This window comes from Myripristis murdjan, chromosome 1 (assembly GCF_902150065.1).
Source record: "Myripristis murdjan chromosome 1, fMyrMur1.1, whole genome shotgun sequence".
In the NCBI taxonomy this organism is placed as follows: domain Eukaryota; kingdom Metazoa; phylum Chordata; class Actinopteri; order Holocentriformes; family Holocentridae; genus Myripristis; species Myripristis murdjan.
Window position 1 is genome coordinate 5536454 of NC_043980.1, and position 286059 is coordinate 5822512.

General features: G+C 41.9%; 13 protein-coding genes and 1 long non-coding RNA gene across 24 annotated transcripts in view; 7 read left to right on the top strand and 7 right to left on the bottom strand.

Annotated features, from left to right (window-relative positions):
* The first annotated feature begins 2124 nt into the window (after positions 1-2124).
* Positions 2125-8156, top strand: dla (deltaA). The gene is made up of 11 exons (XM_030064628.1): positions 2125-2196; positions 2375-2677; positions 2977-3037; positions 3148-3405; positions 4555-4615; positions 4724-4854; positions 5597-5766; positions 6061-6277; positions 6410-7187; positions 7291-7399; positions 7516-8156. The coding sequence occupies exons 1-11, from the start codon at positions 2143-2145 to the stop codon at positions 7519-7521; spliced, it is 2148 nt and encodes a 715-aa protein (XP_029920488.1). The 5' UTR covers positions 2125-2142; the 3' UTR covers positions 7522-8156.
* Positions 8157-15429: 7273 nt separating this feature from the next.
* Positions 15430-37071, bottom strand: zbtb45 (zinc finger and BTB domain containing 45). 3 transcript variants are annotated; one of them, XM_030064602.1, is made up of 7 exons: positions 36975-37071; positions 34810-36144; positions 34301-34435; positions 21114-21254; positions 17780-18053; positions 16529-16882; positions 15430-15648 (listed from the first exon to the last, which is right to left on the bottom strand). In XM_030064602.1, the coding sequence occupies exons 2-7, from the start codon at positions 35860-35862 to the stop codon at positions 15596-15598; spliced, it is 2010 nt and encodes a 669-aa protein (XP_029920462.1). In that variant the 5' UTR covers positions 35863-36144; positions 36975-37071; the 3' UTR covers positions 15430-15595. The 3 variants fall into 3 exon arrangements, with proteins under 3 accessions (XP_029920462.1, XP_029920446.1, XP_029920454.1); XM_030064586.1 differs by lacking the exon at positions 15430-15648 and having other exon boundaries at positions 15917-16882; XM_030064594.1 differs by lacking the exons at positions 15430-15648; positions 36975-37071 and adding an exon at positions 36733-36874 and having other exon boundaries at positions 15917-16882.
* On the top strand, positions 36344-52067 carry LOC115368588 (uncharacterized). Its single transcript, XR_003929050.1, has 8 exons — positions 36344-36466; positions 37015-37055; positions 40072-40131; positions 41317-41412; positions 46130-46481; positions 47534-47602; positions 47752-47862; positions 51331-52067. It is a non-coding gene; the product is annotated as an uncharacterized LOC115368588 (long non-coding RNA).
* On the bottom strand, positions 43741-84948 carry LOC115368431 (hexokinase-1-like). 2 transcript variants are annotated; one of them, XM_030064564.1, is made up of 19 exons: positions 84629-84948; positions 81009-81171; positions 70065-70213; positions 68297-68416; positions 67676-67771; positions 66635-66734; positions 66295-66478; positions 65091-65246; positions 64673-64906; positions 63602-63906; positions 60277-60425; positions 59790-59909; positions 54905-55000; positions 54168-54179; positions 53238-53337; positions 51352-51535; positions 47735-47890; positions 46154-46387; positions 43741-44546 (listed from the first exon to the last, which is right to left on the bottom strand). In XM_030064564.1, the coding sequence occupies exons 1-19, from the start codon at positions 84689-84691 to the stop codon at positions 44396-44398; spliced, it is 2772 nt and encodes a 923-aa protein (XP_029920424.1). In that variant the 5' UTR covers positions 84692-84948; the 3' UTR covers positions 43741-44395. The 2 variants fall into 2 exon arrangements, with proteins under 2 accessions (XP_029920424.1, XP_029920431.1); XM_030064571.1 differs by lacking the exon at positions 54168-54179 and having other exon boundaries at positions 84629-84691.
* A 12476-nt stretch (positions 84949-97424) lies between these two features.
* On the top strand, positions 97425-147454 carry myom2a (myomesin 2a). The gene is made up of 38 exons (XM_030064524.1): positions 97425-97476; positions 98956-99084; positions 102077-102169; positions 103073-103208; positions 105597-105751; positions 106709-106801; positions 111270-111358; positions 111468-111506; positions 112518-112682; positions 116043-116204; positions 118051-118192; positions 119192-119391; positions 119477-119530; positions 121198-121325; positions 122638-122821; positions 123391-123408; positions 125235-125409; positions 127173-127294; positions 128682-128869; positions 129078-129204; positions 130839-131017; positions 131856-131970; positions 134713-134872; positions 135689-135795; positions 136528-136572; positions 136782-136918; positions 138327-138471; positions 139218-139277; positions 139922-139989; positions 140223-140336; positions 140524-140611; positions 140719-140757; positions 142019-142124; positions 143701-143864; positions 143993-144029; positions 144119-144141; positions 144558-144613; positions 146033-147454. The coding sequence occupies exons 2-38, from the start codon at positions 98978-98980 to the stop codon at positions 146564-146566; spliced, it is 4554 nt and encodes a 1517-aa protein (XP_029920384.1). The 5' UTR covers positions 97425-97476; positions 98956-98977; the 3' UTR covers positions 146567-147454.
* A 568-nt stretch (positions 147455-148022) lies between these two features.
* LOC115368425 (protein FAM83B-like) lies at positions 148023-158635 on the top strand. Its single transcript, XM_030064550.1, has 5 exons — positions 148023-148106; positions 148279-148838; positions 150478-150642; positions 152352-152476; positions 152950-158635. The coding sequence occupies exons 2-5, from the start codon at positions 148395-148397 to the stop codon at positions 155114-155116; spliced, it is 2901 nt and encodes a 966-aa protein (XP_029920410.1). The 5' UTR covers positions 148023-148106; positions 148279-148394; the 3' UTR covers positions 155117-158635.
* A 75-nt stretch (positions 158636-158710) lies between these two features.
* On the bottom strand, positions 158711-162930 carry lgsn (lengsin, lens protein with glutamine synthetase domain). Its single transcript, XM_030064576.1, has 4 exons — positions 162901-162930; positions 161958-162672; positions 160714-160880; positions 158711-159904 (listed from the first exon to the last, which is right to left on the bottom strand). Exons 1-4 carry the CDS (start codon positions 162928-162930, stop codon positions 158711-158713), a joined length of 2106 nt encoding a protein of 701 aa, XP_029920436.1.
* Positions 162931-167840: 4910 nt separating this feature from the next.
* On the top strand, positions 167841-179715 carry ptp4a1 (protein tyrosine phosphatase 4A1). Of its 4 annotated transcripts, none has more exons than XM_030064720.1 (7): positions 167841-167999; positions 172900-173644; positions 174780-174872; positions 175167-175297; positions 176065-176139; positions 178826-178981; positions 179027-179715. In XM_030064720.1, exons 2-6 carry the CDS (start codon positions 173540-173542, stop codon positions 178941-178943), a joined length of 522 nt encoding a protein of 173 aa, XP_029920580.1. In that variant the 5' UTR covers positions 167841-167999; positions 172900-173539; the 3' UTR covers positions 178944-178981; positions 179027-179715. The 4 variants fall into 4 exon arrangements, with proteins under 4 accessions (XP_029920580.1, XP_029920596.1, XP_029920569.1 ...); XM_030064736.1 differs by having other exon boundaries at positions 172900-173098; positions 173557-173644; positions 178826-179483; XM_030064709.1 differs by having other exon boundaries at positions 178826-179483.
* A 1805-nt stretch (positions 179716-181520) lies between these two features.
* On the bottom strand, positions 181521-208236 carry col9a1a (collagen, type IX, alpha 1a). Its single transcript, XM_030049635.1, has 32 exons — positions 208123-208236; positions 206747-206821; positions 206075-206113; positions 205893-205955; positions 203073-203126; positions 202629-202664; positions 201277-201300; positions 200402-200455; positions 199655-199708; positions 198914-198946; positions 196611-196667; positions 196373-196426; positions 195903-195956; positions 195729-195782; positions 195408-195461; positions 195255-195308; positions 194266-194319; positions 194110-194163; positions 193836-193889; positions 193683-193727; positions 193447-193500; positions 193161-193214; positions 191891-191944; positions 190175-190246; positions 189220-189255; positions 189036-189080; positions 188295-188327; positions 187181-187327; positions 186748-186802; positions 185922-186110; positions 184105-184182; positions 181521-182598 (listed from the first exon to the last, which is right to left on the bottom strand). Exons 1-32 carry the CDS (start codon positions 208195-208197, stop codon positions 182393-182395), a joined length of 2064 nt encoding a protein of 687 aa, XP_029905495.1. The 5' UTR covers positions 208198-208236; the 3' UTR covers positions 181521-182392.
* Positions 208237-209560: 1324 nt separating this feature from the next.
* On the top strand, positions 209561-219985 carry hyls1 (HYLS1 centriolar and ciliogenesis associated). Of its 2 annotated transcripts, XM_030050558.1 has the most exons (12): positions 209561-209693; positions 210449-210597; positions 211194-211301; positions 211531-211601; positions 212184-212413; positions 212785-212840; positions 216218-216396; positions 218055-218094; positions 218184-218235; positions 218405-218486; positions 219259-219285; positions 219818-219985. In XM_030050558.1, exons 2-12 carry the CDS (start codon positions 210498-210500, stop codon positions 219950-219952), a joined length of 1080 nt encoding a protein of 359 aa, XP_029906418.1. In that variant the 5' UTR covers positions 209561-209693; positions 210449-210497; the 3' UTR covers positions 219953-219985. The 2 variants fall into 2 exon arrangements, with proteins under 2 accessions (XP_029906418.1, XP_029906410.1); XM_030050550.1 differs by lacking the exons at positions 209561-209693; positions 210449-210597; positions 211194-211301; ... (1 more) ...; positions 212184-212413; positions 212785-212840 and adding an exon at positions 213902-215007.
* Positions 219986-220002: 17 nt separating this feature from the next.
* mrpl4 (mitochondrial ribosomal protein L4) lies at positions 220003-228992 on the bottom strand. The gene is made up of 9 exons (XM_030050569.1): positions 228743-228992; positions 226134-226215; positions 224885-225056; positions 223906-223957; positions 223036-223153; positions 222323-222429; positions 221043-221152; positions 220761-220834; positions 220003-220272 (listed from the first exon to the last, which is right to left on the bottom strand). The coding sequence occupies exons 1-9, from the start codon at positions 228788-228790 to the stop codon at positions 220127-220129; spliced, it is 909 nt and encodes a 302-aa protein (XP_029906429.1). The 5' UTR covers positions 228791-228992; the 3' UTR covers positions 220003-220126.
* A 906-nt stretch (positions 228993-229898) lies between these two features.
* On the bottom strand, positions 229899-239914 carry LOC115358501 (neuroblast differentiation-associated protein AHNAK). Of its 3 annotated transcripts, none has more exons than XM_030050538.1 (6): positions 239817-239914; positions 237460-237513; positions 237207-237327; positions 236691-236860; positions 234707-236314; positions 229899-234031 (listed from the first exon to the last, which is right to left on the bottom strand). In XM_030050538.1, exons 2-6 carry the CDS (start codon positions 237460-237462, stop codon positions 230168-230170), a joined length of 5766 nt encoding a protein of 1921 aa, XP_029906398.1. In that variant the 5' UTR covers positions 237463-237513; positions 239817-239914; the 3' UTR covers positions 229899-230167. The 3 variants fall into 3 exon arrangements, with proteins under 3 accessions (XP_029906398.1, XP_029906389.1, XP_029906380.1); XM_030050529.1 differs by having other exon boundaries at positions 229901-231721; positions 231758-236314; positions 239817-239913; XM_030050520.1 differs by having other exon boundaries at positions 229901-236314; positions 239817-239913.
* Positions 239915-243530: 3616 nt separating this feature from the next.
* On the bottom strand, positions 243531-275477 carry abcc10 (ATP-binding cassette, sub-family C (CFTR/MRP), member 10). Of its 2 annotated transcripts, XM_030053627.1 has the most exons (22): positions 275148-275477; positions 274003-274194; positions 271462-272833; positions 270505-270732; positions 269185-269341; positions 268220-268377; positions 266857-266936; positions 265360-265531; positions 264302-264400; positions 262836-263025; positions 262173-262250; positions 261239-261436; positions 260250-260391; positions 258870-259062; positions 253041-253384; positions 250678-250847; positions 249473-249633; positions 249099-249352; positions 247580-247725; positions 245223-245320; positions 244608-244720; positions 243531-244004 (listed from the first exon to the last, which is right to left on the bottom strand). In XM_030053627.1, exons 2-22 carry the CDS (start codon positions 274176-274178, stop codon positions 243869-243871), a joined length of 4665 nt encoding a protein of 1554 aa, XP_029909487.1. In that variant the 5' UTR covers positions 274179-274194; positions 275148-275477; the 3' UTR covers positions 243531-243868. The 2 variants fall into 2 exon arrangements, with proteins under 2 accessions (XP_029909487.1, XP_029909498.1); XM_030053638.1 differs by lacking the exons at positions 268220-268377; positions 269185-269341.
* A 7415-nt stretch (positions 275478-282892) lies between these two features.
* Positions 282893-286059, top strand: part of LOC115357885 (prokineticin receptor 1-like) — a 13916-nt gene continuing 10749 nt past the window's right edge. The window contains exon 1 of the mRNA XM_030049646.1: positions 282893-283326. Within this exon, the coding sequence (XP_029905506.1) occupies positions 282893-283326 (434 nt within the window). The remainder of the gene's footprint in view (positions 283327-286059) is intronic.

The following is a 286059-nucleotide window of genomic DNA, read 5'->3' on the forward strand; positions in this document are numbered from 1 at the left end:
TGTTATGTTTTTTCTCTTATGGCGAGAGGAGGGGGTCTGCAAAGTGTGTCCGTGTGTATGTGTGTGTGTGTGTGTGTGTGTTTGAGGGGGGGAGTGCATTGTGCTGCACGGGTGCGCGCACTCCGCTCAGGGAAGCGCGCACACTGTTATTGAGGGGAGAGCAGGTGCTGGCCGAATTACCATACAGCTGAGAGAGAGAGAGAGAGAGAGAGAGAGAGAGAGAGAGAGAGCAAACTTATTCCTTCACCACACAATAACAAAAAAGTGCCCCCTCATGTTGGCCACGCGAGCAGCTCGGGTGCGCGCGCGCCTCCCCGACGTGCACGCACGCACACACCCACACGCGTTTTCTTTGCCCGGAGAATGAGAAGAGAGGGGAGCAAAATGGGAAAAAAGCAGGAGTCCATACAAATGCAGTTTCCCCCCTATCGTTTACCTCACCGCACAACTCTGCCAAGGAATGTTTTCTTTAGTCAAGTCTTTTCACTTGATTCAAAGCATTAAATTCTTCCCACAAGCAGAAATACCAAAAAATGAGAGGGTGTGTATTGAGAGGAGGGGGGCGGGGGCGAGGGGGGGTCGAGCCATTGCAAGAAGCCACACAATTAACTGAGTCAGGGTTTGACCAAGAAACAGCGGCATATCGTTTTTTTTTTTTCTCGCTTCTGGCAACTTTTGAATCAGCTTTGCACTGTCTTGGCTCTTCTCCCAACATCTTAAGACACAGAAACAAAAAGTTTGTCCAGCGGGGCCAACAACTGGAGGGCTCAAATGCTTCACATGTCATCAGCATCCAGTCTAGTCACAGGGAAATATGGGATCCATAGGCAATGCAAGACATAATACTAGGAGACTGTGCGTGTTTGGAATCGATACACCTTCAAAAAAAAAAAAAAAAAAAAAAAAAAACTTAAAACAAGGAGCCAGTCACTGTCCAACAGCTCGTTTGGCTGGAATAGTTTCACACAACTCCCATCATTTTCTGGTGAAATACTCAACAAAAATCTATTATACTGTCAGAGAATCATCAAATTTGCTTTTTCCACCTCTTAAATGATCATTCCTTGCTATCATTTGCATCAGTTTGACACTAACTACTGCAACCTATACCATTTACACGATTTTTTATATGCCTAAAAACCATGGTGCCAACCTCCAACAGCAACAAAAATCAACCCTATTTTCAGAAGAGCGTTTATTTTCCCTTCTTCCACATGTTCCTCCAACTTAAATCAGCTTTATACGACTGCCCTGGATGTGGACTTTAGTTTATTGTCCACCTGTAGGAGTTGGACATTGTCCGATGGCTCGTGTTAAAAAAAAAAAAAAAGAAAAAGAAAAAGAAAAAAAAATCTTCTTTTCTGATTTGGCTGGAATAGTTTCACACAGTTCCATATTCGGACACATACAGTCCTGTGCGCTGGGGATATGCGGGGTTTTGGGGTGTGCTGTGGTGGGATCCCATTGTGGAGACCCGAGCCAGATTGGGGGGTGGAGGGGTGTGTGTGTGTGTGTGTGTGTGTGGTGGGGGGGTCATTTGCATGTTATTACCATAGCATGTGCCAGGCCGTATAAAACAGGCTGCAGGCGGCCTTGGCTGGAGACAGACGCACAGTTCACAGTGAGGAAAGACATTGGAAGGAAGAAGGAAGCATGTTGGACCAGTGACAAATCTGTCCTTGGGTTAGACCAAGACGTACACAAAAAGCGACTTCCTAAATTTGTCACCTTCTTCAAAAACAAAACAAAACACAAGGAACCGAGACCAGTAATTTTTCCACACGCTCAGCACTGGATTACCGCATTATAACGGAACTGGAGGACTTTTTTTTTACACTTCTAACCGCAAGTTCAAGTATTTCGTCTTGTTTCTTCCTTTCTTTTTTTTTTTTTTTTTTTTAAATCTTTTTTTTGGGGTGAAGGTTTTGGGATTTATCCTTTTGTTTGCCGGGACATGAATGAAAACGGCGTGGCTGACAGCAGCAGTTGATGAGAAAACCCCGTGAGGCGAGAAAAACGTGCTCAATGCATCTTCCTCAGCGCTGTGGACGGGATTGAAAGGAGGCATCCTGAGGACAAGCTGAGCCCCCAGACCCCTTTTTTCTTTATTATTTATTTATTATTTATTATTATTTATTTAATATGGGGCGCGTCATCCTGCTGACTCTTGCCGTCATGTCCATGTTGTTGTGCCAGGTAAAGATGCACGCTGAATCTCCATCTCTTCCAAACAATGAACTATCACCACACACACACACACACACACACACACACACACACACACACACGGATACATACGCACGCACGCACGCACGCACACGCGCACACTGCACTGCGCTTATAGTGTATGCTAATAAACTGTTTTCCTCAACAGGGCTTTTGTTCGGGAGTTTTTGAGCTGAAGTTGCAAGAGTTCCTAAACAAGAAAGGAGTACAGGGGAACAAAAACTGCTGCAAGGGAGGCCTGACTTCGTCTTTCCAGCAGCAGTGCGAATGTAAAACCTTTTTCAGGATCTGTTTGAAGCACTACCAGCCTAACGCTTCCCCGGAGCCGCCGTGCACCTACGGCGGCGCTGTGACGCCCGTACTCGGGTCCAACTCCTTCCAGGTTCCCGATGTCATCCCGGAAAGTTCATTCACCAACCCCATCAGGATTAACTTCGGCTTCACGTGGCCGGTAAGTAAAATGTGGCTTTGGTTCATTCAGTCAGACAAGCAACAGCAAAACCGCGCCGTTTTGACAAATCCGTGCGTAATCCGTGCGTAAAAACGCGCAGTGGCCACGTTTTCTGACCACAATGCAGGGCTCAGAGCAGCTACAAACAGCTTGTCGGTGTTTTGTTTCGCGGATCAGGTTAGGCAGTTTGAAACAGCATTCAGCAGTGAGTGTATGGGACAATCGCCTCGGGCCTTTGCTTAATGTTATCGCCACATCTCCGCTGGCCACCTGTCTCATGAAGCCATTTGTGTTCCCAGGGGACCTTCTCGCTGATCATTGAGGCATTACACACCGACTCCAAAGACGACCTCTCCACAGGTAGGAAAGAAACACACTTCCATTTGAACGCCAGACTATTTTACTACAAATTCACCATTTCCAACAGTTCAAACCTTAACCTGTCCTCCCCCTAACACACACTTCTTTAGAGAACCCAGAGCGCGTAATCAGTACCATGACCACGCAGAGGCATCTGACGGTGGGAGAGGAATGGTCCCAGGACCTGCACACCGGCGGCAGGACGGAGCTGAAGTACTCGTACCGTTTTGTCTGCGACGAGCACTACTACGGGGACGGATGCTCGGTGTTCTGCCGGCCGAGGGACGACGCCTTCGGCCACTTCACGTGCGGGGAGCGGGGCGAGATCGTGTGCGACGCCGGCTGGAAGGGCCAGTACTGCACTGAACGTGAGTGAAGGACTCTCATTTTGTTTACTACGTGTAAAACAAGTGTGTGTGTGTGTGTGTGTGTGTGTGTGTGTGTGTGTGACTGGGGGGCATTTTAGAATTTATGTCTGATCAATTCTAGCATCCATAAAGTCCATAAAGGAATATAGGGCATAAAGTACAATAAAACTAGTGGCACTTTAAAATCACTACAGGAATATTATAAGAATATCAGTGATTTGTTTTCCTCGAAGGAGTTAATTGAAGTTGTAAAACATTTTGTAGCCTAGTGTTCAAAAAAAGTTCATTTCTGTGTTGGAGCTGAGCAGATCCAGTGAGTGCCGTTGGAAAGAAACTTGCGCGTAAACACCACACGCACACCCCCTCCCTCCTCCTCCTCCTCCCACACACACACACACACACACACACAAACACACACGACCACTTGATTTATTCTAAGGAAAGTTTTTAGGAATAATCTCACGCGTGCCATAAATTTACATGCTACCTTCCGATTCGTTACTCTCGGAGAGGGCTGCGCGCTGATTGGCTGAGGCGGGGGAGGTATTGTTTGAAGTGGGCAGCTGCCGGCAGAGAGGAGACAATGGAGCAGCTGTCGCGCACTGGCAACACACTCGCCAGCTGTCCACTCTTATCTGCCCCAATCCGAGACATTAAGGGGAGTTGTGTGTGTGTGTGTGTGTGTGTGTGTGTGTGCGCGCACAGAATGAATAAAAAGAGTTTTGACCCACAGCGAAGAAGAAAAAAAGAGAGAGAGGGGGTGGGGAGGTGGTGGTGGTGGTGGGGTGGTGTGTGTGCATGTGTGTGTGTGTATGCTCTCTCTGTCACACACACTCTCACACACACCCTCCTTTGTCTCTGCACTATGTTAAGCAGAAAATTCTTCCACGGTGATAAGGAGATTGAGTTTTAGGTAACAGCTAATGGGTTTAGGAGCCCCTCCCCAACCTTTTCTCTTTTTCTTTTTTTTTTTTTTTAATGATTTTTGGGGGGGATTTAAGTGCTAAGTTTTTTTTTTCCTTTTTTCTTTTCCCATTCCCAAAGCCAGAGCTGAACAAAGACCACAAGTCTGTTGTTTTATGCTTCCCATGTTTTTTTTTTTTTTTTTCTTTTTTAATCTAAAATGTTGTTTTCTGTCTCCCCGTGCAGCGATCTGCCTGCCAGGCTGCGACGAAGAGCACGGCTTCTGCGAGAAACCCGGAGAGTGCAAGTAAGTCCCGCTCCCTTCCCTCCCAACAAGAGAGGCATTAATTAATTAGTGGGACATATGAGGTAATGTGAGTGGACTGACCGGTGTTCCCTAATTGGACAACAACAGGTGCAGAGTGGGATTCAAAGGCCGCTACTGTGATGAGTGCATTCGTTACCCGGGCTGCCTCCACGGGACCTGCCAGCAGCCCTGGCAGTGCAACTGTCAGGAGGGCTGGGGGGGGCTCTTCTGCAACCAAGGTGAGGAGGGCTGGGGGGACGAGGGGTCTTGGGACACAGAAAGAGAAGGAAAGGAGAGAGAGAAGACAGACAGAGAGGGGATGGGGTGTCTTGGTAGAGCTGGCGAGGTGTTTTACCTTCAGCGAGGTGGGGTTTGAATCCAGCGGGGGGGTCTTTGCCACCTTATCCTTGTTTGTCGTTCCAAATCGTCCTATATCTCTCAACTGTAAGTTATTTGATAAAGTAAAAATAAAAGATAATGGGGTGATAAGATAAAAATGGGTATTTTTGTCAAGGTTCGAACCCGCAGAATTTTGGGGCTTCAATCGTTGTCGTATCATCTTTGTTTGTCTCCCATCTTTTATGTGTTTCTCAGCTGTAAACTGTTTGATAAAGTTAAAAAAATAGTCTTTAAAAATATGGCAGGGTAAGTAAAAAAAGTAAAGATGGAAGATGGGGTGAAAATTGAGATGGACAGAAGAGAGACAGCGGGAGAAGGACAGATGCGAGCGCGCCAAAGTATCGACATCATGGTACAAAAAAGCCCACAGATGAGGGATTTGCCACATGTGTCAGGATGAACAGCGAGGACAGGAGGCTAAAAAAAAAAAAAACAGAAAGAAAAACAGTGGACGAAGAGAAAGAGTCGAGTGTGCAGACAGACAAAAAGACATTCTCTCGCCGCTGCTGTTGTTCTGCCATGTGTTGTGCCGCGCTGAGGCGAATCGCTAATCCATCCACATGTGCCGCCGCGTCTTTCCAGATCTCAACTACTGCACTCACCACAAGCCCTGCATGAATGGAGCCACTTGTAGCAACACGGGTCAGGGGAGCTACACCTGTTCCTGCAGGCCGGGCTTCACGGGGGCCAGCTGCGAGATCGAGGTCAACGAATGCGCTGGAAACCCCTGCCGCAACGGTGGAAGCTGCACTGTGAGTATTTTGTTTCCCCTTCCTAAAACTGACGACAAGAACGTCCCGGTGCCTCCGTCTTGAGTTTGGACATTTGTTGCATGTCGCCTCATGTCCCGTTTCTGTGCGCCATGAAATATTTTGTATCCAATCAAATCTAAAAAACAGAAAAGCCTAAGAGAAATAATTGGACTGTTGTTCAGCAGTCCTCTCAGTAAATATAGCAGCTACACTGGAATCTCATTGCCAGTGTTCAAACGCCATAACTCAAAGCATCCTGATGTTAAGTCTGTACTGTTTTTTTTTCCCCCACAGGACATGGAGAACACATACACCTGCACCTGTCCTCGTGGTTTCTATGGCAACAACTGCGAGCTGAGTGCCATGACGTGCGCCGACGGGCCCTGCTACAACGGCGGCCGCTGTGCTGATAACCCTGACGGAGGCTACTTCTGCCAGTGCCCCACGGGGTACGCCGGCTTCAACTGCGAGAAGAAGATTGACCACTGCACCTCGAGCCCGTGCTCCAACGGTAAGAAAACCTGGCACAATAATCGCAGCGCTGTAGATCTGTCTCTTGTCTTGTACATGATGAAACATTTCAGTGAATGCCACTGCACTTGACCTGCCTGATGCTTACCCCGGGTGTCTTCTCTGGTTGCAGGCGCACGATGTGTCGACCTCGTCAACTCGTACTTGTGCCAGTGCCCGGACGGTTTCACGGGCATGAACTGCGACCACACCGGGGACGAGTGCTTGGCGTACCCCTGCCAGAACGGAGGCACGTGCCAGGAGGGACCAGATGGCTACACCTGCACCTGCCCTCCGGGATACACCGGCCGCAACTGTAGCTCGCCCATCAGCCGCTGTGAACACAACCCCTGCCACAACGGCGCCACCTGCCACGAGAGGAACAACCGTTACGTCTGCGCGTGCGTTCCCGGCTACGGCGGGCGTAACTGCCAGTTCTTACTCCCGGAGCACGCTGCGATCCGCGGGACGGAAGTGCCCTGGATGGCGGTCGGCTCTGGGGTCGCGCTGGTGCTGCTGCTGCTGGCGGGGTGCGCCGTGCTGGTCGGATGTTTCCGCTCCAAGGTGCAGCGTGGCGGTCAAGCGGACGCTGTTGGTGAGGGAGAGCCCATAAACAACCTCACCAACAACTGCCACCGCAGCGACAGGGACCTGGCGGTCAGCGTGGTGCCGACGCCGGGTGTCAAGAACATCAACAAGAAGATGGACTTCTGCAGCGACCCCGATGAAGGGTCTTCGCCGGGGAGGAGCAGCTACAAGAGCCGCCACCCGCCCGCAGACTACAACCTCGTACACGAGGTGAACTACGAGCAGGCGGCGAAGGAGGCCATGCTGGAGGCAGCCTGCGAGGACAAGTGCCAATCCCTGGACTCGTTTGAGTTTGAGGAGAAACGCAGCAAACGTTTAAAAAGGTAAATGTTTCTAGATCTCAAACAAAAACAGTCAAAATTTAGCATTTTGACCTTTATGCACCATGTGGCTAACATCTTTTTTTCCCCTCTTTCTTCCCCAAAGCGATGCATCAGAAAAGAAAGCCCCAGAAATGTCTGCATGTGCGGACACCAAGTACAAATCTGTGTTTGTGATGTCAGAGGAAAAGGACGAATGTATAATTGCAACTGAGGTGAGTTTTCAGACACTTTGCTCCGCTTTGTTCCTTTTGCTGTAAACACGGCTTCCGTCTTTGGCTTCTGGCAAACAAACTCTGACGTGCTTTCTGTCTCTTTTCTGTGTCTTCAGGTGTAACGAGCCACCAATGGGCTGCCCGTTGCTCATTTGCTCTATGGGAGAATTTTTATACTCCTTCAAAATGCTGCTCTAACCCTAGGGGGAGGTGTCCCGCCTTGAGACTGCTGCTGATACTGAGACGTTTAACTGATATTCAGAGTGAGCTGGTTCTCTACTGGAAACTAAGCGCAGGCAGCGGCGGCCTGTGGGATAAGAACTGGCGGGGCAAAACAAAAACAAAAAAAAGAAAAGAAAAGAAAAGAAAATGTTTTACTTTCAGTGTAACCGTCACTTGGCTTTTTGTTGAGTTTGTGAAGTGAAGAAAGTCTTTTTTTTGTTACAAGATCGAAAAACCGGACTCTGTCTCGTGGCGATGATCTGCGACGCTAACGTTCGATTTCGGCCAGTGTAAACGGAAACATTAAGGTTTTATGTAATTTTTTTTTTTTTTGCTACATTTGCACCCGGGCCTTTTCTCTAACCCACACGCCGTTGCTGAGCGCAGGAACTGCATCAAACGGTGGATGTTTGGCCATACTGGCCTGTTCTTCACGAGGCTGTTCACGTGGGCTGTGAAGACTGTATGTATACTTGATCACTGTGTTAACTGAAGTGCGTTTTCCCCCCGAAGCCCTCCAAACCATTTATGACATAGTATTGTTTTTTTTTTTTTTTTTTTTTTTTTTGGACATGAAACATTTTGTCTTAATTAAAAAAAAAAAAAATGTTGATTTTGATACACATTGTCCTTTTGTAAAAAAAAAAAAAAAAAAACAAAGTGGAAAAAAAGAAAGAAAGAGAAAAAGAAACAAGAAAAAATGTATGATTTAAAATTATGATTTAATTTAAGTTAATTTAATGATTTTGTGTTATTTTTATTTTGTATTGTATATTTGTGATGTTTGTTATGATTATTATTATTTAAGTTGCTTTTTTTCAATGATGATATTTGCAAAGGCACTTCAGGTCAATGGGACTCTCGTTTTTTTTTGTTGTTTTTTTTTTGTTTTTAAGAAATGTTATTTAAGAGGGATTGTACAAATTGTTATTATGCTCCTGTCTCCTTTACTGTTTTTGAATGAAGGAATTAGCCAAGACTATTTTTCCAAATAAATATTATTAAACGTGAAATTTAATTGCGTGCAACTTTGTTTCTGTCCATCTGCAGGCACTCTGAAACACTTCTTTAGGCTCTGTGAGCAAAGTTAATCAGTAACATCTGTTGTCTTCCCCTGGCGACCCCATAGTGGGCTTTTCTATGCCGACACTGTTGGCTACTGCCAGAAGTTGAAAGTGTCTCCCTGGAGACGGGAGAGGGGGCCTATTCATAAAAAACAATGTCCCTACGCTAGATTTACCACTCCTATTTCTTCCCCTTAAAGAACAAGTCAGGTAATTCATGGCTCTAAAATTCAGATAAATGTAAAGTGACGCCTCCTGGACGTCCGGCGCTCCCAAAACCTGCAGCATCTCCGGGGTTTTCCGCCCTCGCTGCTCACGCAAAACTGGTTTCTGGAGCCACGTTAAAGGGGCTTTATTTTTCTGATTGCACTAAACTTTTGCTCTTTATTTAATTTTCTTTATTTCGTTTTTTTTGTTTGTTTGTTTGCTTGTTTGTTTTGCACAAGCCCGTTATGGATGGCTGTGTTCAACTTTTACATTCGCCGGTGTTTACTGTTCCCCCCGGCCAACTGCCTCTTTAAATTTCCTTCAATTTTCTTTTTTTAATTGCCAAACAAAGACGGCGATTGTATTTAGACACAAATAACTGTAAATCATCAGGCCGGCGGAGTCGGCCTCTGAAGGGGTTTATAACCTCACGGCATCATGGGAACAGACTTCGGCAGACAATGATGGAATTGACAATGGGGCACACAAAAGGCCACCCTTGGGAGAGCCTGCGTGTCCCTCGGCATGCTGGGAGAAAGAGAGTAACAGGAACAGATGTTGTTGAGTAACAGATGCCTTCTGGCCAGAGTTCAGCCACGACCAGCCAGACCTTCAAAGGCTCGGCCGCCCAGAAAAGATTATCTATGGGCCTTTAAGAAAGACAGCTCGTGTATTGTCTTCTGTAATAAATTTGTTAGGATCTGGCAGAATGCTTAAATATGACTGTTAATTAAAATATTCAAAACTGGCTCGACTGATTAGTGTAGACGGAAAACAAAACAGTATTGTCAGACAAAATGTGTAAAAAGTAGGTTTTGTGGATTGAAAAAAAAAAATCTCATTGACTTTTTTTTTCCTTTTTTTTTTTTTTTTTTGAAGGACAATTCAACAGCCTTGAGTGCCAAAAAACACGGGCTACCACGGAAAAATTATGAGAAAATGGAAAAATAAAGTGCTAAAAAGTCCTGGATTTTAAAGAGCATGTTAGTTAAATAAAAATATTCTCAGAAAAATGTAGGTCAGTGTGGAAAGCAGAAGTGTAGAGTGGCTCCTTTCAGAATAAAATGAGAACGGTGTGATTTTTGCTGGGCTCTGCACCAAACCATCATGTTTTAAATTATTATTATTATTATTATTATTAGTATTAGTATTGTTGTTGTTATCATTATTTACATCTGGAGATTATGATTGTACAGTCACATTTAACCTTCGCCAAAAACCTGCAGCTGATTTGGATATTAATCTTATCCATATTATGATTTCGATTAATTGTGCAGCCGCTTTAGTTACTGACCGCCTGTGTTTCCCAGAATGCCTTTTGTCACGGCCCAGGACGCCAAATCCACACTAACTGAGGCTGCTGCTGGACAAACTGCTTTCTCTGCTTCTCCTGCAAATGATTTCTCTCTGTTTGTGGAGGAAAAAAGTGTTGATTCAGAGCTCCGAGGCACATCAGGAGGAGTTTACTCGTCTAAAACTAAATCTAATATTTAATAAATAAACAGGTTTTCGTTCGTTCTGCTCCACGAACACGACCTGCTCTCTCTCTCTTCACAGATTTTTTTCTGAATGTGGAAACTCGGTCGGTGACTGTCGAAGCTGCACTGTCTGGCCAATCACGTTTCCAAACTTAGACGTAAATAATGAGTTCATTTGCAAAGCAGAGCCACAGGTGAACTTTTGGTTGAACAGCGATGGAGGAGGAGGAAGAGGTGAAGAAGTAAGACGAAAAGGTGAGACTTTGCCTAATAATTATTTTTTTTTCTAGCATGTTTTTGTTTTCTTCTTATGTTGTATGTTGTTTGAGGAGAGTTACAGTGGATCATTTTGAGAAAAAAACACATTTTTTCCCTCTTGTTAGCCCTGACAGTGTGTTTTGTTCAGAATACACATCCGTACGTTACACATTTGGATATTTGTGTGCATCATGTAGGACAAAACTTTAATGCAACCTGCCGCCCTGCAGAGTTTTTCATTTCTACAATCAGTGTGGAGCTGCTGCCCCTTGTGCGTGTGTGTGTGTGTGTGTCGTGCATTGACACAAAAAACAAGGTTTTAAGAGTTTGACCAGTTTTGCAATATATATATATATTTTTTTGCTTTTGCAAGAGACGTGAACTGTCCTGCTGGTTAGGTGTGAGGTTTTGTGTTCAGTGTGTTGCAAAAATGGCCTCTAGTTTCAAACATATCGCTCAAGTACTCAGAAAAAACTAACTTTTCTCTTTTCATAGCATTTCTTATACTTGTAACGCTCATGATCAAGTATCCACTGATTCCACTGCAGCGGTGGAAAAGCCCTCTAATCCCTTTACTTCAGTAATGAACCTGTTTGAAGTGTTTAACAGTTGTATCTCTGACTGCTCCACATCCTGTTGGCTGGTTTACTCTCTGACCTGCAGCTCATCTGAAGTTCTGCTTGGAAAAGCTTCTTCTGCAAAATGACGAGTAACTCCAGCCGACAGAGAAATGTAGAGCAGGAAAAGGTAGAAAGTCTCACTGAAAGGAAATACTCGAGTAAAGAGACAGAACCCAGAACCTTAATTTAAGGGGTATATGTATGTTTAAAAACACCAAAATTAGAACTACCATCAAAAGCAACTGTGTATCAGTTAAAGGGATATCTTTATGGAACAACTTGGACAATGAATTACAACACTGCAGCTCAATCAGCCAATTAAAAAAAATGTATAAATCCATGGTAATAGATAAATATAGATCATTATTATAATGATAATTGAAATAATATGTACTTATGGATCTTCTGATTTCGCTTTTTTGTGTGTGTCTGAATTACCTATTGTTTTCTGATATGTTATGACATCTTATGTTATTGCAATTGTTTGGTTTGTAACTTAACACACATGTAAGAAGGGTCGGCACTATAAGCCTTGGCTTCAGCCTAAACCTCTTCGGACTCTAATTTATTAATCTCTGAAAATGCAAATTAATTGTAACTGAGACCAAGATAAACCATCATCATCATCATCAACCTCAGAGTCACTATACTCAGTAAACTTCCACCTCTGTATATCCTTTGATTTCAATAAAAATACATAAATTAAAAGACCAATACTGCTGTTGTGTTTTTCTCAGCATCACTTCCCCTGCAGTAAAAAAAAAAAAGAAAAAAGAAAAAAGAAAGAGACAGATGTGGGACAAGCGGCTGGCTCGGAGCCATAGAAGACTTTATTTGGAGAAAGAAAATCTTTGAAATCACTTGTTTTTTTTTTTTTAAAACTCAATTAATTCATCGAGTACAACATCTAGGTTTTCATAAAAAGTTAAATCATGCCTTTAGTCTTTTTATACATAAAAGATGTGGTTTACGATGACAAGTGCTTTTATAAAATGACTTATTTTTTTTTCTTCTGACATATTTAACCTCTGTTAAAGAAATATTAATGTAAAATAATAATAAAAATAAAAAAAGGAACAATTATCACCTTCCCTCCCAACAAGATAAACGGAAACAAAAAGAAAAAAAAAAAAAAAAGGCATTACACAGTACGATACAATGCGCTGACATGGCTTCAAAGCACACATATTACAGTACTGTACAAGGTCCGCCTCAGACAAAACGCACCAAAACCACTTCCACCGCTGAGGAGCCATCGGCCGCCGAAAAACGGCCCGACCCGGCTTCTTCACCCAAGGTAGACCAGAGCATGGTGTTGGCAATCGGCAGATGAGGTAAATATTTCCCAAAAAAGCTTCAAAAGTTTGGTGTTTCCACAAAATTTCAGACTTAACCCAAAAGCCTAACAGTGAGTTGGTAACGTGTTAGTCCAGCTACACTTAGAAAAAAAAATCCTCTTTTGTTTAGTTTTTTATGTTGTTGTATTTTTTTTTTTTTTTTAATTTTAATTTTTTTTCATCTGCAGTGCTGATGAAACTGGCAGCGGCGGCGAGCTTTCGCCGCCGCGTGGACACTCGCAGGCTTTCCACATTGAAACGGGACATTTTATGTCTCCGTTTAAAAGTGAGGTCCAGACTAAGTGGATTTTCTCAAAATCTTTTTTCATCTTTGCTGGACTGGTGCAAAGAGATGTTTGTTTTTACATTTTAAATGATCTCACTATTCGCCTCACTTTTGCCTTTCACGTACAGTCAAACTGTCAAAGACGTCTCACTTGTTAGGGAAGTCCACTGATCTATTAGCGCCAATTTGAAGGCTCTTAAAAATGCTTAAGCACACGACTGAATATCATATAATGCTCGACCGATGAACACTTAGAAAAATCAGCAAAATACAGGGACAAGTAAAGTCTTTTGAAGAATCACCTTTCAGGTGTAAAAATCAGAAAAACAAAAACATCTTAGGCCAAATACTTTGAGGGAGAACAACATCTAGGTCTAAGTAACATGATGTGCAAACGTAATTGTGCATAGAGATCAAATTGTAATAAATATTAATGTGATAATTAACATTATCACCGGTTTGACTTTGTCAAAACTCGTCGGGGTGATTGTACATTTTCATGATTCATTTTGTTTGACTGAAACAATAAAAAAATTTTTTATCAGAGCACTGCGAGAAAAGCTTTTATCTTTTATACAACAAACATTTCCCATTTATTGACCAGAGCCCCAAAAGACAAATACAACCAAACATACACCCAATAAAAATCCTGATAAAAATCACTGATTTGTCATGATTATTCAACCAAGTCTGAACTCAGTTTGAATGGCTCTTTCACTTTAAAAAGTTCTTTCACACTTTCTGCCTTATTTCTGCGTCAAAGAATCACATGAGCGACAAATAACAAACCTAGCGTTATAGCGATGTACAGGAATTTTACATAGATTTTCTTTAGCAAGGTTTCAAAAAAGTAAACGGATCTATCTTCACTTTGAGTTTTCACTGTTTCTTCTTTTGATGTAGCTTAAAATATGTGAAGCATAATGCCTGTCTTTGGACCACCGAGGTAATTGCAGGTGTGTGTGGATGTGTTTGTGTGTGTGTGTGTGTGTGTGTGTGAGCTTGTAAAACATGCTGAAATGTTTCCCAAACATTTCATATGAGAGAGGAGGAGTAGTGTCCTGTGAGCCGCGGGGGCTCGTCCTGTTCGAGGTATATGATCCTGGGCCGTCCGGTGGCGCCGGTGGGAAATGTAACGAAGCTGTCTGATGGATGATGGTGAATCTGATTCACTGTGCATCACACCCCCCCACCCCAACCCCCCCTCTACCCCTCCCGCCCCACCCCCCACCCCCTCCTACAATACTCTACATTAGCTTAGACTACTGTCCTTCGTCTTCAGCCTCCCCCCTCCCTCCCCCCCCCCCGTCACGCCTCACACTCCGCCTGAGGTCCATTCACGCTCAATTCAATCAATTCAATAAGTGCCTTTGAATTTTCAGAAAAAAATCATTTGGGACAAACATCACTGATTTGTTACGATTATTAGACCGAGTTTTACTCGTCTGAATGGCTCTTCTTTCACTTTTTTTTTTTTTAAAAAAAAAAAAGTTCTTTCCATCCCTCCGCCTCCTGAAGCTGAGGGATAAACAAGCGATAAATAAAGCTTTCGCTCCGGTGACGCCGAGGAGTTTCATCTGGATTTTTCTCTCAGGCTCCAGGTCTCTGTCATTACAGGAGGATGAGGAGTTCAAACTGTGTGAAATGCTGAGTTTCCATCATGTATAGATGAAATATGAGATTTTTTTAAACGGTCAAAATTTTAAACCTTTTTTCAGGTTCTGAGGTCTGATTTAAGTTCATCACTGTTTTATTCCATGGAGGAAGTGAACATAACGTGTAAACAATGGCAAATTAATGTTATGTTTGGCGAATAACTACATGCTGAAAAAAATGTCATGATATTCCACGACTTCTCCCAAAAATTATTTGATTGCCTCACTTCGAAATTTCACTTTTTCCCAGAGCCGTTTGTTTTAAAGCTGCTGTTAACACGGCAGCCTTTTAGTGACTGGAGGTGCTTCAAATCACATTTTGACATTTTCACACGTTTCTTTTTAAAAGTTATCTTTCCCAGAATATCCTGGTCTTCATATTTACATTTGGTTTGGATTTAATCCGGCAAACATTTTTTAAGGTTTTATCAATGAAGGCGGGAAGCCGTGTACGGCCAGAAAGTGCCAAACAAACAAACAAACAAACAAACAAACAAACAAACAAACAAAAAAGGTGACTTTGAGTGATTTTAACATTTGATGAACAAAATTGAGGAGAAATTTTAAAAAAGGATCGTGATCACTTTTCATTTCAAGGCGTATTCAAGCTCTTGGTATTTTATACTCACATGTCAAAAAGTTCAAAGTGCAAATCCTGTTCCGGCTCGACTCTTGTGCTGTTTGTTTTTTCTGCTTTTGTGTTTGAGTTCATTTTGTTTTTCTGCACTCGGCTGCAAGGCGACTTTCACCTCGAGGGAAAAAACAAAACGAAACGGAGAAACCAACTAATTCTGAATTAAATGAATTGAGTGAATTGACCCCCGGCAACCCAAAGCCCGTTTCCCTCACCTGTATCTCCTCATCATCCCCCCCCGCCCTCCCTCCCCACCCCTCTCCCTCCCTCCCCCACCCTCCACCTAGAACACCTCCCATCTTCTCCTCCCCCGATCCCAAACCCGCTCCTGATTCCTAACCTCTTTGGTGACTCTCTGGTATCTTTGAGGCAGGGTTCCTACACATTTTCCATTTCACAAGTCAAACGGTGACTGGTGCGTTTACCGTCAGTCCCTCAGTACGATGAGCAGGTGCCAATCAGTCCAATCAAAGATAAATGTGAGGAATCTGCAGATGAAAAAAGTAAAAAAAAAAAAAAAAAGAGGCAGAAAGTCTTTTTTAATCAAACAGACTCTCCTTGCTATAAATCAACCACAAAGAGCAAAAGTGTCAACACCAGCAGGACTCAACAGTTTGATACTCGTCCTGCTTGTGTTTTACACTTTTCAAATATTTTGCTGAACAGAGCCTGGATCAATGAGGCCATGAAAAGATGATTTCTGCCTCTTTCTTTCTTTCTTTTTTTGGAGTTTTTAAATCCTAAGCAGTGTGCTGATATCTTGCCTTTTCCCGTTCAAAATTCTGCACATTTTCATCAACACTTTTTTTTTTTTTTGTTTGTTTTTTTGGCTGGGTTTTTGGTGGCCGTGCGACATAATAAATGATTGCTAACTTGGCCAACAGCACGACACCGCAGCAAATTTCACGACACAGCAAACGACACGTGGGTCTGCAACTAGGGAAAGCGGTGCAGTCTTATTTTAACTGTATGCATCTGGAAGGAGCGACATTTTTAACCCCCATACCCTTTTCCAAGCTTTTTTTTTTTTTTTTTTTCAAACATTTTTTTAATCCAATTAAAAAGTGTATAAAGGCCTGGAAATGTTTATTGATTTTTATACTTCAAAAATGTTAAGACGCTGTGTGTAGGAACCCTGATGAAAAATATCATCAAATCAAAAACGGTGGGAACCTAAAAGCCCCGTTCCCACCGCGCTGTCTGCACCCGTTAAACCTTTAGGACATCAACAAGGCTGTTAGGACCAAACGAGGGTCGGTTCAAGGGAAAGGGCACAACGATCTCTTTCTTTCTCTCTCTAGGTGGAGGAAGCTCCATGGCTGGGCATGTTGGCGATGCCGCCGACCATGCCAGCCGTGCCCGCCATACCTGAGGGCCCCCCGAGAGCCGGAGGGCTGTGCTTGGTAGGTGAGGTCATGTCGGCGCCGCGCCCCTGGCCCTGGCCTTGGCCCTGGGCCGGGTGCGCGTGGTGGGCGTGCTGCAGGGCGTGGCGCTCCAGCAGGGTGCGGTGGGTGAAGGCCCGGTGGCACACGGTGCACTGGAAGGTGCGCTCGGCGCGGTGGGTGCGCATGTGCACGTTGAGCGAGCTCTTCTGGGTGAAGCGCTTGCCGCAGACGGAGCACTGGAAGGCCCTGACGCCGGTGTGCACCACCATGTGTTTGAGGAGGTAGTCACGCAGGGAGAAGGAGCGCCAGCAGATGGAGCACTGGTGAGGTTTCTGACCTGCACACGCACACGCACGCACACACACACACACACGCACACACAAAGTCATGTACAGTCACACACAGAGCAGGATTTCTCAACATTTCTGGATCATTTTCTTTTTTTGTCCGGGTCGAGAGCAGAGATCAACCTGGAGCTTAAAAACATGATTATTGATTAACTTTCCAAGCCTCTCGCCTGGTAGTCACCACTTTTTTATCAAATAAAAATGCCATTAACCATTATCATTTTCCAGCTTCTTCCTTTTCTCCATTCATATCTTTATAAAATGAACTTTGTTTTTGTTTTTTTTTTTTTTTTGCTACTCAGTCTGAGGAAGACATTAATTTGGGCTCTGATCACTATACATTACGCTTTGCCTTTATTTTAGTCACTTTATACACTAAATGATTCATCGATTAATCAGAAAAAATAATCAACAGATTAATCGACAATGAAAACACCCATCAGTTGCAGCCCTACATCGACTGATGTAATCCAATAACAGTATTTTTACATTTTGTTGCCAATATTCGGTGTCTTCACGTTTTCATTTTACCACCAAAAAATTCCAGGTTTTCAGAGTTTCTCCTTTTTTTCTGCTCTGAAACAGCATTTAGACACTGAAACTGTTCAGAGGAAGTAAAGTTTCTGCCTGTTTTAAAAAGCTGTGGTCAGAGAGGAACCTCCATCATATCATCACCATATTGGCGGATATCTGACGAGTAAATAGAGATGTCAGTCTGTCATGTGAATGGGAATTAGAGAAGCGAGGAAATGAAAATATTAAAGCCAGACAGAAAACGTTGTGTTTTTTAGCAGCTCAGGAGTGTGTAGGAGGAGGGAGGAGGGAGGAGGGAGGTGGGGGTGACGGGTGTGACTTGAGGCGGAGTGCGGCGCGGCGGCGAGGCCTACCGGAGTGGATAAACATGTGCTTGCTGTAGTTCTTCCTGGAACGTAACGATTTGCCACAGTGCGTGCAGTCGAACGAGGTCTCAGATCCCTGGGAGGAGGGGGAGGGGCCGGCCGAGCAGGACGAGGTGGACGGAGCTGGGGCGGGGGTCATCGGCGCCGGGGGCGGGGCCTGCTGACTGGGCTCCGACCCCGCCATGCTGTCGATCCCGCCCATCGGCCCGCCCACGAAGAACGGCGCCGGCTGTGACTGGCTCACCGGGTACTGGAAAAGAAGCTGATGGAGGGGAGAGAGGCCAATCTTAGATCTCATGGAAATTTAATGTGTTTCAAATCTGCTGGAACATGACAGGAAATATGGAGTATCGAGGTGTGCAACACTGGAAATAAAATAAAATAAACACAATAAAACACAGACATACAATAACATTGGTAATGTTTGTTATTTAGGGGGGTTCGTGATACTTTGGGGATTTGGGATGCATGCATTTCTACCAAAGACGTTCTTATTTATCTCTAGGTTTTATGTTTTTTTTTCTTGCTGGATAATATATATTATATTGTATACAGGTTGTTCACTGTATATACGAATGTCATATATTCTTTCTATTTTATTTTATTTTATTATTATTATCGTTATTATTAGTATTTTTATTTTTACTTGCACAGTGCTGCAGTTGTTGCAATTACATTTCACTGCTGCAGTACCTGTACATTCATGCATGTGACGAATAAATCTTGAATACTGAATCTTAATACGGTGGCCTTGTTGGATAATAAAAAAAAAATCACTGTAACCCACGGCTTTTCGGGGCTTATTGCTTAAATATAACAAATATAAAAATCTGCCATGAAAAATAGAAAACACATGGCTACTGCAGTTAATGCAGTACAACTTCTGTTTAAACAGTAACCTTTAACTTTGTTTGTTTTTCTTCTTGTTGTTTTCCTTTTTTATTTGCAGCGTTTTTTTTTTATTTGCAGCGATGGCGGTTCTCGGCCACCGTAGAATAACACTCAACGGAAAATGCTAAAAAAACAAAAAAAAAAAAGAGCAGCACTTGGGGAACAAAAATTGCACTTGAAATTTGGGAGTTGTGTTTTAATTTTGGTATTTATGACACACAAAAAAGTATTTCCAGGACAAAACTGATCATCTGTGTAGCTTTTCATATTTTTCTCTTAGTGTTTTGTTTTTTCCTGCCTTGTTGGATAATAAACAAAGGAAAGTAACAAGAAAAAAGGGCTATACTGGGGAGAAGACATGCATCCAAAAACACAATGAAACTGTGACAGTATAAATACTTGGAACGTGTCTCAGCCAAGAACTTGTCAGCTTGGAGGCTGCATAGTGACTCTGGTGGATCATCAGATAACTTTCGGCTGACTATGCAATGCTATCATCATGATCACAGTTTCCTTTGGCGTTTTGTCTGCTTCTTCTGCTTTTTTCTTGTGCAAGACTTAATAGCTTTACAGCCCGAGGCCTCGTCTGATGATGGATCAAATGAGCTGAGGTGGGAAAGTTATTCGTTGGTTCGCCTGGTTGTGCGCAGGTCGCAGCAATGCAGACGGAGGTGGGAGGAGGAGCAGCGACGACATCAACCTACATAGATTATATAGTGTCAAACTAAAGACACTATGAAACACCCGCTGACGCCTACCTGCTTTTGATTTTTAACCTCGTTAGAAAAGATATTTGTCGATTTAGCACCTAAAACCGCGGCATGTCAACATGCACCACCCAAAACAGCACCTCCATATTGTTTACAATGTTCTTTATGTTTGTTATTTCCATTTTTCTGAGCAGCGTCTGCACACTATTCTGTGTAGTTTTGAGTGTCAGGCTTCGATTTCCTACCTTTTGCAGAGGCCATTCATTTCCACTTGGTATGAAAAACAGGTAATTTAATTATTTTGTCAAAAAAAAAATTCATGCGTTGTTGTTATTTATTGCACTCAAGTGTGAGGAGAGTCCCCTTTCCTTATATTGCCCTTATATTATTTCTTTATATTATTAGGAAACTTCATGGAAACTGCAGGCAAGTTTTTCAATGACATGTTTATATATTTAAAACACTGAAAGATGGGGGAATGTTTAACTATTTGATTGTACGGCATGCATGTGAAAATGATTTTAAGACACCAATCAACAGGTGATAACTGGAGGGGTAAAAAAAATTGACTGGAATTCTCCTGTAACACCTTAAAAGGAGGTATATGGATTTCTAACCACTTTAATAATGCCCTTTTAAATAATAATAATTTAACACCGACCAATTTATCCGAAGAGCTTTGTTTATGCCTGGAGCCTCAAGTCCAAATTTGAAACACTGTGTGAGTTCATGTTTTCAATGTGTTTGTGCCATTTGTAATTATATTAATGTATTCATGTGTTTTAATCAATTTAACCCTCTGAACCCCAAGCAGTTTTGGGGCGTTTTCTGCTCCCCTCACATTTTGGCTCACTGTGGGCTTGTTTTTCACTGCAATTACAAGTGCTGCACCTCTATGGAAACAGCACAGCTGTGGCTATCACCTGAAGCCATTCAAAAATGTCTTTCACACAGTATGAAAGAGTTATAGTGCCATATATAATAAAAAAATAAAAAGGGCAAACTGATTTTTTTGGATAATTTATTTTACAAAAATCGAGAAAAACTGGAATAAATGTACAGAACATTTTTTCAGGTGCCCACAAGTGTCACTGATCCAGGAAAAAAAAGTAGGGCTTCACATGATTTATTTCCTGAAATATTAACATTTTTCCAACCTGTATAAACTTAGGCGTTTTTACTGCCTTGTGCCCTTCCATGTTACTACTGTTGCCAACACACTGAAATTCAGTGAATTTTTGTCACGCGACTGTTGGGCTCACCTGAATCAATCAAGATGTCTCAGATCCGCTGAAGACCGCAGAATTTTCTGTTTTTTGAATGATCTGGATTGAGTAAACGACTATTTTTTGGCGAATTGTTGAATGAAGCATGTATAATAAAGTTATTCGAATGAAAATCGCTTTTTTAGCCTTAGTTTCGTCCTTTTTTCTACCGCTAAACCGAAGTCGGACATGTTGCATTCAGGGACCATCGGAAAATTCAAATTCCGATGAAAAAATTGGTTTTTAAAGCTTCCAGCTATGATAAATGGTTGAATTTTGGCGATTTTTTAAAAAATACATGTCTTTCTATCCCGCCCGCGGGTTTGGGGTTCAGGGGGTTAAACAATAATTCGTGAAAAATAAACTACCACTGAATCAAATCCACAAGGCAAGGAGGATTTATGCTGTAAAACTTTTAACTTCCATCTTGAGTCCCAACACGCGATAAGCACCAACCTGGTTGTTGATGGACTGCGTGGTAGGGGGCGGAGTCAGGGGCTTGTTAACTCGTCCTCTGGGGTTAAAGGTCATGGCTTGAGGAGGCTCACTCTGAGGCCAGAAACTCTCGGAGAAAACCCCCTGCTCGTCGTAAAAATCCTGCAAAACACAAACAGACACACACACACATGCAAACAAAGGTTACCCATGGAAGGCTTTAGGTTGGGGATGCGCCGATTTATCGGTGGAATATTGGTATCGGATGAAATTGGCCTTGTTGACTGCCAGAATAAAGATGACATTCTCAAATGGCACTGGCTGATATTTATCCGTCCATTTCTGTCTTAGGCTAAAGACGAATGGTGTCCCTGTTGACGAAAAAGATGTGTTTGGGATGGACAAGCATCTTCCGCATGACACTTCCAGCACAAAAGAAGATTTCTGAGGATTTTATTGTCATCATTATTATGCCTGTCACTTAGAAAATGCCAAATTGGATCGACTGCACATCTACAGCGACTACAACCAGTGTTCCACTACCGGCCGCTGACAGTAAGGCAAGCACCATTCAGACACAAGGCAATTCAAAGTGCTTTACAGAGGAATACATTTATTGAAGAGACAACAAAAACAGAAAAAAAGCAAAAACAAGCAAGCAAAAACATAGTTAATGAGTAAAAGGAAGTTGCCTACTTGATCTTCTGGAAAGCCGTGATAAACAGGAATGTTTTAAGCCCTGATTTACTGACAGATTTAGCAGACGTCAGGTATTTAGGAAGCTCGTTCCACAGGTAAGAAACCGGGAAATGAAAAGCTCCTTGACAATGCTTGGTTTTCATTCTGGGAAAACTGAGTAAACCGGTCGCAGACGACCTGAGGGGTTTGGATGCTTCATAAGTCAATCAGATGAGACAATCGTTGAAGTAAATGGCCCGAGACCATTCAGTGATTTACAGATGTTTAATAGGACTTTAAAACATATCTTTTGACACACAGGAAGCCAGTGCAGTGATTTAAGGATGGGCGTAATGTGCTCGACGTCCTTGGTGTTTAGTGAGGCAGCAGCATTCTGGATGAGCTGCAGCTGTCTGATTTTTTACTAAGACCTGTGCAGACATCATTACAACAGTCTAGCCGAGCGTTTCCCATACTTACCTTCTGACACATTTTTATTTGTTGCCAACTGCTAAATCAGATTCCTGACTAAAATATTCTTCTTTTCTCTCGTTGTCCTGACCTTTCCAAACACCAGTTGGCAGTAAACCTATGGACCCCCCCCAATCGGTTTAAACGAACCCCGTCCATTCTGAAACGGTTTTGTTGCTCCCGGAACAGGTTGAAGTTCTCAGTGGAGCTCAGTTTTTGGCCAGCACTTGCAGAGGAAAGCCAGGTATTTACTGTCAGCAAGATAAGCTAAAACGCTCAATTACCAGACAAAAACATACTCTAGAACAGGGGTGGGGAACCAAGAGGCTGCAGGTTTACTTTCCAACCAAAAACTACACCAGGTGATTTCTGATTAGTCATTCCTGTCTGCTTGAAGGTGAGGTAATGTCTGCTCTAGAGTGTCTATTACATGTATGAAGTCTGTTTTTCAACAGGTGCGAGCCATGTGTCAATGAGTGCGTCCGAGCCTGGACGGTCCAACAAAAGGGTGTTTGGCAGTGGCAGTGTTCGGACCATGTTGAACACTGTATCGTTGGGCAGACAGACAGTTTTCGAAACTTTACTTACTACCTGGTCGGCTACCAGCAGAGTCTTTCGTTTGATATCTTGTCTGGTTTGATTTAACTTCTTTTTCAAATGTCTGCTGCATGCTCTGTTGTGATGCCATCTTTTTTTGATGATGTGACATTAACTTAAGTGGCTACAGATCGGTTATTTCCCTCTGGATGCCACCGAAAGACAATCCTCATGGGCTTTTTGCTGCATCACGGGCCCTGGCTGGATGAGTCTTGGCATTTGCTCCTGAGCTAATGGTACTAAAGCTAGCTGTGGCCTTAACATTGAGCTCACTGACAGGTGGCTTGTCCAAAACAATATACTTGCTCTCCAGCTGAACCTCTGGTAAGATATTAGTGGAACTATGGTTGTTGTCCAGAGCTCGGGTTTGACATTGTGGGTGTAGAAGAGGTCTTTGTTTTTGCATCCCTGTTTAACCAGTAGCACATACAGAAAAACATTGTGGCGTCGGTCTCAAGCGGGTCCAGGACAGACCTGGGAATCGTGTCCCCATAGTCACCGGGTGCGTTTTCATCACCATCCAGTTCCGGTACAGCGGTGTGGGAAGCAGCAAACAGAGCGTCTATGCATTTTTCACCTTCTTGAATTTGGTAGAGCTGAGAGATTCTTGTTTCAAACTCTGTGATATTGTGGCTGAGCTTGGCACAGTCGGTGCATCCAGTGGAGGGAGAAGAGAGGGGAGACGTCTTTTTCCCCAAAACAAAGCCTCAAACTGTCAAACTATTCTAAGCATAAATCTGATTTTGATGTTGATTTTTTAAATTTATTTATTTATTTTTTGTTCCTTCCTGACAACTCCGGCCGTTGCCCGTCTCCCGGGCAATGGCCGGGGTTGTCATCTTATCAGAGGGCAGAGACAATGTTGAGACTGAGTAGTGAAGAAGGTCCCTGGACTTATGCACACACATACACAAGGTCACACATACACGCATCCCTTGAAATTCAACGCCTCGTTGGCCCCCCACCCCCTCTCCCTCCCGTTACAGTGCAGTTTGTGGGTGCGGAGCGCCGCAGTGGCTGCATACGCCTCTCGTCTGTGCTGGGACACCTCCCCCTTCCCAAATCCCTTCCTCCTTCCACATGTGCAATGTCTCGAGTCATGTTGTAATGTTTAATATGTGCTTATTGTGCTGGGGTGTTTTTTTTCCCAATGCCATGTTGTGCTCCCCTAGGAGCCCAGTTTGACATTTGACCTTTTTTCCCCTCCTCCTTCCCTAATGTCCTCCTTTCTCATCTAATGTAAGGGGCGCTGTGCACGCTGGCTGACCCGAAGTTCTCCTGATCCTGTAACCCTGTATCTGTCATGTCTTTTTTGTGTTTCTTGGACGGGATGTAACTTAAACTGAATTTCCCCCTGTGGGACAAATTAAGTATGACTGATTGATTAATTGATTGATTAATGCTCTCTTCAACCCGCTTCTGTCAAGTCATTTCCTGACATTATTCATCATGTCATTTGTCAATGAGTTGTCACCCTTAAGTGAATGTCAATACCTTCAAACATCTTTCTGCGAGACGTCTTTTGATGCAACAGTCTAGTTAATTTATTCCAGTGCCTCAAATGCCACATTAACTCCTCAATTCCACAACCAGAAGAGAAAACAATCCCCGTCAAGAAAAGCCGGTCTAACTGCCAAAGAGAGTGGGACTTGTCATGTCTCAGCCACAGATAAACAGTCTCATTCTGACTTCTCTCAGATGGTATCTGAGGACTCTCACTTGTTGAGAATGCTTTGAAAGATGCTGAAATGTTCCTGCAGTGCCAATCAGTCCCCCCGTCAAGCCAAACAAAAAAATGTTGCTTTCTAGAGGGTAAATGGAGGCACTGTTGCAGAAGAAAGTGACACAGAAACTGACCGCCAATACGGGGGAACTGCATCTTCGGATCCAAGTCGGCCTACAAGTCAGGCCTGAAACGGGGATGAGGATCGTTATCCGAGTCCGAGTTGGAACAGAGTCACAATGTCCTGGGACCCGGGTCTCGTTAAGCTGCATCCTTGTCCACACTCATTTCTCGTTTTCTTTAGAGGTCGCATCGAGTTACATTATGATGCATTCAAGCTCTATTCAGATAAAGTGACTATCGGACGATGACAAATTATTGTTATCTTCATATCAACATGCTTTCAAAATGCTGTCTTGCAAAATTTTGTTTTTGGATAAAGAAGGAATGTATTCTTCAGACAGCTAGGACCATGCTGCACCCACACAACACCACACGAGTGACTACTGTTTTTCCACCTATTATCATTAAGGCACTGTAGCAAGCTGCTTTGGACGCTGTAATTCTATTCAGTATTTCTGAAACGGGAGGATAGTGCAATCAGCGTTTTCCAGCTTTTACTTTTTGTCTCTCGCCTCCATCAGGATTCACCAGCCACGACCGCGATGTGTTTTCCATCCACAGCCAAAGTCTGGCTCATCCGTCCAGTGTGGGGCTCAGAGACTAACTTGGTGTGGATGGTATATGACATCCTTCAAGCTCAACTCAAACAACGGCGAAGTGTCCATGTTGTTGTCGAAGTCAACCCTTTACAGGATTTCTTGGTTCGTTAAGCCCATCATCTGGCCGAGACTGTTTTATAATTTATGCGATGGCCGATTGATTTTGTGAACAAGTTAAAGAAATTCTCAAACGTCTCGGACAAAATAGCCTTTTTCTGACTTGCCCAGACCGAGACACGATGTTCGATACTATTTTCACTTCTGTACGTCCACTGGTTCGGTTCTTATAGACGGCAGGATAAATGCACCCAGCGGCTCCAGTTCCACCATCTAACCTTTCCTGACTCTCGTTTAAAAAAAAAAAAAAAGACGCATCAGATCAAGAGTGATATTAAGTTTGCTTTTATAACTTCTGTCTTATGTCCATATCAAACGTACTAAACCACAAAACGATTCATCCAAGTCTCCTGTTACACTTACAGAGGTGTTAAATGTGACAGGAGACAAAGTATGTGGCAAATCTCCAAATCCAGGTGGGAGCAGTCAGCAGTTCATAGAAGATGTACTCACGTCCCTTTAATTTCCCTGTTTATTTTAAATTATTCACCTTGATAACAAAAAAAAAAAAAAAAAATCCCAGTGGCTCATATTTAACATATTCTTCAACTAAATATAATTTCTACACAGCTGTTAGACCGGGACTTTGCAGACTCGACGTCAGACGGCAGCACATACCACAGCAGACTGACAGACAACACAGGCTTGTTCAACGAGGCGTCACTTTAAAAAAATAAACTGTCAAACCTCTATCATTAACCAGCAGAGATTTAGATGGTAACAGTAGTCTAGCTGGTCCAGTTCCAGATGTTTCATCAAACTGGAAGGTAGAGTGGAGTTGATTCACCCTTTCACATCAGCCTGCGAGCTCTTTACACTATTTTTGTAAAAATATATAATCGATAGTGCACAAAAAAAGAAGTAGAAACTCTAAGTAAGGTGGAGGGATACTTGAGTGATTCACATAAGATGTTAATGTAAACGATGAACAAAACGAGGTATAATCAGTTGTTCAGTTGTTTGAGTCATCAAGTCATTTTTTATCAACTGGTGTCAAGTTGAACCCGGCAATTTAACGGCAGAAAATGATTCTAATTAAGATTGTTACGCACGTTTATGTGTCAGTTGTCTTTTGTGTCTTGCTGAGTTGCCTAAATAGCTCTTTAAATAGAATGTAACACGCCGCCATAAATCAAAGTTGGAATCACGTTTTTCCTCCCGAATGTCACATGAGCTGGACTGGCTCTCCCACTCCGACGGGTGCTGTGCTGCGTTGTGCAAAGTTTCTTTGCTGATTATAAATGGCATGTTTTAGTTCCTCAGTGTCCAAAACAACTAAAACAAATGTGTGTAAAAAGTTAATATTTCTAATATGTTTCATACAGCTAAAACAGCCTGGAGGTGTTACTTTCATGTTTACCCACTTGTCACTATTAAATTGGGGGGAAAAAAAATAAAATATGAAACAAAACAACGATGATAATCATGTATTTAGAGATGTTAAACATTGAGTGGGGTCAAATTGGCACGAAAGATAATACGAGGGTTGAGTCATTCGAGAGCGGTAGACGATGCCCATGTGGTCCACGTGGCGTTTGGACGGCACCGAACACGCTGCTCGATCCCACTTTGAGGCCATTCGGTTTTCTTTTCAGAGATAGCTCTCCTGTCAAAGCAAGGCACTTTGATGAAGACTTGAAACATGGCAATATATAATACACAAAGCAGCTTGTCAGATCAGGTGAACGGACTTACAAATTAAATGCCCAAACTCTCAAACGGACACATTTCCGTATTCTTGACTGTTTGTCCTCCTCTAAGTCCTCGCTGTACTACGTCTGAGCACTACATCGTCCAGGTGGACCGCGATAAAAATAGGCATTATGACAAGTATCTTTAGTGCAACTTATGTTCACTTTACTTTTTCTGATATGGCAGCTAGTTATTACTTCAGTCTATGTTTTGCTGAGAAATATTAAGCATTTATTAAGCATAAACTTAATCAGCATACATGTGTAGGACATATTGATACGTCAGAGGTCAAAATAAGAGGACACTTCAGTAACTTTAACCGCTCCCATCTCGCTCCCAGACACAGTGTCTGCAGTTTATAGTGAGAATCAAACGTAGGCTTTAATAAACTTCACACTGTGCTTATTGATGAGACGACACCATACCAACATCGACTTGTATTTTGCTTTCCCAGGGTGACATTTCCTGTCATTGCTGTGAGTTAATGTGACCAGGCTGAAACTGACGACCTAATGAAAACTAGATGTGAAAAAGTAAATTTAACTGAAACTGAATTGTGGGTTTACAAAAATAACTAAAGCAAACTAAAATCATAAGCAAAATGTTAGTTTTTTGTCTTTGTCAGATTATTTGGTTGTTAATTGGTCCTAAGTGAATACTTTTTTTTTTTTTTTTTTAAATGGTATGATGTTACAGACTAAAACTAACACTGAAACTAATGAGAACTAAACTCAAACTAAGCATTTAAAATAATAATAATAATAAAATAATAACAAATAAAGTAAACGAGCAAACCTGTTTTAAAAACAAAATGCAAATGCTAAATTTTGTTAACAAGCCTCCCCGGATGTATTAGCCATGAAATGCCCCTTTAATTCACCTCAGCATTAGTAGGTAGCTAACAATCCAGCAAACAACAAAAAAACAAGCTTACTGCGAAACAGGACTCCATGGAGGGCCGGCGGTTCAGCTGAACACAGAAACTTGATTTGAGATTTTGTTGCTGAGCAAAATATGCTGATCGCTTTTCTTCTTCTTCTTCTCGACCAATGGGGATGCACGCCTGACAAAACACGCCCACGAGAGATGTTTGTGTCAAAACTGTGAGGAAAAAAAAAATCGCTGCAGGGTAAGCATGAAGCAAAAGAACGAGGGAAGCAAAGAAAACTGGAAAAAAAATTAAAACAATCGAGTAAAGTGAGACATTTTAATTTTGAGATTCTTTTTTTTTTTTGGTTGGTTCAATGAGTTTTATTCTCTTTAACCCTTATAAGGTATTCGGGTCTGTGGGACCCGTTTTCACAAACAACAAACATATGCATTGTTTATATTACTTGCAATTGGGATGAAGTAAAAATCTGCTGAGTATTTTAACAAAAAAAGGTTTGATTATGTTGAATTAAAAGCCCCAATTTGCAATGGGTCCACCAGATCCAGCAGGACTCCCTGTGTAACAAAAAAACGAATACCATATAAGAGTTAAAATGATCATTCTAAGTTTAATGTTGAAGAAATTTAGTTAGATGTATTTGCACAAAACCAATTCCGTATAAAAGATTTGGTTTAAAATAAAAATCGGTATCGGCAATCGGCCAGATCGTTTTTTTTTTTTTTTTTTTAAACTTCGGTGTCGACGGAGAATTTCACAGTCGGAGGTCGGGACGTCCCAAACCGAGACGCTGCCTCTGAAGTGAAGTGTCCTTCAAAAAGATGCCTTACCATGTAGGTGTCGCTCCTGGCTGCCGCTGCTCTCAGACTCCTCTGAGGATGAACTGATGAACCGAGCGCCGCGACTCGCTCTCATATACGAGGACCAAAATTCCTGACTACAAAGTGCACGCTCTGCCGCCAGAATGTTTCTGTCTGGGCTGACGTGACAGGCTTGGATCCATTTCAAAATCAACCTTGTGTTGTGTGAGTGTGTGTGTGTGCGCGCGCGTGTTTTTTTTTTTTTGTGTGTGTGTGTTAAGTGGCTGTTACATGTTGGCCTTTGGTCAGGGGCGTACCCTTTGTTTCAGAGGACGGGGGGTGGAATGTTCCACCACACGCAGACTTTCCCAAAAAACATTTCTGCATAAAAATAAATCAACAGGTTTGTGTCACTTTTACTGCGCGTGTGTATATGAACCCTTTGAAACCTGAGCACACCACCCTGAAGCCTTTCAAACAAATGATCATATTTAAAATGACCAAGATCATGATAGCATAAACACAAAATACACCAAAATTTGAAAATGGCAAGAAAACTAGCAATGAAACTGCCACAGAATTGCTGAAAAAAAAAATTATAAGAAAATAACCAGAAAACAAAACCCCAGAAGATTAGACAGTGGCTATTATTTTAAATTAAATTACAAGAAAAAAAACATAAAATTACCCCAACAATGTGTCAATTCATATATCCTGTGCTTACATTTTAAATATATATTTAAAATGATTAAAGTTTTCTTGTAATTGTCTTTAGCAATACTTAGTGAATTTTTCAGGAGTGCTTTACTCATTTTCTTTTTTTTTTTTTTTTCTAATTTTTTTGGGGAGATTTGTGGTAATCTTCATGTAATTTTTTTTTTTTTTTTTACTTATTTTTTGCTCATTTTTGAGGTCATTTCTTGATAATTTGCTCATTGCCTTTTACCTCATCTTTTGAAAGAAGTCAAGTGAATTTGCTCAGGTTTACACGCCTCTCACAAGCATTTAAATACAAAAAATAAAATAAAATGAAATGAAATAAAATAATATAAAATAAAATAAAAGATGCAGCGGGGCGGGATGGGCGACTCCCAGCAGCGGGTTAACTATTTAGTGACTGGACTCTTGATGATGTGTTTGCAGCGATGCATTCACATGCACTGATTTTTCAAAAAAAAATTTTTTAGACCGACATCTTTTCACTTTTCAGCATCTTTCATCCCAATCCTGTGGTTCCCCTGTTGCATATGAACCAGCGCTGATTGACAGGGGTGTGGTTCAACCAGTCACACCACCTTACGACAGATGCATTACATGTTATGATCTGTGATGTATGACTGAGATTAAGTGTCTGCATAGGAGCAGCTTTGATCTAATGCAAAGAATTTTTTTTTTTTGAAAACACACCCAACGACTTAGGAACAACCTCAATTATCTGTCTGCTATTTAGAGGCTGAGGGCAACCAAGAAGGCCCTTGGCCCTTCAATTATTTTAACAGCCAAAAATTATTTTTACAACAGAGCCTCATCAGTGATGGCAGGTGTTTACGAGAGTCAAGAGTGGGCTTAAGTAACACTAATATGTAGGAGACGAGGCACGCGCCAGGACAGGCTGTGCGGCCACAAACCACGAAAAGCAGCGTGTAACAGAGTAAAAGCAGAAATGAAGGGAATGCGTTGGTATAGCAGTGCACAAAAAGCCTTAATAGCTTATTTAAAAAAAAAAAAAAAAAACTACAAGATACGTAAAGCTGCATCTAGGACTGCGAAACTGCTGGAATTTTCAAAGTTGGAAACCTTCCATGGGAATTTACGGGAATAAATTTAAATGTAGTTGAGAAAAAAAAAAATCTTGCAGCACAATGTTGGTTAGTTGCACCGTGCACTCCTCCAGCACATGCACAGATCATTTTTACAATCCTGCACACGAGACCTGAGAGGATCGAGGAAAAATGCAGAAAAATGCAGAATGCGTTCATGTTTTTTGTTGCTCAATGAAAGAATCTTGTAAAGTTCTACTCACAAATAAAGTCAAAGTCAAAAATATCATTTGTGAAATTTGCATTAGTTTGCACGTCTGACTTATAAAAAACCAAAATATTTATGCTTGTATATGCTATATTTTGTATAACTTAGCCCAAATTCCCAGTCAATTCCTGTAAATTCCCATGGAAGGTTTCCAACTTGGAATATTTCTAAAATTCTGCAGCCTAACTTCCAACGCAAAGTTTCTGCAAAGTTTCCGGAAATTTACTGTAAATTTTCCACCCCTTTGCCACCCTATCTGCAACTAATGATTACTCTCACTGTTGACTGATCTGGTTCTTCAGTGTACAGAAAGGAGTGGAATATGTTTTGCATTTTTATGAGACATAATACAAATGCAGGTGCAGGATAGGTTCAGCTTTTCAGACGGGCTCAGTTTTTTTTTTTTTTTTTAAAAAAAAAAAACAAAAAACAAAGTTATGGTTAATTTTACTCTGTCAGCAATTTTACATTTGCAATAAGTGATGCACTCAAGGAAAAAAAAAACTCACACAAGTGGAAATGTCAGAATCAGCCAAATATCGACAGAAAAAAGCCAATACTGAACCGATACGGTGACGCTGCTAAAGCCGATATCGTCCGATAACGATGGTCTGCAGATTTATCCGTCCATCACGACCAATCAATTAATCTTTTAGTGTTTTAGGTGTGAAAAATAAAAGCTGATGTCACACTAATCTGAGCGGAGAGAACAGGAAGACACGCTCAGCATCGCTTCAAACCAAATCAATACGTACAAACAAAACACATGCATGCACCTTCTCCTGCTCATAAACTGAAATATTTAACAACAGACTGCGAGCACCTCACGCATTTATTTAGACTGAAGGTATACATGTTCTTCTAGAGCGATCTGAGGCTGACGAGGAGGTGCAATATCAGGTGAGAGAAAGAATTTGTTTTTACTAAAATATTGTTTGTGTATGTTGATAGTTTGTTTGTTTTTTTTGGCGTTTACACTTGGATTTATAAAAATGTTCATCAAATGTGCATTTATTAATGAATTATGTTTGTGAGAGTAATTTGATCAATCAGTTAAATTACATTAAGGCAGATTCAACGTTTTATTTAGCTCTTAATATTCTTTTAATTTTATCCACGTGATGGATTAATCATATGGACGGTCCAAAGAGCCGCCTGGCCGTGTGCGAAGACGAGCTGCTGTGGCAGAAGGAGAGCGGCGACGTGCGGCACAATCGGTGAAACGGCACTTTGGATTTCCTGTCTGCTTCAGGTGTGAAGAGCGGCGCTGCAGGCGGCGAGCTGCTGTGAAAACGGCTGCTTAAGGGTGTGTTGAGTTAATTGTGGGAGTGTAAAAGAGGCGCGTGCACGTTCGTTCCTTCATGACTGAGATTTATAAATCAGAACGATGCGCACGCGCGGCTTTATAAACCTGATGAAAGGAATGTGTATGCATATTTCTGGCTTAGTGCACGCACGCAGTTTTAGTCATGAATCTACAGAGTTTTATACATCTGGCCCAAGGTCTCTCGCGCTGTCAAGTATGGAAGCTGGTAAAAGAAAAGAAGAATAAGCAGAAATACATGCAGCAATAGAGAACCCTGTTAGTATCAATAGTCTGCGGTATGTCGATATATTTATATATTTTCCTTGCAATACTTTTATTCCCCAAAGAAAAAAAAAAATCAGTTTTGCCTAGCCCTCCTCCACAGGGAGGTCAGAGGTCAGCTATGGAGCCACAGAGCTGGAAGCCATCCAGTGTCTTGCTCAAGGACACTTCAGCAGAGCAGATGCTCGGCGTGTCGAGGGCCTGAACTCAAACGCTTGCAGTGGGAGGATCGCTCTGATCCCCCGAGTCGCTGCTGCTGCCTTCACTCCCTACATGCTGCTGCACGAGGCATCAGCACTGCAGACTGAAAACTTAGAACCAGGGCAGAACAATACGCTGAAAAAAAATCATACTGCCATTACCTTTACACACACACTGAGGTTGCGATGTGATTGACGCTTTAAGCAGGAATGATCATTTCTGCGTTGTAATTTTCATTTTCACTGACAAAAAAGCGAATCTCGTGATGATGGTGTGATTCTTGCAGGAGCCTGAACCAAAACAAACACGCTTTTCTTACATCGGGAAAATGCTATTTGTAGGCCAGCGCATCTCTGTAGCACCACAATGTTTTGTCTGCAGAAGTGTTTTGTCATAGATCCTGTCACAGATCCACAAATCCTGCAATTTGGATAACGCACTTGGCCATATTACGATTTTGAGAATTTTTCGACTAACTGATCGATTTGTCGCAAATAACTGCATGTATATCGCAATTTTATGATTCCCGCAATGCATAATCGTGTTATTCTGCAACGCTGACGTGGTTGTAATTCCACTCCGTCTGACCAATCACTAATTTTAAACGTGCGATGAGCATCGTGTGACCAAAACTGAAGTTCAGAAGGAGAGGCAGCAGAGAAACATGACGCAGAGCGTCTGTGGAAACGTGGAAAAGAGCCGCTGAGTTCCTAAAGTGAATCAGTTTAAGATCATTTGGTATTAAACCCCGACGACGGCGCATTCTGTATGAAGTTTGTCTTTAAAAGTAATCAAGGAGATATTATTTGAATTTTTGTAACTAAGGACCACAGCACTGAGATTACACAGCTGGAGAGAAAATTAGACATTTTAGCTGCTGCCACTTAAAAAAAAAAAAAAAAAAAAAACTGCATCGGCTGCAAACAAGCAAGGAAACAATTACGACTCTAAATAATTATAACTAATAACTGTGATTAGAGCATTATCCAAGAGCACAATTGTCTGAGAACTTGATTTTCCAAAGCTTCTGCCAGGTGCATTATCTTGTGTGAAAAACAAAGTGGAGCAGGAAAAACTCCCCAAATCCAAGCAGCAGATTAATTCACGCACTGTAGCTTGATAACATATTTTACTTTTAAAAACGGGAAACTTAGTCCTAACCCTCCTAGATGGACTGGACTGCTCCTTTTCCTTATCGCGAGTTACTATGCAGCACTTGTGAGAAACCTGGCAGACTGAGCTGAATCCTTCTGACTGTGCGGCAGATGTTCCTTGTGTAGTCTGCAGGGTGCACCAGGCTGCGGCATGAATCCACTCCACTGTTTTTTTTTTTCTTTTTTTTTTTCCCTTCCTACCTACTTCACATCTTGTGAGAGAAAAACTGAGCATACGACACTCACAGAAAAAAAAAATGATCAAAATGTAAAAAAAAGAAATAAGACATCATGGAAAAAAAATCTCTTTCCTTGATAATCAGGGATTATCATTTCAAAACTAGAGGTTATATACTAAGAATGTTGCTTTTTTATAAGCAATGGCTGGTAAATTAACAGATCCCTTTCAATAGTGAGCTTTACACTCATTTATCATTTATTTTTCAACGAAGCGTCTCGTCTGGCACTGACGCGCTGCAGCGACTGGCTCGTTTTTATGTCTATCAGCCCCTCTCATTGGCTGCCGTTCACCTCTGCTTTATTCCCACCTGTCCGAAGCCCGCCATGGATTCCTGCGAGCCCTCCTGCTCTCCCTCTCGCCGCCCGTCCTCCAGAGCGTAGACGGCCCCATCCGCGTCCTGAACGCCTTCGTCTTTCACCACCACTCCCTCTCCTTCCAGCACCTGGGAAGAAAAAGGTCAACTGTGATGTTAGGGAGTGTTAGAGACGATGCTTGTAACCGTGCAGCAGAGCAGCGATCAGGTATTTGTAAGAGAAATGGAGCAATGAAAGGCGGTCGCGGCCCTTCAACCGAGACCCGGCTTAACGACCTACAGTAGGAATGCAGAAGTCCATAGATTATCAACTGGGCAATTACAGAGGGAGTTTAGACGACAGCCTCGCTTCAGCTGTGTCAAGTGCAGAAACATCTCAGCGATATGCGCCAATGCAGTGAGGGAGAAAGGAAAGCAGAAACAAGAAAGAAAAGCAAACCGTTGCAGCTCTGCATGCCTGAAAGCTGTAACCATGGCAACACTTCCCCTCATCCCAGCCCTACCTGGAGTCTTAGCGGCTGCCTCTGCTTGCGGCTGTGTCCCGCCCCCCTGTCTCGGTCTCCGTCTCTCCCCCGCTCTCTGCCGTCCATGTCCTCCTCCTCGCTGTACCTGTCCATGCCCACCAGGTCGTCGGAGAGGTCGGTGCCGTTGCCGCGGAGGCTTTCCCTGCCGATGCTGTCGACGCTGCCCACCCCGGAGCTGCAGCCCGCCGAGAGGTTCCCTGTGCTGCTGCCGTTGGCTCCGTTGGCGGTCTGCGCCAACAGGTCTCGGAGCTTGTACCTGACGTCCTGAGTGCAGCTGGAGGTCTGCTTCATGAGGACCGGGCCGGCGCCGGAGCCCAGCCCGTCCGGCCCGCACATGGAGCCGGGGCCCATGTCGCCGAGGGTCATCAGGCCCACGGGGTTGGCTTGCTCCATGGGGCCGGGGCCGCTCTCACTAACACTGACGTTGGCACCCCCCAGCCCGCCGCCCATGTTGGTTCCCCCGCAGTCCGCCATGAAGTTAGAGAAGTTTGGGTAAACGCCGCCCGCACCTGCGCCGCCGCCGGAGCAGCTTCCTCCGCTGCTGCCGCCGCTCTCCCTCCCTTTTCCCCCGCCGCGCTCCTCCTGCTTGGGGAGGACCCCGCCAAGCATCGCCCCTCCCGCCGCGGCCGCCGCCGCCGCCCCTGCGGCCGCCTTCCTCTGAGAGATGATCTGGGTGCACTCGTCGATGACCGTCTTGATCTGCAGGATGCTGGCGGCGGTGAGGATGCACAGGGCCTGCGACTGCAGCACCACCAGCGAGCCGCTGTACATGAAATCCACCAGCTGCTTCACGGTTTCTGCGGGCACCAGCGGCGGCACCGAGATTTCGGAGTGCCCCAGCAGCAGCTTGTCCTGGAAGAAGGGGCTGCCGGCTGCCAGGACGCAGGCGTGGGCGCGCAGCGAGGCGTCGTGTATCCGCACGGTCACGTCGCAGAAGAGGCCTTCGCGCCGCTGCGTGCGCAGGGCCTCCAGCACGGACTGGCTGGAGTTGTGGAGGTGGATGTAGTGCACGGTCTCGGTGCCAGGCGCCATGACGGGAGGGGGCGGGACGCTGGGGACGGGGTGGGAGTGGGGGTGGGGGAGGGGGGGGAGGTGCCTGGGATTTTGCGTCAGCTTGAGGGATGAGGAGGACAGGGAGGGAAACGGGTACAGTGCATGGGCCACGGTGGGGCCGCCTCCCTTCAAACAGTCATCAGGCTGATGTGGAGCTTCCAAGTTTCTTCGCTGCTGTTTTCAAGAGCGCAAGCAGCTGCCTTTGTGTTCCTGAGAGGGAAGCACCTCGAGAGGATGTTTCCCCACCGGCTCAGTTAAACCCTGTTAAAAATCAATCAGGAGAAGACGTGAGAAATGCAAAATATTCAGCTGCACAAAGTGTTTTTGACTTCCTGCATTTAATGTAAACCGTGTGCCTGACAGATAGGGGGTGACAGAGGTGACAGCTGACCCGCTTGCTAATTAGTCATCAAACCCGTAATAAAAATCAATCGCGCGCGTCATCTCGAACACCTGTTTTGGACAAATGACAGCACGTGCCGCGCGCGGGTCCGACAGCTCGTTAGGTCACGTTCAGAAACAGATTACCTGTCTGCTGTGCACGGCGGGTGGCCGCGGGTGCAACTGCTGTGACCCTCCGACTGTAAGTTAGAGCCAAACACACCCAAAAACACGCAGTTTGAGAGCAACTGCGCGACAAAAAAACGCCCCGTTGACTTCAAACGCCGCTGCCAGTTCGAGTAAACGGGCTGCTAACTAGCTAACGTTAGCCACGGCAACAAGCGGACGAGCTAACGCTAGCTAACGTTAGCTGTTGACATTAGCCGCTCCGGTCCCGCACACTAATCTAAACGAAATGCGGGAATTTGCCCCATGCACGCAAAACACCGCAGCCACACGAAAACATACTTTAGCTGCGAAATATCGGGTGACATCTGGCCGCCTGGCGAGCTGAACAACAAAGCGGCTGTCGAAGCTCCAATACAAAGCTAACCCAGATCACTAGCTAGCGTCCAGCCCGACACAGCAAAACTACTGAAGTTAACCTGCCAGCTAAACAGCTACGAGCCTTTTTAGAGCACAAAGCGCCTTCGGGGTCGCTGGTTTACAGGTACGGTGTCACCGCGGCTCGCTTTACCTGCGTTACGTACCTGCAATGTGCAGTGACACACGGCTGCTTGTTGATTTCAGAGATGGATGCAGCAGGAAGCCCTCTAACGCACCACAACCTGGTGAGAGCTGGAGACACACACACACACACACACACACACACACACACACACACACACACACACACACACACACACACACACACACACACACACAGAGTATGACTGTGATCACGACAGTCCTTTTAGTTTGTTCTGCTTTAAACCACAAATGCATGCGTGCACTTGCAGTACTTGCACTCTGTAGTTATTATGTATTCAGTAGGATTGTTAATGCACATATTCAGATATGATGCACATACTTTTTTTTTCTCCAGAACTAGCTCACGATTAATGCACAATGCACATATTTATACAGCATGCACATAGGTTATTAGGGTTAGGTTATTTTCCACTGCTGTTTAAATTGTTCATACTTCTTCTTTTTTTTTTTTTTATAATCCTTGTTTATAGTGTTTATATTGCTTACTGCTATTTATCATGTGTATACTGTATATTTCTTCTAAATTTGCACATTGACCTGCCTCTATGCACATTTTATACACCCATGCACACGGTTTTTTGTTTTTTTTTTTGTTGCACATTGCTTTTTGCACACTGGGTTGTACTTAGGTTATTCTGTTGTACTCAGATCTTATTCTGTTATACTTAGATCTTATTCTTTATTTCTATTTTTTTTTTTTATTTACTTAATCTGTAATCTGTGGATACTGCTGAAGAAAATGTGAATTTCCTGCGGGATGAATAAAGTATCTACCTACCTACCTACCTACCCTTATTATGTATTCAGTAGGATTATTAATGCACATATTCAGATATGATGCACATACTTTTTTTTCCAGAACTAGCTCACGATTAATGCACAATGCACATAATTTATACAGCATGCACATAGGTTATTAGGGTTAGGTTATTTTCCACTGCTGTTTAAATTGTTAATACTTCTGTTTAAATTGTTCATATTTCTATTTTTTTTTTTTATAATCCTTGTTTATAGTGTTTATATTGCTTACTGCTATTTATCATGTGTATACTGTATATTTCTTCTAAATTTGCACATTGACCTACCTCTATGCACATTTTATACACCCATGCACACGTTTTTTTCTGTTTTTTTTTTTGTTGCACATTGCTTTTTGCACACTGGGTTGTACTTAGGTTATTCTGTTGTTCTGTTGTTAGGTTATTCTTATTCTGTTATACTTAGATCTTATTCTTTATTTCTGTTTTTTTTATTTACTTAATCTGTAATCTGTGGATACTGCTGAAGAAAATGTGAATTTCCTGCGGGATGAATAAAGTATCTACCTACCTACCTACCTACCCTTATTATGTATTCAGTAGGATTATTAATGCACATATTCAGATATGATGCACATACTTTTTTTTTTTTCCAGACCTAGCTCACGATTAATGCACAATGCACATATTTATACAGCATGCACATAGGTTATTAGGGTTAGGTTATTTTCCACTGCTGTTTAAATTGTTAATACTTCTGTTTAAATTGTTCATATTTCTATTTTTTTTTTATAATCCTTGTTTATAGTGTTTATATTGCTTACTGCTATTTATCATGTGTATACTGTATATTTCTTCTAAATTTGCACATTGACCTGCCTCTATGCACATTTTATACACCCATGCACACGTTTTTTTCTGTTTTTTTTTGTTGCACATTGCTTTTTGCACACTGGGTTGTACTTAAGTCTTATTCTGGTGTACTCAGATCTTATTCTGTTGTACTTAGATCTTATTCTTTACTTTTTATTTATTTAATCTTGTAATCTGTGGATATTGCTGAAAAACTGCGAATTTCCTGCGGGATGAATAAAGTATCTATCTATCTATCTATCTATCTATCTATCTACTGTTTGACACATTTCTAAGGCACATATTTTATTTCTTCTTTTTTTTTCTTAAATTTTAATTCTTTTGAGCATTTGTGCAACTGCAACTAGCCCAAACTCAATGATTTTGACACTTGAGTGAATTTTCAATCATCAATAAAGTATGTCTGATTCTAAAATGCATATGCACTTGTAGCCTATAAAATGCACAGTGCTGGAAAATTTATGACTACAAGCACATAAATACACACACAAGGCAGCGTGACCATGTTAAACATAATTTGCATAAACATACGCACAAAGAATTAAAGAAGCAAACACATGCACACTAACTTGCAGACACAGACATGTTATTGGTTAAACTCTAATCTATCCAGTCCATTAGATCAAATTTTAGTGATTCTCAGGGAAATTGGCAGCCAAACAAATAATATTAGGGCCAGGATGATATGCTTATCTCCTGATTTGATGCTATCACGATACTTGGGTGCCAATTTGATATGTATTATGATTCGATAGTATAATTTATTGCAGTTTTTGTTTTTTGAATTCTCCTCTACTTTCTAGCTGTAAAGTTTGATGAGGCTGTGATTCTCCTAGAGGTCACTATAGGTCATTTTATGCAGCGATGTCCAGTTTGACAAAAGTCTCTGCCTGCAGTGAAATGGCTGCTATGGGGGCCAACATCATCACACAGGAATCAAATGTGGCTCATTGAATCCACAAGAGTCTCAGCTTTCCAGTCAAAGCCAACTGATGCAGCTCCAAGACTGTTTAGGCCCCAGTCTGCACACACAGAGAGCCCATTTTCATTCACACATCTGGAGGTCAGAGGTCAAGGGACCCTGCTGGAGATGACCATGTCACCAAAATGTAGCTTTGGAACAATATTTTGCCTCCTTGCCGACAACTGAGCATGACATACTGGGTACCAACAGATTCCTTTGGTCGTCTTGTTTCAGATGATTTACTTTAAATGAATTCAGAATCAAACAAAAAAAAAATATTAGTGAGGTGATTTATTCCCCCACCCTTGGATAATATAGATAAAAAAATATAACGAACGATAATGTACTGCGGATAATAAAACAATGAGTTACATAAGCAAGAATGCACTGAAGCGATGCATTCATCATCTCCGTCTTTATCAGAGTGAAGCAGCTCCTGTTGGTTTGAACTGTCTCCCTCTGTGTGTGTGTGTGTGTGTGTGTGTGTGTGTGTGGGCTCAGGCTGTCGTGTGAATGCAGACTGGAGGTGTGCGATGGAGACGAGGCTGCAGCACTACACAGGTAAGACGAAGAGGGACCGTCGAGGCATAAACAAGGCAGCAGCCAGCGTGTTGTGGCTAATGAACGATGGTTCAGTCTGGGCCAATCAGTATCAAATATGTCACAGTATGTTTTTTTTTTCTTTTTTATTACTGGAACACAATGATCAGCGGCGTCTGGGATACAGAGCGCGTCAAATCAGACACCCCCTGGGTATTGTTATTTAGCAAATGGGACAATATGGTGCTCAAATGCATCATTCCTCCAAACTTTTATCAATCTAACAAGTAAAGGAATGTTGTAGTGCCCTGCTTTGACTAATTGTGGTCGCTTTGAGAATGCAGGGATGAAACAGTGACACGTGTGATGCCCCAAAGTCCTGTCATAATCTGATGAGCAGCATCTCTTATAGTTCTGCCTTGGTGCCTTTTGAGAACCAGGCTTTATTTCAACAGGTTACAGAGCCGAACGTTACGTAGCGGACGTTGCATTTCCATGGAGGCCCAGAGCTGGCTCGTCTTTTTTTATCACAGAGAAAGCTGCTGCTGTTTTTGCTCATGTTTTATCAATATGACGGCAAAGCGGACACTATATCTCGGAAATCTCTTGCCGCAGCCCCTCCTATAGCCACTGACGTCAGCGGTTCCAAGTTTTGGACCAGCAGTGATGTGGAGCCATGTTGGTGGCCAGCTTCTGGACCCCAGCACCAGTGCTTTTTTCCAGTGGAAATACGTGGAACTGGTTCTAGATTAGGCACTGGCACCGTGATGGTGGAAAAGAGAGATTAGATATTGTGTGTGGCAGAGGGAGGGGGGACGATCAGCAGCTTGTGTTGTAGGAGACAGGGCTGGGTTAAAGCTTCAGCAGGAAAAAAAAAAAAAAAGCAACTGTAAGGAAGGTAGAGGCCGGTCACACACGAGACCTTTTTGGAAAATGGTTTATCAAGCAGTCGTGATGTTTTACCTGAATCCACCCACATTAGCAGTTCACCCCAGAACGCTGCCCTGGTCCAGTTTTACACGCCCGTATCTGAACCACACTCACAAAGCTCAATGCTGCCCCTGACCCATCACCCACAATTATCTCTAAATCAATTCTGCACCCGACCGGACCCAGCCTGACCCCCTGAATTTCTTCATACATCCAACTTGGCTTTTGAGGATGGACTGACAACAATCTGATGTTCGCCACTTGCTGTTTTTGCAGGTCGTCTGCTGGATGTGGATCGATGTGTGGCCTGGATCGCTGTTAGTCTGCGTCTCTCAGGCCAGTGACCTCCCCTCTTTCTTCACCCAGCAGGATGTAAGTTATTGGACAGTGACAGTGGAGATAAACAGGAAAGACAAGGGAGAGAGGGGGGATGACGGGCAGCAAAGGGTCCAAGTTGAAACTGAACCCGTGGTTGGGGGGGCGCCCTGGTGGATAATCATGTTTAAAATCCTAGGTGATCGTAACTTTGAATATTGTACATTGAAATTTATAAAATGCATCTGATGCTGGTGAAGATGGAAATACACAGCAACACTGAGCATTATTTTTGTTTCTTTTACGCTGATTGCTTTTTCGTTTCTCTTTTTTTTTTTTCACTGATGACCCGCCTGCATGCAAGTCATTTTTACCTGTACCTGCACCTGTAAATTATTATTTTTTTCCCTGCACACACACACTTTTTGCAGGTTACTTATGGCACCAGAGGGGTATCCCAGTGCAGGACTCTAATTGCCCTCTAACTCACCGGACTGCAGCCACTTGACATGCTAATTTTACTGAAACTCACACCCACATCCGCATGTAACCGCTTGTCTAATGTTGCATAACGCCGGGTATGGATTAGGGAAAAATTTAGCTATTTTATATAAGAATATGCTTTGGTATTGGACGTCACTGTCATCTTAATCTTTTCAGCCTGCGACTTGCTGCTAATTATTCATAACTTTGTTCTGCAGACCCATAATTGCTCGAATCTGCAGTTTACCCATGGGAGAGGCAGGCGGCAGTTCAATCCGCACTTCACCATTTAGCAGAGTATATTAGTATATTAGTATATTAGTTTGGGGCACACTGAACATACAGATGCAGAGTCACTGCTCGAACGGCTTCAAATCGCTTCCCTGGTGTTTGTTGAACTCACCAATCAGCTCATTTCCAACAGAAATGGCTGCAGTTTTTTGCAACCTTCATCGTGAGTGAGTGATTTTCAGTGAATATCTCAGGAGAGAATTATACAGAATATATAGTTTAGCGGTGAAGTATTTCTTTATCTTGATGCACCAAGTAATTATATTTAAATAGATGCTGTTGAGACGATTCAGCCATCAGGCATTATTTGTTGAGGGAGAACATTTTTTGAAAAAACTAGAATATTTGATGGAAATGCTGAAAAAACACTTTAAACCTGGTGCGATTTCTTGAAGGGAGTTGGTGTGTAATTATACCGAAATGGTTGTAGAAATGGTTGTTTTTTTTTTTGTTTGTTTTTTTTCTTTGCGGGACAGTCATCGCTTAATCTTAATCTGCTCCTCAGCCTTCAGGTACAATCAGACGCTCGCGGTCAGACGTGCAGCCTGTTATCAGTGTCAACACCACACCGTGCACTTCCACCTCCTCGGTTCTTTGATTTGCATGACCTGCACACACACACACACACACACACACACACACACACACACACGCCACAGTTGCTGCTGTTTTCTGACAGGGACAGGCCTGGCTCCCTCAAAGTGAAAAAACAAACAAACCTTACAGCAACTCTGAAGCTGTTTTATTTCCACAGTGGATCATGTGGATTTGAAATACATGCCTTGGAATATAATGAGAATTGAATTTGTGGTGAATCTTCCTCTACTTGTGCAAATAAGATGGCTTCAGAGTTGCTGTAAGGATTATTTTTTTCACTAGCGACTCCCATAGAGTTCAAGTCTTTATGCTAAGCTAACACAAAATCCTACCAATAAGAACCGAACCACTGCATGTACAGAGGTGAAAATGGTGTCGGACGTCTTGTCTCATTCCTGGTAAGCCAAAAAAAACCCCCAAAAAAACGTTGGATTATTCCTTTAACGTGGCTGCCCATTTTTAAGATCCCAGTCTAGTTTCCAAGGAGCGAGAGAGACCACACAGGCTTTTCCTGCACAACAAAATATAATTTAATGAATTCACTTTTCACCGTCTTGATCACAAATCTATAGTGATGTAAAAAAAAAAGAAAAAAAGAAAAGGAAAGAAAGAAAGAAAAGAAAAAGGATCCAGTGCTGTCCTTTGTCTCGGTGTAAGGCATGCAGTCTTCATACAGCTTTGGACATTGAAAGCTACAGGTCATTACATTAGGACATACTGACACGCAGCTACAGATACACACACAAAAGCGCTCTCGGTATCCACTCTCTTCTCGGGGGCCCGATAAACATTTATTCTTTTTTACATACAATGTGTAGAGGTGGGATTCAACACAACACCTAAAGTATAGTAGTTCACAAATAGCAACAAGATAGGCTAACACTTTCCGCCGGGGCCGGTCTACGCTCTCAGCTCCTCAGGAATAAATGGTACGGTGCTGCTGGAGTACTTCAATACGTGAGTTACACTGACATGTACACAAAAACGGGTTAGTAGCGTAGCACATGGTGTGAGTGTGTGTGTTTATGTGTGTGTGTGTGTGTGTGGTACATAAAATGAGGATGATTTGAACAGCCGTGACTCTTGCATTCAACCCTATGCAGCGAGCCCTTTTGGAGAAAAAAAAAAAAAAAAAAAACGGTTTAGCGAACCAGTGGCGCCTGTAAAAATGCATTCAGCGAAGGAGCTCCTCCATTCGGAGGTGACATTGAAATGCTGCTCTTGTAACCCTAATATATAAAAAGTACAGAGGAATTTTTTTCGTGTCTGTGGTGCAAAATCCTAATGACCTCTGGGATTCAAAGTGGCCTTCGCTATATAAATACAATTATATATTTGCCTCCATATAAAAATAAAGTTAGCAATACACAAATACTCCACACCTAAGGAGTTTAGGTTTAGCAGATTATTGACAACAAGCTACTGAGGAAAATGTACAAACATTGAAATAATAAACCCTCTGGTGTGGTATAAATAAATATTTAGGCTATTCAGTTATAATTCCTTATGCGTTCAGCACGTCTCTCTGGCAGTGGGCGGGGCCAGTTGGGGCGGAGGTGGAGTCACGGCTGCCAAGGGGCGATGATGGCGAGATGGGGCTGTGCGGCGGGTGAAGGTCAACGTGGAGCAGCAAAATCGCTTTCGAGGCCGAAAGGCAGGGCGGAGCTCCTCACTGCTGCTGTGCGTCCATCTCTCTCTGGCGGCAGCCCACGGCTGTGATGAGGGCGGCGCCCTTGCCGCTGCCGTCCTCCGATAGCAGGAAGGTGACCTCACATTTGGGGGCCAGCTCCTTCACTGTGTGCTGGAAGATTCTGGAGAAGCTGTGGGTGGAGAGCAACAGGAAACGGGGGTCAGAGGAGGATTTGCTACTGAAGTCGGAGGAAATGTGCTCCCACGCTCTCTGGAGCTGAGCAGCTACGTAGGAACCAGCAAAGTGTTGCAGCAAAGGGTGGCGGTCATGCACCTGTGGGTTTTTGTTCTAGGTGACTTCACCAATTAGCTCACCTTCAGCCCAAGAGGAGGAACTGGATGGTGGAATCACCTGTTGGAAGTGTTTGGTTTGGATGAAAACCTGCAGATGCTGTGAACTTTACAGCAAGCCGTTGCCTGTTCCTGTGTTTGATTGCGTGTGCATCTGAGGTTTGGTTGAAATGAGCCACGTGACACCTTGAGAAGGCTTGGCAGTAACCCTTCCTCTATAATTGCACTGCAAGTTTTTATAGTATAATAGTTTAATTATTACATAGCAGTGCTCCTCATGCAATGTAAAGAATTGGCACCCGGAGTAATTTCAGGTGCCAATTCTGTTCTCAGTCAAGATTTAATGCCGCCAAATGCAGAAATGAAGTTGGCAAACGACAAGCAACATCATCCATTGTACCTGTGACAGACTACAGGTGTGCTCTTCGGTGTCTGTGCTGATACAGCGAACAGAGAGGCGGCTTGAAACAAAGCCCCAATGATCAGAAGTATAACAGTCAGCCGTTTAGTTAGCAGCTTTAAGAGCTACTGGATTTGTTTAGTTAAAAGTAAATGAGTGAGTGACCAGTGAGACAGTTATCATCTGTTTAAGGCCGCGTGGATCTCTGGGCCGTATGAAGTTGTCCTCACACTGTTTGAAAAACGTAAAACCTTTTTTTTTTTCCTAATGATCTGCACCGGCGTTTAATAAAGGTCCTTTTCAAAGTCCAAATTTAAATGGTCTTTTGAGAGTACCTAGATTACATAATTGGATAACATTTTCTGTTAAAACATCATTGGGATATAAAGTGTGGGGAGCATCCTCCGAAAAGCATAAACCAACCAGCCGGTACAGTGTGAGGTCACACCACCCGAGGTTTGATTTGAAAATACACCAAAAAAGGTTCATTTTAATTTTTTTGGGCTGTTAAACCATAAAGCTATAACTAACAAGGTTGAAAAAGTCATTTTTAATTTCATTGTGAACAAAAAGTGTCAGGTGCAAAAATGATGCCTTAACAGTCTGAATCCTCTTTTAGAGGTTTTGAAATATGAAATTTTTGTTGCCACTTGTTCATATTTCTATTTTTTTTTATATATTCCTTGTTTATAGTGTTTATATTGCTTACTGTTATTTATCATCTGTGTATACTGTATATTTCTTCTAAATTTGCACATTGACCTACATCTATGCACATTTTATACACCTATACACATGGTTCTTTGCACATTGTTTTTTGCACACTGTTGTACCTAGATCTCTAGTGTGTTGTACTTAGATCTTATTCTTTATTTTTTATTTATTTAATATTGTAATCTGTGGATACTGCTGAAAAACTGTGAATTTCCTTCGGGATGAATAAAGTATCTATCTATCTATCTGATTTCTTTTTTCCCCACCAAAATGTATATTTATCATAATGTTTTGGTTGTGACCCTGCAGCCCTCCCGTCCGCCCGTGTCTTACTGTGGGTGCAGCTTGTACAGCGTGCCGTCCACCCCGACGGTGATCTCCAGGTGGTCCAGCCCTCGGTTCTCACGGATCTTGTCCACCACGGCCGCCATTCCGGCTCCGCAGATCTGAGCGGCGCGGCGGGACACGGTGCCGCACACCTCCTTGACGATGATACTGTCGTCGCAGGTGCTGTCCAGCCCCAGCTGCTGCAGGATCGCCCTGACCTGCAGCAGCGCCAGACGATCGCTGTGGGGAGGAGGAGAGGGGGGCGAGGGAGGTCAAAGGTCAGCCAACAGCAGGAGAGTCACTGGATACCTCACAGCTGCTCTGAGAGGCTAAGGTAGGCTTAATGTTGTATAAACTGACTCGACTGTGTGTGTCCCTTCTCCTCCTCCTCTTCTAAGGTGTATTTTCCCCATCAGATGCTACTTTGATATGAATAATGTCGCTATGTAGGAATTTTTATTAGTAAATGCTTTTGTGCAATCATGCTTTTTTTGTTTAGGGACAAAATCCACCCTTTTCTTACTGTTACACTGTCGGGTATCATTTTGTAATGATCCAGGGTATCCGCGGGGTCTTGAAAAGTATTAAAAGGTGATAAATCAATTTTGGAAAAATTAAGACCCTTAAAAAGTATTAAAAAGTCTCATCACGACTTCATAAAGTCTTAAATTTTGTAAGTATTTTTTTCTGAATTAGCTGTCCAAGAGTTTGAGTCCCTAAAACATCGTAAAAGTGTGTGAATTTATTCATTTTTATTAAAAAACAAAGATGAACAGGTACATAAAAAATGAGGCTATTGTGGGTGCGTTCGTAAATTGTCTCTGAGAGCGGCAGAGCGAGCGGGCGGGTGGAAATTCAGAAGCACAAAGTACGCTCTGGCGCTCCCAGTGCATATTACGAACGCACCGAAATGTTACATGAAGCCCCGCGAAAACGGAAGAGAAGGCTGGTGAACGCATGAATGGCTGAACGGTAACATAATGGGAAAGTGCAAATTTGCAGCGTCCTGGCTGGAAATGCTGGACTTCAAAGACTGGCTGCAGCAAGTCGATGGGGAATGTCAGGGAGGCATATTGTACATTATGCAAGAAGAAGATAAGCATTGTGTCAATGGGAATTGACTAACTGAATTTTGTTGTATCATAGTAGTCTATAGTCTTTATCACAAACGAAAACTGTTAAGTTAAAAATATCACTGATGTCAATGGTTACAGCTTGAAGTGGCTGTGGGGTATTAAAAAATATTGAGAAGGTCTTGAAAAAAGTCTTAAAAAATAAACTTAAAAATTAACTTCAAGATTCCTGCATATACCCTGAGATCAGTGTGTTGTAATTTTACTTTTTGGTGTCCTCATTTTCTCTCTGCCTTGTCTGTTTCTGTTTCAGACACTGATTCAGAGGAGTTTTCCCATAATGACGGGGGCCCCTTATGACAAAATGGGAAAGAAACACAAGGTACAACACTTAGTTTTTTTTTTTTTTTTTTTTTTTTAGTGTTAAAATACTTGAGGATGGATTTCCTCCACAGAGCTTTGAGGTTTTGATGTGGCAGTAAGTCAGTGATTTAGTTGCGACGGGAGCGCTCACCTCTCTATCTGGGACAGGAACTTGGTCTCGAAGATGCCCCTGGTCTTCAGCGTCTCGGAGATTTGTCCCCGGAACAGGAAGCCGCGCTTGGTCAGGTCGATCAAAATGTTCCTGACGATCTCTCCCAGGTACATGCCGCTGCACATCTTCTCATATCTGACACGTTCGAGGAGGAGAAACATCTGTGTTAGTGCTAATGCCATCACACACTCACTCAAAAAAGAAAACAATAAAAAAAAAAAAACAGTACGCCTTTCATCGTGAGAAATAGAAAGATCACGATAAAATACTTTGATTAAATCAGACATGGGAGAAAGATTATTTTTAAACATCTGTAGCGGCTTGTTTTGGCCTGTGTAGTCGCCAATGCACAAAAAATAAGTGTCAAAAAGTTTAGAAAAATCCAAAGAAAGAATTTAAAAATCAATTAAGCGTCGTTCTCTTTAATTTACAAATCACTTGACACTAGGCTGTTGATTTCCAGCTCTGGTCTTTTGGATCCATGTGAATTTAGAATAAGCAAATTGCAGGAAAATGTTGCATCCTGTCTTGCTGAATATGGGCGATCCAGGACGTTTAAAATAAAGCTCCCAGGTTTGTATTCCACTCGGGCGGTTTTTGGGAAAATGTTTCCTGAAGATCAGCAGGGGGGGTTTTGGCGTCTGTGTTGTTTTTGTTGAGGCGATGGAGAAAGGTTGCTGATTTATAAGCGTGGCTCGGTAGACACTGATAAACCAAAGCTTTCCTCCAGGATGAGTTAACAATTACACACAAATGGGAGTCGCCTGCACCTGCTTGTGATTTTTCTGGTCACAACTCAGAATCGCCTCACCAGGAAGTGAATCCTTTCATTTTATTATTTTATTTATTTATGTATTTATTTTTTGGCCATGTGGAATGGAAGTGAGTTGGAGGAAAATGTGGTTTCACTCATTTTCAAATTTAGACCTGATGCCAGGCGAATTGCATGGTAGGATAGTTTTTTTTTTTTTTTTTTTGTTTTTTTTTTTCGGATTTCAGAGGGACATTATAGTGTCAGATCACTGATTCTTGAGAATTTGGATAAATCATGTCCCACTAAGAAAAATGCTATTTCTGCTGGAAATTTACATATTAATGAATAAAAAGAATCAAGGGCATAATCATGGGGTCCTTTGCACATTTGTAAGGTTCTTTTATAGGTTTATTTTTAATTTGTATTAATTTAATGATTATATGTTGGCCCATGGCCTACAAAACCAGTTGTCCTCGGATAGGAGATAATCATTTCAACTTGATTAAAACAACAAAAAGTAATAATTTCATTGAATAATATCTTTACCACATGAAAGAGTACATCATAATATGTATTAAAAACTACAAACGATGGGTTTTGAACAATATTTACTATTATTTTGTGGTTCCTCAAAATGTGTCCCAGATATTCGTCACCACCGTCAGATATTTATTTAAAAAATAATAATAAAAAAAACTACAAGGTCAGTTACATTCCTGAGGAGCCCTTTTCAAACCTTCAGCTCTACTGCATGCTTCAAGACCACTTAGGCTCCTGTAAGTTTTCTATTTTCTCTTAAATCTCTTCATATTTTTGGACACTGCTACTGCCACAACCATAATTTGTCAACACCGTCACTTCTGTATAAAAAATATTAAATTAGATTATGGAATAAATGTATACTTTTTAAGAAGAGGTCTGATGTAGGTAGCAACAGGGGGGAAACAAGCTGGCTAATGTGAACAACTCATGCTGATCATGTGAAAGAGCAGGTTTTTGTCACCACCGTCAGACGTCACCACCGTCAGGTTTTCTGTGTGACGTGATGACTGAAGTCTGAAAAATGTTTATAACAGTGCTCAGGATTGTTAAAACCTGTCTTATCCAAATTCCCAAGAATCAGTGACATGATGGTAGAAATGGTGTGTCGGGGGCTTTTCCACCACAGGAAAAACACACAATAATATTTTGATATGAACACTGACAAACATGATCAGTCGCCGGCATCCGTCTAACCAAAAATATCAGTGTTGGCATTGTTCTCCAAAAACACACAGTGTACCCGCTGCACAGCTGAGCTCTTATTTAAATAGTATAAATCTTGAAAAACAACAAATGTGTTGGACTTGTATCAATGGAAGTCAGTTTACTCAATTTAATTTCTCAGTGCTGCAGCTTTTCTTGAGGTTCTGCTTCTTCTGGCTCCTAAGTTCTGTGTGAATAATAATATGAATTGAGTTTAATGTTTTAATAACGTGAATTAAAACTGAGACTGTGGATGGCAGTGGCAGAGTGACGTGCTCTATGTGTCTGTCAGAGCTGTTTAAATTCCCCCATAAGGCTGGACAGTATATCAGCATTATATTGATATTGTGATATGAGAGTAGATATCGTCTAGTCTATTTTGGATATTGTAATATCAGGATATGGCGCGAGTCTTTTCCTGTTTTTAAAGCAGGGGTCTCAGACTCATATAGGAGGCGGGCCACATACATTCAGATGAGAACTTCACGGTGGCCGAATAGGTTTTTGCTCAACACATGGATATTTTAGGCTACTTTCTGATTTTCTATTTTAAATTAATCAATTTGGAGCCAACCAGTCAAATGAGAAACTGCATGGTGGCTCATCAAAGTGACACATGATGTAGACTTACACGAAGCAGAAGAGAGAGATGCAACAGATACATCGCAGGCAGGTTTGCCGTTTACCTCCCAGGAGAAAATAAACAATCTTTCTGTCTTTCTTGAGAAATTGTGCGCTCCATGTTGACCTTTAGCTTTTTTGACAGCAGGTTCACTAAAATAACAAAACACACCAACTCGCCTGCTGTTTTTTCCCATACTACTGATCAATGGATGGTTTTGTAGTGCTCAGTCTAATTAATTTATCACTTTATCATAGCAATCTATTCATTAGGTTATTACACATTTGGATTCAAATATTTCAGTTTTATTTAAAATGTTTTGATTTAAAAATGTTTGACTTTTCTCCCTTTTCTGCTTCCAAATGTGGTGCGATTTAGCCTGAGGGCCGTCTCTGTTTTAAAAGCTGCATTTCAGTAAAAGGAGACAGTTTTCCTGAACTTATTAGATTTTTGTATCTGCTTTATTTATTTATTTATTTATTTTTTTGCCTCAACCTGCTTGGTGGTGTTTTGTAAAATTATACAATAATATTATATACTTCAATTCCATCTGTATATTTCATATTCATTACCATCTGTATATTTCACATCTCATATCTCTTTTTCTTAGGTTAGCCCTTATTGTATATTTTTAGTTTTAGCCTTTATCGTCTTTATTGTATATATTTAGCTTTTATTCTATTTTATTTAACTTTATTATATGTTTCTACTGTTGCTGCTGGAACACCAGAATTTCCCTGGTTGGGATCAATAAAGTATATCTATCTATCTATCTATCTATCTATCTATCTATCTAAAAGAATTTCACAAAAAGCACCAACAGTCGTCTCTTCGAAGTCATCACATTATCCATATCAAGCTGTTTGGTCAGAGACATCATGATGTTTGGTTTTGTCCCGATCTGCTGTGTGTGTCCTGATCTCGATGTGTGTGTGATCACGTCCATCACGCCAGGCACCGGGAGGGCCTCCTCACCTCTGTTTGCCTTCGTTGAGCGAGTTCTCGTCCACGGCGCGGTCGTACTGCGTCCTGATGTCGTCCAGGCAGCCGTTGTCTCCGAACGCCCCCCACTCCATGTTGACGCACATGCGGCCCTGGTCTCCCTGCACGATCTCGATGTTCCTCATCTCCTCCATGTAGCAGGCGTTACTGCCCGTCCCTGAGGAAGGAGGCACACGACGAGCCGTACGTTTCAAACTACCCAGCAGACACCACGGTACAGGATAACAGAGCTGTTAATTTCTTATTATAGCTCTCTGTTTTCCTACTTTTTTGTGTTTCTAATCATGGAACAAGATGCTAAAACAACGTCAGCTTTGAAAGAATGTGAATATTTTTTGGAAAGGAATTAGTTTCAGGGATTCTGGACCTCAAACCTGATTTCTGCTTCACTTTCTTGCACCTTGGAAATATTCCTAAAGGCCTCAGTAAAAGTAAGATATATTGTTGAAGATTTTTATGGCTGCAAGTAAATTAAATTTTTAAAAAAAAATTACAAAATGCTGGCTCCAGAGGAACCCTCTCTATTTGCTCAGTGGAGAAACTGACCTTCTTTCTGCGACTTTAAAAGGAGAAGCAGCTTAGACACCGGAAAAAATGGGAATGCTAAAACCATCTGGACTTTTAACAAACTTTTTTTTTTTTTATCTGAACCTTCTTAAATGCATGATAAACAATACTAGAGCACCTTATTTTTCTTACTTTGTATTTATTTTTTCCTCACTGATTGTGTAGTAGTAGCCTAGGCCTCATTTGTTCATGCAAAAACTAAAAAAAAAATCAATAAAAGTATCAAAAAAAAAAAGAGACAGGTGGCATCAGGTGGTTGAAAGGTTCATCAGGAGCCACGAGTCCTGCTGCAGTGTCCTTTGAGCCTGAATGCCAACCAAGTGCCCAAAATGCAGAAGTACGTTAATCACTTACATGTTACTGATGCCTTTCCTCACATTTCTAAACAAATTAAAATTAACTAATTAAAATCTTGAACTCCACCTGACATATTGTCCTTCAGGGGCTGTAGCGAGCTCAGTTTTGAAGCCAGAGTGAAGATACAGGTATGAAGAAACAGGCACGGCACCAGGATTTAAATTTTGCTTTGGCCAAAGTAAATTTGGCCGGGCCTTTTAATTACACAAGAAGTTAATACTGTTTGCCTTCCTCTGATGGTTTCCAGCTGCTAGTCTCGCTACAACAGAAATGACTGATATCCTGCTGTGGAAAACTTCCATCCGGCCTGCAGAATATTAATGAATTCTGAAAATGTGAGGAGGAGAAAAATGCCTTCTGGTGTTTAGAATATCTAGTATTTTGTTGTTTAATCCTACATCGAAGCAACGCCAAAAACAACTGAGATGGAAATAATGTTATTATTTACCGACCTCCAATATATGCATTTGACTCAGATATATAAAAGACATGTAAAGACATAATTGCATATTTGCAGCTGTTAGAGGACCTTCTCAATGAAAGTCTAAAAAGAGAAGAGGTGTTTAGAGGGGTCGCCGCTCCTCCACCTGTAGCTCACACACACTCACACACTCTTTGAATAGCTGCAGCCGAGGCAAAGCTGAAACAAATTCTCGTCTTTTTGTGAATGGAAGCCATAGTGTCTCAAGGATATTTGAATTTGAATTTAGAAAAGCAGATTAGAACCATCACTCCTCAGGTTTAATAGTTAATATTCTAATTAACTTTAATTGAAAATAAAGGGGCCCCGGCTCCTTTGGCCATCCCACAGCACCGCGGCTGATGATGAAAGTAGCCGACCTAAGGAAGCCACGATGGCACAGAGGTCGTGATGTTTAAAAAAATGGGGGCGGAGAGGAAGAGGTTAAAGTTGAAAGAGGCCGATTTGAACTTACCTGCGATCAGCCCCACCTCACAGGTGGGCTCCTCATACGCACAGGTCATCATCGTCCCCACTGTGTCGTTCACTATGGCGACCACATCCAGCTCAAACTCCTACACACCCAGACAGCACAAGGCTAATCATTCACAGGCTAAAGTTTAAATAAAATAACAATTTAAAAAAAAAAAAGTTGAATGCTTACCACTGCTGTTTAAAATACATCTCAGCTTTCATTCACGAAGAATCATGCATCATGTTGCAAACCAGGAAGTCAATGCACAATTTGTTTTTAATTTTTACACAATACAGGCTTTATATTTAGTCATTATCATAAGTTTATCTAGTAATATTTTACTTACTGGAGCTGGTAAAGGTAGTTGTATAATCTCTCTTTGCAATGTACAAAATTTAAGATGTTTACTTTTGCCAAAAATACATAAAAGCACCTAAACGTGAACACTGGCAATAGTGTTAATATGTCACATTGCTGATGTTTTCCAGCTCTCCACTCAACAGTTTAGTAGTGTTAAGTCCAAATGTTTGATTTGAGATGATATTGTTACTGAATGGTTGTTTCGACTGATGGATCACATGAGACAGCTTTTCAAATGGCACACCAAACACAATGCAGGTCACTCACACCCCCTGACCGTTCAGTGAACAGACTGTTTTCAGATAGCCACAAAACTCCAAAACACTGCCCAGCAACACACAAAATACTCAAGTATCGTAGTCATTTAACAAAAAAAAAAAAAAAAATCCTTGTAGTGTTTGTCTTGAAACGAGAGCCCACAGTGCAGACACAACAGCCACACTCCTCCAAAAGTTTCTGAAAGTAAGTTCTCCAATGATATGACATGCCATTAAAACAATAACCACACATCTCTGCAGTCCGGCGCTGCTTTACCTGTAGGTTATTAATTCACATTCACTTAATACTTACTGGATCCTCCATCTAAAAGAGTGAAATCAATAAAAGAAACTCAAAAGTGGTGACTTGAGAATAATGGGAACTCTTCACATACAAAAAAAAAAAAAAAATAGGTGACATGGACTGATAAATGGAGATAACATGCATATTTGTGATGAGACATCGATAACACCCGCCAGATATAAACCATGGCCGGTCATGACGTGTGCTGTCCAGCCATAGGTTTAGTCAGAATGGGGTTAAAACTTCATGTTAACATTGCAGTTCAATCCCAAAATCAGTATGCTGGGATTAGCATGTGATTGGACTGGCTGGAATATTTTCTGGTGCAAAACTCCTCATTACTTCAGAACAATGCTAGCTGTTAAATTTGAAGTAGCTCCTGTCATTTAGGCTCATTTTTGGTTTTTGCACTACGTTCTTCACCATTTTGTCCTTGTGTTAGGCCTCAAAGACATTATTTTGGTTCGTTATTTAAATAAAAACAATAATTCTGCATATTAAGGCTACACCTCTGTGAACTTTGAGAGGAATTTGGCCAAGTTGCATCATTTCCTTTCCATTTTCTCCACCAGTGGCAGTAATTTTCTTGTTTTATCGGCACAACACTGCTGAGGGAACGTTCAGGTCACACTAGTGTTGATATCAGACATTGTCTTATTGAGTGCTATGTGTTGGCCGTGATGGATGAAGTGTAGTGCCCGGCAGCATTGTCGTAGTGTTAAGACGTATTTCCTGTCTCAGATTACCTCTTTCCTTTTGATTCCTTCCCGTAGAAGCTCCACCACATCCTCGCCCTCACAGTCGGTGGCTTTGAAGCCTTTGGTCCAGTTTATGAGAATACCCTGCCGAGCACACAACAAGAACTGTGTTAGAACAACACAGCGCTTGGTTACAGGCCGAAGATTGGAGAGGCAGCCCTCCGACTGCGAGGTCACCGTCTGAAACTCACTGCACGGGCTGGGAAATTGAGTGAGAAATTGCTCTTTTCCTCGTCATCGGCTGCTGTCAGGAAGAAGTAGAGCAAAGCGTTTAATCCCAGTTAGCCCCGTGGAGCCGCTTCCAGTTTCCAGCAGCTCACAGTTCATATCAGAAATGCAAATTCCTCACCCTTCAGCAAAATTCATCATTTTGAGATCAAAATAGGCCACTTATGAGATTCATGTGGAGCCGCGGAGAATTTTTTTGGTGGTGGTGGTGGTGGGGGGGGATTGGTTGGATTGATTGGCCTAGATGCAGAACTGGTTAATTTTAACTTCAGCAACACAAATCCTCGATGCAGAGCACAGCTTTCCAATTATGTGGCAGGCACTTGAATGCGCAGAAAGTCAAATTTACATTGGAACAGAGTACTTGAAGGCAACAGCACAGCCAAAGTCAAGGAGAATGGACAGTCCATCGTCGCATGACCCCATTCGTCCCCACTGACCCCATTGTTTGCTTTCCTATAACAGGAAATTTCTATGGAGAAGATCTATTGTCACTGCTGTGAGCTTGTGTTGTGCTGGACTCCCGCGTTACAGATTACGGGCTGCGTTTCAACACAACTCAGCTTTTCAACTTTTGAACGCGAGGTCTGAAGAGCATGGCGCAGGTTCATTCAGGGCGTGTCCAAGTCCACTTTTGCTATTTTAACAGTAGAAAAAAAGGGCCATTGCGCCAGGCTCATGATTTAAACGGATTTGTACTTAGTCTGTTAATTAATCATGGGTGCGTTTTGGGATGTAACGTGCAATAAACCAGCCAGAGTGCCATCTCCCGTTCCCGATGTCATTTTAAGACGTGCACCCCCACGGGCACGAGTGCATTTGCTGTTTACACCATGTCGGCGCTGGACAGGAAAGTGATAACCGCCAAGAATGGAAGCTAGATTATCGTGCTTGGCCTCGCTTTGCACCAGGTGTAAGACAGGGCCCTGGATGCATTTAGTGCCCGAGATAAAGCTGGACTAGTTGGGCAAGTTAACATCAGGACCACGTGGATGCCTAGTTTTTGTTGCCTAGTGCACGTCTCGTCGCTGCTCTGAGTGTTGTGATATCAACTGGTCACAGGTGTTAAACGGTCGTGACTCTGCAGCTGGGCAGCGTCGCCTCCAGCGGCACTTAAATGCTGCGGTCTAGTTGCCATGTTAGCTGACATTAACCGGGTTAGCTAGCTCGATCACAAGGCACCTACAGCGCACTTTAATGAGCGACTTGACACAGCCTCCGGGGACTAATTAGAAAAGTTGGCACCGGGAATTAAATTCCAAACTTGAAATTAACCCTTGATATCAGTTTTCTCGCAGCCTTTCATTTTTGTCTGTGCAGATGTTGTCGGTCTGGTTCAGGCGATTTTTTTTTTGGTTTGTTTTTTTTGCTTTCATAAGAGCTTGTAGTCTCTCGTTAAATGCTGGCAGGTGATGCAGCGACTCGTTTTTTGGTTTTAACCTCAGATCCCTGCAGTGGCGTCAGTATGTGCTGCAGTCTTTTTCAGACACGGGAATGTGGACAGGACACGGTATTGTCGAGGTCATCCATATGTAAAACCTCTCCGTTCCTCAGGGCATGGCTTATAAGTGCCCCTGCTCCCATTTGACCCCATAATGGCTTTAAGAATTAGTTTTCAGGCAGATGCAGATTTACTTAAACATAACTCGAAATGAGCAGCTAAAGCAAATATCCTTCAAATTTTTCTCCCGAGGGAGTGCTCCCCTGAATCCCCGGTAGTTGTGGCCGATTTTTGTTTTTTTTATCCTTCACCTGTTTGCATCTCAGACATTATAGTTCAAGTTCATACCAGGCAGCTGCCATTATGAATTTGCTGAGCTTCATGAATGTGAGGAACAGACACCCTTCTATAATAGCTAAAGATTAATCAAAGATGAACAAATTAAGATTTTAAGGTGCACATATCTTCGAGATTATGCAGAAAGCACAAGATACACCTCGACCTGGATGACTAAGAACCATCCTTGCCTTGGATTCCTGCCTGTGTTTCTACTCTTTTCCCTTTTTTTTTTTTTTTTTCCCACTCTGCGTGTCCCTCGTGTGTTTCCCTAGCCCCGCGTGTTCGCCCCTGCGTGCCTGCCCTGAGTTTAGTCTCATTAGTCCTGCCCTGTTCCCGGCGTTTCCTAACCAATCAGCTTCCCTGCTGTGCGCTAGTCTTGTCACCTGCGTCTGGTTATCTCATTAGTTCATTAGTGCTAAAGTCCCGTTTGCAGTTCTGTCTTTTGTCGGTTCATTGTGTTCAGTTTGCCCGCCTGTTCCTCTGTTCCTCTGTGTTATTAATAAACTCAGTTATCTTCAGCCCGGCTCCACACGGCCTTTAGTTTTACTGTTACAGATGGAGGTCTTAGCTGTTAGGCTGGCTTTATACAGTGCAGCTTCCACATGATTATTTACAGGTTGCAAATGAATCTTGGACCCTTGCTATGTCTATTAGATGTCTATTAACAAAATATTCCAAATGATGATGCAAACCCAGTTCAGGAAGTTCCTCGACTGGGTTTCCTGTGGAATTCCACGACAACAAAAGTTGCACGGCTCTGAGGTTGCGTTTGAGTTGCACCGTGTTACATCATCCTGGTTATCAGAGGCAAAATGAGTAAGATCTTCCTAAAAACAATGTATAGACTCATACATCACTGATGAGCCACTAGCAGTGTGTGTCGGTGTGTGTGTGTCTGCAGAGACCCTGCCCTCTGCCTGGGTTTTCTTGTTTTGTTGGACTCTTCTGGGCATCGGACTCTGGGCCCAGCCAATCACAGCGCAGTGCGGTGCCAGATCAATAACACAACGTCCAATAGGAAGCTACAAAAATCGTAGATGTGGACTGTGGGGAAAAACGTGAGTGAATCTGGGTTTGGCTTTCACCTGCTGGTGAGCGCTGAGGGAGAGGAGGAGGACGACGAAGAGTGACGTGCTATTGGCCTGTTCACTGTTGGACAGGGAGGTGCAAGCGGGACACGTTTTTTTCCTAGGATGGCGATGGAATTTCGCACATTTTCGGTGGTCATTTCATTCCGTTGCCGTCCCAGGAGGCAAAAAACTCGCTGCTGGCCGCTGTTAGCTTGGCCACAGAGGAGAGTCCAGCTTTGATTTACAAACCGCAGCCAACAAATCCTACTCTTTTTGCTTTTAATGCTCAGAGACTTTAGTCCTTTGAGTATGTTTCACCCTGCATGGAGAACCCTTCAGAACAGCTGAGAATGCTTACAACATGTGTCATCAAATCTTAAAATTATAGGTCACAATAATACATCCATGACCATGCAGTGGGTGAGGATATATTTCTTTGTTTCTCCTCCTCCACCTGCAGCCTGGGGTCCATCAGCTGCCAAATGCCTGATCAAATCCTGATCAATATTACTGTCCCTTTCTGCCCGTTTACGTCCACTTGCGGTGGGAAACGACACCGAGTACAGAAGCAGAGCAGACAGTTGTTTTTATTATTTCACTCCTGCAGCAGCTTTTGTTGTCTTTACTTTGTAGTAGTGTGTCGTGACTTTTCTTTTCTGGTATGGCAGTATTGCTGTGCTAATTTGCCCATTGGGTCAGCACCTACTGCACAGCTGTCTGGCCCGGAAGGCATGAATATAAGAATATGTCAGGGGGGTATCATCCTGTTTTGTTTGTTGTGAATCTGTTGGTCTGTGGTTTTGGACTCTAAATCAATTTAAACGTATCAAACAGCAAATGTTGTTCATAAGACTAGAAGAGCAGAAAAAGGTAATTTTGACGATCCTGTCACATCCTGACATTTAGAAAATATTAACACGGTTATCAATGAAAGAAGCGACCGCCTGGACTTCCTGAATATTCTCCCTTCACACTTTGGTTTTGCAAGAATCACCGTTTGGGAAAAAAAAATTAAACGTCCTGTTGCCTCTCTGAGATGTTCATAAACTGCAACCCTGCAATAGTTTACGACAGAGTTACGGTGCATGACACAGTTAGGCTATATTACATCACAGGCCTCGTATACAGGCATATACAGCCACGGCAATTATGTGGTAGCATATTACCTGGGCGGGACCGTTGTACTAAGTTGTACAGTATGTAAGTGAAATGTTTGTGGCTAATTGCTTGTGAAAAACATGCGAACGCTGTCCACAAGCTTTTGAAACCTCAGCGCTCTCACTTGATTTCAGGACGTGTTCTTTTTTGTTGTTGCGTAATTGTGTAATTTTTTTCTAATTTCTTGCAATTGTTTTTCTTTTCTTTTTTGTCTTTTTGGCTCATTTCTTGCTAAGCTGCCAAATAGCCTTTTTCCCATGTTTGCGAAAGAAATTAAGCAAATCTGCCGGGGTTTCAAAGGCTTAAATACCGGGTGGGATCATGAAATCCGAACACATGTGCAGCCAAAGAGGTTGCATTTAACCATCGCGTATGCACACGCGCTGCACGTCTGTTCTGATTTGTAAATTCTGATCCCTCAGGTAGCAATGAAATGACAGATCTAACCAGACTAGGCCTCAGACTGGGGGGATTTAGGCGAACAGAGAAAATTACATCACGTAAACAGGTTTGTATATTTTGCTGCGTGGAAATCCCCGCTGAGGTTAGCACATAGGGATCCAGGGTGTGGCTCTCAGTCAGTTTACTTGGCTTAAATAACGTAAAGGGTTTTGGAGGTAGCCGATAGACAACGTACTGCGTCCAAGCTGGTCTGATGGCACGGGAAGGAGAAGGTGAATCCCAGGGGCAGACGGGCGCTCTTCATCCCCATGTAGTCCAGGAAATCAGAAATGCAGTACACGATGTGGTCGAACAGCTGGAAATCAGACAGCAGGGATTCATTTAATTTTACTGGGAAATATGGCTGGGTATGACAAAAATATTAACACGTGAAAATGCAATGCATAACGTGATTTCAACGAGTGTGTGTGGCGCTAAACTTCCCAGATGAGGGGCGTCATTGCCACTGAGGCATCTAACGATAGCACTATAGCATCCTTAACCTGAGATAGGTGTCAAAACTGGAGGTAAGCGCTGTATGTTATGTAAGTAGACATGTCATGTGGAGTGCAAAGACAGAAAAAAAAGCAGAGAAACACTTTCCTGCCACAAATGAAACATGAAATCCTGAAGGGGCTAAAATGCACATTGATGACTCTGCAGTTTAGCGGTTCAGTGGTTACCTCTTCTCCGGTGCCCTGCATGACTTCTATGGGAATGGCGTAGATTTTATTATGCATCTCCACTGTCCGTCTCTTGCCGCTGCGGATCTTTACCAGAAGCACGCGGAAGTTTGTCCCTCCGAGGTCCAGAGCGAGGAAATCCCCGTTCTCTGCATAAACGAAAAAGACACCAAAGTTCAGCCTTGCCGTTTGGACTTTTTCGAAATGCCGTTTCCATTTTATTTAAAAAAAAAAAACACATCTATATCATCGTTAGGGATTCATGGAGACAGTCATAGATGTTAAATTTTAATTCCTGGCAAACTATTTATTTTATCTGCATCAGTGCCACGTTTTTCAGAGGGTGGATGTCTCATTTTTTTGAAATTGAACTTCAATTATAGTTACATTTCTGTTTGATCTACTTGAAACCGCTCCATGACATTGACACGTTTGCAGCCAAGATCAGGGTGGGACAGCTAGTGACAGTTAGACACCTTAAGAAAGATTTAATGCGTGTTCATGCCTGGCGATCATTTGGAAACAATGTGGCGGAACGTCATTCACTCGCACATGCCACCTTTGATCCTCTGAGCCCGGTGTGCTTCTGGAACGCTGCCAGTAGACAAACTCTGCCTCTAGTATGAAAATTGCAGTCCCAAGTTTGACAACTGATTATAATGAACCTCACCCAAGCAGTTAAACTCAAGTGTCACACTTACTTTAACTTACACTAGTTAGAGTACGCCTCGCTTCAGACGATGACCTGATACCCCGCCTTAATTGCGTTCGGGTGCTGCAGAGCGTGACTGTCACACTCCCTCAGTTCAAACGGTGAATTTTGTTTTATTATGTGCACGCTCGCATCGTGATGAGTGCGCCGATACGGTACATCAAGATCCTGCAATAACATACAAAAGCACCGTCCCTAATTAACTGGAGTACTATTATTTGTCAGGTTTTAAGTAGACGTCGATCCAAATGTTGCACATGACACATCAGTTTCACCCACTATAGAATTCATTTAGACAAAAGTAATGATTTTTCAGAAGTGATGGACAAACCCATTGAGCCCAGAAATGGTTGTGAATGTGAAACAGGCAAACATACGTCCCTACCTACAATTCATATTTTTAAAAGTCTGTTAAATACAGTCCTTACAGAACAATGTCACTGTCTGATATAGGCCACTTACAACATGTTGTTGATTTTTTTATTTTATTTTATTTTATTTTATTTTTCTCTCCTCTTTCTGCTTAGTGCTGGTGATCCTAGCCCTGGATTAGCCTGTATTGTCTTGTCAGCCTTTGTCTTTGTGTAATGGTACCCCTGTGTGTGTCTATGTGTAATTGGTGTCCTTCTGTGTTTGAAACTTTCTTTATGCTGCCATTTTGACCAGGACTCCCTGGAAGAAGAGACATTGTGTCTCAATGGGACCTTCCTGGTAAAATAAAGGATAAATAAAATAAAATAAATAAAGAAATCAACCACAGACGAATGAACATGTAATTTAAAATGCTTTTGCTGACACCTGGCCTGCATCCTCAAGCGAGGATTTACTGAACCAGTTTGAAAATGCGAATTAGTCTGAACCCCGTCGGCATTTTTGATTTACAAGGGGCGTTATCGACGGCCACTCTGGACGATAGACCTGCAACCAATCAGAGCAATGAGCGAGCAACCCGCTGAGCTTCAACGACGCTCCTCTGTCGGCCACAGCATCAAACCCGCTCCATTTTAGATAAATGGTTGTGATTGGCTCGACCTCTGGCCGGCTGGAAATCTGTCTGAATGGGACGGGGCCAGACCAAACGGCTCGAGCAAATAACATGAAGACATATGCCTTCATAAGTGAATTGTAAGGTATGTGGAAAGCCGTCTCCACTGTTTCGAATGTCATTAACATGAATCATCGTGTCGTCTGGCTGTAAAAGTTGGACTGCGGAGCGGCGTGTGCGGTGAGCGAGCACTTTTTTTGTTGGCAGCACGGCAGCAGCTCCCTTTCTAATGAAGTGCAGCCCCGGAGAACTCGATCATTTCAGTCAGCTGTGTTACTGCCGTGCTGACAGAGATGGTTTAGAAGAGAGATGGCTCACTGCGGAGTCATTTCCTGTATCTGTGAGGGCCCCGACCCTTCAGGAGGCCAGCGGCCGCGTCGCTTTCCAACTGGATGAACAGAAATTTAAAAAGGACATGTCTGTGAATCCAAGCTGTAAATTTATGGAATAATTTAGAAATAGAAATGAAATTATGTAATACGCTTAATAGATTTTAAAAGCTATTTAAAAATAATATTATTAGTAAATATAAAACAAAATTATGAACACTATATTTATGAACTGCCTTTGGACCCTTTGTATGCATAATATACACATTTTGTTTTTGTGTCTTTCATTTAGTTTATTTTATTAAATTATTAAATTTTAATTAATTTTATTCTATTTTATAGCACTGTGTTTATGTATTTTAGTATTTATTTTATTTATTGTAATTGTTGCATTGTACCTATTATCCGTGCTGCTTTTAATCTGTACAGCACTTTGGTCAGTGTATGTTTCTATATATCATATTTGTTTTGGTTTTTCAGTACTGAAAGGAAATTAAATATTATTTATTTATTATTTAAAAATATGTGTATAAGATATTGCTTATTTATATGTGTATTTGATTTCTGCAAGTTGAAAATGACCAAAATAAATTCACTAAACTAAAATAAATTAATAGTTAAAACTGAAATAGAAGATGTGTTTTTTGCTTAAGAACGGCATTGGTATTTTTATTTAACTCTATTTGGAGGGGAAAAAAAGACTTGTACTGGGTTAATATCAGATTTTAATTCAGCACATAGCAATTCTGGTCTCCACTTATGAGATCAGAAATGCAGGCCTTTACCGTTTCACTGAGGTTTCTTTTGTATCGAGTATCTTTGGTGCTGATTTTAAAGAAGGTAAACGTCGCCATGTGTTTCCGAGTTATGTGCGGCTGAACTGAGCCTAACTGTGCATAGTAAATTCCAGAGTAGCACATTCCACCTTTCACTTCCATGCCTAACATCTTGTTTTTAAAATTGCAGTACATTCCTCCTTTCACTTCCATGTCTAAAATCTTGTTTTTAAATTGCAGTACATTCCACCTTTCACTACCATGCCTAAAGATGTTTTTCTGGTATTTACGCTAAATGAACCTAATGTACTAGTTTAAAAAGGGATGAAACTGAGTACAGGAAAAAGATTAAAAGTAAAAAGTAGAAAGAGCAGTCAAACATATCATGTTGTCTTGTATCTATATCTTATTTTTCCTCCTTCCTTCCCTTCCCTCCCTCTGCCCTCCTCCTGTTTTTTGTCACCTGATCCGTCTGGTGTACTCCGGACGAAGGTGGGCAGCATTTTGACGGTGGCCTCCTTGTGGGTTTCCTTCCCCAGGCCTCTTTCTATCTCTGTCCTCATCCTTTTTTTCACCTCTAGCAGCTGGACCTTGGTCAGCTGGAACTCCGCTAAGGTCCGCTCGATCTGGCGCGCCTGGTCGGCCAGGCGGTACGCCACCGCCGTCACCATGGCGGCGCCTTTAGCACTCCCGCTCTCAGACAGCAGGAAGCGGACGTCGGAGTCCGGGACCAAGCGCCGCACCGTCTTATGGAGACGACGGGCATATCTGCACAGAGAGGAGACATTATGAGACATTACGAGATATGGTGAAAGCTTAAAACTCTAAAGCAACGTAACATTATCCAAAGTAATAAGTAATAATGATAGTGACATTAATAATAATCTTAAATGGGTTTAAAGAGGGGGAGAGGTCTGAGCTTAACTTTGAACTCTGCATATGATTTCAGTGAATGCATGCTAAGTCAGTCTGCCAGATAGCATGAGTTTCATAGTGGATGAGTAGGAGGATGAAAACCTGACATTGTACTTGTAAAAAAAAAAAAAAAAAAAAAAAAAAGACATCAAACAGAAAAACATGGCATAAAATACGATAAAACACAAAATATAAAAGCAGCAAATATAGTAAAATAAGTTTAAAAAACTAGGTAAAAAAAAACTAAAAACAGGCATTACAGCATCTGTGCAGCTTAGGAGTTTAGTAGGCTTATTGTTTATTAGGCTTATAATTTATTCTTATTTCATTATTATTATTTTTTTTAAAGCGCCTCCCAGAGGGCAGCAGCTAAAATTCAACAAAAGGCGGGTGTGTTGGGTCAAACGTAAAACTGTTTTTGGACTCTACCAGTGATTTTTGCTGGCTGTATTTACAGTTATGGGTAATTTATTCCTGTTTCTGGCAGCCAGGTTCCAATCAGACTGACTTATTAAAAAGAAAAAAAGCACTCAATGCACTCAAGGTGTCTTTTCCTTAATAGAAGCAAATGTTAGAAATGTGTTCAGCCTTGGCATCGACGCCAACTCGTGATACTCACTGAGGGTGCATCTTGTACAGAGACCCGTCAATGCCGACGGTCGTGCGAAGGCGTGCGACTCCCTTGTTCTCCTTGAGGCGGGAGAGAATGCCGCCCAGCGTCGAGGCGATCAGGTTTGCCGAGCGGAAGGACACGATGGTGCAGACGTGCTGCACGGCCAGGCAGTCCTCGTCCGAGGGCTCCACTCCGAGCCGCGTCAGGATTTCCATGCATTTCTTTAGGCCCTCCTTGCTCCTGAAATGAAACGTGTGTCTCAGTACGGTCATTTATTTGACATTTGAGCCCTTTAAAACTGCAGTGTGTCATTTCAAAAATTAATGGATTTCTTCATCTTCATTTCAGCATCATATTGTAGCTTGCGTATTGTGCGTATGTTTCTCTGCTGTATTATACGTTACAGGAGATTTCCCACACTCACTTTTCGATGGCTGAGACGTGCTTTGTTTCAATCTTCCCTTTCGTCAGGAGCTCAGGCGTTATCCGTCCTTCAAACAGCAGGCCCTCCTTGGCCATCTTGACCAGGATGAGTCGGACCAGCTCTCCCATGTACATCCCGCTGGCCATCTTCTCAAACCTGGCCTCACAGAAACACAGCAGCATCGTTAGGTGATGCTTTCAGGGTCATCAACGAGGTCAATGCATCGGTTATCCTCTCGTAAAGGACGCACAGTAGACATGAGACGCTGCTGTTGTTTTGCATGGAGTTTAAGAAAACCCTACCATGTTTACTGCTATGTTGAGCTTCAGTTTGAGAAACAAAATTACTGCAATGGAAAAGACGGAAAAAATAACCTGATGAAAGTCTCTGTACTGAAATGTTGTTAAAATTAAAATTAAATATCTCCAACTGCAGGTTAATTGGACAGTGTGTAAAGGAGTTGAACTCTAAAACGCTGTGTGTTCATTTTGGGGAGAAAAAGCATCACGTCATCATTCTCTAGTCTGTAAATCTGAAATAATCTTTTCAGCAAAGCGCTAAAGTTACCAGATGCCCTTTAAAAGTTTTGTAATTGTTAGATAGCAGTTATTGCCAGTTCCTCTGCAAAAGTAGATGATATTTCTCTGAAACGGTGACGGTTACTGTTTAGGTTAAACAAGCTGAAGCATCTTAGTTGCTTCGCTTGTTAATTCACATTTATTTCCCATAGTTTGAACAGCACTTCACATTAGGCTGTAGTATTTTGTAGGACAGATAGATAGATGTACTTTATTGATCCTAAATTAGGAAATTCTTGTTACGGCAGCATGTTATCCAGACTAGGAGAAATATATATATTTAGAAAAATTAAACACCATGATAAACAAAATAAAGTGGATCAATACAAAAATATAGGAAAAAAGAAAAACCTCTGCATAGTCTGTAGGTGCAATAAAAAATAAAATATACTAAACTATATCTATAGAATATCTATAGACCTTTCACCTTTGAACTTTTGCACAGACTAAATGATGAATGAAATATATTTGTATATGAAATAGATGAGAGAAACAGGCTTGTGAATCTCTGAAGTCGCCTGGGAAAATCTGGGGGTGTAAAGTGGGCAGTGAGCTGCTCCGAGCCGGGGAAAGACCAAGTCTGGATAAATTTAAAGTTAAAAAAAACAAACAAACAAACATCTTACAGCTGCTTCCCCGGGTTGATGGAGCCTCTGTCTATCTCACGGTCAAACTCTGTGCGGATGTCCTCCAGGGAGCCGTCGTCCCCGAAGGCCCCCCACTCGGTGTTGATGCACATCCGGCCCTCGTCGCCCTCCACCAGGTCGATGTGACGCAGCTCCTCCATGTAGCAGGCGTTCGTCCCCGTGCCTACAAGGGGTCAGAGCCGCGTTAGCCGACCTGCGCCTCACATTTACACCCTGCCCTGCACCTGACTTCCTCCCGGACGAGGCACAGGACCGTGATGCGGCTTAGTTTCCATTTACTGTTACTCGCCTGTCAGAGGTTCACTAAACAAGTGTGTACCTATGATGATGCCCACTTCACAGCGCTGATCGTCGAACCCACAGGTCATCATGGTGCCGACTGTGTCGTTCACCACCGCCATGATGTCTGCCTCATAGTCCTGATGAAAAGAGACGGATTTTTTTTAAACTCCAAAACAGTCAAAATGATCACAACGGCTGGTAAAATGTGACTTTGGCTGTTGCTTTGTCTTCTCTACCAGACGTTTGTCACCCAGCTGTTGCACAAAGGCCTTTATTTTAAAATTTTAAAATACACTACTCACAAAAAGTTAGGGATATTCGGCTTTTGGCTGAAATTTCAGGATGAACCTAAAATGCATTCTAACCTTTACAGGTGAACTTAATGTGACCTTCTGTAAACTTTTGAATGCACATGTCCAACTGTTCAGTGTTTCAGTACTTTTTGCACAAGTTGCTGTTCTCTAACAAGGAGTTTAACGGCAAAATTCACACCTCCACCTCCTGCTCCAGCTCATCGAGGTCGTATCATTAGGGAACGGCTGCTGGAGACTGGGGTACCTCAGATGGAGTGGCCTGCACTTTCTCAGACCTGAATCCCATAGAAAACCTATGGGATCAGCTGAGTCGCCGTGTAGAGGCTCGGAGCTCTGTACCCCAGAACCTCAATGTCCTGAGGGCCGCCCTTCAAGAAGAGTGGGATGCCATGCCTCAGCAGACAATAAGTCGACTTGTGAACAGCATGAGACGTCGTTGTCAAGCTGTAATTGATGCTCAAGGGCACATGACAAGTTATTGACACTGACATTTTTTGTTGTGGTATATCCACCACTGTTGTTGGCTTTTGTTTCAAGAAATTGTTTGAGATGAGGAAATCACCAGTGTATGCTTCTACTTAAATGCCATACTTTCATGATATAATATCACTGTAGCGTGAACTTTTTACATTTTCCATAAATTTCACCCAAAAGCCAAATATCCCTAACTTTTTGTGAGTAGTGTATGTTTGAGATAAAACAGTGAATACGGTGTATTTTGAAAGCCAAGTTTGTATTACGAGTAAGACACAGACGAATCTCACCCCTCGTTTCTTGATGGCCTTGTTGAGAAGCTTCACAACATCCATGCCTTCCACGCCGCTGGCTTTAAACTTCTTTGTCCACGTCACCAAGACAGCCTGTGAAACACGGGAAACGAGGGCGTTCATACGGCCAAACTCTTAATTACACTTACACAGACTTGGCAACTCGGAGGTTTCTGTCCATTGCTATTCCAGTCACAGCGACACGTCTCTGACACGTCTGAGGCAGAATCCCACTGTATTAACTTTTTTTTTTTTAGTTTTGCAGCAAAGATTTCTCCTAAAACGTCCCAAAAGTTTTTTTTTTCTTTTGATTTATGAGCTCTGACTTCCCTGGATGAAGCAAAATGCAGTCGCTGAAGTTGCTAAAAGATAATTTTTGATCCATAATGTTGCTGTGCTTATATTAACAACATTAAATTATGAATGTAAAAAAAGTAGAAATTTAGGCAGGGGCCTTCGGATTTTCTAAAACTTTTTCTTTTGATTGCATTATCTGTGATCTTGGGAACTCATTATTGAACACAAAAAACTCTCCTTTTGCAGAATAACACCCTGCACTCTGGAGCGTTTGTCTGTGTAAATAGTAACTACAAAGTGTATTTTTCCAAAAATGTTTACCTCATTCAGTTTGCTTTGGTTGCAGGGGAAGGAGAACGTGAATCCGACAGGTAACTTTTTGTCCTTGATGCTTTGCTTCTCCATGAAATCTCCCAGGCAGTCTGCGACGTGGTCGAAGAGCTGCGGGCGGAAAAATGGATTTTTACACCAAAAGTGCATTTGCCAACACTGTTTTCTACTTCAAATTTAGTGCAGAAAACAAGGACATTGTTAATGAGAAATCTTCAAAAATCATCACAGCATAGAAATGGGAAATATTTATACGCAGAAGCAAAATAATATCAGGTGCACAGTTTGTCCACAGAGCTTTAAAAACTTTAAAAAAAAAATGCATGTGGTGAAAAATTAAAATAGGAGCTTTATAGTGTTTTTTTATAGTGTTTATTTCTTTAAAAAACAAAAAAAAGTACTTTGTCGTTGGCAACCTGTTGATATATCACATTACAGTTTTTGGGGCCAGCTGTCCCTTTAACGTTTTCGTTAATCAGCGTCTGTCTGTCTGTGTGTGTGTGTGTGTGTGTGTGTGTGTGTGTGTGTACGTCACGCTCTAAACCAATCACACCGTCTCGAGCGCTCTCTGATGCTTTGGTTATCGTGTTACGGCTCGGCTGCCAGCTGCTCGGCTGGGGGGGGTCACTGCAGGTCACGCTCATTTTCCTCGGCATTATTTAACATGGATCGATCCTCGTGGCGTCGCAGCGCCGCACAAAAACACAAACACAAACAAGAGTCTCGTCTTACCATCTAGTGTTTGTCTGTTTGTGTTTGTGGGTTGGGATGACAGCATCAGGACCCTTCAGATCATAACTAGTATGTATGTAAGCATGATCTACCACTGCGGTTTTACTGTTGTTTATGAATTATTGGACTATTTGTGGATTATATATGGATTTTATGAATTATTTATGGATTATCAGATCAGTCTACATTGGGGAAATATGATCCCAGGATGTCACCACCTGAACCACAGGGGAAGCACAACCCTGGGGCCCTGATATTCCACTAAACATCAAAATAAAAGCCCTTTCTGAATAAAAATGCCTCATGTAACCACCTCAATCAGGAGAGACTGGAGTGAATTTTCTGGAGGAATTTTCCAGTCGGGTTGAGGTGGCTGCTGTAAACCTTTAATGATCCGTTAAATAGGACAATATTGGCGCCTAATAACCATGTAAACTGTTAATCTGCTGGTTTCTCTCTGGTTGGAATAAATCTGCTCTTTCTACTCATGTTTGCCCCACGTGGGGGAACATCAGGTGATGGGACGAGTTTCCAGGAGGGACAGAAACACAGCAGCACAAAAATACAGTTGTTCTGTGGCTGATAATAACTTTTCTGTTGTAAAGATTAAATCTGTAAAGGCTTGTTGAGCGGCTCCGTGGCTGAAAGGCTGGAAACCACGAGTCGCTCAGACGAGTTGTTAGAAAAGACGTACGAAGCCGGAATCCAGCGAACCATCGAGCAGCTGCTGGAGGAGTTTGAAGGCTTCCTGTTACAAGAATAAAAGCCCAAACCAGCAGCCAGGTTTCATTTTTACAGACGACCTGATGGGGGCGCCACCACTGGGCAACATGACTTCGCCTGGATTATATTTCTATTTCCTGCAGATTAGACACTTCCCAGCAGGTGGAGCCACTTTGTGTGTTTTATTCTGATTTAAAGCTTTGCTGCACGTAAACTCACATCTTATCGGATCAAAACTCAGCACAGCTATGTACAAATTAAAAAAAAAGGTCAACACTGACTGAGGTGACAGTTGAATGTTTACCCGCGTCCCGCTGCCGTGGATGATGTCATCAGGAGTCTCGTACACCTGGCTCTCCATCTGCACCGGCTGCTTCTTGTCCTGCGTCACTTTGACGCGCAGGATCCGGAAGTTCGACCCCCCGAGGTCCAGAGCGATGAAGTCTCCCTTCTCTGTTGGAATGACGACACAGACAAATGTTAGTCGTTTAAAGTGGTGATGTGTGTGTGTGTGTGTGTCATCGCTGTGCTGTTCCTGCACACGGTGTGGATTGGCGAATGGTGTCTTTCGTTTAATTTGGAGTTTGAGTCTCTGTGGGTGGCGCTCTTTTATTTGTCTTGTCTTTCTTGTCTTGGTCAAACTGTAAACCTAAAACACAGAACTTCTTGTGCACCGACGAAAAAGCTTCCATCTACCCCCATCGTGTGTGTGCACCACCATCCAACCACCATCATGCACCTTATTTTTAATGGAAATACAGATGCAGCCACCTTATGCTTGTTTTTTTTTTTTAAGAGGCAAATCGGTCGCTGATGCACCCAAACACCACAGCAGCTATCGCAACACCTGACTGATTTTTGGAAGCGCTCCCGCAACATCATCTGATAAGTGAGTCGTCAAGCTAGTGAGCAGGGAAGCCATCAAACAGAGTTCAATCAAGTGCTCCAGCATAAGGTGCATGTCACAAAATCAGGCAGCAAAACAGCCATCTTGGTCAAAAAGTCACATGCTTCTTTGAATGCAAAGTGTACTTTTTTTTTTTAAGCTAATACTGGAATTGATCATTAGTTCTTCCAAAGTCCATCAGCATTTTTAAGCCTGCCATCACTTGAAAACGATGTAAATTGTCCTGTTTGTTGTACACGTGTGCACATGTAAAAAAATTGAGCCTTAAGAATAAATCTGAACTTAAATTTACGCCACAGTTCAAGACCAGTTTGAAGTAAATGGACACAAATGATGCCTGAAGTTTGGAGTGAATGTGAGTTTGCAAAAGTGCACAAACTGTCACCTGCAGAAACCTCAAGGGGATGAAGCGGCAGGTGTCTTTCTGTGCCAGCGAAGGCCACAAAAACATGAGGAAAAAAACCAAAAAACAAACATGACCTAATTGCACGGTGCATCCAAGTGCTCGGTACCAGCTACTATTCCACAAAACACTCTTATGTGAATGGAGCCGCCTGCCTGCCAAATGCTGAGGTAGTGTGTCATCCTGCACCAGGCAGGGCGTTGAAAGGTAGACCGTTCCTCCTGCAGATAAGAACCCTTTCATAACATCAGACGGGGCTGAATTTCATTGGTTGCATTCCAAAACACTGCATTTCCAGTTTGGAAACATTACCTATTGTACATTTTTCACTGATTGAACGCTTCAGATAATTACATGCCGTCAGATGTGATTAATGTTGCCTCCACCAGTTGACCTTTTGTGGGACACATTTTATACTTATCATACTAAAGCAACCACACATCCATTGTTTTGGCGTCTAAGCGTGAAAAGGTTCCCTCTGTACCTTTTTCACATTCTTTACATTTCCCTGTGCAATTACCGTCATGAGGCTCAGTCAGGCCACCTGTGCCAAGTTAGGCGCAGGGTGGAGCCATCGATAAGTTGGTTTACTCCTAATTTAATCGATTAGATATGAAAGGAAATAGGTTTATGTGTTTGTCTGTGCGGTGTGCATTAACATTGCTGGTGTTTTCTTATTGCACTTTTCCCTCGAGTCATTGTGGTCACTGTTTTCTCTCTGTCGTCCTGCAGGGAAGGTTGTTGGTAATAAAATGTTCGCTGTGGTCTTGTTGGTAACAGGTTTCAGTGGGGATTTCCTTCTCGTTTACTTCCCCATTTCAGCGATTTAGACTAATTAGGGTGGGGCCAAGAGGGGTAAATATGAGGTCACTCAGTCGGTGATTGTTGGGGAGTTGTTGTTTGCACTCAGGCTGTGTTATTTCATTGTTTTTTTGTTTTTTTGTTTTTTTTTTTTTTTAAGTTTGCTCCTTGTTAATTTTCCTGGGACTTGTTGTTTGTCTCTTCTGTTTTATTGTAATTTTTAGTCAATAAAACAACAGGCTGCTTTTGCACGGGCTTCTAGCTCCCGAGTACGGCGGCATATTAGGGCCATTGTAGGCCGAAAAGAGAATTAAAGTCATGAATTTACAAGAAGAAAATCTGGATATTCTCTGAGATTAAATTGGTAAATTTACAGCAGGGGTGTCCAGTCATGTGCCATGGAGGGCCAAGAGGCTGCAGGTTTTTTAATTCCAACCAAGACCTCCACCAGGTGACTTCACTGATCACCTCACCTTGTATCAGAAAGGAGGAACTAATCAGTGAAGTCACCTGGTGGAGGTCTTGGTTGGAATGAAGACCTGCAGCCTCTTGGCCCTCTGTGGCACATGATTGGACACCCCTGGCTTACAGGAAAAAATTGAGATCATCAAGTCACAAATTTGTGAGAGAAAAAAACTCAAATTCCGACATTAAAGTTGTAAATTTATGGGAAAGAAACTTGAATTCTGAGATTATAACGTCACAAATTTATGAGAAAAAAATGAGGAAAAATAGTTTTTCGGATTCAGTCAGAAGGAAATCCTGGTGGTTTGAGCCCAGAATCACAATCTTCTCCTCAGCATCTGGACTCTGAAGAGACATTGCCGTGACTTGGGTCGATTCAGAGGAAAACAATCTTGTGATTCTGGGCTAAAATCAGCAGGATTTCCATGTTCCTAAATCCCATTGCAAAGAAAAACTTGATGAGGTCGTCAGCTGCAGGCCTGAGACACGGTGAGCAGCAGAGTTTTTTTTTTTTTGTGGAATATTACTCCCCCTACTCTGGCTCCTTAATTTTTGGCCCTAATCTGCCGCTGTACCTAAGTCATTCTTCAAGTCAACATCATCTTTTTTACTCACATCCAGTGTCAGGCAGCCACAGTAAAATCCCTCATCTGTGTAGAATTACCACCAGTAAAGCTACACTAATGGGTTAAAGAGTGAAATAAAGCTACTGTGTTCCTCATTTTGCTCTTTGGAAACCACTGAGATAGGCTCATGTGGCTGTGATCATATAGAAAACACTTTTGGATGCGTCTGCGCCATTTTTTTTTCCTGCTGATTTCAGTAGTTTTTTTTTTTTTTTTGTCACAGCAGCCATGCAACTTCCTTCTCCTGCTGGTGATGTGTCTCACATTTTTTGATGCTGGATGTTTTCAGCCAGTTTTCACCATGTCTCTGCCTCGTCACCTGCCATACATCAGCAGGGCCTGGAGCTGAACGTTTTCCCTCTGAGTATATGTCAGGTTCAGCTGGCTATTAATCCTCTTCTTGAAGCACAAATTACACACAGAGTGATTGCCAGCTTTTTGTCATTCTTTTTTAGTTTTGATAACGCTGTCCCCTTCATGCAGATGGATTGCAAGTACATACCAACTAGAATGATGTCATACTCCTCGCACTCTTGGCTTTTGCTCTGTTTACCAACCACGTTCACAAACCCGCCTTGTCTTTGAGGGGGGAAAAAGGTGCATCTTACACGATCACAGCCTAATTCTTTCCACTATTCTGTGATGAATGTCATTTTGCATGTAGCAGCCATCACTGTGGAGTCGCTTATCTCATCTGAGAGTGAAATTCTTCATTTAGGTTTGGGCGTTTGGCCAGCGCTCCAATGTCAAGAGCGACTTGGACATTGGAGCGAGTGTCTTGTTCAAGGGCACTGCAGCAGCAAACACAGCTGTTGACGGACACGCGGACCCTGTTGCCGGGATCAGACCGGTGACCTTTCGCTTTCCGGACGGGCTCTCGAAGTGGCAGGCCTTCCCGCCACCCTACAGAACAATGTGCTTCATTTAGTAGCAGCCCGCCTGTAGTGTTTGCTGCGTTACAGGATTTATCCGTTTGACCTGACTGGAATGAGATGCGGCCGCACTTTGACATATAGAGGTGTTGCTGATTCGCTGCAGAGCATGCGTCCGTTTTATAACCTCTCCTGCTTTAACAGTGGAGGACCGCAGTGCCACAGTGCGCCCCAGCATACACATGGTGGCCCTGCAGTTAATCTGTGGCCTATATTCACAAACACTAATTAACCCTTGCCTCAAAACTCACAGGGCCTTCTTAAAAAAAAAAAAAAAAAAAAAAAAAAAAACAGCATTAATTTACGCAGGGATGTTGACTCTGTTAGTAACCTGTTCCAGTGTATTAAGCCCTGCAGCCAGAGACATAAATGCATACGTGCAGAATTAAAATTTTGCAGTGGAAAACCAGAAAAGCAGTGGTGAATCTGAAGTTTAACCACCTGTCATAAACTGGTAACTGGTTTTCAAGAGATAATTGCCAAAAAAAACAGAGGTAAAACAGGCTACCCAGGGTTAAAGGGGCAGTATAACCAATGTCAGTGTCACTTTTAATATTGCAGAAAATCTCCATCTTAACACTTCTTAACTTCAGTGTTAAAATCTTTTTTTTTTCTTCAAACAAGATAAAAAAAATCTGCCAGCAGGATGAGGTGATCCCACTCACTTCCAGCGCTAATCATCTTATTTCCAGAATTTTCTTGAATCAAGTGTCATTTTCTTGATCCTTGTGGTCTATTTGCCTTATTCTGCCTTGTTTCAACAGATTTATACTTAAAAAAAATAAATAAATAAAAAAAAATCCTGAAACAAGAGAAACTGTGCTGGCAACATGTGGGATTATCTCATCTAATTTTTTTTTTTTATCATTTTAAGGGAAAAAAAAAAAAAAATTAACACCTTAAAAGGAGACTACATGACTTGATACAGATTTTTCTGTGTACCCCTTTAACACATTGGATTCTTACTCATGTAATTTTTAAAATATTTACTTATTTATTTATTCCTCCCTACAAGGAGTTGTTCATCTACACACTGCAGTGGACACCATCCATTATAGTGTTTTTTTATTACACCAGGAAGGCCGCAGTCCTCTGCCCCGTGAGCAATGTTGGAGCCTTTTAGCCGTGATTATTTTTATACACTCGTATCCCACTGAGGCACATTATAACGTCAGCCTCCAGCAGTCTGCCTGGAGGGATTAGTTCACCTGTTAGTGAAAACTATCTGTTACTGTGGTCACACTGTATCTGCACCATCCAGCGCTCGTACTCAACTTACTCTCATGACGCTGGCGGGTGTCACCGGAGTGTGTGTGTGTGTGTGTGTGTGTGTGTTAGCCAGTTTTAAAAGACAAGTGTGTGAAACGGACAGTAGTCAGTTTCCAGAGAGAGAAGTCAGTTCCTGCAAAGACTTCCTCACCTCTGCAGCGATGTATTTCAGGGAGTTAGTCGACGTTTCGGTTGCGAGACGTCTTCTGTCTTGAGAAAGAAGGTTGTTGTGACCAAAACGTCGACCGACTCCCTGAAATAAATCAACGCAGAGGTGAGGAAGCGTCCTCGGGAACTGGCTTCTTTCTTTGGAAATGGATTCTCAGGGATTTGGATTCCCTGCACTGCATAAGAGGCAAACCAAGTGCTGTGCCTTTTGCCTTTTACTCAACTAGAATATAAGGTCAGAAATGCACCTTCTTGAATCCCTTCTTGAACCATAATTATAGGAAAAAAATGCAATCAGCGTCCCACTGATACGTGCAAACCCTGCCAACGTATTTTAAAAACCTCTTTTCATTTCCCCTGATCTCTTTGCATCCCTCAACGCCTTTTTTCTGTTTTTGGTTTTGCACATTTCCTTTGTTGAGGTATTACTGTTCCTTATTGTACACGATTCTTATTTTGTATTGCAGTTTGCTTGTTTTTTTTTTTTTTTTTACGTTTTACCTGTCAAAATACAGACGATGACCTTGAGTGTGCTCTATTTTAAGGCGCCTCATCATCAAGCATATCAACTTTTGACAGCTCAAACAAAGTGCTGCCAAAGTTTTTCTTTGTTATTCTTCTTGCTGTCTTCACCAGCGCCTCCTTCCTCCACTGACGTCTGGGGCTTGAAATACCATCAGTAATGCCAGACTGAACGTCAAATAAAACGACTGTGTTCCTCGTTTTGCTGAGAATGCCTGAGAATCCCCTCCAGGACTCCTGGGGGTCTGCGGCCGGCTCTTTGGAAACCACTGAGATTTGGGTTATGTGGCTGTGATCATACAGAAACCACTTTTGAAAGCGTCTGTGCCCCTTTTTTTCCAGCTCATTTCAATATTTTTTTGTCACAGTGACCTTGCACTTCTTTCTCCTGCTGGTGGTTTTTGATGCGGGACGTTTTCAGCCACTTGTCACCTGCCACACATCAGCAGGGCCTGGAGCTGAGCGTTTTCCCTCTGAGTATATTTCAAGTTCAGCTACATGCTCAGCTGGCTATTAATCCTCTTCTTGAAGCACAAATTACACAGAGTGATTGCCAGCTTTCTCTCATTGGTTTCTAGTTTTGATAACGCTGTCCCCTTCATGCAGATGGATTGCAAGTACATACCAGCTAGAATGATGTCATACTCCTCGCGCTCTTGGCTTTTGCTCTGTTTACCAACCACGTTCACAAACCCGCCATGCAGCCACGCTTCACCCGCACTTAAACCCCCCCCCGTCACCGCCACAGGTCACTGCACACGTTTACACAAACAGATAATATGTGTGTGTTTGTGCCGTTTGTAGATTTTAGAAACGGCATCAGAGTCCCGATAAAAGACAAAAGGTGTTTCCATCAGAGGCAGAAAGACTTAACTGATACCCGAGGGGACGTTGGGCATTGGTTATAACAGTTTTGTATTCTTCTTTAGTTCTTAATTTTTGTTTTCTTTAGTTTCAGGTAGTTTCCACTCCCAGTCATGTCGACGCCCCAGTCTCACTAAACATCAGCACAAACCCAAACTGACCAACAGCAACAATAAACACGTTTTCTGCAGGTTGTTATTGTGTTTTAGTTAGTTTTGTGAGTACGCTTATATTTTCTGAAGTCTACTTTTTCTTTTTCTTTCAGTTAACTACAATGGGGTTTTTTTACACTTAGTTTTAGTTTTTAGTTGAAATTCTAAAAACCTTGGTTTCCACAAGGCCGAGCCCTGCCTGCTCCGGGCGTCCGGGACCGACTCACACAAACTCTGATCCCGAGTGGTAGCGCGCTGCGGTTCAGACCCGTACTTACAAACTTGTTAGCGTAATTATTGCTTAACAACTTGAGAGCTGTGGCTCCAACCACAGCAGGCTGCGGTTTGGCCCGTACATACAGTGCATACACACAGGAATCACACACGTGTGCACGCACAGATCTGTTTTATTGTGTCGATTGTTGCTGTTTTGTCTTATTTTATTTCCTCTTTTCGCTCTCTTGATGTGTAGGTATTTATGTAAATGTGTTTCCTCGCGCTGCTGTGTCTGCTGCATTTCTCAGATGGAGGATCAGTGAAGGTACATCTTATCTTATCTGTTATCTGCTCCTGTCACGCTTGTCACGGCTGATCAGGCTCTCGAGAGTTTATCATTTTTTTCTGTCAACTTTGCCTCAACTCTGCCCTTTGCTAACCCCCCCATCCCCTTCATGTCTAGGGGGCTGAAACCTGGGGCTATTTATACAGCGCGCTTTATGATGCTGCCTCGCTCTGCTGGCCTTGTTGGGGCCTCAGCAGGTCTGACAGGCACTTTATGCTATTTCTGTGCACCGGCTCTGTTGTGTTTACTAACAAGGAGGAAGACAAATTAGAGGCGAAAATCAAAATGTTGGAGCTTTGCCCTGAAGTATTTTCTTGCACAGTGAGGGAGGAGGTTTCAGGTGACACAGAAAGAGAAGCACGGACCAAACTGCAGCTTCTAAGTCGCTTTACTGGACGAACTTTTGTGCAACTTAGAAGATAATCTGGTTATTTTATGAGTTTGGTCAGATGTTGCAGTGTCTCTCAATCTGCGGGTTGCCCAAGAAAACATGTTAATATGCAAAATGATAATTTTAATTTAATTTTATTTTACCCTTAGTCTGTTTTCTTGTGAAATACAGGGTAGTAGGGTTTTTTTTTTGTTTTTTTTTTTGACTTTTTGACTTTTTGACTTTTATGGAATAATATTGTAAGTATTGTATGGTCCCTGCACCCCAGAATTTGCACTGAGCGCCTATTTGCCCTTTTGCACATGTAATGCTAGAATGTGATTTAGTGGGTTGTCTACCCAGTTGTTTATTGTTGTATGTATTTTATGTTGCTGTAGAAACCGAATTGCCTCTCGGGGACTAATAAAGCAATCTGAATCTAGTTTTAAAATGCAGGGTCTCCTCTAACAGTTATGCAAATGGCACAACCTGAGAAGGGTACTAGCGTGTAAGCATCGCTTTGTTTTAAGGCGTTTTAAGACTGAGAACCACTGTGTTGTGATGTAGAGCTGGTCACACTGGCTCTCGTGGCTTTTTATTATGACCTGCATCACAGCGAACAATCTGATATATTTTATTGTTTCTACTCATAATATTTTTTCCATCGTTTAAAGGCGTTGCTCTTGCTGGTAGACGTGTCGTCTTTAAAGCTGTGGCAGCGTTATCACGTTGTTTTAAAGACGAAGTGGAAAAGTTTCTTGTAAGCTGGGAGTTTGAGTGTCCAGGCGTCCTGCTGGAGTGAGTTTCATCCATTAAAAATGAGGTATAGTCGTCGTTATAATGCAGCTGACAGGTAAACGCCAACTTTACAGGCCTGTTCAGAATAACAGGCCTATTCTTAGATTTGACGACTGTGAAATTTTACAATCGGCTGTAAAGGGTTTCATCGGCTCAGGAATCCCAAGACCGTCTCCCGTGTGCTTCATCAGTCCAAGTGAAACCGGGGAAAATCCCCCTAAATCAATATCATGAGGTTGTTCACCTGACAGCGCGGATATGCTATGAGATGAACACAGCCCGCAATCAAGCTGCGCTGCCGCTGGACAATAGTGATCTACTGAGTCCAAATGCAGAGGCCACACACAAAGAAGCTTGGCCTGACCTTTGAAACGCATCAGCACATTTTTTTACAGGACATATAGAGGCAGCATGCAGCGGAGAGTTTGCTTTAACATGCTTACAGTATGCAAAACTGTGTGTTAAAGCGTGTGGCGCCGCGCTCTCTGCCAAACAGCAACAGGCAACGCTGGACTTTTGTACATCCTCTTAGTGTTCGATCCTTTTTCATGCCCTCATCCCTGTATTTTTTAGGTGATGTGTTATGGCACGAATTGGCAATTTATTATGTTAAATATGACCCCTCATTGCTGTTTTATTTATATTTATTCCTGCTGCATCTAACAGTTATTTTTATTGTCAGTATTTTTAGCCAAATGATAATTTTGTCTGTCAAATATCAGAAATAATGACAAATGCATCCATCCAGTGATTTGCTTCTTTAGTCTGACCAAAAAAGTATAATCTTTAAACATTATAAACACATTATAAACATTATAAAAACCCAAGCCAGTGTTTGTGCAGCTATAAACAGCTATTTTTTTTTTTTAACTTGATGAATTACTAAAGCAATTAAGTGATTATGCAAAACTGAAATTAATTAACTTTGTGTCAATTGATGAGTTGACTAACTATTTCAGCCCTGATATTTACGTTCTTTACAGGGTCCTGTTGCAGTTTGCTTCATCAAAGTTGGTCAGATTGTTTGCAGATAATCTTAAAAGTTCACTTTAAAATATTTAACCTTGCACATGACTTTTTAGAACAGAGCAGGACTTTAAAATAGGGATGATTCAGAATAGTTAAATATCGGACTGACTGGTCATCAGCTGACTATCTGACCAGGCTTATAGATCCCCCCCACTGGCATTCATATAACATCATGCTGCAGCTTATTCACCTTTTTTGATGATGCCAAAGGGTCCCATCAGCTTTACAAAGAGTGTGTGAATCTCTCTTCACTAGCTGGGTTTCCATCCAAATATATCGAAATTTTTGAGCGAATTTTGTCAAAATGCGCAAAAGAAAATGCGAATTTATGCCTGATTCCTTGTCGGCTTGTCGACTCTTGGCAGAAGTTTGCTTACTGTTTTGGCAGCGCTAACTTCGAACCGAACCATCCTAAATAAGTAATAAGAGACTAATAATAATAATAATAATAATAATAACTAATAAAATGTAGCGTAGAAGTGTGACGTGGTATCTAGTCATCGTTTATTCGCAAAACCTGTTTCTGGCATTTCCATCCAAGTTTGTTTTCGCAATTTCTGAAAATGCAAATAAAAATAGGTGGATGGAAACCCAGCTAAAGAGCTGACACTCAGCAGCTGATCAGGGACAGATTCCTGATGAACTTGTCGGCTCTTGGGAGAAGTCTGCTTACTATTTTGGCAGCGCTAACTTCGTACCGAACCGTCCTAAATAAGGAATAAGAGACTAATAATAATAATAATAACTAATAATAATAATAATAACTAATAATAAGACTGTAGCGTAGAAGAGTGACGTGGTATCCGGTCCAGTCATCGTTTATTCGCAAAACCTGTTCCCACAGCAAAAAGTCGCATTTTCTTTTATCGATACGCTGAGAAATCCACCCCCTCCAAGCGTAAAAACTTTTTTACGAATTTTCAGCCGTTTTTCGAATTTCTGGCGTTTCCATCCAAGTTTTTTTTTTTCGCAATTTCTGAAAATGCGAATAAAAATAGGTGGATGGAAACCCAGCTACTGTTAGCTCACTTAACTAAAATAAAAAAGATCCTCTTTGACCCTTTTCTTAATGTAATAAGCCATTAACTGAGCATTTATCATAAAGACAGCCCAGAAATGTCTTCATTCTGCAGCTTCTTTTAAGTGCAGGCCTTTCTTGAGACCGGTCAGTCAGCCAGTCATTTGGGCACCCCAGCAATAGCAGCTGCTGGAATGGCCGATCACTTGGGCTAATTTATCAGCCTCAGTTTAAATCCAGCAGCTCTGGCAGGAGCTGTTTCCCCCAGGCTGTTGTCAAGGCATCAGAACGTGTGCTGAAAGGCTCGCTCGGCTGGCACGCCGCCCCCCGTTTGCCCCTGAGATCCCTCACGCCCAGCCTACCTGATCCGTCAGGGATGGACCTGACGAAGGTGGGCAGCATCTTGACGGTGGCGGTGGGGTTGGTGTCACGGCCGAGCCCGTTCTCCATCTCCCTGCGGAACCGGTTCATGATGTCCTTCAGCGTCTCGTCCGAGAAACGCATCGAGTACAGGTACTTATCGATCTGAGGAGCAGCGCAGACACAGTGTTAGGCCACATACCTAATCAAACATGATAATTAGGGGTGTAAAACTGATCCAAACAAAATGCATAATACACCCTGTAAAGTGCAGTGTCACAAACACATGCACAGTGTGAGAGCCATGCAACCACACACTGAGCTGATGAATTAATGAATACACTGAAGGTATTTTTAGGTTTTTTATTTAAACAGCCTGTTGCTTTTGAAAGAATATTCATTGCTTTCATATTGTTATCCCAAATCTCTGAATGAAAAAGTTATTTTTGCAAAAAAAGACAAAATACAGAAAACATTAGAAGTGGTAGTGTGTGTGTTTTTTTCTCCCTCCCTGATGTACAAAACAAACCAAACCAAAATCATGACCCAAAAACCCACAATACAAACCAAACTGTGGATTTACTGAACCGTTACACCCCTAAGGATAACAGTAAAGTTAAATTATGTTGCATAATTTAACTTTACTGTTAAATTATAATGACCTTTTAATTCACAGTTATATAGTAACCTTTTAATTCATTGTTTAAATGTCTCTTCTGGCATTTATTCCTTATATTCCTTATTAGCGCATATCAAACCAGATAATGTGTGATATGCATGTGTAAACAGAATAATTCAAAGAACTTGTAATTGACTTTTTGTCTTGTCTTTGTGTGTGTAATCAACTTGTGAATTTTTATAGTGATATCTGGAAGTAAAATGTTGAACCCCTTTCCCCTGTGTGTTAAAAACAGTGTTTTTTGGTAATATGTGGTCATAAATAGGTGATTTTCAAAACTTTCCACCAATGGGATTTCTTGGGAGTTTTTTCCCCTCATCAGGACAAACTGAGGATACAAAATCATTTGAGTTTGCTTCTCTTGCAGTTTGTCCTAGGTTGACCCCAATTTTGGCCTAAAATTACTGGACTGTTATGTAAAGACAGACACAAAATGCATAGAAAAGAAGACTTGAGGACCGACACAAGCGATAATAAAGTCAAGGGAGGGGATATTTGAATCATTCTGAGGTGTGGAACATCAGGCAGTCGTTTAGACAATGTGATGATGGAAAGTGGAAATCTGTTTGTTATAGTTTAATTGAAGTTGTGCATCGGCGTGATATAACCAGCATATTGGTCAGGGAGGCCGCCTGGTAGTTGAAAAGTGGATTGGGTTGATTCTCTTACACAGAACAGCTAACACAGCCGAGGAGCCGCTGAGCAACAGCACCTCACCCTCTTTAACATCAGCCTCAGGTGCTTTGGAAGTGACTCTCAGTGGGTTCCTGTGGTTGGGTGTCATGCATGTGCAGAGGTGCTATATTTAGCGGCGTGCTGGTTGTGGCAGTGTAATTGCTGCGGTGCGGTGTAATGTCCGATAAATGGCAGGTTTGTTCAGGGGGGATTTGCAGTGGATGTCCACCGTTGTTGTTACATAATCGCAGAGTGTGTGCCACGGGCCTCTCTGAAGTTCAGCGGTCTCTCCTCTGCCATGGAGCTCAGTCCACAGATTGTTGTATTATCATCCCGCTGCTCTCAGTGGCATTACCGTTATTCACCGAAATGGCTCTCAGAGAAAGGAGCCGCCGATCTTCAGGGTGTTGGATTACTCTCGAGCTCCGGTGCAGGATCACTTGTTGACTGATGACTGTTGAATGTAGCATCGATACCAAGGAATAACAGGCGGCACTTACTCCTTTTTCTCTTCTTCACAGGCTTCATTTTTTAGATACGGTGTCAAGGCAATGACCCTCTTTAGGCTGTTTCACAAAGAAAGCATGCACTCCCAGTTTAGCAAACAGCTGTAAGACAGACAGAATGCAGGAAATAGCTCCCCACACTGCAAAAACGCAAGATCTTACCAAGATTATTTGTCTTATTTCAAGTCAAAAATGTCTTATTTCAAGTCAAAATATCTCATTACACATAAAATAAGACATGGTCACCTCAGAAGTAACTTGTTTTTAGACAATTTTCACTCGTTTCAAGTGAAAATTCACTTGAAACAAGTGAAAATTTGCTTGTTTCATTGGCAAAATTTGCCAGTGGAAAAAGTGAAAATTCACTTGAAATAAGTGAAAATTAGCTAGAAACAAGAAACAAATTTTGCCAATGAAACAAGCAAATTTTCACTTGAAACAAGAGACAATTGTCTAAAAACAAGTTATTTCTGAGGTGATCATGTCTTATTTTAAGTGTAATGAGATATTTTGACTAGAAATAAGACATTTTTGACTTGAAAGAAGACAAATAATCTTGGTAAGATTTTGAGTTTTTGCAGTGCACTAAAGAAGTTAAATTTGTAAAGATCAATATTTTGATCAGCATCTTCCTGACGGAGACCCTAAGTGGATCAAAATCTTGATTATATTTGTTAGGATGCTCGTCAGGATCAGGGCAAAGATCCTAAGTGGATCTAAATGTTAATACTTTGCAAATTTGCGAGCAGTTTTAACAGTGCAGACTCTCATCTTTGGTTCACTGTCAAGTCATTTTACTCTACATGACTTTATCACTTAATATGGTATTAAGTGTTAACCAAGTCTTAGCCAGGATTTATGATTTATGCGGCTGGTTAACTTCTTCCTTTCAAGGGCTTTAAATGAATTTCAGCCCTGCAGTGCGTCTCATTAGTTCCAGCAGCCTACAAGACCAGAGGCACGTGCAGGAGCTACGCCGCCACGTCACGTGTGACATCACCGGCGCAATCTACCACTCCATCAGCCGCCGAGGCCCCCCGGGAGCATCTCGCCGCTGTGCCGTCCCCTCCAGTCATCACTCAGGTCGTGTTTTCCCCAGAGGAGCAGGCAGGCTGGGTCAGAGGGTTTCAGCGAGAGGAAACATCTGCACTTCACTAATGAGTTTATGCCACCATCGCCGGCGGTAATGAAGGGATTGATTTGTGTGGGCTCGGCATGAGGCCGGAGAGGAGGTGGGGGCTCGAGCTGTGTGACACTTTCTGCAGTTTGTGATGAGAGGAGAGGCAGAGCTGAAAGAGGAGAGGTGGTGAGAGCGAGATAGTGAGGCTGAGGGAGTGTAGAGGGAAGCAGCAGCAGAGAAGGGAGGAGGAGGAGGAGGAGGAGAGGGAGGAGGAGGAGGAATACACGGAGCTCACGACTTTTCCCAGCAGCCGCTCACAGACACCTGTCTGCTTCAGACGCCCCGGAAACACTCATTAATGAGGGTCCGCCTGCTCCGCATCCCCACCGCCGCTGGACGCCTCCTCAAGGACATCCACGGCTGAAGGTTGAGTCGCGGCGCGGCCCCGGCCAGGTGCCGGCGGCATCAAATTCAAACCGGACTTCATCATGGCCTCCCCTTCCCCTGCTCAAACGCTGCATCCTTCCCTCCCAGCCTGATAACGCCCCACAGGCGGTGTGATATTGACAGGCAGCCACCATCAACCAGTGTCTGTGGCTGAGCTCTGATGTTACACAATCCGCCAAACCTGCGTTCACTCACCTTTTTGAGCTGATCATCCTTCAACTCGGTGAAGTAGTAGGCCAGAAGCTGAGCCGCTATCATCTTTCCTGCACGTCCGCCAGGAGCTGTCAGCGAGCAAAGGGGTGGATAGAGTGAAAACGGAGGGAGAGGAAGGCTGCCGTCCACTCTCTGCTGCCCCCCCGGCTGATCCCTTTTTCTCCCGAAGCGAAGCAAAAAGCCCGAGCTGCCTCTGTCAGAGAGCCGAGGAGAGACGAGGGCAGGAAAGTATGGTGAAACCAGAGTGCAGCAGTGGCCGTGCCTGCTGGTCTGCGACTCTGCGCACGCACACAGGCGCACAGACACACTCTCTCTCTCTCTCACACACACACACACACACACACTCTCACACTCACACACACAGGCTGGGAGGCTGGGTTTCACTCTGTCTCCTCCTCTGTGCTGCTAACTCCCCGTTAGCTCTGGGGAGATGCAGCAGCTCTGCACGGGAATGGTGGCTTGCTACGCCCTGCCCCCACCACGAGCTCTGATTGGCTGAGCCAGGGGCTGCCAAGAGAGGGAGGGGGGGGCAGAGGAAAAGAGCAGGGGGAAGACAGGAGGAGGGGGACTGAGGGGGGATTGAGAGGCAGATAAAGGAAGAACCAGGGTCTGCTCAATAACACGCCCCTTTCCTCATAGCAGCAGAGAGAGGGAGCGACTCCCTCCGGTCTGGCACGTCGCACACGTTGCCACGGCACCCATGGGTGGACATGAGAAGGGGGGGCAGTCACATGATGATGTCATCATCCCTCTCCATGCTGCATCCTTATCAGCATCAGCTCCGTTCAGAGGAGCGAGTGAAGGGCAGCAGGCGCACACACACAGATATGAGGAGCGGACAGCTGACCGCGAGTTTGACTCCCCGGCAGAGAACCGTCTCTCTGACCTGCTGTCGATCACGTAAAAGTTAAACAAGGCAGCCTTTTGCACCGGCGGCTCCACACGGCAGCGAGACTCTTTTGAAAAATCTGAGCTTCACTACCCAGGAATCATGTGATGTGATGTCGATAAACCACAAACATTAACACCTGAGCTCGAGTGTGAAGCTTTAGTGTGTACCAAAGAACACGAAAATGACGAGAGACGGAGCTTCTCGCTGTTGTCGAGGTGAAAGTTTGTGTTTCTTAGTTTAATCTGGACAAACCGGGTTAATCTGCAGCGTCTCGGTCAGCGGGATGAGCTGCTCTTCTCTGCTGCGGCCTCGCTTGGTGCTTTAGGCTCATAAAGATGGGTGTTTTACAAAATAGTAGGAGACTGTATTTTGTGCTGACCGGCCCCCCGGTGTGTGAGGAGCTGTGTGAGTGTGAAGCAGCGTGTTGCTTCAGAGGGGCAACCAGCTCCCCCTGAACAAAGGCAATCTGGAAAAGAAGAGCCTAGAGGAGTCCGTTTAATCTCCGAGGGCCATAAATGTACAGGAATTTGACTCGGTGATGTTGATGGCAGGACACACTGATCGCCTCAGAGTTGACACACTGACTCACACACGGTGCAAGAAGGAACGGGACGTCCTCGTGGTTCGTGAGCTCGTTTTTAGTTTGATCCTCTGTCCGGCCAAAACTGCCCTTGATCGAGATACGTGACCTGATTTCACTCCTTATGGGATTAAGTCGGTTCATCAAATCAAAAAGCCAAAGACGGTATTCTCCTCCGGTGTCCTCTGCACTCAGACTTTTAAACTCCTCATAGGAGTTTCCCTTTATTATTATTATTATTATTAGTTATTTATTCCTTAATAGCTGAAGCCCATGTTTTAGTAGCCCTTCTCTTGTAGGCACCTGTTCTTATCCCTCTTTTATTCCACACTAAGGGCCCTATCTTGCGCCAGACTCCCTAAACCCGCTATTTGCGGATTTAGGATTTAGGAAGAGGCGTTCCCCCGTAAAAGTTGCTATCTTGTGCACCTCCCGCTATCCGCAAAACACCTCCGCTACCCGCTATATTATGCATAGGCGTGTTTTGGGCGTTACGCCAGTTAAACCAATCAGTGTGCCAGGTGCCACTGCCTTTAAGGGCAGGATGCGCTATCCTAAATCCTAAATCCTAAACCCGCGATGGAGAGAGGGAGGTAGATTTTCTCAGGGGTTCAACTGAGGCTAAAGCAAGGTGGCTTTATATACATATTATATATTATATTATAGGCGAGTTCACATTCCGGCGGCGTCCCGGTATCAGTCCGACCGTGTGCGTGGCGAGGCTCCGTCGGGGCGCGCATTGAAGCCGCCTGGGCGCGCTCTCCTAACAGCCCAAACTTTAGGGAAAGCGGATAGCGGGTGGTCAGGACCACCCACTATCCGCTATCCCTAAAGTGTGTGCGCAAGATAGCAACTTTAGGGATAGCGCATGAAACACACCCACGGACACACCTCCAGGCGCAAATGACGGAGTCAGCATAACGGATAGCGGGTAGCGTGGGCGCAAGATACCGTTTAGGGATAGCGGAAGTTCCTAAATCCGCAATTTGCGGGTAGCGGGTAGTGGCTGCGGATAGCGGGTGGCACAAGATAGGGCCCTAAGTCCCTAATGTGTGCGGTGTATGATGTTGTGCGTATGATGTTGTATATTGTCTGTTGTTGCTTATGAATTATTTATTGTGTGCTGTTTATTGCACTTTTGCTACCACGATAACCTGCTGCTCATCATCAGTTGCCCCCAGTGGGATTAATAACGTTGTTTGAATTGAATTGAATTGAATTGAAGCGAGGCACTGCTGGGATTTGGATTTCATTTCCCAGAGAGGCCAGCTGTATGAAAAATGTGTTTAGCACCGTACGCTGCTTTGGACAAAAGATGCGATGTCATTTCCCTTTTGGTGTCTGAGGTGCAGAGCCTCTCAAAGGGCTTCGATCCTGTTGAAAGAATACAGTCATTTGTACGCTGAACGTCTCAGCCTTGAACTCTGAAGTCTGTCGTGTGTCACCGCCGTTACGACACAATCACAGGATGAGACGTCTGGATGGAAGCGGGCGACTCGATAGTCGGTCCTGCACCGGAAGCTCGAACGGGTAAATCTGCTGGTTTGTTTGTTTATTACGATCCCCATTAGCTGCTGAAAAGATCAGCAGCTACTCTTCCTGGGGTCCCCAACATCATCAAAATTATAACACATACACACATTGGAGACATAACACAAAACATCTTCCACTCAGAACAAACAACATCGACATCTGCTCTGTTCGAATACAAAAAACGTGCCTATTCTAGCTCTGTATATGACAAATCTTGTCAAAAATGAATTATTTAAACCTAACATTCATCATCCCCACTAAGATAAAGGACAAAAACAGCTTCATTTCATACCTTAAGCTTTTTCTTAAAGCATATCGTATTATTTTCTGATGCAAGAAAAGATGGTAACCCATTCCATGCCACCGTTGCTCTGTAATGCGTATTCTTCTGTCTCATATTTGTCCTACATGAAGGTAACAAAAAGCGCTCCTCTGACACCTGCCGAGTAAAGTGACTATGTGTGTCGCTGGTGTCAAGGAGCCTTTCATCCGTGTGGAAAAATGTCGCTGCTGTTATGGGAAAAATCAAACCCATTTTTTTACTACATGAATTGAAAGTTCTCAGGTTCATTTATCCATTGAGTGAGTGTCCTGCTGTTGAATCTTGTGAATCTAAAAAAGGTCACAGTAAGCGTTCCTCCTGGCTGTGAGAGTCAGTTTTGGCACGTTGTTAGTTAAACCCCATCGCAGAATCAGCGATCGAGTAAAGATATAATCACTGTGAAACCGTTTTCTTCAGCCTGACACACATTCAATCAATCAATCAATATCCTTTATTTAACCAGGTAAAAAGACTCATTGAGATTAAAATCTCTTTTTCAAGAGCAACCTGGCCACGAAGGCAGCATAAACAATGTTACAACAATAAATACAACAACAACAAAACAACAACAGCCACACACTACAGCCAGCAACACAAATTGCTTACAACATAAGCACAAGAACACATGACAGGTCAAAGTAATTCAGAACATTTCAGCACGAAATCAATTGAAATACACACTGAAATACACATTGAAATGCGCTCCTTTTCCATTAAAGAGAGCACGTGGCTTGAAGGCCCCCGTTTGAATTGCTGATGAGGCCTGATGCAACACATCTCGGCGCTGCTGTTCACAGTCATTAAGGAGTTAAAGACCCCCCCCCCCCTCAGCTCGGCTGCGTCACCACGCTCTGCGTAAATCAACCCGGGTCAGCTGACTCGGAGACGTGCAGCGCTTCCCCCTTTTCTCTCCTGTGATTCACGACTTCCTTCCCCCCTCCTCCTCCTCCTCCTCCTCCTCCTCTGTCCCATCCAGGCTCCAAATGGGAGTCAATGAGTGCATGAATGAAAAGACGGGCTCGCCTTACTGTCTTTTCTCTCTTTCTCTCTGCGCTCCAAAAGAGCAGCTCAAAGACGAGAGAGGGAGGAGAGGGTGGGCTCAGCATTCACCCGCCCTCCTCCTCCTGTCCTGTGAATCTGTGAATAGGCTTCCTGGTGTCATGGCTGCTCCAAGGTCACCTTCTCCCGAGGCTGACTGTCAGGGGGTCGGCCCATCACAGCCACTTCATTGGTTTTTATCAACATGATCGATGGATCAGTGCCTTTAAAGAGAAAGCGCTCTGTTGTGTTGTTTCGCAGTTGAATGTTTGACTCCGTAGTGATTAACCCGTGTGGAGATGAACTCTGGCGTCTTCGAGTCAAAGTCAAACGAGATCAGTTTGAGTGTGGAAAATTGAATTGGCTGGCGCACACACAGATATACACACACACGTGAAAACCTGAAGAAAACAGCACAGTGGTCTTCGATTTGAGGGTCCATACTGGGATGTGTGGAAATGTGTATGTGCTTTTAAATAAATACTTAAACACACAAAGAAAACAGGATTAACAGGGGGATTACACACAGGTTTGTCCGTTCATAGCAGTGCTACAAGCAGAAAATCACCAAGATCTGTTTAGAAAATGATGGCCAGTGTTCCTGTGTGTCCGGTCGCAGTTACTGAGTGTTAAGTGAAAGTTTTTTAAAGTTTTGCCTGAGTGACAAGAGGAGATTTTTCATTTCAGCTACCAAAGTATGTAGCTGTGTGATCGATATTTCGTTTTTCAGATGGTGTTTTATGATTAAAAGCATTAAAAACCCCAGAATAACAGCGTGCAGCAGGAGCAAAAGTAAAAGCAGAATACAGTGAAAAGCTCTCACTCTCACTCAGGTTGGTTAAAGTGGGATTGGCCTCGTTGGACGGAGACAACCTAAAAGTTCATTAGCGTCTGTGGTAAAAAAAAAAAAAAAAAAAAAGTGAATAAGGCATTCCAGAGAGGAGGCCCCGCAAACTTGTGAACAACCGTGCTCATCATATTATCATGCTCCAATAATCTGCTTTATTCCCACTGCAAACACGCTGCGTGCTGCGGCTGGGGGCCAGAGAGAGGAAGGAGACAGGAATCCAGCAGGAGACGCCAGAAATCTCTCTCTCCCTCACACACACTCACACACACACACAGATATAAACACACAGATACACATGCGTCTGCGTCAGTTTGCATATATGAAAGCACAAAGTGGGGCAAAGCGAGAAAGACACACTAGCAGGTGACACCTTGGTGCCACACTCATAGATTCAGTCCAAATTAATGATAATAACAGTGAGAAACTTTATTTGCACCGTACATTTCATACCATAAAAGCAGCTCAAAGTGCTTTACAATACAGGAATTACATGCACTGAGTGTAAAAAGACATAGAAAGAACTTGTAATATAACATAAGATGGAAAACCAGCTTTTCTTCAAAACTGTCCTCATTTTCTGCACTTTCCTGCAAACTATGACTAATACATGGCGTTTTCTGGTATTACAGATGCATTTAAATGCTAAATATGGAAATGAGGATATTTTGCCTCTGTTTTGTGTTTTAATCTCATTTACACACATTTCCATGCTGCCTCGTGTTGCTCGAGCAGCTCCTGCAGGATTGTCGCTCGCATTAAAGTAACACACTGCCGTTATACGTTTAGCTTAGCGCAGTTATGCAGCCAATCTGTTTTAGACAGAACACAAATATCAAGTTATATGACACTGTGAAACGCTAATAATACTGTGATGTCATTCTAAGGCCATATTGTGCAGCTCTAACCCCGTATATGTTTGTATTTTGTTAGCGTGTTGTGATGCTAGGATGCTAACATGCATAAAAAGTGGCTGGCAGCATCACCAGTGAGTCATGTCGCTGCTCAGAGAAAAATGTCTCTGAAAGGCTTTTGCAGTATAGACTACTACAGTATTCCTTTTTAATAAAAAAAAAAAAAAAAAAGAAAAAGTGCACAGTGTGTGGTTATAAGGATATAGAACATTTAATATTTTTAGGAATACTCAAAGAAAAAGCGATACATTGACATCCAGATATTAATGAAATTACTTATCTACTTATATTCCTCAACAATGAATAACATTATTTTTTTATTATTTTTAATTTTCTTTTTTCAGATTCCTTTGGGTCAAACTGAGTCTCCGTTTAACCAAAATTAGGATAGGATTGAATTTTTGAATCTCAATTGTTGTCGTCCCTATAAATACTTAAATTGTGGCTGAACATTTTGTCGGTGTATTATTTTTATTTAAGAACTATTTCATTGGAGATGATCCCATGTATATAGCACCTACAAACAGTGATGTTAACTTTGGGGGCGGAGATTCAGGTTGAAAATAAGAGCAAAACGTTTTTGAGACAGATTAAGTGAAGTTTTACCTGAAATACTGATCCGCTGCTGCAAATTCATTTTTAAAATTGCACACGGTGAATGTCATTTTAATAGATAGATAGACTGATAGATAAATAGAAAGATAGATAGACAGACTATATGGACAAAAGTATAGGGCCACACCTCTTCACTGAATTCAGGTGTTTGATTCAGTCCCGCTGCCACAGGTGTATAAACTCCAGCAGCCATGCAGTCTGCCTTTACAAACATCAGTGACAGAACATCTGGTTCTAAAGAGCTCACTGAGTTGTAATAGTAATGTAACAGGAAGCCACCCAGTTTTCCCCAATACTCTGCTGATTCAGTATCTGCAGAGATCCAAACCTCTTCTGGCATCAACACCAGGCCCTTTCCTGTCCCAGCATGACTGAGCCCCAGTGCACAGAGCAGCTCCATAAAGGCGTGGCCGGCTGAGTTTGGTGTGGAAGAACTTGAGCGGCCCGCACAGAGCCCCGACCTCAACCCCATCCAACACCTTTGGGATCAACTAGAACGGAGCCTGGGAGCCGGGCCCTCTGGTCCAACATCAGAGTCTGAGCTCACAAAGGCTCTTCTGGATGAACGGGCACAGACACTCCAACATCTGGCAGAAAGCCTCCCAGAAGAGTGGAAGCTGTTCTGCTGCAAAGGGACCAACTCCATATTAATGCCTCTGGATTTAGGATGGAGCTCAGAGAAGCTCCTGCAGGTGGAACATGGAGGTGGGTGGATGGACTTTATTGATCCTGAAATGGGAAATTCTTGTTCCAGCAGCACATTGCACAGGAACAATAGTAGACTACACAAAACATGCCAAAAATATACCAAAATATACAAAATATACCTCTCAACACTAGAAATATAATAAGAAAAGAGAAAAAACATTGCATGTCCTACAAGTAATACAAAATAAAATACACTACTCACAAAAAGTTAGGGATATTCGGCTTTCGGGTGAAATTTAGGATGAACCTAAAATGCATTCTAACCTTTACAGGTGAACTTAATGTGACCTTCTGTAAACTTTTGAATGCACATGTCCAACTGTTCAGTGTTTCAGTACTTTTTGCACAAGTTGCTGTTCTCTAACAAGGAGTTTAACGGCAAAATTCACATCAGGTGTTTGATGCTCCAGCTCATCGAGGTCGTATCATTAGGGAACGGCTGCTGGAGACTGGGGTACCTCAAATGGAGTGGCCTGCACTTTCTCAGACCTGAATCCCATAGAAAACCTATGGGATCAGCTGAGTCGCCGTGTAGAGGCTCGGAGCTCTGTACCCCAGAACCTCAATGTCCTGAGGGCCGCCCTTCAAGAAGAGTGGGATGCCATGCCTCAGCAGACAATAAGTCGACTTGTGAACAGCATGAGACGTCGTTGTCAAGCTGTAATTGATGCTCAAGGGCACATGACAAGTTATTGACACTGACATTTTTTGTTGTGGTATATCCACCACTGTTGTTGGCTTTTGTTTCAAGAAATTGTTTGAGATGAGGAAATCACCAGTGTATGCTTCTACTTAAATGCCCTACTTTCATGATATAATATCACTGTAGCGTGAACATTTTACATTTTCCATAAATTTCACCCAAAAGCCAAATATCCCTAACTTTTTGTGAGTAGTGTATATCTATAGACCTTTCACCTTGGAAACCTTTGCATAGTGTAGTCATCCCTGATGATTACACATCCCTGTATTCTGTTTTCCCAGATGCCCTGTAGCCAGCCTAATAATATACTGATAACTCAACGAAGTATACATAGAAAATAAATATAAAAAAAATCAATTAATTTTTAAAAAATCATAACAAATATTCCTTTTTTCCCTCTTATCTTCAGGAGGATTTTGTTTTTGTTTTTGTTTTCCAAGGTGAGGGCAGGACCCCGTGCAAGTTCACCTGCCGAGACACCAGGGGGCAGCACACACCAGAGAATCACTGCAAACTCACCTGCTGCCTCCATACAGGCTTGTTACTGCATGTCTGACTCTGTCCCCCTGTCTCACTCTGCCTCAGTGGTACAAATAACAGGGATTAATTACATGTTATACAAGTTAACAATACATGTATTCTAGGTTTTACAGGTTTTCAGAGATGTGTATGATGGGTTTTAGATGTTGTATAAGAGGTTTTATAGGGTTTCAGAGATGCATATTATGGGTTTTAGATGTTAACAATACATGTATTCTAGGTTTTACAGGTTTTCAGAGATGTGTATGATGGGTTTTAGATGTTTTAACATATGTATAAGAGGTTTTATAGGTTTTCAGAGATGCATATTATGGGTTTTAGATGTTTAGACATATGTATAAGAGGTTTTATAGGTTTTAGAGTTTAAAACAGTATTTCAGGTTGAAAAAGTATAACAGGTTTTGAAGATTTAGAGTGTTTTTTATAGGTTTAAAAAGCATGTTGTAGCTTTTGAGCTTTTATCACCTGAGAGGAGATAATGATTTATAGCTTTTGTAGCTATACGGCCAGAAAGCGTGTCTGTTTTAGTTTTATGGGTTTAAGCGGTGTGTGCGTGTGGGTGTTTTACAGGGTCTTATACACTATAAATGTGAGGTTTTATAGTTTCAAAGCGTGTGTGTACCTGTTGCTGTGCAGGCGTGTGGCTTTAAAGACTGCAGGTGCTCAGAGGGTACAGACATTGCAGGTTGATCAGAAGCAGAGCTGTGAGGCCCAGACTGACCGTCGTTGTGTGTTTGCAGGGAGCTGCCGGCGGCCTGAACCCCGGGGGAGCTGAGGCGTTTCTCCGTGCAGACTTTGGTCTCCCGGCTGAGTTTCTAGCATGATGTCTTATCTCAAACAGGCCCCGTACGGCATGAACGGACTGGGGCTGAGCGGCGCCGCCATGGACCTGCTGCACCCGTCTGTGGGATACCCCGGTACGGAGGACAGGGCTGCACAGCCTGCAGAGCCCCTCCTGACTGCACACACTCACTGTCACGCTCCTGCAACAGCCCTGCATTCAAAATCTATTAAATATCCTGACAGCACTCCTGTTACAAAACCCCCAGAATAGTTTGTGTGTGACGCTCAGAGGAGTCGTCCCCTTACATGTCTGGACCAAAATGCCTTTTATGATCCTCAAATGTATATTTATACCTAAAGACATTCATAAATAAGTAAATACGTTAATATTTTACACTGTTAATGCTCTTCTGGTTTTGATGCAGGGTTTGGTTTAAATCTACAAAACTACAAATGAATGAAACTAAAAAAAATTAACTATGTAGAAATTCAGTAGATTCAAAGGAAAACCAGCACAGAGAGTGCATCAGGATTTTAATAAAACTCCACAGGTGGTCAGCAAAACAAAGGAAAATTGTACTGCCATGATAAGGGAAGAGGTGCATAAGAGGCTTTTATTTTGTAACCCAGATTTCTTCCTGGACCTGGATTTTTTTGCTCCTTAATGCAATACGGCAACTGTTTTGAGTTTATGTGACAAACTGGGACAACCTGGTGGTCTGTGCCGGGCCTCCGTCTGTTCACTCTACAACTACCGGAGGAACAACAAAAAACAAAACAAAAAACATCTCATTTTATGTAAAAAAAAAAATGTATTTTTGTAATGTAATTTCATCCCTCTGAAACCGCTGGCACACAAAATTACCTTTATTTTATTGAAAAAAAAATATTTTAAATGCTACTTTGGCCAGTGAAGAAGCAAAAAATATATATATACTTTATTTTATTTTATTTTTTTGGAAAGTGTAGATTATCATGTATAACAATTTTTTTAATTAATTCAAATGTTTAAAAAAAAAACTGAAAATCTGAAATGAAAACGTTTTGAAGTGCAGAAGTATGGAAAAAGCCAAGTTTAAAGAATATATCAACATTTTTTTTTTAAATAAAACAAAATATTAGTATAAAAATATTTAAAAGTCAGTTCATTAGAGCTATGAAACATGAAGCTGGCCTTGAGGATAGAAAAAAGGGTAGGAAGGCAGAAAATCCTCGCAGTTTGTGTTGTGAACATGAGGAGGCGTGTTTGAGCTGTGGACGCTGACGTTTGTCATAAACTGTGGATCAGGGCTTCCCGACCTTCTTCATCTTCATCTTCATCATCATCATCATCATTAGAACATGTCAGAGCCAATGAGAAGAAAATTTCTCACCAACTATTTTGGCAGATCTATTCTTTTGTTTATTAAACCAGTGCATTATAATACAGTGCAGTATTTCATTTTGGCTTTTGTTTGTTGTAATCACAAGTCAACCTGCCTATATTTGTCTATATTTCGATATTTGACTTTTGAAATGCTTGGATCATATTTTGACCAAATTACTCACATGGTTTAACCTGAAAAAGTTTTATTTCTAATTTGATTTGCATGCCAGTGACGTGCATATGGGACTAAAAGCATGCATGACTGTAGTTTTCTCTTCAGGAAAATATAAGTTATGTGACTATTTTTGATTTATTTTTATTTTTTATTTTTCTTTTAAATACTCTCGTGATATTTGTATCAGGTCATTGCTGTTATTATTGTTAGCATTATTAACATTATCATCACTACCACTATAATTATTGTGAGCTTGCAGTATAAGTCAGTATATGTATGCATGAGTGGGTATGTTCTGTGTACGTATGATATAAATAAAAAAAAAAAATAGAAAAAAAATTGATTCTTTGTGATGGAAATATTCATCATTTGAAAGAATTCAGGGTTGGTCTGCAGATACAAGAAGTTTTGCCAAACTCTTCACATCATGTCCCACTCTAATCAGTTTGGTTTTAGATCTCATTTTGTTTTATAGAAAGACACTTTGGAGAGGAATTGTGCATGAAAAGTTCATGCTTGTGTATAAAATTTTTATCAAAAGAACAACCACTTTGGGGTCAAAAGCGTAAATCTCGACCCTGTTTGGTCTTCGAGCTGGTTGTGATTGTTTTTTTTTTTAATCTGGCCCCTTCGGTGACTTGAGTTTGACTCCCACTAGAGGGCGCAAGCGGTCCATTTGCTTGAGACACCCTGCTGTATAAAGTGGAGGGGCCCCAGGGGGTCACCATAACTCGTAGCTGCACCCGTGATTGTGAGATTAAATAATCCATTGAAATCTGTGTGTTAGATCAGCAACTCAGAACAGCCTCGTGTAAACAGAAGATTTACAGTGAGGAGGAAGGGCAGTAAAAACTCACATGGTGACAAGATCTAACAACTGCGGGCCATAAAGTACGAGTTTGTAATTTCCCTCTGAAGTTTTGTGCAGTTTCTGAGTTTCACCAGCAGCCTCGGGAGAGGTTTATCTCCTCCCCGTGTGCGCTTCCAATCTTTTTAATTTCTTTAAAATAGATCAGGCTGGGTAAAAATAGCTGCAGGGGGGCCTCTAGTACAGTAAGCGGTTGTGGTATCACTGTCTCTGAGAAGTTCATCCTCCTTCTGGTTAAAAATAGGCTGAGTGCTGCTGGCAAGTGGCGGGGCGGAGGAGGAGGAGGAGGGTGGGGTGTGGGGGTGTGTGTCTTGAGGAGCCTAAAATGGTCTCATCAGGTTTTCACAGTTGGGATCCCGAAACAAAACTGCTTCTAAAAGTTTAACTGGCTTTGACATTTTAGCGCAGATATAAGGATGTGATGTTACGTTACCATATGAAAACAAATAGGCTTAAGAAAAAAAAAAAATAATAATAATAATCCTAATGATGATAATAAATCCTTAAATTAAAGTCTTGCCTTCCAAGTCGCATTTACATTTTTTATTTAATTGGATTGTTCTGATTGATAAATTCCATCAAGTGGAGTCACAGTTAGCCTGCCTGATTATTTTACAAACACTCAAAACTTTCTTCAACCTCTTTGTCTCAGTTTTAAGAAATAATTAGAAATGTAAACAATTCAGCGGATGAATCTTTCCTCCACATATTTGTGCGCATATGTCGCCGCGGCTGCCCAGTCTCCATCCACAGGTGCGCAAAATGCGGAATGAGTGTGAAAATCGGGGTAAAAGCTATATATAGTCTGAAGTGCATCCATACATGGGGTGGAAGGGGGACAGCATTCCTCCGGTGAGAGGGTAATATTTTTGTTACCATCAGCAAGTGCTTCCCAAGCGGCATCAGGCTGGTCTGCCACCGCTTTGCGCTGTTTTAATCTCTTGGGGTAAGTCGCTTTTTTGGTTATTTTCCTCTGTTAGAAAGTCATTTAATTTCAGGAAGCCGACTTCTTTTTTTTTTTTTTTGCAAATGAGAAGCGTCCAGTAGGATGAGAAGTTATCTGCTGTCACAACTGAGGATGGTTGAAATAGACAGGGATTATGAGATGGTGTTGGTGTGTAGATGATTTGTCTCCGCTGCGGGGAAAAGCCCGTTCCTTTTCCCTGTGCGCTAATCACTCACATACCAGTCAATTAAGAGGGCGCTGACCTTCTTAATTTTCCCAAATCTGCGGCAGTCAGTTTTAAACTCTGGTGAAAGTGTGTTGAAATGATTGATTTTGCAGAATTGATCCGCGATTAGGGAGTGTGGATTTGACATCTTGGCTTGTTCACTTTATGAGCTCCACCTGTCCAGTCTAATGCAGCTCAGGTCAGCAGCTCAGCCGTAAATTCTACCTTTATGATGTTCAGTTTTTGTGTAAATTTAATTCTGTGTTTATTATTGAGGTTGTAGTTTGCAGATTTCTTGGACTGGACTACATTATACTGAGAGGTGTTTCTGATTTTTTGTCCTCCCTATTTATACACAAAGAGGGGGGACAGAATAGTGGAAACAGCTCTGAATAAAATGCAGTCCAGTCCAACAGCAGCACTAACTATGAGCTCAGTGCCAAACATAGAAGTGAATGAACACCTCTGTTACTGTGACAACAAGAAAAGCTGAGCGTAATAGGCAGCAGGAGAGGAAACTTTATGGCAGAACAGTTGGATTGGACTGGATTAGATTGTGCAGGTGGAGCTGATAAAGTGGCCACTGAGTGTGTATAATCTGCTCATGGTAGTCAAGGGGCTTCACGACGATTATATCAGCCAGATACGCCTTAATCAAATTTTATGAGCGCCCTGCGCCGCTATTACTCTTAATTTTGCCCTCATTTCTCCAATCATGGCCTGGGCAGAGCTCTCCATGCTATTCATAGCTGAGCTGTTTGAGGTTGTAAGGTGAAACATTTGAAGTGCTGAGCTCTGGTTAATGTGTTGGATCAGTCCTGCCTGGGACTCCTGTTCACTGCTTGCAATGGATTTTTTTTTTTATTAACCTGTGGGCTGAACATTTTCATAAAGTAACCCATGGGTATTTTGAATATTCTGTTAATTGTTTTAATCTCTTGTGCAAAATGAAAGTGTGTAATTGAAATATGGCCACAGGAAGCATTAGCTATGTGGAAGAAGAGGGATGATTGCAATGGAAAAACAGAAGCGGCAGTGTCTTTATTAAGGCTGTGACTGTGTGTGTTGTACATTAAGAGTGATAGCACGTCTAAAACAGGGAAAAAGTGCTATACAGCCCAGCGACTTAATTTGGAGGTAAAGAATACTGGCTGCAGTATATCGGTGCCAGTCTGCAGTATCTATTTATTCTGCTGTATACAGTAAACAAATGTGCTGTCTCTACTCCCCCACCCTCCCCCCTCCTTGGCCAGATCTCCTTGAAGTCATCCAGACATGGCTACCAAAGTCACACCTTCGTTTCAGAAGAAGCGTGTGACCCAAATCAAGACTGATTATCGTACCCTTCACACTAAGCATGTTGTCAAGCAGCAGACAACCAGGTACGGAGCAGGAGCTCACCTGCCGGGTGCTGCTGCTGCTGCTGCTGCTGCATTAGAGCGTCAGGTCGGTTTGCATAGAGCTTCTGCCGCTGCTGCTGCTGAGGCGTTTATGTGACGGCTGGCGAGCTGAAAACAAACGGCTTTTGTCTGTGTTCCCCAAGTTTCCGACTGCTTGCTAATAGGTTTCCAACTTAAAGCTGCACTCTGAGGGACTTTTATGTAAAAATCCACCCGTCTTATCGGTCAAAATAACAAAATACAGCTGCAACAGAGAGCAGCGTCTCATCTGCGTAAATTCAGATCCCACAGATTCATCCAAATCATATTCTGCTGTCAGATATGAGCACTTTGAGAAAATGGGAAAATCAGATTTTGGTGTTGAATGTGGACTGTCTCGTAAACAGCAGAGAGGACTGGACTCTTGATACTTTCTCATCTTTTTGGTTTCCTTCAGAAAAACTGTTGGTGGATGGTTATGATATTAGTGCAATATCTTAATACTGTCAGTCAAATTCATCTTTAACTTTGTTTACTCTCTCCTTTTTTGGCAAATTATGCTCAAAATGCAGGTGTAGAGAGTCTGTGATTGAGTGTAAATGATTGAACAGGCGCTGGATTATTACCGTATGCATATTATTAACATAATATCAGCATTTCATGTTTTAAATATCACAGTTTTCGTCAGTACCGGTTTATCATGACGCCTGTATTCTGAGGCATTCACATTGTAAAGTGATATGGGAACGCCCACATGCAAAGTCAGTTTTATTGACACTTTTACAGTAAACTAAAAAACAAACTGGACACTTTTTGTAAATAAAAGGCTGATCATTAGTGTGGAGATAAGTGCTCATGTTTTATTATTAGCAGCCACGTTTCCAACACATTTCTAAAATACATGAAGCCACGTTGGAAATATCAGAGTAATTTCGTTCCTCCTTAGTGCTCCTAATTTTGTTGACCAATGACAATAAAGGCTTTCAAAACATTTTTTACCAGTTGGCAGCTTGTATTTAGGGTACAAATGACAGATTAAGTGTCATTATGATGCATTATTTATTTCTGGGTGGTGCAAATTTACCAAACCTTAATCTTTCACTGCCTTTGGCAACATGTAGAGTTGCTCAGTGCAGCTTTAACACGGAGCGAGGCTCGAGGCGAGGCTGCTGATGCTCTGCAGCTTCTGTCAGTGGACTGTTTCTTGCTATAAGGTCAAAGGTCGCCGTGGTTGCTCGTTTTTAGAGAAAGCTGTGCATCGTGGTCTTCAGCCCGGCTCTGCGCTGTGGTGTAGCTGCACTTCTCGCTGTCCTTTAGTGTGTGTGTGTGTTAGCCTCCTCAGCGATCAGATGAGGTCAGAGCCTAAAGAGGCCTCGGGTCGCCGTCTCCTGGCACTGCAGGCGGAGTCCTGCTGGCTGTCATGCTGTCATGTAGCTTCTGTCTTATGTCATCGGGTGCATGCCGCTCCCCTGAGCCTGACCTACATCTGAGGCCAGAGCAGCCGTGGACACTCCCCCTCCGCTTCCCATGAAGTCTCCTACAAGAGGTCGACTTGGAAAAAAACACACCTGTCTCTGGGATATTTAAAGATTTTGACAAAAAAAAAACTTTTTTTTTTTTTTTGTAAATGTTATGATCCAAGTTCATGTAATGCATAAGTCCCTGAAAACTGTCCCTTACAGCAGCAGGTTCTCAAATGGGGGCACGTGCACCCCTAGGGGTACACTGGAGTACTGCAGGGGGTATGTGAGATTTTTTTTTTTTATGTAAATTTAGAAAATATAAGTCATACATAATTCCTAAATAATTAGCCTATGTTCTCATAAGTTCAGTAAAAATGAGAATCATTGCTCACTATGATCAGGAAGCCAGACAAAACTCCAAAAAACAGATTAGTGGTTGAAGCGTAGCAGCGACACAGCAGAAAACAAGGAGAGAGAAGAGAAAAAGAAGCCAAAACAGAAACAACAGAATCTCCTCAGTCTCAGGCTGTTGTTTCACACACTGATGAAACTGGACTGACACTCTTTATGTAGGCTTTTTTCTACTTTTTTTTTTTTTTTATCAAGGTCAAGAAGAACCTGGCTTAAAAATATTCTAAATTGAGTACATTATTGAAAAAAAAATTGAGAAGCCACTGGTTGAAAGGCTCAGTCTATGGCCTTGTCTTCTTTTTTTTTCCTTTTTTTTTTTAAACACATCTTTACTTGGGACTAACCAACATGAAACTTCTCTAAACGGCTTTGGCTCCACACACAAACAGGTGGACGGTGGACGGGGAGGCGGCCCTCAGTCTGTATGCTCGCGGTGTTGATGGACAATTTGTCCAAATCCAGCTTTTAGTCTGCTGTTACTTTGTTGCAGTTTATTGTGCACAGCATGTTTTTGTTTTTAAACAAAAATATAAAGAATGCAACATTTTTAACATAAGACTTTTTTTTTTCCATGTTGTGCATCAGTGTCTTACATAATCTATATCTGCTACTCTGAAGCTACATCACCTCTACATCTCATCATCTTTACTTTTTTTTCAAAATTGGCACAAATATACCACCAGTGGGTCTCTGATTGACAGCGTCCATGTTGGATGTCTCTGGTGCTGCAGTGCACAGATAATCCACCAGGGGGCAGAAGATATGCATCAGATAATATACATTGAGTTTTTCAGGAAAAAAAATTATCATACTGATGATGTAGAGGTCTCAGAAACTCATGCATCAAATATGATTCACTTGGCATCACAGGGCTAAAAAAATGCATCATTTTGGCCGATACAGAGAGAACGTAACACAACTCAGTTTCTATAATAATATAACACATATTGTGATTCAAAAGCATCACCGTTTAGCCTTTTCCTGATGACTCTCCGAAGAAACTTTGGGATATTTTAGCAAAGCGATGACTTTTGCAGAACTAGATGCTGAAAGTCCATTTTGGCGGACTTTCCCTTTAATGGTCTCTTTACACCCCACCCCCCCTTCCTCCCCCTCAACAGGAAATCAAGCTCTACATCGGTGAGCCAGGAGCAGGCCCAGGCCACACAGGCTATGGCAGAACCAGCCTATACCATACCGGCCTTCCGGCAGAGGTGAGCTCCTATTGGCCGCCGGCTCCCCGCTGCCATATGTCAGCCTATTTTAGGTGTAAGGTAATACTGACCCCGAGTCTGTACGAGCTGACCTGACGCAACACCAGCTCTCTCAACATTTTCCAGTGTCAATAAGTGTTGATTCTTACATATTGACTCTAAATGCTTTAAACTGAGTCAAATTACAAAGACAATCTTACAGAAATAGATTTAGCTTGTGAGATATTTTACAAACGGTTTTACATTCGAGCATATCGGTCAATAAATGCCAATACCAATATGATACCAATACATCAGTGATATCAGCCAATATCAGCCGATAATATTGGCCGACTGAGGTATTGGTCGGGCGCTAAAATACATTAAACTCATGTTTGAGTCCATCAGCTGCAGGTTTGCCAGCTGACTGACAATCTGGCTCTAACTTCACTCTAAATAAAGTAGAATAATGCTTCTAATTAACCCTATAACCTCCACAAGGTGTAGCCTTGTGGAGAGTCTACTGCTATACAGTAGACTCTTTAAAAATAATTTGGTACATGTTTTAGTTATTTTTCTGTAAGAACAAGCTGAAACTGGCAGAGAGGGTGACAGTCTCAGCATGGTCCGATGTGGCTCAGTTGGAGCAAATCAAATCTACTTATAGAACCGTAAGGTGTTAATGGGCTTTTTGTTAAAAAAAAAAAAAAAAAAAAAAAAAAAGGTGCAACAGATGGTCAGGATATTTATTTATTTTTTTGTTAATTTTTTTTTTTTTGAAGGCCATTTTATTCACAGCATTGCTAAAATGATGCTGTGAAATCAGCAAAGGAGAACAAGACAAAACTGAACCTCTAGATAAATTCTTTTTTTTTTTTTAACACCTGCTCACTGTGTGTGTGAATGTGGTTTCCACGCTGCCAGGAGTGCTGATGAGGTGGAGGAGTATCAGCGTGTGTCCATCCATGTTGGGAAGGGACTGGCTGCCATCCAGGAGGAGCTGCACAGGATGAGGGTGGCCACCAAGACCCAGGTGGACAACCTGGCGATGCAGAGAGAAGTAAGACAGCCGGGAGCCGGGAGGGTTGTAGTGAAACTTGTTTGCCACCAAATGAACACATACACACAACAAAACAGCAGACAGACTCCAACATATTTGTACGATTTGACATTTTCGATCTGCTGACCCTTAACTGTCACCGGGGAGACGTCTTCCTCCTCCTCCTCCTTCCTTCTAAAGTCAATAATTAATTAAAACTATCTATGCATGTGGTAATGCTAGAGCATGGTTTACTGGATGTGCAGCTCACAGAACTTTAACTGGACTAAAACGGACTTTTCCATTCAGATCCACGCAGCAGGACGGTCGGAGCGGCGGTCATTTATACGAGCGTCGTTGCCGTTGCACCGATCTACCTTCCACATGCCAGTCGGTGGTGATAATTACCATTTATTGATTAGTTTGAGCAGGCAGCCGCTGCACAACGTGTCCTCCCAGCTCTCAAAAGAGTGTGACACACTTTGCTGCCGTATACCTGCCTTGTCACCATAGCAACTAACCAAAAACGCCACTTTATTCTGAAAGAGCCAAATGGCCACGGCAAGCAGCTCAGTGTCCGCAGCTGATCTGCAACGAAACCAGACAGTTTTCTGTTTATGTTGCTTACTTTATATTTGCTTTTTTCATTTTTATGTTTACTTATTTATTTATCTTTCTGGGTCACATGACTTTTGTTATTGCTTATTATCCTTATTGAGGTGAGATTCCTTCTGTTGGCCTCTAGTTTTTTTTTTTCTTAATTGCCACATCTTCCTTCTTTTGCTATTGTTGTGTGTCTGATGAGTTGTTTCATGTGTGCAAATAAGTAAAATTTAATTAATTAATTAATTAATTAATGAAAATCAATAAAGATTAGCTTCCTGCCAAAATGGCATTTCCCTCTCAGGCTGGCAGGTGTATTTAAATAAAGAGTGTCGACGAACAGAGACGATGTTCTGCAGGATGGTTGGGTTGGACGCCTGCCCGTGTGGCTGGCAGAGTAAACGAGCCACAGCGTAGCGACGGTGTTAATTTCCTCCCCTGACGACAGTCCCTGGAGTCAGGGCCTTAAACTGCACCGCTGCTGTAAAGCGACTGATGATGCTGAAATTAAAGACAAACACAGGTCTGACTCTGTCACTCTGACCTCACCGCTCTAATCCCCCCGGTCCCTGTAGATTTCATGTCTGTTCATGAGGATGAGGATGATGATGATGATGATGATGATGATGTCAGCATCTGGGAAACGTGGATGATGACGGCATGTTTTGATAAAAGTGTCCATAACGGTGTCGTCTTTCATCGAAATGAGTCGCCTGCAGATGTACAATCCATTTTAATGCCACTGAATCAGGTTTTATCCTTGGTAATGCTTCTCATCTGTCATGTAGAAGGGATGTTGTAATCCTTCGGACTGAATGAGTGAACCCAGTCCATCGTCAGGACTCAGAATCTGTAAGGTACTTAGAAAAATTACATGTTGACTCACCAGAAGCAGCTTTACAGCTTATTTTGTTTCCCAACCAGCAGTTTAAAAGAGATGACTGACCATGAGCTGATGCACAGTAATCCTGAAATAACACACCAGGTTGTTGTGTAACAGTGAATAATAAATATTAAAATTAATACTTTATTCATATAGCACTCAAACAAAACATATAATACAACCGAGAAACAAAGAAACAAAAGTAATAAAACTATACCAACCTATTCAAAGAAATACCAGGACTGAGACAAGATGTTTGATAGCATTTTCACCTCTGTATGTCCAGTGGTTCAGTGTTAGCTTAGCATAAAGACTTGAAGTCTATGGGAGTCGTTAGCTTATTTCCATCAAAGTGAAAAACGAAACCCTACAGCCACTCTGAGTCTGTCTTATTTACACACTGGATCATGTGGATTTGAATTAAGCACTGTGTAAATAAGACAGCGTCAGAGTGGCTGTAAGGTTTATTTTTTCACCTCGATGAGCCAGGCTAACGACTCCCATAGACTTCAACTCTTTATGCTAAGCTAATACAAATTGCAACCCATAAGAACTGAACCACTGGACGTACAGAGGTGAAAATGCTATCAAACATCTTGTCTCAGTCTGGGGAGGTCAGAAAAGGATATTTTGCCCAAAATGTTGGAGTATTCCTTTAAGTAATTAACTAAATACTTGGAGATACATAAATAGGATAACAACAAATAGAGAATGCAATATGTACTTTGTGTATTTATGTACCAGTGGTGTTGTAGCAGCCAATACTCGGCGTAATCGAGATTGTAAAGGAGTGTCACAGAGCATTACAAGGACGACAGGACTTTGCACGAGGACATTGCAAGGCGCAGTATAGGCATTGCTGGCTATAAATATCCCTCTGCATGCTCACACTCACCTGTTTCCTGTGTCTGCGCTGCCTGCAGGTTCAGGACATGATGACCAAGAGGGTGGAGCTGCATGAGGAAGTGCGCAGGATGCCAGACTTCCTGGTGGCCCTGCGGCCCCACACGGTTTGGGAGAAGACGCCCGTCAAGCTGTTCTGCACCGTGCAGGGATACCCGAGGCCCGTCGTCAAATGGTCAGAGTATTCGCATCTCATGTACTCCTTTTTAATAAAGGAATAAAGAGTGCGGAGAAAAGCATAGCATTACGTTAAATATGCTTAAATCCTCCTGCTTGTCACTTCAAGGAACGGTAACACAAACTGAGAAGAGCTGCAGCTTTTTTATTGCCCACATTTTCATTTGGGGATGAAAAAAATCTCTTTATGCCAGATAAATCACACCAAGCACCATTTTTTATACACTGAATCATCTGTAACATTATCACTATACGATGCAAGAAAATTATCAACTAAATGAGACATGTAGTGTCATATTCAGTCTTAAAATCTTGTTTTTCTTAAAGCATGGAAAGAAAATCTGCCAATGGGATGAGATAATCCCACTTGTCTCTAATGCAGTTTCATTTGTTTCAGAGGGTTTTTTTTTTTGTAGAAATTTGTTTAAATAAAGCAAATCAGCCCACTACAATCAATAAAATGCCATTTTATTCAAAGAAATTGTGGAGATAAGTGGGGTTAGTGGGATGTTTTTGGTGGTTTAAAAGCATAATATTGAAAGCAACAACATCCCAGTTGAATTTCTTGATTTTCTCCTCGTTTTTGCCATCATACAGGTCTGTTGTGATATTTTGAGGTCTATTTTGGTCAGTCAGACTATTTCTTTAGCCATGAGCTGCCAACTTTGGAAAAAGTACCACATTTATTTTTTGGTTTCCCTAGAAATAGCTTGATATTATTATTAGCACACCTAAACAAAACCAAGGAACACAGCAAAACATTTCCCTGTAATACTTTACAATGTTAGCCGCAGTTGCCTGACAGTATTAATCAGCGTTTTGCGAATATCTGGTGTTCTTTGTTTTTGGAGGAACTGACAAAGTAGACGTTCCTGTGGAGGGGATCCCTGTGCACATTTTCAAATGTGTTTTCCCAGTTTGCTTCCCAGTTCACTGACTGTCAGCCTGTTTGCAGGTACAAGGACGGAGTCCCCATCGACCCACCGAGCACCCCAGGAAAGTACAAGATGGAGAACAAGTATGGAGTCCACAGTTTGATCATTAGCAGGTAACACACTCCTCACACAACTCTGGTTAACGTGACTCTATTATAATCTCAGACATTGCACATTTTTAATTTGAAAAGAAAGAAATTTGAAAACAAAGAAAATCTGATGTATGAAGGCGATATTGGTTTGGTCAGCCCTGGGCTTCAATCAAACTCCATTATTTCCAGTTGATTTGGTGTCAGATTTGACTCATCTCATTTAGAACCAACCATTTAATCTCTTTTACGTCATGGAAATCTGAAATTTGGAGCTCAAGTTAATATGGGACTTTGATGGGGCTTTGATTTCATGTGGTCGTCAGTCCTGCTGTTAGGTTGTAAGACTGATGTTCAGCTATGAAGTGCACTGTAGTTTTCTTATCGCCCGGCAGCTTATATATATATCAGCTTATATGTCACCAAAATCTGTACAAAAAAGTTTAAGACACAATGAATCACAAAGAATGTGTATTTCCTTTACCTGAGATGCTACACACTGGCCCGATTTGCCCAAATGACATTTTGGCGTCGAGAGGAAATCCCCTCAGTGCACGGGAAATAACAAAGTGAAACTGGTGAGAGAAATACAAACCATGTGCTAAACGGCAGATGGCGAACCTGAGAAAACTGCACTCACCAACGATAAACGGCTGAAAAATAACCCATGTGCATGTGGATCGAAATTTACAAAATGTGTAAGATCCTGAGATGTGAGACAGTGAGTGAACAAGAGAGAGGGAGAAGAAATGAAATGGCAAAAGACTGAGAGTGCAGGATTAGAAATACGATGAGTTTTTTCTAAAATTTCTTCTGCAACACTTTAAAATGAATCCACACCAGCAAGAGGGAGAATGACTGAGACCTTTTGTTTGGGCATGGCATTCAAAGTGAAATGAGCTGTTGTTTTATTTTTATGTCTTCATTTGATAGATAGAAAGAGACAGAGAGAGAGAGAGAGAGAGGGAGGGGAAAGAGTTTTGGGAGTGGGGGGTTACATATCTCTTCTTTAGCTCAGCCTGTTGGCCCCGCGTTCGTCTTGAAGACCTCTCAGCTGTTGGTGTCGAAGTGCTGACCTTCGCGTCATTCGAGCCTCAGATTCCTTCCCCTGCTCTCTCACTTTCTCTGTGACGCTGAAGCCTTCGGTATCTCCGCTCCTCATTTGTTGCTTTACAGGGTCACTGAGGAGACTCGTGTCCCCAACTCTGTCCTTCCCTGCTCTCCACACAAACAGAGTATTTTTCTTTTTCTGGTTCAAAAAGAATAATGTGGAAAAACTGATTAGGGAAAAAAAAAGTGACTTGAGGCCCACAGCAGTTCATATGGCCCTCGCCCTCCTACCAGCTGAGAAAATGTGTCGTCTTTAAAATAGTTCCTTGCAGGGTGAAGGTCACATTTCTTCCATCTATTCTCACCCTCGGGCTCCTCTTGCATCCCCGTCACGACCGACCGGGGCGCCGCCGCCGCTGCCACCGCCTTCATCTCAGTACGCCCTCCTTTTCACCGCGATCTCAGCGTGTGAGGTCATTTTTCAAAAGCGACAGCGCCCCGTGCCGTGTGTGCCGTAATGACTCATTGACTTGAGGACTTGAGGAGTTTACAGCCGGTCTTTGAAGGAGGTGGAGGGGGAGGCAGAGGCGGAGATGGAGGGGGAGGATGTTGTTGAGGAAAGAAAGAGCTTAACTGCTCCTCGTGCTCAGATCTCAGACTCAACATTGCACAGTGGCGGTGCCAAGTGTTTATAATGGGCTCAATCTGCTTATTAGGTTACTGGTGCAGATAGTTCAGGTCCACAAAAACAGCAACAAAGACTGTAGAACCCCATATCATCCAAGAGGGAAGATCTGAGGATGAAAACCATGTTGAAAAAACAAAACACCATCCCACCCACAACCAGAGGTGGAAGTAACTAATTACATTTCCTCATGTTACTGTAACCAAGTAGCTTTGCTCGTTTAATTGTGCTTTTTGGAATATTTTGTAAGGTCAGTAAGTTTACTTTTACCTCAGTACATTTTTGCTCTGTATTGTACACTACATTTTAAATCAGATCCATTACAGAGAACAAATGATCAATGATAGATTGTGGAACCTTTCACAATAAAAGCTCCATCAGCAAAGATGAGAGGAGGAACCTGCTTCTACTTTGTCGGTTCTACTTTTTGTCATTTTCCAAATTTCTCAATAAAAGCTGCACTGTATGGAAGCAAGGACCATTTAGACTTAACGGGCAAAAAAATGTGTAATAAGTACGGCAAGAAGTTAGTTCAAAAGGTTTGAACCATATATTTTTTTCTATTACTGCATGGAAAAGATCCCAGCTAACACAGTTACTGTTTGGAAAAAGGAGCTCAGTCACTTTTACTGCCAGGACATTTTAAATGAGATATTTTTTATTTTTACTGCAGTAGATTTTTATTGCACTACTTCTACTTCTACTGCAGTCAGATACCAGCAGAGGAACAGTACTTCTACTTGAGTAGGAATTTGTAGTAGTCTTACCACCAGTGCCCACAAACCAAACAGATCATATCCATGATCCCTAAAGAAAAAAATGGAAGAATTGGAAAAATCATGAATCAGTAAGTCAAAGATAAAGAAAAATAACTCATTAAGAAAAACTACTTAAATGACTAAAATAAAGGTGGAAGGGAAACCAGTTTTCGTCTTAAGGTTGAATGAAAACAGTATTGAGGTAATCTGTGAAGGACCTCAAACTTTATTCAAAAGATTAAGGGCATGTCATAAGGAAACTCTAGTGCTCAAACCCTTTCTGAAGTCTGACAAATTCAGTTTTAATTAAATTTAACGCGACTCCCAGCTACGACCATCGACTTCAGGCTGGCATTGGCTCAACTTGGCGGCAGGGCGATCCAATGCTCCGACAGACTGGAGGATCCTTGTTCAAGGCCTCGTGTTGGCAAACATTTGACCCACTTCAGCGTCCTTGAGCAGGACTCTTGAACTCTGGGGGACGCTCCTGTGAAGCTGACCTTGCCATCTGACATGCCAAATGGGGGGCAAGAAGAAGAAAAATTTCCCTGCAGGGACCAATAAAGTATCACATTGTCATTACTAGAGGTGAAGACAGTGGGCTTGCAACCAGAGGGCTGCAGGTTTTGAATGTCCACACCAGCTGGGATGTGAGTTGGAAAAAAAAAATAAATGAGCAACATTTTCCCCTGTGCTCCTCAAGAGGTTCTGCCAAAGTGAACTTGAGCAAGACGTTTCAGCCTCACCTCCTGGTTCATGGACGGCAGTAGAAATGGTTTCACTTGTGTGGGAACATTTGTTAGCATATGAATGTAAAGCAGAGCAATGCTGAGGAAGAATGTTGTTCCCAAAATAGAGAAATATATAAAATTCAGATCAGTTGGCATATCACTCTTTATGAAGATGAAGGTCCAGATGCTTTTGTAATAGATGACGTATATATAAACACCAACTATCCTGGTGTAGAATAATCAGATAATGCACGGTGAAGTGTCCCTGTGTGTCCCAGTCGGACAGCTCAGAGTGAATTATCGCGTTTATACTGTGGCCCCTTGCCAACAATTTAAAAATAGAGAGTTATTTAATTCAGGGAGCAATATGCACTGAAAATAAAAAAAGCTCTCCCGGCACTATTTTTGTTGGGGTCACACTAATGTCTGGAGCAGCCCGGCTACCAGCTGGTTTGGCTAATCAGCTTGAGCCACGGCACTGCAGACATCATGGATTTGTCAAAGCGCAGTAGTTTTTAAGCTGTTTTAGCTGTTAGATTATTGTTGTTATGATTAGCTGCAAGATTATATATGCTGGCACTGATGTAGAACAGTGGATTAAAGTTCTGACTGATGCTTGAGGTGTCTTGAAAATAACTTTTAAAAGACATTCATTAATGGATACCCTTCAGCCAATGAGATTCAAGTATTCACAGTGGCCATGATTAAAAAAAAAAAAAAAAAAAAAAAAGTTCATTACAGGTCAGCCTCTAGTACTAGTACTGGATACTGGATTCTTGGAGCTTAAACTCATGTCGATATTTAGGAGTTTAAAAAAAAAACTTGTACTGATGATATATTTGTCACTTTTATGTACATGCAACCACACATTTGTTGCAAGGAATCTCTGAATTTAGTATTCAAATAGTTGTAATAAAGGTGTGATGTTTTACAATTGAACTATGAACTTGTTAACTTATTAACACATTACACAGCATCATCTGCAAAGATGTGAATCGCTGCTCAATTTACTGCTATATAAAATGTTGTAAACAGCAGAGTCTGCAGGATAAACTGATGTCAGCATTGTTTTTTAAATGCTCTCATTTATGTTGAAATAATCTCCTCTCTTTTGCATAAGCAGATAAGATGTACGCTGATATTGATGCATCTGTGACGAGCTGATATCTGCAGATGATATCAGTCAGTTGATGTCTATCGGTCGGGCTCTAATGTTCATATTCTCCAGCCAGTGATGTGACGCTGTCCGATGCTGCCATGTCTTGCAGGTGTATTGTGAGTGATACTGCCGAGTACAGTGCCGTGGCAACCAACCAACATGGCACGGCTACCAGCAAGGCTAAAGTTACCGTCAGGAGTGAGTCACTGTGTCCTCTGTTGCCCTCCAGCTCTTTATCACCACCACAACATTAAAATCAGCAAATTTTTCAAATCGAACTTGTGTTAACACTGAGTTTTCCCCTTAGGACCAGCAGGGGGAGCCGAGTCCTGCCACCTCGGTCTAGGTGAGAGGGAAAAGGGGATGGGGATGAGGATCTGGTTGGATTGGTGGGTTAAGGGGAGGAGGTGGTGACTGAATTTTCTACTGGAATTGGTCCCAGGCGTCACCAGCTCCACTTGAGATCAGAGGCTGTAAATAACAGTATCAGAGGCCTGACAACCAGCGGAAAGTATTATGAGAGCTTGTTGTCCCTCTAAAAGGGTAAAAACAAGAGGGATCTCTGTCCTCAGCACTCTAATGGCAGGCCACACACAGCTTTTAGTTTGCACATACTGACGAGCCTCCAGCAAGATGTAAAACATTCACAGCTTTAAATAGAGATGCAACTATACCTCATGGGTTTTTTTTATTGTTGTTGTTTGTTTTCTTTTGGTTAAAGGAATAAGGAAAACCTTTTTTTCCAGCATACCCAGACTGAGACAAGATGTTCAATACCAAATCCACATGATCCACTGTGTAAATCAGACAGCTTCAGAGATGCTGTAAGGTTCATTTTTTCACTTTGACGGAGCCAGGCTAACGATTTCCAAAGACTTCAACTCATTATGCTAAGCTAACATGAAATGCTACCGACAGGAGCTGAACCAATCAACGTACAGAGGTGAAAATGGTATCAAACATCTATTTTAAGTCTGGGCAAGTTGGAAAAACGCTATTTTGCCTAAAACACTGGGAGTATTCCTTTAATGACAATTTAGAGAGACCCCAAATTGAGACCCACTTCCCAGCCTCCCTGTTCTGAAATTAGGATTATGAACGGCTGTGGATATTAGTGAAGAGATTTGTCCTGCCATCTGACAAATGTTGTATCTGTCCTATCAAAATCACTGCTGGCATGACAGTGAAACTCAATACAACTGCAGTTCAAACTAACAGCTGTAATAAGACATTTTTTAAAAAAAGTGATTGCGGAAAGGTTTGCCCGTGTTCCTGAAACACTGGCCTTTGAATTTCAATTTGTTGTTTCCTTAATTGAGTAAATTGTGTGTTTAACTTGCTGTTTCCTGCTGCTCAGTGCCCCATCTGACTGAGATCCATCCCAGTAAGCTGGAGGTCACCCTGCTGGATCGGTTCGGCGTGAGCTTTGGCGTGGAGGGCGGCTCCATCAGCCTGGTGTCCACCATGGTGGTGGTGCCCGACCTGCCCAACCTGCCACCGCACGCCCAGTGGTACAGAGACGGTGAGAGAGCCACACCTTCACTTTGCTCATACAGACCACAGATTTTCATTTACATATACATAGTTATCAACCCCCATTACTCACATATATCACCGTAAATATGACTGACATTTTCATTATACTCAACACCATGTGAGGGGGCTAAAGGGTGACATGGAAGTTGAACAGGGTGGCATATAGACCGAAAGAAAGAAAGAATTAGAAATCTTTACTTTTGTTCATGAGCAAACAAAACTGAATCCAGAGCCACAAACCTGACACGTTTCAGATTCTAATTTCTGTTTCTCAAAAAGTAAAAATGAGCTTATTCTTGTTGTATCAGTGTTTCTATCTCCACTGCCGCTGCGTCATCTTACGCCACATTCACTTACACTCAGACAGCCGATTTTCAGTCTTGTAAATTTCCAACCAAAGACAACATTTCTTTCTTTTTTCTTTTTCTTTTTATTAAATTTGCCCACACTGAGGTGGCAGCTGGGGTGGCAAGGCCTGTTCTTAGGGTGGCTGCTGCCGCCTCATGCCACCATGGTAGATCCGCCCCTGCACATGTGACTGTAAAATGATCTTTATTGTTCCCATGACATCCCTGTCTGACCAAATTATTTGCTGAACTTTTTTTTTTTTTATCCGAATAGCATCATTTTCTTTCTGTCTTTTTTTTCTGTTCTGTCTCGTTTTGTTTGGTCTGGTTCTGCCTTGCACTTCTGCACTTTTCACATCTGTATTCACTGTAAATCTGTGTGTTTTTTTTTTTTTTTTACAAGTTTTACACCACAAAAACTTGGTATGTGGAAAAGTACAAAGGCAGTATGAATGCACATAAAACACATAATTAAAACAAAACAAATACATGATTGAAGCTCAATAGTAACAACAGTAACTGTCAGTGTAGCTGTGCTGGTGTTTCTATCAGTGCACACGAGTCAGACTTTCCCCTGTTTAGATATTTTCAAAAAGCCACGCCAGCTCTACTGTTCAGTCAGCACTTATCAATCCAAATAATTTCCACTGCAAAAACAACATTTATTATTAACAGGAAACAGTTTTATCGCCACATCATGTTCACACAAACATCAGCTGATGAGAGCGGACAGGGTGTGGCATTTCTCATGGAGTCATCGCACACTTTTGTTTTTCTAACTTTTATTTATCCAGGGGAAGCTGACGGAGCGTGTTTGCCCAGACAGGTGCTCTTACCTGGGAGCTGCATAGGGTAACAGGGCTGGAAGCAACTAATGACATTTACCTCATGTTACTGTAACTGAGTAGCTTTTGGTTTGTCTTTTTTGTTAGTATTAAATCAGATTCATAACAGAGAACAAATAATCAATGACAGATTGTGAAACCTTTCAAATTTCCAAATTTCACAATAAAAGCTGCACCAGGGTCCTTCAGTTTAGCGTAATGCCCCTTTTAAAGAATGTAGTTTGTAGTACCTCTACTTCTACTGCAGTAGCAGTTTGTAGTACTCTTTCCACCACTGCAGTTTTCTGCCGTCGGTTGCTGAGCAGCTTCACCGCAGCAAGTGGAGATGTGCTTTGCTTAAACTCACTTCAGCAGTTGTTAATTAATTAGCAAGCAATCAATTAATTTTAATCTCATGTCTTGTCTTATGACCCGTTCCTCCTGGGATTATAACTCACCAACACATAAATAGACAACACTGTCATTTCTTCATGACCAAGGTAAAGGTAAAGATTTCACTTTGTTTATTTATTTTAAAGAACATAAACAAACAAAATAAGTAAACAGAGAGAGAAAGAAAAGATCAGTCAGACTCATGTTCTCTTTTCATGCTCATCCCAGGCTTTCAAATATGAGGAACCTTTTCTGAACACGATCAACACCTCCAAGCTCCCGCGGCACCGTGCCTGATATTATTTTAATGCACTGGGGGAAAAAAAGCCTTCCAACAAATAATCTACCCCTCACCGAGGCTCTTGTAAAGGATTCACTGACAAATCAGATGTTTATTGTGTTGAATGAAGTATCGCTGCATTGAGGAAATGAGTGTGCAGAGAGAGTTATTACAGTTTTGGATTTTTCATTAGATTTTATTTTTATTTGTTTTTAATTTTGGTTTTCAGTTCAGTTTAGTTTAATTAGTCTCCAGAATAGGTTTGCTCTTTTATTGTTTAAAAAGGTTTAGTTTTAGTTTAGTTTTTATTTAGTTTTTATTAGTTTTTATTAGTTTTAGTTTTTGTATGTACTCTAATATTGGCACTGTTTTTTTCACACCTCGTTTTAGTTTTTAGTTTAGTTTTAGTGAACTGTAGTAACCTTGGCACCATGTCGGCACATCTGAACCTGAGGAGGTCAGCGAGTCATGGAGCACATTTTAATTTTTATTTAACTTTATTTAATTAGGGAAACCACAGTGGGAAATACAGGCTCTCCCTGTTTGACTCTTCACCTGATTATCATCTGATTATTGAAAAAAAAAAAAAAAAAAAAACACAAGGGTGAGAACAGGGAGGTCAAAGGTCAGGCTCAGCAGCCCTGAAGTTGATGGGATTTCAACATTTTGCTCAAGGACACTTAAGCAAGGTGGATGTTTGTTAACATAGGGGCTTGAACCGACGTCCTATCAAGCATCAGTAGTGGAAAGAGTACTACACACTGCTACTGCAGTAGAAGTAGAAGTACTGTTCCTCTGCTGGTATGTGACTGCAGTAGAAGTAGAAGTACTGTTCCTCTGCTGGTATGTGACTGCAGTAGAAGTAGAAGTAGTGCAGTAAAAATCTCCTGCAGTAAAAGTCCAAAGTGTCTCATGTCAAATGTCCTGGCAGTAAAAGTGACTGAGCTCCTTTTTCCAAACAGTAACTGTGTTAGCTGGGATCTTTTCCATGCAGTTAGAAAAGGAGGAGCAAACACGCTGCACACTACATGCTTTTAAAGGGACATTACACTAAAACTGAAGTGAGGACCCTGTAGACTCAACCGACACATGTAGTATAAGCACAGCAGTTGAGTCTAAATGGTCATTCCTTCCATATGGTGCAGCTTTTATTGTGAAATTTGGAAATGACAACAAAACCAGCAAAATAGGCTTCTATTTTGTTGGTTTTGTTGTCATTTCCAAATCCAAAGGTTCCTCTTCTCCTCTATGTGAATGAGCTTTTATTGTGAAAGGTTCCACAGTCTGTCATTGATCATTAGTTTCTCTGTAATGGATCTGATTTAAAAGTAGTGAAGGACAAAACTTACTGACTACTAAAAAAAAAATTGGTCAAAAGCTACTCGGTTACAGTAACATAAAGGTAAATATTATTAGTTTCTCCCTCCTCTAACAACCTCTAACTGTTGGTAAATGATGTATCCTGGTCTTTTCCTGACTGTGTCTTGGTTCTCACCCGGCAGACAAGCTGCTGAAGCCCGGGAAGCTGGCAGAGATGACGGTGGGCGGCGGCGCTGCCAAGCTGACGCTGCCCCACCTGGCCAAGGACGACGAGGGCCTGTACACCCTCCGCATATTCACCAAGGACGGGACGGCCGAGCACAGCGCCTACCTGTTCGTCGAAGGTAAGACCGATCACACCACACTGCTTTTATTTATTTTATTTTTAAAACATCAGTGAGTTTCACCAGCTTAATTCAAGATATTAGTGTAATAATTACCATCAGGAAAGTGTCCATGATATGAGTAGCAAAGTAAATTAGTAAATAATTTGAAAGATGAATAGGATGGAAGTGTAGAAAGATGAATGACAAGTTGATGACATTTTATATAGATAGATATTAAACACATGTAACATAATAAATAATGTGGATCAATGCAAAAAAAATGCATACCCTATAAGAGTGATACAAAATAAAATATATCGGTAGAATATCTGAAGGCCTTTCACCTTTGCATGTAGACGATATGTTTAATGAGTTTATTTGCATGTATCACAGCTGTAGGACACTACGGTCTCATCCCGTCCAAAGTGTCCTCGCTGTGATCTGATTGGCTGCTGTCAGAGTCGACTTAGTTCCCACCAAACCTGATCTCAAGATGTGCCGCAGCACGAGAAAACGCCACAGGGAAAATTTTCTCTATAGATGTCCCACATATCTGTCAATATCTCCTGTCTGCTGAATCCCCACATCATCTCCGTGTGACAGGCAGATAATAACTGTAGGATTTTGACTTTTCTTCTGCGTAACATGCAGACGCACATGAGCCGACATGCAGCTCAGACTGAGAGCCACATGCACGGCTCTGAGTCCAAATCAGATGTTGTTTCCTGCTACTTAAAGGTGCCGTCAGTAAAATTTTACCATTCTGTAGCACTAAATGAACATGCCGTATGTCTGCAGAGGGTTAATCATAATGATAATGATAATATTGATGATGATAATACTTTATTTATATAGCACTTTTCATACAGGCGGTGTAGCTCAAAGTGCTTTCCAATAAGGTGAATAGTCAAGAGAATAAAATAAAAACAGGCAATTTTAAAACAAGTGCAAATACTGCGCGATAAAACCAGGCGATGAGTTGAATAACAAACAAAAGAGGCCTCACAAGCAAGAACAAATATCAATAAGATGTATAAAAAATGGAGATAAAACAAAGACATGGAAACAGTGAAATATGTAAAAACAAATGGAGATGTGAAAATCTAAAACAAGGGAAGACAGAAACAATAAAATGAACAAAGTAAAATAATAAGGCAAAAGAAGCGTGACAGTTAGTCAAAAGTAGTGTCAAATAAATAAGTTTTAAATTGTCGTTTACAATTGAGCTGAGCTTGCATCTCTTACAGCTCGGGGTAGGGAATTCCATAATTTTTGTACATAATTTAAAAAAGGCTTTGCTGATGATTTTCTCATTTACGTGACAGTTTATATTTAAAAAAGCCAGCAGCAGAGGATCTACAAGGCCATGAAGGATTATAAAACGACATAGTATTAGTAATATAGGCCAATCTTAACCCACTGAAAGCCTGCAACCACATAAAATAACTTCAGAATCAATCTTAAAAGACAGAGAGCTCTGAATTTATTGCCATAACAGTCGTCTAATCTGCTTGTAATAAATGCATGAACTAGTTTTTCGGCATCTTGTCGGGATAGGAACGTCCATACTTTTGCAGTATTTCTTAAATGAAAGAAAGCTGCATTTATCAGCTTATTAATGTGGGATTTAAGATTCAAACCTGATTCCATGATAACGGCTTGATCGGGTTGCAATTGAAGGTGCAATCATTAAAAACAACACAGAAGACACAGATCACAAAACAAGCAGTCCACTTTTGTTTTAATTATCACTTAATTATTGATGTTACTACTTACCCATCTCCCACCCCTTCTCAGGATCTGTCTCTAATCTCTTCTTCCTCACTTCCTTCCTTCCTTGTGGCCTCTTTTCCTCGCTCCCTAGACGCCCCTCCCTCTGCGGCCGGGGCCCCTGGTGCACCAATGAGCGTCAAGGCCTATGACATCAACCAGGACTATGTGCTGGTTGCCTGGAAACCCCCAAACACCACCAACGAGCCGACCATCACCGGATACTTTGTGGATAAGTGAGTTCTGTTCGGCGAGCCGCGCCTTGACAGCACGCCAGGAAAACTTTTAATAGACCGGATCTGGCACCCAGACGTGAATAAAGTCATATTACGGCGTATTTGTGCCAAAGGGAATAGCTGAAAACATATGGCGGCCCGGGGAATGTTTCACTACAAAAGAGGAAAATGTGTCAGTGTCAATCTTTCTGTCCATTTCTGCGTTTTGTAGATCAAATCCCATTTTCTTTGTCCGCCTCATTTGTTATATATCACATACATATTGGTATTTTTTTTTTTTATCATGTTTCCATTTATTTTACATGACATATATTTCTTATTGTTGGTATTTTTACATAGCGTACAAATTTTGCATTCTTGTCTCTGGAAGTTCTGCTCCAATCCAAAACATTTCATTTATATTTTTCTAGTTTTTCATTGACGTATGTTTGTATGACTCCTACTTGTTTTATTCTTATTTCAAGTGTATTTTTCTTTTTTCCCATTTGCTGCTATAACCACTGCCGTGTTCTTATGTTAATTAGCAGGAGGTGTAACGGTTCAATAAACCCACGGATTGGTTTGTTTTGCCAATTTTGGGGCACAATTTCAGTTTAGGTTCGGTTTGTTTTGTACATCAGGGAGAAAAAAAAAACTCTACCATTTCCAGTTGCCTGTATTTTGTCTTTTTCGGAAAAAAATACCTTTTGTTTACTTCAGTGATTTGGGATAACAACATGACAACAAATAACAAATATTCTTTCGAAGGCAAAAGTCTACTTAGATGATTTAAAACAAACATAAAAAGTAATAATTATTTCATCAGTGTGTGGTTAGATGGCTCGCATACAGCAGATATTAAACAGTTTTTACACCGTAGTAATTAGTGCACTGCAGTGTATTTTGGACAATGCAACGCTGAATTACACTCACACTGTTACACTAAATTATACACAGATGCTAATATGTTCACACACTGCAGCAAGTGTAAGTAAATTGTGCATAAATCCTCGTCAACAGGTGCGAGGCCGGCAGCGACACCTGGGTCCAGTGCAACGACTCCCCCGTCAAGGTTTGTAAATACCCGGTGCACGGCCTGAGCGTGGGCCGCACCTACCACTTCCGGGTCCGGGCCGTGAACAGCGCCGGCATCAGCAGGCCGTCCCGCAAGTCGGACAAGGTGACCGCCCTCGACCCGACCGAGAGCGAGAGGCTGCAAGGTAAAGAGGAAGGTAATTACTGAAATGCCCCCGGCGCGGAGATCCCCACGTTCTCTAACGGATCTGTCATGTTCTCCGCAAACAGTGATTAAAATGGGTGGAAGGCAGGACATAGTGATCAAGGACGATGACCTGGAAGGTAGGGCGGTGTGCGACGGTGTGCCGGCCTCCTTCGTCTTAACCTCACTCCCAGCAAACACTAATGTCTTCCTCTCCGTGTCCCATCAGCACCATCACGACAACACTTACATCTTACATAGAGGGGAAAATGTAAATAAATATGGATTTTGATGTAAAAATGTAAATGTTATCCATATTGTTCCCTCTTCAACATCTTCACAGCTGACCGATATTGACCGAGGCTTCCTGCAGCTCCTCAAATTAATAAATGTGGGATAAATTCAAGACAAATCAGGATTGAATTCTGTTTCAACACGATTGCAGTGAAATCTGATACCTCTTTTTTCATTTCAGATTTCATATTGTGCTTTGCAAATAGCAAAAAAGACTTGAATTTACAGCCACACCTCTAATGCTGACATAGAATAAATATAGAAAAGCTCTGTTGCCAGTTTATTGAAAAAGTGGCTGTAGATTTAAGACTTACTTTACTCCAATGATGAAGCAAAAACATCAATATTTTATTAAACAAAATTACACCTCACACTCCACAAATGAACAAATCAGAGTAGCGTAGTATATCTCTAAAAATATCAAAACTAATACCATCTGCTTTACCTTTTTTGTATAATCCTTTATGAACACCAAACCGTTTTCCGTCTCTTCTCCTGCTGCTGTGATTCAATTTTCACTCTAACTCTTAATTTTCCATCCTTTTTTAAAATTAACTCAAACTTTTTCCCTTTTTCCTCTTCATTAAAACACTTAATATTTCCTGTTTCCAAACTCTGTCGAGAATCCCTCTCATCTCTGATTTAACTCTTCACTGCAGTGCAAACTAATTTAAAAACTAAAAAAAAACTTAAAATTAAAACTCTTGTTTGGACGTTCATAACCAACCTGATCAGTCACAGACAAACTGATGTTGTTTTACAGATGCAGCCGCTGCAGAAGTCCCACATTATTGAATTAAAACATTCCTTATGTTTCTGCATTTTTATACAAATAACAAGGATTACAGTAGAGACGTTGTTAAAATTTTTGACTCTGTTTTAGTTAAATGTGCAGTTGTTGGCTTTTCAAAGATCATTTTTTGGATTTCAGAGGTTTCGGAGTCGTGGTGCGTTCAGGTCGTCCTCGTCAACTCGTACGAGTCGGCGAGGACGACCTGAATGCAGCAAAACTACAGGAAACGCATCACAACTGCATTTGATCCTGACTGGCTCCCTCGCTAAACCATTACTGAAATCCAACCAATCAAGACGGATTGTAGCGTTTAAACTGGAAAACCTCGACTCAGCAGGTTTACCTCATTTATATCAGAGGAGCTGCTGCTGTTCGCCAAATAAATCAGGATCCGGTCCAAAGTTAGTCCTCAAATTCATTCATATACCCTTTACATTCCCTTTCAATGAAACTATATTAACTTGCAAAACAAAAAATATTTTTCTTTTTCTGAGCCAAGGAATATTTGAAAAAAGAAACATCAGTGTGTGAAGTTTAGTCTCTTTTCAGACATTGAAATTTGCAAGAAAATGTCTGGTAACAAACTAATAATGAGACACAAACTGGCTCTTCTCTGTAAGATTTATTTTAAAAAGTGCGAAGCAGTGGAAACAGATGAAGGTGGACTTCTGCACGGGCTGCGTCTGTTTGTTTGCCTCAACTCGGTTCACTCCCATCCAGGCTACGTAACGATCCCGGGGGAGCCCACCGGCGTTCACGCGTCCGAGATTTTCAAATCGTACGTGGTGCTGAGCTGGAAGCCGCCCAGCCCTCGCGGCCGGGCTCCGCTGTGGTACGTCATCGAGAAGGTGTGTGTCGCCTCCCCGTCGCCCGGACAGTAAATTTGCTTTCTGTGCCTTTGTAATATTAGAGGAACTTTGGCACACCATGCAGGCATTGTTGGGGCTCAACGTTTAACCACAGAGGAAGGTTTAGGTTTGCTTTCTCGACTGACGAGCTGCAGTTACATGGACAGAATCTCTTCAGCCGGATTAAAATCGTTCTGATTAGAGATTCCAGCTTCACTGTTTAACACGGAGGCTGAATAAAGTGATAAAAGCTTTGCTGTAAAAAGAAAGCTTTTAATCAGAACAGAACTGTGTACAGAGGCTCCACCTGCTGGGAAGCGTCTAATCTGCTGGAAATATAAATATAATCCAGGCTAAGGTGGCGCCCCCATCAGGTCGTCCATCAGACTGTAAAAATGAAACCTGGCTGGCCAGTTTGGACTTTTATTCTTGTAACAGGAAGCCTTCAAACTCCTCCAGCAGCTTTTTGATTTGCTCGATGGTTCACTGGATTCCGGCTTCGTTCGTCTTTTCTAACAACTCGTCTGAACGACTCGTGGTTTCCAGCCTTTCAGCCACGGAGCTGCTCAACAAGCCTTTACAGATTTAATCTTTACAACAGAAACAGTTGTATCAGCCACAGACCAGCTGTGTGTTGGTGCTGCTGTGTTTCTGGCCCTCCTGGAAACTCGTCCCGTCACCTGATGTTCCCCCACGTGGGGCAAACTGAGCAGAAATAGCAGCTTTATTCCAACCAGAGAGAAACCAGCAGATTAAGAGTTTTTAATATTTTCTTGCTGAACGGATTATCAAAGATTTACACCATCCTGTTCAACCCGATTGATAATTCCTTCCTTCATTCTGTCATTTTTTTCTCTGACCGGGTTGTTATTCTGATTATTAGTGGAATATTAGGGTCCATGTAAATGCAGCTACTGAGAATAAAATCCTATATAAGAAATGAGTAGATGATGAGTGAAGAGCTAAAGCTGGTTGGTAGCTGCAGGTCTGGCACCTGAGAATCGCAGTTTCCCTTTAACTCACCCGTGGCCACACCCAGGCTGTGGTGTGCACACACTTTTTAATCTGAAATTCAAATTTAGCGCCTCAAATTAGCATTTTGATGTTATGCATATTTATATTATCAATAGTTGGCACAGGTTAGAGTTAAAGTTAGGGTTCAATTTGACAGATCGAAATAGCTTTGAGCCCCAACTCTGCATCAACACATGGACTGTAGATTGGAAGCCCCTCTGTGTGTTTTTGCGTTATGATGAGGATGTGGCTGTGCCTTTTCCCCTTGCCCCCCCTCCTCCCTCCGACTCTCCCACAGTGCTTAGCGGGCACTGGAGCGTGGCAGAAGATCAACACGGCAGTCAAACTGCACTCGCCCCGTTACCCGGTTTTTGATTTGGAAGAGGGGAAAAAGTACCAGTTCCGAGTGTTTTCGGTCAACATGTACGGCTCCAGCGAGGCCTCGGAGCCCACTGAGCCCATCCAGAAGGTGGATGAACAGGGTAAGGGCCGGGGTTTACCGCACACACACACACACACACACACACACATGAAAACACAAATACACATGCACATGACGATTTTCCCCAAATTAGTTTGTGAAGGCTGATTCCGACATTTTCGTATCACAAAAGCTGCAACTCACATGTAAATTCACATTTTGATCTTTTTTTATGACTGAAAAATTTCATCAGCTGTTCATCAGAATTGGTGTCATTAAGAATGCATTTGTAAGGAACATTAGTGCAAAAAAATGAGAAATTAAAAAAAAATACAGAAAATAAAATGCCTTAGTCTTGGTGGACGGCCATGACAGATCAATACTTGATATTTAAGAAAAGCTTGGTATTGTTCCAGTGTATTGACAAAGTATATTGGTCTAACCCAAATATACTCACAGAAACATGGATATACATTTGCACACACAGAAATATACACAAGTGTGAGGAAGTATGAGCAAACAGACTTAATGCAAACGTATTCAGATACGCTGTAAACACACGTCCAAACTGATATTTAATTCTCAATTTCGCCTTTTGTTGAGATGAGAACGTGTACCTGTGTGTTTCAGGCATCGAGCGTCCGGTCGGTACGTACCGTAAAAACACACCTGAGTGGTTTCTCACAGACTCTGACTGTCACACTCCTGTAATGACACACCTTCCTCTTCCTCTCTGTGTGTTTGTCGCACCTAAACCACGAGTGATGGTCAGAGCAGACGAGTGCAAAGGAGTATTTTTTAAAATAATAATTTGGTGTCTGTTTTATCCTGTGTGCAGCACCAGAGGGGTGAGGCGGAACAAAGTTTGGAGTCTTTAAAATTAAATTTGACATAGTTTTCTATGATTGACGGCACAGAAACTGATCAAAATTGTGCTTATGCAGGTAAACTCCACCCCCCTGGTGCTCTTAGCAGTTTAAAACAAATGCTAAGGCTGATTTACACGCACAATATTATCCACGTTTGATCACCTGCACCTCCAGTCTGCACAGATTCGATTTGTTTCGTCATGTTTCACTGAAAACACAACAAGGACGTGATCTTGAATGTTTTTCTTTCAGCAGTGCACAGAACAGACTTCACAGTATCTAGAAACTCTGAGCATTTGTTTTACCTCTCGTGGAGAAGCAGATGGGTGGGGTTTGCTGTGCGGGTGCCATAAGGTTGACTTGTTTCTTTAGTCGGGTTAGTGAACAGTCCTGTGACGCTGCGTGTAGTACACCCGCTGATCCACCAGAGGAAAGCATGGCAGTGTCACGTTTTACGTCACCATGGCGATACAACGACACGCAGGAGCCTGAGCTGCCAATCACATGTGAAAACTGAAGAGAACATGTGATTTATCAAACTGACATTCACAGTTTGTTTGTTTGTTTGTTTGTTTTATAGAACTTAAAGCATAGGCTTATCATTTTAGAAATTATGCATGACTGATATTTGTAAATCAACAGTTTTAAAAAATCTCACATGCCCCCTGCAGTACTCCAGCGTACCCCTAGGGGCGTGCATACCTCCATTTGAGAACCGCTGCTGTGATTGACAGCTCCTCTGACTCTGTCTCAGTCATCCTGGTGTGATAAATAAACTCCAGCACTCTGGTCCTCTGTGCACTTTAACGACACAAACACTGAAAATTATTTGAAGTTTAGTGTTTACTCAGCTCTGGAGCAAAGTGGCCTCTTTCCTTGTAATTTTTTTTTTTTTTTTTTTAAATTAGGCTATAATCTGCATACTTGCTGCTTTAAATTGTCACTGGATGTGCTGCAAATGAAGAGTTTTACCCCAAAATAAGATGTATGCTGCTTCTAAATAGATGTAAAAGTGTCATAAAGTTGATATAAAATGACAGACAGAACACATAAAGAAAACAAAAGATGTTTTCTGAGGGAATTGTCTGCACCTTAAAGGTTGGATCGTCCATATTTTACATGTTGACATTTTACATATTGATATTTTGATATTTTAGTTATAGTTGATATTTTACATGTTACACATTATTCACATACTTTAAAAAAAATCTAATGCACATTTTTAAAAATTTATTTCCTATTTCTTTTTCTGTTTCTTGTAATTTCACTTATCGCTACTGTCCAACCAAAACCTTGTATCTCCATAATATCAACTTTTCAGAAACTAAGGAAAACAGTCTTGGTTGACTTGGTTGACAACTGCACATTTTACAGTTTATATAATTTGTTTCTTAAAGGTTTCATAACCACAAGGGCTTCAGAACTTTCTGGACCCATAGCGGAGGATGGAAATACTCAAATTAAGCTAAAACTGAAAACTGGAGATACAAGGTTTTCCCCAACAGCTTATATTCTTCTCTTGAGAGTTTGAGGACCTGCAGCGGACCCAGTTTCCCCTCCGGGATCACTCAAGTGTTTGTGGTTCTGGTTCTGGTTGTGAAACAGGTGTGCCCTCCGCCCCCGGCCAGGTGATGGCCACCAGGAACACCAAGTCGTCTGTGTTTGTGCAGTGGGATCCTCCCAAACACACCCAGAACCTCATGGGCTACTACATCGACGGCCGCGCGGCGGGCTCCAAGCAGTGGTTCCCCTGCAACCACAAGCCCTTCAAACACACCCGGTACGCCTCTGAGTGTGTTTCAGAGACACACACTGCTTTCTCATGTCGTGTGCGAGTCAGTCACTTACAATGTAAAACCATTTTCCCCCAAAAACTATCAGTGTTCCAGAGGTTTTAGTTAGTTTTGTAAGTGCACAAGATTGTTTATTGTTTATTGTTTATTGTTGATCCCCATTAGTCACTGCCTCAGTAGTGACTATTCTTCCTGGGGTCAAATAAAAAATACAATACAATTAAAAGATTTACAAGCAAAACCTAATAAAAAAAAAACAAAAACAAATTAAAGAACATGTAACATATACAGTCACACATATATCAAAGGAAAAGAAAACAACAACTATCATCCTAAATAACAAAGAATGATAAACAAAATATAACAGACATAAAATACATACAGAAGTAAACAAAAATAGAACATATATCCATATAGTAATTACTAAATTGAAATCAAATAAGCATAATACAATAAACATCTATTACTCATAACAGAATACAATTAACTGACAAAAAAAAAAATAAATAGTGTCAATCTACAACAACTTCCTTCTGTATTATAGCTCTTCTAAGTATTTTCTTGAAACTAAGATTGTTTCAGGTGGTTTTATTTTTTTCCCTAAAGTCTAGTTTTTAATCGTTATTTCAGTTATCTGTAACTTTTTTTTCCACAGCTATAGTTTTAGTTAAGTTTTAGTTACCTGTAATAACCTTGGTGCAATCTCAATTTTCTCAGCAACTGTCCAAAATAATGAGATTTACCTTCCATTTCCATATGCACGACTGTGACAGGAGCAAAGAAGCTTTAATTTTTTTGTCCAGGGCTATGAGGGACCATCGTCTTAGCACCAAAGATTGGACATAATTAAAACACACACACACACACACACACAAAAACAAGGTCTTTCAGATGACTACGTAAATCTGGATAACAGCATCAGGAATGTGTAATTTAAAGGGAAATCAGATAGATAGGCAGGTACATACTTACTTACTTACTTCCTTTCCTTTTTCTTGTTCTCTTTCTCTCTTCAGTATAGTAATTACACACAATACAATAAATACACTCAGTCCAAATTAGAGATTAGAAATGCACACCATATTTGTAGCCTACAGAAAAATAGCCTGAGCCTGAAACAACAGCCTGTGCACTACACACTAGACAAAAGTCATTGTTTAGTCATCCTGACAAATTAGGCAAAACACAACATTAAAAATTAAAATAATATAAAATGATTTTTTAATCAGTTAAATAAAAATTAAATTAAATTAAATCGAGTTAAAATAAAATAAAATAAAATAGATTAATTATATCAAGTCAAATTAAAATAAATTAAAAAATAAAATAAAATAAAATGAAATAGATTAATTATATCAAGTCAAATTAAAAAATAAATTAAAAAATAAATAAAATAAAATAAAATAAAATAAAATAAAATAAAATAAAATAAAATAATAGCCTGGAGAGGGGGCTGTGTTATGTACATAAACAAGGTGCTGTTGATTCTTCTGTGATGCTTTCTACTCTCCCCTGCACCGAAAGTACTGAGCCCTAATTTCGTTGCATTATTATACCGTATATGATTGTGCAATGACAATAAAGATCTATCTATCTATCTATCTATTCAGTAGCTAGATAACTCATGCAGTAGTCAGATGGATTGATGCAGTAGTAGATGGATGACGGTTCCTTCATGCAGTGACGGTGCATGAAGCGATGGTGACCAGCGGTCAGCGGTTATGATGTGACTGTTTCTGCGCGTTTGCAGGTTTGTGGTGCACGGCCTGATCCCAGGAGAGACGTACGTGTTCAGAGTCCAGGCCGTGAACGTGTACGGCCTCAGCGACGAGTCTCAGGAGTCGTCTCCCATCGCCGTGGAGCCGGCCCTCGGTAAGCTGCTCCTCATGACGCTGACAATAAACCCTGTTTGTAAGCAACGTTACGAAACATGACCTGTAAAGCACTTACAAGTAGTATTGAATACAAGCCAACTAGCTAAACAATAGAAGATGTCAGGTGTGAATTTAAAACGTGTTAAAGAGGTGATTTCACACGATTACTGCAGTATCACAAACACAATGTGTCTTTGTTTTAATGATCTGTGTTCTGCCTAGGCGGGTGGGTGGATTACGGTATGTATCAAACTGCCACGTTAATGACAGTAAATCTCATTTTCAATTTCCCCTCGAATGAGAATCCCTCGGCACACTTCTGCCCCGCTCCCACTCCCCCCACCTCCACGCTGCATTGTGCTTTTCAGTCACAGTTTTATCAGGGTCACTGTGCACGAGGAGCACTGCTGTGGTAGATTGCACAACACCTGTGTTGCAAAACACTGCTGACAGGTGAAACCACAATTACTCAGCCATGCTTATTCTCTACAGTGTTTTCTCAAGTGATACTCGTAGGTTTTGGCACAATTTTTAACTAACATGCAAACTTTAATTCAAAAAACAAAACTGAATTTATGTGCTTTCTTATTATTACAGGGCACTATTGAACTTAAATGTCTTAAAATGTCGTAAAATGAACTTTCTAGCACAATTGCTTATGATTTGGTGTAAATAAGGGGTTAAATGCATAAAATGCTAATGTGCAGTAAGTTTACAAGTAAGGGTGTCAGTTAAGTGCCCTAAAATGCAAAGTTAATTGATAGTATTTAGTTGATAATTGATCTAATTTATTAATAATAGTCTGCAGCTCCTGAATCCCAGTACCGGGCGTCAGGTTCTGTGGCTTGGTCCATTTTATATTCATATACATTGTTTATATTATATGTATGTATATATATATATATATATATATATATATATATATATACCGTTTATATTTATATAGGCTGTTTATATTTTTCTTTATATTTTTATATTTTTATATTTATTATTTATTGTTTATATATATATTTTATATTTATTATACATATACTACTTATATACATAGGCTGTTTATTTATATTTATTATATATATATATACTATTTATATTTATATTTACATACGCTGTTTATATTTATTTATATATACTGTTTATAGTTATACATACTGTTTATATTCACACATATTGTTTATATATACTGTTTATACTTATATTCTATATTCTATATATACTTATATTCTATATTTACACTTCTTTTCTTACCCTGCTTTATTTATTTATTTAGGCTTATACCGGGACCTGAGTGCTAATTTCGTGCCACTAGCATGTAAATGTGAGCTGGTATGACAATAAAGTTCCTTGAATCCTTGAATCCCTAATAAACGTGAAACCCTGTGATTCAGCGACGCCCAGCGCACCGTTCGGCATCACCATGCTGAGCTGTGACGGCTCGTCCATGACTCTGGCCTGGAAGAGCCCCAAACACTGCGGCGGCTCCAAGATCAACAATTACTACATCGACAAGCGCGACGCCGACACGCTGGACTGGAAGGAGGTGAACCTGTCGGGCATCAAGGAGAGGATCTGCACTGTAAGTGTGACGGACGACCAAAAAAAAAAAAAAAAAAAAAAAAAAAAAAAAAACACACTGCTGGTTTCTTCCCGGTGGAGTCGACCAGCAGCTGAGCGGTTTAATAATTTTCTTATTGTGTTTTGTTAAGTCAGTTTTGATGCCATCATTTTGACTTGTTTTCTGCCCCTGTTTGAATAATCCGGATCTACTTTCTCTCTGATTTCAGGTTGATAATCTGACGGCGGGAATTTTCTATGAGTTCAAGGTCCAGGCCGCCAACATGGCCGGCGTCGGCGTGCCCTCCGCTCCCAGCCACCCGATGAAATGTGAAGCCTGGACGATGGCGGAGCCAGGTAGCAGACGTTTCGCTGCTTCTCACGTCCTTTAAAATGAACTGTGGCGTTCTGGTTTTCTGTTTTCTGCAGCAGCAAACAAGTGACTGATTGATTGATTGATTGATTGAGATCTTTATTTCGAACATAACAGCAGTAAAACAAACAAAATAATAATAACCAGTACTAAATAAAGGTAAAAAAGAAAACAAAGGTCCAAAAGTAAAGTAAAATAAAGAAAAAGAAAATAAAATGCATCTCTTATCATTAACATGCTCGAAAAGGAGTAGGAAGAAGTAAAACTTATTTAATCCTACCCCCTAATCTCTATTTCATCATAATGTCCATTTCATTCTAATCAGACAGAAAATAATTTGCTCATCTGTAATTTCTGTATATAAAAAAAAAAACACAAGATGTATTAAATAAAAAATAAAATAAGAATATATACTGTATACATACTGTATGTATACACATATACATATATACAGGGGCGCCGGCAGGAATTTTGGGCCCCATGAAAAAAAAAAATATATATATATATATATATATTTACTTGATGATGGTTTAATAATTTTATTTAATAATTTTATTAGATTTTATCTATTTTTTGGGGCCCCTGTCAGGCAAGGGCCCTTGGAATTGTCCTAACTTTTCCCCCATATACAGCGCCCCTGCATATATACATACATAAATATACCTGTACATACCATCAGTGAGATTGCAGTGTGGAGATTATGAATAAACAACGTCAGGATGAAAGGAACAAGATGAACAAGATGAATTTAGAACAGAGACTTTAGGGCTCGTCTCACACGCGGCACAAAGTGGTGCCAAACGTGACGCCAAGTGTCTTTTCTAGTTTCCAAGCGGCTCGGTTGTCATTTCCCCGTCCAGCGCCCCCTTGTGGAAACAGTAAAGTCACTTCCGAGTGTCGTTGCACCCCAACAAACAGCAGCTCTGAAGTCAGTGCTGCAGGTTTCTCTGTTATCTGAAGCTCATTATCAAGACAGTCATGGTGGCCGTAGATGATCTGCACGTGCACTTTCACTTTGTGCATGTTACACCCAAATCACACCCATGATTAATGAAGAGACTTTTGAACCCTGCACCTGGCCCAACCACTGTTTGTTCTGCCATTAAAATAGCAAAAATGGACTTGGAGACATGGTAAATGCCCCTGCACCACGCTCTGTAGGGCCTCTGCTTTGATTAACTCACTCAACTCGACGGTGTAAAATCTGAATTTACTTTCCATGTCAATCTCAGGTTATCATGAGCTGTGTCTTAAAGACTTAAAGGTCAATAAAAGTCCTAGATAACAGAAGAGAATAAACGGCTCTTCTGATTCAAAATGGGCTGCAGTTTAGTCCATCATCAGAGCAAAAATATTCTGTGAATCAAAGAAAACATCCAATTTCCAAGCTACTGATTTTCCAGGAACTGTGAGAAGAACTTTGATTTTAGCTGGACATCCATTTTTTTATCCAGGTTATGCAGGTTGATATTTTAAAGGCTCTTGTAAAAGCAGTTTAAGAGTTACAGAGCACACGTCATCATAAACCTTGATATGCAGCCAAACCTCAGACCTCCTGTAGACCTTCCTCCTCAGATGCTCTCCTTGTCGTCACCCTCGTGTGTGTTTTGTCGTCCAGGTCCGGCCTACGACCTGGGCTTCAGCGAGGTCAGGAGTCACACCCTGGTCCTGCTGTGGAAAGCTCCGGTCTACACCGGGGCGAGTCCCGTCTCCGGATACCTCGTGGACATGGCGAAGAAAGGCTCCACCGAGTTTGTCTCCCTGACGGAGGAAGCCGTTAACCACCGTTACCTGCAGGTGAGGCCCAGACCCTGACCCTGACCCTAATCCTAATCCTAACCCTAATCCTAACCCTAACCCAGTGTGTACATATGGGCTCTGAGGCAGATTCAGATTCAAATCAGCTGATTCTTAGGGCATTTAAAAAAAAATGAATCACCATCTTGAGCATTAAGAGGCTTTGAAAGCAGTGAAATTAGGAAAATATACACGTAATGTGTGTGAAAGCTGCGTCTGTAATAACTAAGGCTGTGTGATGATGTGTGTAGACGGCCTGTGTGTGTGTGTGCAGACGGCCTGTGTGTGTGTGTGCAGACGGTCTGTGTGTGTGTGTGCAGACGGCCTGTGTGTAAAGGTGTGTGCAGACGGCGCGTGTGTGTGTGCAGACGGCGCGTGTGTGTGTGCAGACGGCGCGTGTGTGTGTGCAGACGGCGCGTGTGTGTGTGTGCAGACGGCGCGTGTGTGTGTGCAGACGGCGCGTGTGTGTGTGCAGACGGCCTGTGTGTGACGCTGTGTGCAGACGGCCTGTGTGTGACGCTGTGTGCAGGCGGCGTGTGTGTGCAGGCGGCGTGTGTGTGCAGGCGGCGTGTGTGTGCAGACGGCGTGTGTGTGTGTGTGTGCATACAGCGTGTGTGTGTGCAGACGGTGTGTGCAGACGTCGTGTGTGTGACGCTGTGTGCAGATGGTGTGTGTGTGCAGACGGTGTGTGCAGACGTCGTGTGTGTGACGCTGTGTGCAGATGGTGTGTGTGTGCAGACGGTGTGTGCAGACGGCCTGTGTGTGTGTGTGCAGACGGCCTGTGTGCAGACGGTGTGTGCAGACGTCGTGTGTGTGACGCTGTGCTCTCGGTCTGCAGGTGAGCGGTCTGGAGGAAGGCGAGTCCTACGTGTTCAGAGTTCGCGCCGTCAACGGCGCCGGCGTGGGCCGAGCGTCGGAGCTGTCGGAGCCGGTGTGCGCCCGCGCTCTGCCAGGTAACATCAGCTGGTGTTTCAGTGCGTTGTCAAGGTGACACATCACCTGTCAGCAGAGCTGCACCGCCCCCTTCAGCCCACAGGACCACAGGGGAGACGTGCTGCGCTGCGTGAACCATGATGTTCATGTTCTCTGGTGGTTTTATCTTTCAGGACGGTCGGTGTTTGGGCTCATGTGTTATTACGGCTTACAGGATTTACACACACTTCCAGTCTGCTAATAAACACACACACACACATGTAGCATGTGGGTGCATGTGGGCTACATTAACCGTCCTATTGTCTTTGGAGTCAGTTTGACCCATTTCAATGTTGAATTTAATCTCATTTAACAGGGACAGGCGGATAAACATAAAATAAACATGATTCATTCAATGTTTTGGTTGTTTTGGACACTGAGGAGCTCTAACATGACATTTACAATCTTCAAAAACCTTCTCTCTGCTTTGGAGTCCTCACCTGACAAAACCACACCTTTAATAACAGCTGGAGTGACGTAATAATTATAATAATAATAAAACTTAATTTGTATAGCACCTTTCATACAAGAATTGCAGCTCAAAGTGCTTCACAATAAAAAGAACATTTGAACACACCACACATAACCACACCTGTAGTGTGCGGTTATGTCTGATAGTTTGAGACGTTTGGGAGGGAAAAACATGATTCCCATAAGAACTGTGAGGTGTAAGTATGGAGCCCCCAAAGGGTCATGGCGAGTTTTTTTTTTTTTTTTTTTTGTTTTTTTTATGTGTTACCTCACAATATTCCAGTACTTTTCTGCGTCCGTTCCTCTGAGCCGCATGTCTGTTTCCACTCAGCTGCTCCCAGTGCAGCGGTGCAGCGTCCCAGTATGGATCAGCTCATTAAATTTGACTTTAAACTGGCCGTTAATTCTGCTGATATAAGACCACTGGTCAACAGGCGCGGCTATGTGATCAGTGAAAGTACAGGGTGCCCACAAAGTCTCTTTACAATTTAAAAAATCGATTACAAAAGCAACTGATGAGATAATTTAACCAGATTTGTTCTATGTGCTCAGTGGTTATCAAAGTTTTTAATCACATTGGACCTGAAGGAAAAGATCACTGCTGCCGTTGCCGCCATTGACGAGGCTCTGCTGCAGCTTCATGCAACTGATGGTGCCCATATATTAAATGAGGCAAAAAACAAACAAACAAAAAAAAAAACTTCAATATCTACTCCTCATTTTGTAATAATTTCCACAGATTTGTCTATTCATTTGCTTTTGTAATAAATTTGTTAAATTGTAAAGAGGCTTTATGGACACCCTGTATTTAAACGCATTTTCAGATCAAGAGAGGAAATAGACAAACAGCTCAGAGGGAACGAAACGGAAAAAGTAAAGTATTGCAGGAGAACGCAAAATATAGCGAGGGAATGCAAAAATTATTTGCAAGGTAACTCAAAAAAAAAGAACTTGCCATGAGCCTTTGGGGTTTCAGTATATAAGGGTGGGGTGGGGGGGGGGGGGGGGGGGGGGGGGGGGGGTTATGGAAAAGGACAACCCCCTAAAATCCCAATGGTGCCAACCTGGTTTGATCAGAATGGATTTGTGCTTCAGATTAATGCACATATTTATACATAATGCACATAATGCACAGACTACAATACCACCAAAAATACAGGTAACACTTAACAATAAGAGTACAACAATTAATGTTAGTTAATGCTGTAATAAACATGAAGTAACAGGTAAGAAACATGAAGTAACAGGTAATAAACATTAAGTAACAGGTAAGAAACATTAAGTAACAGTTAACTAACCGTTAACTAATGTGTCTAAGAATCATTTACTAATGCTGTTCATGCTAAGGTATTAATTTATTTGTTATTTAAGGGTTATTGTAGATATTATTAACATTAGTAAATGCCATAATAATCATTAACTAACAGTTAATTAACCATTAGGCAAGGCAAGGCAAGGCAAGTTTATTTGTAGGCTATAGCACATTTCAGCGACAAGGCAATTCAAAGTGCTTTACATAGCGCATAAAGGCATTAAAACAATATAAAAGCAACACAAGAAAACATACATAAAAACAATTAATAAAAAAGAAGCTAAAAGGAGAATAAGATAGAACAGGAAGTTAAAAGTTACAGTGCAGTGTAAAATATTAACCCTTAATGTGGTTTAATGGAAAGCAGCGGCAAACAGAAAAGTCTTCAGCTGTGATTTAAAAGAACTGAGAGTCGCAGCAGATCTACAGTTTTCTGGGAGTTTGTTCCAGACATGTGGAGCATAAAAACTAAACGCTGCTTCTCCATGTTTAGTTTTGACTCTGGGGGCAGAAAGCAGACCTGTCCCAGACGACCTAAGAGGTCTGGATGGTTCATAATTTAGCAGCAGATCAGAGATGTGTTTTGGCCCTAAACCATTTAGTGCTTTATAAACCAACAGCAATATCTTGAAATCAGTTCTTTACAGTTAACAGCATTAACTAACGTTAACTAACGTTAATTGTTGTACTCTTATTGTAAAGTGTTACCAAAAACACAGATGACTGGTTTATTTCTCAAACGTATCACACACTGAGCTCCTTGGCCGCTCAGCCAGTCAGTTTTCACAGAGGAGAGTGAACGACGAGCGTCTTACGTCTTGCAAGACATTCACAATCACACCAAAATGACAGAAAAAATGAGTCGTCAGGTATTTGTCTTCCAGGATGTCAACCAGCCTGCGGTAACTGTAACCTTTCCGTGTTTTTCCCGTGCTCGCAGGCACTAAGGAGATCGTGTGCGGCGTGGACGAGGAGACCGGAGACGTCTTCCTGTCCCTGGAGGCCTGCGAGATCTCCGAGACCTCCAAGTTCGTTTGGTCGAAAAACTACAAACCCATCGGCGACTGTCCCAGAGTCTCCGCCAGCGCCAAGGGCAGAACGTAAGCGCCGGCTCGTCCTCAGCACACACACACACACACACACACACACACACACACACACACACACACACACACACACACACACACCACAGAGCCGAGGCCGTGACGCTCGGCTGCTCAGCTCCTATGAGGCGTGATCACCCTGACAAAGGAGAAACTGTTGTGCTGCACCGAGAGCCCTCAGGCCCGTTTCGTTACTTTCAGACGCTTTGCTTTTTAAAAAGAAAGAAAGAAAGAAAGAAAGAAGAAGAAAAATCCTGTAAGCACAGCGGAGCAGACGGCGTGTTTCACCTCCAGGCTTTGTCAGGCTTTCGCTGCTTGACCTGAAAACTATGCAAATGTTTAACCGAAGCCTCAGACGAGAAATCTGTTAACTGTTTCACTTTATCTGTCTTTATGTTTAGGTGCCACGGTTATGAAAATCCTAGCAGACTTATAGAATTCGATTTTTTTTCCAGACTGAAAACATTTTGACCTTTGAAAAAAAAAAAAAAATCATGAAAATTTCAATAGTGATAATAAATGTATCAGCTTTTGAAAAGCTAAAATAAAAATGACAGGAGCAATTTTGAAAAAATGACTTGGATAAAGTTCTGTTTAAATTAAAGCAAAGGAGAGTCTGAGCTGTGCATTTCACACAGCTGGGAGAGGATTTTTAATTTTATGCAGCATCAATAAAATCTGACCAAGTCGTGGAAACAAGTTTTGAAACAAGTTTTGAAATTTTGCCGCGGAGCAACTCCAACTGGAGTAAGTGACCAAACCAAAACTGTTTAATTTGAATTTTAATCCTGATGGGTTTTGTGTCTTTCCCAGCTCCCGGCTGACTTTCACCAACCCAGATAAAGACGACCTGGGCAAATACTCGGTGGTGGTGACCGACACCGACGGAGTCTCCTCCAGCTACACCCTGACAGAGGACGGTGGGTTATGGCCAAAATGTCGGAAATAACCCGAATCAGGAGAGGAGCTACTTTACATGTCAGGTGTCACTGGTGCAGTCATTTACTAAAGGTAGACTCTGCAGAGCAGCCTCAGGTGGCTCGTCCAAACCCACACAACTTTATTTTAAATTCTAGTGCAGAATCCAAGGATCCCAAAGATCCCAAACATTTCCTGCTGAACTCCCAGGAAATCTGTTCAAAATGATGCACAAAACACGTCGGTACTTTCTGTTTGCTGGGACAATAATAATAATAATAATAATAATAATAACATCTTTAGTTATATAGCACCTTTGAAAACAGAGTGTACAAAGTGCTTTGACCGACACAACAAAGCAGAATAATCAGAAAGCAAAGAAACGACAGAGAGCCAAACAAGAGCAACACAACATGAAGGAAAAATCGAGATAAAGAGGAAAACAAAAGGTGGAAAACACAGAGGAGAGAAATCAGAGGGATGTTCAAAGATAAGGACAGTAAAAGAGATGAAAGGCAGCACATATATACAGGTGTGGCTCAAATCAGAATTGAAAATATCAGATTCAGTGTTTCAGCTGTTCACACTGGCATAAAAAATCAGATCTGTGTCACGTTTGAGGGAAAAAAATCAGATTTAGGCGTCTGAGCGGAGCCGATGTCATGTTTAGTCTTTAGCTTTGTTTGCTGTTGTCGTGCTCTGTTCTAAAGTGTTTTCTCGGCTCTCCTCTGCAGTCCTGAACAGCATGCTGGAGCTCAGCCACGCCATCAGACATCCAAGTGAGTACCCGAACCCCAGCAGCCCTCCTCCGATATCCAGGAAGTCAAGATTATCGGTGAAACGTCAAGAAACGCGTGGAGATCCTGTTTTCCGAAACGGCTGAAATATCATCACCGTACATCTTTTATTTGAGAGCAGCAGTTTGTTGAGGCGTGACCTATGTTATTCCTGTGTGTGTGTGTGTGTGTGTGTGTGTGTGTGCGTCCAGTTGTGCCTCTGAAACACGGTCTGAACTACGAGATCCTGGAGAAGGGCCACGTGCGCTTCTGGGTGCAGGCCGTCAAACTTTCCTCCGCCGCCTCCTACAGATTCATTTTCAACGATAAGGAAGTCACCAGCGGCGAGGTAACACACCTCCGGCCCCGACACACACACACACACACACACACACACACACACACACACACACACACGGTCATGATTCAACAGTCTGAATGCACACGAGCTGCTCATAGCCTTTTGCATTTAGGCCAAAAAAAAAAAAAAAAACAATAGCCATCCAAATCATGTTTAAAGACGCCCTGCACAGTATTTATTAACTATTCACCACAACTTTACAACATCCACTGTTATAAAAGTGTAAAATACCTAAAAGTAAAATATCTGCTCCATCTGTTCATGTAATGTTGGTGGATGTTTGACAAATGATTTCTTAAAGGTTGACAAATCAATTGGTAATCACTTAGAAATACTTAAAATAGTGTCATAATAAGTGTATAATAACAATTAACTGGCCGTACATACTTGACTATACAATAGGTAAACATTAACTATCATTTAGGGTTGCAAAATGTCGGGAATTTTCAAAGTTGGGAACTTTCCATGGGAATTAATGGGGATATATGGGAATTAACAGGAATTTAGAGGAAAAATCTGGAAATTTGCAAAATTGCATGTTAGCCTATAAGTGGGAACTTAATGTAGTTGAAGAAAAAACGTCTTGCAGCATAATCCTGGTTAAAACAACCAGATTTAATGCAAATTCAGTTGAATTTCTGCCCCGCACTGTGCGTTCCTCAAACCCATGCACAGATCATTTCCAGAGTCCTGCACACTGCAGTAGGACGACTGAGGCCACACGACTCGGCCTCCATTTTAGCCCACAAACGACATCCAGTCAAGAAGGTTTTGATGATATGACTGGGGTAAATATATTTGACCTATGGTATTAAAGTTTAACTGGAAAAAATAAGTCAAAATGTGTTTATACAGTAGCTGTTTATCTATCATGGTGCTAGCGAGCTCCACTGTGATGCTGGTTCTTCTGCCTTCTGCTAACCAGTTTTCTTACAAATACAGTTTTCATACAAGAATGCAGGTTATAGTTTGATTTAGCTGCTGACTGAGGAGTGTTTTTTCTATTCATTGAGCCTATTTCTATTCATTTATCCACCATCAATCTTGAAGGACTGAGAAAAAAAATCTACTCAAAATAAGTCAAAGTCAAAAATGTCATTAGTTCGCACGCATGTCTGCTTATGACAAAACAAAATTTCCAAAATTCCCCGGCTGAACTTCCCATGGAAAGTTTCCGGAATGCTTCCCGGAAATTTATCAGAAATGTTCCGCCCCTTTGCAACCCTACTATCGTTTCATTGTTTGTTTGTTAATTGAAAATGACTATTAACTATTACGTTTAATTAAATAACAATTTACCATTTATTAGTGATGGTTATTATAAAGTGTTATGTAATTGAGTTGCCTGTTGGAAGTAGTTACCTGTGTGTTAATCTTTTGCCGGCGTTCGTCTCAGGGCCACAAGATCAGCCATGACGTGAACACGGGGATCATCCAGATGACGGTGGATCACTTCACCCGGGACAACGAGGGCACCTACACCGTCCAGATCCACGACGGCAAGGCCAAGAACCAGAGCTCCCTGGTCCTGGTCGGAGACGGTGAGGCCGCGCCCTCCGCTCACTTTTCCCATTTTAACTCGTCAAAAAAAGATCAATTTGTGCTGACATTGATATTGAAATTAAAATTGATCTGATGTTGTGATGGGCTGCCACAGTGTAAGGAAAACACTGATTAGCTGCTTGGTCGACAAAGTCATATGACAGGGGAGTTTGTTTTTTTTATTTTTGTATATTTATCATCAATTGTGTTGTGAAATTTGATAATTTATCACTGAAGACAGATTTTTACACATCCCAAATTAAATTTGATCCTCAAATCAAAGAGTTTTTAGTATCTTAGTGTGTTAGAAATGATTGTAGTTTAACTTCATGTAATATTATTACCGGTACTAGTGCTGTTGTAGGAGAAGCATTGCAAAGAAAAGTAAATAGACCCACATTCATGCAACATACAGATTATTAAAAACTATTGCAAATGTTTTTCTAATGAATGACATTTAGGCAGAGCCACTGAATTTTTACAACGTTTTGGCATGAAAATAGTCAAATTGAGACACTAAATTTCATAGTTTTATTGTGAAATGTCTGCTAAATGCACAAATACTGTGGCTTTTTTTTTTTTTTTTGTGGTGTTAAAATGATGTGGCAGGCAGACGCTGAGGCGCAGTGCCAGAGTACACGCTGAACACGACCGAGAGGAGGGGCGCTGGGTTTCTTAGTAACTCTGCCGCTGTGTGTGTGTGTGTGTGTGTGTGTGTGTGTGTGTTTTTTTTTTCCTCTTTCAGTGTTCAAGGCCGCTCTGAAGGAGGCCGAGTTCCAGAGGAAGGAGCACATCAGGAAGCAAGGTACCGAACACACCAACAGACCGACCGGATGCAGAGTCCGACCCTGCATGAAATAGCGTCTGTGAGATTAAATTTAAGCATCAGATGAAATTTAAATGAACCCATGTGGTGCATCCCCGTCTGCACTGTCCATGTTGAGATCACTGCACTGTGTTTCATTAACTAATTCACTTATTTTTTAAAGATGGCGTCTGCCCGTATTTCCGCCCACGTGCATTTATTCCATTCAACGTGGTCACAATGCGTTCCTGTCGGGGGTTTTTTTGGCGATCACATCTCAATTTTCCTGTTTTTACGTGGAAAAGCGCTTTTTAAAAGTGCATTTTAATGAAACTGTGGCTCCTTTGGTGGCATTTAAGTGGATAAGTAGATTTACCTTACAGAAATTAAAACAGTAAAATGAGCTGACTTCTTTTTGACCGTCTATATAACCGTAACTATCTGAATTTTCCTTATATGACAGATAAATAGATTATAAACAGTAGAAAACACAAAAAAAAAACCCCACCCATCTGGGGATTAATGCCAATAAAAAATAGAAATGCTAATAGTTATGATTGTGTCATCTGATTGTTGTCATTATTGCTTCTCTCCTGCAGATGAAAGGTCATACATAATAATATTCTGTGTCATTATGATTTTAGGTCCACATTTCTCTGAGTATCTGCACTTCACTGTGACAGAGGATTGTGTCGTTATGATCGTCTGCAAGGTAAAAAAAAAAAAAAAAAAAAAATCTATATACTCAGTAAACAATGCTAGTAATTAACTTTTTCCCTTTTTAAAAATGCCGCACATGTTTTTAAGTTTACCTGAGTTTGCCGTGTGTTTTCAGCGTCATCTCCATGTTTCCTCGCTGTGAAAACTTAAAGGGATCTCTCAGTGTTTTTTTTCTCTTTCTGTGTGTGTGTGTGTGTGTGTGTGTGTTTGCTGTTTGTGCGTCAGGTGGCCAACGTGAAGAAGGAGACGACTTTCCACTGGTTCAAGGACGACGAGGAGATTGTTCCAGAAATTCCTCCTAACGTCATGTCCGGCTCCTGCGCTCTGCCCATCGCGCAGGTAACGATGAGAGTCCCGCTAAAGGAGCAGCGAGCGCTCACACTAAATATTTAGTTTGTAGTGCGTTTGTTTTGGGTGAATTTTATGAAAAATCACAAAGATGCAGCAGGAAAACGAATGCATTTAGTGTTCGATAGTGTTCTCACCTGTCCGTACGTTGTTGTAAAGGTCATTTTTGGTTTTTCAGTTCTCCAGAAAAGACCACGGCATTTACAAAGCAGTTCTCGGTGACGACAGAGGAAAGGACACGTCTCTCTTTGACATTTCAGGCAAAGGTACACTGTCATTGTTTACTATGATGTTTATTACATTTGTGAGATTATTCATATCCCCAGTGAAGTTGGATTTAATAGGACTTTCTCTCTCATCTTGTCATTTCCAGTGTTTGATGACATCATCAACGCCATCGCCCAGATCGCCGGTAGGATGTGATTTTGCTCAGATTATTTATTTGCAAACGCCTCGTCCCAAAACTCCTTTCTCCCCCCTGTGTGACTCAGACAGGAAGTGATGATGATCTTCGGCCAGCTCGCTGATGGTCACACTGATTCATGCACGGTTATGAATAATGCATGTGTGATCACTGACAGCCGCAGGAGGGTTTCAGCACAGCCCGGCCTGCCGCCTGCAGCTCTAACAGGATTTAGGAGCAGCAGCCCAGAGATTAGACAGACTCAAAACCACAGGCTGACCAGGAAAAATGAGCGAGAAGCCCTGAAAATACAGCATGAATGTTCAGTCAACTTTTTTAACCATCAAATAAAGGTTAAAATAAGCCATTCTTCAGGAAGGAAAATCAGAGTCCTTCATTTCATGGCTAGAACTTTTTTATTCAATAACTCAAAAGCCTTTGAGTTCCCTGATGAAGGCCACATTATGGCTCCAATGCAGTGGAGTTTCATTTAATATTCTCCTCTGAGTTCGCCATAAAATACAGACTTCTTGTAAAATTTGCAGCAACTCCAGCCAAAGCACACCTTCAGCACACTCCCTCAAACTCCAGATCCCAGCAGCAACCTTCTCTATTTTAATTAAAGGTTTAATTTTGGTTTTATTGAGCTCCTCTCCTCGCTTAGCTGATGTTTTCCAGCTCTTTTAGCTCCTCTAACTGCACAGATCTGCTGTGAAAATGAAGCTGAGTGACAATGCATGTTCAGTCAATTCTTTAACCATTAAATAAAGGCTAAAATAAGGTTTTCTTTGGTGGAAATTAGGAATCATGTTGATAAAATAACCCCAGTGTCTTGTGGCCATGCACCCTGATGATGCAGTGGAGCTGTATTTAATTTGTATTGAATATTTTCCTGTTAGTGAGCCATTTTCTTTTAGGGTTTGCCTTCAGCAGCCCCAAACCAAAGCACGTCTTCAGCACACTCCCTCAGACTCCAAATCCCAGCAGAAACCTTCTCTGTGTTCTAGTTGAAGGTTTATGATTTGACCAGGTTTCCTATTCATGTGTTCAAAGTGCTCAGCTGATGTTTTCCAGCTCTTCCAGCTCCTAAAACAGGCCCAGCTGGGAGATGTGATTTCAGCAGCGTCTGTAATTGCTGCGGTTGTGGATGAGGAGGCCCTGGCGGTGCTGAGTGTGTGTTCCTGAGTGTGGGTTCCTGAGTGTGTGTTCCTCAGTGTGTGTTCCTGAGTGTGTTCCTGAGTGTGTTCCTGTCTGTCTCTGTTCCCGTCAGGCTCGTCTGCCTCAGACCTGGTGCTGCAGTGCACTCCTGAGGGCATCCGGCTGCAGTGCTACATGACCTACTACACAGAGGAGATGAAGACCGTGTGGAAGCACAGGTAGACGGACCGGGGGCTCTGAGGCCCCTGAGGCTGTGAGGCCCTGAGGCCCCTGAGGCTGTGAGGCCCTGAGGCCCCTGAGACTCTGAGGCTCTGAGGCCCCTGAGGTTCTGAGGGTCTTAGGCCCCTGAGGTTCTGAGGGTCTTAGGCCCCTGAGGCTCTGAGGCTCTGAGGATCTGAGGCCCCTGAGGCTCTGAGGATCTGAGGCCCCTGAGGCTCTGAGGATCTGAGGCCCCTGAGGCTCTGAGGTTCTGAGGCCCCTAAGGCTCTGAGGATCTGAGGCCCCTGAGGCTCTGAGGCTCTGAGGATCTGAGGCCCCTGAGGCTCTGAAGCCCCTGAGGCTCTGAGGCTCGAAGGCTCTGAGGCTCTGAGGCCCCTGAGGCCCCTGAGGCTCTGAGGATCTGAGGCTCTGAGGATCTGAGGCCCCTGAGGCTCTGAGGATCTGAGGCCCCTGAGACTCAGAGGCCCCTGAGGCTCTGTGGAGCTCGGTGTTAGGGCTTCAGGTTCCTCTGGGGCCACGCCTGTCCGACCCACAGGAGGCTGAACATGCGGCCTCTGCCGCTTCTCGTTTGCTGCTTCTTTCCCAGTTCTGTCTTTTCTTACCACAAAACCTTTGACCACGTGACCAACTCACCAGTCCTCTCCACTTTAAAGGCAGAATGAGTTCGATTTGTTGGTTGTGGTTTGTAAACAGACCCCTCCTCTCTGACTAAGCTGACCCCAGCAGCGAGTACATGACCGCCCAAAATGTAACGTTGCCGTCCTCGGAAAAACGATTCAGCCCACCAGCACCTACCTGTCCAACAGAAAACAGGCCAGCAGCACATCGCTCTTCATCTGCCTTTAAGTGATCAGTTCAGATGCCTTAGTTGTTTTCTTTACTTTTCCAGTATTTTTATCAGTTTTTTTGTTTGTTTGTTTATACCATTTTCACCTCTGTACGTCCAGTGGTTTGGTTCCTATGGGTAGCATTTTGTGTTAGCGTAGCATAAAGACTTGAAGTCTATGGGAGTCGTTAGCCTGGTTCCAACTCCAAAGCGAGTCTGAAGCAGTCTTATTTACACAGTGCATCATTTGGACTTGAAATAAACCATCTGGGAATTTGAAAAAATGAACATCATTTAATTCATTTGAAGTGGATCTTCCTCTACCTTCAGCGGTGAGCGGATCACTGCGATAGACAGAAGGATAAATGTGTTCAGCGATAACAGATCCACCATCTAACTTCTCCTAAAATCACTCTCGTTTTTTTTTTTTTTTTTTTTAATTTTAAATCCAAGACACATATTTTAAATCCACATGATCCACTGTGTGAATAAGACAGCTTCAGAGCTGCTGTAAGGTTTATTTTTTCACTTTGACAGAGCTAGGCTAACGACTCCCATAGACTTCAAGTCTTTATGCTAAGCTAAATAAAATGCTACCCATAGGCACTGATCCACTGGACGTACAGAGGAGAAAAAGATATTAAACATCTTGTCTCAGCCTGGGGAAGTCGGGTCAAGGGTATTTTGGCCAAAAAGTTGGAGTATTCCTTTTAACCCGAGTCCTCTGGTCTCCCACATGAACCGTGCAGAGACAGTAAGATCGCCTCCTCTGAGAAGATGAGGATCGGCGGCGCGGCGGAGATGGCCTGGATGCAGATCTGCGATCCCTCCGACAAAGAGAAGGGTCACTACTCCATCGAGATCTCCGATGGCGTGCAGACCCACACCCGAACCTTCGACCTCTCTGGACAAGGTGACACAAACACACTTTGCTCCACCAAAGAGTCTCACTGTGGTCATTTTATTGGTTATAACTGATGTTTTACATTCAAATTAAATAGGGTTGTCTTAAGATTTTTTTTCTTTTTTGTCATTTTGCAGCATACACTGAAGCCTACGAAGAGTATCTCAGACTCAAGTAAGTCATTTTACTTTTACTGAGTCACTGTAAATATTTGCCGATTAATATTAAAATGATAATCATACTAATGTGGTGTCATCCTTTAGGGCGGCTGCATTCGCTGAGAAAAGTGAGTATATTATCATGTTTAATACAAGTTATACAATATGGCCACTGCACTGGACCCTCCTAGACTCATATTTCATTAAAGAGACATTACACCGAATTATGACAGTAAAGTTATATAATGGGAAACGACCCATGGATAATACAGAATCCTCTCACTGTGAAGGAAATACCACTAATAAAGATCAAATAAGAAATAAGACTTGTTTAAAGAGGCAGTTATTTGAACATTTTGTGCCAAGTCTTGCAAGCAATTTTGATTTTATTTATTTCTGCAACAAAACAGCTACCAGGGAAATTTCTAAATGAAAGTGCGGTGGTTTTGTCATATATGTGGGTCTATAACACGCTCAGATACAGGTTATAGGGTCCTCTTGTAGTGAATATGAGGCAAAAATCAGTTTTCTTGTGTGTTGTCAGACCGTGGCAGAGTGGTGGGCGGCCTGCCTGATGTCGTCACCATCATGGAAGAGAAGGTGAGGCTTTCTCTTTGCTTCTCCAGCCAATGAGTGCACACAGATATAGAAAATATCTTATTAAGATTATCCAAGATCAGATTTTTACACTTTTACACTTTATCCATTAAGTCAGGGTTAAAGTCTGAGCCTTACTGCCCTGATGGAAGATTTATTTATTTTATTTTATTTTATTTTATTTTATTTTATTTCATTCATTGAAAAACAATACACTATAAACACAACATTCCCAAATCTTGAATGAAAGGGAGCAGAAAGAAGAATAATCTTATTTAATCTGCCCCTTTATCCCCAAAAATCAATTTGCAAAGCACTTAAAAAAAACAACAACAACAAAATAAACAAAATTAAAATTAAAATTAAAAAAAAAAAAATCATCCAAAAATTCTTAAGTTCTAAAAATTTAGAAAAAGAAAAAGAAGTTAGGGAGAATTATAGAAACCAGATCTTACAGTAGGAGAAATTGGAGATGGGAGTGATTTGGATAGGAAGAGACCGATGTTAAGGATTTATCAAAGTGTTCAGATTTTATTCTGCAACTTCTTTCAGTGTCTCAGTGTTTCTGTAAGACTGAGTTGGCAGTGTCTCGCTTTTCTTGTAGTTGCCACTGCAAAAACGCAAAATCTTACCAAGATTATTTGTCTTATTTCAAGTCAAAAATGTCTTATTTCTAGTCAAAATATCTCATTACACTTAAAATAAGACATGATCACCTCAGAAGTAAATTGTTTTTAGACAATTTTCACTTGTTTCAAGTGAAAATTCACTTGAAACGAGTGAAAATTTGCTTGTTTAATTGGCAAAATTTGCCAGTGGAAAAAGTGAAAATTCACTTGAAATAAGTGAAAATTAGCTAGAAACAAGAAACAAATTTTGCCAATGAAACAAGCAAATTTTCACTTGTTTCAAGCAAATTTTCACTTGAAACAAGAGACAATTGTCTAAAAACAAGTTACTTCTGAGGTGATCATGTCTTATTTTAAGTGTAATGAGATATTTTGACTAGGAATAAGATATTTTTGACTTGAAATAAGACAAATAATCTTGGTAAGATTTTGAGTTTTTTGCAGTGGACCCATGTTCCTCTCAACATTGCAAAGAAAAAAAAATCCATCTTTAGTCATTTAGTCTTGAATTTAGTGTTTAGATCTTGTTTTTCTATAAAAGAAAATGGGTGAAAAACTCTGCCAGTGGGATAATCCCATTTGTTTCAAAGCTCCATCAATTTGTTTCCAGAATTGGTGTCATTTTCTTGATCCTAGTGATTGATCTGCTTTATTCTGCCTCATTTCAACAGATTTTTACTTGGTTCACTTTGTTTTATGAGACCAAATGACTTGTTAAGATGGAGATAGTTTGCAGTCTAAACTCACTGTCGTATTAAACACACCGTCTGAATGAATCTGCCCTCGTCTGCAGTCCCTGAGCCTGACCTGCACCGTCTGGGGCGAGCCGACCCCGGAGGTCACCTGGTTCAAGAATGAGCAGGAGGTGGCCTCCACCGAGCACACCAGGGTCACCTTCGACGGCGGCAAGTTCGCCAGCCTCGTCATCAACAAAGTCACCCCCGAAGACTCCGGCAAGTACAGCATCAACGTGCGAAACAAATACGGCGGCGAGTTCGTGGAGATCACCGTGAGCGTCTACCGGCACGGAGAGAGCATCCCCGAGCCGAAACTGGCCAAAACGCCCGCCACCACGCCCATGCCGCCCAAGTCCCCCGCTCCCCCCTCCAAGACCCCCACCCCCACCCCGCCCAAGTCCCAAACCCCCGCATCGTCCATGAAGAGCCCCACTCCTGCTTCCACCGCAGCCTCCACCCCCGTCCCCAAGTCCCCGACCCCCACCCCGAAATCCCCAACCCCCGCCCCGAAATCCCCAACCCCGCCCCGCAGCGTCAAGTCACCCACCCCACCCAGGTTCATGAAGTCCCCAACCCCCCCGAGAAAGTAAAGAGAGAAGGGGGGGCGGTGATGCCTGAGGGGAAAATGTTGGTATTTAGCAGATGTGATTCATAGCATGAGTGTGAAACCAAAAAGCTTTAAGGTGTATTTTTAGACGCAGCCGTTGTTAAAGTCCCACTCTCTGAGCGGCTCGGCTCCGTGTCTGAGTCGGAAGTGTTTGGAGAAATCTTTATTCTCACCCACCACTAATTACGATTAAGACGGTGCCGCTCGCTGGTGTTTTTCAAGAAGAGGCCGACCAAGTTCAAGAAGGACTTGCAGAAGAGATGCGGGGCTTTTACAAAGGCTGCCGCCGCAGTGGGTGTCTGTCAGGTTATCGTATGTCGGTCAGCTGGTCGCCGTGGCCTCGACACAGGTCAGAAAAGTGTAAAAAAAAATGAATAAAAAAAAAGACCAGGGTAGATTTCATGTTCCTTATCAATGTTTCAAAAGCTGCACCTTCCTCTATGCAATATAGTGGAATGCCTGTATCCATTTTTGTGGGTATTTAAAGAACAGCCAGACAGTTTAGACCATCAATAATAATAAAAGATAATAATAATAATAGCAGGCAAGTTGTTATATACCTGAGTAGAAAATTAACATCAACCACCAAACGCCGGGTAACATTTTTGATGGTTTCCTCCACTACCACGTTTTTTTTTTCTTTCTTTTTTCAAGTAACCCTCCATCATTCGGAGGCGTTCTTTCATTCTCAAAGCGAATTCGGTGAGTAAAATACCGCAAAAGTCTGTTTATCTGTGATTGATGGATAAAAATGTTCAGTTTTCTGCTCGGCTCACGAAGCCTGAGAGGTCTGTCTGTCTGTCTGTCTGCAACGTGTCGTGTTTCCCCGCCCGATGCTTTGTGATGGCAATAAACTTTACTTATCACCCTCTCCCTGTTGTCTGATCATCTCTGTCGCACACACTTGATGTTTTAGAGCAGGGGTGTCAAACTGGTGCCATGGAGGGCCGAGAGGCTGCAGGTTTTCATTCCAACCCAAAACTCCACCAGGTGATTTCACTGATTAGTTCATTCTCTCTGCTTGGAGGTGGGGTAATCAGTGAAATCACCTGGTGGAGTTTTGGGTTGGAATGAAAACCTGTAGCCTCTCGGCCCTCCATGGCACCAGTTTGACACCCCTGTTTTAGAGGGATAGTAGCAGACTGTAACAAGAGGTAACATGCCCCCCCCCCTCCTCCTCCACACACACACACACACAGCATGGAGTAAATATCCTCTTTCACATACGTTCAGTTTGTTGTTCAACCAGATCGAGCAGCAGGGGAGAGGAGCTCGTGTGCTTATCCAAACAAAACGGCTCCTGACACTGAGGTGAGGTGTGGGAGTGGCTCCCGGCCGAGCGGAGAGGGCAGGTACGACGGGCTCGCCCATTTGCGTGAAAAGTTCAAATCCACACCTCCAGTGCTGTGTGCAGGCTTCTTCACAAACACAGGGCAGGTAGCAGGCGAGGCTGACGGCAGGGTAAGCTCCGGGTTTGGTCATTTGTGCAGGGATAACAGGCGAGAGCGCTCACCAGGCATGAAGTAAGTCACTTTAAGAAACATTTTTTTTTGTTTTTGTTGAGTTCATAATGTTGAGGGATCAGTAGGTAAATGGCTCAGCTCAGTCACATGCTGAGTGTGTGTTTGTCTTCTCTGTGACTCTGCCTAATCACACATTTGACCGGATATTCTTGATTTCCACTGTCTTCATCAGGCAGAGGTTTACAGCCTCAGCAAGTGTAGCTCAGTGAGATGGTTCATAGGCATACACACACTGAAGGTTAAGGACAAGTGTGTTGCACTCAGAGACTCTGTGAGGGGGCGGCATCAATGGAGTCCGGTCTTTCCTGTCTGTCTTCACTGGCTGAAGAAGAGAGGCCGCTTTATGTTCAGCCGCATTACAAGGAATCCTACCGCCTGGCCATTTACGCCCTCATCTGCGGGGGCAAGGACGCCTACGAGGAGTTCCTCAAGGCCGAGCAAATCAACCACTTTCTGTCGGAGGAGGAGATCCTGTTCATTTTGGAAAATGCAGAGCTGCCGGCCGGGGACGATGACTCCGAGGCAAAGCACCCCACCAAGCCGCAGGAGGTCAGCCCCTCCACGTATTTCCCCACCGAGTCAGACGAGGAGGTGCCCGACCTTGACCTCGGCTGGCCGGAGGTCACGGCGGCCGACACGGACACCAACATCAGCCTGCTCTTCCACCCGCCGCGGCAAAACACGCCGACCATCAAAGAGGTGCTGCGGAGACAAATTCAAAATGCAAAGCAGGTGAGGACAAGACCAAACACTGTGGAAAGGCCCTTTAATCCGGCAGGTGTGATGAGTGTATGTGAGGGTTTTTGTCCTACTGGCTGACAGCTCGGGGCGATAAAAGGTGTAAAGACAGCAGGGCAGTACAAACATGACATATGAAAACATGATAATCTACATATAAGACAACATGTATTCCTTCAAGGACAGTGGACTTTACATATCAGTCAACATACAGGCAGCAGATTATATATATTCTGGATTATATAGTCAGAAAACTGTGGCAGGCTGCTGTGTCATTTACTCATTCCACTGCATTAGTCACCATTAGTCACTAGTACTTATTATTTTAGTCATGAGTCACAATTCTGTTACTTGTTGCAACTACAAAAATGTTTTTTTAACTAGACTTTTCCCAATCAAGTTACAATGTCATCACATATATCATCAATATAATCATATCATGTCATCAGTATCATGTTAACAAGCTTATATAAGCCTCCTGCTATAATGCAAATGCACACTATTGCACTTGCCTATGCACACATAGGACAAGTGCATATGCAATAAACAAAACTTGGTTTATACATGGTGCAGGTTTATATGTAGGGCATATATAAATGCATGTGCAAAATAAATAAAATGTACAAATGAAGCCATATTGAGGCTGCCTGTGAAATGCCTTTCAAATTCAAAGTTTATGTTGCCAAACTGTTCACAATTGTGGAGGAATTTCCCTCTGGCATCATAAAAAAAACGTATTCAACAGTATTACTGCACAATTTTTGGTGACTGGGGCCGTTTAGGAAACGGTGAAAATGAAATTATTGAGTAATAACTCCACTGAAGTGCTTATTGTCGCTGGTAAAGAGAGAAAGTTAATGTTCCAATTAAATTAGATTTAGTTTCTATTACATACAAAGTAGTAAAATCACATTAGTGACTTCTAACTGGCAGAAAGGGGGAAAAAGCTCCTAGTGGCTGTTATTTTATTGACTGCTGCCATTCAGGAGAGCTGTACATATTAACCTACATTCTGTATAACATCTATAAGCCTCCGAGGGATGGAATAGTTCGACGGTGTGTGTTCTCTGTGGAAAAGGTTTGCGCTGGGCCGTGTTTCAGCGCCACATGACATCAACAGCCGACCTGCCTCAGCTTGACGGAGTTTGACGAGCAGCTCGGCGTTTCCGCGGCAGCAGCAAATAATTCAGAATTTAAAGGAAGGGCATGTGTGTGTGCTGGGAGTAAATGCAGAGATATCCCCCCTTTTTGTTAAAAAAAAAAAAAAAAAGAAGAAGAAGTGACACCTTCTGTGGTGAAATGATGAATGAGTGATGAAGATGAATAGATCGCTGCCTGTGTGTATTGACTCAGTGAGGTGGTGTGTGAACTCTGACCTCCAGACAGCAGCCATCATGAGGCAAAACACCTCACACATAAATCAATAATGCTTTAAGACATACATCGATTTGTGCTTTTTTTGTCTTTAAAGGGACAGTTTGCCCAAAATTAAAACAAAAACCATATTTTCCCACTCACTCCCCGATGCAACCTATCCATCTGTTCGTAGAGCCACGTCGACTGTCATTTATTTATCTTCATTATCGTGAATAAACTGTGCTCACTCTGCCTCTCTTCCCTAACATCCGTCCAGGTTATAGCCATAGCCATGGATGTCTTCACGGATGTGGACATTTTCAAAGAGCTGGTCAGCGCGGTGCTCAGGGGGGTGGTGGTCTATGTGCTGCTGGATGACTCCCAGTTCAGGAGCTTTCTGAACATGTCGCAGAGGGTCGGGGTCAAGATCCAGGACCTCAAGGTAAAAGACACAATATGGAAGGCGAATTAAAGGATCTGCCACCTTCTGTTGGTGGGAATTTGTGTGAGAGAGTTTTGAAAGCCCAAAATCTCACAAAGCCACCGAGTCATTGCTCGTGCTCATCTGTTGCTTTATTGTGTTTATTTTATTATGAATCTAACCGTGTCTTTGTGTCGTACCGCTCGCTGCTGTCTTGGCCAAGTCTCCCTCGCTAAAGAGATTCTGAATCTCAAGTGGATTTCCTGCTGAAATAAATGAAGCTTAAATAAATGAATTAATGAATAAGTCATCAACAACTCCATCACATATTTATATTCAGATATAATACGGTCAATACCTGCTGTTGGACAGTAAAAATCCTGCTTGCTTCTTTAAATCTGATCAGCAGGATGCAAAACACAGTAATATTTATTGCCCTGATTAATTCGCCTTACCAGAACATGATGATACACAACCCATATTCACAGTTCAACATGTTTTCGACATTACACTGGGAAAATGAGTGGTGCTCCTCATGTAGCTGCACGTCTGTGGATTGATATTCCACTAATACAGACCTGCAGAGGGAGGATTTGCCGGTGGCATGACCTTTTTTCTATTGGCAAAAGCATTAGTGAATTAAATCTGACATTTGCCCCACACCCTTGTGGATTCACTGTCATTTACCCGCGTTTCCTCTGCTCCGCCACGGCGGTGTGTTATCACCGAGGTTAACCCCAGCCACAGGAGAAGATCTGCTGGCTGGATTTTCCTGTTGAGCCGCATCCAGATAAACAAAAAAAGCCATCCAGCTGAACTCTGCGTGGTTTTGTTCTCTCTGTACAAATTGTTTAGCCAGTAGCCACTTCAAAATGCCTGCCTTAGAAAAATGATTCACAGGTTTGATCTTGTCTAGAATCACAAAAAGGGTGTGTGCTTCAGTGTGTGTGTGTGTGTGCGTGTGTGTGTGTGTGTGTGTGAGATAAGGCTAGCAGGAGAGAGAAAAGTACCAGCATAATCACACTTTTGTTACTTTGCCAACATTTTACTTTACTGTTACTGGTGTAACAAATCCAGCTCGTTTAATTGAACATGTAAGAGTTACTGAGTTGCATGAAAAACTTGCATTTGATTTTTCACATCATGCAATGTTGGGACAGTTTGAAATAGTTTCTTTTAATTTGAAAGGTTGACAAAGAAGAAATGAAACGTACAAGAAAAGCATAAATCAGCAAAACTAGTAGAAATCTCCCCAAAACTCTCAACAACCTATATTTTGTTTCTCTTTGCACTGTTTCTATCACAATTTGTTAGAGGCTACAGTGTGATGGCTACATCTGAAAATGAGATTCATGTCATTATTCACAAATGTTACCACACTGATTTTACTTTTTAGCGAGGAAAGCGAACAAAACAACTCAATAACATCCAAGCCAACACAAAACAATTGTACTGTAGCTGCATTAAAGGCTTTTTGGATCATGTTTAAGATACTATTATGGATAAATTTGATCATTTAATGTTCCAGTCAGTCAAATCAACATTCTTCCCTGTTTTGGAGCAGTTTTGATACAGATGTGATTTTCATTTATGCTGGTTTGTGGTGAAATTCGTAGGGAGAGACAGCAAAATGTGTGCACTGCTTGTGCTTGAATTTGTTCCAAAGGTCAGTAGGCTGTTTAAAAGGACATGCTCTGAGTAAAAAATAAATTTGTTTGTTTCTCCATCAGAACATTCGGGTTCGGACGGTGAAAGGGCCGCAGTACCAGTGTCGGTCCGGGGCGAAATTCCACGGAGCTCTGGAGCAGAAATTCATTCTGGTGGACTGCAAAACAGTTTTGTATGGAACTTACAGGTAAACCAGTCTTTACCACTTGTTTCCTTATGTTCAGCCCCCATCATTTAGGCTCAGTGCAACACATTTGAACAATACAGGAGTTAAAGACAGTTACATGTTCTGGTGATGTAATGGTAATGGTAAAATGTATGGTAACATATATATTTATAATTTTCAGAATTTTAACTCATCTAAATTAGTCTGATAACTGTTAAAGTAAATGTAGTGGACCTAAAACTGTAAATTACACCATACATTTATGTTACGAACATTGAAAACATTAGGTAAAGGGGCATCCTGTTAGCTGGTGCCTTTTCCTGCCTTTCCTTTCTCTCCCTACTGTCTCTATCAAATGATGCAGAAATCTTTAAAAATGCATATAAAAAAAATCTATTTCACAAATTCAAAAAGTTTAACGTTTCCACAGCATCGCTTCTTGTTTTCTTGTGACTGTGTGGACAGCTTATAACCGGCTCTATTTTCCTCCCCAGCTACATGTGGTCATACGAGAAGGTCAACCTGAGCATGGTCCTGGTGATCACGGGACAGCTGGTTTGCTCGTACGACGAGGAGTTTCGACGACTCTTTGCTCGCTCCACCGTTCCCGCTGCTCTGTCCGGGGATCAGCACCTTAGAGACGCCGTGGCCCTGCACAGCCCAAACGCCAGCCAGCTCTCCCTCAACAAACTTTACATGAGGTACAGAGTGCCTCATGGCCTGAGAGGTGCCCAGGATGATCGGTTTCAAAATGGCGCTATACTAGCCAGGGGCCTGAGCATGCAAGACAGGCTGCATCAGTCTCATCACTTTGATGTGGGGAATCTGGTGAAGGGACACAGTTATGGTGGGGAATTGCAGCGGATGAACTCTATGACTCGTTTGAGGACACTAACCAGGGACGGTGGGGTTCCCGTTACTCCTGAGAAGAAGAAATCCAAGTTGCCGGGGGGTGAGGACTCACTGCTAACAGACAGGGTGTCTCAATTGTACCAGAAGCACAAGTTTCGCTACGGTGCTGACCAGCACCTGATCCCATTCAACTCAGAGACCTCCCTTCACAGGTGGAAAATCGACTCATACTTGAGCAACAATGATGCACCTCTAGATATGTCGTGCGATACGCTCTCCCCGTATGGCAGTCATACCGGCTTAAACGAGAGTCAGTCACAGCTGATCCACAGTCGGTCAAGGGAAATTAAAATCAGGTTGGAAGAAATCAGGCAAAAAAGGCTCAGCCTGCAGGAAGCTGCTGATGTAAGGCAGAGTCAAGAGTCCCTGAGATCCATGTACGCAACTCTAGATAGAGCTAACATGAAGTCTTCATTAAGAGGTCTGGAGATGAGGCAAGGTATGGCAGATATTGAGGAAAACACACAATATGGCTCCAGACTGGATCCAGCCTGGCGTGGAGATAGAGACCTTCCTAAACTAAGAGAGCCAAAGGAGGAAAGTGCCAAAAGAGAGCAAATGTTTACACCCAGGGTTTTCATGGATGAACACCGCTCTGTCTCTCAATATGATGTGAAAACAGTTCAAGACCAAAAGACTGCACAGATGCATGACTGGCATGAACCTCTTTCCAGGACAACCTCCGCCGCTGATATAGATATGAAACTGAAGGATCCATCTCTTACGCTCTTAAATATGCGGAGCAGCGGTCTCAATATACAGCATCCAAGAGCAATGGAGTCTTTAGTTGAAATCCCTGAAGAGAAAGAGGGTCCAGCCAAGCTAGCCAACAGTCCAGGCTTAGCTACGCCAAAAGATGGAAACGATCGTTCGTTAAAAGATGGCAAGGTGGGCTCTATGGCATCAAACTTGTCTGTGGGAGCACAGAATCCGGATCTAGCAAGAGGAAGCCATGGTTCCGTAACTAAGGCGGCCAAGAGTTCCGGTTCCACTGCCACCAAAGATGGAAAGAAAGCAACATCCAATGTGAATCCAGTGATCCCAAACAAATCTTTTGGATCTCAGCATGTGGTGGAAGCTAAGGGTTCCGTCGAAAAGGGACAGACAAAGCAAGAGGAGCCGCCGCTCCAGAGGAAGAATTCCCTGAGATTAAAAGTACAATCGCTGCTTAATTCAGATGATCGGAAATCACAAAAAAAAGAAGACAAACCTCTCCAAAGAAAGAATTCGGTCAGGTCACAGACTCCCTCGGGATCAAACCAACCAGTCAAGGCAGCAGCATCTCCTGTTAAAAACCCATTAGCCACAGAGCACACAGCATCAGCAGGTCCATCAGCAAGTGCTTACACTGCAGCCGGTGCTCTGCTGGGTGCAGAGAGGCCCAAAGCTCCAGTCCTGATAGATAGATTAGCTCCTCAGCGATCAAGCAAAAGAAAGATCAACGTTGTAGCAGAGCTGCAACGAGGCTCAAACATTTCTTTGGATGATGTGGTGTCAGCTAACCAAGCCAGACAGGAGAAGGTTTACAGCCGGTTTGAATATTTTCTTAGCACTGAAAGTATTGCTCCAGACAAACCAGTAAGGACTACAAGCATGCATCTATCAAGCAAGGACAGGAACTCTTTCAGTCCGAGACATCTTTCTCCTGCCATGGCACATTATTCTGCATATCAGGCCCCGACCGCCCCTGACAACAAAATTGGACGATTCATGCAGCGAGTAGGAAACCTTATAGGCAAGAACAAATGAGTCAGAGTTGTCATGTTACTGGGGGAAAATAGGGAAGGCTTTTCCACGCGATGAAGGCAAGGTCATGTAATGCTTGTATTGCTCATTGGCTTATTTTAGCACTCACATAGAAATATTTACTGTAAAGCTAGTGTAGGTAACTTTGTAGAGTGCACGGATTTTCAGCAGCATCCGCCTGAGATTCGGTCCCTCCTCCAGGCCCCTCCCACCTCATATAGACTGTGGCTTTGATGCTGATTGAATTGATAAGGACACCTCATGCCACGTCCACCACACACCACGCCCACCTCATGCTGCGCCCCCTTTGGTGCAGCATTACCATTGTTATGCTAAGCTGGCCATTTTTGTGAGTAAGCGAGCCTCTGTCTCTTAGATTAGGGCCAGTTTGTAAAAATCTGATCTACTTACAAGATGGTTAAGTTTAGGCTTGGGCTAAAATCAGAATGGTCAAGGTAGAGGATTATGTATTTCTTGATGTTTTTTGCATGTAGGTCTCTATAAATTAGTGAGTGTCTTGAGACTGGTGAGGCTGGTGTTTGGTAAAGGTTAGAGCCAGGTTACTGGGTTATGGGGTTAGGGCCTGATTTGTAATACTTTGGTCTGATTTGAGATGCTTACATTTAGATTTTGGCTTTGGTCTGGGCTTAATGGCAGCTTAGACAGGAGGTCAAATTGCGGTTGTGGTCCAAAAGATGGTGAACTTTATAGTTTGGAGACTTTCCAAGTCGGATAATCCAAGTATTTGGTCAAGATAAAATGCCTGTAATTTTCTGTGAATTCTATTCTGTTTTTGTAGTTTATTTGTAAGGCCCAGGATCAGAGTTAATGTAAGTTTTTGATGCTCAGCGATGTCCCAAACTTGGTTCAACCACAATGGAAACACTCCCTCACCTTGATCTTGTTTTAGCAGATTTAAGTCCAGATGTTATTCATACCTATGAATTGGTTAATGTTTTCTCTCAGGTGGTTACGTTTAGGTCTTGGGTTAGGTTTAGTCCTACTTTAAAGGACTGGGGTTGGCACTGGACTGAAGGCTGTACAATGTTGGATTTTTTCTTGATATGATTGGTTGTTTGATTGGTACAGAGATGGATTTTAACCAATGAGATTATGGCATGAGGAGCATGCTTATAGACATGATATTTTTCTGAATGCCTTTAGTTTCGATTGAACCCTCAGGGTATCATCATGATTTGTCAAAAATTATGAAAAACAAAGTTACCTACACAAGCTTAAAAGCTAAAGCACAGGATCTGATGAATCAGTCACTTGTGCTCCTAAATTAGTGCCTTAACTGCATGTTAGAAGAAAGCGGTTTTACTGATTGAAGTCAAAATCTGTTAATAGCTCTTATAAATGGAAGCCAGTATATTTGGAAGTTGATAAACATACAAAACACTGCACACTGTACATGCTTGTCTCATGTTTGTTAGTATAAGCGCTCTGGCTTTTGTCAAATAACTTGACAAAGTTCAACAAGTTTTTCTAGTTAGGTTGGATATGCTGCATTTTTGCTTTGTTCACTGAATGAATTTGACATATGTGGGTCAACACTCCTCATGGAAGATATTGTTGTTGCAGATGTTTGCTAAAGTAGAACATGTTAACCTGAGCCTTGACCTGACAACAGAGATGGTGTTGAATGAAGACATTAGCTGGATTAGTGAAATACTGCTTACAAAAAAATCACATGGTCCAGTCATGACATGTGAATTCAAAGCACATATGTGAAAATGTGAAAAAAGAAAAATTCACATCGAAACAAACACTTCACTGATGAACTGAAAATTTTCACATTGGAAAAACATGACTGTGATGTGACTTTTCTCAGAGGAACTGAACAAATATCTTCATCAAAGATGTGTTTTGTTAAAGTGCACCTCTGTTTTGCAGGTGGGACAGGTTGAGCTAAAAATAATTTTAAAAAGACTACTCTTATCAGGATGGGATATTAACCCTAACCCTGAAGGGTTATGGCAAGAATTTTTTTTCCTCCTCACAGTAACTTTTGCATCACCTCACAATGGTTTGCATTACTTTGCAATATGTTTTGGGTGCTCACAATAGACTTTGCAGTATCCTGCAATACTTTAGTGTTACCTCACAATACTTTTCTTCTTCTGTTCCTTCTGAGCCGTCTGTGCAGTGCAGTGGTACGGTGACCCAGTATGGATCAGCTCATTGAATTTGACTTTGAACTGGGCATTAACTCTGCTGATATAGTGCTACTCCTCAACAGGCACGGTTATATGATTAGTAAAAGTGGGTTAGGGTTAACTAGGAAAATATTGTAAAGTAATGCAATAGTTGTTGTAAGGTAACACACAAAAATATCTTGCCATGACCCTTCGGGGGCATTATGATATAACCTGCTGGCCAAATGCTGGTAAAACTGCATATTTTTTTTCCCACTGCAAACATCAGCTTCATTCCATGCTGTGTCTAAAGACAATTATCATCATGTACAAAGAAAACCTTCCCAATAACCCTCCACCATCACCCCAGTCTGCACCGCTGACACCAGTCAGATCCACTGAGTTATGTTATTCCCACCAAACTCTGCTCTGGCCATCAGCAAGATCACAACAAAAACTGTTATTCATCCAGTTTTGGTGATCATGTGCCCACTATACCTTTATTTTACCATTATTCTCCTGTACCCACTAGCCTCTTGCCGCTGTTTTCCTCCATGTGAGCAGCAGCTGACTGGTTGTGTTTTGTTCATTACATTGTACCTGGTAAACTCTAGACACAGCAGCATAGAAAATCCCAGGAAGTCGGCTGTATGTGAGATGTTGGAAGAGGTGTGCCCAGGTCCAGTAATTATACCATGTTCAAACTTGCTGAAATCAGCGTCTTGCTCATTGTAATGTTCAGTTTGACAGAAACAGAGCCTTTAAAGGTTTATTTTACACATGACTCATGAGATTTTGGTTCCTTTTGAGTTTTAACGTAAATGTGTTACTCTGCAATGGAGGATATTCAAAGAAATGTTAATGTAAAAACTATTGCTATGTTGTGGAAAGTATATCAGAAAACTTTTCTTGCTCAGTCTGGCTTCCAATAATATATGCAATGTAAAAATGTAAGGGCGCAAAAACTTGGACTGTTTTCTGTTGTATAGATTCCAGAAAGTAACATATATGTCTGTACAGAAGGGAAAGGATGTATATATTTTGTAAAGGTTGTGTAATATTGAAAATAACTAATTTTATGGTGTGGAAAAAATGCATGGTTTTCCCCTGCAATCTCCAAGTTTTTAGTTGTTCATGTAGCAGTAATCTGCTCTGGTCTATTCACATCCAGAACAGTAACACTCCAACTACAACACTTTTATTTTTGGAATGAATCACAATCAACAACAACAACAAATGTCGCACATCACTGCTCGGCACATTGAGGGTGTGATTATTATTTTTTTTTATTATTTTTGAAATGACTCTGAATAAATATCTACAAATGGTTTCTCAGTAAGATGGTATCAAAATAATATATGAAATAAAAACTTTTTATAATTCATTCATTCAAATGAGTGTCATTCTTTGTTTGCAAGGCATGAGGAACAGTTCAACTATTATGAAACACAGAGTAATTTTAAATGAAATATTCCAGGCACTTGTTTCTTTCATCGTCCAGTTCTTGGGTCTCGATCTCAAACTTCTTCATGGCAATGAAGTACTGCACAAACGGCTCTCCGAGGGTGCTGCGGATCACGTGGTCCTCCGCCAAAGCCTCCAAGGCGTCATCGAGCTTCACGGGAATGGCAAACTGTTTCTGTTGACAGGGGGCTTTGTTTAAACCAGTCTCGACGTTGAGGTTGCGTTTGATGCCGTCCAGCCCTGCTGCCACGGTGGCCGCCAGCACAACGTAAGGGTTGGCCATGGCCGAGCCCAGCTTGTTTTCAATGTGTGTCTCCCTGCCGCCGTGGCATTTGATGTTGAAGGAACTGCTGTTATCGTTGCAGCCGCACGTGGCGTACAGCATCCGCTTGGGGTCTTTGACTTTCTTGGCGATGTGGCTCCGGCAGCCCAGGCCGGGCGACATCAGGCAGCTCAGGGCGGCGGAGTGAGTGAGGAGCCCGGCTAGCCACTTCCTGCCGATCTCAGACAGCTCGTCTCCCTTCTCGCCGCTGTGGAACAGACTGCGCCGGCCGTTGGCGTCCCACAGACTGTGAGAGAGCACGCCTGCGTTGTACAGGCCGTCGTCGGTGAAGAAGCTGGCAATGTAGCTGTGTTTACGAGCCATTTCTTTGATGCTGGTGCGCAAGGTGAAAGCGCTGTCGGCGGCCTCGATCCCAAACTCCGGTCGCAGGTTGATCTCCATCTGGCCGGGGCCGCTGGCTGAGGCGAAACTGTCCACATCTGCGCCCATGCAGTACATGCTGTCCACCAGCTGCTGGAAGAAGGGCAGGTCATGGTTGCTTAGCAAGGTGGTGGCAGGGAACAGGAGGGTCTTGGGTCCGATTCGGTCCGGCGCTCCCAGAACGCAGCATTCGTAGGTGAAGGAGGAGTGCAGGGAGAATCCCATGCTCTGGAGCTGGCCGAGAAGCTGCTTGGCGATAAGGCGGGGCGAAGTCCGGAGGGGGTTCCCGGTGACGGTGCAGGGGTCACAGATGACCCGGGCTGTCTGCTCCGCCCAGGGTAGGACCCTAAAGGTCGAAAGGTCAGGGATCAGAAGAATATCGCTGCTGAAGTTGGCGGTGTTGGCGTGGTCCACTTCGTTGCACTTGGGGCTCAGGGTCAGCTCCAAGTAGCTTCTTGGCATTGATACTCCATAAACCGCTTTCTCCTGTGGACAGAAGTGTTTACATCGATTAAACTCCTCACATCATATAGTCCACCCACCAATCTCTCTACTTAGGAAGGGGTTGTATTAGTATCTGAGATTAAAGTTGTAAATTTACAAAAAAAAAAAAAAAAAACTCACAAATTTGTGGGAAAATTCTGACATTACAAAATCACAAATTTATGAGAAAAAAACTTGGAAAAATAATCAGAAGGGATTTAAGCCAAGAAAAAGTCTGTATGCTGATGATAATATTGTATATATATTGAAATATAATATTTCCTTCTTACTGAATCCCAGAGCAGGAAAACATTTTTTTTCATAGGTTTTTTTTTCTCATAAATTTGTGACTTTATAATCTCAGAATTTTCAAGTTTTTTTCTCATAAATTTGTGTTTTTTTTCTCATAAATCTCCTAAATTAATGACTTTAATCTCAAGATTTCTGAGCTGTGATTTTTTTTTTCTCATAAATTTACCACTTAAATCTCAGAGAATATAATATTTTTTATTCCTGTAACTGTACTTTAATCTCGGAAATTCTGAGATTTTTCTACAGGAATATTGCTCCCCCCTCCCTCTGGCCGTCATCTGACACAGAGTCAACCACAATACAATTAGAAAGACTCTGGACGTATTTTATGATTACTTGTGAAATGACAGCCATGCAGTCTACATTACATCCACATCTGAAACAATTGTAAAGTAGCTGGTTGTGCATTTTCCACAGGTCAGTCATTGTAGATGGACAGATGGACAGATAGATGAACAGATAGACGAATAGATAGATGGATAGATGGTGGGGGTGATTACATGGAAGAAGCGGACTGGCACTGTCTTGGACCTGGACACCCCGTGCAGGTCCGTGGCTTCGAAGCGCACGAAGCTGATGTTCTCCCTGGCGATCTGCTGCTTGATCTGCTCCATCGCTGAAATGAAGCCCTGAGTTCCTGAGGTGTCAACGCTCTCCGTTTCGTCGTCTGTGGGGGGGGGGGGGATTTACGGGAGGAGATCCACATCGACTGTGAGCACAAAACCTTTAATATTGCCCTGGTTTTCCTCTAAATTTCCCTTCAACACACAATACACTCCTCAGTTAGTTTCAACTTCTGACCTCTTAAAACTCCTGAATTTCAAAACTTAAATTAAGGTGTGTTTTCAAGAACAAATTCATGTATTGATTTTGATAAGTGAGCAGAAAATACTGTTCAGCACCTCACATTTTCTTAATCCATACACAGAACTCAGAATCCGATTAAACAAAGGGCCCTGTTTACTGGTGAGAGGAGACAGAAATGTCTAGAAAATTGATTTGATTCCAAAATGCTCCTTTTCTGTTTCAAAAAAGTCTTAAGTCTCAGCTGACGTTCACTTCAAGTTCAAGTCAAGAACCAGAGGGGGTCGGGACTGAGTTAAGACAAAGACCAGAGCAAATCAAACTCCATTCAGAGCCAAAAAATAGCTAATCAGTGGTGTGCTTGTCTTTCTGAGTGTTAAAATAATGAGGAGTTTCTAGAGGGTCAACAGAGCTGTAGATCTATTTATACGAGCTCTAAACTCTTCAACATCTAACATCTATCATCACTGCCGAGGAACCAGCTAATCCATGCATAAAAGTTTTAAAAACACAGATTAAATCCCTTAAATCTCTTAAAGTACAGAGGAAAAATGAACAAAGCCTCAGTATCACTGTTTTTTTTTTTTTTTTTTTTTTTTTTTTCTGAGATAGAAAGGAAAAAGTTAAGTAAATATCCAGTTGTGGCCAAGATGAAGAAAAGTCAAAAAAGACACAAGACGGAGACGTCAGAATGGTCTTGAGGCCAAACTAAAGACCAAGACAGACTCAAGCACTACCAGCCATGCATACCAAGGCATAAAAGTGAGGTAATATAACAGTTTAAGCTATGTAATACTTAAAAGTAAAAAAAAAAAATTATACAAACTGTCATTTTTTAAACAATCTGTGTCACTTCGTAGATCACATTCTGGATTGAAAGCTCTCAGTTACAGCACAGATTAATGTTTTGTTTTTTTTTTTAATCCAAAGCTTCACCAACCTGATCGAGAAGTCCCAGTCTCTCCCCAGGCCACAGTGCTCTCGTTTGTGGGCGACCTAACTTGAGACTGCCTATTTGTGGCCACATTGGGCCTGAATGAGCTGGATGAATCCATGCTGGACACCAGATGAATAGACATGTTATCTCTGGTGGGCCCCCTTCTGGAAGCGTCAGAGAGGGGTTTGAAGGTGCTGAACGCCCCTGGTGGGTTTCCATTGCCGTGCCGTCCACCAGGCCTGCCGCTGCCGCCGCCGCCGCCACCGCCACCGCCGCTGCTCCCACCGTGCAGGTACGTGTAAGGACTCCCCGGCTTCCCCTCGTCTTTCCCCCGGGGGTTGACCAGAGGGCTCTCCTTCAGGATCGTCTTCAGCTCGTCCAAGGTCTGCCTGGGGATGGCCATCTCCACGCAGGACGTCCTGCTCTCGGACGCCGTTTCCTGTCCGGTGCAGTCCTCGCTCGTGGGGGGTTCCTCCTCCGCTTTGTGATAATCTCCTCCTTCTGGGGTCACGGTGGGTTTGTGAGGAAGAGGGCCGATAGAAATCACAGTCGGGGCGTCCGGGGTTGGCGGGGTGCTGGTGTAGGAGTGGACGATGGCCGGGCCGCCTCTTTCCCAGTCTGACGAGGCGACATATTTCCCCGTCACCCTCACTCCTTTCCTCTTGCCCAGGCTCATCCCTGTGCCGTCTATTTGGTCTCTGATTCTACCATGGGCCTCCTGGAAAACATACAATGTGTGTGTCACAAAAATGGGAAAAGATGGTCAAGTGTATATGAGAGAACAACCACAGAGTGTGAGTGGAATAAAAAAAAAAAAAAAAAAAAAAAAAAGGTCAAAATAAGAATTAAAGCTCCTCAAAAACAACATACAAGATATTATCCAAGTGCTGCGCTGCCAACAAAATACTCCAAAATTTGAGTAAAAAGGTAGATGTGGAGTTGTTACCTTGAGACTGAAATCTTCAGAGTCATGCATTTCTTTTTTACTCTTTCATGAACTTTAATTTGGAATTTAATTGCCCTCATGTGAAGCCAGAGCTATACTCGCACATTAAATTTTATAGACAATTGGTACAATGGTGATGGATTAGAAAATTCTTTGCCCCCCACAGCCATGGGCGTCCTGCTGGAAACTGGCATCCACGGGCTGCTGGTAGACACTGAGCCGTTTCTGCTTTGAGCTCATTGGCTATCAGCGGCGAGCGGCTCAATGCGCCTTTTGTCCGCGTGCAAACAGACAGCGCCGAGCTCAGCAGTTCTGTTTGTGCTTCCAGAAAGTTGCACCACCAAGTATTTATTCCAGAGTGATGGAAAACACACACATACAAGAACGAGACAATTGATCAGACTTCTATCATCATCATCATCATCATCATCATCATCATCATCACCACCATCATCACTCTCTACATTAAAAGAGACAGTGTTAAATTCCTTTCCAAGCAGCTGGTGGTTGAAATACAAACTGAGTAGGCTGACAGGCACAGAACACAGGAACAGATGTTTGATTTGGTCTGTGGTATGACTTTGTTTTTGGTTTTTTTTTTTTCATTTGGTTGCATAATTTCTATACACTTGTAAACAACAATCAATCTGCTATTTTCTACTATTACATTGCTGTAGTTGTTGTTTCTTGCAGGCTCTGGTAAAGGCTAAAGCACACATGTCAAACTCAAGGCCCACAGGCCAAATCAGGCCCGTAGCACAATTCTTCTTCCTCTTTTCTATCGATACCACCCTGGTTTGATGTTATCCACATTTCGGACACTACAAAGCCCAGCATGCACTGCAACATCCTGCGCTACTGGCACCACAAAACACATCTGCACCCCCTCACTTCCTCCTGATCACCAACATCAACGTTTTTATGTCTTCCTTTGTTTTATTTCCATCTTTAATATATAATTTTACTGATGTTTGTTCTTGCTCTTGCGGCCTCTGTTGTTTGTTAATCAACTGATCGCCTGGTTTTATCGCGCTGTATTTGCACTTTAACTTGCCTGTGTTTATTTTATTCTCTCATTTCTTCACCTTATTGTAAAGCACTTTGAGCTGCACCCCCTGTATGAAATGTGCTATATAAACAAAGTATTATCATCGTCATCCTTATAATTATTACAATTACCACCTGCAGGCCACAAAACCTGTAGCTCCGGTAGTTGCAGAATGAAAAGCCCCGTGGTGGGAGGAGCGTGGAGGAGGTGAAGAAGGTGACGTTCATACGACTCAAATGTGCTAAAGGTTCTGGATAAGGGTTCTAGATAAGGGTTCTGGATGCTCTCGGGCTCTCAGGAGTGACATATCTCTCCAAAGCTGCATGTATTTTGAAAACAGTGCCCTGGGACTGGAGGTTAAGAGTGGTGGTCCCTGTTTTCAAAGAGGGGACTGAAGGGTTTGTTCCAACTTTCATGCCACTGGAAATCGTCCCTCAGGCTTCATCAGGACGAGGATCTCTGATGTGCCCTGGAGCTAAAATAAATAAATAAATAAATAAATGAAAATAGAGGAGCGCAGCATGGGTCAGTCAGGCAAACGAGAATCAGCTGCTCTTTGGAGAGGCTTAGATCAAATTCATCTCCTTTTTAAAATAAATATCCTGTGTAGAATATGACAGGCAAGCTGGAAGAACATTCGAAAATGCTGAAAATATTCAAAAAGCCTTTATTGTTGCATGGCTGTGTGTGATTTAAAAACCTGGCTGAACAGTCCAGTGTCATGTATCACCTGTCAGTACGAGGCAACAGGGTTGCTTTGCTCCATCCAGGTGAGAGGAGAGCTGCTGCCCCAAGTGGAGGAGTTCAGGTACCTCAGGGACTTATTCATGAATGAGGGAGGGACGGATCATGAGATTAGCCGCCGGAGAGCGGCACCGGCTGCTGTAATGCAGGCATTGTGTAGTACTTTCTTCACCGCTGTGGAGAAAGAAAGAAAGAAAGAAAGAAAGAAAGAAAGAAAGAGCTCAGCCACAGAGAAGAGCTCTTGTCTTCGTTCCAGCCTTCACCTGTGATCACCTGCTTCAGGTCGTGACGGACAGGGTTCGACTGCAGGTTCATGCAGCCCAGACAACATTCCTCCTCAGGGTGGCTGCAGGACGGGGAGGGTGGGGGGGGTTCAGCGAGTCATCAGGACCTTCGTTTTCAGCCGCTGCTTCTCCGCTGTGAGAGGAGCTACCTGAGGTGGTTCAGGCTCTCGGTTCCCCACAGGTTCCTCCAGGTTTTACCGGCGAACACCATTAGCCTGACGTGGACAAGAAGCAGGAAAATGGGCAGATGCAAGGACTGTTTGTTGTGTATTTTATTTAAAAAGAGACAATGCACATTAATTAACAAGAGCACCAGATTTAGCCATACAGACTCATTTTCATCTGCACTTCCTGCACTGGTTGGTGGTTTATGAAAGAAAAAAAAAAAAAAAAAAAACATAAGAAGAAAACACAAAAGTGCACAGTAAAGACAGACAGTAAAACTACGCAAGAATGAACAGGCAGCAAGCAGCTGTAAAGATATAAGATTAGATAATAAAACAGCATGAAGGCCTCGGCACCCAGCGATCGAACGCTCACAGCATCGGTGAAGTCATGCAGCGTGGCAACACACAGCATAACACGCACATGTAGATGACAGTATCATAAAACATACCACAGGACAAGCTGAGTCATACAGCTCCAGATCCAACCACTTCAAGCTGCACATGAAGCAACCAGCAAAGCATTAGATATAACAGAAGTTATATCAAACACTCAGCATGACAGCACATCACAAGTAACACACCACAATGATCGCTTGACATCACAATGACGTAATCATTATTGTAAATTTTCCTGATTAGAGTTTATTTATTTGTCCAGTAAACACTGAATGGCTAATGCTTCCACCACTACTAACCAGGGGTAGGGGAAAAAAACACTAGTACTGAGGGTCTTTTTATGATTTTTTATTGATTTTTATGTTGCTGGATTGATTTAAAGTGCAGATTTTGGTATCATATGAAACTAAATGAGCTAAAGAATCTGTTGCTAACATGCATGCCGTGCTAGGTTGCCAGGCAAGGGGACTAAATATCGCTCTATAGTACCCCTTACCCCCAGATGTGTGAATGAAAATGGGTTCTCTGGGCAGCCACGGCTCTCCCCTTTGCAGACATGCCCACCTTCTGCTAATCCCATGCAGTTTGGGCCCCAAAGCCTGCAGTCCACATGTGTTCTTGTGGCCTGTTGTAAAATGGTGTGTGTGTGCAGACTGGGGCCTAAACAGTCTTGGAGCTGCATCAGTTGGCTTTGACTGGAAAGCTGAGACTCTTGTGGATTCAATGAGCCACATTTGATTCCTGTGTGATGATGTTGGCCCCCATAGCAGCCATTTCACTGCAGGCAGAGACTTTTGTCCAACTGGACGTCGCTGGAGAAAATGACCTCTAGTGACCTCTAGGAGAATCACAGCCTCATCAAACTTTACAGACACAAACTACAGGATATATTAAAAAACAAAAAATCATGATATCGAATTGGTACCCAGGTATGGTGATGATATTGAATCGGGAGATAAGCATATCGTCTTATATCTACCACTAACACAAACTCTCCTCCTGCTCCTCACACAGCTTCTACCGTTATTAATACCACAACTACTGATCCCCACCTCAAAGCTAATACTAGTATTTGTAGTACAATGAGCACAAATACACCCACTACTGCTAATGGTGATAAATACTCTGGCACTGGGTTTACTGGGCTCAGTTTAATCCCAGTGTTCCCAGCACATGTTAGCAGAGGAGTTAAAGGTGCAGTCCGGGCCTCACCACATGACTTGTGCAGCATGGAGGCTGCTGTCTGAGAACAGGACCACCTCACATTTTCAGGGTGGGGTTTCATGAGCCGCACCAAGCCACAGAGAATACAGCGGCACACAGGAACTGGCACGGCTTGCACTTCAAAATAAAAGCACAACATTTGCCATGGGGAGGGGAAGTTTACTGTGGGGGTATTCTCAAATGAAATGTGTAATCAGAATCAGAATCAGAATCAGAATACTTTATTGATCCCCAGGGGGAAATTACTTTTCGTTACAATAACAACTCCCACTCAAGTGTAAAGTAAAAAGAGCAAATAGTCAAGAAAAATAAAGAAAGGAATATAAATATAAATATAAATATAGATATATATAGAATAAAAATAAAGAAAAAATATATGTACAAGTGCAAACATGGACAGGAGTTATTGCACTATAGGTTATTGCACATAATAAGTAAAAGAGATACCCTTATTGCAATGTTATTGTGGATGAAACAACGTGCCGGGCAGCTCAAAGCATCCAACAGCACGGTTATTTGGTGAATTGTTCAGTAATAGTATTTCAAATCAGATTACCTAGCTATTATTCCCCTTGGAGAAATAGTTATGTTATAGTTTGAAGTTTTACCATCCAAATTACAAGGTCTCTGGCATCCTATCTTGTCTTTTAAAAACCAGGATTGCTCAGTAATCTCTGCTATGAATGATAATGGAAAACCAAGAAGAGTTGAGTTCCAAATATTTGTGTGTGAATCTTGATTTTTTTTTTTTTTTTTTTTTTTTTTTTTAATCTTATTTTATTTTATTTTTGATTGGGAGCTGACTTCTTCTTCCCTCTCATATTGTACTATGATCACTGGAGTTTTATATATTTTCTGAATGTAGGGCAGGTTGTAAAATATTTATTTATTTATTGGAGCTGCCATATCATTATTTTTATATATTTATTATTTATTTTTAATTTACTTTTTTTTCGTAGCAGTATTAGTCATTAGTGGTAAATGTGATACAGTTACAAGAAGGTGTTGGCTGCACTGGATGTAATAAGTGTGGGTTTTATTTTGTAAGCGCGTACCGGAAGCGGCGCGCGCGCACTTCCTCAGCTTGACACTGGCGTCCCAGCAGACCAGGAGACTTCGGCTCCGCTTGGAGGAACAGCCAGCCTGTATGGTGGAGAACCATTCAATATTTTTTATTTCTTTCTAGGGACCGGCTGTATGATTAAGCTACAATCTTCAATGAGTAAGCATATCCCAGTAAGTACATGTTTATGAGCTGACGCTGCCATTTTGTTTCCGTTTCTTCTTTTCCTCGTCGTGCGGTGGCATAACGCGAAACCAGCCGGCCTTCACGCTTTCTTCTCGGGACAAATCACGGCCTCCTCGCCTCGACACCCTCCATCCCTCCGGCGCCGACACTCGACGCTCATTTTGGGGGTTCATTTCCAGTGTTTTCGGCTGGGTTGGGTTTAAACCCGGCGTTGTAGTTCGTCTGTAAACGGAGGGTTTGTGTGAGTGTGAGCGGGTGTGGGGATGCGCAGCGCATTTCCTATTCGACATTTCTGCCGGATAAAATCGACGTATTTTTGTTTGTGAGGTGTCAAAGGCGCAGGTGACAGGTGATGTGTGCTTTCGGCTCGGAATCATCGTCCGTCTGCTTTAACGAGGCGATGAAATGGTCACTAATCGGCACAATGTAGTTTGTCTTTCTCCCGGCCCTGACACACACACACACACACTCACACACACATACACATACACACACACATACACACACACACAGTCTGTACAGGCCGCTGGATGATGGCGCCCAGTTCATCCTCACACAAAGGACAGTTTCCACTAAATACCCACATATAATCATCATGTCTGGTCTATTTGAAGCGTTCTTTCCCTCCTGTGTCTTTTTTTTTTAATGTCCCTCAACCGGATAAGACGTTTGATTGTTGCTTTTCTTACCGGCTCCGGTATCAATTTTGACACGAAACGTTTGTTTTTCAGCCGGAAAATATGGGATTAACAAAGCATACTTGGAGAGCTTAGCCAGTGTTTGGAGCCTAAGCTGAGAAAGAGAGAGAGGAGAAAGAGAGAGAGAGAGAAAAAAAAAAAAGCAAGCAGCATTTCCAGTGTGTGTGTGTGTGTGAGAGCCTTGAGGTATTACAGCGTCTTATGGGTGTAAAGGGCAGAAATGGGATGAAATGCGAGCAGAGCCTCACACACACACACCGTGCATGGAGCAGAGCTGGGATGGTGACAGCCGAGTGTGTGTGTGTGTGTATGTGTGTGTGGTGGAGCCCATGTTGAGATGTGACCCACATGTTATTGTTCTTACTGCTATAATATATAAAACCCTGTGAGATCCAGGCCTGAACCCTGTTTCTGTCTCACTGAGCCCGTTACAGCTGACATTTATTCATCATGAACCCCCCAAACCCCACCTGTTGAGTTGATATGAGCTGATGATGATGATGATGATGATGATGATGAACCACACGCCGCTTATTCTAGTGTGAAATTCAAGTCTTAGCCTCTGATGCCGGTGTGACTTCACATCTTCAGCTTTGCCCTTTTTGGCCAGAAAAACACCTACAAGACTGGAAACTGCAAAGATTAGACGTCAACCAGGAGTGGATTTTTAAAGGTCGATATGATAATTATAGTTTGGGGCAGGAAAAAAGCCAGTAGTCGATTAATCGGCTGATATAACCCACACACACACACACACACACACACACACACACACACACCAGCCTCCTTGAGAAAAAAAAAATTGACACGGTCAGAAATGATTGTCAACTTCATTAGAAACCGGATACCTGGTGAACTGAACATCTAAATCCAATAATAAATATATAAATAAATCTGTATTATTCACAATTTGGACAAAATCTCACACCTCGATATTTATGCCAAGGATCTCGATGGCGATACGATTTACGATATGACGATGGGTTCGCACTTATTTGAAGTTTTAAGAAATTTTATCGTCCGCATCGTTGGCTTTTGAGATATTAATATCTTGCATGTTCATATGTAGATAACGGTGTGATAGCGATATATTGTTCAGCCCTATTAAACATCAAACTCAAAGTAATTAATAAATGAATCTGGAGCTGAAAATCAAATCGTAAAAAAAATCTAGTTCGTAAAAAAAAAAAACCTTCATTGGGTGGCAGCTCGTTTCATTTTTTTGAGGTTTTATACGTGAAATTTCCCCACCGTGGGACTAATAAAGGAATATCTTATCTTATCTTATCTTTTCACCCCCCCCCCCCCAAAGTCAGTAAGTCGAAGCCGTATGTTGTGTTGGAAAAAACAAGAGTTCATCTGCAGTGTTGAGCTTCACAGGACAAATAATTACTCCATTTTATTTTGGACTTTTGCAGAATTAAGTCAGTTATTGCTTGAGATTGTTTCATTATCGTTTACGGCACTTAGACTGTCATTGTATTCATGTTATCCATATGACTGAACATTTGAATAAACTACTTATGTACTAAAATAACAATAAGTAAAGTAGATTTTGCGCAGGGTTAGGGTCGGTCGCCGCTTCAGCCACGTTCTGCTGACACTGATCGTTTGAAAATATCGATGTCGAATAATCAGCCGAACCGATTGATCGGTCGACCTCGAGGAAAGGCTGTTTGATTTCACACCGCCCGGTTTCCTCCATATTAATGTGAGCGATGTGCAGAAATCCTCCCTAAAGCAGACGACCACACCTCTGTCTGTTTAAAAAAAAAAAAAAGAAAGCGTCAGCAGGACAGATTTAAAACGTGTCGGCTGCCTCCTGACCCGCTGTGCCGGCCGTCAGGGAGCAGCCCGTCACCCCGAGCTCGTGTTCGGCCTGCTGCTTCCTGGCCGGAGCCAACAGCACGGACGAAACACATCACTTATTTCCAACGCGCTGTGAAATAAAGGCCTTTCACATTTTCCTGCCAGGAGGACTTTCATGTTTCTCGTGGAAGAAAGAAAGAAAGAAAAAGAAAAAAAATCCTCCCTCAGACAGATCTCATCAATCTGCCGTGTCCTCTGCTCTCCACGGCTCATTTTGTGATCAAGTGTCGTCATTTCTGTTTTTTTTTCTCCTCCTCTCGTGTGAACATGTAACATCTGCCTGCCACACACACACACACACACACCTCAGTCACTGATCTCCTACATTTCCCAGAGTGCCTCTCTGCAGCTCCCAGGACAAGTCTCAACATGTTGCTTTCAGTCAGACGTGGATTTCCTGCCAGCCAGCGAGTGTGTGTGAACATGGCAGCATCATTTTGCATCCGGACGTCATCACACCCCTGACTCAGAGTGAGACGTCTCTGGATGCTGCATTGCATTCTGGTCCGCCTGCTGCTCCTCGGGGGTGCTGGTGATGATCGGACGTCGGCGCAAACTCCAGAAAGAACGCCTCGCTCTCAGATTGGGAGGCGCCGACACCGAAAGCCGACGTTTTCAGATTTTCAGTCGTCAAACTCCAGTGTGGCTGCTGGAAATACGTCGATGTCGCCTCGTCTGAAAAATCTCCCCTCCGACGATAAAACGGGCCCAACATCACACACCGCCGTTTTAACGAGATGTTTAGACGTTTTTTTAGGGAAGATTTTTCCTTTTAAGCGACAACTTCTGAGCCACAGAGCGGCTGCAGTGTGTTCCTCCACACATCAAAACCCAGCAGGATCCCTGCACCGCCGAAACACACAGTCCATTAATCAATCACAATTCTGATAATAGAAGATAATTTAAGTTATTAATCGAGTCAAGATTACAGTAAATAACAACAGACACCAGATAAAAAGATATAAGAGTTAAACGGCTAAAAACTGACCATGCAGAGTGGGTTCAAAGACGAGTTAAGGTGCGCTTTGTGGAATAAATTAAATGCTTAAAGTAATTTTTTAAAATGCCAAACATCCGAGCTTCACTAAATCACAAAGACACCAAGACTGTCTTCCATTTCTCCGTTCATATTAGGGCAGATCGATAAACCGCTACCCTATCATTATCTTGATATGAGCATGCATGATGTTAATATCTCAAAAGGAAACGATAAGGACGATATCAGATTTAAGGTTGGGGTTATCCTGAGACACTGATTGGTCGGCTCTTATCAATAAAACACTTGAAGTAATTTCATTTTCCACATCCGGTTGGTATTATTATGTTGTTCTCTGAAGAAGGCTTCAATTTAAACACGTAAAATGTTGAAGCATCATGTCGAAGTGAGGTGGCAGCAAAATGTTTGATTTATTTATTCTTTTTTGTTTTTGTTTTTTTTTGTAATGCAGCTCAAGACAGTGATTTTTCTGTGTCCATTTTCACATATTATTATTCGTTTTTTTAATGATTGCTACACTTAGAATTTGAAATAAGTGTGAACCCACAGTCATATCACTATCGAGATATTTTTGGCCAGTTCATATCTTTATGAAATTAATACTTTGTTGTTGTTGGGGTTTTTTTTTTTTCACGTTTGGCTGCTGGTCAGACTAAGGCAGACATTTGAAGGCATCAGATACCGCTTTTCCACCAAACCGCTTCCAGGGCTGGTTCGGAACCCGTGCCTGACTTAGCACCGGTTCTTTGTTGTTCCACCGCCCAAGCACCGGCCCAACTGTTTCCAAATCGGTTCCATGCAAGCACCAACGGCGAGCAGGGGCTAAACAGGGGCCAGAGAAAGAACCGATGACGCGACCCACCACGTCATCGGTGGGCGGGGTTACAGACCCAAATGGGAACAGCGAATGCTATAAACGTAAAGCTAAACGTAGTCGTCGTTCGTTCCGACCACGAATACGACGGGTAGCCGGCAATAATTGCGTTTTTCGCCTCTGGACCTCTATTGTGATTCCGAGCGAGCGTCTCGCACACCCACGTGATCACGTTTTGCGATGACGTCATGACGTGGCTCTGAGTTGGCTCCGCTTGGCTGTTGGCCGGTGGAAAAGCAAACCGGTTCTTTGTTGGCACCAGTTAAGCACCAGCTCCGAACTAGCACCAGGTTCTTTTTGGTGGAAAAGGGGCAAGTTTGGGCTCTGATCACTTCCTGTCATGATTTAATTTGTGGTTGACTGGTCAGGTGAGAGCGGCGGTGAGGTGTGAGGTGTCGCTCTCGTGTTTGACGTCGTCCTCGTCTCTCTGCCTCCTCTCTCTCCTGCAGCAGTTCTGTGGTGTTCTGGGTCACACATTTATGGAGTTTCTGAAGGGCAGTGGGGACTACTGCCAGGCTCAGCACGCCGCCTATGCAGACGAGTGAACAGCCCGACTCGCCATCGCCCCGCCGCACTTGAGCCACAGGAGGGACCGTTTGGCAGGACCGGGACGCCTCCCAGAACCAGCGACAACTCGGCCTGGATGGGGTAACTCCACCTGCTGCACACTGCCCTCGTCGGCTTCCGCCTGGCCCGAATCAAGGTGGAACCAACCTTGTTTTTTTTTTCTCCATTTTGTTTTGTTTTATTCCAAAGGAGAGGGGTTTGAGTTGTTTTTCCCTCCCTTTTTCTTTTGTTTCCTTTTTTCCTTTTTCCGATTGTTCAGCCCTTGTTTTGGCCGACCCCACACTTTTCCCCACTTTTCCCCACTTTTCGCCTCGTCGCAGCCTTCTTTTTTCGGCCGTGCCAACCTCGTGAGAAGAAGACCGGAGGATTTCGTTTCTGGGTTTCTTGGAAGCTCGGTTTGACATTTTCGTTTGACATTCCCTCTCGCGTTCGCAACTAAGTGTTTACATTGGTGTTTTTACTCTGTGGAAGACATTTGGGTTTTTCTTCTTTTTTTTTTTTTTTTCTCTTTTCGTCGTCACAATGGCTCGTATGAACAGACCGGCCCCCGTGGAGATCACCTACAAAAACATGCGGTTCCTCATTACCCACAATCCCACCAACGCCACTCTGAACAAGTTCATCGAGGTGAGCCTCCCTGTGATCAGTAAAGTGATTGATCAGTCAGATGTCTTTCTAGAGGACTACGTCTAAATTTATTGATGTTTCTCCAAATTTTTAAGTCCAAACAGGGGAAAAAGTCAGGGAATGTAATAAATTCTTGGGACAAATCTGGAATTTCATGACCTTTTTTAGCTTAAATTTAAGAAATCAGATGTTTACTAGACATAGAGGTCATGTTACATTCACTACCCTGCAGAATAAAATGGAATAATAAACTTAAATACGACCTTAATCTGCTGGGTTTAAAAAAAAAATGGTTAAGGAAACTAAATGTCAAGTTTATGTAGGTCATGAAAATTCAACATTTTAGTCCTGGAAAAAATCTGGGAATTTTACATTTGATAATGTGAACCCTGTGAACCCTGAATATAGGGCAGAGACATAAGAACACTGCAAAAATGCAAAATCTTACCAAGATTATTTCTTATTTCAAGTCAAAAATTTCTTATTTCTTGTCAAAATATCTCATTACACTTAAAATAAGACATGATCACCTCAGAAGTAAATTGTTTTTAGACAATTTTCACTTGTTTCAAGTGAAAATTGGCAAAATTTGCCAGTGGAAAAAGTGAAAATTCACTTGAAATAAGTAAAAATTAGCTAGAAACAAGAAACAAATTTTGCCAATGAAACAAGCAAATTTTCACTTGTTTCAAGCAAATTTTCACTTGAAACAAGTGAAAATTGTCTGAAAACAATTTACTTCTGAGGTGATCATGTCTTATTTTAAGTGTAATGAGATACTTTGACTAGTAATAAGACATTTTTGACTTGAAATAAGACAAATAATCTTGGTAAGATTTGAGTTTTTGCAGTGAAAATGGATGGTAAAATTGATTTTGCTCATGTAAATAACCGAGGAAAATGAAAGAGAAGCCTGAAACGTCACAGTAACTGAGCTGGATGGCAGCAAACATCAGTAAGGAATAAAAAACAGTTCAGAGAGGTCAGAAGTTTGACTGTCAGTGTTTATTTTTGTAAAAAACGGTGTTTATCTCCTTGACGATGAGCCCTGAATCGGCTCTCCTCGTGCTCCTTCTGTCAGGATCAATAAAGTTTATCTTTCCTCTGTCAAATCCCGTCACGTGTTGTTGTGCAGGAGCTGAAGAAGTACGGAGTGACCACCGTCGTGAGAGTGTGTGAGGCGACCTACGATGCCACCCTGGTGGGGAAGGAGGGGATCCAGGTTCTGGTGAGTTCAGACGCCTCCCTCTCACAAATTAACACAGGAAGAACCACATTTTCTGTCTTTTTAAAGCTGCTTATTTTAACTGAAACCTACATGAAATGCATCAAGTGTGAGGTTGAATTCAGCAAAATGAGTAACAGCTGCAACTGAATCCTCAAAATGTCAAAAGAGCAGAAAAACATCCAAGACATAAAAGGATAAAAAAGCTCATTTTGAGGCCTTCAGGCTTCAGGGCCTCTTTTGTTGTGGTTTCCGAGGAAAAACAGGCCCGATGACATCATTTCCTTCTCTGTCCAGGATTGGCCGTTTGACGATGGGGCTCCTCCCTCCAACCAGATAGTGGATGATTGGCTGAACCTGCTGAAGGTGAAGTTCAGGGAGGAGCCGGGCTGCTGCATTGCTGTCCACTGTGTAGCAGGGCTGGGGAGGTGAGCGCCTCCTCTCCGGAGATAAAACTCTAGTTGTTGTTGTTGTTGTTGTTGTTGTTCTTTCCAGTACAAGCTGATATGTCCTGCGGCTCCTGACGTTTTCTTTGTTTCCTGCATTTGTACCTGATCTGATACAGAGACAGGAATGACGAGTGCAGCACAGAAAAAAAAAAATAAATAAAATGTTTTCATCGCTTCACTTTGATGCAGATATGAAGTGAAGTGATGCTATTGACAGATAATCTTTGACATTCAGTGATTATTAGTCAAGGCCCGGGTCGGAGAGCAAGGCAAACAAAATAAGGTATTGTATTGTGAAAATCAGCGGTTATTTTGGTTTTATTTTGTTATGTAACGCGTCTTGTGCCTCCAGTTGCTGGCGGTGAGCTGGAGCCACATGCTTCGGCTCTGGCTGCACAGCACAGATCTAATTCAATAAGGCAAATAGGAGCTGATTTTATTCTATCTGCTTTAATAGAATTGCTTTAAAACGAGCCGGACACGGTGCCTGTTAAGTCTTTAAATCCTTTTTTTAGCGCCGCAGAACATTCAGTCAGGTGTTCTGCTTCGTGCCGACCTTTTGATGTCCCCGTTTTTTGTTTCCAACTTGGTCTTAAACTCCGAACGTCCTGCAGAGTCGAGGAGAGCGGCAGGTCACGGCGGCGTGCGCCCCCTCGCCGCCGCACCGGAGCCTTTCTTTTGATGCAGAGTGTGTTGTGAATGAAAAACCTCCCTCTCAGTCGTCGTGTTTTGTCCTCTCGCTGCAGAGCTCCTGTCCTGGTCGCCCTCGCCATGATAGAATGTGGGATGAAGTACGAAGATGCTGTCCAATTCATTCGACAGTAAGTTCACGCGGGGGGGGGGGGGGCGCTTTTGTCACGGCTGAATGTGAGGAAGTCTGAGGCTCGCCTGGCGAAGGCCGCCGCGCTCACAGATGCTCACGTTTCCATGGCAATGAAGGATTTTGGTCCTGTTTTTTTCTTTGAAATTTGGAAATACCTTCATATGAATGTTGGGTTTTACATGGAGGTTGTCCAGGGCACTGCAATGGACTTAAACCAGTCACAGAGAGCGCCGTTCTCTAATCTCTAATTTAGTCCAGTCATTTTATTAAAAAACCTAGGACAAATTGCAAGAGAAGCAAACTCAACTGATTTTGTATCCTCAGTTTGTCCTGATGAGGGGAAAAAAGTCCCAAGGAATCCCATTGGTGTAAAGTTTTGAAAATCACCTATTTATGACCACATATTACCAAAAAACACTGTTTTTAACACACAGGGGAAAGGAGTTCAAAATGTTACTTTCAGATATCACTATAAAAATTCACAAGTTGATTACACACACAAAGACAAGAAAAAAAGTCAATTACAAGTTCTTTGAATTATTCTGTTTACACATGCATATCACACATTATCTGATATGATATGCACAAATTGGAATATAAGGAATAAATGCCAGAACAGATATTTAAACAGTGAATTAAAAGGTTACAATATATATAGTAACCTTTTAATCCACTGTTATATAGTAACCTTTTAATTCACTGTTTAAATGTCTCTTCTGGCATTTATTCCTTATATTCCTTATTAGCACATATCAAATCAGATAATGTGTGATATGCATGTGTAAACAGAATAAATCAAAGAACTTGTAATTGACTTTTTTTCTTGTCTTTGTGTGTGTAATCATCTTGTGAATTTTTATAGTGATATCTGAAAGTAAAATTTTGAACCCCATTCACCTGTGTGTTAAAAACAGTGTTTTTTGGTAATATGTAGTCATAAATAGGTGATTTTCAAAACTTTCCACCAATGGGATTTCTTGGGACTTTTTTTCCCCTCACTCAGGACAAACTGAGGATCCAAAACCATTTGAGTTTGCTTCTCTTGCAATTTGTCCTAGGTTGACCCCAATTTTGGCCTAAAATTACTGGACTGATTTGACAAATTCCCCGTTAGTGCCGGACAGAATCAAACACCGTGATGTTGCTGACAGAACACCTCAGTAACAGCACTGTGCTGACCCTGCTGGGATGACTGCTGCTGTTTTCATGAGATATTTACGCACCGTAACATCACTGACAGTCAGAAGTGATGTCATGATGACTCAGCAGGTCGAGGCGAACAGCAGAGCAGCCACCACAGTCTGATGAGGTCAGAAAATCGCATCTCCTCTTCGCTGTGATGCAGCCTGTAAAACCCAGAAAAGACTAAACGTAACGCCACGTGACAGTACTGCCACGTCCAAAATCCTAGATGGTGACTGGTTTCATTTGACAATATTAATATTGCAGTATATTTTCAGTTGAGGCAGGAATTGTTTAAAGATTTCCCACAACAAAAATATGAGTAAAACAAAAAACTCTGGCAAAACAATCTATAAAAACAAGCGGCTGCATGTGAGGATGAGGTGGAGAAAGCCCTTTTTCATGTGACTGTGACTTTAGAGGGACATTAAGGAGGGGATTCAGTGTTACTGTGTTCATGGACTCTTTGACAGAGCAGATTATAGTTTCAGGGATCAAAAAGGTGCTTGACTCCACAAGAGGTTAGATAAATTACAAATAAAGGTCTGACACTGACTTTGATTGAGAATGTACACTCACCTGTACAGATCCACCTGTCCAATCTAATGCAGTTCAATGCAACAGCTCTGCCATAAATTCTACCTTTTAACAAAGTTTATAATGTTCAGTTTTGTGTAAATTTAATTCTTTGTTCACTATTGAGGTTGTAGTTTGCAGATTTCTTGTACTGGACTACATTATGGTGAGAGGTGTTTCTGCTTTTCTGTCCTCCCCTATTTATATACAATGGGTGGGGACAGAATATTGGAAACAGCTGTCAGTAAAGTGCAGTCCAGTCCAACAGCAGCACTAACTATGAGCTCAATAATAATAATAATAATAATAATAAAACTTTATTTGTGTAGCACCTTTTAATACAAGAATTGCAGCTCAAAGTGCTTCACAATAAAAACAAGAACATTTGAAAACACATTAAATAAAACATTAAAAAAGAATAAAACACAGCACAGGGTGGAATTAAAAAGAAAAGGCTAAAAATTGAAATAAAATTTGAAATAAAACAAAAGATGCAAATAAAACAATAAAAGACAACAGTGTCAATGCCAAACACAGAAGTGAATGAACACCTCTGTTACTGTGACAACAAGACAAGCTGAGCATTATAGGCTTCAAAACAGTAAACTTTAAGGCACAACAGTTATATAGATAGATAGATAGATAGATAGATAGATAGATAGATAGATATACTTTACTGATCCCAACCAGGGAAATTTTAGATTAGATTAGATTAGATTGTGCAGGTGGAGCTGATAAAGTGACCACTGAGTGTGTTTGCACTTTGGACACTTTGGCAGAGCGTGTCTCGCCTGAGAATATTTTCCAGAAACATGGTGTCACGGTGTCAGACTTTTAATTCAGAACCTGCTTCAGGGATCGGACACGTGCTGTGAGCGTCCAGGTGAGCTGACTCCTCCCCCTCCTTCTCCTCCGTCTCGTTGCAGGAAGCGTCGAGGAGCTTTCAACAGCAAGCAGCTGTTCTACCTGGAGAAATATCGTCCAAAGATGCGCCTGCGCTTCAAAGATTCCAACGGCCATCGCAATAACTGCTGCATCCAGTAGAGCCAAACCGCGGACCACGCCAACCCCGCACAGGAGAAGAAGAAGAAGAAGAAGAAGAAGAAGAAAAAAAAAAAAAAAAAAGAAAGTTCAATTTAATCTTGCTAGCTTATTACCTGGCAGGCTTGTTTTCTTAGTCATTGTGTTGAAGTATTTCCTTTGGAAATCCATGCTCGGTAATTCAAGTGTTCCCTTTCCTCTCCACTTTCAAATTCAAGTGTCAAAAAAAAAAAAACAACAAAACAAACAAACAAAAAAAAAAAAAATCAAAGGAAAAAATAAGTAAAAGTTGTGTGAACCGGAATCACAGTGTTTTTCTCTTCATGTGCCCGTAGAATTGGAAAGAGCCGCGCCGCCAGTAAGTCGTGTATCATTGTAAGCGTCCAGATGTTGGGTTATATTCCTGTCGCAAACGCATCCCAAAGATTAGGATTGGCCAGTGCGTTTACGTTGCCTGAGAATGTGCTAAAACAACCGGTTTTTATTTTAACGTACGCTGTTCTGTACTCCCCCCCCCCGCCCCCCCCCCCCCCCCCCCCCCCCGTTTATGAAATTAATGCGGTTCCGCTCCAAGACTGACTAGAAAGAGGTTTGCCTTCCTTCAAATCCGATGGTTCATCCATTAATGCCTTACAATCGAAGTGGAACAAAGGCAATCGGGCTGGGAGGCGACTCCCGCTGGCATTTGGAAAAAGGTTTCATTTTTCTACTCGGAACAAAAAAAAAAAAAATTGTTGCCTTTGTCTTGTGCAGGAAGTCTTACACACACTTATGCCCTTTCAGTAACTATTTTTTAATATAAAATGCTTAATTGTTGCAATATTTGTCAATTGAAAGTCTGGGAACTCGTACCTTTTTTTTTTCCTTTATTTTTCTTTATTTTTTTTTTTTCTCTATCAAACCTTTTGTTTACTAATTAACTGCCATGTCCAAAATGTGATTTTGTGTTTTTATGGTTTTATTTTTTTATTTTATTTTTTAAAATTTTATTTCTGCTTCGAACTGGACTTCCAACGTCTGCGATATTTTGTATGCCTTTTTATTTGATGTCCGTAACTTAAAAAGACTTGGATACTTGATGATTTTATGTATTTGAAAATGTGTACTATTATTATTAGGTTGGCTATTTATACTATCAATGGATGTGTGTTTTAGTACCGTGAGCGACAAAATTGTACCTGTTCACCAACTTGTGAGAGTACATTAAAATGATACACTGAAAAAGCAAAAAAAAAAAAAAAAAATCTCTAAATGGGAGTGCTCATGAATGCTGACGTGCAAACTCAGTTTTCTCTCCAAAAGGTAACTCCAACACCTGCAGCCACACCGGATCAGGACAAATGAGGGTTTTTGTTTTAAAGAATAAAACTAAATGAAGCTCTTTAGTTGGTCCAATAAGCCTTTGAGGTACAGAAGGTTTTATATTTCACAGATATTACATGATGAACTTTTTCCATGATGGTTAGACTGGACTTAATTCAAATTTTGCCTAAAAATGAACTTCAAATGTTTTATCCCACCAGAACTGATTAATTAAGTTGATTTTCTCCACTAAATCTTGTGCATCAGATTAAGAAATACTTGAAACTTTTCCTCCTTGGTCATGAAATCTCACATTATCCACTTTTATAACAGACTTAAATGTTGCTCAGTTGATTTTCTCAGATGGCCAGAGTCCTCGGTGTAAAATCCCACTGTCTTAACACCTTTTGAGAATATAAAATACCTGGAAACTGACACAGTGAGTTAGTGGAAAGTCAGTAGACATCATTTATAGTCACTTCAGCCCTGCCATTTTTTTTTTTTTCCTCGGAGCAAGAGAGTGAGCCTGTCTCAGCTCTTAGCTTCCTTCTCCACAAAAAAACAGAAACTTGTTTTGTAACGAAGCCAAAATGGAGCAGAAATATATTAAAAACTCTTCCCATGATGATAATTTAACTATTAAAAGCAGCTCAGTTTGTTAAATACATATGAAAGTACTACTGCTGAGAGCTGTGTCCAGGCTCCCATCATGGGGCTGAAACTCTGAGTTGTGCCCCCTTGTGGTTGTAAGTAAAACTGCAGCCTAGAGGAGAAAACCTGCAGACATTTTCTTTCTAGATTTCAAGTAGAAGACATTTAGTAGCAAAACCTTCAGCAACCTGTGAATCAGACAATAATGCATTCACTTATACTCTTTCATTATATTCATTATCTTTAACTCGTAACTGGTCCTTTGTAATAAATCTGATATGATTTTTTTTTTTCCTGAGCAAAGGACAGAGAAACAGTCTCCAAAATCTGACACAAACTTATATTTCCTTTAGGCGTTTTTGTTTATTTATTTAATTGTTCACTTATTTTGAAATAAATCACCTTAAACAGCACCTGAACCTCAAAAAATTTCATCAGTCTGGGTTTCAGTGGAGAGTTTTGATGTCCCATGATGGCCAAAATGCTCTTTCAGAGGCTTTTCCACACTGAAAGCATGTTTTTTTTTTTTTTTTTTTTTTTTTTTTTTTTTCCACATGGGACAGGTCACATATAAAGATACAACACATATATTGGTGTTAATTAATCCTCAAAATCCCATAGCAGGTAAATCCTACTGCAGTTTATTCACACACTGACACATCTTTCCTCATCTTCATGATTGTCACGTCTTTTAGAGGAAAATTAACATTAGATATGTCTGAGATGGTCATCATATTCATATTTTCCCTCGATTCAGTATGAATGTAGTCAGGGTTTTTTTTTTTTCTTTTCTTTTTTGGCCATATTCTTCCATATAAAACATGCAAGCGGTTATCAAAATGTGTTTATTTCCTCTTTTGTACAACTTGAAGATGTCACGCCGGACCTTAATATAATAAATAAGAAGTCATATAAAACTGCTAGAGAGGTTTCATAAACAGCGCCAGCCTCCAGCCACAAAAACACAGTCATCAATCATCAGATAATATCATCAAATATCAGAGGAAAAGGCACAGGCGGCGGGTTTGAGTGGATAAGCGACAAAGATACTCCAACAAAAATGTAAGTCATCATCCAGCAGTATAATTTGCACAGGAAATTCATATTGACACATTTACACAAACACACAGAATACGTTTTCAGGCTTGCCTCATTTGTTGCATTTAACGTTTTGCTTGGAGGGCAGAGAGGGGGCTGGGAGGATGGGACAAGGACTCAAAACATGGAGTCTTGTTGGTTTTTACAGGACAAAAGATGATAAAACTGAGGTAAAAACTCAAGCGGAGGAGCACGGTTAGCTGTCCACCTCGGTGTCTGGTGTGTTAGAGCCACCACCATGGCATCAGGAGGGGGAAATAAACAAAAACAAACAGCCAAAACATACAAACCAAGTGACAAAACCCAAAGGGACAAATCTCCCATGTTGCGCTGGTTTCTCCTCCAGTCTCTCAGTTTTCCTCGGCCCTCGTCCAGTTTGGGGCTCGGCGTCCGGGGCCTCCTCACATCTCGCTGGGGCCCTTCATGCCCGAGTCTTTGGCCGACACCGGCGACGCCACCATGGGCAGGACGCACTGCGACGACTCGCAGTACCCGTTGGGCCCCGGAGGCCCGGGGGGCCCGGGGACGCCGGGGCTGCCGGGGACGCCGCGCGGTCCCCTCAGGCCGTCGCGGCCGTCTGTGCCGTAAGCCGGCCGGCCGGGCTCGCCTGGAGGAAGAGGATCGACAGCAGAGAGATGAAGCAGAGCGAACACGACCTCAGACTGAGTCATAACAGAGTCGTCGTAGGGAGGAAAAAATTACAAGGGGAAAGAGGTAATATTCCTTGAAAAAAAATTCTGAATTTCTGGGATTAAAGTAATAAATTTATCAGAAAAACTTGGAAAACTCTTTCTTGTCCTCTTATACTTCCAAAGGCTCCACATGTGTTGACTCTGCTGCCGCTCGCTGTGTCTCAGGCTTGTATTTGACCTCATCAAACTTTGCAATGGGATTTAGGAACAAGGAAATCCTGCTGATTTTAGCCCAGAATCACAAGATTCAAGTCATCGCAATGTCTCTTCAGAGTCCAGATGCTGAGGAGAAGATTGTGATTCTGGGCTCAAACCAGCAGGATTTCCCTTTGACTAAATCCCACAGGAGAAAAAAAAAATAGTTTTCCAAGTTTTGTCCTCATAAACTTGTGAGTTGAGTATTCTTGAAATGAGATTAGTTTGTAGATTACAAGCTAGTCACAAGCTGCTGGACCCCTGAAGGTGCAGTGATGTGCTTTATTTTCTGAGAGTGTACACACCACCTGCAAACTTCCACACTTAATCATCAAAGCTGCTCTGTGCAACTTTAATTGATTTTTCTTACATATGTAAAAGTTCAAAGACTAAAACACATTATTCCTAGCAGCCCAAAAAAAAAAACAACAAAGTGTTAATTTTATAAAAACATGGACAATCCTCTTGAAGTATCTGAGTTAAAATGATCTGAAACTTGCTTGTTTTCTGAACAAACAGAAAATATAAAAGACTCCACTTCCTGTGAGGCAAGATGGAGCTGCTTTATTATGGATCCCACCAGAGTTCTGGGTAAGATATGTGATGGGTGATCAAATTTGTTGCCGTGTTGTCTATTCTTTGTCTATAAGCCCTCACCCTGTCATCATACAAAAATAATCTCTCTCAGTCATCATGGATGAGACACTAGAGGCCCTGCCCTCTGCCTGGATTTTCTCGTTTTCGTCCAAAAGAAAAACAGGCCAACATTTTTTTTCCTAGGATGGCCGAGGCATTATGCGTCCACTTCAAGTTATGTGGCCTTTTTTAGTTATAGATTTAAAAATACATTTTGAAAGTAGGTGACGGAATATTTTACATTTGGGCGGTCGTTTCATTCCGTTGCCATCCTAGGAAACAAAAACTCGCTGCCAGTGTTTCTCTTAGCCAGAGAGGAGGAACCAAATTTGTGTGTATGTCTTACCCAGAACTCTGGTGGGATTCATAATAATGCAGACACCATGGAAAAGCTTTGCGAGCTGAACAGGTTGAAGTGGCTGGTAGACCATAAAAACAGACTTTTATTGTGAAAATCTTCAGATTATCTTGCATGTTTCCAATGATTTACAGGACGACCTCGCTGCTCGGAGTTGGTTTTGGATTTTTTTGCGACGAGGCAGTGATGGAGTCGATGTTGCTCAGAGTCAGAAATGAAAGGTGTCCCTCACCTGGCAGACCCGGGGCGCCGGGCTCTCCTTTGGGTCCCCTCGTCGTGGGCCCTCGCTCTCCTCTGTCACCTGTGTCACCTGCACAGGACCAACATCATTATCACAGTGCACATACACATAACTGAAGTTGCCATATTTAGCTTGAGTTCAGGTGCAGACTTCACAGCTCAGCTATTCCCTCATTAGGATGAAGATGAACCTGACTGATCCGTGAAGGGAAATTAGGTTACCGCGGCAACGAGGCGCCGGGTGGAGATAAAAATACAGCAAATTAAAACCGACTGTTGGAGCCATCACATCTGCAGCATCTACATCCAGATTTGTGCTGGTTAGAGAGAAGTTGTGTGCAAAGGTAACGTAATGTGAAGATATTTATCCGGAAACACGCGTCCATCGTCAGTTCTTCTTCTACCGTCTTTATGTTTTCCACCAACACTGCCAAAGTGCCCTTGAGCAAAGCAGCAAAGCCCAAACTGACCTCGGCAACACCTGTGGCGTCTCACTCGACCTCCTCCATCATATCTTCATTCTGATTCATGGTTTATTTTATTGATTGATTGATTAGATTCACCCGTGCCTCATTAGTCTGTGTATTCAATCTCTGGCTCCTGGCTTTAAAATGCGCCTCACCTGGCAACTTGTGATTGGATCTCAGTTTCCCGCTCTATATGCAAATGAACACCAGTCATTTCCATTTGCAGGTTATTGTCTTAATAGAAAAACCCTGCATATTACATATTTTTCGAGACCCCCCAAACTTCTCAAAACATGTTTTTTTTTAATGGGAACTCGCGTCTTATGAAGGGCAGCTGAGCTCCTCCTGCTGCCCTGTAGCGCCCCCTGCAGGCAGGCAGTTTGTGTTTCTCTTCATTAACCAGCTGCTTTATAGCCGAGCTGCACTTTGGTTTGATTTGATCCATCGGCCGACAGTCCAGCGGCTGGCCAGAGTCACACAGGAGAGGCTTTCTGCTGGAAAAGTGACCGTCTGGCTGAAGGACATTAGGATCGTAGGCGGTCCTTCAGTGCGTCCTGGGACAGATGTCTGTTTACACTTTGAATGCGATGCAGATAAAAGCGTCCAAGGCCTCTGAATGTGGCCGGACAGATCGGATCTCAAGATGCATGGAGGACACATTGCTGCTGTTCCCACCTGTATGATCGGATCTCGCAGGACGGATGCTGACGCCAGGTGGGAACAGGACCTCGGTGTTTTCTCCACCTCAGTGCCAGTTCGTCTTTGAACCTCGTGTCAAGCGCACCAGCCTTTATCTCTACCATATCACTCCCTTTGTGCATTTTTGACCTCCACTTCGCTGCCTGGACCTCACCTCAGTCACCTCAGTCACCTTGCCTGATCGTCTACCTGTCAACCTCTGCAAGTAAAGACTGTTTACTGACTGTGCTGCTGCCTCTGAGTCGTGTTATTGAGTCCTTGCCTGTTATCTGTCAGTCGTTACAGCACCCATGTCATTTTTTTGTCTTATTTTTCTTGCTGTTTGTGTTGCTGGAGGATGGGGGACTCACCAACCGTCACCCAAGACTCAAAAAGTCACTCTTTGTGGGGAAACGATCTTTCCAAGGGAGAACAAATGCCTCAGGAAAGTGCAAAGATGCTTCCTCACACTTTGAGGTTTGGCTTTGGTGTAAGAATCATTTAAGACACACACAGCTGGTCATTTTCTCCAACTTTTTAACCAGCTCTGGAGTACGTTCGTTCTTGAAATCAGTCTTGGTGCCTCTAATCCACCCAAACTTGGTATCATGGAAGACACAGAGCCACAAGAGAAGGCATGCTGAGAAAGTGTCCTGTCTCTCACCTTTGAGTCCTTTGCGGCCGAGGAGCCCGGGCGGCCCCTTCAGACCGGGCAGCCCTCTCGCTCCGGTGTGTCCGGGGAAGCCGTTCTCTCCGGCAGGGCCCGGGGGTCCGGGCGGCCCGGGGGGACCGGGGATTCCAGCGATACCCGACTCGGGCCGGCTCAGGCTGGCTGCTAGCTGGGCCAGCTGCTCTGTGACACACGACGACATTTTTTTAATATTTACATCTCAGGAAGTCACATTTTAGCCAGAGCAACCTCAAGTGAGAGCATCAGCAGATTGGGTTTAAATTACTAGATTAGAAACATGAGAAGAAACCAAATGCACCAGTCAGAGCCGCTGTGGTCAGTTAATAGAGTAACTGTGTATAATGGAAAAGTAATGGGTAAGGAGCTAAGAGCTGAGGGAAATACTGAAGATAATGGAGCGAAGATGGTGGGTTTCCACTTTCTGGTCAAAAATCGCTTCAACAATAATCATCTGAAAATGACTTTGCATCTCCACACAGGGTTTGGGTTAGGAATAAAGTCTGATAATCTAATTTTTACGTGAGAATGAAGATGAATTCTGGTTTTGCAGCCTGTTTTGAATCTGTATTTTCTTCTTGCACACTGTTTTACTTCCTGCTCCTGGATAACTGCAGGATTTTTATCGGATAATGCCATTTATTATGCAACATATTACCCACATCGCTGTAATCTACTGTGGTCTTCAGCTCATGGAGGGGTTTCGTGCCAAACAAATGAAATGTTTGCTTGTTCTCTTGGAGGGAAAAAAACTAAAGAACAATATCAAGTGACTGTGGATGTGAAGATGTCCAACACTTACCTTGCATTACCCTCATGCAAACTTGTTTGATGTGTGAATCTGTTGGTGATTTTCCCTGTTAGAAAGAAAATTGGTAGATGTTGACTGATGAAGTGTTTGGCACGTGAATATCTTGATGCAATGATGGGCAACATTTTGGGGCAAAATTCTTGCGTAAAATTGCTCTCAGAAAACATTAAACCCTGGAGAAAACAATAAACCCTAAATGAAAAGGACCCAAAACAGGTCCTTTTGGCACAATGGCACTCCTCCTATATAGACACGAGTCTGCATCTGATTTATCCACTAGAATATATTGAGAAAAACATCCCTCCTCTGTGAAGTGACTGATTAAAGCTTGAGGTTGAGGTTAAGGTTGAAAATAACCCTTTGACTGTCCTTTCTGGGGTGTTTTCCTGTCTGAGGTGTGTGGTTTGGGGGTGCAGGGCCTCACCGATGGTCCCTGCGCTCCGGGCAGGCCTGGCACCCCCCTGTCGCCCTGCATGCCGCGGGGTCCTGGCTGCCCCTCTTTGCCCTCTTTCCCCGGCTGTCCTCTGCCGCCCTCGGGTCCTTTGTTTCCCGTCTCTCCCGGCGGGCCGCTCTGCAGGCGACAAGAGAGCGGCACAGCGGCAGCCGGCCAGTAAAACATATAGGATAAGCTGATTGGCTGACACACAATGCAAAGACACACACACACACACACACACACAGAGCTGGGACGCACAACTGTTTTTGTTGGCCTCTTCTGGCACTCCCCTATGAAGATATGCACATTTACATTTATATTTATGTATACACATATTTTATTTAATTATGTATTGATATATATTCTCTGCCAACCAGTACCAGTTTAAGAATTTCCCAGTTTGGGATCAATAAAGTAAATCTATCTATCTATCTATCTATCTATCTATCTATCTATCTATCTATCTATCTATCTATCTACCAGGCATCAGAAACTTACACATGGAAATTACATTTAAAATTATATTATGAGTATACATCTGTTCTGTATATACATATTATATTCTATAGATATCTCACAGACATATTTCATTATACATATAGTCTATGCAAAGGCTCAAAGGTGAAAGGCCTGTATACATTCTGTAGATATAATTTAGTATATTTTATTTTTATTGCTCATATAAGGTGTGCAAAGGTTTTTATATTTTCTTATACTTTGTGCATTGATCCACTTTATTTATTTTGTATCGATCCACCTATCTATCTATCTGTAATGATTTTTTTTTAATCTTATTTAGTATTTTTTTGTTTATTTGTTTGACTTCATTGAACCTCAACAGTCACTGCTGGGGTGTTTCTGCAGTTTTTCCTCTGATTCAGTTTTTGACGAGTGGATTTTGGACGTGCTTTTCTTGTCTCCTCAGTCGTGGCAGCTACCCAGCTTTTTTATTTTTCGTTTACCACTTTATTACTGGACAAGACAAATTTCCAGTTTCCTCAGATAACGGGAGCTGACGAGGAGCCCCTGAAGGCATCACGTGTAAATATAATCTGTGAGATGATAACTGAGTGATGCAGTTTGGCGGTGAGACTGAACGTACCGATCCTTTTTCTCCTGGTTCACCTTGATCACCCTGGAGGGGAAAACACAGGTCAATAATTATGTCTGCAGCAAAACCATGAAATGACCGATTCTGTTTTACATCCACGGTTAGTGGACACGATGTGCAGAGGAAGAGTCTTGAGGTTATTTTTCAAAACTCGGACACATTTTCCATCTCAGCTTTGTTTTTTTCCAGATCTTAACATCGTGACAAAATCTGAATATTTAGCCTGATGCATGCTGGGAAAACTAAATGCCAGCTGGGTCTTATCACGGCAGATTCTCCTCAAAACAACACAGCATCATATCAACCCTGTCTGCTGAAAACCCTGTATCTCCGATGTTTTCATGTTCTAGCTTCATTTGAGTATTTACATGCTCCTCTGTTGGGGGTTATGAAACCTTTTCCAAATTAATTAATTAAACCGAAAAACGTAGAGTCGTCAACCAAGAGACAAGACTGTTTTTTCCTTAGTTTCTGAACAGTTGATATTATGGAGATACAAGGTTTTGTTTGGACAGCAGATTCACGTGGCAGAATGAAAAAAGTTTCCCCTGATTTCTCCTCATTTTTTGAGCCATACCTGAACCTTAATAAACCCTGTAACTGTCAAATTACTCTCCAGACTTTTCCAGATTTTCCAGAACTGCTTTGAAACCCGAGTCATCATCACACACTGACGGGCTGATTTTTTTCCTCCCAAATTCACAAATCCTGACAGTAACCATCGTCACTCACCAAGTCTCCCTTGTCTCCGGGCGTCCCCTCGGCACCTGGAGCTCCCTGAAATGAAGGAGGCGAGACACATTTTTTGGCAGGAGAAGCAACTCGGGTTCAAAGCTCTCTCTGTAATCTTTATGGCCGACTTTTTTTTGTTGTTTTTAATAATAGCAGGTGCAGTAACATGTCCTGTGAAACCTACTTGTTCTCCCTTTGGACCATCAAGGCCGACTGCACCCTGAGGAGAGAGAAGAGAACGGACACTTAAAGTTCAGCACAAGATAAAAACCAACAGATTAATCTGATGATGTAATTTAGTCTGGACTTTTGACGTCTCATGGACTTTTGGAGGAAATCAGGGTTTCCTTTATGTTTATTTTGAAGGCCGATACTGACACTGACATTTTTAGACCGACATAACTGATAGCTGATATCGTCAAATATTAAAATTTCACCTTTTTCATGCAACAAAAATAGATTATGCTCTTAGATAAATGAATTAACAACACTAAATGAATAAATAACCAAAAAGAACAGGTTAAGACTTTTCATCAGCTGTTTTTATAAAACTGTAGTCAAGGAGAAGTCTCATATTGAGGTTGGATGCAACTGACTGATATTTAAAGGTGCACTATTATGGGGATTTGAATTCTCCTTTAGTTATTTCCATGTATAAACACTGTTAATATTAGATTTTGCTTGAGGAGGAGACTGATTTTAAAGGTATTTCCATTTTTACAGGCAGTCTCAGACTCCAGTAAATGCATCACAGCTGCACTTGGTCTTTTATTGGCTCCCTCGTTAAGAAATCTGTCCAATCAGGCCGACCTGCAGCATCTGAACTGGACAGCCTCCAATCAGTAGGTTAACCTCATTGAAATTAGAGGAGCTGCTGCTGTCAGCCAATCAAGGCTCAGCGTTGAGATGGAAACACTTTTTTAACTAAATTCCACTGGTTTTCAAAACATCCTGAAAAGCGGGATTCTCATCCTGATCTGTGGAGGATCTGACGTGTAAATCATGACAGCTGAACAATATGAGACATTTCATCAAAAGACAAAATCAACTTTACACCTTTACATGTGATGAATTCTCGAGATTTTTTTTTTTTTTTTTTAATTTTGATGGCTTCCTCTTTTCGTGAACACGTCTCTTACCCTGTCTCCCTTCTGGCCAAAATAACCAGCAGGGCCGGGAAGTCCTGGAAGCCCCAGATCCCCTTTGCCTCCCTGTGAAAACACACACAAACACACACACACATACACACACACACACACACACACACACACACACACACACACACACACACAAACACATGCAAACACACACGTTCTTACAATCAAAACACTAGCCCGACTGTGTGGATCTACCACCCCCACCTTAAGCTGACCACGACTCCAGGGGAGAAAAAAAGGCTCACACCGTCCCATCAGAGGAGCTGGAAGGTTTCGGGGAACCCACCACCTCAACCCTACCACCCGCCCCTACCTCAGTTTGTTTCTGGGTGTGTGTGGGTACGGACCGTGGCACACACACTGTGGACCGACCGGTTTCAAGCATTCCTGGGGAACAGAGGGCTCTTTCAGGGCGTCTCAGCCTCTTTCCCCCCCTCCTCAAACTAGAAAATGTACCCCTGGGCCCTCGGCTGCTGTAACAAGAGAGCATTCATGCCCGCTCACCGGTGGATTACCGCATTAGCTGCAGGCCAGAGGTTTATAAAGACCTGCCCCTCTCAATATGGGCCAGTGAAAGCCCCCGACTTCCCAGCAGTGGATGTTCGAGCAAGATCCAAGGTTTATCTTGGTGGAGGATCTCGATGTTGAATAATACGATCAGGATGGCAGATGGTATTTATGAACACTGATCGCCCGCTTTCCATTAGTCAAACAGAGCCGAGGTATGCACAGCTGAGCAGGGCGGCTGGGCTTTAGTGCGTTTGGTGTAATCCTGGTGTAGCTGAGGTGGAGAATTGCAGGCCAGGTGATGGACACTGTCTTTCTCAAAGGTTGCACCATTTTTTTTATATTTTCCTCCCTGACCCATCTCATTATCAGCCACATTTTTGTCTTCCTCATGCTCTCTCTTTGTCCACTTAGTCCTTTTCATCTTCTCCCCTTAATAGTATTATCATAATCCCGTTGCCTTTGATGGTTAGTTCATCTGCCTGTCTGTTAGCAGGACATCTCAAAAACTTTATTAACAGACTTAGATTAGATGGTGATCTGTATCTTGGCTTTCTACTATCGGATTCTTCTTCTTCCTCTTCTTCTTCTTCTTTTGTTAGCTATAACTATGAAGCTAAAAACCTGATCATAAATGTGTGTTTGCTGAGATAAGAAATCAATCTTCACTTAAAATTTAAGTTGTAAGACTTAAGCGCTCCTTTAGCAGCACGTTGATGCACAACACTGCCAGGCTCTCTTGTCTTTATCTCAGACTCTTCTCCTCTGATTTCCTTGGATGTGTTTTAATCTCATTATCTCTGATATGATGATGATGAATCCAGATTTAAAAGCCCACTAGTCCCCTTAATGGTCATCAAAGACTCAACCAGAATTTGCAGCTGAACGTTTAACCCATGCATTCTAAATGAGGTTGGAGTACCTCAGGGCTCTGTACTTGGCCCACATCTTTTCTGATCATGTAAAATTACATTCCAGTTTTGATTGCTGAGGCTTTTTTTATGGACCAGATCATAATCAAAGAGCCACAGCAGATCTCTCTGTTTGTGTAACATGCTTCGAGATCCACAGTAGTAGGGATTGCACAGGACAAAAACAAAAAATTACCAGCTGATCAAGGGATCCTGGTATTCTATGCAGGTCAAACAAACATGAATAATTATTGTATTTATTTGATTTCTCATGCCTTACCCTCGGTCCTGGTGAACCTGAAGGCCCATCATGTCCTCGCTCTCCTCGCTCACCCTGAAGATGAAAACAATGATGGTAAAAATAGAGAGGAGAGTGCTGACTGACGCCTCAATTCATCATCACAAAGAAATACAAAAGCATAATAAAATGGAATTAAGACTCTTTATCTAAAAAGAAATCCTAAAAAAAAATCCTAGGAAATAATAAAGTAATAGCATAACATCAACCAGAAACTCTTATTTTGTACAGGATGTAACACTGAACTGATAATATGATATTAATATTGACTGATAATGCAGTGGATTTACTATATTCATGTTAATCATTGTTCTTCTATAGTTCAAAATGTATCATTTTCCCTTATGATGTAATAACATGTTAATATAATAATGTAATTATTACCATATTCCAGTAATATTATGTTTTTGACTCATTTAAATGAACAATATTTTGCATTTTAACACTTATGACAATATCTGGCAGTGTTGTTACATTCACATTTGGTTTTCTTTACTTAACTTTTCAAACTGAATTTCCATGGAATGATAACTGGCATCATAACATATCATATTGTACTGTGTCAGGTCATGCCACAATATGTTGTAGAATGTGAAAGGCCAGCCAGTTACACTATAATTCATGACAATAGCTCTGTGTTTCTTTTACACTGATCTGGTTAATCCTCGGGTTAATCAGCCCTCTGAACTCCAAATCGCAGTTTTACGTTTAATCTTGCAGGAACAAAAGACGAATTATAACGAGCTCAGCCTTCTGCTCTGCCCTCGTGGGAAAAATGTTCTGCACCTCTTCAGTCGTCATTTCATGTCAGATGTTCAAAGAGCTGACGACTCACACACAGCCGCTGTTTCCATGGCTGCTTAAAGCCACAATATGCAACTTTTTTACATTAAAATAACAAGAAATAAATAGAATACAATCTGTGTCTGTCATTTTGGGAAGAACAGAGCATTAAGTCACAGCAACAATAATGGAAGAAAGTATAAAGAAAAGAAAGAAAGTGAAGCTAAATGTTCAGAAACATGGCGAGCAGTTGATTCCCAGATGACAGCTCGTCAAGATGACTGACAGGTGTTGGATGTTTTTGATTTTGGCCGATTGAGGAGAAGAAAGAGGGCTGGTAGGCGTAACGACACATTTTCCTGCCTCAAGGTGAAAAGTTGCATATTGTAGTTTTAAAAAGCAATCGACCACCTGGTTAAATTGTTAAAAGCAGCTTTTTTTTCCCCAGAGTGAGCTGCTTCATACTCACTGGTCCTCCTCTGGGTCCCGGGGGTCCCACCTCTCCCTGCTCGCCTCGCTCGCCCTGGAAGCAAAGCGAGACTCAGCATCGCATCACATCATCCACATTTTTGTTTTTTGTTTATTTTTTTACTAGAATTTAACATTTATAAGGTCTTTTATTTTTTTGTGTTGGGTAAGTTTCCCAAATCCTGCAGCCCTTGAAGCAGATTAAATTCTTAAATTAAAGACTGTACACGTGTGTTAACTGGGAGATTCGTATTCCTTGTTTCATTCCTGAAAAGATTCAAACTCACTGATTTTCCTGAAGACCCCATCAGTCCGACAACGCCGGGATCGCCAGTGATACCCTGGTAACAAAGAGGAAAACAGTTTATTACCTTACTATGCCAAGTATTAATGAGCTTTTCTAAGAAATGCACAAAACAGAAATTGCTATTATTTTTAGGAGGCCTAGTAGAAGCACAGGTATAGACGTATATTATTTTTTATTAGTTTAGCTTTTTTGTTATTGTGCAAACTGAGGACCTACCTTTATGCCACTGACACCTTTTGCCCCGTAATCACCTGGCAAACCCTACACAAAGAAAATCATGTCAAAAACCAACAATCAAGGTCAAAAAAGCACATTTGCGTCTGCTTGATGATGAATCAGCAGCGTCTCCGGGTCAGAGGTCACACTTACAGGAAGTCCTTGGAGGCCGGCATCGCCCGGAGCTCCATTTTTCCCCGGGATGCCCTGGAAAATAACAGACAGAGCTGGGATGTCAAACGCTGTAAATCCTGAATGTTTGGTTCTGCGCGGGATTCACTGAGCATATTGACACACTGTCACCGTCTCGTGTTTACACTTTAAACTCAACTGATTCTGATTCGGCACCTTTCTGATGACAAGCTCGCTGATCAAACCTTTAGGCTGCTGGTAAAAATGTTTAAAGTTAAAGCAGGTAGGAAGTTACCTTGGAGCCCGGCAGCCCAGGTATTCCCTCACGGCCATCTGGACCGGGAAGGCCCTGTTGAGGAGAGAAGCAACAAAATATTGAGGAAAGTAAAAGGAATTTTAAAAAAATGTCTTTATAAATGTAAGAAGTTTGGGAGACGCAGGGGAAACTCACAGGCTCTCCTTTCGGCCCCGGGACTCCTCTGATTCCAATCGGACCTCGAAGCCCCTGCAAGACAACACACAGAATCAAGCTTACATAATGATAATGATGATTATAATGATAGTAATGATATGTTTAATTCTTCACACACTTCTGCACAAAACTAACGACCACAACACACCTAAATGAGTACAAATGTCTGATAAAGTCCATTAAAGCAGCGTCTGATGCATGAAATATGCAAAACGTGGTACAGACAGATGCATGCAGATGCTGCCTCAGTTACATTTTACAACAAGGATTAATGCAAATATTTATACATAACACTTTTTTTTTTTTTTTTTTACAAATTTCTAATGCACATGTTTTGATATTTCTTATTTCTTTTTCTGTTTACTTATGCTTTTTGCATTAGAGATCAATCATGTTTTACTGATTTTGATTCTGAATTGATTTAACATGGAAGGAAAAAAGGTTCAAAAGTGTTAAAAGGGTTAAAAACTGATTTGTGCTTAATCTTAACTTGTTGCAAATTCATTTATTCCTAATAAAAAAAAGAATAAAGAATAAATTCCAGCCATGATTTTTGGTGCTTTACCACATCGCTACTATCTCACTTTGCCAAAGTGTTAACTTGCAAAAACATGGAATTTTCTACTGGAACATCATGAAGTATCCAGTAAATATGTGCCATTTTCTAGGAGGGAACTAGGAGGATTTTGATGAAGAAATACAAAAAAATGTAAAGAAATTTATTTATTGTTAAATAGGTGTATGTTATGGTATGAAAACCTCGCTAGTGGAACAAAAATTGCATTTTATTTTATTTTATTTTTTATTTCATTGTGATTTTAAATGATGAAAGCTATTGCCAGGCTGTTGAAAATCCTCACTGCACATATTGCATTTTATATTCTGCCAGCTAGACAGCCAAAGTTTGCAGCAGAGGTTTGGTATTGTTGTTGATTTTTTTTTTTTTTCTTTATCTGATCTGAACTTACCTGAGGTCCCTTGGGCCCGCTCTCGCCCACCGCTCCTCTTTGGCCCACGTCACCCTAAAACATGCAAACCATTTTAAGTCTGAACAACAAGCACAACAAGCTTAGACAACGAGAGACGATGCAGACAAAACGGACACGGGAACGGGAACTCACCGGGGGTCCCTGGATCCCCTGCACACCCAAGTCACCTGACTTCCCTCGTGGCCCCTGTGTCCAAACAACGGGAAGACACTTAGCAGCTGATTTCAATTCAGATGAAAGAGTCAAAACACTAAAAGCCGCTCATTTACCCTTAAAGAAACATGTATCATCACTCCATATCTCTATAACACAGCTATACCAGTCTGTAAGAGTGTTACCACCCTAAGAAGTATCACTTTATTTAAATTTTAATGCTTTTTAAATCACTACATAGCCCGTATTTAGAGCTGAAATTCATTATTTTTAATTGTGTGTGACGCTATGGGCTCTTACCCTGTCGCCTTTGGAACCCATTATTCCTGGCAGGCCTCTTGCTCCACCTGGGCCCTAAAATTACTCAGCGGATAGAGAGAGAAACACATCCCATGTTAACATGTTTGAGGTGTGAGGAGGGGGATAAAGTGCAATTACGGCATGTGAGAAAAAAGAAACGGTAAAATATTTTACTGGAAGTCCTTGAGCTCCGACTTCACCGGGCATTCCCTGCTCGCCCTCCTCGCCCTGAAAGTGAGAGACACACAGATGTTGTTGCCATTTGTCATTCATAAATGTTTAAATAGTCAGTGTTTTGCATATTCAAATACTGGTGGTGCTGGAAAATGAATAAGAAAAGAAGTGGCTGATAAAATATAGGAGGAAATGCTTGCATGTGATTTCTTACTTGCAATGAAAATGGGAAAAAAAAACATCCAAAGTTACAGTCTGGCAAAGATTTACAGAGCCCTAAAAAATGTTTTATTTGCAAGTGAGAGACGGTTGATATTTCTATGAATCTGCAGCATAAAATGAAATAAAGTGCGCTTGTTCTTTCACAAAAAAAGCTCAACTCCAAGTAAAGCAGAGTGTGCCGGAGTGTCTTTGCGTGTTGCACTTAAAGGGCCGATGAGATGGGGATTTATGTTAAGTGGAGGTGTTACCTTGTGCCCTTGTCTGCCAGGCTCTCCAGATTCACCCTTCACTCCTTTGTGGCCCTGCAGGCAAAGTCAACAAGTTGGATTTACCTGCAAATCACTTTTAACAAAACAGGTTTGCACAAGCAGCGTGTCTCACTGAGGTAAAGACAGAAGAAAGACAAACACAACGTCATTATTCTGTGCCTGGCAGGTCGGAGAACAGCCTTCGCAAGTATGACTTTTTTTTTTTTTTTTTACTCACCTTCATGCCGGGGAGCCCCGAGTGTCCAGTCAGACCAGCAGGACAGGCGTTGGGACACTGGAAAACACAACAACAGCCTATTTGAGGTCATGGGACAGCCCTGCCACTAGGGGGCTCCACTGACATCAACCCCCCACAACCCCTGCTTTGCAAATATAATGACCTCAGCATTCATTCCTGCGTGGCCTCAGCTAACTGGACTCAAAATCTAAGACCGGGGACAGGACGCTGAAATTCACATAAAATTCAAAAACTGAATTATTTTCTGTGTTAACTCTTGAGGTAACAAGGCAGCTGGCCAGCGATGGAAATTTCTGGCTCTTCTCTCTATTTCAGTGGCTCTCCAATGAGGGTCCACATCAGATTTTTAAAAAATATTAGTCATGCATATTATCTAAAATGTTTAGCCTTTGCTATAGTAATTTCCAGAAAATAATAAAATCCAGAAAACAGATTAGTGGTTGAAATGCATACAGTTGAAAACAAGGAGGCAGAAGAGAAAAAGAAGCAGAAACAGAAACAACCAAATGATGGACCACACTGATGGAGCTGGGATGTTACTCTTTATATAGGGTTTTTACCAGTTTTTCTTCTTTTTTTTTTTTTCTTTTTTTTTCATTTGTCATACTAGGCTTTAAAAATATATATATTTCAAATGGGGTATGTCACTGGAAAAAATTTGAGAACCACTGCTGTATTTCATCTTCAAGTTTGTGTGTGGAGAACCTGTCAGTTTCATCAGCAGGAGCTGGATTATGTTCTTTTTCCTTTCTTGTAGCGACGTAAATTAAAAGTGGCATTAAAGTCTGTGGCATTCCGGCCACACGTGTTGGCAGCGTTAGAAAGGTTAAAGGGAAACCAAAGACTTTGTTCTCTGGTGGATTCCTTTTTTCTTGAAACCCTTGAAAACCTTTCAGACAAAATATACCACATTTGTCTTTTGTGTACTTATTTCCCTGAGGACAGAACGGGGTGTGCTGTTTGTTTGGGGCAAATAATTTTCAGATTTGGGAGAAAGTGGGCGTGGCTTAAACCAGAAGGTTTTTTTTGTTTTGTTTTGCTTTGTTTTAATTGTTGGATTTTAACCACAAATAAATATAAAATTCCTGCTTATTGAATTTATATAGGTTTAGGAAACCCACTCTAACGACTATGTATTCTACACATCAAAAGACATATAATATTATTGAGATTATTTGTGCACCGAGACTGCTACTGTCTATTCTCCATTCGCTACGTGGGATCAGATGTAGTTCCCGGGTTAACGCCATTTCAAACTGAAGGGCTGGAGGTCAAAGACGGCCAAAGTAGCGTTACCCTTTCTAAGTAAAGTCATGTTGTGAAGGAGCTGCATGGACTACTTAAAGCCAAACATTCATAAAAATGTTCATAAGGGTAATTTATTCAGCAGAAAGCCGTTATTTTACTTGCTGATTTGGATGGATTTGGATTTGGGTGCATCCCTAGAAGACAGTGATATAGGCAATCCCAGAAACAAGTGGTACCCAGACAGATGGGCAAATTCTGAAGTTTTCCAAAAGTAATCCAAAGTACTTAAAATATGGTACTTAACTTGAGTAATCTAATGGGATATGTTAGGGGAGCGCGGGGTAGAAACTAACGTGGGGTCAGTTGTAACACAGACTTTTTAGGTAGTTGCACAAGGTCTAGTGCTGCCGGTTAGTTCGTCACATGATTGTAAGAGAGCCCAGCGTGAATTTTGGGGGGAATTGGCTGCATTTTTGAGGAGATACGCGTAAAAGTGTGTTTTACCACCAAGTAAGTGAATTTCTTTACCTTTCAAATTCAATTTACCCCACCATTTACCTTTCAATTCAATTTACTCCACCTGTGGGGTAAATTGTAACATTTCTCTTCTTTCACTTAGGGTGAAATTCCACGGAAATGGTAGGTTCTAGAAACAAAGTTAAAGTGTTCATTTGTAGCAGAGATGTGTATGTTGCTTGCATTAAAAAATGAGTTCTCTAACTCCTACATATCCTACATATTTTTGCCTTTGGCCTGAAACGTTAGGTTGTACCCCTCGCTCCCCTACAAGTGACATTTTAAGGGCATGCACTCAGCCACCTGCCCTCCTCAGCTCTGCTCTGGTATTCTGGTGTTTTTCACCGTCATGAACGTTTGATTCTCTAGAATGAGCTCCATTCTTTTGGAGTTCAAGTGTTTAAGATGTAGGTTAAGACCAGCTGCTTTTGCAACCTGCTGCATTCTTGGCTCTCCGGTGCAGCGTAAGAACCGATGGGAACATAGCAGGCACAGCGACGCTTTTGGATCAAACTTACCAGGTCTTCGCCTTCATACACGCCTGGAAGACCCTGGAAAAAAACAAAACAAAACATGGATTTGAGCTCATGTTAGATTGTGTAAAGGAGCTTAATTTGAGTTCAGATCACCCCTGATGGCATGCACCACCCCCACCCCACATGCCTCAATTATCTGCACCCCTGATGACGCTTCAAACTATCAGCCAGACTTTATTTGTGCACTATTGTTCAGACAAACAAATGCTACACAAAGTGCTTCACCCTATAAAACAATAAAACACACACAAACACACAAAAACTCAATAAAACCGAGGAAATGCTATGATAAATCTTATCGATATGAGGTAGGATTAAGACCAGTAGGAAATAGATAAAGCTCAAAACAGGAAAATAAAATAGGAATAAAAAGGTTGAGGTATGAAAAATAAAAACTCTGTAAACAGTTGATAAAAAGTAAAAGATTAAGATAGCAAGATAATAGTTTTTAAAGAGGGAGAGAAGTATGGAAGAGAGTAAAACCATAAAATAAATTGCAAAATATAGGACCAAGAGGTAAAACTGACTGAAATAAATGATTAATAAATACATAAATATTAACTGCATGCTAAATAGGATAAAAGGGGTAGGTCTTTTAAAAATATCAGTATTCTCTGCTGCCCTCAGGGGCTCATTCTGACTTTGACAGAGAAAGGATCAGAGGATTGTCTGAGAAGGGAACAGGCGGCCGGTGCCGGGTCAGAGGTGGTGATGTTTACGTACCCGCGGCCCGGCGGGACCAGGAAGACCGACCGAGCCTCTCCTGCCTCGCACCCCCTGCAACAGAGAGACGCCTTTTTACCAGCCGATCCACGGGAACACACAGCCCGGCTTCAAACCTCACGCACGGCCGGCAGACAGCGCTGAGGCGTCTGTGTGCTTTTTCAGCTCAGACTGAAATCACACCGTCAGAAACAGGGGTGCATGTGGACCCCATTTCTGTCCCCCGAGGTGCAATCGACACCAGTGTCCCCCCTGTAGGACTAATTACTGCACCTCAAGGTAATTATGTGAACCTTTTTCAGAGCCAAAAAGGTACATACATGCACCATTTCCTCTAAATATTAAGGTACAACATTTGTCAGGCCAAATACAATAAATTAATCCACAAATAAATTAGTATATATGTAAATAAATTAGGTAAATTATCCATTTAAAGTAGATTTTAGGCGATGGGTGAGTAGCCTTTAAATTAAATTAAGTTAAGACGATTCTCCAGTCAATATTGTAGTTATATTGTAGGAACATGACTGGACTCTACAGACGAAAATGGTACAAATAAGGACCCGATGTCAATGGGACAAAAGCTGCTCCTCAGAGGCCCCAGTGCTGAGCCACTGGACCCCTGAAGGTGCAATAACGTGCTTTATTTTCTGAGAGTGTCAACACAATTCACTGGAAAACCGAGGATGAGGATCTTGTTGTTCTCTGTGAACTGTAAAGTCCCTTGAGGCTGCAGCAGTGACTCACCGGGGGTCCGGCTTTGCCCAGCTCGCCCGGTAACCCGTCAGTCCCAGGAAGCCCCTGTCAACACAGAGCAAAGCAAACCAGAGCCATGAACGGGCTGCTGAAATAACGCCGTCCCACTAGTAGCACCTGAAAATGTGCATTCGGCACAAGTGGCATCGGCATTCATAAAAAAAATTTATTTGATGAGACGTAGGGCTTTATTTTTTGCACATACAGAATCCAAATTATATGCCTGCTATATGTCTGCAAATGCTTATATTATCTGTATACCACATATACTTCTATCTATTTCTTATTAAGTAAGTGTTTGAGACCACAAGTATCAACTGCAGTAACTAAGTGCAGTGATTTGTAATTAATAATCCATACTCCTGCTCAATATTTCCATCCATCACAGTCTACATAATGTGCTTAAACTGATGCCAGTTCACGTTTAGAGAACACAGTGCACATTCTGTTTAATTCACGTTGTTTTTTGTTTTATATTCCACTTTCATGCTCATATTCTCTCATCTCCAAATCTGATTCCTCACTTTTTGCTGTTGTGGCGACTGAATATTCAGATCAACTTCAGTTTGTTACTTATCTTAAGAAAGGTTTGTCCATTCCATCGGTAAAATTATTATCAGCCCTGCTCTGTCTAAGCTGCAGTATCAGTATCCCTGTCATATAAATACATGTAGTATGTATGTGCAGCATTTGGTTTTCCACTGGGAACACGGAGCAGAACACAGAAAAGCAGCATGACAGTGGAGCAGCTCCAGATATGTTGCCCTGCCCACACTGAACTGAGCTGTGATGGAAATATAACAGGACGGTATCATGTTGCAGAGAAAGACATCAGCGAAGGTCTGGAGAACGGGAGGTTTACTCACATCGAGGCCGTCAGGACCGGCACCCTGCAGAGAAATCATGGAGAAGGCTTGAATGTGTCGAACTGTGGTTTAAATAACTAAAACTGTGATTTTAATATTTAAACACAGAATATTCTGTCAGGAAAATTAACATGTTACATGAAAGAGATGGCTAAATTAAAAAAAAAAATCTGTTTTGTTCTGTTGTTAGACTTTATCCAGACTGAGACGAGATGTTGGACACCATTTTCACCTCTGTACGTCCAGTGGTTCAGTTCCTATGGGTAGCATTTCGTGTTAGCTGAGCATAAAGACTTGAAGTCTATGGGAGTCGTTAGCCTGGCTCTGTCAAAGTGAAAAAATAAACCTTCCAGCAGCTCTGAAGCCGTCTTATTTACATCATGTTTTTTTTTAAATACATGTCTTTTTTCTTTTTTTTTTTTCAATGAGAGTGGTTTCACAAGAAAGTAAATGGTGGAGCTGTAACCACTGAACACATTTATCTTTCCGTCTATCACAGTGATTGACGCTCCGCTGAAGGTAGAGGAAGATCCACCACAAATTAACTTCTCCTCAAACCACTCTACATTGTGTTTTTAAAATCCCAGGACATGTACTTCAAATCCATGATCCACAATTAATGTAAATAAGATAGCTTCAGAGCTTTTGTAAGGTTTATTTTTTCATTTTGACGAAGCTAGGCTAACGACTCCCATAAACTTCAAGTCTTTATGCTAAGCTAACAGGAAATGTAACCCATAGGAACATCTTGTCTCACTCTGGGGAAGTCGGAAAAAGTTTATTTTGGATAAAACATAAGAATATTCCCTTAAAAGAAGGTGCAAGGTGCTTATGATCATTATGGTCACTATATTTAAAAAATCTTAATCACAAATTTGAAAATCAAACTGAAAAACAACTGCCTATAAAAAAGTTTTTTTTTTTTTTTTCAGTAATAAAGGCAAATAAAATCTGGATCATTGTGAAAATTTTACTTAAATTTCACGCTCAAGCTGCTGGTTTTCACACAGCATCTGCATTTGCTCTTGATACTACCAGTTATACTAATAAAGTTAAGCTCGTTAAAAGATAAATTTAAAGATGACATAAGACCCTCTGTGCAGTGGGTTGAGCTGAGCAGTAGCACTGACAGTGTTGGAGGTTCAAATCCCGCTGTGGTCCCTTATTCTAACCATGTCTGTGAGCAGCAGGGCCTCCAGTCAGTGTGTGTGTGTGTGTGTGTGTGTGTGTGTGTGTGTGTGTGTGTGTGTGTGTGTGTGTGTGTGTGTGTGTTTTTGTGTGTGTGTGTGTGTGTGTCAGTGAGACTAAAACACAGTCGGTCACGTTGAGTTTCGTTAACGTCGTGCACTTACAGGCTCTCCGGGCGGTCCTCGGGCTCCAGGCTCGCCCTGAAAACCAGCAGGAGAAGAGACATGTGATGAGCAGCTCTTCAACTTTCACTTCAGCTCAAATCTTTATTGTAGCAGGAGAAGTTTTTGGTTTGCATTTAAAAACAGAAATATAATAAATCACCGTGTACAGACAAGAGGGAGCTGATAAGAGCTCAATGTGAGGCAACCCAGAGGAAACATACATGCTTCTCTGTGCAAAATACAGTATTTTATGCAGGTTCATTGGCTGCAAGTGGCAACCTGTGGTTCTAGGTTGTTTTTTTGATGTGAAATTAATTTCCTACAGTCGCTCAGATTTGGCTGTAAGAAACAATGCAGCTCTGTTTCTGAGAGCAGGGTGAGTCTGAGAATCAGACATTTCAACAGGATGAATAATTGAGCAAAATGTGCTGATGATAAACTCACTTTGGCCCCTTTCAGGCCCTCAAGGCCCGGATCTCCAGGAGGTCCGACAGGTCCCTGCACAGAAGGCAAAAAAATTATTTCAAAAACATTAAAGCATGACAATGAGGAAAATGAACGTTGTTTTGTGGATGTTTTATTTGTACTACACACTCTGGAGGGAAAAAAGTCAGTCTGTTTTTATAGTTTTGTTTCTTTGGTTTCTTATTTCTGATTCTGTTCCCATTTTGATTAAAGGAAATGTTCAAATGTTTATTAGGTTTATGAATGCACCGTGTGGAAATTAAAATATGATCATACAGTGCTGGTCATTTTGATTGGACCAAGCAACTTTTGCAGATATTAAAGTCCAAATATTGACTGTTTTTTTTTTAAATTTTTTTATTTTTTTAACTCTTGTGCAAATAAACGATAAGTACAACAAAATCTGTGTAATCTCATGTCTTTACATCAGATTCTGGGTCTTGGCCTCGGAGCCAGGCACCACTAAAGCTGCTGCGCTCTCAATCCCCTTCATGTAAACAAAAACAGCTGAACAACAAACTGGGTGACACACTTCCAGCCTCTAAATGTGTAATTATTTTGCATGAAGACAGTTCAATCAGCAGGGAGACACTGTCATCACTGTTTCCACTGATCTGATGTAGAATCCAATGAGCTCCATAGAGAATGAATTGATCAGGTTCACTTTATTAGGTTAATGATCTCTAACAGCCTGGTGGAAACATTAGGTTCATTTTGATATATTCACTTGTTCATATAAATTCATCTCCCATTACTTGCACATGGAGCAGATCCAGAACCACATCATAGTTGTGCATCAGGTTTTTCTTAAAACTGTTTCTTAAAACTTCATAAATATTTTCTGAAACATTGGAGGCCTGAAGAATAAGATTCTCACACTGGATGAAGCAGGATTTTTGTTTCAGGTAAGAAGAATAACAGCCCATCTCACTGAGAATTTGAGACACTATAGAGTCGAATATTTCACAAATAAAAACTTAACTAGGCTTCTTTTTTTTTTTCTCTGGTGTCTTTGGCTTCCTTTGACATGGAGCCAGCTTCCCCATGCATGGCCACAGCCCTGACTGCATGAAATCTGATAATAATGTGAATTACTGACAGGAGAAACAGTGTTATGGCGACTCTAACGCAGACGATACTGCAGTGCGATGTCAGATAAAGTTAGTATTAACTTGTTAGAATTAACCTTCATCATTTCCTTTGGTCACAATCAATCAATCAATCAATCAATCAGTCAAGTAGGGCTGGGAATCACCAGAGACACCATGATAAGATAGTATTGTAAGCATTGTGCAATATGCTGAGTATTGTGATAACATATATTGTTATTTATTATCTATTTTCATCTGCATACTATGTCTCCAAAGGTAAAACTTTGCCAACATCTGTTTTATCTAATAGGATAAAGTTTTCACTCTGTTCATCTCACTTCAGTCATTTTTTACTGCAGCAAAACGGGACAGACTGAGCAGCTCTGGCATAAAATAATGTCAAAAATGATGCATCAATTCTTGGCGATACAATATCGAGGCCCAGCGTCGGTGTATCGATACGGTATCGCCACACAAAATATCAATTTTTTTCCCCCCTGATCCCTACAATCAAAGCAGATCAATGACGAAGGCCGGACTAAATAAATGGGAAAGACACCCGTCCTGTGTGTTTTCGACATTTCGGTAAACTAGCTGTGGGCGTTCCCCTCCTGTGTTTAGCTCCTCCCCTCGTCCTTCCACCTGCATAAATAACTTTCCTCACTTTCTAGCTGATCACAGGTGAAGGGGGTCAAGTCCACCCTCACATCTTTTCACGCTGTTGGACGTCGTCAGTCTGTGATGTTTAGGTGCATTTCAGGGGTTATTTTTATGATCTGATGTGTCGTAATTTACTTTTTTGGGTGAACCTGCTTCTCCTCCACCTTCCTCGTTTGCCTCAGTTAGTGATCGCCTGCATTTCCCATTTCCCACCATTGTGTCTGCGTTGTGTTTTCTGCTCTTGTGGTGGAGAAATCGGCCTCTGTGCTTCTTCTAGAGCGGATTTTTCTCGCTGTATGTTTGTTGAATGTTGAATGTGCAAAATGGCGGCTCTAGAAAAAAGGCCTCGCTCTCTTTGAGACGCCAAAAGCCTCCAAACTCGGACCCAGGAATGCATGACACATCACAGATATCAGTTTTTTAACAAAGTGTAAGCGCTTCAGGGTGGGTTTTTCCTCTCCTGTGATGATAACATGCCAGGAAACCAGCAGTTTCTACGCGGCGTGACGGGCCGGCCTGCACTCAGCGGCATCAGCGCAGCGGACGGCGAGCACACTGAGGCCATTTTGCGCCACATTTCCCAGCGTACACTTGTGTCCTGTCAGCCGTCTCCGGGCCGCTGACCCCCCCCCCCCCCTTTCCTTTTGCACAGCAGCACCTTACACAAAAAGGCCTCTGTTCCTGTCAGGAAGCTCCTCGAGGCGCGCTGCTCCCCTTAAATAGCCACCTTGATGTAACCCAAGAGTTTCATTTTTTTTTCAAAGGACTCTTTTCCTACATTTTCCTGCACTTTTGCTCGGGGGCCAAGACAAACGGCTCACACAGCGCTGGATGTGAATATCTCAAGTCGGCTCAGATGTTTAAAAAAAAAAAAAAAAAAGATTCAATGATTCAATTCAATCTGATCTGACTCTCCCACACCAGAGTGAATAGACAGAGTTGAAGCTGGACTCCTCAGCCATCGGTTCCAGTGTCTTTTCTTATCCCTCAAACCAAACTGACTTCAGAATAAAGAGCGGACTCTCAGATGAGCAGCTGTTTGACTCACGTCTGCGCCCGGGAGGCCTGAAGCGCCCGCAGTCCCGTCTTTGCCGTCGTCACCGTCCAGACCCTGGAGGCAAAACGACAAACCAACATGAGCTCGTTTCATTTGCCCCCTCCCTCCCCCGCAGTCCCACAGCCAGGGTCTATTTTTTTTTTTTTTTACACAAGAAACAGAAATAAACTCACAGGTTTGCCGTTCACGGCGGAGTCTTCTCCTCTGTCGCCCTGAAGACCGATGAAGAACATGCTCATGTGATCTCATTATTGCTGTTGCTTTATTTATTCATTAATGTAGCTTCATTAGGACGATATCATGACTGATCAGTGGAGATAATGATTATTCATGTCAGAGTTAGGGGTCAGTTCACTTTCAGTTTAAGGAATGATGATGCTGATTTCCTCTAATTCCAAAAGATGTTCATAATAGGGTTTGAACAAGTGAATCTCCCAAATTTTGGTTTTTAAGGAACAAAGAAAAGCTTCTTTTTCTCCAGATCGACCAACACTATTTTATCAGTCAGTTTTTTAAAGGTTTTCATCAGCACTAAGGGTGTTGTAGAATCTTTTTCCACCCTTGGTAATCATTCAGATGAAATTAAAACATAAAAACCAGCCATCTCTGACCTGTGGGTTGTGGATTTCTGAGATAAGGCCAATAAAGTGTCTGAAATGTAATTAAAAATACTGTTTCTGCATGTGATTTTGATTTTGTGTGTAAGAAAAGTCCTGGAGGGTCATTTTTACAGCTTGCATGTCATCTGACCGCTGCAGTTTGACCTGATGAAACAGAAAGTGAACTGATCCCTGGCTCGTATCTGAGGAGAGGTGAAAGTGTGTGGAGATGAAAACTTGGCTCACATCAACGCCGTCCACTCCGGGCACGCCGGCTGTTCCAGGGGGCCCCGGGGCACCTCGGGGACCGACCGGGCCCCTCTGCGGATGATCAACACAGAAATCATTTTCACTCTTTTTTTTGTTTGTTTTTTGTCTTCCTCCCACTGAAATTCACCTCCAGATCGCTGGTTTGTGCTTCTGCTGCTGCTCTGAAGTGCAGCTCACACAGAGTCTCATTGTGTGCAGCGAGAAGAAAGGTCGTGGAATAAAAACGACGGCGTGGATGTGCATGTGTTCAGATTACAGCGACTGCTTTGACCTTATTAGTACCACATGTGCCCTCTGGGCTGCAGGGACGCCCAGCAGGACCGCTGTTTCAGCTCAGCTTCACAAAGCACAAAGCACACGGCCCTGCAGAAGCTCATCTAACACTGCATACACAGCAGAATATCTGTAATAAACGCATTTCTACTCATGGTGTGGCATCAGGTAGGCAGTTAATAGTAAGGATGCTCTACCTCCAGTCAATCTGATCATTTACAAATCCCATCCTGATTCTGTGAAGAGCCCCTATGCAACAATAACACAATGCTGTAGCTGTAAGATAAAAGTTCCTGCAATAAATTATAGCATAAAATCCATAAAAAACTATAGCTTCTACAGCCTTACGCCTCAGAAAATTAAACAATAATGCCATAGAATACCACACTATAGGTCAAATTAGTTTGGTTTTAATGTTTAGTGTCTTTTTTGACCTTTTCCCTTTTTTATGTCATTATTTTAGTCTTAGTCACTTTTTTTTTTAAAGACTATAAAAAGTTTTAGTTTGATATTGTTGCTAAAAAGGCATCATGCCATCTACACAATAAAGTAATAGCACAATAAACTGGATAATAACGAATATAACAGTGATAAAACAGGAGATTATTGGCCTAAATTGTAGTAAAGTCGCTTTAATGTCATGCCTGAGCGCAGCAGGCACTCTGTAAACGCCTCAGGGAACGTTTAAGGAATATTTAAGATTTTTTTTTTTTTTTAAAGGATATTTTTTTATATCCATAGTTTTCAAGTTTAAACAAACAACACACAAAGCAGGGCTGCTCAGACAAAAAGCACCTACACATAACAGTTAGTACTAGATGGACTAGTTATGAAACAAATTACACATAATATAAGTACTGGTACCTATTACAAGTCTGCACATAGTAAATATGAAACTAGACGTTCCCACTTTCACACTGATGCTCAAATCATTCTCATAAAAGCTATAACAAGATTGTTAAGAATAAAAGTAGGCTAATTAAAAAAAAAAGGAATATTTAAGGGGATGTTGCATTGGTTTCTCTTGAAGTTATGAGGACGGGAGGAAAGAGGAGAAAGCAGCAGCAGGTCTGTCTCACCTGAGCGGAGCAAATCAGGACGATCTGCAGTAAAAGCACCAGCAGCGGCTCCCGGTAGATCCCGCACAGAGCCATGGTCCTCCCAGCGCCGAGGAAGACGCAAAAAGTCCCTTATTCCCGGATTAGGTCCACCTGTCAGATTCCCCCCCGACTGCAGCCCCTCCGCTGGCCGAGGACAGAGGATGTACCATTAAAAAGTCATGATTATGGATGAGGAGCTGCGGGCTGGTTGGAGGAGGGCCGGAGGGAGGAGAGACGCTTCACATTCCTGCTCCTGCCTCACAGAAACTCCTCACATGAGCCGGAGATATTAGAAGACGTGACAGACGAAGCTCCGGGTGAATACTAACGTGAACCTGCCTTCTTATCAATACATTTATACCAATATAAAACTTTTTTTTTCTTTAAAAGTAGGAATAGTTCTGAATGGAGGAGCTGTGAGAAATATTAGAGATCAGCGCATTCAGTCATTTTTACATTTTTATGTTGGGACATTGAAGGTGTCACATCTTGCATGGTTTAAGGTGCTTTTTAATATAAGAGGACCATACAAAGATTTCTTGTTGTTATTATTTATTGTGCAGATATATTTCATTATACATAAGGCTGAAAGGTCTATAGGTTCATTTTAGTATTTTTTTTTTAATTACTCTTATGGGGTAGGTTTTTTCCCCCTATATTCTGTGTATCAATCAACTTTATTTATTTTGTTATTTGCTCTGTTTTATTCCTCTTAAGACATATCTCTCTCTCTCTTCTAGTGCTGATAGGTATATTTTGGGTAGTGTACTATTGTTCCTATGCAATGTCTGCTGCTGAACACAAGAATTTTCCAATATGGGATCAATAAAGTTAATCTATCTATCTATCTATCTATCTATCTATCTATCTATCTATCTATCTATCTATCTATCTATCTATATTCCAATATTAAGAGGGTGTGTGGTGTAGCTGTAGGCAGTGGATCCTGTGGTTGACATGAAAACAAAATTAAAATGTGCACGAGACAACAAAGAAAATGAAATATCTACAATACAAAAATAGATAAATCATATATATGCTGAAATCGGAAAGAGGACGAGGAAAAATAATGAATGAAATGAGCCTACAGCAACATGGGATGTGCAAAATGTGCCTGCATTTAAATGAACAGGTCAGCAGAGGGACCAGAATCAGAAATAATTCATTGATCCCCAAGGTTAAATTGGGTCTAATTTCTTTGCAGATCGTTTAATTAAACAGTGACTTTCCTGTAAGGCCATAAAGTAGATTAAAATCCCTAAGTTTAATTTTTAACCTAAAACCAGGCCTACTTGCAAGGAAACCTCACCGTGAAGCCCTGCGGTCCTCCACGCACACATATTTCTAGGGGGCGCTGTTGTTTAAACGAGGCTAAAAAGAGACCGGAAGTGAATGAGCAAGCGTCGCATTCAAAGCATTTTAACTTAACGGCTGTTGTCTTGGCAGCCTGGCCGTGTAAACAGCGCGACACGCCTTTGTTTGGAGCTAAAATTACAGCGTTAACGTTTACATCATGCATTTATTATAACACCGAAACTGTCAGCATACAGGTGAGAAGTTATATCGTCAATATTGTCTACCCAGCTAACATTGTTTATTCACGTTAAAGGAACTTAACTTGATGCTTTGATGTGTTATTAGCCGCATTGCCGTATGTAGTGAACGCCGCACCAGACTCCATTCAGAAAATCTGCTCATGTAATATCACCTCGTTTATCAGCAAACACGCAACACTTAAAACTCATTTTAGGACTTTTTAAAGATCGTTAGAGTCTTGTGGTAAATTCGGCTCATAGCAGATCCACAAAGCAGCACTTAATGTAATGTAAATCCATGTTATAGTGTTCACTAACATGACTGTCCTTAACGGAGAGACGCTTGCGTATTTGGATGGAAAACGACCGGGAAGAATGGGCGAAAAAAGAAATTAACGCTAAATTCATCTTATAGTATATATGCCGAATTTAATATTGGGACTTGATTGACAAGTTCGTGTTTCATGTATTTTTCCTATGTTTATCAGTTGGTCAATAAGCAGGGGCTCATTAACGTGACACATTACTGGATCAGAATCAGAATTAGAATCAGAATCAGAATACTTTATTGATCCCCAGGGGGAAATTACTTTTTGTTACAATAACAGGACATGGACATTGCCAAACGGTTTTATCTAATGAGTTTGGTTCAAATATCTGTAAGATAGCTGTTAAATAAAGTGTGTGTTTGTGTTCAGTAGAATAGATGCAACGTTTACTATGTGTTTATTTGTATTTGTATTTATTTATTTATTTATTTTTTAATCCAGGTTTCTTGTAGCATAGCTTCTCTGCTGTTCCGCCTGCTGTGATGACACCATGGACAACCTGGATTTCTCAGAAGATGAAATTCAGGAACAACTGGCCTTATTAGGTTACAGAAATATACCAAAACACAGGCTGCGTCAATTCAAACGAGGTTAGACTTTATCTATCTGTCTATAGGTCTGTCTGTGTTGTTGTCTAATGTCATTTTTTTTAATGTAACACAAATATTTGCCTTATCATATAGGCCTATTAAGTTGTACATAGTTTTTTTTTTTTTTTATCATATTGTTAACATTACTTGTACACAGGGGCGCCGCCAGGAATTTTGGGCCCCATGGAAAAAAAAAATTATGATGATGATTTAATCATTTTATATTAGTTTTTATCTATTTTTTGGGGCCCCTGTCAGGCAAGGGCCCTTGGAATTGTCCTAACTTTTCCCCCATATATGGCGCCCCTGCTTGTACATACCTCCTGGCCTGAATCATCTGCGCTCATGTATCTTTATTTTCATTATTTCCATGTGTGTACAAGATTGCGAGTTGCTATGGATAAAATATGTTTGCCAGCAGCTTCCAGTGACTCGTTCTGGTCTCATTTTAAGCAGAAATAGCTTTAATGGTGTATGTGTAAAATGATCTGTGTACAAATGCTCGTGTGTTTTGCTTGATAAATGAGACCTGAGATCTAATACCATGGGCAGAGCAGTACCTGCTGTAATTATGCCACTCTTAACTGCAACATTAGATTTGGATGAACTGATTCGATGTGAAGAGTGGAAGAGCCTGGCCTCGCCCAGCACACCTCAGCCGCCTCGCTCCCAATCAGGTCCTCCCGCCTTCACTAAAGAGAAAGGTGAGCGCTCTGAGCCGAATCCTGCACTCTGTTCTTTGTCATTATAACAACTATTCTTATAGAGAGTTTTTCTTTAAGAGTGCAAAGTGTTATAGAGTTAAAGCAACAAAATAAATGTCAAAAAGCAGACATGAGTCATGTAATTATGATGTTATAGTAAGAAACATTTTTATTTTTGCATTAGTTGCTGTTATAGGCTAGTTGGCTAATTCTGTAATTCTCTTCACAGTTGACCTGTGTGCTACTGGAAGTCCTGATTCTGGGTTTTTCCTGCACACTGGTGAACCAGTATGCAGACAGGTACGTGTACACTGCATCACAACTGGCTATGAATGTAATAAAGCTTGAATGTATAATACTTTGTCTACCTTTCTGCAGCTTTGTTTAAAAAAAAAATCCCCCCTAAAACACCTGCAATGCAAGACATATTTTCTACTATTTAAAAATTCAGCTACTGAAAATATGTCTTGCATTGCTCTCAGTTAATTTTGTTTTTTTGGTGGTGTCTTTTTCATATTTCCACTGATAACTGGTCAAGTGTCGATGAAGACAGGTTACACTGAGATATTCCCAGCAGCTGCAATGGAGTTTGATATGAGAAAATGTCTCAGTGATCTAAAACATAAACAGCAAATGTCAGGATTTGGTCTGTCATTCACAATCAAAGACACTGTGTATAAATGGCAAGATGTCTGATTTGATTAGTGGTTTTAATCAGCTGATTTGACACTTACATAACAGAGAAATATTATTGGCACTAAATCAGAATTGTAAACAAAAATAAATACTCCCAAGCTCTTCTGATGTGTATTTGTATCAAGGAAAGCCTGATTTACATGATGACAAGCGATTGATTAATGCTCCGTGTTATTCCCAACACAGGCTCTCACTTCCTGTCAAAAGTATGGAACGAGCTGGGAATACCGCGACTCGTACGCTCGGCACTCCGTGGCCCCAAAGCTTCCCACGTGCTTGTCATCCCCTCGCACCCGGGACCCCGAGGATGCCCCGCCCCCGCCGCCCAGCGACCGCCACACACCCAGCGACCGCCACACACCCAGCCCGGACAGAGGAGCCCACAGCCGACACTTCATCAAGAGGAAAGTCCTGAGGTACCTGCATTTATCCATCACACACACCACCTCACTGATTTGATTTTTACAAACCAGCATTCAGGTTAGTGACTGAAATGAACTTTTTTATCTCACCTGCAGAAGGCTGGTCCATTTATTAAAACAAAAAACTCTTTTTCCACTCTCCTGTACAATTAATGTACACTTGTAATACATTGTAATATATTTTCCCCTACCCAAGGTCACAGTACCTTGCAGATGATTTTTCTGCATAACAGAAAGTGACCCGTGCCAAAAGTCCCAAATCCTTTAACCATCTGAATTGGAGCTTTGCACTGACTGAAGATTTTTGCATTGTTGAAACTGAAAAAACATCACTATTGTATTTTTTTCCCCCCTCACACATAAAGGAAACACAAAGGACAGTCGCTCATCTGTGACGAGTCGGTGTACAGCGAAGACTTAGGTAAGACAGACTTAATTGTTTCGATATTTCAGTCTTTATGGTGTTTGAAGAGTTTTTGCTCCAAAGGGAGATATCTGTCTTTTCAGTTTAACTAAATGTCACGTCACAAAAATGTGACATGACAGAGACCCCCAATAACAACATATATATTATGTTACAGGGAACACTCTCTGTCAGAATATTTATATAGAAAAAATAACACATTTTAGACCATATGATGACATACACAGGGTGTCTGCAGGTCTTTAAAAATTCTGAAAACTTTTTGTATAAATATCAGGCCATGAAAGCAATTAAATAGTCTTAAATTTGAATTACTTTCATCTAAGTCTGTATCTATTTTGTCCAAATTAGTCGTGTTCTCCTGCATCACAGTTAACATTATACACTCTGTCTACCTCTAAATATTTTATACTGACTGGCTGCAGTTAGCTGTAAGGAAAATGTCCATTCTGCATTAACCCTGCTCACTTTATACTTACCTGTCATATTTACCTGAAGAGAGAAATCCAAGAAAATCTTTGTACTTACCTGTCCCAGTTGCCATGTGATCTTAAAACGTAACATAAAGGAGGCTGTCCTTTTCAAAAACTGATTTATACACTGGACCAAATGTGTAGTACTTACCTTGATGTGTACCTGCTGTGCTTATTTGAATATCAAAAAAGTATTTGTCTAAAAAATAGTCTTAAATTTCATTAAAATTTGTCTCAAAATGTATTAAAAAGCATTCAATTTAAATCTCCGACACCTGTAGACACCCTGGTGCATTTTTGACATTTTGAGCAACAAATTTCAGGAACAGGAACAATTGAGGAGCTAATTTTAGGTAAGAGATCTTCCCAGAAGTGGGATGTGAAGCATTTTGGAATGGGATTATATGGAGTGCAATGGGTGGATTAAATGTTCTCGGCTCATGCTTGGATGGCACAAAAAGGCAGAGCTGCAGTCCCCCTGTTGACCAGCAGCCGGCACTGTTTCAGCAGGTGCAGAGAAATAAGAATAGTACACCGTTGAGGCTCTTAGGTATGAGCTAATCCTCTTAGAGCTCTTGCCTTAAGCCATCTGCCTTGAACAGATCACAGACTCCACACACACCTCAGCAGGAGCGTAAGGCCTGTTCTCTTCGCCACCATGTACAAAATGTATAACACCCAGTGGGACGAGGAGAGCGAGGGCGACAAGAACTCCCTCGGCTCCTCTTTCTGGTCTGACAGGAGCGAGCGGGACGAGGAGGAGGAGGAGGAGGAAATCGAGAGAGTGGTTTACCAGGAAGACTCCAAACCTGCCGTGGGGACAGATAATGATTACCAAGCCCCGTCAGAGGTGGATCAGCCCGGGCTGGACAAACAGGGAAACACCAGCAGAGAGGCTTCGGAGGGGAACGAGGAGGAAAAGGGTGATGGAGAAAGCTGCAGCAGCACTGACAGTCCAGCTCTGAGTATGCTGACCTCCGGCTACGGCACCTACAGACCAGAGGAGCAGGAGGGAGTCGACTGCAGGGACGACCACACCATAACAGAGTTTGACCAGGAGAGCCAGGAGGGTCTTTCCGAGGTGAGAGACGATGAGGAGGACGATTTATCTCTGAGTAACTATGGCGGGGATTTTATGGAGCCCACGTGCACGCCGGACTGCAAAGAGACTCGACCTCGGACCGCGTTGGAAGACAGCAAATATCAAACCAACTTGAGCTGGTGTTTTGAAGATGACCCCTTTCTTTCAGAGATGGATGACAGACGCATCGCAGGTATGAAATCAGAGAATGACGACCACCACACCGATGAGGCAGAACAAGCTAAAAGCCCGACACATGAAAGGAAATTTGACAAGTTGTATCAGGATCTGTACGCAGAGTGGCACAACAAAGCGGTTACAAGGGCAAGATCTGAGGAAGAAGACGACAACTTCCTTACGGGTAACGAGCATTTGGAAGATAGAAGTGAGGATGAAGAGGATGAAGAGCAGGCGTCAGAGGAGCAGCAGCGCCTTGAAGAGGAAGATAAGGTGGAGAAAGGAGTCGCACACCAAGCGGAGATGGAGGATCCAGAGGAGCAGTCCAGCAATAAGGACATCAAGTTCATTGATTCCAAAGTGGATTTCAGCCGTTGGACATACACGGACAAAATGTACGAGACTTTCGAAGGGAACCGAAGACCCAAGAAGGGTAAATGTTTTGCTCTCCCTGCCATTTGCATCAGAATAAGTTTGAGCCAGCGTCAGTGTTGTGATATCAGGCGGTTACCATGTTGTCTTTCTCCTCCATTACACTCCCAAATGTCCTGATCGTTGCTCTTTGTCAGCCTTTTATGTCTAAAATGCATATTCCTATAGTGGGACTACACTGACTTGTAATGGATATTGGATAATTGGTCAAATATCACCCTGAAATATGGTGTCAAATTGGAAAATGCCCCAAATGCACAAATGTTTCACTTAATGCTCGGTGTAATATGTTAGAAATCAAAGCAATTGGACTTTCTGCCTTTTTAGCGCATAGAGATGTTACATCTCCTCAGTCTCCTATAGAGACTCCAAACTGGTGCGTCAAGTCAACCAGCGGGCAGTCACTGCTGGTTGTGAAAACGTGGATCACTCTCCACTTCCTGCTGGACACAGAAATTTAATAGTTCACAAAGTTAACGATTATTTTCATTATTGATTTATCTGTTGATTATTTTCTTGATTAATCAATTAGTTGTTAGGTCCATAAAATGGTTAAAAATTTCCCACAGACCAAGGTGATGTCCTCAGGTATCTTGTTTTGTCCCAACCAACAGTCCTCAATCCAAAGATATTTAGTTTATTGTGAAAGAGGACTAAAGAAACCAGAAAATGTTAACATTTGAGATGCTGGAGTCAGAGAATTTGTAAATTTTCCTCTTAAAATGACTGAGAACTAATTATCCAGTATCAAAATAATTGGTGATAAATTTTATAATTGGTTGCTAACTGATTATTCGTCTGAGAAAGTTTAGAAAGGTAGTTAAATTAACAGTTAATTCCCCAGAACCCTCTCTGAACCCTTATCTAACCAATTCACATGATAACCGAATGACAGTTCTACAGCTTGGTCTCCTTTTGATAATTAATAATGGATCAGTTCATTCTAAATCCTTCATGAACCTTCCCTGAAACAATATGGCGACTCTCACTTTGAAAATCCCCCTTTGAATGCCCCGCCTGGATGGAAACATCTGACCAGAGGAAACAGAATGAGCCTCCAAATCGCTGCACATGTAACACTCTGCAGGCCGCGTTGAAAAGCAACTCATAATTACACCATAAAGTTGTGTATCCCACAAACTGAATAAAAACATAAAAGCCTGATAGAGGATAACGCTGACAGTAACTCTGTGGTCTGTCCGTCCCCGCAGACGCAGCGAGCGGCCTGGAGGAGCGGCTGGCGGAGCTTCACGTTTCGGCGACGACACAACACGACTCTGAGACGGAGAGCGAGGACGTGACCAGCCCGAGCGACAGTCCCAGCGACGGCCAGAGCTCAGACAGCGACGGACTCTCTCTCACGGCCTTTGAGTCCTACATCAGAGGCATGGTGAGTCCTGCAGCTCCCAGGATGCTCTGTTAGACAAACTGCTCTCACGCGAAAACCACCTTCAGCTGGAACATCCTCAGACTTCAGAAAAAAATCCTTCAGATTTTCTGATATGAATGGAACCTGTTGCTCTTAAGCACTTAAACTCCACATTTTGGACATATGGGGTTTCCACCTGACAGCAACAAAGTCTGCAGATGTGACACTGGGTTGATGTGTCGCTTCATTCTGACTGACTGTGGAGCTACAGTGTTTGGAGCTGGCATATCGTGTATTTTGGCCGTTCGTAGCATTGCAGCACTGAAGTGAGTCAACATAAGTGGAAACAGTGGAAAATCTGCAGGAAAAACATAGTTGAGAGCTTCCCATCCCAGTGATGGATACTTGGTGAAAGGTTCATCATGATGAACTTTTCTTTAGCAGTTGGCAGGTGGAACTGTTGTGACATCGGGAGAGAAACAAGGTCACTGTAACGTGAAGTGTGGCATTTGAAATTAAGCATTGGTGGGAAAACTGAGGACACTTTTAGATTGTCAAAAAATGACCAAAAAAAAACATACACTACTCACAAAAAGTTAGGGATATTCGGCTTTCGGGTGAAATTTCAGGATGAACCTAAAATGCATTCTAACCTTTACAGGTGAACTTAATGTGACCTTCTGTAAACTTTTGAATGCACATGTCCAACTGTTCAATGTTTCAGTACTTTTTGCACAAGTTGCTGTTCTCTAACAAGGAGTTTAACGGCAAAATTCACATCAGGTGTTTGATGCTCCAGCTCATCGAGGTCGTATCATTAGGGAACGGCTGCTGGAGACTGGGGTACCTCAGATGGAGTGGCCTGCACTTTCTCCAGACCTGCATCCCATAGAAAACCTATGGGATCAGCTGAGTCGCCGTGTAGAGGCTCGGAGCTCTGTACCCCAGAACCTCAATGTCCTGAGGGCCGCCCTTCAAGAAGAGTGGGATGCCATGCCTCAGCAGACAATAAGTCGACTTGTGAACAGCAGGAGACGTCGTTGTCAAGCTGTAATTGATGCTCAAGGGCACATGACAAGTTATTGACACTGACATTTTTTGTTGTGGTATATCCACCACTGTTGTTGGCTTTTGTTTCAAGAAATTGTTTGAGATGAGGAAATCACCAGTGTATGCTTCTACTTAAATGCCCTACTTTCATGATATAATATCACTGTAGCGTGAACTTTTTATATTTTCAATAAATTTCACCCAAAAGCCAAATATCCCTAACTTTTTGTGAGTAGTGTACTTTAACCAGCAATAGATTCAGCTCGTCACTGATTCCCAATATAGTTTTTCTTTTGCCCGGCTCTAGCGGGTGAATTAATAGACGTCTGGTGGTTTGATGATTGCCTTGTGTTTTTGGAGAGCGGTGGGTTTAAAGTCAGATCAGACTTCAGGTAATCTGCTTTTAGTTGGGCAACTTACATGAACAGACACTGTTTCAGTTCTGGCACGCAGTGTGTTGGTTCACTGTTGAGCAAAAATGTGTGAGAGAGTAACCTGTTCTGGTTTTATGCTGATGGTGCCTCTGAAACTGACTGCCTCCCACACATGAAGAATTAAGATAATCTTGAAGATGATGATTTGTCATTGAAAGTCACTCTTTACTCATTAAAGTTGTCGTTTCATTTCAGGCTCGAATGAAAAGTGACTTCAGGCCCAGATCCAAGTCCTGTAAGTCAACAACAGATTTAATGCATCACTGTATATTCATGTTTCATCATTTAAAACCTTATTATAACCTCATCAAATGATTGTTTCAGTCATCCGTCCTGTGGTGAAGCAGAGGTTAAAGAAGAGCGACCCCGTGGACAGGTGAGTCACATCAGAGCTGCACTGACACTGATGAAAGGTGCTGGGCTCGGCCATGTCAGCTGAGGAGTGTGTGTGTGTGTGTGTGTGTGTGTGTGTGTGTGTGTGTGTCTCAGCTGTTTACCGTGCCAAACGTGTGTAAGCTGATCATGTGGCTGTCTGGTCTCTGCAGGTATTTCCAGTACAAGCAGCTCTGGAAAATGTTCAAGCTTCCAGGAGAAACGGACATGAAAGCCATTCGTAAGGAGATCCAGGTACGGAAAAACAAACACCTTAACGTTGTGTTGAGGCTTGTGGAGCCGTGCAGCTCTTTAAAACAGAAAACCAGTTCAGTTCAGGTTCTGTAGCCATGAAATGTCTCAGCCCACCTGTGTATATGTATGTATTTATTTATTTATATTTACACTGGTGTTAGCCTTTAAGACCATCTCACAGTGCAGTGTGTGTTCAGTTTCCAAACCCTCATATTGATTCATTCATTCATAAATTTAGTTCATTTTGTTCTCTGCCCAACTAAACCCCAGCTCTGTAAATGAGGCTTTGGTTATGGACAGGACTAAATAATAGGATAAAAATGTCATATTGCAAAGATAAAAAAAAAAAAAAAAAGTGACTGCAGTATGATTTATGATTTTAATGGGAATGTTAGTTTTTGGATCATAATTTCCATTTTCACTGAAAAAGTGTTACAGTAATGATGTCGTTGTTGTTTTGTTTTTGGCCTGGGTCTGAACCAAACAAGCATATTTTCATATCTGGCATACATCACAATACATTTAAAATCCTTTTGTTTGACATTTTACCTTCATCACAAACTTTCAGCTCATGTGATTTCAAGATTGCAGCCTTAGTCTGGGGAGATGTTTACAACCTGCAGACTGACAAACATTCTGCTGTTGCATTTGTACAACTGTAAATCCGTTGCTAAAATGAAATTGCAGTGTGTGTGTTAATTATGATTCATGTTGAATATGGTGAGCTGTTATTCTGTTATTGAATTACAACGTATTACGTTTCTCTCTTCAGGAGCAGCTGGCGTACCAGCCTCCACCTGTGAGTATTTGCATCTCAACACAGTAGATTTGTGCATAGACTGTGGGAAAAAAAATTGCCCAAATCAAATTCTGTCAGGTTTGGGTATTTCACCCCCACAGGAAGTGATGGACACTTCAGTGCTCTCACCCCAGCTGACAGTACATTTACTTTTTGTAACATTTATTACATGATACCTGGGAGTTAGACGTTTAAAGGAATATTCCAACATTTTTGGGCAGAATCCCCTTTTTACCCCCTTCCTCAGACTGAGACTAGTGGTTCAGTTCCTGTGGGTAGCATTTCCTGTTAGCTTAGCATAAAGACTTGAAGTCTATGGGAGTCATTAGCCTGGCTCTGTCAAACAAAGAAAATACACCTTCCAGCAGCTCTGAAGCTGTCTGATTCACACAGTGGATCATGTGGATTTGAAATACACTTTAAAGGCGACACCTCTCCCAGCCATATGAAGCTTCTTTGTGTAGTTTTAAAAATTCCTCACAAGAGGCTCGTCTCCCAGCTGACACTGAGGCCGGTTTCTTCTTCCTTGCAGCCTAAACCTCGGAGAGTCTATGTGCCCAACACCTACGTCGTGCCAACAGAGAAGAAGCGCTCCGCCCTCCGCTGGGAGATCAGGAACGATTTAGCCAACGGCCTCCTGCCGGGCCGGCCCGCTTATCGATTTTAGGCCTTAAGCCCTGCACATGCCTTTTAGATACTTTTTAATACAACTTTGTATTGGTTTTACCAGTTTTATTATTTATTCATGAGTTCTTTTTTTTTCCTGTCAGACATAATAAACATAATGAAAACAACAGAGTCCGTTCATATATTACACATCCTGTCCTGTCGGGAGCGGCGCCTACGGGAAGTCGGAGTAGGGCAGCTTGAACGGGTAGAGCGGCGTGTGGCGCTCGTCGTGCCACAGCAGCTTCTCCTCCAGAAACCTGACGGCGTCCAGGGTGAGGACGAGCGCCTCGTGCTTCAGCATGCTGTGGACGTTCAGGCCTGACGGACCAAACACACACACACACACATTTAAACACTTTTATACTGACAAACACACAGTATCATACAAAGTTAACAAAAGGCTCAGTTTCCTGCTCCTGCGCTGCGTCTTTGGACTTTAGAACATCCAGTTAGACTTATTTTGATTTTTTTGTACATCTTTAGATTATTTGTTTTATTTTTCCACAGTCTGCTGTATCACTCGATCGTCATAATCCAGCAGATTTCCCTCCAAATCCAATCCAACCTGGTGTGTCACACTATGTAAAATGCAGTGTAGAGGCTTAGCAGTGATGCCTGTTTGTTCAGAGTAAATAGACTCTTCAGAATAAAAGACTCCATGAAATGACAATGCAAATTAGCTCAGGAGAGGAGCAGTTTTATCCAATGGTGGTGGTGTTTAAAAAAACCAATCTGTTCATTTCCTGGTGTCTTTAATGCGTTCATCTCTGTTAAGCCTCTACAGTCGGTATCTTTAAACAACTGACCGATGGCTGGGATGATGTTCACCGTCTTCAAGCTCTCTGTGGCCCTGAGGATGTTTTCAGGAAGCTCCTCCGCTCTGGAAGCAACAAACAGACAAACAACAGACAGTCAGACAGCAGCTCAGCCTCAGTGCGCCTCCTGTGTGTTTACAGCATCGAGTTTTTTAATGTAAAGTGCAAAACAGTGAACAGTAAGCATTCAAACAGCAGATTTTCTTTGGCTGTTATTTAATTTATTGCTTCCTGGAGATATTTTCTGCACATGAACATTATATTTATACTCACACATCCACCAGCAGCACGGACTCCCCCCAGTATCTGTGTCGGATGAGGTCCAGCAGGTACTGGGGGTCCGGAGTCGGGATGTCCAGGGAGTCCACGATGTGAAGGTAGTCCTGCAAAAAAAAAAAAATGCAAGCCTTCAGGTTATAAACAGGCAGCAGGAAGGCGGTTTGCTTACGGGGGAAAAGGGTTTGAACGCAGGGGCGCAAATCTGACTCCACCACTGGGGGGGGGGGTCAAGTCCTCAATTTCTCTAAAGAGGGGGGTACACCAATATTAACCAATGTAAAATATAAAATGCACACGCTGGAATAGTCGCACGCTATACACTACACGTCACCAGTCTGCGCCCTCTGTGGCCACTGTGCCTACATAAGCAGCCTATTAATTATTTTGGCAGGCTCCAGGGCAGGGATACTCAAATACCTGAACCTGGGGGCCACTTTAGGAAAATGGCAAGGGGCCAGGGGCCAGTTGACAAAATGACAACATTAATGATACTTGATTACTTCTCTCTTTCATTTGTTTTATTTTCACAAAACATATCAAAAGGCAAGTGCAGTGATAGTCTTTTATGGCTTGGCTTTTCATTTCTATTATGTTCATGACACAGTTTGCAATCAAATGAATTTGCCACATTTTTCCACAATATTGAATAATTCTGTAAGTGCAATTTGCACATTCAACTGCACATGAGTAGCTTTCTGTCCATCTGTCTGCTGTCAGGTGGGTTAACACTGAAGACACCTGAGCACATCTCCTTCAGCTGCTTCACATGTATGACTTGGCCCACATTCAACACAGATCTGTTCTGAGTGAGGGCAGTCGTGCCTGTTTAGATGAGTTATTAATTATATACAAGCCCAAACAGAATCTGCAAACTTTTTTCTGGTTTTCTGTGGTGATTCAGGAGGAAAATCTGTGGGATTCTGTGGAGTGTTTTTTTTTTTTCCATTTTAAGGTTTTAGACAGTTATCCAGTACTACAATCAATGTGTTTGGAGCAAAAATAAAACATTTTAACATGCGCGCAAACACGCGCGCGCGACACCATTGCACACTACGGAATTTAACTTTGGGAGTTAGCTGTCAGCATGACAGAAACGGGGGGGGGGGGGGCTTTGAAAAGTGGAGGGGACGTCTCTTAAAAGTGGGGGGACACTGACCACTTGACCCCCCCGGGATTTGCACCTATGTTTGAACGCATCATGTCATCACACAAACCTGCTGGAACTGAGTTTAAGAGGTTTTTTTTTTGTTTTTTTTTAATGAAAGGTGAGTCACCTGGCCCATCTTGGAGCTGAGCGCCACCTTGAGTCCCATCACTCGCACTTTCATGGGCAGCATGTAGTAATAACTGCTGGGGCCTCTGGGGCCGTGACACACCCCGCCTGGAACACACACACACACACACACACACACACACACACACACACACACAAAATCAACTGGAGAAGGTCATGTGACATCCTGCACTTCCCTGTCAACTCTAACAAATGAATTGTTGACTGATTTAAAAAAATCATAAAGGAATAAAGGGGCCAACTATTATCTTTTGTACTAATAATTCTTTTGTATCTGTGAGGAATGATTTTTTAAAAATGGCAATACCAAAAAGAGAAGCACTAATGCATATCATTAATATATACACAAATACATATGAAGATGGGTAATAAAAACAGAAAAAGGAGATAGAAAAAGGTAGAGCAGGATATGTTACAACAAAATAAAAACTAAAATATGTCAAATAAAAGTGAGATATAATAAAACAAATAAAATAGTAAAGTCAAATTGTGTCATGAGTAAAGGTTTTGAGCCCATGTTCATAAATAAAGATTTTTAGCTTCTCCCAACAACTGAGCAGTTTCCTAACAGGCATTGTAGCACGTACACACACACACACACACACACACACACATTTTAAAACTGAAAATGAACACACAAGGAGCTGAGCGCTTGGCCTCAGAGCAGAGTCAATATGCAGCAGGTATCCTCACCTCCTCTCCATATGGGCGACCTGATGCTGCCGTGGCGAGCTCGCCCGCCTCCTTTCTGTCGCCATGGTTTCCTGCCGCCGCCCCGAACCTCCGACCGCACCTTGGTGTTGGCGTGACGCTGAGGAGTTCAGAGGGCGGAGCCAGTTTTAGAGCCAGCAAGCTTTATGATCCGGATATCAGAGCCTGACCGATAAATCAGCCGATATCCACCAATAACACACACACACACACACACACACACTGGGACCATACCAGCATCAGCATGTGTGCTGACTGATACTGAAACTGTTTTTTTTTTTTTTTTTTTTTAAACATAAAACGTAGATCAAGATGCTTTTGGTAATTTAGTATTGAATATTTAATCCTCTTTCTTAATTCAAGTTATATATGTATATGTATGTATGTATATTATTTAGCTCTTACTAGAATTGCTTGACAATGTGTAATAATGCTGAATATTCTTTAAATCAAGTTTTTTGGTTATGGTCGGCGCTCTGAGATCCCCTGCAGAGTCATGTCGGTGCAAAAAAAAAAAAATCGCTGCATAATTCACATACATGAGGTTTGTTTTCATTGCAGCTCAAAAATTCACAATATCATCAGCCAAATCAGGCTCATCTGTGAATTTTTCCCCTTTAAAAACAGTATCGTGTCTCAAAACTCCCATATCAGTCGGTTATTACTGGCTATAGGAGACAGATTATGACTTTAAATCTAACTGTCTAACTGTTTATTTAACTGCTACGCGTCTGATTCAGTGAGTTTTGGATATGGCTTAAAAAAAAAAAAAAAGGGCACCCAGATATTTCCATCACAACATAAAACATTTCAGATTAACTGAGTTTTTCTCTGAGAGCGAGTCACACTTACGATCCTCTTGTAGTTTCTCTGCCACAGTTCCACCTCCTGCAGAATGTCGATCCTGGAGGAAAAAATATATATACTTTCAACCTGTAATCCCACAGATTATCCATTTCACATTTTCAAAGCGTTTAGCCTGGATGTGAAGAGTGTGGTCGGCGTCTGACAGCAGTTTAATATTCACTGACATCAGGATGACGTCAAGTTTCACATTCAAATGACCAAGCTTTGTTCACATCTTGCTCTCTTTTGATTAGATTAGATTAGATTAGATTAGATTAGATTTGAAGGCTTCAGTTAGTGTTTTTACATTCTGTAGTTAATCTGTTTTATCTGCTGCACGCTGTAGCTTTGGAAACAAAACAAACACGATGGATTTTTTTTTTTTTTTTTTGTGTGGAAACAGAAAATCAAACACGATAAAAAAAAAAAAAAAAAGTGCAGAAAAGAGTCCAGATTATCTACAGATCCTATTTGGCATTTAACTCGATATCAAAATGTCGTGTCAGGAACAGGAAGTTATTAAATTCATTAAGCAGAAGAAGTTATTCTGCACATGAAATAATATTTACACAAAGTGGACGCAGGTTTGTTTTTGTTTTTCTCGATAAATCTGCAGCTGAAATGTACGACGGCAAATCAGGGCCACTGTGGGGAGGAGAAAAAAATTATAGAGCCGAGGTGGTGAGTAATATTCTGATAAAACAAAACCAGTGTTTCCAAGATTAAAGTAAAATAAATTTACCTGAAACAAACCCAGATATTTTCCAAAAATTAAAGTTGTAATTTTATGAAAAAACAACCGTACATTTATGAGAAAAAAAACTCATACATGGAAGAGACATTCCTGTGACTCGGGCCGGTTCACATGAATACAATATTGTTGGTTTCTTTTGTTTTTTTTCTTGTAAAATTGAGATTTTATAATCTCAGAATTTTCATGCTTTTTTCCCATAAATTTGTGAGTTTTTTCGTGTGTGATCCTGACCTGGGCGGCGCGGCAAAGACGTCGGGGTGCAGCTCGGCCAAACCGAGCGGCTCGCCCTCCTGATCCTGCAGACTCTCCACCCACGACCGGACGGGACGCAGGTGAGACGGGACGGCGGCGTCGCACCTCCTCAGGACAGGAAGGGGGCAGTCTGGAGGAGGACGAGACCGCTCTGCAGGGAGGGAGGGAGCGAGAGAGAGAGAGAGATAAAGACTTTCTGACTTTCTGAAATGATAACAGCAGGATGAGTTGGATTTGTCGGTTGGCTCCTCCTCTCTCGCTAAGCTAACTGCCAGCAGTGAGATTTCATTTCCTAGGATGGCGATGGAAGTAAATGACCGCCCAAAATGTAACATTGCTGTTCTAGGAAAAAAAAAAAACCCTCTCCCTCAGAGCTAGGTGAAAGCCAACCTCAGATTCACTCTCACTGTGGAACGAGCTTTGTCCACTCGGCATTTTGCTTAGATTTCCTTTTTCGAGTTTCGTAGCTTTCTATTGGATGGGGTGTTACTGATCTGGCATGGTGCTGCGCTGTGATTTTTTGTGTGTTTTTTTTTAAATATTTTATTCAGTATTTTATTTTATTTTATTTTTATTTATTTATTTATTCATTTATTTTAAATTAACCATATTTTATGAGTGTGCATCGGTCTCCTTGTCCTTTCACTTCTTATTTTATGCTTATTTGTCAATCAAGATGTAAAGCACCTTGAATATCATGCATTTGTTTGAAAGGTGCTATATAAATAAAATTTGATAGATTGATTGATCAGTGATGACAGAGAGGGATTATTTTTGTATGAGTCTATACATTGTGTTTTTTTTTTTGTTTGTTTGTTTGTTTGTTTTTTGGAGGAAAATCCTGTTCATTCTGCCTTTAAGTGATCAATGACTCGGTTGGAAACCAGGTGGAACTGCAACAACATCCATCAAGTCATGTATGAGTTCATATTTACCAACTGAGCTCTTGTTCAGCGTGCAAAATAAAAACCAGCTTCGAAAGAATAAACCACACTTGTAAGGCAGCACTATCCTGTTGGTTCTCCCGTCAGAAACCCCAGAGAAATCTTTCCAGTCTGGATCATTTTCTGCAAAAGCTGCTGCATCCTGTTCTAAACTCTGACACTGCTCTGACAGCTGCTTCAGGGATTCTCCACTCGGATATGAAAAGGAAGGAGGAGAGAGAGAAGCCGGATCCTGCTGTCAGACCAGCATATCAGCCGGTCCAGATCCACACGCCTCAACTTACTTGTTCTGGAAGGATCTATGAGGTTGGAGGGCAGCAGCAGGTTGGACGGCAGCGCGCTCTCACCGGAGAACGTCGAGGTGAACTGAGGAGGAGGAAACGCTCGGTCAGAGGAAACACCACAACACCGTCCTCACTGCAGCGGCCACTTACTGAACATTTCTCCAAAACAAACTTCAATCAAACAGACAAATAAAGGGCCACTGCCACTAACTCTGTACCGGTCTCTGTTTGTGCCTCACTTAAATTACTGTAATGTTTTATGGTGTAACACATATCCAAGTTATGTTGAGAAATCACTGATCTTACAAAAGAAAGTAATACGAGTTACATCATGGAGCAAATTTAATGCTCCCTCTGATCCTCTTTTTTATGGTTATAAACGTCTGAAGCTTACTGAGTGTAACATTTTTCATAATGCCTGTGTCATGTATAACGTCATATTTAGACTCAATGACAGACTCTGTCATCTCATTCCAATTTATTTTCCCACTCATGAACACAACACAAGGGGAAAACAACTTTTAAAGGGAAAGAAAAGGAAACTGAAATGTACATGTTTTCAGAGGTGGGAAGTAACGAAGTACAAATACTTCGTTACCGTACTTAAGTAGATTTTTCAGGTATCTGTACTTTACTTGAGTATTTAATTTTCTGCCAACTTTTTACTTTTACTCCCTACATTTGAACACAAATATCTGTACTTTTACTCCTTACATTGTCAAAACAGGCTCGTTACTTCTCTCTCCCTCTCTCTCTCTTTTTGGTGGGGGCGGGCGGGCTCCTTACCACCAAGAAAAACATCACAACACCTGCACCGGCACCGTACGAGAACAAAAGGTAAAGAAACTGTCCAGGCTACAGCAGCGCACTGACATAGATTGTGTAACAAACTGAAGAGTTGCCACTCCGCGCTATTTTCACTGGCTAACAGCAGCACACTGGCTTAGCTTGTCTATTCAGAGAAGAGGTATCACTTCGGCTAATTTTTCAATCTATGTTATCACATGCATACTACTGCTCATTCACTGGTAGTTGAATTGTTAGGTCTGTTTGATAAGTAATTTACATTATTAAAACAAATAATAATTTAACATATTGTTAAATTGTTGGAGTCAAGCTTACTGGTAAACATCTATTCCTTCAAGATAATTTATTATGTTCTACAACTCATAAATATACACTAACACTACATACCGAGTGTTTGAGCAGCATATCTCCTCTGTGCTACAAAAGATCCGTGGTAAAAATTAACATTAACGCTGAAGCCCCTCTCACGCTGTTGCGTGATTTTCATTCTCTCTGTACCAGCACTTTGCAGGTTGTTAATAAAAGAGGAAAAGTACCTGTTTTGTGTGTCCTGAACTTTTTTTTCGTCAAAAAGTTATCAAAAAGGTATATGTATCATTAATGGTAAAAAAAAAAAAATCATTTTTACTTTTTACTTTTGTACTTAAGTACATTTCAGAGCCTGTACTTTCTTACTTTTACTTGAGTAAAGAAGTTGAATTGGTACTTCTACTTTTACCAGAGTCTTTTCTCACACAAGTATCTTTACTTCTACTTAAGTACAGAATGTCAGTACTTTTGCCACCTCTGCATGTTTTAGTATGACCTGTAAAGGTCCAAACATTTGGAATGAGATTGACAGCACTATAAAAGAGTCTGCATCTCTGTTTTCAAAAGAGGTTAAAACAAAAAAATTGCTGCTAAATTATGTCTAACTTTATTTATTATGAAACTGCTAAAAACAGCTGAGGATTTAAATGATGAGCTGCTCTCTTGAATGTACGTGTGTAGGTATGAACGTATGTATTTCTCATGTACCAATAACTGATGTGCTGGTTGTGTGTGAATCTCTCTGTACCCAGGGAATCTGAGGAGGTCTTAGTGTTTAGGTTAAGTTAAATTAGGTAGAAATAAGGAACTGTTTTGTAATGTATAGTTGTTATTTAGTGTTTGGGCCCCTGTTCATAAGCCACAGATAGCTTCTGGGGAGTCCCATTTTACAGAACGTATCTTAATTGTAATTGCATTTGTGTATTATAAATGATTTGTAAATAAACCTGTAAACACTAAACCCCAGGGACATGATTTACATCTGTTGTCCATTCCCAGTTTCCATGTTTTTAAACGGTTTATTTGCTCTGGTGCATCCTGGTCCTACACCTGCCCTCACCTATGGAGCCTTGGTGCCCAGCCTTAACAAACCCAAGGTAAACAAATAAACAAAACTAATTATGCAAAACTAAACATGCCAAACCAAAACGACAAAACACAAACTAAACAAATAATAATTAAAAAAAGAAAAAGTTGTGATCAAAATCTAACCAAAATAAAGCAATTATCTAAAATAATCAAACAATACTGATGGTGGTGGTGCAGAGCGCTGTGTGTAATCTGCCACGGGCGTCCATCATCATCATCATCATCATCATCATCATCATCATCATCATCATCATCATCATCATCATCAGCTCCCTGTGTGTGCACTTCATCCTCAGCTTCATGCCTTATGATTGGTTCATATTAAATTCTGTGTATATGGTGACATTTGATAACACCACATGTGAGTGATGACATGTTTTGGATGTTGGCTCGAGGCGACTCACCCTCCTGGCGACGCTTCTGCCGCAAACCAGCAGAGAAAATCGTAACATTTTTTTTTTTTTGTCGGGGTTTGTGTCGGACGAGTTTAAGCGACAGGAGCTTCCTCCGCCTCGCGCTGCAAAATCATCCCAATCTGCGGGAGATTATCGTAATCTGAGGTTTGTTTCTGCGATGCTGGATCCACGGAAGGTCATGTGCTGCTGTCACTGCTGCTGTTTGGTGGTGGCGCGCGGTGATGACGTCAGGTGGAGGCGGTGGTGGTGCCATCCAGCGGTTTGGAGGCGAATTACATGATGATGCGTTTATTTTACACAAGTTGCACAACCGCACACAAACACACACACACACACACACACACACACACACAGAGATAGAAGACATTATATAACCTGCTCTATCTGTGTCCCTGCACCTGTCCTCACCTGTCCCTGACCTGTTTTATAGTCACTTTCTTGCAAAATAATAAAAAACATAAATATATAACAGGTGGTTTGGTGTTCGCTTCCTGCAGCAGCACATCCATCTCACAGCTGCAGAAGTGCTTTTTCTTTTCTTTTCTTTTCTTTTCTTTTATGCAAACAATTCCATGGTTTACTTTTCTTAAAACATTTCTCAATAGGAAATTGAAGAAAAAACATAGGAAGGTATTGGTATTGATAAGGAATTGTTTAGTTCAGTAAAAACAGAGCTTTTTTCTTTTTTTCTGTTGTTTCTCATACAGACTTAAAGGATGGGGAGCTAGATATTAGTGAATCTAATCATGGGATGGTGATATGTGTAGTTTTGGGAAAACAATCTGAAATTTTGTGAAACTACATTTTTATTTACAAAAGATGTAATGATTGCACGCTGCAATTATCAGCTGCAATGATTTGACTGTTGCTTCTCTGCTTCAATATGAAACCATGGTAATATTACTGCATCAATATACTTCAATATATACATTTCAAAAAGACTTTGTGCTTCAAAAGTATGGTTTTAAACATTTTAAATAGCAATGAAAAAAGTCATCGTGCAATAACTCATAACATATTTCACTTAGTCATTAGAGAAAACACTTAAATGATAATATCAAAGATTTAATCATTTATTAATACTTAAAGTTAGACTTAATGTAGTATATAAAATGTGTATTTATTATAGAAACAGGTTTTATAAAGTACAAATGCTCATTGATACAACACGAGTAATAGCTTACATTTACATAGAAAACAAGTGCAAGTGTGCTGCTTTGTAACATGTTGTTTTGCACCATTACCAATGTACAGACATGGCTTTATGTACAAAAAAATCCCGTCAACTCAATGATACAGAATCTTACACATTCATAAAAAAATGTCTTAGGTTCAGAACAATAAATCACAATAAATAAACCTGATAAAAACATTTAATTAACAACAAAAATAAAGCCTTTGTTATGTTCTCTTTTATACAAGGTTGGAAAAGAAGTATGTGGACCCCTTCAGGTAATTTTCATCTGGAACTTCAAGGTCAATGTTTGGTGAACTGAAGTCTGTTATCCCCAGGGTGTTGTACTTGCGGTTTTCTCCATTTTGGATGTCTTTGGGGAAAACAGTGACATAGTGTCCATCTGCACTGTCATACGCATTTGGTTTTGAATGCTGGGAAAAATCTGGCAAACGCAGATCAGCAGACTGCCTGGCCATGTCGGGCTTTGAATTTGTGCCGTCACCAGATGGGATTTTTCTGTGACGTTTGTGGTCCCTGAGGTCAATGTTGAGACCTGATGTGGAGATCCCGGAGCTCTGGCCAAAATGATCTGGTGCTGAGAATTTGGGGATTGGTGCTTTCAGATTTGCCTCACCGTGGACGCTTGGTATTTCTGCTGCTCTGACATCTATTTTTGAACCTCTGGCTCTTAGAATGTGATCCTTTCCCGTGAAATCATCTATGTTCAGATCTGCACGGGTGAGATCAAGACCACGGAGATCTAACTTTGGTGAATCAGAATCCACCAGAGGGAAGCTGGACCTTGCTTTGGTCTTTGCTGACTTTCTGTCAGTTGGACGCAATTTGACATTAGCATCAATGTCCAAGACAGGTGTTTTCATACCTGTGACATCTGATAAACGATTCTTATGGGGAAGACCTTTGTAACTGTACTGTGAGAGAGCGTCAATGTCAAGCTCCGGAGCTTTGAGATTCAGTTGTGGGCTCTGCATATCCACTTTGGGCATGCCGAGGTCAATATTTGTAGAAGTGACCTTTGGACCTGCGATATTTCCATTTAAATCTGGTGTTTTCATATTCACTTTTGCATTTGGAGGGGAGATATCCAGATTTGCTGCTCTCAGGGGTGCACCAAAGTCAATATCAGACCCTGTCATATTAACATCTGGGCTTCCAAACTGTGGTAACTTAAGGGAGGGAAGTTTGAATTTTCTGTCTGGCAAATCAAGATCAGTTTGGGGACCTTGGATTTTTCCCGAGGGGACATTCATGTCAATGTCTGGACCTCTAATTCCTGCATTTGCTTTAGGAGCTGTAAAGTTCACATCTGGTCCCTCTATGTTGCCATTTATTCCAAGCTTGGGACCTTTCAGACTGGGAGACCCAAATTTTGGCATTTGAGGCATTTTGAATTTCCCTGATGGAGAACCAATGTCCACATCTGGTACATCCACATCAAATTTAGGGGCTCCCAGATCAACTGCTGGTAGGTCTGGAGAATCTAGGGAACCCCTTAGATTTGGCGCTTTGATGTTCAAGTCGGGTGTATCAATTTCACCTTTTGGTAGTGAACCCGAGAGCCCAAATTTAGACATTTTGGGCATCTTCATCTGAGTAGATGGAGTGTTGATGTCAATATCAGGGACACTGATCCCAGCCTTTGGTCTCTCAAGTGTTGGTGCTCTGAGTTTACCTGATGGCAACCTGACATCTGGAGCATTTAGGTCTAGTTTTGGACTTTTGAAATTGGCATCAGGCAAATCCAAATCTGGCAAGTTTATCCCAGGACCTTTTAGCTTAGGGGCTGAAAGATTTACGTGTGGTGTTTTTGCTTTGGGTCCAGAAAGACTTAGATCAGGCATATTCAAATTTGGCATACTGATTTTTCCCTTTGGCCTGTCAACATCAATATTTGGGACATTTAGGTCAGGCCCCTGGAGGTCACCATCTATATCAACACTGGGGCCTTTTGGGATGGACATATCAATTTTAGGCATCTTCACTTTGGGCATTTTGAACTTTGTGTTAGGTGAATCAATGTTCATATCTGGGGTATTCATATTTACTTTGGGAGATGTGAGGTTCATGTTTGGTAAATCTATGTCTGGGGCGTTAATCCCACTCTTCAACTTTGGAGCTTTGAGGTTTAAATCAGGTGTTTTCAGATCTGTATTTATGTTCAATTTTGGCATTGTAGCATCGAGGTCAGGTGTCTTGACGTCAAAGTTAGGGCCATCTAACTTTGGACTAGAAAAACCCACTTCAGGCATTTTCAGATTTGGCTTTTTGAATTTTCCCGATGGGCTGCCAAAATTAACATCAGGCATTTCAAAACCAGCTTTGGAGCCCTTGAGGTTGACATCGGGTGCATTGATATCTATGTCTGGGCCATCAATGTCGGGTCCTTTTCGGCTTGGGAGGCTAATCTTGGGCATCTTCAGTTTGGGCATTTTAAATTTTGTTTTGGGAGATCCAATGTTCACATCTGGAGTGTTTATATCTAACTTGGGAGCTTTAAGGTCCACATTTGGTAAGTCCAGATCAGGGGCATCAATTCCACCCTTGAACTTTGGAGCTTTCAGACTCAAATCTGGTGCTTTCAGACCGGTGCTCATGTCAAAATCTGGTCCTTTGGGCAACTTGCCTGAAAGGTTAAATTCGGGCATTCTGAGTTTGCCCGAGGGAGCATCAATATCCAAATCTGGGGCACTGAGCTCTGCCTTTGGCTTTTTCAGTGTTGGCATTTTCAGTTTACCTGACAGCATGTCTAAATTGACATCTGGGGCGTTGAGGTCTAGTTTGGGGGTTCTGAGGTCAGCTTTGGGCATGTGCAGGTCTGGTGGACTTATTCCACCACTGAGCTTAGGACCAGAGATATCTAGATCAGGTGACTTGATGTCAAAGTTAGGGCCATCCAGCTTTGGAGCAGAAAGTCCCCAATCTGGCATTTTCAAGTTTGGGGTTTTGAATTTTGCTGATGGGCTGCCTAAATCAACATCTGGCATTTCTAAACCACCTTTAGGACCTTTTAGGTTGACATCAGGTGTGTTGATATCCAAGTCTGGCCGATCTAAGCTGCCATCAATGTCAGGCCCTTTTAGGCTTGGGAGGCTAAATTTAGGCATCTTCAGTTTGGGCATCTTAAATTTTGTTTTGGGGGATCCAATGTTCACATCTGGAGTATTTATATCTAACTTGGGAGCTTTAAGGTCCACATTTGGTAAGTCCAGGTCAGGTGCATCAATTCCACCCTTGAACTTTGGAGCTTTCAGACTCAAATCTGGTGCTTTCAGATCAGTGTTCATGTCAAAATCTGGTCCTTTGGGCAACTTGCCTGAAAGGTTAAATTCGGGCATTCTGAGTTTGCCCGAGGGAGCATCAATATCCAAATCTGGGGCACTGAGCTCTGCCTTTGGCTTTTTCAGTGTTGGCATTTTCAGTTTACCTGACAGCATGTCTAAATTGACATCTGGGGCGTTGAGGTCTAGTTTGGGGGTTCTGAGGTCAGCTTTGGGCATGTGCAGGTCTGGTGGACTTATTCCACCACTGAGCTTAGGACCAGAGATATCTAGATCAGGTGACTTGATGTCAAAGTTAGGGCCATCCAGCTTTGGAGCAGAAAGTCCCCAATCTGGCATTTTCAAGTTTGGGGTTTTGAATTTTGCTGATGGGCTGCCTAAATCAACATCTGGCATTTCTAAACCACCTTTAGGACCTTTTAGGTTGACATCAGGTGTGTTGATATCCAAGTCTGGCCGATCTAAGCTGCCATCAATGTCAGGCCCTTTTAGGCTTGGGAGGCTAAATTTAGGCATCTTCAGTTTGGGCATCTTAAATTTTGTTTTGGGGGATCCAATGTTCACATCTGGAGTATTTATATCTAACTTGGGAGCTTTAAGGTCCACATTTGGTAAGTCCAGGTCAGGGGCATCAATTCCACCCTTGAACTTTGGAGCTTTCAGACTCAAATCTGGTGCTTTCAGATCGGTGTTCATGTCAAAATCTGGTCCTTTGGGCAACTTGCCTGAAAGGTTAAATTCGGGCATTTTGAGTTTGCCCGAGGGAGCATCAATATCCAGATCTGGGGCACTGAGCTCTGCCTTTGGTTTTTTCAGTTTACCTGACGGCATGTCTAAATTGACATTTGGGGCACTGAGGTCTAGATTGGGGGTTCTGATGTCAGCCTTGGGCATGTGCAGGTCTGGTGGACTTATTCCACCACTGAGCTTAGGACCAGAGATATCTAGGTCAGGTGACTTGATGTCAAAGTTAGGGCCATCCAGCTTTGGAGCAGAAAGTCCCCAATCTGGCATTTTCAAGTTTGGGGTTTTGAATTTTGCTGATGGGCTGCCTAAATCAACATCTGGCATTTCTAAACCACCTTTAGGACCTTTTAGGTTGACATCAGGTGTGTTGATATCCAAGTCTGGCCGATCTAAGCTGCCATCAATGTCAGGCCCTTTTAGGCTTGGGAAGCTAAATTTAGGCATCTTCAGTTTGGGCATCTTAAATTTTGTTTTGGGGGATCCAATGTTCACATCTGGAGTATTTATATCTAACTTGGGAGCTTTAAGGTCCACATTTGGTAAGTCCAGGTCAGGTGCATCAATTCCACCCTTGAACTTTGGAGCTTTCAGACTCAAATCTGGTGCTTTCAGATCAGTGTTCATGTCAAAATCTGGTCCTTTGGGCAACTTGCCTGAAAGGTTAAATTCGGGCATTCTGAGTTTGCCCGAGGGAGCATCAATATCCAAATCTGGGGCACTGAGCTCTGCCTTTGGCTTTTTCAGTGTTGGCGTTTTCAGTTTACCTGATGGCATGTCTAAATTGACATTTGGGGCATTGAGGTCTAGATTGGGGGTTCTGAGGTCAGCCTTGGGCATGTGCAGGTCTGGTGGACTTACTCCACCACTGAGCTTAGGACCAGAGATATCTAGGTCAGGTGACTTGATATCAAAATTAGGGCCATCTAACTTTGGAGCAGAAAGCCCCAAATCAGGCATTTTAAAGTGTGGGGTTTTGAATTTTGCTGATGGGCTGCCTAAATCAACATCTGGCATTTCTAAACCACCTTTAGGACCTTTGAGGTTCACATCAGGTGTGTTGATATCTATGTCTGGCCCTTCACCACCAAAGCCAACATCTGGCACTGTCAGGGTGGGGAGGTCAAATTTGGGCATCTTAAATCTGGGTGCTTTGAATTTTGCTTTGGCATTTGGTGGGCCCAAGTCAGGCCCATCAATCCCACCCTTTATCTTGGGAGCTTTGAGACTCAGATCTGGTGTATTTATGTCCACATTCTGTCCTTTTGGCAGCGTACCAGAAAAGCCAAATTTAGGCAGTTCACCAGAGGAGATATCCATTTTAGGAGCACTCAAATCAATACTTGGATTCTTCAGTGATGGAACTTTGAGATTACCTGAGGGCAAGTCTGTTTTAGGTACATCCATGTCAGCAGCATCTATGCCTTTTATCTTTGGTGATTTTAGAGTTAGGTTGGATGTTTTTACATCTGCACTGATATCCAAATCTTTTTTCTTTGGTAATGTGCCAAAGGGTTTGAATTTTGGCATATTGAGCTTACCAGAGGGAGGATCTACATCAAGATTTAACTGACTGGAAGGCATATTAATATCAACATTTGGGGCATTAAGGTCTGGGGGATCAATACGCCCTTTAAAATTAGGAGCCGAGAGATTCAAGTCTGGAGTTTTTAACTCACAGTCAAGGTCTTGAACTTTGGATCCAGACAGACCTACGTCTGGCATCTTAAAACCTGGTGCTCTGAATTTTCCAGATGGGCTTCCAATGTTCAGGTTGGGTCCTTTCATGTTAGTTGACATATCTATGTCAACATTTGGTGCTTCCAAGTCCACATCTGGACCCTCTAGATCTCCACTAATACCCATATCAGGAGTGTTTATTTCAAGATGAGGTCTTTCAAGCTTTGGCATTTTCAAATCAACCGATGGAACTTCAGCGCTTGGCATTTTTATACCAGCTTTAGTGTTGCCGTCAAGATTCTCTGGTAATGTCCCTGAAAGCTGGAGATCTGGGCCATTTAGTTGTGAACTTCTAGTATCTACATTCAATCCTGGTACCTGAATTGCTCCATTTTCAGTTGGCAGACTCAAGCCAGGAATAGATTGTGGAAGGTTTAGAGTTCTGCCATTAGCATCTCCCTTCTTTTTTTCCAGAACTCCAAAGTCCACTCCAAGGCGAGGCAATTCGGTGTTGGCCTTCAGGTTGTGCTTGGACGAGTGTGGTACTGTTTGATTGACTTTCAAGCCATTCGCAAGGCTTCCTTCAGCACCAACGGAATCATCCTTGAGGAACTTCTTGATTTTAGTATTGTACATTCTGTTGTAGGAATCCATCAGCATCTGCAAAGATAAGCCACAGCTTGGTGATTGGATTTCACTACAATATATATAATCTGTCAGCATTTTGCCCTGTATTGGTTCTGTTACTGTGATGGTTGGAGGTCATGTATGGTGGCGTATTGATGACAGTCCCTTTTTGCATTACAATACTGTAAACTGCAGCACAATTGTTTTTCAAATTAGGTTTCTTTAAAGACACCATGAAATGGACTCTTAACTTTCTTAAATTGATGTATTACTGTAGTAAGGGTAGATTTAACTTTTTTTCTTGCAGTGATTTTCTTGCTATCCTGTGTATAAAGAAAAAAACATTCATTCATTCATTCATTCTCTGAGTAAACTGGATGTAAGTTCAAGAGATATATATTCCACCTACCTCCCCTGGACTCTTGGTACATCTGTCCAGATTGTTGAGGCTCTTGCTCAGGTTATGCCTGGTGAGGACTTGGACCTTGTCGTTATATGGCTCCATCAACCTCAGCACTTTCAGCACATCATCTTTTGACAGTTCATCAAAATTAATCGCTGCCCCCACAAGTTCATCCCCTGAAAAAGAACAAGACCTTAATGGGACTCAGACTCATAACACTGGCAGTAGCGCCCGATCAGACCCTTTGTACAACAGGATCACAAATGTAAATTCACATTAACTAGATAAATCAGCAAAGCAACCATCCCAGAGAAGTTTTTAAAAGCTTTTCAAATAAACGTGGTATTTTGACAAAAATCTGTGGCATATATGGTCTAAAATGTGAAGGTTTGATCCTTGGATTTGAGTAAAATGTGCAATCTCTTACTTGAAAAACAAGTATTCCAACCCTAACAGCTCAGAGATTTTGTATTTTACTTTCAAGACGGTCGACTATGATCCAAAAAAACTGGAGGGCCTTACCTTCCCTGAGTCCCTGATTGGCTGTGGCATCGTCATCAACGCTGGAGATGACCAATCGGCCCTGCTCTGACTCCTCCAGCGTCAGGCCCTCAGAGAGGCTCCTCCCCCTGCGGTGCGACAGCTGCAAGGAGGAGACAAACAAAATGTTGTTGAAGACAGTATCACTCCTCTGTAAAAAGATGCTTGTAAAAACATCCAAATCTTTTGAACATTTTTAAACTTAAAAAGAAAAAAATCAGATGCTGTTTCATACCATGATCCTTGTGTTGCTGTCTCAGTGGCACAAAAAAAACCAGGTGTATTAAACCTACAGGAGGAAAACCACAATAAAATGTTCAGACAACAGATGCAGTGAAAACAGCTATAGAGTGTATAATGTAACACAGGTTAAATCTGACACTTTAGGCACAAAATAGTAGGAACCTTAGCAGGTCTTTCTATTAAACAGACGGGAAAAAGCTCATATGCAGAATGTGCCAATTTAATCCAATGTAGCCAGTAAAGCATGAGAAAGTGTGTGTGAAGGGGAGTTTACAAAATAAGGGGGGGTGGGATTGCACCAACCAAGATGCAATTCACAGCTGGGAGGACACTGCCAATAATTTGTACTTTCAGTGTAAAGTTTATTCAGAGATTTCAAAGACAAGTCCTCTGTTTTCCTAGAATTAATAAAAAATAAATAAACAGCAGAAAGCACAAACAGTAGAAGTGGAGGACGTTGGTGATTAGCGTCCCGTGTATTTATGCAAAGAAACAACTGACACCCAGACAACCTGGCAGGTGTGCCTTTCAGGTATTCCAGTTATGGCCTTGAGGCCTGTAGCTGGGAAAACTGGGAACAGGTTTATCCAGAGCCTTGAGAACAAATGTTCTGTTGTTGGGTGTTTCCTTTTTGCAAGCACAGAAAGTCAAAGTAACCACACCTGCCCTTTTTTTATAGTAGAGAAGTTTTGGCACAACACTGGCTGACTTCCAGCAAATCTGGCTGCAGTATGTTCTGTCAAGCTCTGCCTTTCTTCTCAGTCATGTGACGCACAGTGCAAAGGTGAGCCTGATGAGTCAGAGTGTGTGTGTGTGTGTGTGCTAGATTCAACATCACCGCCTATTTGCTGTTTTACAACTCCATACATTAGAATAAACATCCTGAACAAGCCAGTTAAATACTTTACTCACTTTGCTAAATCATATTTCAATATTTTTGTAGACATGCAGCAGTAGTCTGTTTTTATTTTACTATTTATTTTACTCTGACACCTTGACAACTTACAGCATACTGCAAGCAATTTTCCTGTCATGAGGACAATAAAGTTACTACAACAACAACCTCTACCACCACTGTGACAGGCAGAAAAGCCCCACTGTGAGCTGTAGTCTTCATAGTTAGAACTGATGTTTTTATGATGTGAATCAAACAAAAATGTTTTTGGAGGTGCAACTGGCACTAGAGCCATGACTTCGAGAAAAACTAAAATGACCCCAAAGTGCCTACACCGTAAGTGATGCATTAAAATTTGCGTACGTGCTGTCAAATAAAGCATTATTTTGAACGCTGATGGCTCGCTGGGCCTGCAGGTGGCGCAACAGAAAAGGCCGTGAGGTCACCAAAACTGACAGGTTTTGATAACAGATCTATTTCCTGTCAGTCTTTTGATTCATCATCGTTTCAGCGCCGATTTCACTGGGATATCAAGTTATTTCAAACTGCACTGATTTGAGATTTTAAGTCTCAAGAGTTCAATGCAAAGATTTCAAAGAGAAAACAAAACATGAAATGTGTGTGATGTGGAAAAAGGGTCATAATTCAATGAATATCGCTTATTTAATGTGGAATAAACATGTTCTCTGTACTCACTGCACTTTGTGTCTTGCACAGCTGGAACTGGACAGTGGAAATATAATAGATGCATATAATTTTACACTATAATTTATAAATACAGTATACACTCTTACGGTATATCTTGTTTCTCTTTCATTAAATGGATGCTTACTTGTGGCTGTGAGTGTTTGGATCATATTCACATGTCCCTTACAGGATTATGATACTACACTCTGTCTGAGAGGCATAAAATCCTGGCAAAGATTTACCTGTGTGTGTGTGTGTGTGTGTGTGTGTGTGTGTGTGTGTGTCTTGCTGTTCTTCCACCAGTGTGGCGGTGTGCACTCTGAAACTCAATCAATCAATCACTCTTATCAGTTATCGATCAGTCTCCAAGACACAGTAAAGTCTGCTGTCTGTGTGAAACCTCACGGTTAAAGCGGTTCTGATTCAATCACTCCGACTGACTTTCCAAACAGAGACGTTTGGTTTCCAGCAGAGGAAGTTACAGATTAACCCCCCAGCCGATCAGCCGGTGAGCACCGAGCCGTCAGAAATGAAAACCTCAGATGAAAATTGGAAAAACGTGGAGTCAGCAGGAGCTCGGACTCAAAAAGTGCAGCTCCAGCACTTTGGCTCAAATAAAAAATCCCAAACAAAAATGCAAAAAGGTGAGGCATGCAAACACACACACAGGTGACAGAGACTACCAGGGCGATGACATCACTGTCCACCTCCGACCTCGACACACTCTGCACTGCCACAGCTGGGAAAACATCTGAAATGAGTCTTACCTGGGGCTCCATCAGGGCAGGTTTTGGTCTGTTTTCTGAGTTTTTTATCTTTTCTTCCGTGTTGTCGAGCTGCTGCTGCTGTTGTCGTGTTATCAGTCCATGCTGTTTGTTTGCTCTGCGGGCCGCTCCTGCGCCGACTGACGACTGACGAGCAGCAGCGCCGGCCAAGAGGACCAACAGCCGGCCTGAAGCAGACAAACAGGTTCCTCCTTGAATATCCCGCCTCTGTCAGCTGTGGACACACCCACACGCCCGCAGAGACACACCCTGAAAGTCTCACAGCTGACACACACACACACACACACACACACACACACACACACGTAAGCTTCAGGAACATGAATGAGTCGTGCATTTCAGAAAATATTTCCCACCATTTTTGAAGTTATCTGGTTTGTGAAATATCCTCCACTTTGAGCACAGTGCATTTTTTAAGTTCATCCACTGGGTTTTGAAATTGTTTCATGCGACCGAAATCAGAAAATTTTGTCTTTAAAGGAATACTCCAATGTTTTCAGCAAAATGTGGCCCCAAAATATCTGACTTCCCCAGACTGAGACAAGATGTTTGATGGCATTTTCACCTCTGTACCTCCAGTGGTTCAGTTCCTATGGGTAGCATTTTGTTAGCTTAGCATAAAGACTTGAAGTCTATGGGAGTCGTTAGCCTGGCTTCTTCAAAGTGAAACAATAAACCATACAGCATCTCTGAAGCTGTCTGATTTACTAAATTACAAGACGTGTATTTCAAATCCACATGATCCATTGTGTAAATGAAACAGCCTCTCAGTTGCTGTAAGGTTTATTTTTTCACTTTGACAGAGCTAGGCTAACGACTCCCATAGACTTCAAGTCTTTATGCTAAGCTAACATGAAATTCCTGTCACAGCAACCAAACCACTGGACGTACAGAGATGGAAATGGTGTCAAACATCTTGTCTCAGTCTGGGGACGTCAGAAAAAGTTGGGGTTTTTTTTAGGTTGTTTTTTTTTAATGCACAGAGGAACATGGATTATAATGCATTAAAAGTTAAGCATAAAATCACAATATTGGAGTAACAGGTTAAATTATGCAGAATGGCAAAATCCAAACAAGACGCACACATGCACCTTATATCAGTGACTTCTGTGGGTCCAACACACAAGTACCCAGAGGCACCAACATATATATGTACATACACACACACACACACACACACACACACACACACACACACCAAGTTGATATAGTCGAAACTAGGAGGCAAGCTGAGACAAAACATAAACACAGCACTCCCCGCATCAACACACCCTGACCTGACAGCGGAGGGAGGGAGGGAGGGAGGGAGAGGCCGACCTGTGCCAAGGGCGGGGCAGGCGTTCACTGCGATGACTCACTTTGATTACGAGGCGCTGGCCGGGCACAATGAATCTGGGTCTGAGGAGGAAGAGCGGCACACAGTTCAGCTCCATTCACACAGTAATTATATAACCTGACCTGTCAGGTGTGGCTGCTGCTGCTTCCAATGAGCTCTCAGTCCATCACCCGCCTTACGCAAGAACAATTCACACCAAACAGGGACACGACAACAATGAACTCCATCCAGCTATTTTTACTGCTTTTATTCATCAAGTATAAATTCCATGAATACCTTGCTGATTGACACGAAAAAAAAAACAGCTCTGCAGATTTTTTTCTCACAACATGTAGCTGCTGATACATTCAAATTCATAAAAGTAAATATATACACAAATAATCCAACTGTACAGTAGTGCTAATGCATTTGATGGCTTTTAATTGTTCAAAATGACAACATTGCACTTTAAAAACAATGGTAGCTTCACTGCAAAAAGTCCAAATCTTACCAAGATTATTTGTCTTATTTCAAGTAAAAATGTCTTATTTCTAGTCAAAATATCTCATTACACTTAAAATTAGACATGATCACCTCAGAAGTAACTTGTTTTTAGACAATTGTCTCTTGTTTCAAGTGAAAATTTGCTTGAAACAAGTGAAAATTTGCTTGTTTCATTGGCAAAAATTTGTTTCTTGTTTCTAGCTAATTTTCACTTTTTCCACTGGCAAATTTTGCCAATGAAACAAGCAAATTTTCACTTGTTTCAAGTGAAGTTTCACTTGAAACAAGTGAAAATTGTCTAAAAACAATTTACTTCTGAGGTGATCATGTCTTATTTTAAGTATAATTAGATATTTTGACTAGAAATAAGACAAATAATCTTGGTAAGATTTGGACTTTTTGCAGTGTTGAATCTAAGTGTGTGTTAATGTCCATAAATATATTAAAAAATACCAGTCATGATGATAAAATATAGAGAGACATGTTTGCTTTGTGTTTTGTCAAGTGCTATATTTATGTGTCAAGTTTACAATAAAGGACAAAGATGTGGATAAAAAACGAGAGGACAAACACATCACAAACTGTAGACTCATCATCATCATCATCATCATCATCATCATCATCGTCATCATCATCACCGTGTCAGAGACGTCTTAGTGACTGACTGAGGCAGGAGGTTTCACAGTAAGTCATTTGCTCTGGGAAGACGAGTGGAAAATATTCCCTTTGTTTAGAATAAAAAGGCATTGCATTTCTTTATTACAAAATCCCCTTTTCAAAGGTTTTTTTTTTTTGTCTCGTGGGGATTCAAGACAAAAAAAAAAAAAGTAAAATGAAAAAAGGTAAAGCCGAGGTTAGAAAATTAACCCAAGAGAGGCAGTCAAAGTCCCGAGAGACTCCCTGCTCTTACACAAGAGGTCGAAGGTCGGCGGTCGGCGACGAGCCTCACAGCAGAGATGGAGGCCCAAACAGATCCGAGGTCAGTCGACGGTGCTGTCAGTTCAAGCTGCTCCCCCGACGTGGAGCAGAGCAAAATAATGTGAACCCGTAACAGCGAGAGAGAGAGGAAACATCCACCTCAGCACACAAACTCCGAGCAGCGCTGATTTCAGTGGATTTCATGACAATAACGTAAAGATTCGCCTTCTTTAGACGAGCGAGAAGAGCAAAACTGGCCCGTCCACATAGTCGATTAAACACAGTCCCTTTATAAATAACTCCCGTTTGGAGGAATGAGAGGAGCCGGGCAGATTATCGGCTCAAATTAGAGTGAAAGGCAAATTATGCAGTGTCAAATGGGAGGTCACCTCACCTCGTTATGATGTGGAGACTGAAGGCTGACACTTAATTTTCAAAATAACACACCTTAGAAACGCCTCAGGAGTTCAGGACATCTTTTATCCCATCATAAACCACAACATAACAACATTATCGCTCTATTGTTCATGTTACATTCTCAGCCTCGTCCGTAACATTAATAAACAAAGGGCTGTCCCTCCCGTTTCAAAGTGCATCGGCTGCCTTTAACTTGGACATGATAATTTTTATTAAATGTATTGTATCTCCAAGACGTGTATTTCAAATCCACATGATCCACTGTGTGAACACGACAGCTTTGTGAGGTTTCTCTGTCATCGGCCGCTGACCACAGCTACAAAAACACAGTCTGGAAAACCCGACTGACATTTTAAATTAATAATAATATATTAACTGTTGTGATAATGCGTTCCAAAATGAATTCTCACTCAGAGTTTCCCCTGCCACAGAGGAGCCGTGGCTCACTTTCTGCCCTGACACAGTTTGATCAGTGTCAGTGAGAGCTTTACTCCACTTTACCATCCAGTCAAGGGAGTTTTAAACAGTTTTTTTTTTTTTTCTGACATGAGGCGACCTGTTAGAAAAGGAAACAGCAGGTGACAACGTTACGCTGAGGTTTGGACTGCCGACCCGCGGTGAAGAGCAGGTCCTGTATCATCTCGGCTACGTGGGTCTCATGTCAGTGGCTGATCGACCTGATCATCGTCATGAGGTACGATCGATCAGCAGCTTCGGTCTGAGATCAGCAGCCGCCTGCAGATCCCGGCTCCGGTCGCTCTCTCTCCCTCCCTTCATGTGGACGAGCAGGAGTGCAGCAGCTTCCTGGTGCCTTAACAGGATCGATAAAGACTTAATAAATAAAGACAATGAAGACAAGTATCTCGGTCTGTGGGCGGCCTCACTCTCCCCGGCCAGCGACCAGCCGCTGGAAGACGGAGCGGTCGGACTGACACAGAGCGGCCGGCGTGTCGAACTCCACCACCTTCCCAGCATGCATCACCAGAACCCTGTCCGAGTCCATGATGGTGTTGATCCTGAGGGAGGGAGGGAGGGAGGAAGGAAGGGAGGGGGGAAGGAGGAAGGAAGGAAGGGAGGAAGGAGGAAGGAAGGAAGGAAGGAAGGGAGGAAGGAGGAAGGGACGGAGGGAGGAATGAAGGAAGGAAGAAAGAAAGGGAGGGAGGAAGGATGGAAGGAAGGAAGGCAGGCGGGCAGGGGGGAAGAAAAAGGACGGAAGGAAGGAAGGGAGGAAGGAATACACATGGAAAAGAAAGAGAAGAAAAAAACAAAAGAAAATGAAAAAGGGAAAAAAGGAAAAGCAGGAAGGAAAAGGGGAAAAGAAAGAAAGAAAGAAAGAAAGAAAGAAAGAAAGAAAGAAAGATGTTTATTTTTCTGCTCCTGACACTGAGTGGTTTGTGAGAAATCCATAAAAAGTGGAACGACTGAAGCCACATAAAGAAAACAAATCTCATTTTTTTTAAACCAACCAGAAGCACACCTGAATGATCTGAACTTTAAAGACATTAAATTATGACTCCAGGTAATTCAGCCTCCAACAATGATATGATACTGAACACACAGAGAGAGTTTTAGAAAAACAGCCCCCTGCAGGCGGAGCTGCGTTGGTGCTGCTGTCTGACCTGTGGGCGATGGTGAGGACGGTCTTGTCCTGGAACGTGTCTCTGATCGTCTGCTGCAGCAGTTTGTCCGTCCTCTGGTCCACGCTCGCCGTCGCCTCGTCGATGCACAGAATCTGCAACGAGACAAAAACAAATTCATGTTCCTGCTCTGGGATTTCACCCCGGGTTTTTAAAAAGTTAAAAAGTTAAATTTAAAAGGGGCATTAAGTCGTTTAGGACTCTGTCACCCTCTATCTGGGATTAAGGAACCGCAGCAGCCGCGAGGTCTGCAGCAGACTCCGAGCAGGACAGTGAACGCATCACGTGTGGCATTAAACACATCGGTGAATCTGTTTAACTCTGGAGATTTTCAACCTGGACCAGATTTCACCTCCAGCTTCCATCACACAGATCTGACCAAATCCTGCCCATTTCTGCAATACAGACCATTTTCTATGTGTCCTCCACGGGTGAACTTTGACAGAAACTCCCAGGCAGGTGAGATCTAAGTTGCTCTACAGTGCAAAAAAAAAATAATATTGATTGATTGCTTGATTGATTTTGGTCAGGATCAATCAATATCAATATCAATCAATATCAATTGTGCTGTGTTATATGTTGCTTATTGGTTCTTACGGTGGCCTGAGTCAGCAGAGCCCTGGCCAGACACAGCAGCTGCCTCTGGCCCAGAGAGAAAGACTTCCCTCTCTCCCCGACCTCAGCGTCCAGGCCACCTGAGAGACACACACACACACACACACACACACAGGGCAGATGTTAACAAGGCAGGCTGGATGCTCGCAGTAATACAACCGTCTCTCATGCTGCTGCAAACTGAGAGGCTTGGTTGGGATGAAAAAAAAAAACAAAAAAACAAGTTTGCTTATAAAATCTTAGACAATAGACAAGTTGCAGGTGTGCAGTATCAGATTTGTTTGTGTAAAGCACTCCTGTCTTATCAGCCCAACATCACAAAGTGCATGAGGGCAGCAAGAGCGACAAAGAGCGATCTGTGATGTCGTTTACCAAAATGAAATCTCTAAACTTCTAGATCAAAATCAAAAGTGTGTCTTAAAGAGCGCAGTGTGTGGGCGTGGAGACGAAGCTCAGGATCAGCAGCAGATCTGTTTCCTCTTCTTGTCGTGTCGATGTCTGCAGCCACAACACCTCACACACCAGCCGGGTTTAGAAACAGGAGTGTGTCGTGTGCAGTGCGCTGGTGTCACCTTGGCTAAAGTGTCAAAGTGAAAAAATAAACTTTACAGTAACTCTGAAGCGGTCTCATTTCTTATTTACATGTGGATTTGAAATGCAAGTCAATTTATTTAGTTACAAGTCTTTTATTTAGTTTTGACTTGTTTTCAGTGTCACTTTAGTTTCAATTCATTTTTAAAGCAGGTTTGCTAGTTCAGTTTATTTATTATTATTATTTTTTTGAATGCTTAGTTTTAGTGTGATTTTTATTAGTTTCAGTGTTAGCTTTAGTCTTTTTTGTCATATGGACTATTTGTCAGGGTAAGATTAAAAAAGGTCAGAAAAAATATTGTGTGTTACAAACTAAACAAAACATCGCACCATTTAAAAAAATGTAATGATAGACAAAAACTAAAGACATTTTCCTTGTAATTTTAATATATTTTAGTTAGTTTTCATTTTTATTTCAGTTAACAAAAATGTGTTTTCTCACCTAGCTTTTGTTATTTCGTTATTGACAACCGTGGACAGGACTGCCCTCTCTCAAAAACTAAATGATACCCATAGAAAAAAAAAAAAAACAACTTGATTTAATCTTTAATAATAATCATCAACATATCTGATTGAAAAGCTGCTGGACTGCATGCTCGCCGTGAGTCACATGAGGGAGCCTGCAGTGAAACTAAAACCATTCAAACCAGTGGGAGTCCTGAGTCAGTCAGCAGCACCGAGAACCAAACACCCGGAACGTTCTTTAACTTTCTTGGACCAGACGTGACGGGCGCGGGCGGGCGGAGTGAGCCATGTGAGGTGCGGGCACGTTGCATCAGTTTGGTTATGAAAACACACACACACACACACCTGCCACCTGTCCATCCTGACTCAACTACATGATCCTGCCCCATTTAGTCCAGTAATTTTAGGCCAAAATTGGGGTCAACCTAGGACAAACTGCAAGAGAAGCAAACTCAACTGGTTTTGTATCCTCAGTTTGTCCTGAGTGAGGGGAAAAAATGTCCCAAGAAATCCCATTGGTGGAAAGTTTTGAAAATCACCTATTTATGACCATATATTACCAAAAAACACTGTTTTTAAACACACAGGGGAAAGGGGTTCAAAATTTTACTTTCAGATATCACTATAAAAATTCACAGGTTGATTACACACACAAAGACAAGAAAAAAAGCCAATTACAAGTTCTTTGAATTATTCTGTTTACACATGCATATCACACATTATCTGATTTGATATGCGCTAATAAGGAATATAAGAAATAAATGCCAGAAGAGACATTTAAACAGTGAATTAAAAGGTTACTATATACACAGTAACCTTTTAATCTACAGTTATATAGTAACCTTTTAATTCACTGTTTAAATATCTGTTCTGGCATTTATTCCTTATATTCCTTATTAGCGCATATCAAATCAGATAATGTGTGATATGCATGTGTAAACAGAATAATTCAAAGAACTTGTAATTGACTTTTTTTCTTGTCTTTGTGTGTGTAATCAACTTGTGAATTTTTATAGTGATATCTGAAAGTAAAATTTTGAACGCCTTTCCCCTGTGTGTTAAAAACAGTGTTTTTTGGTAATATGTGGTCATAAATAGGTGATTTTCAAAACTTTCCACCAATGGGATTCCTTGGGACTTTTTTTCCCCTCACTCAGGACAAACTGAGGATACAAAATCAGTTGAGTTTGCTTCTCTTGCAATTTGTCCTAGGTTTTTTCATAAAATGACTGAACTATTTGTCCTGCCTCGTTTTCAGACTCATGTCGCCGTGCGTATCTCACCCATCCGGCCAACCACGGCGCCGAGGTGGCACTGCTCCAGGACGTCCAGCAGCTGCCGGTCCGGGCGTCGCCCATACGGGTCCAGATTCTCCCGGACGCTGCCGCCGAACAGGAAGGGGTCCTGGGGAATAATAGCCAACTTCGACCTGCAGAGGGCGACAACAGCATTCACCAGTGATGCTTTGGTTGTTATTATTTACCAGCTGCATCATATACAACACCACCCAAAGGCTTTGAATGCAACAGTGTCAATCTATGATTAACAAATCATTATTTCAGGGTAAATTCAAAAAATGTGAAAAGGCAGCACATCCCAAATACTCTCTTTATGCATTTTTCTAGTGTGATGAGAGCCAAATAACCAGGTGAAATGTGAGTATTTTGTGCCATTTGACTTAAAATTTTTGGATGTGCCACCTATTCACATTTTTTGAATATGCCCACTGGATTCTGGCTTTAGCACTAAACTGAGATTCATATTTCAGGGTGTCTGTCGATTTTAAAAATGCATTATTGAAATCAGAATATCAGGATAAAATACAAGACCAACTTTCAACTGGAATACATGAGAAACTGAAAAAACAACAATATCTCTCTATAAAAATTGTGCTTGATTCAAATCTTGAGAAAATTTAAAGCTGCACTAGATGATTTCTGTCCACTAGGGGGCGCTGAGAGCTCAAACTCCAGAGTCGTCCAGCTTCCTGCTTCAAGGCAGCTTGGTTGTAACAGATCCGAAAGGCAAAAAAATGTGTTTTTGGGATGGAACTGAGGGCCACATTTCACTTTCAGGCTCCTGTGGGATTACTTTGTAGGATTATTTTGTGTCTGAGTTCCAGTTTGAAAACGCGGTGAAGCTGCAGACTTTCAGCGACAAGGTGAGCTGCTCTGAATGAACTTTTTCTGTTTCGCAGCGCTGACTGCAGCCACTGAGGCGCTCACACCGCTGACGTGAAATCTGGATACATTTATCTGCAAAATGTGATGTTTCAGAGACACTTTGCCTGAAGTTGAAGTTTTATCCTGCCCCCTGCAGTTCTACACTGTAAGGGGAGGAGTGGGCGGAGCTTAATTCCAGAATTTAATCACAAAGAAAGAACAGCTGTGGAAAAACTGGGAATAATGATTTGATTTACATAATTAGGGGTACAAAAGTCTCCATAAAGCATGGATTGTTAGTAGGTTCTGAAGTCGTTTAGTGCGGGTTTAAGACTGATTTAATGGTTTTTAAGGCCTATTGATTATCAAATTGCATTTACATTTCAAGACTGTTAAAGAACCTACAGACATCCTGATGCTGTAGATTTGCTCAACCCGGGGCTGATTTGTTCAACTGCATTTTAAATGTAAGCCAAAAATTCTACTTTTCAGTGCATTCAAGACATTTAAAGACATATTTTGGAGCTAAAGATGTCTGTATCTCACACAACCTGCCTGTATTTTCAAGTTAGCCCACAAATCATCACCTAACCATCATCATCATCATCGTCTGACCCCACCACCACCTCCTCCTGCCCACCTGAGCTGAGCCAGACCCACGGTGCTGATGTCCAGGCCGTCGACCAGGATCTGGCCTCGGTTCAGCTCCACCATGCGGAACAGGGCCAGGAACAGGGTGGACTTCCCGGAGCCCGTTCGCCCCACGATGCCCACCTTCTCCCCGGGCCGCACCACCAGGCTCACCCCGTCCAGGGCGTTGGGGAGACCGTCCCTGTAGGCCAGGACCGCCCCCCGAAACTCCAGCCAGCCCTGCTCCGGCCACGCTGCGGGGAGCTAACGTCAACAAGAGACATTTAAACTTCATTAAAACTTTACTAAAACATCTCCACACACAACCAGCCAGGATGCAAGAGTAATGAGATGTGTGTGTGTGTGTGTGTGTGTGTGTTTGACCTGTGTGTTCTGGTGCTGCGGTTCGGTGGGCAGGCCGCTGGAGTACTCCTCCGTCCGCTCCACGCTCACCAGCTGCATCTCCGTCTGAGTGAAGCTGAAAATGAGTCCGGACAGCAGCCCTGTGATGGACAGGGCGTAGGACAGCGACAGCCCCACCAGACCTGCAGGGGCGACACACACACACACACACACACACACACACACACACACACAAACATTTACCATGTCATAGATCTGACCATGAAAAAACATAAACCAAACAGATGGATCTCAAGAATGTGGAGGTATGTCGATATTTTAAGGGAGTGTGTTTTTCTTATTATAGCCAGTGATTAGATCCAGAGCTTGCACTGCAAAAACTCAAAATCTTACCAAGAATATTTGTCTTATTTCAAGTTAAAATGTCTTATTTCTAGTCAAAATGTCTTATTTCTAGTCAAAATATCTCATTACACTTAAAATAAGACATGATCACCTTAGAAATAACAGGAGTTTTTTCAGTGTGGTGGTAAGCCAGCTGACCTCCCTGCTACATTCGAGCAGTCACTGCTGCTGTTCCTGAGACTGTTGGCTAATTCTCACGTCATGCACTGAAATAACACTAGTTTCATATATATATAGCGGTTTTCAAGGGAGTCTAATGCAGGTTTGAACTGCCCAGCATGAGAATAAGGTCATTAAACACTCCTCCCTGCCTCTAAGCATTTACACTCTGTCTCCTCTGGTGAAATGTGCACAAGTGTGTGTGTCTCAAAAAGATATGCAAGGGAGAAAAATCTCATGACACTGCAGGTAATATAATGACGATATTAAACATGTAAAAACTCAGAAAAGCCACCCAAAGCCCGATGTATTTGATACAGAAAATTTTTAATTATAAAAAATTATTAATTTTTTAACTTTTTTAGTCAGCATTTCAAAAAAAATATGGGTGATTTAATATTTAAAATCCATCTATTTTTGGAGGTAGACTCCTGAATACAGCTCATTACCAATAATCATTCTGTCAGACAATGTTTTGTTTTTTTTTCTCCAAACAGTTACTATCTTATTTTGAAAAATAATTCTTCATAGTCTAACACTGAGCCAGGCGCTGGAGCTTCAAAAGCTCTCCTGAGAAACAGATGGGTGATGACATGGAGGCTGCAGGCATGTTTTTTTTTAGTTTGTGGTTGATACACTGTAACTGGCCTTTGTTGACTCACCTGGATCAATGGATTTGAACTGGTGCTGGACGACGGCGATCACCCCGATGCCCGTCACCACGGCGACGCCTATCATCTGCAGGCGGATGTCCAGCCACTGCATGGCGGTGTTGCTGAGGAACATGCAGCGCTGGTTCTGCTCCAGACGCCTCAGGTTCTCCTCCTCGAACCTGACACACACACACACACACACACACACACACACACACACACACACACACACACACACACACACACACACACACACAGCGCAGACAAGCGTTAACACTCACACATCCATGAATCAACACCGCTTTCAATCTGAGGTGGTTCTTACAGTTGTTGAAAAAAAAAAAAAAAAAAAAAGATGATCACCTAGAATACTGTTAGCACTGTCCTCTATGCTGCATTTAAATTCAACAGGACTTTTTTTGTGCAGAAATAAATGCATTTTCACAGCACATACACTCCTATTTGACAACCAGACGACTGAAATGCCGCATTCAGTGCTAAAATATAAGGCAGGATTTACGTATTTATGGCTTCTTCAGTGCAGAATTGAAGTTTTGGTTACTTTGCTTTGTGACTTGAGATGCAACAGACAAACTGCTACCAGCAACCAGCAAAACACAGGAGGTGTCCTCATCTTATCACTGAGAGATCTGACACTGAAATCACACACCACTTTGGACAATGGGCTCATACGTTTGGATGCACTGATCATTTAGTGCTATCGGGTGGTGAAAAAAAAAAAAAACAACTTGCTTTTTTTTATTTAGGTTAAACCACTTTGATACGACTTACAATGAAAGGTGTCAGAATTTATGGCATGGATATTTACATCAGCTTAAAAGCATGAGTAAAGTCTCTTCCAAAAATAAAATGAGCTTGTGGGGGTACAGTGGTCCCTCGTTTATCGCGGGAGTTACGTTCTAAAAATAACCCGCAGTAGGCGAAATCCGCGAAGTAGTCAGCTTTATTTTTTACAATTATTCTAGATGTTTTAAGGCTGTAAAACCCCTCACGACACACTTTATACACTTTTCTCAGACAGGCATTAACATTTTCTCACTTTTCTCTCTTGTTTAAACTCTCAAAGTTCAAACCTTCGTAGAAAAATAAGTCCAGTATTGTAGAATGAACGCATTCGGTACTGTAGGCAAGGCAAGGCAAGGCAAGTTTATTTGTATAGCACATTTCAGCGACAAGGCAATTCAAAGTGCTTTACATAGAGCATAAAGGCATTAAAACAATATAAAAGCAACACAAGAAAACATACATAAAAACAATTAATAAAAAAGAAGCTAAAAGGAGAATAAGATAGAACAGGATGTTAAAAGTTACAGTGCAGTGTGAAATATTAACCCTTAATGTGGTTTAATGGAAGGCAGCGGCAGACAGAAAAGTCTTCAGCTGTGATTTAAAAGAACTGAGAGTCGCAGCAGATCTTCAGTTTTCTGGGAGTTTGTTCCAGACATGTGGAGCATAAAAACTAAACGCTGCTTCTCCACTACTGTAAAGGAGACACGGCACGGAGGAGATTGATTGACAATGGTCTACAGTCCCTTAGCCAATCAGGACGCAGAACACAATGCGCTGTAAAAAAAAAAAAAAAAAAAAAAAAAATGCAAAATTGCACTAAAAAAAAAATCCGCGAAACTGCGAGGCAGGGTTGCCAAGTCCGCGTTTTTCCGCCAAATTGGGCTACTTTTAAGTGTTGCCGCGGGTAACAAATTTTGTCCGCGGGTTGGGCTTGGGCAGACCTGTGGCATACAGATGATGAATAATGCCTATGAATAAAGATTCATATTTTGAATGACTAATGAAACCTGCTGCCACGAGTTTGAGCCCACCAGAGAGATGCTGGCCTTGTTCAGTCCAGTTCTGTATGACAGGGACCAGGGCGAGGGATCTCAACATGTCTAAAAAGAAACTGGACAGCGCTGTAAATAGTAAAAAGTTCATGGAGTTTTTTCCCGTTCTTTTTTATGTTGGAGACAGCCAGCACTTTAACAGGTGAGCTGAAATGATTTTCAATTGCCTTGGCCTGGGAAATTGCATTTAATGTTTATGATGTTATTTTATAGATATTATAGTGCATTTTGCAATTATAGCAATGCTGTTGGACTTTAAAAGCAACATATATGGATTTTTATGGGCATATTTTTAGTTCTGGTATTGGGCTGATTTTTGGGCCCTTTTTATACCCGGTTGGGCGGGTTTTGAGTTGCTGTTTGGCTGCTTTTGTCTCACAGATCTGGCAACCCTGCTGCAAGGTCGCGAAAGGTGAACCGCGTTATAGCGAGGGGCAACTGTACTCCTCACAACACTGGCAGGAAAAATAACTAAAAACAAGAGAGGGTTTGTATGAATGTGGCTCTGACCTGGCGGCGCTGCGGCTCGCCCGGATGGTGCCCAGGCCGCTCAGCGTCTCGGAGAAGTGGGAGTAGACGGGCGACAGGGTGAGGCTGCACAGGCGCTTCAGCTCCCGGGACGTGTGCCGGTAGAAGAGCTGCGTGCGGTGGTAGAGTAGGCCCAGCGGCAGCAGCGGCACCAGGACCCAGGGCAGGCCGCACGTCATCACCACCAGCATGCCCAGCAGGCCGAAGACATTGGCGAGGAGGATGTTGAGGACGAAGGGCAGGCTGTCGTCCACGCTGTACAGGTCGGAGGAGAAGCGGTTGAGGACGCGGCCCAGCGGCGTGGTGTCGAAGAACGACGTCGTGGCCTGGAGGAGAGAACGGAGCGCCACTAGGGTCACAATTCATCTGCTATTCCTCACTGTATCAATTTTTTAACTCCCCTTTTACACCCTCCTCCAATCATTAGCTGGTACTAAAGGAATACGCCAAACTTCCCCAGACTAAGGCGAGATGTTCGATACCGTTTTCACCTCTGTACGTTGTAAAGTTTGTAACCTAGTACACACCAGAGGGCTGTACTATGAAGGAGGCTCAACATCGCCAGGCTTTGTGTTCACTATCAGGCTCAACAAAACCTAAAGCTCCAGTCAAAGTTAAGTGGTATCACGACGGAGGTTCTCATCAAGGTTTGTTAAGTCCGGCTGTCAGCTTTGTGCTAGAGATGGGATTTATGGCTCTTTGAAGGGAGCCGGATCTTGAGGATCCGTTCCTTTCAAAGAGCCGTTCAAAAGACTGGCTCATTTTTATATTTATTTATTTTTAACCCGTTAAGACCTAAACATTCGATATGAGACTAACAGGGTGGTATCAGACTGTACTGGATGCTAAGAAGATGTGGGTTAATATTTCGATCAGAATCATTCAAACTTAGACATCCCATATATATTCTATTGGTGGGAAATCTGAGTTCGAATTATCCTGAAATAATGATAATTTCATTTGGCAATGGTCTGTGTGGACATTTGTAAACATTCTACAGGGCTGCGCGGCGCCACAGCCCTCTGCTTTGACAATAAGATCACTATTTTGGATTTACCCTTACCTAAAAAAGCTAAGCAGGGTACAATGAATTCCCATATAAAACAGCTTTTACTTTTAGTGCAAAATAGAACACGAACAAACCTTGCAATATGTAGTGCAAATTTTAGTCTTTCTTTAGAAATTCATGATAACGCGTATCAAATGAGAAAACAAGGAGATTATAAAAATATGTAACACTATCCAATACTTTTATAAAGCTAAACAAGATTTCAACTTCAAATATTAGAAAAGAACAATATCAGTGCAAATTTTAAGAACATTTTGTGCTGAAAACTCACAATAATAATACTAATGTTGTACACCTGAGCTGCTTGATTTAGCTTACTTTCTGTAAACAATAAAATAAAGTGTAAAAAAAATAAAAATAAAAAAGGGAGCTCTGAAATAATACTGCAGTCCCATGCTTTATGACTTCTTCTACAGAGTGAATTAAAGCAAAAAAAAAACAAAGAAATTGGGAACTGGCTCGTTCATTTCAAAAGAGCCGTTCAAAAGAATCGACTCGTTCGCGAACGACCCATCACTACTTTGTGCTCTGTGCGCGTTCACAGAAAAGGGGGCATTTTGGCCTCATATGATTCTACTTCCGTGAAAAATGGACCGTTCACGGGCTGCAGATTTCACACAAGAGGAGCAGCTTGTCCTCATGGAAAGCTATGAACATTTCAAAAATAAAATTAACGCTAAGAGCAACACTGTGGCCGCAAATAAAGCGAGAGAGGAGAGCTGGCGATTAATTTCAAAGGAAGCACAAAGGTTGGGGACTCTGTCACTGTTATAGCCATTTTAAATAATTGCTGCAATTCATTCAGTATTATGAATTTTAGTTTAGAAATATGTAACTTCAGTAGCTTTATGGGAGTGTTGCCTAGGAATTGGAGGTAAAGCCTGAGGTGAAGTCAGGTGACTGAAGGTGTGTGTGGGTGAGTCTAGCAGTGTCGGTTGGTTACCATGGTTACATGACAATTTTTGACCACTATTTACGCTGCTTAGAGCTCCTTGTCAGTAGTTTCAGATAATTGTTTGTTACATTTGAAGTTGAACTAGAATTATGGAGCCATTTCTGTTGATGTTTGTTTGCTCCTTTTTTGTTAAATCTTTTTTTCTAAATCGGAATAGCCTAAGTGGCGTTTGGAGTGCGTTTGAATAACCACGGGCTGCTCCCGTCCAATCATCACCTTCGGATGCCGTGACAGTAGGGTGGCCATACGTCCGGATTTAGGCCGGACAGTCCGGAATTTAAATGCCTTGTCCGGCGTCCGGCGCAGCCTCAAGCCGGACGCTTATTTGTCCTCCTTTTTGGAGTTGAACGCAACGCTGGCCCGGACTGTACATCGATATCAGTGATATTTTTCGTCATAGACTTTTAAATTACAATCCAGAAAGTGCATTCAGGGTTCATACACTTTTTTCATGGTCAAATTCAAGCACTTTTCAAGGACCTTCAAGGTAAATTTTTTCAGGTTTTCCAGTACCATTAAAGGAGAAATCCGGTATATATATATCCTTTGTTTTGTTTTTTTTTAATACTGCATACAGGAAATACAGGAATGCAGTATTAAAAATCAGAAAAACAGAAAAAAAACAGAGGGAAAAAAGAAAACAGCTTCTACAGCTAGAAGTATTTAGTCTGCCCTCTCCTTATACAGTAGATGTAGGGTATAGGTAGATCCCCCTAAGGGAAAATTCAAAATTGACATAACAATTGCATAAGTAAAATAAGATTAAAAAAAATAGATTACATTAAATGAACAAGAAAACCATTTAAGAATATTATATAATAATAATAATAATAATAATAATAACAATAAATATGTCAATATAATTCATATATATTATTAATATACTGTATCAATATGGTTCATAGATAGATAGCATAAAAATAGAGAGAGAGAGAGAGAGAGAGAGAGAGAGAGAGAGAGAGAGAGCTTGCTGCTTTGGTATACGTCTTGCGCTCCAGTAGCCAAGCGGTGTCTACTCTTATGTCTATCATCTTATGGGCTAACATCAGCTGTGCTTCAATTCTCAGTTGTGGGAAGTTCCTGCAGTTTACTGTTGAGAAACGCAGGCTTTGTTCTTAACTTAGCCCTTAATAATTGTCACTAATTGACACTGCCATTCAGACACATCACATAGTGCTTCTACATTTAGGTCTAGCATGCAGCTAATGGTTAGCCACAGTGGTGTAGTCTAGTTTATTCTAGTGGGTTAACACACACACACACACACACACACACACACACACACACACACACACACACACACACACACACACACACACACACACACACACACACACAGGCTCCCTTTCTGAAATGTTAACGTTAGCTCCAGCTGTAGTGTCCCCCGAAAAATGGTCAAAAAGAGCCGCTTCGTAACACAGAGAAGGCGACATTATGAACGGGAAAGTGAACGTTATGTCAAAAAAACATACTGGTACGTATCTTTGCGCATTTTAAGTGGTTATACGGAAATGCGGGACATTTTCTAGTGGGTATACGCAGTATACCTGCGTATCACGTAGACTACACCACTGGTTAGCCAACAAATCACACATGTAGGGCTAGTCATCTCTGTGACTTACTTTTCATGACTCGAGAGTGCTGACTCTCCCATAGCGAAAAGTTGAAGCTTCTTTTTGCATATTTTGCAGCATGCTACACGTGGATTTGGTCCATGTTTTATCCACTGTTTCTACTTTTCATTGCCCAGCCAACGTTCATTAAAACGGCAACCTCCCGGCACGTTGGTCGCATACTGCTGCATTGCCCTCTTGTTGGGGGCGTGACTCATGACAATCAATCCAGCTCTTGTGAAACCCATCAGAGCGTGAGCTGTGAAGGCGTCATTTTTAATCCGACTTATTTTATTTCTCTCCATTTAATAAGTGGTCCATTTAGTCAGACCAGAAATATGGTAACAATTTCAAGCATTCAAGCATTTACAAGCACGTTACCCAAAATTCAAGCATTTTTCAAACCTTGAAAACATAACATTAAAATCCAAGCATTTTCAAGGTTTTCAAGCACCCGTACGAACCCTGTGCATTAATTGGATGCGCGTTAGTTTTTCTCCTCCTGCGCTGCTGTGTGCTCATGCCGGAGTGCGTGTGTGTGGCGCTGTCTGAAGTCTGAAGTCACTGGCTAACAGCAGCACACTGGCTTAGCTTGTCTATTCAGAGAAGAGGTATCACTTCGGCTTATTTTTCAATCTATGTTATCACACGCATACTACTGCTCATTCATTGGTAGCTGAATTGTTAGGTCTGTTTGATAAGTAATTTACATTATTAAAATAATAATTTAAAATATTGTTAAATTAAAAAAAAAAAAAAAGCCAACACGATGCAGGTCAAACACTAAAAAAGAATATTGACTAAAATTATTGACTAAAACTAGACTAAAATACTTTGGATTTTCTTCGACTAAAACTAGACTAAAATGCCAAGACTTTTCGTTGACTAAAATGCGACTAAACAAAAAAGAATTCAAGTTGACTAAATATGACTAAAAGTAAAAAGGGCATTTGACACCAGACTAAGACTAAAACTAAATTGAAAATAGCTGATGAAATTAACACTGGTGGACCTGACTCGAATCCCCCCCCCCCAGGGCCCACATCGCCAGCCCCCAAAGTGTCCTCCTTTTTGGTGTTGTGGAAATGGCCACCCTACGTGACAGTCACCGTTATAATATAAGGGCTTTCCTTTAAAAAAAGTAGGCTACTATAACAAAGTCTGTGATACAACGGAATATTTCTAACAAACGTGAAGTCTGTGCACCACTGATAGTAGACCTGCATTGTGCATATGTGTCACCAATCACCGGACAAAAATGACTTTGTGATTTCACCTGGGTGAGATAGCGCCGCTTTTATAGCCGGGGGTCGGGACCAGGTTATGAGTTAAGCATAAGTTACCATGGTGACCTAGCCGAGTTAAAAGAGAGCCACCTTCGTGATACAGGAAAGCCTGGCTTTAGGCTCAACATACCTCGCTAACCCACTGAACCTGCTTCGTAGTACACCCCTCAGGTTAGCATTTACCTATTTACTGTGTATTTTTTCATATGGATTATTTGTATGTACTGTGTTCTTCATATGTACTATGTTTTTAGGTCTTGCAGTTTTTAGTCGTGCCTCAAGTGGCCATTAATTTTTAGACCTATGTCTGTGAAAACTGTAAAATTTTACTTAATGACTTACTTACAAATGCCAAGATTTGCTTGCCTTTCTCCGTTTTTCATCAGTATCAAGTGAGACCTGTTTTCTGGCTGCTCATCAAACTAAGAAGGACATCCGAGGAGACAACATGCACATTTATCACCATCACTGACATTTGACTGATGAAGTGACTGACGGGTGACCTCAGTCACTGAACCGTCTCTCTAACCTTTCAACTTCTGCTACTTATTTCTGCATTTATTGTTGTAATATTTTGTAGGATTCATGCACACATTGAGGCTTAATGTGCACAGCGAACATACTTTTGATGCAACTTTATACATAATGCACAAACTTATTTTAATTTGTAAGGCACATTTTATATCTTTTTATTTCTCTCCAGTTCTTGTAATTTAATTCTTCTTTTGAGAATTGAGCAGCTGCGTCTGACCCAACGTCTGCTCAGGGATCACTGAAGTATTTCTGATTGTAATTCAACCAAATGATGAAAATTCACTCGATTCTGCTTGTTTTTTTGCCGGCTGGCCGTGCAGCTGCCGGGCGGCTCCGAGCTCAGACGGCGCTCACCTTCAGGACGCTGTCCAGGAGTTGGTTGTGGATCACCGTGGCGGCGCAGACGGCTCCGTAGGCAAAGAGGAAGGCCCGGGCGGCGGTGAGGACGGTGTTGGCCGCGGCGATGGAGCCGTACACCGTCAGGTAGAACTTGACCTCCGAGCTCACGCTGCCTGGAGGCGACGTGAGCACCGAGGACACAGGAGACCTGACGGACACATGTGGAAGTTTTATTAGGATTTTTATTAAAAGCTGCATGAGGACAGCAAAACTTTACAGTGTGACGGGTAACAACGCTCACGATTTCTACACAGTGACTCCTTGTTGAAGTCTGTTTTGGATAACACCATTAATTATGACAAGGCTGGGCGGCCATCTCTAACAGTAAGACGTGACCGGCTTTGGTTTCTATTTTTTTTTTTTTTTTTATATAAACTCCTGAAAGGCAACTTGCCAGCATAAATTAATTAATCCATAAGGCTTGCCTCATTGTAAAAATATATATTTTTATCCTCCTATTTTTTGCCATCTCTGAGTTTGTGGTCAATAAAAATGACATAAGGAGAGGTGTTAACTGAGCACTGTATGAAGTTATTCATACCGTGTCACATAAAACTGGTAAAACTAAATATATTCAAGTCATACTGATATAAGATCCTGAAATCCCATGAATGCAGCACCAAAATGTGTGGTGAGACATCATCGTGTCGTGAAATGAGACCCTAAATATCTTTGATGTCAATTCAAAACAGTTTCTGAGCTGTTTTTATTGTTGTATGAAATCACACTGCAAAAGGTTTGTGCTCATTTGGGTTGAGGCTGAACTCGGTAACCTCGTGCACGTTAACGTATTTTTTAAAGGAATACTCCAGCATTTTAGGAAAAATACCCTTTTTTCGACCTATCCAGACTGAGACAGCTTTGGAGCTGCTGTAAAGTTTATTTTTCCACTTTGACAGAGTCAGGCTAATGACTCCCATAGACTTCATGTCTTTATGCTAAGCTAACGCAAAATGATAGATAGATAGATAGATAGATAGATACTTTATTCATCCCGAAGGAAATTCACAGTTTTCAGCAGTATCCACAGAGTACAAGATTAAGTAAATCAAAAATAAAGAATAAAAGATGACACTAGAGATCTAAAGATCTAAGTACCCAATGTGCAAAAAAAACAATGTGCAAAAAACCAATAAAAACAGTGTGCATCGATGTATAATGTAATATATGTATAATGTGTAAATGCTACCCATAGGAACCGAACCACAGGAAGTACAGAGGTGAAAATGGTGTCCAACATCTTGAAGTAAAAGTATTTTTCTCAAAATGTTGGCGTATTCCTTTAACCCTAAACATGATATTGATCCGCTGTGACATCTGATCTGTTAAACTCACATCAGCCCTCCAGGTGAGAACAGCAGCAGGTGAGGGGAGCTGTAGGCGGCAGGGGAGGAACCATTGGCCCCGGAGGAGGAACCGTTGTTCTTCAGCTCGTTGATCCAGTGGGACAGCCACCAGTCGGACACGTTCTTAGAGGCTGGAGCAGACGGAAACACAGCAGCGGTTTGTGGGCTGACGGGTGCAAACTGTGTTAAAATACAACTTTAAAATTAAAATTATTTTTCTGTCCCATGAGGCTGTAGACGACGGTTCATATCTATTTAGAAATGTACAGCGCTGTCAGAAACACACGTGTACGCAAAAAAATAAAGATGTCACACATTTTTCTTTGTTTCTCCTGCTTGTTTTGATTATAATTCAGTTGAGTGAGCTTTTGAATTTAAGGAGTGTGACTTAAGGCGACTCCCGACATAAAATCAAGCCAGTGACTTTCTTTGCATTGTCTTCCATGTTAGCGCTGACACGGTGCCAACGCTGAGATCTCAGGTGAACGGTGTAACATTTAATTATGTCATTCATCTGAGAAGCAACGCTGATCAAGTCTGATACAAGCTGCCCAAACCCAAGTATGTCTGCCACTACTGATCATTTTTATTCTCAATTAATCTCCTGATGTTTTCTCTGAATGCCTGAATGATTAACCGTTTGATCTGTCAAACCGATATCAATACTGATATCAATATCCTGCCTTAACCTACTGCCAAATATCTATCAGTGGATTTATTTTATAAGGATATAAATGGAGAAAAACAAGCAAATCCTGGCATTTGTGAAGCTGCAACCAGCAAACGTTTGGTATTTTTACTTGATAAATAACAAATGATCGCTCAGTTATGAAAACCGAAATCAATTAAATTTTCCTCCAGTCAAACGGCTCATTAATTACTGAATTTTTTAGCACTAGAATATGAAAAATGCAGCCGGTGTTTTGTAGGTCACACTGATCAGAGAGCTGAAGATGTGAGTGACGGCCCGGTCCGAACCTTGCATGAGGAGGAGCGCCGTCAGGACGGAGGCAGCCAGAGCTCCGCCCACAGACGCCCAGTAGGTCCGGTAGACCGTCCAGGAGAGCCCGCCCACCTGCTTCTGCTCCTGCCCTGATTGGTCAGGACCTTCCTCCGCACACAGCTCATTGGATGAGCCCGGCTCCTCCTCCTCCACCTCCTCCTCCTCCATGCCTTCTGGGTAAAGTTGTCATGAGAATAAAATCACACTGAAACACGACAGGATGGATCATAACTCAATTAAAGCAAAGAGCAACAGTTTTTCACAGCTAAAAATGTGTAAAAAGTTATTATGCTTAGTTATTATTATTAGTTATTAAGTTATTAAGATATTTTCCAACTCTTCTGGCTGATTGCTTATGCATGAGGATTTTTCCACCTAGTTGCAGAGAAAATCAAGTCTCTCCTGTAGTGGAATTAACATTTTATTCTGGCTACTCTTATTGTGAAGGCCCACTTGCAGATACACATAAAATCCAACGCTTTTCAAAATGTACACATTCACTGGGCAAAATAACAAAACTACTTCAACTTAGGTTGTGTAAAACATGCCATAATTATGTGTATATTTATTGTAACACTTTCTTTCAAACAAAACTGTGAAATTTATCCTGGTTTCATTTCAGGCCGATACCGATGTCTAATTTTCAAAACAATATTTTGGTGACGATCAGGTGACGTGCTGATATTACAGTGCATCCCTGATTGTGTTTCTTTATTATATTTCATCTTTTGCTCTGTGACCCAAAACAAACGGTCAAAATCTTAACTGTTCAATCAAAGTGATGCTTTAAATCAGAAGTAAAAAAAAATTAGATCAGCCAGCGATTCAACATGAGTATTCAGAGTCGATACCGACAGAAAAGCAGAGTCAGGACATCCATATTTGTCAGATTTAGATTTTTTCAGATACCTTTCTCCTTGGTGTTGAGGTCATTCTTCTGTTTTTTAGGCGCTGCCTCGACCAAAGGCAGAATTTCTGCTGGTGTGCCTGAGGAAAAGCAGAAGGGAAAGAGCAGTGAGCTGCAGCAAAACAAGAAAGATCATGTTTCTACACTTTCAAAACTTTCCTCCGAAGCCCATGAGAAAAGTTTTGTCATCGTCAACTGAGGCTTGGAAACTTCAAACGGCAGAGAAATGAGCTGTGTGTGGCCTGTTATCTCTGTCAACATAAAGACCACATTTCCTATAACTGTGATGCTGCTACTCCCGTGTCCTGTGACTATTTCTCTCCCCTTTGCAGACACGCCCACCTTCTGCTAATCCCATGCAGTTTGGGCCCCAAAGCCTGCAGTCCACATGTGTTCTTGTGGCCTGTTGTAAAATGGTGTGTGTGTGCAGACTGGGGCCTAAACAGTCTTGGAGCTGCATCAGTTGGCTTTGACTGGAAAGCTGAGACTCTTGTGGATTCAATGAGCCACATTTGATTCCTGTGTGATGATGTTGGCCCCCATAGCAGCCATTTCACTGCAGGCAGAGCATTTTGTCAAACTGGACGTCGCTGGAGAAAATGACCTCTAGTGACCTCTAGGAGAATCACAGCCTCATCAAATTTTACAGCCACTACTTCTTCTACCTGTTCTGATGATGGTTCCGCTGTCCATGAGCACCACCAGGTCGGCTTTGTCCACAAACTCGATGCGGTGCGTGCAAAGGATTCTGGTCTTGCCCCTGAGGATTCCCATGATGCATTTCTGCATGAGGTGGTGGGCCACGTCGGCATCAACCGCTGCGAGTGGATCATCGAGGAGGTAGATGTCTTTGTCCTTTGGAGGTTATGTCAGACAGGCAGAGAGAAATGTTAGGCAGAGAAGGACGTCACATGACAACAAACGCTTTTCTAGCTCCCATCTAAGGGACCAATGAGGGTTTTTTTTATTTTCTTACAATGTAGTGTTGGCATGTAGCTAACATGACACACACAACAAGGATTCAAAGTCCTGCTAAAGGACGCCGGCTCAAACCTGTGAGCTGCCAGCTAAAGTTTGGCCTCTGGAGCCACTAAACCACATTGCTGATTCATTTCTTGATTAAAAAAAAGAAAAAAAAAAAAGAAAACGTATTTAAAACATGAAGTCTTAATTCATGTATGAGTGCACAGATATCAAGGTAAATAAAGGCCCTTTGCAGTTAGATAAATATCAGCATTCGTACCACCGATACAACACCAATAAAACTTTTGTAGCAACTAACTTGTGAATTTGTACTTGAACAGATTCATATCAGATCTTTGAAACAAAAATAAAATGTATGTACAGTGGTGGAAAAAAGTTTTTGGACACCCTCAAAATTTTACACAATCTCACAATCTCAAATATTATCATGAAATATTTGTGGAAAAATCTTTTTTGTGTGTGGCTGCATTAGACAGATACAAACAAATACAAATTATATTTTTTTGTTTATTGTTTACAAGAAAAACTAACAAAACTAGATTCTTGACAGTTGAATCTTTATCTTCAGGCGTGTTTCCTGCGTTAGGTTCCTTGTTTTAGCCATTTTTGTGTCTGAAGAACTTTCAAATGTGCTGGCTTTATATAGACACCAAGCTTGGCAACAAAAATTGTGTCTTTTAATAAAAAGAACGACCTTCATCACTGGTACCAAAATGACCCAATACTCAAAATTTCTTATGTATTTTTATGGAACCAATCAATTTTAAGTTTTTAATGGCTTTTTTAGGATTTGTTTAGTGTTTTGGCTGTGACTGTACTAAAAGAAATTGCACCTGAAGACCTAAGAGTGATTTGTTAATGCAATATTTCACAAATGCATGGGGGGTCCGAAAACTTTTTTCCACCACTGTATATGTTCATTTCAAGAAGCTATGTGGGCCACAACAGCACATGATTATGATGTATATTACACTATAAATTTTACAGGTGAGTTCGAGTTGTCTCAAGCCAAATTTGAGAGGTTATTTTCCTATGAAATATCTACAGTCCAGGTGTGTCGTTGTAGTGACTATTCTAACACCACAGCTGCACAGTCCAGTGTGTCTCTGTACTCTACAGGGCGAGGCGGTTGCTTTAGAAGACTGACCATGTAAACGGCTCGGGCCAGGGCCAGCCGGGCCTTCTGTCCTCCGCTCAGAGTCACGCCGTTCTCGCCGACCTCTGTCTTGTCGCCGCTGGGCAGCACCTGAAGAAACGAGCACAGGAAGCTCATTTACCCAACATTTAACATGCAGAGTGACAAAAGAAACTGAAACACCAGGCTAAATATATCCAGAGCAACTGCACGCAAAGGCACACTGCTCTCTAGATCACAGCTGAGACATTTCAACTAAAAAAATGAAAAAAGGAACAACGTATTTGCTAAAGCAGTCAATAAATACTGTAGTGTTGACAGGTTGCAGTTTTCCACAGAAACACTGAAGTCAGAACTGAAAGAAGAAGAGGCAGTGAGGATTAAAACCTTAAATCCTCTTCAAACCGTCTGGTCCATCATTAGAAATGCATGCTGTGCAGCCGAGCTTTGTTCAAACCCACAGAGGTTTATTTTAAATTTAATGTAGATCTCAAGGTTTTCCAAAGATACCAAATATGCATCTGAACATATTTAGATCTTTTGTCTCTGATGTGATGCAATATGGATGTGATGTAGTGGAACAACATGGAAAAACAAGGTTTTTGAAGCCACATAAGGAGGAAATTCAAAGACATACTCCAACGTTTTGGGAACAATATCCTTTTTCTGACGTCCCTAGACTGAGACAAGATGTTCGATACCATTTTCACCCCTTGAACATCCTGTGGTTCAGTTTATTTTTTCACTTTGATGGAACCAGGCTAACGACTCCCATAGATTTCTAGTCTTTATGCTAAGCTAATGCCAAATGCTAACCATAGGAACCGAACCACCAGATATACAGACGTGAAAATGATATCAAACATCTTGTTACAGTCTGGGTAAACCGGAAAAATGGCTAGTTTGCCCAAAACGTTGAAGTATTCCTTTAAGGGAGAATCGGAATGCAGGGGGTTAATTAAGAGATTCAACTTTTTAAGAGGCAATCATTACTTAAAACGAATTATAGCGATGCAAACTGATATCCGACAACAGACAGCAAACAGAGCCGTGGGGTGTGCGGATCGTACGTTGAGGTCGTCTGAGAGCGCGCACGCCTCGATCACAGCCTGGTAGAAGGTCGTCTCGTACTCCCTGCCGAACAGGATGTTGTCCCGCACCGTTGCATGCTGGATCCACGGCTCCTGGGAGGCCAGGCCAAAGCCGGCGTCCTGGCCCCGAACATACACCGCACCGCCGAGCCTGCACACACACAGGAGGGAGGCAGTAAACCTCACCTGTTACCTGCGATGATGGCTCCATAAACATGAACACTAATATTTCACATACATGCAGTGCTGTGAAAAAGTATTTGCCCCCTTCGTGATTTCTTATTTTTTTTTGCATATTTGTCACACTTAAATGTTTCAGATCATCAAACAAATTTTAATATTAGACAAAGATAACTAGAGTAAATACAAAATACAGTTTTTAAATGATGATTTCATTTATTAAGGGAAAAAAGCTATCCAAACCTACCTGGCCCTATGTGAAAAAGTAATTGCCCCCCGTTAAATCATGAATTAACTGTGATTGACCACATTTTTTTGGAAAGCTGAGTTCAATTTCACAAGCCACACCAGGCCTGATTATTGCCAGACCTGTTGAATCAAGAAATCATTTAAATAGAACCTGTCTGACAAAGTGAAGTAGGATAAAAGATCTAAAGTGATGTAAAGATGTAAAGTGTGTGTTCTGCTTTCTAAAGGCTGAAAAACACATTAGATACAGTTCACCACTGGAAATAGTGATAGATTACTTCTTGCTGTAGTATGACAAATTCATTGTTTCCTCATGGACTTTTTTGTATATATTTTTTAAGCTTTTTTAGTGTTTTAAACTTTTAAGTTTTACATGTAAATTGAAATCTGTGTTTTTAAGCCTTTTATTGCTTTAATGGTTTAATGCAGGTATAAATAAGGTAGCTATGTGCTGTATTGTATATTTATGATCATAATACTAAGATAAACAGAAGCAGCATATCCTCAGTAATAACCTTAAGCTGTTTTCTGTGACCTAAAAATCTTATTCCAGCTTGTTCACTCCTTTATAAAAGCAACAATATCAAACCACAGCTGGGCTGAAATCCACCACCCAATGCAAAGAATGTGCAAAACAAAAAAAATGAGAACACAATCTGGCAAAGTAATTTGTTAAGTCTGATGATGATTTACTGAATTCTCTAAAACAAACCTCGAAATTCCAAAATGCTCCAGAAATTGTGGAAAAATTGTGATTAGAAGCAAACACTGTCGATGACCCTGACCCTAACCCATGACTATACTTTTTTTTTTTTTTTTTTTAACATATGCTCAATTACTTAAAGACTGAATGCACATTATGCACATACTGCCGATACAACCTACACAAAATGCACATACTTTTTTAAAGATTTGTAAGGAATATATCTTTGTATTTCGTATTTCTTTCTGTTTCTTATAATTTAATTCTTATCTTGAGAATTTGAGCAACTGCAACCGACCCAGTTTCCCCTCGAGGATCAATAAAGTATTTCTGGTTTGTGATACCTGTTGAGCTCCCCGGTGAGAGCAGCCAGCAAGGAGCTCTTCCCACAGCCGACTTTTCCCACCACCACGACCAGAGAGCCCTGAAACACACAGTAAAACAACTTCCATCAGATTAAAAAAAAAAAAAAAAAAAAAAAAAATCACAGCTGTGAAATCTCAATCTTAAAAATCTAAATTCATGGATTAAGCGTTCACACACCTTGAATACATATTTTTCATCTGATAAATCAATTAATTATACCACGCATTTTTTGTTTTATTCAATGGTAACTTTTATTCTTCACATACTTAAATTAAAATAATTAAAATCAATTAAAATATGTCGTTATACAGTCAATCATGTGTGCATATGCACGAAAGGGATTCAGTCAAAAAGATCTAAACACTTCAGGCATTTCAAAATAATCTCATTTCTGGCACTGAAGTCACAAGAGCCTTTTTAATATTTGTATAGAGGAATAAAAAATACTGGAGCATGTTTCCCCATAATGGGACAAAATTCCTGGGGATGAAAACAGGAGGTTTGAAATTGAATGAGATTAAAGTCTTTTAATCCCATCTGTCAGCGACTCCTTGAGGCGGCGTTGCTTGGGGATATTTTTTCAGGATGTACAATATTGGATTTTTTTTGCCAATATCCGATATGCGGATATTTTCTAACTTTTCTCACCGACAGCCGATGTGCACATATTTTTTTCCCACCTAATTGCAGAGAGCATCAAGTCTCTCCTGTAGTGGAATTAACATTTTAGTATGCCTACTCTTATTGTGAAGGTCCACTGGCAGACACAGACATGAAATCGAATGCTTTTCAAAATGTACACATTCACTGGGCAAAATAAGAGAAACCTTTCAACTTAGGTTATGTAAAACATGCCATAATTACTTTTATACAACATTTTAAGATTCATCCTGATGAAACAGGCTTGGCTGATGCTCTGCCTGAGAAAATCCAAACCACAGACACAACGAGGGCAGATTTGACCTTTTTCACCAGAAATTTTCAGTTCAGGCCAAAAACGATATTTCATTTTAAAGCCGATGGCGGCCAATACCGGCAATGTGCGGATATCATCATGCATCCATATGTTTTTTGTTTTGGGTCCTCATCGGCCCATGCTGTGTCTGTAGTTCAGGCTGCAGTGCTAAATGTGTTTTGTTTTTTTTTAGATTCTTTGTCAAGGTAAAATATTCAGTTCACGCAGCAGGAGGTCATTTATTGTTGTTTTTGAGGGTGACACTGCTTTAATTTGACATTTTCACCTGCAGTCTCTGTACCCAAACCACTGCGAAACGAATACCAGAGGACCGTCGGAGTGTCACAGCTCTAAAAACATGATGGTATGTGAAGAGCAGCACAGACCTCGGGGATGCTGAGGCTGAGACCGTGCAGCAGCAGACTCCCTCTGGCAGCTCCGGCCTCCGTGTCTCCCCCTGCTGGTCGGCTGGGGCCGTCACACGCCTGCCAGGAGAACGAGGCGCGACTCAGCAGCACCGAGCTCTGAGGGTCCTCACGAGGCTCTGCGGACACAGCCACTGGTTCTCAATGCAACTATTCAACTTACATCTTTTTTCCCTTTAAACACAAATTAGAACAACAGTAACAAAACAGAGAAAAACTAGTTCTCAAAGCAAGAAACTACCAAATAATCAAACAATTTATCTAATAAATATTTTCACTTTCATTGCCGTTAAGTTGTGGTAATTCACATAAGTTTGATTGTCTAATGTGTTGATATTTTGTGTGATGCAGCAGTGCAGTGCAAGTGCAGCAAAACGTTACATAATAACATTTAACATTTGTTAAAGGGGCCGGGGGCCTGGGAGAGAATGCAACGTTATTATTTATGTGGCGATGACATGGTGATTGTGTGATATGGTGACACATAATTCTGGTGTCTAAATTGATGATAACAAGACCATTTTTATTAAAAATTCACAAAATTATGCATGAAACATTTTAAGAAATATTATTTGAAACTTTTAGAGTTTTGACATCACCATTCACTTTGATGGGATGAACATCAATTTGATTGGCATAACATGTGACTTTCCATACTGCCATTGACTGCCACTGACTTTCCATAATGTGTCGTATTTATATAATTTAATCTGTAGGGGTAGAGGCAGGAGACGGGGAGCAGACAGATTACAGAGAGATGGATGGTGAAAAAAGAGGGAGGACCCAGATATTACCAAGGGCACTCCTCATTGTGTATAAATCCACTGCATGAACAAACACAAGCCCCAGACACAGAGCACAGCACTCAAACCACACACACACACACACACACACACACACACACACACACACACACACATACATACCCTGGCTGTAGTACGCCTGCAGGTCCTGATTGGCCAGTTTGAGGAAGCGCTGGATTCGCTCCAGAGACACTTTGGCCTCCAGGACGCCATTGAGCACCCAGGGGAAACTGTTCAGAGGGAGGATGAGCATCCCCACCAGAGCCAGCGTGGTGAACACCTGCAGGGGGGAGGGGGGGGGCAGAGCCAAGGCTGACATCTGTGTCCCGATTTGAGCTGACGAAAAATACCAAACTGTGATAACTCTGACTCAAAATGCCTCTCAGTGATCCAGGATGTGGATGACTGTCGATATTTTATGATTCTGTCATTTATTTTCCTATTTTTACTATAACTTCTTATAGTCCAGTCATTTTATGAAAAAACCTAGGACAAATTGCAAGAGAAAAAAACTCAACTGATTTTGTATCCTCAGTTTGTCCTGAGTGAGGGGAAAAAAGTAGAAAATCACCTCTATATGACCATATGATACCAAAAAACACTGTTTTTAACACACAGGGGAAAGGGGTTCAAAATTTTACTTTCAGATATCTCTATAAAAATTCACAAGTTGATTACACACACAAAGACAAGAAAAAAGTCAATTACAAGTTCTTTGAATTATTCTGTTTACACATGCATATCACACATTATCTGATTGGATATGCTCTAATAAGGAATATAAGGAATAAATGCCAGAAGAGACATTTAAACAGTGAATTAAAAGGTTACTATATATATAGTAACCTTGAATTAAAAGGTTACTATATAACAGTAGATTTAAAAAGTTACTATATATAGTAACCTTTTAATTCACTGTTATATAGTATATATATTCCTTATTAGTGCATATCAAATCAGATAATGTGTGATATGCATGTGTAAACAGAATAATTCAAAGAACTTGTAATTGACTTTTTTTCTTGTCTTTGTGTGTGTAATCAACTTGTGAATTTTTATAGTGATATCTCAAAGTAAAATTTTGAACCCCTTTCCCCTGTGTGTTAAAAAGGGCGTTTTTTGGTATCATATGGTCATATATAGGTGAGTTTCAAAACTTTCCACCAATGGGATTCCTTGGGACTTTTTTTCCCTCACTCAGGACAAACTGAGGATACAAAATCAGTTGAGTTTGCTTCTCTTGCAGTTTGTCCTAGGTTGACCCCAATTTTGGCCCAAAAATTACTGGACTATTAAATGTTCTTGTACGTCTGCAACCCTGTTATCTGTGCTGCCGCCTGTCTTGGTCAGGACTCTCTTGTAAAAAAAAAAAGATTTTAAATCTCAATGAGCCTCTCCTGGTTAAATAAAGCTTAAATGCAACACACCGCACTCCTTCCCCACCTTGGCCGCGGTCAGCTCGTGTCCCAGCAGCACGTAGGTGACGAAGGTGAGGATGGAGATGACGACGGGCAGAGCGGCCCAGGTGTAAACGCAGACGGCGTCCAGGTACTTGATGGCCTTGAGGCGCGAGAGCTCTTGTCTGCGACAGCCGGCGACCTTCTGAGCGAAGTACGGCTCCCAGCTGTAGAACTTGATGACGCGAATCCCAAAGAGAATCTCCGTCATGACCTGCGCAGGTGGAGTCAGAGAGTTATAAGAGAACAATCTGAATCTGAGTGCCTTTTTGAGGGAAATAATTCACGACTATCATCTTTCCAAAGAATGCTATGGTGATGAAATAAGGATATCAAGTTATTGATATATGCTTTTGGTCTAAATAAATACATGATGAAAAGCAAACACTGATTAAACTCTTGAGGCATGACAAAAAAGGGGAAAATAACTTGAAAATAACATTCTTATCATACTACATATTACCATTTAATCTGATGCAATAAAGATCAATTAGTGTACTTAAATTATTTTTTTAAAAATTAAAAAACAAAAAAATTATTATGATTAGCATTATTTATGTGAATTTTGTATATCATAGCAGATATTACCATACATATTGAAATAATTTTGTGATATTATTTATGTCCACGTCATTTGAGGCCTGGATGTGTGGTGGTCGGGCAAATATTGCACCAATACAGAATGTAAGGATTCTTGTTTCTAAGGGTGGGGGAAAAAACTGATTCACCTAAGTATTGCAGTTCTTTTTTAAGGATTTTTTACATTCATCAGCAATAGGACTAAATACTACCATGGCCATTTAAAATGATTATAAAATCAAATCTAATAAATCAGAAAGTGGCTTTAAATATCCATATGTCTGTGGCTGGCCTGCACCACGGCCACACGTACTTCTGTTTCTATGACAACATGTGCGGCAAAAACAATGTAATCAGGACTCACCTTAACACGACTGTCCTTGTGCCTGAGCATGTGCTTGTTGTTGTCAAGGATACGGGAAGCGAGGAACTTGTTGAGCGGCACGAGCAGGACGGCCACGCCCAGCCCTCCGAGGAAAGCCACGCCCACCTGCAGGTAGAGCAGGTAGAGGGCGATGGAGAACTGGACGGGCAGGCTCCACAGCTCGTGGAAGCTGTTGAAGAAGTTGACCATGCGGTCGGTGTCGGTGCTCATGAAGTTCACCACCTCTCCGAGGGAGAAGCGGGCCAGGCCGCTGCCGCTGACCCGCAGGGCTTTGCCGTAGATGACCGACACGAGGGAGGCCCGCGCAGACAACGCCACCTTGGAGACCTCGAAGACGAAGACGTTGCGGAGGACGGCCGAGAGCAAGGTGGTGGTGAAGAGCCCCAGCGCGCACCAGGCGCCCTGGCTGACAGGAGCGCCCTCCTCCTCCATGAAGCCCACCAGGCTGCTGAGGAGCAGGGGCCCCGCAAAGCCCAGCATGTTGCTCACGAGCTTCAGCAGCCCCAGCATGTAGTACCGCAACCCGAACGCCTTGTGCAGCACCCTCAGCAGCCCCACCTTGCCTTCCAGCTCTAATGGTTCCTCCTGGTAGCGTGAACTCCAGGTGCCATTTGCCAGATTTCTGCTGACCGGCCTGGGCCACGCATCCTCCCTGTTTCGGCCCGCTGCCCCCTGCTGGCAGGCCTCCCAGCACCGGCGGAAGTACCGACAAACCACACTGGTGCGCAGTTTCCGGGGAAGGTGATACACGTGGCATGGTCGGTCCAGCTCCCCGCGCTGGCCTCGCCTCAGCAGAGGGTTCAGCCACAGGTAGAAGAGCCGGGAGACACAGCCGCTGCCGTCCTCAGCCACAATCTCACCCGTGTCTGGGTGGGTGATCTCGGGAACAAGGGGAGATCCGTCCACAGCGTTGATGTGCAAGGTATACCCAGCGTCACTGATGCAGGGAAATGAAAAAGCAAGGAGGTAAATCAGAATAGGGAGCGTCCGGGCAGAGGCAAGCGCGAGCCGCGTCACCCTGATGGGATCCGCAAGGTTCAAATACGCCTCCGAGCGGCAGTACGCCATCAAGGTGATGACCAGGTTTGGGACGGAGAGAAGAACCAGCAGAAGCAGCAGCAGAGGTCCTCTGGTTCTCCTGAAGGCCGATCTCTGCAGAACGACCAGGGCGCTGACGTGGACCAGCCAGGCCAGGATGGCACAGCCGTCGGCCAGGATGTCCAGGAACATGTCGCCCTGGTGGAGAAGAGCCACGAGGACGACGTCTGCGATGAAGAGCAGCATCACCAGCAGGGCCGAGGCCAGCCTGAGCCTCCAGCCACACGGAGGAGACGTCTGGAGGAGGCTCCACCTGAGGAGCAGAAGTGTGTTACTGGAATCCACAATACTAGGGCTGAGCAATATGGTAAAAAAATATGTAATGCATTTCTTCAAATCACAATATCAGTATTAAATCAATTCATCTTTCAGCCCTACAGGATGCTGTTTTTTAATGCATTCATGTACTTAAGAATACTGGGCGAGCCTGTCCATCACATGTAGAATTCATCAAATTTTACTTGCAAATAGTCTTCATGATGATGATGATGATGATGATTTATGATGATTTATACTTTATTATCACCCAGGGCTGAAAATTTAACAAAATGATGTTGTCATGGTGTTGATTCAAAACGTTTCCCAAGAGGCCGTCCTACAGTCTTTGGACAGATTTTCATTTGATGAAGCGATTTACATTTTGAAGTAGTGGACAAACTTTCATAGCACGCGGCATTTCAACACTGCAGAACACACGTTCTCAAACCTTTTTCAGTGATGTACCTCTTTCAAAATATTTTCAGTATTTTTTCAGTCAAGGTCCCCCGATCAGTGGAAAAAAATGTGGTAGAAAAAAAAATCCTATATAAAGCGGTTCAGCTCCATCTGTGTGAAACAACAACCTGATACTGAGATTCTCTTGTTTCTGTTTCTGCTTCTTTTTCTATTCCTCCTCCTCCTTTTCAGCTGTATCGCTGCTACTAAACATAAAATCTGTTTTTTCAAACTTAGTTACATTTCTTATTGACCTTATTATAGCATCGGCTAACTACGTTAGGAATTATGCCTATATAATTTTTTTAATTATCATTTTTTAAATATCTTACATACCCCCTGCAGTACTCCAATGTACCCCTAGGGGTGCAAATACCTCCAGTTGAGAACCACTGGTGCAAATACTCAATTTGTTTACAAGCTCCACAGGACGTAAGATCGAGTCAGACCCTTTACAAAGAGGTGCCATGCACAGCTTTTGTTTTCCATGATGTTCTGACGTTTAAACACCATGAGGACCGACGTGTTCAGGCGTTTGAGGCCAACCTCAGCGAGTCCTCGTCTGTCCATGAAAGACAACGACTACTGTTGATTTATCCTGACAGTTAAGGAACAGGAAAAGCTAATGAACTTCCACCTGAAGAAAAGAGATGTTTGCACTCGTTCAGATTCCTACAGGAGCATCATCAGCCAGCAGGTGTGACCTACCTGGGGATGCCCAGGTAGCAGGCGCAGGAAACGGCCATCCCGGCATGAGGCACGGCTCCGAGGACCAGCTGGTTGAAGCAGGAGCTGACGGAGCCATTGTGCCACACGGGGAAGGGGTTCTGGTCGTCTGTGTGACAGAGACCAGCGAGCAACTCTGCCGGGCCAAAGGAGCTCATGTCTCCCCGAGTTCAGCTGCCAGAAGAGAGAACAAGAAGAGCTGAGATGACGAGAGCAGCATCGAATGTCAGGGGCTGAAGAGTCCATTATAGAGTGATACGCATATAACAATTCAAATAAATATTGCAATTATTTTTTTTCTTATTAAAATGGTATTACATGAAACAAGACAGCCTAAGGAATCCGTTGGAACCAAGAATCATATGTTAGGTTGTCGAGTCCAAAGTTTGACTAAAGTTTGGTGAGGTTAAATCTGCCCATTTTCATGTCCAGTGGGGTCCCTTGACCTCTGACCTCCAGCTGTGTGAATGAAAATGGGTTCTCTCCCCTTTGCAGACACGCCCACCTTCTGCTAATCCCATGCAGTTTGGGCCCCAAAGCCTGCAGTCCACATGTGTTCTTGTGGCCTGTTGTAAAATGGTGTGTGTGTGCAGACTGGGGCCTAAACAGTCTTGGAGCTGCATCAGTTGGCTTTGACTGGAAAGCTGAGACTCTTGTGGATTCAATGAGCCACATTTGATTCCTGTGTGATGATGTTGGCCCCCATAGCAACCATTTTTTTTTTAAACTTAACATCTGTATAAAATGAATCACAGCCTCATCAAACTTTACAGACACAAACTAGAGGAGAATTCAAAAAAACAATGAATCATAATATCAAATCAGTGCCAGGAATTAAGCATATAGTCGCAGCCCTATAACTTTATGTGACATATTATTTCATTAAAGAGCCAGTTTTCAGATATAAACCAGAGGTGTGTGTTTACTTTAGGAGCTGAGATTTAGTCACAGCATGGCTACAGGGGACGAGAAGCCACATTTCTGCCACATGGTGAGAAAGACAAGGCTGATTTAATTAAAGAGCACATTTCAGACCCACAGGAGAGTGACAGGGCAGGTGAGTCAATCTGCAGCTTCCACCTGACTGGAGACACAAGTTCAGGTAAGAGGAAGGTGAGCTACATTACCGGAGCTGACAGCCTCCAGGTGTGTGTCTGCAGGCCGCCGGCAGCTTCACAGCCTCAATAATGATAATAACAATGACATGTTTCAGTCATTTAGCCGAAAGTAAAGCTGGTAAAATAATAAAAGTTTTCTGCCCAGCTAGCCTAGCCTGCTAACAGAGAGGTTTCCTGTTTACCGAGAGACAAGCAGCCGGTTACAGCCGCTCAGAAATAAGTCATTAAGATGCATTTGTGCTGAATTTAATTCAAGAACTTGACATATTAAGTATTAATTATTCAGATAAAGCAACCTTTCACTTGCACCGGCTTCCATATGTTTTGCTTTTGCGTTAGTGCCTGGTGTGTCCACTCCTGATGACGCAACGTGGCACACGTTTCAAAATAAAGGTCTCACATTAGCTTCCAAAGCGCCCTTTTCTCTAAAACTAAAAGATATAATTTGTTCCTATAGTAACCCAGTCAACAGATCCTTTGAATATTTAATTAACTTTGTTACCCTATATGCTAAGTTTTTCATTCACAAACAGAAGTTTTCCAAATCTATCCCCAAATTCTTGCCTTTTCAATTAGAACTTAACTCTATGCTCAGAACTATGAGAATAATTAATAACAAGAAAAGCAATAAATTAGTGAAAGTGTACGATGATTTTTTCTCTGAAGCCTCAGTCTAAAGATGATGGATATCCCATGATTCGTCTTATCCCATGATTCGGTCTCTGTTTTATTGTGATAGTTCTTTTTCTTCCCCATTTCTTTCTTTCTTTTTCTTCTATTATATGCTAACAGGAACTGATGCTGTTTACCTTGTGAACATTGTTTATGTTGTTACTGTAATGTATACAAATGTCTGTTTGTATTCAAATTTAATAATAAAAAAAAAAAAAAAAAAAAAAAAAAAAGGTCTCACATTAGCTAAACAACCAGTGTCCACTTTATTAGATACACCAGGTTTTCTTGTTGTCACAGTAACAGAGGTGTTCATTCACTTCTGTGTGTGGCATTGAGCACTGTTCTGTCCCCCCTCATTGTATTTAAATGGGGAGGCCAAAAAATCAGAAACACCTCTCAGTATAATGAAGTCCAGTACAAGGCCTCTGCAAACTACAACCTCAATAATGAACACAGAATTGAATTTACATGAAAACTTAACATTATAAACTTTGTTAAAAGGGAGAATTAATGGCAAAGCTGCTGACCTGAACTGCATTACACTGGACAGCTGGAGCTGATTAAGTGGCACTGAGTGTTTTCTATGAAAGAAGGAAAACTAAATGAAGGAAAATGTCCATCTGTTGTCCCTGGGGCTGCAGACAATGGACCTATAACAGTATAAAAGAAAAGGTGATTCCTCATGACGTAGATACACCTGCAGGCTAGGACAGGTGTGTGTACACTCAGAGAGGTTTTATCTTTGAACCATTTTTTTTTTTTTTTTTTTTTTTTTTTTTTTTTTTTTTTTAGCTTTTTTAGTTTTTAACTGATTAAAAGTAATACATATATTCGAATATTTGTAGGGATAGCATCAATAATAATAATAACAATCTTTATTTATTTTGGCACTTATTTTCTCTAATTTTTGTAACGCAAGAATTTCCCAAATTACCATCATAAAGTACATCAAATTTATCTTTTTTCACCATGAGCTGTTTGAATAAATTGTTTCATTGTTTAAGGGGTGGGGGAGCTAAACCACACAGTATCTTGTAAAAAAAAAAAAAAAAAAAAAACACTGCTCATAAATACACATCACTCAATAAGTTGTGTCTTTCCAGTGCAATAATGATATGAGATTTTTTTTTTTTTTTTTTTTTTTTTTTTTTTATCTATTTATTTATTGATTTATGAGCTTGTTTAAACGCCTCACAGAGGTTGTGTTGTTGTTGTACAAGCCTGTGACCAGAGGGGGGCACAATAACATGTGGTATTACAGAGTACATGCACATCATAGCTGTACATTAATAAAGTAATGTTTATCATCTATCTGAAGGTTTCATGATAATTCATATCTTGGCACGGCTGAGTTGTAAACAGAAGTTATAAATGTACAAACTGAAGAATCTCACCGTGTGTGTGTGTGTGTGTGTGTGTGTGTGTGTGTGTGTGTGTGTGTGTGTATGCGTGTGCGTGTGCACAGCGGACGGTCTGCAGGCCGAGCTCCTGTTTCATCTTCACAGTGAATGTGTTTTGTCGTGTCGACCGCAGCCTGCAGGAAGCCGACAGCAGCAAACTGAGCAACAGAGAGGAAGCTGATAATTAACTTGTCACATGTGCACACCGACGCCTGCAGGAGCTCGTTAGTGAGGCGAAAGGTGCAAAATAAACGACTTCAACACGTCTGGCATCGAAGGTTCAGGGAGTGAAAGTTTACACAGAATCCACTCTTCCCTTGTCTGGTGAAAAAGAGGAAAACGGATTAAAACAGCATCTTCTAATTTTTGTGTTAATATTTGTGTTTCAAAACAACCCGACTGTCTGTACCCTTAAGAGAATGTCACATGTGAAATATGCCTTTTCACATGTGAAAGTTTGAATTTCACACGTGAATTCACCTTTTTCACATGTGACCGGCAGTGTTTACATTTGAGCTAACATTTTCACATGTGAAGAGAAAATAATGTCACATGTGAACTTTAACTTTTAACATGTGATTTGCTTTTGCACATGTGATTTTCAGTTTTCACATGTGAAGCGAAAACAGCGTCACGTGCGAATTGCTGTTTTCGCGTGACTGAAATTTTTTCACATGTGAAAAGAAACGTGGTCACACAAAGTCGTGGAATCAGCAGTTTCACATGTGACTGGCTTCAGAACCAGAATGTCCACATGTGAAAACAACATGAAATCACGTGAGATTTGCATCTTCACATGTGACTTCCACACACGACTGGATTCTTCTCATATGCAGTATAATTTTCACATGTGAACACAAAAATCACATGCTTTGGTTTTTAGAACACATGTATTTTTCATTTTGCTTTTTTTCACATGTGAAATAATCCCACGTGGTTTCAGACCACATGTGGAAAAAGCAACATGAGCATCACATGTGAAATAATTCAATCACATGCGGTTGTAGATCACGTGCGTTTCAAAGCCACATGTGGTTTATTTCACTTTTTTTTTCATAATGCTACTCCAGATTAATATTTTCTCATGACAGACATAATTGTGAAACAAGGCAGATTACAAAGTGTCATGTCACATCGCCTGAACCTAAAACCAAAGCTGTGAAGAAAACAGTTTGTATCAAGCCATCTCTCAGGGGAATAATCTGACATATTTTATCACTCAGGCAACAAGCAGAGAAAGAGGCTTCTATTGGATAAAAGCCAGCAAAATATCTAATTTCTTCTATTTGGTTTTGTGAACTATAAGCATTTACCATTTACAGACTGTTAGTACAGATATAAGTGTGTATGTGCAAATAGCGTGTGTGTATATCAGCATGGGGTTGTGTATAATGTATATTTTATGTGTATATAATGTAGAATTGGTGTTTGGTTTTGATGTCTATAATGTTTTAATTAAGGTGGGTGGGTGGGGGGGGGGGTGAATCTGCGCTGCTCATCATGAAAGAGCATACACAGATCGCACACAGATCATACACAGATCACACACAGATCACACAGATCACACACACAGCGGCCAACACAAACACACTTGCGGGCCACGGGGCCTTCACAGGTGAAATGATGCAAACGGGCACTGCCAGCTGCAATGTGCTGCAACACTGCAGCCTCAGTGCAGCAGGCAGGCAGACGTTACCAGGGAGATAGCATCACGTTCAAGGCAACATCATCATTGTAACATTAAAACATTTTCCTCCTTGGCAAAGCAAACAAACAAAGAGGACGTAATAACAATAATCATAATCATGATCACAATCACAATTGCAATCATAATCATAATAACTAGAATTGGCCCCAGCCAATGTTTAACGTCTCTAAATAAATAATTCTTTTTTTTTTTTTTTTTTTTTTTGCTTCATATTTAATGAGTTTTCCTAATGTAATGGGTACTACCGGGTAAACATGAAATTCACATGATGATATGTTTTCATTGTCCTGTACACACTTTGTAATGCATTGGTTATAAATAACAAAAATCTGTATTTAGAAATAATATAAAGCCATTAAAACACCAAAAATTAATATTTCTTTCCAATTTTAGATCAATCAGTGATGGTGATTTGCATATTTTTCCATAGTCACATAATAGGAATACTGGATGTGTAAGTGGGGGTGGGGGTGGTTATGTTTTATTTAAAGGGCTATTTAGGTCGTCAACAAAGAAACATAAAGTACCTGACACATAAACTTTGATAACGATTTTAGTTATAATAATTTTGTGGAGGTTTAAACTGCAGAGGTCAAATTGACCCCAAAAATAAATGATGTTCAAAAATGTGAACATAACAGGAGGGTAAAGTTTCTGAAGACTGTTTGAATGTTCTTGCCTTCGTTGCTGATCGTGTGGCCATGTGCTTCTGCTGTAATTCACTTTGCCATGTTAACAGTAGGTGGTGTGGCTGCTGCTGCTGGCAAAACATGACAAGCTAAGACTGTGGTTCACCCCTGGAGTCATGTGACCCCACCAACATGAACCACGCTCAGCTCAACAAGGAGGAGCACCGGTGATCCAGATCCACCGACCTGGAGAACGTTCCTCACAGCTTAAACAGACAGGTTCCCCTACAGGAATCTACAAGAATCTCCAGTTGAATCAAAGTAACTCACTAATGGAATTAAAAAAAAAAAAAACACGTTAACAAAGCTTCAACAGTAGGTGGCAGTTTGCCTCACACTTTAGAAGAGCAGCTGCAGGATTAAGATGCTGCACAGTTTGATGTTTGGTCTGTTTATGTTCGGTTCAAATGAACGGAAGGAACACAGAAATAAAGAGGCTTTCAAAGCGACTGACTGCTGGAGAAAAACTGATGTGGAGATGGAGGCAGTAAAGAAGCTGGTGATGGGATGAGTGGAGCTGTGACTGATTTGAGTCTGGAGTCTGGAGACTGGATTGAACAGAAGATGCTGAGAAAGCAGATGAACAACGTGTGTGTGTGTGTGTGTGTGTTAGTTCCAGAGTGTGTTAAGGCCCACAGACATAGAGCAGCAGGTTTAGCAGGCAGGTTGTGGGCATTACAGCTGGAAAAACGTCTCTCAACACGGGCTTTGGACACCTCTCCCGTCCACAGTAGGCATCACTTTGTTTCAATACGACCAGATTCAGCAAAAAACACTGAAGAGACTGATCATATGTGCATTTTATTTTATTTATTTATTTATTTATTGCACCTTTAAATAAAGAGATGACAAAGTGCTTTGGCAGACACAGCAGAGCAGAATAACAACAGAGAGCCAAAACAACTGTAACACAAAATAGGTAAATAAATAAAGCTAAAAAACAGATATTACACATAGAATGAAATGTAAAAAAAAAAATATATAAATATATATATATATATATATATATTTTTTTTTTTTTACATATGGATATGTAGTCATAAATGTTATTGGCTGTGTATTTGTTAATGCGTCAGTCTTTCAATACCAACCCTGGTGGACAGTAAAGTTGTATTTAATTATAAGCTATTTAATTTATTATATTTTATTGTATTTGCCTGGACTCTTTAATTAACAGTAAACGGAACACTTGACAGAAAAACAAATGATGAGGAGGATCCACGCGTGAGGGGTCTGCTGCTGATGGATGAGGGGCGGCAGAGGTGTGTGTGTGTGTGTGTGTGTGTGTGTGTGTGTGTGTGTGTGTGTTATTGCGGGAGCGCGCCTCGCAGGCTCGTTCATGCAGCCGGAGAGCGCGTGCGGAGCGGAGCGGAGGCAGACTGCACTTCTGGTTTGTGTCTCTCATTTTTTTCTGTCTTTATCAATTTTTTGCGCATTTTTTGCCCCCGCCTTTAACTGCTTTTTGTCACAATAGTTCTTTCCTTTAATTTAGACGCATGTTTGGTTTTTAACACTGTAGAAATCCTAACGCACAAAGTAAAACCTGATGACTGTCAGATGTTGGCTTGTTCAGAAAACGCGTTATTTTCTAAATATTCAGCTGCTGCAATATTTTCCGTATCCTATATTTGTCATCTTTTCTTTTCTTTTTCCTTTTTTTTAAAAAAAAAAAATCTGCTCCCTCTTTTCTGCTGCTGCGATTTGAACACACGTTAATCAAAGTTTATTCTAATTATTCTCATATTCTCCAGTTCATATGCCGCTTGTCAGAGGGTGTCACCGTGACTTTTTTGTGAACATTTTGAGTGGAAAATGCCATTTTAAAGGGTTTTGAAGTAATTCCCTCTGAGTGAGTGAGACTGCATGTTGAATCCACCGTCTGGGATCCTGTTCATGGTGAAGACTGAATTCAGCTTCACTGTTTTCCACTTGTATTTTAGCTTGATGGGAGTATTCAGGGTGTAAATTCAGTGAATGTCATGGTTTCAAACTGATGCCAATTATATACGGATGGGATTTTTTAAGATAAAATGTGATTAGACTAATGATTTTCTGAAAATATTATTATTTTTTTTAATTTTGTGGGTGTTTGTTGGTTTTGTGATGATCCTGACTCAAGGTCATAGTTCACACTGACTTTTAATTATCACTGTTTATGGTATTGCTAGTCATTATTATGATTTATTGTGAATTTTTACCTATTTTAAATTGTTGTCTTCTCTTTAAATTGCTCTGAAACTCCCACTTACTGTCAGTATATCGAGAAAAAACAGCCTCGCTCTCTAGTTTTTGTCTGTAAAGTTTGATGAGGCTGTGATTCTCCCAGAGGTCACTATAGGTCATTTTATTCAGTGTCAAGTTCAAGTTTCAAAAAAATGCTTTCACTATAATGAAATGGCGGCTATGGGGGCTAACATCATCACACATGAATGAAACACATTATTTATTCATTTATTTATTTATTGCTTGTTGAGTCTAAACAGCCCTCACTTTGTTTGATCGGTCACAGTTTTGTGATTTTACATGTTTTGTTTGATCCGGATGAAACTTGTGTGGAGATGCATCTCACCTCAGCAGATTTCTACTTCGAAATCTCACGCAGTGCTGATCCGACTGCACCTCACATGTGCAATTCAGCGTTTGGCCTGAGGGGGCGCCACGAAGACGATTATTGACTCGTTGAATTTTGCTGAAACTTGGAGGAGTCAAAGCTACAGTTACAGCTCAAAATCAGCTCGGACTGATATCTAGTATCAAACATTGTGATATATATGCGGCCATATGTGATATTTCCTACAATATCGAACTTATTTGATTCGATATTGATTTTTATTTCTAAGTAATTGTTTTGTTACAGTTGTTAAATTGTTAACTCTGCAGCTAGTTGTAGTATTTAGCATATAGTTTATGTGTAACAGCTGACCACATGCACAGAGTCACAATAATATGCAGCACAAATCATTTTATTACACATGACAGATGAATAATTATTGAAGATAAAACATTTAATGTAGGAAATTTTAGAAGACAGGACGATTTTTTTTGCTGGTCTATTTTATTCTGAAATGTGTTGATGTTGGGGATGCTGGAGTGAGGAATAATATACTGAAAATTGCGATATTTTGATGGGACAGTTAAATTTTGGATATTGCTAGTTCAAAACAAGGTGACATATTTGTTTCTGGCCCAGATGAGCAGCACGTGTTCACTGTCGCTTTGCTTATTTTGTTTTCCCTCTGTCCCTGCAGAGAAGTCGATCTGAGCATGCCGTCCTGATCCAACATGGCCGACTCGACCAACAGCAGCCTGGCTGAAACCTCGGCGGACTCCCTGCTGGCCGCCTACGAGCTGGACTACGAGGTTCCCGTGGACGAGATCCCGGACACAACGCGGGGCCGCGCCTTCTTCGTGGCCACCATCGTGATCGCCGTGGTGCTGGTGGGCATCATGCTGGTGTGCGGCGTCGGGAACTGCCTGTTCATCGTCAGCTTGGCCCGCTACAAGCAGCTCCGCAACCTCACCAGCCTGCTGATCGCCAACCTGGCCGTGTCGGACATCCTGGTGGCCGTGGTGTGCTGCCCCTTCCTGCTGGATTACTACGTGGTGAAGCAGCTGTCCTGGGATCACGGCCTGCTGCTCTGCGCCTCCACCAACTACCTGCGCACCGTCTCCCTCTACGTGTCCACCAACGCCCTGCTGGCCATCGCCGTCGACCGGTGCGTCCTCCTCCTCGCAAAACACAGTACAGTCACCAAAACAAAGGCCAGGTCACGGTATGGCTCTGTGTCAGGGTGCCTCCATGGCTTTGGTTCCTGCACACCTGCTGTAGCAGCTACATGACCACAAGAACTGTGGTTGGTCCACTTTGCCACTTCACACTTCTTCCACCATGTTTTTTTTGTTGATTTATGAAGCATCTCGTTAGATCAGGTAGAGCACTGATGTGTACCAGCATCACAGCTGACCAGCTATCCCATTCACTTTCTCCTGACTGCACCATTGACTGTGTTTACATGGATTTGAGTGTCCTGCTTATGATCAGGTTTTTCAGAAACCTAGATAAGTCCTTAACCCGGTTTTGAGAAACCCGGTTATGCTTGCAGGGAAACTCTGAAGGAAACTGGGATACTGTTGCATGTGTACATCTTATCCCAGTTTCTATCTGCTGCTGACTACCTGCACAGGTGTGTTGGCAGTGACATGGTTGCAGTCTTCAGGCAAACCGTGCATTTTTATTATGCATCTTCTCCAAAGAACGGCTACAAGTCAACCAGGTGCCTCCCCGTGCCCTCAACCACCAAACAACAGCTGAACATTACAATACTTTACATTACAACATTTCCTGACATTCTCTATCCTCATTGTTGAGCCAAATCTGCATTGCAGTGTTGGCATTAAGTAATACTAAGCCTGCTATGAGTCAAAGTGGTCTCATTTTCAGTGGCCACAGTCAAATAAATTTAAGGTTACCTCCCCAACATCCTCCTGCCATTATAATCATGCTGGATCATGTTGGCTAGCTGTGAATCGCTTGAGCAAGTTCCTCATGCTTCGAGGAATCCAAAGCTCCTCCAAGCAGATACGGTCTGCCAAACATAACTGTCAGTACCATTTTCCATAAATGGTTAATTAATTGACATAAGTGTCTCTGACTGAAACCACTGACGGCAAAGAAAACACGGAGCCGGTCACAGTAACCTTGTTCCCAGGCTTTCTCCTGTGACAGAGCACAGAGCCTGGGAACAAGGTGCCTGATTAATGCTGAAAAGGGGAGGAGCCAATAAGACCGTCCACCATCCTCTCATTGGTGTTTTGAGCTGTCCGTCTGAATTTGAATATGAAAGCCCAGCTTGTAAGTCATCCCAATGATTTCACCATGCCACTAAGAGCTGGGTATTTCTAGGAACCTTTGTTATTTGGCTTGAGTCTCATCCCAGGGGAACCGTTTTCTGCAAAGTGGCCAGAGGTAGAAACCAAAACTTCTCTCCATCGGGTAAAACCAGAGGTCTCGCTCAAAGAGAGACAAGCTTAGCAGCTTCACAAACAGACATATTCGTATGACAACTCAGCCTGCCAGATGTCAGCAGATTCAAGGTGAGAAATCTCCAAAACATCGATTTGGATGCCAGTGAATGTGTCAGCAGTGGGCTGTCCATGTCAGAGAATACAAACAGTTTTTCTCTGCGCTTTGTAACATGGAAGAAATAAAAGCCTTCAGCATCAATGTACTGAAACCCTGATGCAGAACTAAAAATGTTTCCACCGCTGTAGACGACATCAGTGTAGCTCTGAGGCAAAGGCATAAATCAGCCTCTCCAGGAGCCAGATGCATGAAACTGTGTAGGTTCATGTCTAAAACTGTGAATTCACACAAAGACAAAAATGTGCAGATGCATTATTTTGGTTCATTTTATAAGGCTGTGCATACGCATGCTTGAGCTTTATGAAACTCAGTGTTTGTGCCAATGTTTGCACGTGCACGAGCCTCATGCACACTCCCACAAACAGCCATTAATGGAGAGTGACACGCCCCTAATTAGCTCATTTCCATATAAATACCAGTTGTTGCTCATTTATTTTTTTCCACATGGCATCTAAAAGGACAGCGAGGTCCTTTAACAGCACCAAAGCCACCATCAGTGTCATTACGCACAGCTCAGCCTGTTTGTAGCTCGGCATAATGACTATTAATTAATCACACATGAGCCTCCAAATTAATCCACCCATCAATCACGTCTGGATTATGTGCGACACATTGCAACACACAAATTCTTTTTTTTTTAAAAAAAAAAAGATAAATTGGCCTGTACAAAGTCATACACATACAATGAAATTGGATAGTAACAACATTTAGTTATCGAAATAATAAAGTTACAATAATAATGTGGCATAAATTCCCACTTTCATGTTATTTTCGACAACTTGCAGCCAAAACTCTGCGGGAAGGTACGAACACTGTCACTGCACATTCTTTTTTTATAAATACTGATTTCTGTGTCGAATAGAGTGGATGTATGTTTCTACAAATCCAACATGCCCAACAAGTAGTGGCAGTTTCACTTTAGGTGCTGGCAGAAAGTGAAAGATATGAAGTTTGCCATCGGTTTGTTTTGTCTTCAAACAAGTTGCATCATTTAGCAGATTTACTCCACATGGCACCGTCATCATGTAGTTATTTTTCTATGTAAAATCCAACATTCTCATTATCTATCTATGGTTATCATTACTTTCTTATTATTCTTTTTATTAGTATTATGTTTGTCTGTATGTTATCATGTTATTCTGTCAGTCAGCGGTTAGGTCAAAAGGGCCATAATCTCCAAATGTATTTGGCCGATCACCATGATTTTTTCTGACAGCATTTATGTTGCCTAAAGGTTGGAATCGGTCCATTTTGGTGACCCTGTGACCTTCCCTGTGGCACCATCCACAGGTCAAATTGTTAATAT

Coding starts and splice junctions, on each gene's coding strand:
- dla (XM_030064628.1), top strand. CDS start 2,143: ATGGGGCGCGTCATCCTGCTGACTCTTGCCGTCATGTCCATGTTGTTG. Junction 4,855..5,596: donor GGGGCTCTTCTGCAACCAAG/GTGAGGAGGGCT, acceptor GCGTCTTTCCAG/ATCTCAACTACTGCACTCAC. Junction 7,188..7,290: donor CGCAGCAAACGTTTAAAAAG/GTAAATGTTTCT, acceptor TCTTCCCCAAAG/CGATGCATCAGAAAAGAAAG.
- zbtb45 (XM_030064586.1), bottom strand. CDS start 35,862: ATGGCGCCTGGCACCGAGACCGTGCACTACATCCACCTCCACAACTCC. Junction 34,436..34,809: donor GGCAGCCGCTAAGACTCCAG/GTAGGGCTGGGA, acceptor TTTTCTTCCCAG/GTGCTGGAAGGAGAGGGAGT. Junction 16,883..17,779: donor GCACATGTTTATCCACTCCG/GTAGGCCTCGCC, acceptor GTGCGTGTGCAG/GTCAGAAACCTCACCAGTGC.
- LOC115368431 (XM_030064564.1), bottom strand. CDS start 84,691: ATGATAGCGGCTCAGCTTCTGGCCTACTACTTCACCGAGTTGAAGGAT. Junction 81,172..84,628: donor AGGATGATCAGCTCAAAAAG/GTGAGTGAACGC, acceptor GCTGCTCCTCAG/ATCGATAAGTACCTGTACTC. Junction 66,479..66,634: donor TGAAGTGGGCATCATCATAG/GTACACACTTGT, acceptor GACCCCTTGTAG/GCACGGGGACGAACGCCTGC.
- myom2a (XM_030064524.1), top strand. CDS start 98,978: ATGGCTACCAAAGTCACACCTTCGTTTCAGAAGAAGCGTGTGACCCAA. Junction 105,752..106,708: donor CCGAGGCCCGTCGTCAAATG/GTCAGAGTATTC, acceptor GCCTGTTTGCAG/GTACAAGGACGGAGTCCCCA. Junction 131,971..134,712: donor GTGCGCCCGCGCTCTGCCAG/GTAACATCAGCT, acceptor CCGTGCTCGCAG/GCACTAAGGAGATCGTGTGC.
- LOC115368425 (XM_030064550.1), top strand. CDS start 148,395: ATGGAGTCCGGTCTTTCCTGTCTGTCTTCACTGGCTGAAGAAGAGAGG. Junction 148,839..150,477: donor AAATTCAAAATGCAAAGCAG/GTGAGGACAAGA, acceptor ACATCCGTCCAG/GTTATAGCCATAGCCATGGA. Junction 152,477..152,949: donor GTTTTGTATGGAACTTACAG/GTAAACCAGTCT, acceptor TTTCCTCCCCAG/CTACATGTGGTCATACGAGA.
- lgsn (XM_030064576.1), bottom strand. CDS start 162,930: ATGCATGACTCTGAAGATTTCAGTCTCAAG. Junction 162,673..162,900: donor CTGAAGATTTCAGTCTCAAG/GTAACAACTCCA, acceptor TATGTTTTCCAG/GAGGCCCATGGTAGAATCAG. Junction 159,905..160,713: donor TGCCAGTCCGCTTCTTCCAT/GTAATCACCCCC, acceptor TTCTGTCCACAG/GAGAAAGCGGTTTATGGAGT.
- ptp4a1 (XM_030064720.1), top strand. CDS start 173,540: ATGGCTCGTATGAACAGACCGGCCCCCGTGGAGATCACCTACAAAAAC. Junction 174,873..175,166: donor AGGAGGGGATCCAGGTTCTG/GTGAGTTCAGAC, acceptor TTCTCTGTCCAG/GATTGGCCGTTTGACGATGG. Junction 175,298..176,064: donor TGTGTAGCAGGGCTGGGGAG/GTGAGCGCCTCC, acceptor CTCTCGCTGCAG/AGCTCCTGTCCTGGTCGCCC.
- col9a1a (XM_030049635.1), bottom strand. CDS start 208,197: ATGGCTCTGTGCGGGATCTACCGGGAGCCGCTGCTGGTGCTTTTACTG. Junction 206,114..206,746: donor CCGGAGTGGACGGCGTTGAT/GTGAGCCAAGTT, acceptor ATCGGTCTTCAG/GGCGACAGAGGAGAAGACTC. Junction 195,462..195,728: donor TGGGTTCCAAAGGCGACAGG/GTAAGAGCCCAT, acceptor GTTTGGACACAG/GGGCCACGAGGGAAGTCAGG.
- hyls1 (XM_030050550.1), top strand. CDS start 213,975: ATGTACAAAATGTATAACACCCAGTGGGACGAGGAGAGCGAGGGCGAC. Junction 215,008..216,217: donor GAACCGAAGACCCAAGAAGG/GTAAATGTTTTG, acceptor CCGTCCCCGCAG/ACGCAGCGAGCGGCCTGGAG. Junction 216,397..218,054: donor AGTCCTACATCAGAGGCATG/GTGAGTCCTGCA, acceptor GTTTCATTTCAG/GCTCGAATGAAAAGTGACTT.
- mrpl4 (XM_030050569.1), bottom strand. CDS start 228,790: ATGTTACGATTTTCTCTGCTGGTTTGCGGCAGAAGCGTCGCCAGGAGG. Junction 225,057..226,133: donor CATAGATCCTTCCAGAACAA/GTAAGTTGAGGC, acceptor CCCTCCCTGCAG/AGCGGTCTCGTCCTCCTCCA. Junction 223,154..223,905: donor AGAGAAACTACAAGAGGATC/GTAAGTGTGACT, acceptor TGAACTCCTCAG/CGTCACGCCAACACCAAGGT.
- LOC115358501 (XM_030050520.1), bottom strand. Junction 236,861..237,206: donor CAATCAGGGACTCAGGGAAG/GTAAGGCCCTCC, acceptor GTTCTTTTTCAG/GGGATGAACTTGTGGGGGCA. Junction 236,315..236,690: donor GTACCAAGAGTCCAGGGGAG/GTAGGTGGAATA, acceptor TTATCTTTGCAG/ATGCTGATGGATTCCTACAA.
- abcc10 (XM_030053627.1), bottom strand. CDS start 274,178: ATGAGCTCCTTTGGCCCGGCAGAGTTGCTCGCTGGTCTCTGTCACACA. Junction 269,342..270,504: donor ACGAGCTGACCGCGGCCAAG/GTGGGGAAGGAG, acceptor TCCCCCCTGCAG/GTGTTCACCACGCTGGCTCT. Junction 264,401..265,359: donor CGCTCTCAGACGACCTCAAC/GTACGATCCGCA, acceptor TCGTTTCTTCAG/GTGCTGCCCAGCGGCGACAA.